This window comes from Mesoplodon densirostris, chromosome 14 (assembly GCF_025265405.1).
Source record: "Mesoplodon densirostris isolate mMesDen1 chromosome 14, mMesDen1 primary haplotype, whole genome shotgun sequence".
NCBI classification, from domain to species: Eukaryota; Metazoa; Chordata; class Mammalia; order Artiodactyla; family Ziphiidae; genus Mesoplodon; species Mesoplodon densirostris.
This window is the reverse complement of record NC_082674.1, coordinates 24582830-24847585: the sequence shown is the minus strand read 5'-3', so window position 1 is coordinate 24847585 and position 264756 is coordinate 24582830. Positions and strand designations below refer to the sequence as shown.

Genomic DNA, 264756 nt, shown 5'->3' with positions numbered 1-264756 from the left:
CCTAGGTGACCAGTAATCTACTTCTGAATCTATAGATTTACCTATTCTGGACATTTTATATCATTGGATTCATGCAATATGTGGTCTTTTGTGACTGACTTCTTTCACTTAACATAATATTTTCAAGGTTCATCCAGGTGGTAGCATGTATTAGTACTTCATTCCTTTTTAGTGCCAAATAATATTTCACCTTGCAGGTATACCATATTTTATTCATCCATTCATCAGTTGATGGGCACTTAGGTAGATTCTACTTTTTTTTTTTTTTTTTTTTTTTTTTTTTTTTTTTTTTTTTGCGGTATGCGGGCCTCTCACTGTGTGGCCTCTCCCGTTGCGGAGCACAGGCTCCGGACACGCAGGCTCAGCAGCCATGGCTCACGGGCCCAGCCGCTCCGCGGCATGTGGGATTTTCCCGGACCGGGGCACGAACCCATATCCCCTGCATCGGCAGGCGGACTCTCAACCACTGCGCCACCAGGGAAGCCCGATTCTACTTTTTGACTCTTGTAGATAATCCTGCTATGAATGTTTGTGTACAAGTTTTTGCATGGATGTATGTTTTCATTTCATTTGTATACTTAGAAATGGAATTGCTGGATCATATGGTAACTTGATGTATGACATTTTGAGCAACTGCCAAACTGTTTTCCAAAGCAGCTACACCACTTTACATTCCTACCAGCATTAAATGAGAGTTCCAATGTCTCCACATTATCGGCAACACTTTTTTTATTAAAGTATACTTGATTTACAATACTGTGTTAGTTTCAGGTGTACAGCATAGTGATTCAGTATTTTTGCAGATTATATTCCATTATAGGTTATTACAAGATAATGGGTATAATTCCTTGTACTATACAGTGTATCCTTGTTGCTTATCTATTTTGTATATAGTAGTTTTTACCTGTTAATTCCATACCCCTAATTTGTCCCTCCCCACTTCCCGCTTCCCTTTGGTAACCACAAGTTTGTAACCACAGACTCTATGTCTGTGAGTCTGTTTCTGTTTTGCATATACATACATTTATATTATTTTTTAGATTTCACATATAAGCAATATCATATAGTGTTTGTCTTTCTCTGTCTGACTTATTTCACTAAGCATAATGTTCTTTAGGTCCATCCACATGGCTGAAAATGGCAGAATTTCCTTCTTTTTTATGGCTGAGTAATATTCCATTGTATCTATACCCCACCTTCTTAAGCCAGTCGTCTGTTGATGGGCACTTAGATTGCTTCCATGTCTCAGCTATTGTAAATAGTGCTGCTATGAACTTTGTAGTGCATGAATCTTTTTGAGTTAGAGTTTTCATTTTTTCCAAATATATACCCAGGAGTGGAATTTCTAGAGCATATGATAGTTCTATCTTCAGTTTTTTGAGGAACCTCCATACTGTTCTCCATAGTGGCTGTACCAATTTACATTCCCACCAACAGTGTATAAAGGTTCCCTTTTCTCCACATCCTCTCCAACATTTGTTATTTGTAGACTTTTTGATGATAGCCATTATGACAGGTGTGAGGTGATACCTCATTGTGGTTTTGATTCGCATTTCTCTAATAATTAGCAATGATGAGTGTCTTTTCATGTGCCTATTTGTCATCTATATGTCTTGTTTAGAAAAATGTCTATTGAAGTCTTCTGCCTATTTTTTATATTGAGTTGTATGAGCTGTTTGTATATTTTGGATATTAACCGCTTGTCATTCGCATCATTTGCAAATATTTTTTCCATTCCATAGGTTATCTTTTCATTTCCTTTGCTGTGCAAAAGCATTTATTTGCTTTTATTTCTTTTACCTTAGGAGACTGATCCAAGAAAATATTCCTATGATTTATGTCAAAGAGTATTCTGGCTATGTTCTCTTCTCAGAGTTTTATGTGAGCGAATGTTCTAATCTCATTGTTTTACATGTGGCTGTCCAGTTTTCCCAGTGCTAGTTGTTGAAGAGCCTGTCTTTTCTCCATTGTATATTCTTGCCTCCTTTGTCATAGGTTAATTGGCCATAGGTATGTGGGTTTATTTCTGTGCTCTCTCTTCTGTTCCATTGATCTGTGTATCTGTTTTTGTGCCAATAACATGCTGTTTTGATTATCGTAGCTTTGTAGTACTGTCTAAAGTCTGGAAGGGTTATACCTCCAGTTTTATTCTTTTTTCTCAGGATTGCTTTAGCAATTTGGGGTCTTTTGTGGTTCCATATCAATTTTAGGATTATTTGTTCTACTTCTGTAAAAAATGTTCTGGGTAGTTTGATAGGGATTGCATTAAATCTGTAGATTGCTTTGGGTAGTGTGGTCATTTAAATAATATTAATTCTTCTAATACAAGAGCATGGGATATCTTTCCATTTCTTTAAATCATCTTCAATTTCCTTCATCTCGCCAACACTTTTCATTGTCTTTTTTATTATAGCCATCCTAGAGGGTATGACGTTATATCCCATTGTGATTTTGATTTGCAGTTCCCTGATAGCTCATGATGTTGAGTACCTTTTTGTTGTTTATTGGCCATTTGTATATCTTCTTTGGAGAAATGTCTGTTCAAATCCTTTGTCTGTTTTTAAAACTGGGTTATTTATCATTTTGTTGCTGAGTTGTAAGAGGTCTTTATATATCTATTCTAGTTACCAGTCCCTTATCATCTATGTGATTTGCAAACATTTTCTCCCATTCTGCAGGTTGTCTTTTAAGTTTCTTGATGATATCATTTTCAGAGTTTTTAATTTTGATGAAGTCCAACTTATCTATTTTTTCTTTTGTCACTTACACTTTTGGTATTGTATCTAGAAATCATTGTCTAACCCAAGATCATGAATATTTACTCCTATGTTTTTCTCCTAAGAGTTTTATAGTTTAGCTCTTACATTTAGGTCTTTGATCCATTCTGAGGTAATTCTTGTATATGGTGTGATGTAGGGGATCCAACTTCATTCTTTTCCTGTATATCCCGTTGTCCCAGCACCATTTATTAAAGAGACTATTATTTGCCCCATTTTATTGTTTTGGCACCCTTTCCAAAAAACAGTTTATCATAATGTAAGGATTTATTCCTGAACTTTAAATTCTATCCCATTATCTTAATATCTATCCTTATGACAGTACCACACTCTGTTGATCACTATAGTTTTGTAGTATGTTTTGAAATCAAGAAGTGTGAGTCTTCCAACTTGGTTTTCTTTCTCAAGATTGTTTTGGTGACTGAGTTCCTTGCATTTACATATGAATTTTAGGGTCAGCTTGACAAACTCTGCAGAAAATAAAGGCAGCTGGGATTTTTATGGCAATCACATAAATCTGTAGATCAATTTGGGGAGTATTGCCATCTTCACAACATAACATTTTCTGATCCATGAACATGAGATGTCTCTCCATTATTTTTAGATCTTATTTAGTTTCTTTCAACAACATTTTGTGGTTTTCAGTGTAGAAGTCCTGCACTTCCTTTGTTAAATTTACTCCTAAGCATTTTATTCAATTTGATGCTATTATACATAATTTCCCTCTTAGCTTATTCATTGCTAATGTATAGAAGTAAAATTGATTTTTGTATATTCTGCCACCTTTCTGAACTTATTTATTAGTACTAATAGTTTTTTAGGGGATTCCTTAGGTTTTATATATATATAAAATCATGTCATCTGCAAATGGAGATAGTTTTATTTTCTCCATTCCAATCTGGATGACTTTTATTTACTTTTCTTGTCTAACTATCCTGGCTAGAACTTCTAATACAATGCTGAGTAGATGTGGAGAAAGCAGACATTCTTGTGTTCCTGATCTTGGGAGAGAACTCCCAAGTCTTTCACCAATAAGTATGATGTTAGCTGTGGGTTTTGTTTTTTGTTTGTTTGTTTTGGCTGCACCACACAGCATGTGGGATCTTAGTTCCCTGACCACGGATGGAACCTGCACCTCCTGCAGTCAAAGTGCAGAGTCTTAACCACTGGACCACCAGCGAAGTCCCGCTCTAGGGTTTTTGTAGATACCATTTGTCAAGTTGAGGAAGTTCCCCTGTATTTGTAGTTTGCTAAATCAGCACACTTTTAATTACTGTCTTGATGTCTGTATTCCCTGCTACACTGTAAGCCTAGGTATGTCTTATTTGTTGCTATCTCCTTAGCATGTGGAGAAAGCACTCAGTAACGATTTCCAAAATGACTGAAAGAAATTGTCCTTTCAGGTTTGTGTCTTCCTCTGTTTTGTTCTCATCCCAACTTTTGTAAATGGGATGGAAACGTTGTTAAAATTGTAAATATTGTCTTAAACCCACATTTTCCTGCTATTTCAGCTATTTCTATTTTCTTGCCCATTGGGATTACTGGAGAGCAGATAGTTACGATTATCTTGTTATAAACTCCAATACATCATGACCTATATTCTTTTATAAAGGCTATTGTCTAACCCATTGATCCTCTCACCCTTTTGAAATCTGCTTCCCTAAGTCTCAGGAACATTTCAACTCTGGCCAACATTCCCTTACTCTGCTATTACAAAGTCAAAGTTACTTTCTTCGAGGATTCCCATCACTCCCAGGTTCACTGCCAGGAAGCAGTCGCAGGAACTAGTGAAGGCCTTGTCAGATGAGCTATGTGAGCTTCTCCCCAGAGACTTGGGATTGCTGAAGCCCCTCTCCAGTCTACCCGTTCTGGGCTGCTTCCTACAAACTGTGTACAAGAAGCTTCTACCTGCCCTTGGACTCACCAGGAAAGCTGGGGTGTATTCCCATTGTGAGAACATTTTTGTTCATCTCATCTTCATCCCATCTGCTCTCCTCTGACTTAGTAAACTACGATATTAAAACCGACCAGACAACTCCTCTTCCTCCCCTCTCATCATATCTGTTTCTTTTGAACAAAGCACACACTTCAGTTGTCACACTGGGGGCAATGTTTATGTTAAAATTGTTTAAAAGTATTGAATTCTTACTTTAAAGAATGCTAATACTCTGTGCTTTTGTGTGCGGTCCTTGGACATTTGAGGCTGTGTTTATCTTAACTGATTTCAGAGTCTAGAGGTTTCCTACACTGCAAGTCACACCCTGCTGAGAGTTTGTCTAGCTGATGTCATCTACATTCACGTTGATCTACTGTCAATATGGCAGTAAAGTGCCTTATTCTAACAAAGTTAGCATTTAGGACAGTTTCCCACTACACATAAATAAAGTGTCTGAAGGAAGGGGCCACCTCCTCCTACTCTGCATGAGGGTGAAATATGGGCAGTGGTGGCCCTGATCCTGCTGATTTACCAACAGCAGTTTTCACAAGAGTGAGTCTGCTTCTATCCTAATAAATCCGTCTCTCCAGCCTTCAGACCAAAGAAATTCTTTCTGAGAGCTGAGAGTCTGGATTTACCTCTGGTGTTAGGAAAACTCCCCACCTCCTTTGGCAAACATACACCTGGTGATTACCAGGCACCTTTCACCCCTAGGGTGTGCAGCTTTCCAGAGCTAGCTTTTAAAGAGAAATGTATCCAACTAGGACAATAACATGAAAACTCCAAGGACATAAACGAAGATGGAGAAAGAGTTGGAATCCAGGAAACAGGAGGTCCAGCACTGTATCCTTCACTCACTATGGAAGTCCAAAGGCCAGAGCTGCAGAGCTGAATGAGAGAGCCAGAAGCCCAGCAGGGAGCAGGAAAAGCGACCTATGGGAAAAACGGAACCAGTAGTTTTATCTAATCATTTAATCATGGGAAAAATAGTGTTCCGAAGGATTTTGAATTTCTGCTGGAGGGTTGGAAGAATTATTAGGATAATGACATAGACCAAGCAGATTTTTTTAATTTAATTTATTTATTTTTGGCTGTGTTGGGTCTTCATTTCTGTGCGAGGGCTTTTCTCTAGTTGCGGCAAGCGGGGGCCACTCTTCATCGTGCCGTGCAGGCCTCTCACTATCGCAGCCTCTCTTGTTGCAGAGCAGAGGCTCCAGACTCACAGGCTCAGTAGTTGTGGCTCATGGGCCCAGTTGCTCCGCGGCATGTGGGATCTTCCCAGACCAGAGCTCAAACCCGTGTCCCCTGCATTGGCAGGCAGATTCTCAACCACTGCGCCACCAGGGAAGCCCCAAGCAGATTTTTTAAATGAGGTAATTGCTAACTCCTGGAAGAACAAAGACTTCTTCAAAGAAAGGAAATATGAACCTAGAGTTTTCCTTCACTCAGCAGAATAAAATAAAAATTGAGTATTGATTTAACAAAAAATGTGACATAATATATTAGAGAATGGAGGGAGAGAAGATACAGGCATGAAAGTGAGGTTAAGAGCACCCCAGCCCCATCTTCCATCATGAGGAGTCAGTAGCCATTTAAAACTGGTAAGTCAAGGGGTAACCATATAAAATATTATTTAGAAGTAAAGAGTTCAGAAGAAAGAGTTTGGAGAGAGGAATTTTGGATAGGAATGGGGCAGGGAACTGCTGTTTTTTCTTCATGCTTTGTATGAATGTCTTGAATTTTTAAATTATGTACCTTGGGCTGAAACTTTATGAAAAATAAATAAGCAATCTAGCAAATAATCTCAGAGACAAGAGTTTAAGACTCAAGAGAAGAGGAGGGAGACAGAGAAGAACAGTTGAGGTGACTTCCTTACCAGGTAGGCAGGAAAGATGTTTGATATAGTTGTAGAAAAAAATGTCTATGCAGGGATATCACTTGAATCCAAGAGACAAGCCCTCGAGAACAGCCACTGTTCCCCAGGGGTCCACAGCCAGCACACCAGAGCTCAGCTAGACCAGAGGACAGAGTTGTAGTTATTCTAGCTGCCCCTCTTCTCAGCCCTTCCATCCTGTCCAGGGGGTCAGAGGAAGTGACTTCCCCTCCACTTTGCTGCAGGCACTCAGGTGCTAAATGGACTATGGTTTGTGCTCAGACAGGGCAGAGTAGGTGGGTAGGGTGCCTCTGGGGAATTTTGAAGAATAAAGTAGGGACATTGCCATCCATTGGAGCCATGGGTGTGATAGAGCTGGTCCAGCCTTGCCAGTAGGTGGTACACGTGCTCCCTCTGTTGTCTGGTGGACCTGAACAGCATCTGTGGGAATGGGGCCTGGCCTCTGTAGTCACTCGAAGGAAAAGCTTCTTTACTCACCCTGGACCTTTTGCATTTGAGCATCTGTGTCTTTCTCTAAGACAAATTTCCAGTGATCACTCAAGAACCTGGCTCTTGTTCCATTGGGCTGTGCTGCCCCCATAGGTGTGATACATCAAAGCCTGCCCTGCTGGGCACATAGTCAAAGCTGCCTTTGAGGATCCTGGGCCAGGTCCTCAGCTGGGTGAAGCTCTGTTGAGCCCAAGATCATAGAACAGGTCATCTGAATACTTCGGAACCCCAGCCTGGAATCCCAGGAGAAGGAAGCAGAAGATGATCTCGTGGGAAAGCAGGGGAGGAGCTGCACCTCGGTTCCCCTCCCATCGACCCAGTCATTTCTCAGTCTGCCCGCCCACAGGGTGCTGTGCGTGACATCGGGACGGTCCGTTGGGTGTTTGCAGAATTAGTCATGCTCTCCGATATCTGAACTTTGTTTCACAGCCAGGTGGCAAGATAAAGGTCTTCAACTCCGTGACAAATAGGATCTTAGTTCTGGATGAAAAATACCTTTGGGGAAGGGGAAATCCAGCCAGCAAGGTGGACGCCTCCCTTGCTCCTAATCCATAAAATGGTCATCAGATAGCTCTAAAAGATCCTGCCCCACCAGAGTATAGAAGAGCTTCCAGAGAGTGACCAGGCCAGACCCCACTTAGGAGAACTGACATTTGAGAACTCATTCCTAGAAGCATCTCTCCAGTGAGGGAATCCTAGCAAATGAGTGTGTCAAGAGAATAGGAGGGCAAGAAACTGCCAGAGTGTGACCTTTCTGAGAAGAAACCATCAGAAGGTTGATGGCATGGGCAGGGGTGTGCCATCATGCAAACGCCCATACTCAGGTACTAAGTTAGAGTTTGGAGGTGGATGCATCCTGGTATAAGGAACAAACACACAGCCAGCTAACCTGCCTCTCACAGGAACTGCTGCAAAGTGTTGGCAATCATTTCAGTAACATAGCAGGGTTAGACACACAGCATAGCTTGGGCCACGTCATTGGGCCTCCTGGCCCTGTGCTTGGCTAACCAGGATAGATGGCCATGGTTATCAGCATGGACTTCAGAGGTAGACAGAGCTAATGCCTGAAGACCCCAAGTCCTGGGCTATCAGACTGCCCTCTCACGTAAGATTTTCCGCATGCAAAACACTGGTCCCGACTGGTCAACACAGACTCTGCTTTAAAAAATAGACAGCTCAAAAAAATGAATGGGCTGCTTTGGCAGGACTCAGAGATGACCTTCACCTGTACCTCCAGGTAGAAAGTCCAACACACCTGCACACTTTGCTGCTCCAGCCACATGCATTGAAACCCAAGTCCCCTGACTCAGTGACTGTGCCCTCTGCAGCAGCTGGGCCTAAGCAGCCCCCAAGTGGAGGAACACAAAGGACAGGCCTGCTTCCCCAGACGGGAGGTTGCCCTGCTGAGAGTGGACATCTGAAAGGGCACATGTGTACACAAACACACACACCGGGGAAACCCAGGCCCAGAGGGCAGCTCTACGTGCAAACCCAGTGGATTGGGGTGACATCAGTCTTGCTTCTCCCTAGAACAGAAATCGGTTCCTTGGTTCTTACCACCTCCAGGCCCAACGGGGACAGAGGCAGGATTACAGTGGAGCAGTGCAGCACATGTCACGCCTGTGCTTTCCCTCTTCCCTCCCCCATCCCCTGTGCTCCATCAAGGGCCCTGACCCACTAGGACAGAATCCAGGAGGACCTCAGATATAGCCAACTCAGTTCAATGAGGGGTTTTCCAACCTCAAAAAATGTTCAACTCACCTACGTTTTAAATTAAGAATGGGAAAAAAAAAGAATGGAGATAATATAACTTATCCAAATCTAAACATTTAAAACTTTCAGTTTCACGTAGTAGCCAGTCAGGAGGAGGGGCTGGGAATAGGGAAAGGGCAGAGAGTGTGGAATAGAAGAAAAGGTTAAATGGAAGGGAGGAACGGAGAGTATATCAGGCAGCATCAGGCAGGAAACTAGGAACCAGTCAAGGTATATCAAAAAGGACGTATTTAACACAGGGAGTGAGTTGCTCACAAAGTTGTTGGATTTACTGGAGCAGCACAGGCCAGACACAATCACCACCAACTCCCAGGTTCACCACTAGCTTTCAGAGAACCAAGAAGCTGCTGCCGCCGCCGCCACCCTCACCAGATATGACAGGGGGCGGCCAGAAACGGTCACAGCTGCCTGCAGGCCTAAGCAGGAGACTTGCAGGACAAAACCTCACATCTGCTGAAGCCCACGTGTCTGTCCCCCCTGCCAGAGGCAGAATAATAAGGCTCTGCCTCTCTGCTGCCTTTCAAACCATACGTGCATCTCACTGGTGGGACTTAAAATATACCCGGGACTCTTCCAAAGGTAGTTCTCAGGCTTCCAGCCCCTGCCAAATGGGAGAGGGTATAGAAAGGGGGTATAAAGAGTGTCAGGGGCCAACAGACAATAGCACAGGGGAAAGAGAAAAATGGGGGGAGAGGGAACGACAAGCAGATGGAGATGGAGAGCTGGCGGGGAGGATGATTCAGACAGACAGGGGCAAACAAAGGAAGCGTGGCAGGGAGCAATACAGACAAATAAGATAAGGGAGTGAGGACGAGACAGAAATCAGGACATTATGTAACAACCTAAATGGGAAAAGAATTTGAGAAAGAATAGGTACGTATATGGGCTTCCCTGGTGGTGCAGTGGTTAAGAATCCACCTGTCAACACAGGGAACACGGGTTTGATCCCTGGTCCGGGATGATCCCACATGCCGCGGAGCAACTAAGCCCACAAGCCACAACTACTGAGCCTGCGCTCTAGAGCCCATGAGCCACAACTACTGAGCCCGCGTGCCACAACTACTGAAGCCCGTGTGCCTGGAGCCCATGCTTGGCAACAAGAGAAGCCACCGCAATGAGAAGCCCGCACACCGCAACAAAGAGTAGCCCCCGCTCGCCACAATTAGAGAAAGCCCGTGCGCAGCAACAAAGACCCATTGCAGCCAAAAATAAACAAATAAATAAATAAATAAATTTTTAAAAAATGAATTGGTACATGCATATGTATAACTGAATCACTTTGCTGTACACCTGAAAGTAACACAACATTGTTAATCAACTATACTCCAACATAAAATAAAAAGTTAAAAAAAAAAAAAAAACAGAAGGAGGAAGACTGGGGTCTATGGACGTTGATGGGGGTGGTGGCCATAGACCCAAACATCTGAAATCTGTTGCCAGTGGAAATGCTGGCTTGCTGGACACCAATCAGAGTGGTAGCTCTCAAACTTCATTGTGCATAAAAATTAGGAATAGCTTTTCTAAAAAACTTCAGAAATTCTGATCCGGAAAGTCTGGTGCTAGACCTAGAAATCTGCTTTTTTCTTTTAAAGCTCTCAAGCGATGCCTGTGGTCCTCGGTGACTTTTCAGGACTCACTGCTTTTGCAGCTCCGCTGAATGGTAGAAATGCTCTGGGCTGCAGCAACCAGGATGGCTATGAAATGCCCGATGAATTCAAGCTTAAGGTCTGCTCTGGTCAGAGGCCTCCCGCCACCCCTCCCCCACCCCCACCCCCAGCCTCACGCTTGCTGCCCTGGATGGCTGAGATCCCTCCCCAGCTCACTGCTCCCCTCCTTCCAGCTCCCGGAGAACTGATGTCCTAGTTGATTTTTACCTCTAAACAAGCTAATTAGCTGTAATCCTGGAAGAATCCATCACTCTTGACAACGTTGTTGATTAACCATCCCCCAGCCAAGCCAAAAGCGCTTAGTATCCCAGCGGAGTGGTCAGTAATGAGTAGAGCAGCGGCACTGGGCTGCAGCAGAGCAGGTGATGCCTGAATATCAGCAGTTAGATGCAGAAAGGGCAGGCAGGCCAACTTTGCAGCCAGGTGGAGGACAGTGGAGAGGAAGATGGATGGGCTTGAGGCTGCACAGGCTGCGGCATCCCTAGCCAGATTCTAGACCATTCTTTCTGAGTCCACCGAATGCCCCCAGAGGGTTTCTAAGGTTATGAACAACTCTGGACCATGGGAGAAGGGCCATGTGAAAGCGGCTCCACACGGAGACATAATTCTCCAACTTCATAGCTGTGGCAACTGTTTAACTGCCGAGTAAGAGAAGACACAGGCAAAACAATAGAATGACTGCATTCAGGGATCAATTTCAAGTCCAGACTGATACATCTTTCTTTTTTTCCACACTTAGACTCTTGTTTTAAACACCCCTCTGTTCCCTTAAAAGATTTACTGTCTTCAGTGCTCAGAAAACAGTCTCTTGGACCGAGCAGGACGTGGTAAAACACTGCCCCCTGATGGTCACAGTTAATGCAGCTTCAAAGCATCCGCCTTCCAAAGGTTCCTTCCCACACAAGTACCCAGTGTGGGCTCAGCAAGGAGCCTCCAGCCAGCCTGGCTGGACCTTGCCATCTGAGCTGCCATCTCTGCAGAATTGCCCCATCCTCTGTCTGACTTTGAATTCTCATCTCATTTCTGCCCTTTTTTGTCATAAAGAATGGATGACATTGGTAAATACTCTTGTTTTGTTTTGTTATATTAGAAGATAACAATTTATTGTTTGAACAAGGGAGTGATATGATGAAAGTAGAGTTTATGGTAGATTAATCTAGTAAAATGTGTGGGATAGATAAGAAGCAAGAGAGTTGATTCAAGGAAGAACGTGGCAGTTAATATATAAGGGCTTGATTTAGGAGAGAAGACATAAAAATTAAGCATGTAGTCATGAATCTAATAGACCCATATCCACGGTGCACTGTTTCCGTCGCTAAATCAGGTTTCACTTATTTTACTCTATTAGCTATGTCAGTACTTACTAGACTCTGTTATCATTTAGAAACTGCATCTCTCTCTCTCTCCCCTCCCCCCCACCCCCCGACTTCCAGGTAGAATTTGATCTTACTCATGTAAAGCTCACTCAAATAGGAGTACTCCTTGTATGGAGGAGAATTCTGAGTTGGTAAATACTCTTGACCAAGGGAAGGAAACTGACCCCCAGCTGTGCCATTCTGATGGGATCACTGACATGCCATGTCATCTTATGTCTTGAAGAGTTTCCAAATCTGTTCAGTCACAAAGAAAAGGAAAAGAGTCGAGAGTCAGTGTTCCATAGTGTTAAGAGAATGAATGGCTGAGCGTGTGTAGTGTAGAGGCAGGGAGCGTGGTGGAGTGGACGGAGCACTGGGCAAGGCCTCTGGGGTCTCGGGTTCAAGTCCTGGTTCTGCCTCCATCCAGCTATGTGTGCTTTGGGAATGGCCTTCTCTTTCTGGGCTTCCCTTCAAATGAAGGGCCTGAAGCTGGAGATCTCTAAGGTCCCTTCCATGGCACACGCTTGGGGAGCCAGAGCCTGAGGATTCTAAGCCACGATCATCATGAAGAGACAGCAATTAGGCAGGAAAAAGAGCCCCTAACAATGCAGCAGCAAGAGCTCTTACGGGGACCCCCTCTCTAGGGAAATAAACAGTGCTCTTTTCCCTCAGCCTGGGAGGTGCTACTCCTTTTATGATTTTTCAGCGATGGAAATTTCAGAAGCCCCTTCACTGTATATTACAGCATAAGGAATATGGTCAATGATATTGTAATAACTTTCTGCAGGGACGGATGGTTGCTAGACTTACTGTGGTGATCACTGCATAATGTATGAAAATGTCAAATCATTTTGTAGTTTACCTAAAGATTAACATAATATGGGACATCAACCATATTTCAATTAAAACTTTTTTTTTTTTTTTTTTTTTTTTGCGGTACGCGGGCCTCTCACTGTTGTGGCCTCTCCCGTTGCGGAGCACAGCCTCCAGATGTGCAGGCTCAGCGGCCATGGCGCACAGGCTTAGTCGCTCAGTGGCATGTGGGATCTTCCCAGACCGGGACACCAACCCGTGTCCCCTGCATCGGCAGGCGGACTCTCAACCACTGCACCACCCAGGAAGCCCTAAAACATTTTTTTTAAAAAAACCATATGCATGGAATGAAAAAACAGTGCCCCTTCACTCACCCAGACTTGGTCATTAGCTTTGACACTGCCCTGGAAAGGTGGAATCCAGACCACAGTGCAGCCACGGATGGTGGTGAGACAGTGACACCTAGTGGCTATCTCCGCTAATCACAGCCCAGCCCTGCTTCTCGGCACTCGCGAAAGCCCCGTCCTTCCTGGGGCAGCATTAACCCTCGGTGAGCGGGAGTGATGCAGGGCCCTGGGTTGTCATGTCAGTCTTGCCGCTGCCTCTCTGTCTGACTGTCCTCAGTTTCTTCAAACGGGAGTTTGGTCCTTAAGCCTTTCCCTTCCAACTGCCTTGTTCTCTGGACTTCCATGACTTACGGTGTGTAGTCAGGGATCCTAGGTCCATGCAGTGTGCAGGATGTCCCTACTGGGAAGGCGTGGCCCCGAGTTCACCACTAGGACCCTGGGGTCCCACCCACCCCCTGATCATGCACGGTCCTGCCACACACCCACCTCCTTGAGACAGCCAGACCATTGACCGCAGATGTTCCATCCAAGGCCTGCCTCCATCCCAGCTGCCAGTTGCTAAGGTGGGAAAAAGTAACAGAACCAGCCAGAAGGAAACCTCATTGAGCCAGCTTTCTGTTGGGTGCGGGGAGGACTTCACTTGCTCTAGCCCACTTTGGGTACCAGAATCTTGCCCTATTGGTGGGACCCATAGGGTTCATGTATCCCCAGAGAACAATGTAGATGGGTTCTTTTTCATACACTTTCCTCCCTATACTGATAGCCACACAAGCTGCAAAGAGGAGAAAGAGGGCTGTGTGTGAAGATTCTGAACCTCCCCCCAGGCACTCGTGATATTTGGGCATGGCTGAAGACACAGAGGCTGAGCTTTTTGGGTCTTTCCTGAGTATCACATTATTCTTACCCTAGAAGAACGTCCCTTATCACTAGTTTCCGGTCTGTATTTACTAGTCCTTCTCCAAGTGTAATCTCTGAGTGCTGCATGATGTCCGCAGAAGACCGTGATGCTTTCCAATATGGCTGTGTTCATGTCAACATCCCTCCCTATGGCTTCCCTAGACTGTCCCCAAGAAGTGTACAGTGGTAACACCCAGGAACCCCTTGAAGAGGGAAGTCATTCATTCAGGTTGGGGATGCAATTTCTAGAGTTGCCACAGCTTCTGGTGGTATGTGGCAATTTTTCCCGGCTATTAAACAGCGTATGTAAAAATACTTTTTTGGAGATGGAGAGCACATGAACTATCATTTTAAAACACCTACTCTATATTAATCAGGGTCCAGTCAGGAGACAAAAATCATACCAGCTGTTCGAATAGGGAAAATTTAATACAAAGAATGATTAACTAGTGAAGGGTAGTGAACGACTAAAAGGGGCAATAGAGGACTCTAAGGAGCACAGGAATAGGAAATGCAGGAAGGAGCTGCTACCTCCAGAGATAAGGGAGATTCCCCAGTGATGGAAGGAAGAACTTGGATGAGATTCAGACCACTTTGGAGACAGTGTGGCTGCAGCCCACTGGATGGTGGAGAAGTTCACTGCGGCTCCAGCCAACTGGAGCTGAAGCACAGGAGGTACCCCTGCTGGGAGCCAGAAAAACTCCCTGAGAGAGCACCCCTGGGTGAGAGAGCCTAGATGCTGCTGGCAGTCACATTGCAGGAAGAAACAAGGCACAGTGGAGCCAGGAAGGGGGGCTCTTCCTCTGTGTGCCTTGCAGTGTCCCCCGAGCACCCTCTACTGTCTCTCTGGTAAAGGACAAGTGTTGACAAGGTCCAACTGCAGTATGACAAAGCAGGGCAAGGAAGGGTGAATTTGGAGTTGAAAGCAACAAATTGATAACAGGAACACCTACTCCATGGCAGGCCCTGTGCTTGCATTTCCATCAAGAATCTAGGAGAGGGCTTCCCTGGTGGCGCAGTGTTTGAGAGTCCGCCTGCCGGTGCAGGGGACACGGGCTCGTGCCCCGGTCCGGGAAGATCCCACATGCCGTGGAGCGGCTGGGCCCGTGAGCCATGGCCGCTGAGCCTGCGCATCCGGAGCCTGTGCTCCGCAACGGGAGAGGCCACAACAGTGAGAGGCCCGCGTACCGCAAAAAAAAAAAAAAAAAAAAAAAAAAAAAAGAATCTAGTATAATCTCAAGCATAATTCTTTGAAATAGATAATAGAATTCCCATTTTAATGTTAAGAGGGTACTGAAAACTAGAAGTAACCTGAGAAGGACATGCAGCTAATATACGTGGCTGGGCTGGTGTTTTGACTGCTATGTGATTCTAGAGTCCAGTCTCCTGCTGCAAGCTAACAGCGCCTCTCTCTGTAAAGGGTGAAGGACAGTGAGATCCTGCTCTCCTCCCTTCAACCCTCCTCCTCCATGAGCTCACAGAAACCTTCCCAGCATTGCTTCTTGGGCTCTCCTCCTGAGAGAGAGTGTGGCAGACGCCCTGGGGGTGCTCTAAGGCAGTGATTCCTAAACCAGAATCACTGCAAGAGCTTGGTGAAAATAGAGGCTCCTGGGCCTTCTCTGTAGGTACCAATTTAATAGATTGGTAGGGGGAGCTGAAACCTGCATTTAACAAACTCCCCAGAAATCCCGATGCTTCAAGAAAGGAGCATCAACCTCTCCACTGGGCTTGAAGTGGCACGTGAGAAGCTGCCTGGCCTTCGCTGGGGGGAAGGGAACTTCATGCTAACAAGCTCCTCTCAGCCCCAGCGCCCCGCGGAAAGGTCAATATTGATACCTGACTTCTGAAATGAAAAGCAAGTAGGACACATGGATCTGCTTCATGGGTGATGAAGTTGTAATGGCTCTTACAGAGGCTGAATTGATTCCTATCTGTCAGCTGGAAAATTGGAAGATGGGCTCCAGGACTCCTGGCCCCCTGGCCTGGCAGTCCTTTAGGCATATTTTCTGGACAGGAGGTATTTCCGAGCTAGAGCTTGCCAGGCAATCCCATATGGCGCAGGAATAAGAGCCACCAGCTTTTGAGCACCTACCATGTGCCAGGAACTATGCTCCAATCCTTAAACCCGCCTGCAAGGGTTAATACCACAATAGGAGACAGGAAACTGGGGGTCTGCCCAGGGTCACACAGATACAGGGGCGGAGCTGAAATTCAGGCACGTGTGGGTCTTACTCCAAAGCTGTGTCCATGGCCTTGGGAGGGGGACCAGCTCCTGGTTCAGAGCCCCTGCTGGGGGAGAGCCAGGCTCCAGGAGGCCTGGGGCCCACGTGCTCATGGTCAAGTAGTTAACATCTTCCCCTTGGTGGGGGTTTTAACATCTATAAACCAACTCAGGAAGCGTATATCAGATGCTATTATCTAGATCCTTCAGAGAGGAGCTGAAGCAGAGAATACAGGTGAGGGGTCTGTCCTGGTGAGGGGTCTGTCCCAGAAAGGCCTCACAGGGTCCTGCTCAGTGACATAAACCCATAGAACTCTAACACCAAGAATGAACCCTAACATAAACTGTGGGCTTTGGGTGATAAGGGCATGTCAGTGTAGGTTCTTTGATCGTAGCATATGTACCACTCTGGTAGGGGGGATGCCTGCCACCAGGGGGCAGGGGGTAGGGGTGGGTGGGCACGGGGTATATGGGAACTCCCTATACTTTCCCCTCAGTCTTTCTGTGGACCTAGAATTGCTCTACAAACTAGTCTATTTAAAAGAGAAAAAAACTACTGCCTATTTATTTATTTATTTATTTATTTATTTGGCTGCGCCGGGTCTTCGTTGCGGCATGCGGGATCTTTAGTTGTGGCATGCAGGATCTTTAGTTGCGGCATGTGGGATCTATTTCCCTGACCAGGGATTGAACCGGGGCCCCTGCATTGGAAGCACAGAGTCTTAGCCACTGGACCACAGGGAAGTCCTCCAAATTACTGCCTCTTAATGTGGTTGTGAGATTGTAAAATAAGTTATAAAAGGGCCTAGCCCAGGTTTTGGTAGACATCAGGGTCCCTGGCATGCTGAATGAGGGGAGGTATCACCCCGTAAGCTCAGTGTAGACCCAGGAGGACCCTGACAGTGGAAGAAGAGCAGTGCTCATCTCTGCCACCTCGTCCCCCTCAGGGAGCCCTCTGGGGGCGTGGGGACAGGTGTAAGAATTAAGGACCAGACTGAGCCAAGTGTTAATAAATCAGAAGACAGGACAGCAAATATGGCCCAGGGCTGGATATGATAACAGGCCCAGGTCTAGGATTTGTAAGATCAGTCCCTCCCTCTCTCCCTCTCTCCAGATAAACGTCATAGCCAACAGAAGGAACCAGAAGGGACTGGCTATTTGGAAAAAGCCTAAACCTGGCAGGCCATTCCCCTGCTCTGAAGCCCATACTTGCTCCCCAGTACCCTCACCTGGCACACAGGCCTTCCCTCCACTTCCTCTGCTCTGCGGCCACTCTGGGTACCATTCAGTGGAATAGAAAAGAGAACAGGTGGGTGTCCAGAGACCCAAAGTTTAGACCCAACTGTGTGGTAGCTGTGTGACCTTGGGAACACCTCTCCGCCTCTCCGTGCCTCAGTTTCCCCAGACTGGATTCTTTCCTTCCTTCTTTCACTGAATGCACTACTGAGTGCCCACTATGAGCATGACAATCTCTAAGGTCCTTCCTGTTGTGATATTATGTCTTATTCAGTGTAGTTCAAATGCACCGGGAGACATATAAAACACACACAAAGTGTAAAGATGAAAATGAAGAAGTCTCCTTAATCATGGTTCCCAGAGATGTGCATTTCCCTCCAGGCTCTGCCTTTTGAATCCCCATTTCTGTGCCCACCTTTATGGGAATGGAACACTTGTTTGCAAAGTGCTTAGATAACTTCAGAGATTGCAGGGCTGTGACTTTGCCCTCAGTATCTGATCCAGGATAAAAGTGGTTGCCTCCTGACCAAAGAGCTTGATTCTCTTTGAGTCCCCCTCCATGGTCACACCTGTCCTCCCTGTCAATCCCCCTCCCCTATGAGAGGATCTAGAGCTTCTCTGGGGCGAAGCACGTGATGCTCAAACAAGCATGAGATCGGCTCTAAACAGGGTTCCAATTCTAGCTCCAACGTTTACTTGCTGTGTGACCTTGGGGAGTTACTTAACATCTCTGAACCTTGTTGTCCTCTATTTATTTGGTGGAGGAAGTAAATTTCTACCTGAACGGGTGTTGTAAGATTAAGCAAAATGACACAGGTAATGTTTCTGGTCGCATAAATAGCAGTACCACTTTATTTAACATGAGCTATTAGGTATCTTGTCCTCTCATGAGAGAAGCCACGTAAGGCATTAGGACAGCGCCTTGGTAAGAACTCCACACGCTATTTCCCTCACCCTCTTCAGTCAGTTTCATTTTCCTCCCTGTGACTGCCAGGTGGCAGCATGGGGCCATGGAACAGAGTCCTCTCATAATGTGAGTGCTGTCAGGGACCCTTGAGTGACAATAACCACAGACTGTTTATTGAGCTCTTACCATGCTGGGTGCATGAGGGCGCCTCATAAACACCTTCCTTTAACCCTTGTAAGTTCATACGGGGGGAGGTTCAGTCACCTGCCTCGTGCAGGGGAGCAATGACGGGCTCAGGCAGGAGGATCCATAAGGGAACAGAGCCTATAATCACAGGCTCCCCTGCACGCAGCCCGGGTGCCTGCCCGCTGCACTTGGCAGCCTGGTGGGTTGCAGGAGCCTCACCAGGGGGATGAGGACAGTGGGGCCCAAGGAGGGGAGAAGGGACCAGAAGCCAGGGCCCTGACCCCAGGCAGGTACGCTTTCCTGCAGGGCCCGGTCTCCAGGGAGGATCCCATCGGCCAAGGCCCCCTCTGCCGTGAGGCTCAGCCTGGGGCTCTCTGGGGGTGCTGGGAAAGCAGCACCTGGGTGCCAGGAAAGCAAGCACACAGTGTCTTCCTGTCTGATCCCGTTCATCCAACAGGACCTCTTCCGATCCCCAAGTAATCTTCACCTCCGGGACCCACAGTGATTTGTGGAAAACTTCCTCCAAATCCCCGGCTAATCCTCCTTTGGCTGAACCCTGCAGTGATTGATTGCATTTGCGGCCGGTGGCCTCTAATCCCTCCGGCCCCAAGTATTCCTGGGAAAGCACATGTGCAGACCTGTGGCATGCTGGGGCCTGGTGCCCAGTGGGTCTGAGCTGGGCACACTGGGGACCTCCAGCTTGTCCCTCAGAGTCAACCTCCTTTTCTCCCTCCTGCGAGCCTCACTGGCAGCAGGTCGGGGAGAAGCCTGGGTCTGTGCCTGGCGGTGCCTGGACAGGGCAGCTGGCCGACAGCTGAGAAGCTGAGGCTGCCACCCTCTACACCGCATGATTCCCAGAGGGATGCTCTTGTTTGAAGTTAGGGCCTCAGTTTCTTCGTCTCAAAAATGGGGATAAAAATAGTCTTTAGGGATGCTTATGAGGATTTACGAAGGTAACATATTTAACGAGCCTAAGGCAGAGGCTGGAACCTAACCAGCCATCAGAGCTGGGCAGCTGTGGTTAACCTAGAGTGTCTCCCTGCCATCTCCCTGCCACCTCATCCTGAGGTGACGACCTCAGCCCTCCCACCTCTGGAGGCGCAGACCCCTGCACAGTAGCTCTTCACACAGGCTGCGTGGTGCAATGGCAGGAGAGCCACTGTGGGCTGTGCAGGGTCTGGGGGCTGCCAGTAGGGGCGCGGTTCTGGTGCTGGGGAGAGGCCGAGGACCTGCAGCTCCGAGAAGGTGTACCCAATGCAGGAGAGATGCCCAGTGTGGCCACGGTCAGGTGTGGGGCTCAAGCTCTTGAGAGATGAAGGAGCGCAGGGCCAGGGAGGCAGGCAGGCTGGGGTGGGGCAGCCCCACATCCCTGGCAGGGATGGACCAGCCCAGCTGGACAGACAGGGTGGTCCCAGGCGCTGCCCAGGCAGGCAGAGTTTACAGAGAGATGCTACAGGGGGCAGCTCCATGAGCCGGGATAAACGACTGGATCTTTGAGGCACAGTATTTTTATAACCCACAAGTCAGCAGGGGGCCCTGCCCCTAAGAAGGGTTGGCTCAAACTCCCTTGTGGAGGTTCAGCTCCCTCCTGGAGATGTGAGCCCCCGTCCTGACCCCCCGCCTCTGCACTTTCCACCTCCACTCTGGGCTCACAGCTGTGCCCTTATCTCCTCCCAGGTGTGGGCCTCTTTATGGATTCCTGTTGCCTTTCCCTCTGTCTGTGCAATACTGAAAAAAAAAGTAAAAACTAAACTCCCTCACACTCTTCAGGATAGAGGGCTCCAGACTTTTCCTGGGGTCCTGCCTGTTTAACCCAAAGCACAAAAGCTCGCCCTTGGCCAGAAGGGAGCTGCCTCCTGCCGGGGAGACCCCTGCCCACCCTAGTCCAGCTACTTTTGCGGTGTTAGCTTCCACTGTGGCCCAGAGGCTGGAGCCGGAGCCGCCATGTGCTGACAGCCTGTGTGTTAGCACGGAGGCCGTGGCTTGTGTTCTGAGGAGTGTGTCTTACTGAAGGTGTCCAAAATCTAACTCCTCTCTCGGCCTAGAAGTCCTCACCCCTCTGTTCACTGGAGTTCCTCCAAGGAGCCTGGCATATAAGGAGGCAAGGAATAGAATACGGGGTCTTTATTCCTACAATTAATATACATGGCATTCAATCAATACTTTTCTAACTTTTTTTAACATAACAGAAACACTTTGCTCATAATCAAACCTCATGCAGGACCCCAGTACATGTAAAATAGTGAAGACAGAAGGCTTGGCTGAATCTGGAGGAGACATGAGGGCTCAATCCCACCCCTTCCCCCACCGTCACAGGAAGGCAGAAAGGGAAATTAAAATGTCTCTGTCACCAGTGTAAGGTCATCCAGCTTAACTCTTACTAAGACAGATGCAAGTTAAAGCTGCACTGAGGGTATAACCTATCCTATCAGACAGCTGCTCCAGACCTTCTCTGAGCCCCAACTTCTCTTCAGGAGCCACACCTAAGCTCTGAGACTGCTAGTCAGCCAATACCATGCAGAAAGAAGTGATACAGTAAGCACGTCCAAAAGCTCTGATATGGTCTCATCCCAGGTACTTTGCACATAGGCAACACCGGTACATCACAAAGTACTCATTCCACTGGAAGGCAGATGACGTCACTGATTTTGTCTCCAGAAAGAGGGCAGACAGGAGAAGCAAGAAGAACTACAATTCTGCAGACTGTGGAAGGAAAACCACATTCACAGAAAGATCAAACAAAATGAAAAGGCAGAGGACTTTGTACCAGATGAAGGAACAAGACAAAACCCCAGAAAAACAACTAAATGAAGTGGAGTTAGGCAACATTCCATAAAAAGAATTCAGAATAATGATAGTGAAGATGATCCAGGACCTTGGAAAAAGAATGGAGGCAAAGATGGAGAAGATGCAAGAAATGTTTAACAAAGACCTAGAAGAATTAAAGAACAAACAAACAGAGATGAACAATACAATAACTGAAATGAAAACTACACTAGAAGGAATCAATAGCAGGATAACTGAGGCAGAAGAATGGATAAGTGACCTGGAAGACAGAATGGTGGAATTCACAGCCACAGAACAGAATAAAGAAAAAAGAATGAAAAGAAATGAAGACAGCCTAAGAGACCTCTAGGACAACATTAAACGCAACCACATTCACATTAGAGGGGTCCCAGAAGGAGAAGAAAGAGAGAAAGGGCCTGAGAAAATATTTGAAGAGATTATATGATTATAAGAAACACATGCACCCCGATGTTCATTGCAGCACTATTTACGGTAGCCAGGTCATGGAAGCAACCTAAATGCCCATCGACAGACAAATGGACAAAGAAGATGTGGTACGTATATACAATGGAATATTACTCAGCCATAAAAAGGAATGAAATTGGGACATTTGCAGAGACGTGGGTGGATCTAGAGACTGTCATACAGAGTGAAGTAAGTCAGAAAGAGAAAAACAAGTATCGTATATTAACGAATATATGTGGAACCTAGAAAAATGGTACAGATGAACCGGTGTGCAGGGCAGAAATAGAGACACAGGTGTAAAGAACAAACATATGGACACCAAGTGGGGAAGTGGTGGTGGTGGTGGTGGTGGTGGTGGGATGAACTGGGAGACTGGGATTGACATGGATACACTAATACGTATAAAACAGATAACTAATAAGAACCTGCTGAATAAAAAAATAAGTAAAAATTTAAAAATTAATTAAAAAATAAAAATAAAACTGCACTAAGATACTACTTTTGCTCGATCATATTGGCAAAGATCCAAAAAGATGGGAAGGCTCTGTGTTTTGGCAAAGGTGTAAGAAACAGCCACTCTTATGCATTGCAGATAAGAAGCTTAATGTGATGTAGATTTGGCAATATCTATAATATAAATACACATATCCTGAGACCCAGAAATTCCATGAGCAGGAATTTATGCTACAGCTCATCTCTGCAAAGAAGGTAAAAGACCTTACAACAGTGTTTGTAAACAATGTAAAAGGCAGTAAATAACTAAGTGTCCATCAATGGAGAATGGCTAAAGAAATGGTAGCCCATACAGTGGGGTCCTCCGTAGCCACTAAAATGAGAAAAGAGCAGAAAAAGATCTCCAAAACATACATTGCTAGGTGAAATAACAAGGCAATAGAACAGTGTGTAGAGTATGCTACCATCTGTATAAAAATCAATGGGGAAAGAATACAGGTATTTTCTTATAGTTGCATAAAATAGTTCTGAAAGGGTAACAAGAAACCTGTAACGCCAGCTTCCTGTAGAGAGAACTAGGTGGTGGGGGAATAGGAATAGGAGGGAGATTTTTATGTATAGCCTTTTCAGTTTTGAACCATGTGATAGTATATCCTATCCAACACTTAAATTTAAAAATATATATAAGTATGAACAAAAAGAAAACCAGTCACATGAGACAAAAATGAAGACCTTTATTAGTCTCCTGCTTTAACTATGCATAGAGTGATTTGTACTCTCTAAGAATCCAAAGTCAAGATACAAATTCTATTTTTAAAGATTTTCTAACATTGCTCAATAAAGTAAGCCTCTAGACTTTTTAATTTTTATTTATTTATTTTTTATTTTTGGCTGCATTGGGTCTTTGTTGCTGTGCACGGGCTTTCTCTAGCTGCCGCGAGCGGGGGCTACTCTTTGTTGCGTTGCGCGGGCTTCTCGTTGCAGTGGCTTCTCTTGTTGCGGAGCACAGGCTGTAGGCGCGCGGGCTTCAATAGTTGCGGCACATGGGCTCAGTAGTTGTGGCTCACGGGCTCTAGAGCTCAGGCTCAGTAGTTGTGGCGTGTGGGCTTAGTTGCTCCCGTGGCATGTGGGATCTTCCCGGACCGGGGCTCGAACCTGTGTCCCCTGCATCAGCAAGCGGATTCTTAACCACTGCACCACCAGGGAAGTCCCAGCTTTTAGACTTCTAAATGCAAAAGGCTGTTGGAGTTTTGGTTCCCACTTAGGGTGTAGAACTCTGCAAAAAGCATTGCTCTCACCCTTACCCAAAAAAATGCCAAATCATTTACAAAACGACCCCTTTTCTTGAACTCATCAGAGAACTGAGATGGAAGGCAAAAAACTAAGCTAAGGCATAAACAGATACCTCCAAGGAGAGATGGGACACAGGTCCTTGCTTACCTGTTGTAGATGTTGGATGCCATACAAGAAGGAAAGAAGAATCCAACCAAACTTTTTAATGAACTACCAAAGGCCACATGTGGGGCCTGTGTGAATGTATAGCCCCCTTGGGAGCTGCAGACTTCAGGGAAATCCACACCCGCTTGCAGGTTCTTCTCCATGGAACACACTGGATGCTCACAAGAAAGAGGGGGAAAGGGTAAGAGACCTGGGAAGACCTCTCTCTTGGTTCAGGTCTGGGGAGGGGGAACAGTGCTTCACAAAAGCATGAAGTTCCACCCAGATCCTTCTCCCCGTATCCCTTATGGAAAAAATATATAACCACTGGGGAAAGGGCAGCCAACCATGTTGTCCTTAGGGCACAGGATCCATGGCAGCTGGAGAAGAGTAAAAACCCTTTACCCTGGGGGTGAGGGGCAAAACTACCTGCAGACCAGTAAGTCCCCTCCTGATGGGGGAGGGACAGAATCACTGAACTATCCCCTGTCCAAGACACAGCACCTGCCTAAGACTGAAACTGACGCAGAACAGCAGAGGCTGCCTCCCAACCCCCACTCCATCCAAACCACAGGCTAACAAGTGTTGAGTAACAGCTAACAGCAGTCCATCGGTGGGGGATGATCGAGAGCAGGAAGAGAAATGTTCCCTAGGAGGGAACAAAGGTGCAAAGAGAAGCCCTAAAGTGAGGGCTTGTTATTGTGTAAGTTCACCCCAAGATGATCTGTGTGCTGCAGTCCAATAAAACTCCCTGCAAAAATTGTTAATTGACAGGCTACTGCCAACATTTATATGGGAAGGCAAAGGAACTTGAATAGACAAACCAATTTCAAAAAAGAGGAGGAGGGGCTTCCCTGGTGGCGCTAGTGGTTGGGAGTCCGCCTGCCAATGCAGGGGACACGGGTTCGTGCCCTGGTCCAGGAAGATCCCACATGCCGCAGAGCGGCTGGGACCGTGAGCCATGGCCGCTGAGCCTGTGCAGTCCGGAGCCTGTGCTCCACGATGGGAGAGGCCGCAACGGTGAGAGTCCCGCGTACGGAAAAAAAAAAAAAAAAAAAAGAGGAGGAAAGTTGGAGGAACTGACTTATCTGATTTCAAGACTTACTAGACTTTCTCTGAAGCTATGGTAATGAGGTTGGTGTGGTTTTGGAGGAAAATATAAATAAATATTAATAATACTACTGTATAATAATAATGTATTTATATTAATGTTCGTAAGTATAAATATATAAAATATATACAAATAAATATATGATATATATTTTATATGTATGTATACTTCTGGAAAAAATGTATCTTATGTAATATATATTTATATAATATAAAATATATTTTATATGTGTAATATATATATATATATCAATCAGTGGTACAGAAGAAAGAATCCAGAAATAGATCCACATTTTTATTTTTATTTTTTTGGGCCATGCCGTGCAGCATGTGGGATATTAGTTCCCCGACCAGGGATTGAACCCATGCCACCTGCAGTGGAAGTGCGGAGTCTTAACCACTGGACCACCAGGGAAGTCCCAAGATCCACATATTTAGTCAACTGATTTTTCACAGAAGTACAAAGGCAATTCAATGGAGAAAGGATGCTCTTTTTAATAAATGATGCTAAAACAATTGAATATCCATATGCAAAAAAAGTAAAAAGCAAACCTTAAGCCATAGGTCCCACCCTATACAAAAATTACCTCAGGATGACTCTAAATGAACCTGAATGTAATACCTAAAATTGTAAAGCTTCTAGAAGGAACATAGAAGGAAATCTCCGTGACTTTGGCTGCCTGGCACTCACACCCGGAATCTGTGCATGACACAGCTACAGAGGCCTGAGTCCTGTTTCCCCATCTCCTACTTCCCTGATTTACTTCCTGGAGACATTTGCAGGTTGCTGGTTATTTTCATGTGAATGCAGAGCTGAAGGTGTTCATCCTTGTAATAGTTCATCTTATTGCTTCTCAAGCTTGCCCTGCCATCCTGAACTTGGCTTCGGGTTTCTCACGCCCGCACTCAGCTTTGGGTCAGCTGTGAGCCTGGTCTGTCTTCTTGGCAACTCCATCGAAGTCAGAGAGCAAACTGCTCATTCCAGCCCCTCGCCCTGGCTGGTGCCCCTTGGGGCCTTCTCTCTTGCCCTCAGTCAGTTTTCCTCCTATTAAGCATGTGTTCAGTGAAGTTGGAAGAGAAAAACAATAAGCACCCAAACCCACAATTTCTTCGCTGTGGGTTTGGTCATTTATTCAATTCCTCTCAATTCTCTCAGTCTATCCGCCTTTCTGTCTGTTTATCCATCACGTTACCTAGGCCTGAGTCAGCTACAGAGTCTCAGAATAGCAGTTGTTGAACCAAAGGTCTGCCTTGCTGCGTGCGTGTGTGTGTGCATGGGTGTGTTTATACAGAAGTGTGGAAGAGGCAGGAAGACATGAATAGGAATGAGAAACTTTTTTTTTTTCCCTTGGAGGGAAAGAGCCAGAAATTACATCCGTTCAAAAATATCCTGCCTCTCTCACAGATAAATATAGCGACATGGGTAGATGTGTCACCAAATGAAACTTTCAAAACAAATCCGGGAAGAATCACTTGAAGAGGCTCTGTCCTGCTGGCTCTCTGTCCCCCCTCCCCACCCCCATCCCCCGGTGCACCCCACAACGATCAGGACGGAGAGCGAGGAGGGAGGTCTGTGCCCAGCCTCCCCCAGCATTCTGGACAAGGGGAGGGGTGGCAGGAGCAACGGTGCCCTTCAAGGGCTGCTGGCCAGAGGCGCTAGGTCGCCAGATGTCCCCCACAGGGAAGAGCTTGAGAGATCACTTCTCTCTGTTACAGGGGAGTGAGAGCTCAGAACGGGAGGGCAGCCCCACGGGCTCATATCCACCAGCTGTGGTGGCTGAAGCGGGTAATTGGAGCTAAGGACCCATGACTTGGACACAAGGGTGCCATTAAAATCATCTGGCCACCAGTACAGCAGAGGCACCTACCAGCCCTTGACAAAGGGGTGGTGCGGTCACCACCACAGCTCTGCATGCCAGCTGAGACTCAGTTCCCCTTAGACCCATGTGCAATCAATCCTTCCAGCAGCCCTATGAGGTAGGTCTCGTCATCCTATTTTTCAGATGGGGAGACTGAGGACGGGAGTGATTCAGTGATTAATCCAGGGTCCCATGGTTGGTCATGGCAGAGCTGGGCATGGCCTCTTCTGAGAGTGTCATGGGAGACCACCTGCCTCCACATATAGGAGGGTAGAAGCCCTGCCGCCCCGTCCCCAGCCCAGCCCAGCCCACCCCTGTCTGTTGGCAGAAGCCTCGGCCAGCTGCGGTCACTGAGGGGCGGAGCCTGCGTCCTAAGCCCTGCGGGAACAGAGGGCTATCAGATCATCGTGGGTCTTCGAGCAGGAAGGATGGAGCCATTTTGCACTTGTGAGCTTCTCGGTAGCTAATTCTCCCCTCACCTCCTGACTCAGCCTGGACCCCTCCGTCCAGTGCATCTGTCCCTCCAACTCTGCCACAGGCCTGGACACCTCTCTTACCTGGCCAAGCAATAGCACCTTCAGCTTATCAGCTCTGAGCTCCGTTGAAAAGTCTCTTAACATCTTTTGGACCCATGGAGTCAAATCAACCTAGGTTCAATTCCCACCTCTGCCACTCCTCAGCTCTGTGGCCTTGGGAAAAGTAATGCCTTGTGTATTAGTTTCTTATTGCTGCCGAAACAAATGACCACAGACTTAGCTCCTTAAACAACACAAACTTTTCACCTTACAGTTCTGAGGAAAGGTGCCCAAATCAGTCTCACTGGGTTAAAATCAAGGTGTCTGCAGGGCTGTGCTCCTTCTGGCTCCGAGGGAGAATCCAGTTCCTTGCCTTTTCCAGCATCTAGAGGCTTCCTGCATTCCTTGGCTTGAGCCCTGCATCACTTGGACCACTGCTTCCATCACTGCATCTTTCTGACTCTGGCCCTCCTGCCTCCCTCTTATAAGGATACTTGTGATGACATGGTGTCCCTCTGGATAATCCAGGACCGTCTCCCCATCCCCAAATCCTTAATCACATATGCAAAGCCCCTTTGCCATATATGGGAACCTAGTCCCAGGTTTTGTGATTTAGAGCATGGACATCCCAGGCAGAGGCAGGGAATGTTAGACTACCACACCTCAATTTCCTCATTTTACAGATGATAATCTGTACCTCCCAAGTCTGCCGGGAGGACCAATTACATTACGAAGTACCCAGCCTGGTACCTGGCACAAGGTTTAAAATGAGGTCCTAAAAAAAGGGTCTCTGCCCTCTTCCCATTCCGGTCGTCTTTCTCTAGAATCGCAGGTACCCGTCCCCAAGCCTGGCTCTCCATGGGGACTTCAAGAATCCCTGTGGAAATAAAACACGGGGGTGATGGATGGCTCTGACCTCCCAAATGCCGAAGCAGGGCTGTTTGCAAATTTAAAGGCTTCTAGGCAGCAGGGGAAGAATGTGAGCAGAAACGTGGAACAGTATGTGCAGGGACATAAATTCCAAGTGGTTTTTGTTGGGAAAGCGGAACAGAAAGTCATTCCATCCACATTCCCCACGTCCGAACTGCTCTCCCAGGTCGGCTGGGGCTGAGACCCATTCCAGCAATGGAGCACCTCTCCCGGGATGCAGGGCTGAGACCCTCGGTGAGGGGGGTAGGGCAGGCCGAGAGCCCCGTCCCTGCTCACTGCCCAGGCCTGGGGGGTGATGGCTCCGGGCGACAGGGGCTGGAGCAGCAGATGGCTAGTCCAGAGCTCAGATGGCAGGCCTCATCTTCTGGGAAGAAGTGAGAGTACTGAGCGGGGTCAGGGGAAGGGGTGCAGACCCCCAGGGAGCCCTCCTGATTCTCCCTTCACCAGAAGGCTCTCACCCAGCACAGTTTAAACCCATTTAAATCCAATACTCTTATCAGTCAAACATCTTTCAGCACGCCCTCCAATAAATGTGTATTTATTTCTAAATTATATGGCATGAATTAATTTATTTGTATAATAATGCACAAATACATTATGCACATTAAACTTTCAAAAAATATAAACACAGCAAAGGAAAAAGCTAAAAATAAATATAAATAGAAGACCAACACTGTGACTGTGCATTCGAATGAATGAATCAGTGGGCAGGCTTCACTTTGCAGGTCATTTTGTTGCTCTTCTGTTTCCTCAAATCTTGCTTATTCGTATGTCCAATTCACTGAGCTCCTCTCCTGCCAGGCGGGGTTGGTATCTTGTCTCTCCTCCTGGCTTATAAAGTTGCCAAAGGCTAAGAGCATTTATGCTTTGGACGGTGCAGAGTGCAGGGTACACAGCTGGTGCCTAATAACGTCGGTCAGTAAATATTTTCTGAACACGTACTTTGACCCTCAGGTTTGTGGCCGGCACTGGGGGTTCAAAGAACAAGATGTGATCCCACCCTCATCCCCAAGCCCAGTTCAGGCAAAGCCACCCTTGGGAGTGGCACCAGCTCTGGGTGGCGCTGGGGCAGGGATGGAGCGCACCTCCAGCACCAAGGCCGGAAGATGCATCGCTCCAGCTCGGCAGGGGCAGATGAGACAGGGAAAGTCTGCAGGCAGGAGATCTATGTACTCTTGTGTAGAGACTTGGTGGCAGGAGCTACTGCACAGTCCAGGGGGTTCACCGAGCCCTCAAGGGCGAGATCCGCCTGAGGCTCAGGCCAGGTGAGGCCTGAGGGCTGCCAATGTTGGCTCTGCCCCTGACCCCTGGGACCTGGCTTTAGGTTCCTTATCTGGGCAATGAGGAGGGTGGGCTGCATGCTCTGTGGGGTCCCTTCCAGCTCTGACATTCTTGGCGCAGTCCAGGCTCGTCCAGGCCCCGCCCTGCCCTTTTCCATCTTCCAGCCTGAGCCCCCCAAAACACGGGGCCACCTGAGAGGTGAGTGGACACCGCTCTGGGGTTTCTGAGACGTTGCAAACAACTAGGATGGAACTCCTTCCCGAGAAGTAGGGGAGGCATGCCGAACCCTGTGCCCTACACCCACCCCGCTCCACCATAGGTACCGGGGAGAAAGCGCCACCCTCTCCTCGGCTCCCGTGACCTCCGTGGCATTCTGCGAATGAGCCTGAAAACAAAGCATCAGAGGGAGAGAAAAGAAACCACTCGTCCCAAAATAGCTCTCTGAAGGCTGCCTAATCCCATGTCTTTGCAGCCGGGATGGTCTGTTATTTTGACACAGCAGAGCGAGCTACCCGATGGATCCTTCTGGAGTCTCCCTCTTGGAAGTGAGCTTGCAGTGTGTGCGCATGAGGACAGGCTGGGTCAGGAGTGAGTGTTCTGGTCATGGGGCAATGGATAAAGCCCTTGGACCCAGGATGGAACGCTGCGGGCCTCCTTTTGCAGCTTTCCTTGGCGGAGGGACAGTTAAAGGACAGTCTCAGGGCCAGAGGAACCTGATCACAATCCAGTGAGCAGAGATGTGGAGAAATGCCGCCCCTCCCCTCCTCCACCCCCCACCCTGATGGTCACCAGGATTTAGATCAGAGAACGAGCACCAAAGAGCTCCACCGAGCCAGGCCATTATGCCAGCTGCTCCATAAAAGCACACCAACACTGATAATTAGGGCTACAAACTTAGGTGTCTGACATGCGCTGTGCTGATGGATTTCCATGAGGGGCTGGGGGGCCCACAGACAGAATTCAAAGGGTCTGGACACTTGGATGGGAAAAAATTTTACACCTTTGTTTTCGCTAACCTTCGGCCAGAATTTAGCATTTCCTGCTGTTATGAGTGTAGGCAGAGGACCTCAGATGTTGCAGCTGCATCTGTGATTTGCCCCCAGTAGAAATCCCATCTTCCTACCACAGCGTACTGGTTGCAGATATCTTCGATTATTGTTTACGCTCATCACGGCTTGGGAATTCTGGTGGTTGATAGGCCCCTCACTAGATCTTGCTGAATGTGTTAAAGAAGCCCATGCGGTACTAGATCACAAATTTGATGCTTTAAAAAATATTTTGATAGGGCTTCCCTGGTGGTGCAGTGGTTGAGAGTCTGCCTGCCAATGCCGGGGACGCGGGTTCATGCCCCGGTCCGGGAAGATCCCACATGCCGCGGAGCGGCTGGGCCCGTGAGCCATGGCCACTGAGCCTGTGCGTCCGGAGCCTGTGCTCCGCAACGGGAGAGGCCACAACAGTGAGAGGCCCGTGTACCGCAAAAAAAAATATTTTGATAACTGTATTTCAGTGTAGTTGGTTTCCTTTGTAATCTTATGTTTTCTCTCTAATGCATTTGAAAATGTCGCTCAGGGGAGGGTTCATAGCCTCACTAGATTGCCCGAACAGAGCCGATCAGGATCTGCTTTCCCTGTAGAACCTGGTGTGATCCTCCCACCCAAACAACCAGTGTGGTGGGTGCAGGGCTGGGAGGACTCATGTGGTCCTGTAACATTTGCGGGGTGAAGATACCTTCGCTCAAACACAAAGTTTATCAGGAAGCCCAGCCCAGCCCATGAGGTGAAGGTGGCGCTGCTCTGGCTGGATTTGGAAGTGGGTATCTCTTGCAGCTGCCTGACCGCTCCACCCACCACTCCCCATCAGATGCCCTCCTTCCCTCCCCTCCCACCCCCTGCTCCCTGGCAACCTCCGTGGAGTGCCTACGTTTCCACAGAGCGCATCTGCAAGTCATCAACCCAATGTAGGTGCTCACTGGGGACCTGACGGGCAGTGCTACGGCCTCACTTTGCTGGCCACAGAACTGCTTATACCGTCCTGCCCGTGGGAAGTCCTGACTGTGGGCAGGCCTTGTGTCATTTATAAACACAAGCCTCCCGTGTATCTGGGGAAAAAAAAACAAAAACGGAGAGAGAGGGGATCGTAGCCCAGGCTGCTCTTCCCCTTGAGTTCTGGGTTCAAATACTGGTTCCTCCACCTCCTAGCTGTGTGGTGTGGCCTCAGTTCTTCTTTTAATTAGCAGTTAGTGATAACAATAGCTCCCACCTTAAAAGGCTGGTTGTGGGATGAAAAGAAATAATGCATGTAAAGAGCTTCGCAGGCTCAGGAAATTCTGCTGCTACCCTCTCCCCAGGGAAGAGATTTTCATCTGCCACAGCTTCTTCCAGCCACCCCCTCCCCATCCTCTGCCTCGGAGGTGTCTCCCTGCCAGAGGCGACCTGGGAGCTTGTTTTCACCATCCAGGCCTGAAACACTTAGTCCTTCCCATCTTTGCAAACATGTCACTTGGCATCCACAGGGTATTTTGGTAGCAGCAGCAGCAGCTGACCCAGACGGCACACACTGTAGCTATTATCTCATCATCCAATAATTAGCTTGACATTTATAAAGGGGCCTCTGGGGCTTTGGGATGACACTGCCTTTTTCAAATGCAAGGATACTGTGATTTTGCACTTGCGCAAGGCAAGATGAGAGCAGAAGGGGAAAGTGACCCAAGGTTTTGCCTGCCATCAGCAGCCCTGAGCAGAGGCAGGTGACTGGGGGGCTAAGGGAGCATAATCTTCAGGGCCCCTCAATTGCACAGTCCCGCGTTTTCTGTGAATTATGCATAAGTAGTATATGTTTCTTTTTTTTTTTTTTCCCTAAAGACACTCTCCAAAATTATATAGACTTCAGGCTCCATAAAACATAATCCACCCCTGGGTTTAAAGCCAGGTTGTCTCTTGGGTCTGCCCTGTCTGGAAACTGACCCCGCATATCATTGCCATTAAGGACCAGCAAGCGGATTTGGGGGTGCAAGTCATAGAGGGTGTTGCACTGTGAACTAAAGAATTTGCTGATGTGTTGGAGCACAAAGGCCCCGGGATGTGGGTCTTCAGAGAGTCAGAGTGCTCCGTTCACACCGGGAGCCTTGGGTGCAGCCCAGGAGCCTCTGAGCCTGAATATAAAGAACAAATGGGTCATCAGTCAGTGTGCTGAGATGGTGGTGTCAGTGGTGATTGCAAAAACACACAAAACATTGATTTAGGAATGAAAAAGGCCAGAGAGAAACTCCCTGCCTCAGCCCTGGCAAGTCATGGAACAAGGTACATAGCTTGTGTGTGCCTTACTCGACCAAGAAATAAAATGGGAGATGCAAGCTACTCCCCTCACCCATCATCAGTAGGAGAGAAGGGGCTGGGGAGGAGAAAGCCGCTCCAACACCTAGAGCATCGCTGTCTTCCAGTTTATCTTAGGAGCCCGTGGAACAGATGACCAGGGAAAAGCATGTGGTTTCAGCCAGGACACGGAGGAGAGAGGTGAGAAGTAAAGGAACAGCTCCCGCAGCAATAAGACCAGGCTCTGTCTTTACTCTGTCCAGGTCCTCACTTCCCTCTGGGCTCAGAACTCACAGCCTTCTGATGCCTTCCCTTCTATCTTCCCCCCATTTAATTGGTTGGGCTTTAAATTTTTATTTTATTTTATTTATTTATTTTTGGCTGAGTTGGGTCTTCATTGCTGTGTGCGGGCTTCCTCTAGTTGCAGCGAGCAAGGGCTACTCTTCCTTGCAGTGCGCAGGCTTCTCATTGCGGTGGCTTCTCTTGTTGCAGAGCACAGGCTCTAGGAACGTGGGCTTCAGTAGTTGTGGCACGAGGGCTCAGTAGTCGTGGCTTGCGGGCTCTAGAGCGCAAGCTCAGTAGTTGTGGAGCATGGGCTTAGTTGCTCTGCGATACGTGGGATCTTCCACAGGGGTCGAGCCTGTGTCCCCTGCATTGGCAGGTGGATTCTTAACCACTGTGCCACCAGAGAAGTCCCTAATTGGTTGTTAAGTCTAAAATTCCCACCCTTAACATCTGCTGCTTCATCCCCGCCTCTCTATTCCTACCGGCCATCATCCATTTCTTATCTGGATGAGAGCAACAGACATCTATGCAGGGCTCCAGACAAATAGGCAACAGGTGTGCTGAGAGTTCCATCTCCTCAGCCCTCGGGGCGGCCAGACCAGGCTTGTGGAGGCTGCAGCCTCTAGACCAGCATCTTGCAGGCTCAGGAAGTCTCGTCTGTTAATCTCAGTGTGCAGTTCAAATGTCATCATTTTTTTATGTTGCTTCCATGTGGGAAATGTGGGGAAGCACCCACCTTTCTTCTGCTCACTCAGCCCCATCCTAGGCACTGTGGCCAGATTCATCTCCATGGAGTCCAACTAAGATAGTGCAGCTTGCCTTCAGAATGGCCATCAGGATTCTGCACAATATGAAAGTTACTGAAAGCCACAAGGGCAGGCAAGAAAACCCAACACAGGGGTCCTTCTTACAGCATGGGTCCCATGGATTGAGGAGATGTGTAGTGAAAAGCATCCTCCAAGGACATCTAGGAAGCTCACTCCTTCAGCTGGAACAGTTGTTCTCACACTCCACAGTGTACAAGTATCACCTGCTGCAATTGTGGGAAAATGCAGATTCCAGGGCCTCCTCCTGCCCCACCCACATTTTTAGTCAATGTGTTTGCAACCAGACCCAGCAGTCTGCATTTTTAGGGAGAACACTGACGGTGGACACAGATCTTACTTTGAGAAACGGTGCCCTGATGATCTCAGCTAACGGCAGATTTCACCTAGTCGCCTCAAAGGATGAAACAATAGCATATGGGCAGGAATTTGTGGTAAAAAGCAGTGTCTCAGCCTAAAATCTCAAACACACCACTTTGAAAAAGAAATGTAAGAATAAGGGATCCTTAAAATATGGAAAGTGGTTGAAAGGAAGTCCATCTGGGCAAACCTCAAGAACATTCCCCCAGAAAGGCAAATTGCATGGAAAATATAAAATGTAATCCTAAGGGAGAAAGGAAGCTTTGAAACTCTGGAAAGAAACTGCTTATAACCTATAACCAAGGCAGCCCACTGGGCAGACAAACACAGCAAAATGCTCTCAAAAATGGGACAAGATGGAAGTTACAGTGAAGGCAGGGAATATGCCTGTGGCCACAGGCGTAATGTACAAATTCCTGTAGGAGGTTCTCAGGGTGGAGAGAATGTCATTGATGGCATTACAGTTCCAGCTAGCTCAGGGACCTGTGTCCCTACTCAGCCAGGAAGGTGACTCTGCTGGCTGTTGCGACTTTTTCTGGTCCCCAGATGAAAAAGGGGTCTGGCTCACAGGGATGCTGTGAACTCATCAGGCAAGTGACCCGACGTTTGAAATCCAGGCTGACTTGAAAATATGGGCCACCTGTTCACTGTGATTCTGTGGTGATGCTGAGCCCTTCCAGCTGCAGGTGTTTGCCATCAGCGTGGGGTGTTGTTGCTGCCCACTCCTCTGCCTCCTTTCAGACACGATATGGACCGTTCCACGACCATTCAGACTCCACCCAGAGCGTGCAGTGGGGTGCGGGGCTCCGGATCTGCTCCGGGTATTAACAGGCGTGGCTAAATAGCGACCGGAGAGCGACTCCAGGCTTCCTGCAACCAGGACAAAAGCTGGGGTCCTTCCTCTTCGCTGGAAGAAGACTGGGAGGGGGAAGAGGCAGCACCATCTGGTTTAAAAGCACCCGACTTGGGCTGGTTCGACACCAGTGGGACAGGCACCGGCTGACACTGTTTCCCCAGAGGAAATGTGGGATTTCTTGCCTTGCATCTCCAGGACATCTCAGTGAACTAGCTCCACAACCGTGATTCAGGAGGAGACTGAGAACCAGAGTGAGTGAGGAAGGGAAAAGAGGAGAAACCTGTTTTCAGCTCTGGCGTGAGTTACTATTTTTAACTGGGATAAAATATCTGGAGGAAAGAAATATAAAAGCTTCAATGGAATCCTCTTAGAGCTGTGGTGAATACTCATCTTGGCCAGAGGTAGAATGGCCAAGTGTTAAACATTGAGCTGAAGCCCAATGTTGCCCTTATAGATATCCTTCAGGATGCAAAAAGAAATACAAAATTTTAAGTGTGTAATTAGCACCACACTTTAATTATGAAAATGTTTAATGCTCAGATTTCTAGTTTGACTTCTTGGTGGAGGAACAAAAATGTCGTAGCACGGTGTCCACTATGAAATGGGCCTAGCTGTCTCACTGTCACTCACACGGATCACCAGGCTGTCTTGAACTGACTAAAGACAATTCCTCTTGGACTCCTGGATGTAAAGAAGTCTCAACCAGGACTTCTTGAAAGACTTGTGGCACATGTTAAATTAAAGAACTAAAAATTAACTGGAGCTCCTATGGCTTAATTTGTTTATTACTATGAGTTCTTACTATACCAGACAATTCTATCAGGATTAGAAGTGTAATCTAATCTCTTGTTCTGCCTTGTGTTATCAATTTAATTGTTATAAACGGCACTACAGGTGGCCACAATCAGACTCATCATTCAAGGTGCTTTCCCCACGTGGAGCCTCAGGGAGGGGCATTGTGTGAAGCCTCAGGCTCAGAGGCTGGTGAGTTTTTGCAGCACAGAGCCTGACCTCCAGCACACTGCCCGCCACGGAACAGGCTTTCAGCACATATTTGCTGGATGAGTGAGTGGCTACGTGGATGAATAAATGAATAAAGATGTAAGCCATGGACTTCCCTGGTGGCGCAGTGGTTGAGAGTCCGCCTGCCGATGCAGGGCACATGGGTTCGTGCCCTGGTCCGGGAAGATCTCACATGCCGCGGAGTGGCTGGGCCCGTGAGCTATGGCCGTGGAGCCTGCGCGTCCGGAGCCTGTGCTCCGCAATGGGAGAGGCCACAACCCTGAGAGGCCCGCGTACCGCCAAAAAAAAAAAAAAAAGATGTAAGCCAGAGCCAAGCAAGGAAGAGTCTGCACCTGAAGGCTATACCGGCACCGGGTAAGGTGAGGTTTGGGGGGGCAGACCTAGAGCAGGCAGGAGGGTGGTCAGTCCTGTTGGGAAGCCACAGTGTCTACAGAGGAGATGGGACAGGCAGGTGGCTATGACAGGGCAGCTGGCTAGAGGTGTGGCGTGGGCGTCCTGACAGGCAGGTCAGTAGGTCTTCTGACAGCAGGAGACACGTGAAGGTCACACAGGGGGCACAGGGCCTCAGGAGCAGGACCCCAGACTCCATCCAGGGTGAGTCGTAGAGGAAACAGAATGTGGGCCAGGCAGGGGTCGAGGCCCCGGGTGTCCAGAGGCAACTAGAACAGGAGCCGGAGGCAGGATGTGGCATCAGAATAAAGCCTGTTAGTAGACCTGAGATCAAGGCCAGAGAAGGACTAGCCAGGCTGCCTCCAGGACAAATCCCCCGAGCCACTGAACTTTAACTTCTCCCCATCTTAGGAAAGTGTCCACCCAGAGACTGCAGCAAGGATGAGTCTACGTGGAGATATTCAAGTAGACCCAGGGAAGGAGTCCAGGAGGCTATAAAAGCAAGAAGTCAAATAAGCCATGGCTCTCAGCAGAGGAGGTAAACCTACGCGTTACACATTATTTCAGGCTTTTTTTTTTTTTTACATCTTTATTGGAGTATAATTGCTTTACAATGGTGTGTTAGTTTCTGCTGTATAACAAAGTGAATCAGTTATACATATACATATGTTCCCATATCTCTTGCGTCTCCCTCCCTCCCACCCTCCCTATCCCACCCCTCTAGGTGGTCACAAAGCACCGAGCTGATCTCCCTGTGCTATTATTTCAGGCTTTGATTTGAATTTGTAACCAGGTGTTTTGGGCCTTGAATACTTTAATTGATAATCAACTGACTGACAAGGATTTGGCGAGGTCTGCAATGTGCCTAGCGTTGTGCTTCACCTGTTTGGGATTAGAGGTGTGAAACAGTCATCGAACAGATGCGTTTATACTCAATATGCAGAATGTGTCACTATTCACAGAGAAGAAAACAAGGATGCGAAAGGGCTGCAGCCAGAAAGTGCTGCAGATGAGCATGGATGGCAGAGGTCAGGGAGGGCTTCCTGGAGGAGGTGGGATGCACCCTGGACCTGCAGGGCATGGGACATCCGCAGAGAGAGGAAAGAACGTTTACCACCAATTCCTTTGCGATTCTTGACTGCTCAGAACACACCCCTCAGAGCTAAGCAAGGCAATTTACTAAACTGCAAGAGAGGTGAGGGGAAAGAAAGCGAAGTCATCCTGACTTAGTGTACTTTCTGAGACCCATCTCACAGGGGAAAACCCTGAGGCACAACCAGGTTGGGACTAGTCCATGGTAAAGTCCGATAAGCAAGGGCGTCCAGTAGGGCCTGAGGCCTCACCATCTTTTCTAACGCAGAGGAGCTGCTCTCCTCGCTCCTGCCAAGTGGAGAGCTGGCTTTGGCTTTATGGTGAAGGTTTTGGCTAGTTTGGTTTGTTTGGGCTTTTTCTTTGTTTTGCCTTGGTTTGAAAGGGCTACTGAAGAAGGGAAACGGGAGAAAAAGATTTTCTTTTTTCTCCTAGGATAGTACCAGTTCTGCCCTTAGAGGCAGGCGAGAAGGCCCCTCTCCCGGCCATACCAGTTAGCAGGACCCCCATGGCCCTCCTCTGTCTGTGCCCCTCCCCACGGCCATCATGGCACGACTATTATATTAGTTTCCTAGTGCTGCTATAGCAAGTTACCACAACCTTAGTGGTTTAAATCCACACAGATCTATTATCTTAGAGTTCGTGCGTCGGTCAGAAGTCTCACTGAGTGTCAATAGGACTGCATTCTTTTCTGGAAGCTCTAAGGGAGAATCTGTTTCCTTGCCTTTTCCAGCTTCTAGAGGCCACCAGCATTTCTTGGCCTGTGGCCTCTTCCGTCTCCAAAGCCAATAACGGCTGGTAGAGTATTCTCACACCTCATCACTCTGACCTTCTCTTCCGCCCCCTCTTTCATTTTTAAGGACCCTGGGGATTACATTAGACCCACAGATAAGCCAGGATATAATGTATAATCATAAAGTCAGGTGATTGGCAACCTTAATTCTGTCTACAAACTTAACGCCACATTACATATTTACAGGTTTGGGGGACAAGGATATGGACATCTTTGGGGTGGCCATTATTCTGCTAGTACAGTTGCCAACATCAGAGGATAGAATATATTTTATTTAACAATCTGTTGACTTGGTTTATAATTTTAAGTATTTAGAAGCATGGTGTGTGGCCTCTATTTGTGCTCTTGCCCCAGGCAAATAGCAGGGCTGCTCTGGTGGGAGCAGTGGCTGTCCAAGGTGAAAGGTCTATAGCACCTTACAGTGGAGTGGAAAAGTTGAGTATTCCTTAGCCAGCAACATCCCCTTCTGGACAGTTTCCAAGGTTCCCCCAGCCTGTTTCTCCATGGAAGCCTGTCACCTTCATCATCTTACCTCTGATTCACACCCAGTTCTGACTCCCAACACTTTGCTCTCCTTACAAAAGCATTCCTCCCAAAGAAGGTACATTTCCCATTCTTTTTGCTTTTTACTTTTACATAAAAAGGGTAGAAACAAGGGAAGAAACCCCAGCCCCATTAGTACAGACACATCAAAGGATACCAAGCCCCTCGGGAAACCAGAGCGTGGCTTACATCATCCTGCAGCACATCCGCTAAGCAACTGTGGGATCAACATCTGTTTCCATGGAGATGTCACTTCATCATCATTCTTCAGGCAGAGCAGAGAAGTGCCTCTGGGAGGAATGAATATGCTGGGCCAGAGAATAACAAAATCTGGTGCCATGAGCAAAAAAAAAAAAACCCCAAAAAACCCCCGAATGGGCACTGGATGGGGTCGAGGGGGAGTGACTGGCTAGAATCAGATGGAGGTGCACATCACCTGCCTCTCTCAATACACAGAGTGGCCAAGAGAGGCCTCAGGCTCCTGCCAAAAATTGTACAACAGTTCACGGAACCCAAGCCTTGTGCCTCCCCGCCCGGGATTCATCCCAGTGGACGGAAGGCACTAAGGCACCCTAATGCTTTTCTCCTGTGGCTTCCAGTCAAGCAAAGATGGATCTTGGTCCTTTGCTGCATATGTTGCTTTGGCCTGCCTGGCACAGTGCCTTCCAGGGACAGCAGCTCCCACTCATCCAAACAAACCCTATTGCTCTGAGGCCTGGCTTGCTAAACTGACAATAGCAGAAGCCGAGGCAGGTAGAAGGGAACTAGCGTTTACTGGGCTCGGGCGCTGGCTCTCAGCTAATCCTCGAATCCCAGCGTGGCGTGTTAGAGCCTCATTCTACAGGCCAGGAGCTAAGGCTCAGAGAGGGGAGGTGGCTTATTCAATGTGACGAGATTACCAGCAAACTTTTAGAATTCACTCACTTTGGGCCGGGCAGCGTTTTAAACTCTTCACAAGTATTAATTCATTTCATCCTCAAATCGGATCTCTGAGGGGGTATTATTATCCGTCAGTTAATACGTGGCAGAGCCAGGCTTGGGGGCCTGGGGTGCCCTGTCCTCTGCATATGCTGACCACACACCCCCATCACCCATGGGGAGAACAGCTCAAGAAGCCGGGTCAGGCACACTGGAGTGAGCACGCGCCAGCGGATGGAAACAAGAGGCCAAGTACGATTTTTCCTCAGTTGCAGCCAAGGCACCAAAGCTGGGGCTACGGGGTTCTGAGGATCCCATATTCTGGGTTCAGAAATCCACCTGCCGGGGGGCCAGTCCCTCCCTGTGGACTCAAGAAGAGACTGCCTTCCACCAGACACCTGGAGTTCTGCCCATCCTACCCACCGGCGGTGCCAGAAGGTGCCAGAGGCCTCGGGGAGGGAAGGCAGGACAGGGTGCACGGAGGTCGGAGCTCATGCCGAAAGGCTCCTCCCCTGCATCCTGAGGAGGGGAGCGTCCGGGACTCCGGGCTACTGGAGTGTCTGCTACTGGACCAGGCTGGTGGCCTGGTCCCAGGCTGGACAGATATTCACTGAGCCGCAGACCCGAAGCCAGCTCGGGGGCAGCCTGGGAACAAATGTCTGATGCAGGTCCTCCCCGACCATGGGAAGAAGAGGGTGCCTGCCAGGTTCCTCTGACCCCCGAGAACAGTGCCTACCTCTGCTCTAGAAGTTTCCAAAGGCAGAGGCCTTGCCAGGAGGGCTCCAAGCGACAGAGGCTGAGGGTGTCTGAGAGGAAGGTGGGGTGGCCTACCCCACACCGATTCTCTTGCCCCCAGAGTCCAGAAGGGCAAGCTGGAGGTCCCCGGGATCTATTCAGACCCCAGAGCACTGGGGTTAGCAGAGAGCAGGAGCAGTGGAGGCAACTGGGAGTGATGGATGCCCGGCCAGAGCCGGGTTTGTGGGTGTGCATTGTTGGCAGGGCTGGAGGTAGACACCACTGCCCTCAGGAGGGTTTTGGGACCTAGCTATAGAAGGCACGGTGGGTGCCGACCGGGAGCCCCAGAAAGCCTTGAGCATCATCTCTGCAGAGACCATCACCTCTTCATCACCACCAGCATTGGCCAGAAGCACCCAGAACCCAAATGAAGACATGGGACAACCCCTCCCAACCTAGGAGGATGGGCCAGTTATGTATCCAGAATCTCCTTGCCCTCCCAGGGAGCTCTATCCAGGAGAGCCAGAGAGTATGTCTTGGGGAGTTTAGAGCCCGAAGGGGATGCGGAGAGGGAGTTCAAAGAGAGAACAAAAGGCAGAGTGTGTGACGAGCAGACCCTTCCCTATTTTTCCAGCCAGCTAGGCTGCAGACACCGTCCCCCTGCACAGCGGTGGGGAGTTGAGTTCTGAGTTAAGCCTGATGTGGAGTTTTAAAATAAATCCATTTGAGTCTAAAATACTGAAATGAGACTGCTCGGTCATCAAAGATGCCAGAAAGAAATGACATCTGGCCAAGTTATCACTGAGAGACACCAGCTACCCAACGGGAAAGGGGGGTTGATGTAGCCCAGGGGTCGGCAAACTACAGCCCTCAGGTTAAGATGGTTCTGATTTTTCTTTTGATTTGCTTTTTTAAAAAAAATTTTATTGGGGTATAGTTGATTTACAATGTTGTGTTAGTTTCAGGTGTACAGCAAAGTGAATCAGTTATACATATACATATATCCACTCTTTTTTAGATTCTTTTCCCATATAGGTCATTACAGTGTATTGAATAGAGTTTCCTGCGTTGTACAGCAGGTCCTTATTAGTTATCTATTTTGTATATAGTAGTGTATATATGCCAATCCCAATCTCCCAATTTATTCCTCCCCCCACCTTTCCACAAAGGGTTGGGGGGAGAAGGGGAGAGGGGAAGAAGAGAGACTGTATGTGGTCTGCACCACTTAAAATATTTCTATCTGGGCTTCCCTGGTGGCACAGTGGTTGAGAGTCCACCTGCCGATGCAGGGGACACGGGTTCGTGCCCCGGTCCGGGAGGATCCCATGTACCGCGGAGCGGCTGGGCCCGTGAGCCATGGCTGCGGAGCCTGCACGTCCGGGGCCTGTGCTCCGCAACGGGAGAGGCCACAACAGTGAGAGGCCCGCGTACTGCAAAAAAAAAAAAAAAAAAAAAAAATTTCTATCTGCCTTTTGCAGAAAAAGTTTGCTGACCCTATTTGTAACCTAATTGGGGAGGGGTACAGCTATTAAAAAACTACAACTTTCCTATTTTAAATTCTATATTAATCCTCTGTCATTTGCTTCTTTCACTCAACATTGTGGTTTTAAGCCTCATCCATGTTAGAGAGTGGCATAGTGGTTCATTTTCACTGCTGTAAACTAACCATCACGGTTAGTTTATCCATTCTCCTCGTAATGAGCATTTAGGTTGCTTCTAGGTTTTTGCTATACTGCTGCTGGGAATGTTCTTGCTCATGTCTCCTGTGTCCACATGCAAAGTTTCTTTGGGATCTACTCTCAGAAACAGAGTTGCTGGGTCAGGAAATATTTGCTGCTTCAATTTTATAAAATAGTGCCAAATTGCTCTCTAAAAAGTTTGTATCGTTTTACATGTCCACCATTGGCGTTTTTGAGTTGTCTTTCCTTCACAGCCTCTCCCATGCTTGGTATTGGCAGAATTTTAAAATTTTGCTAATCTGATGATACAAAAGAATGTCTCCTGGTTCTAATTTGCCTTTGTCTAAACACATAGAGGCTGTGTTCTTTTTATATGCTTATGGCAGTTTGGGGTTCCTCTTTTGCTGACTGCGGGGGGTGTTATGTTTTTCTTATTGCTTTGTGGACGTTCTTTATATATTCTGGATATTAATTCTTTCTTAGTTTTATGGGTGGTAGTTATCCTCTTCGGATATGTGACATATTTGCTTTGGTTTTGGTGTTTTTTGAGCAACAGAAATGTTTGATTTTAATGTAGTCAAGATTCTCAACTTTTCTCTAAAGTTTGTGCTGTGTCTTGTTTAATTTGATATAAATTTACAACCCTCTTTTTAATTTCTGCTTTTCACATTCAGATCTTTAATCCATCTGGAAATTATCTTTTGGTGTGGCAGAAATATTTGGTGTAGCAAAAAATATTATTTTTTTCCATCCAGATAACCAAATGTTTTCATCCTTTTGCCATGTATTTGTAATGACACTTCTGAAGTATCTTAAGTTCCCACCTGACTGTGGATCTACCCATGTGCTAATACCACGCTGCTGTAATTACTATAACTTTATGTCTTGATATCTGGCCAGAAGAATTCACTCCTTCCTCTTTCAAGTACCTTTGCGATGTTGGGTCTTTTGTTCATTCAGTTAGAGTCTACAATTCGTTATCAGGTTCCACAAAAAAAATTGGGGGTGGATTTTTATTATGATTATATTGAAAACATAGATTAATTCGGAGATAATTAACACTGTTAGGCTATTGGCTTCTTGCACCTGTGAGCATGGTGTTCCTCTCCACTTGTATCCTCTTTGGTGCCTTTCAATATCATTTTTTAAAAATAAAAGTCTTGCACAACTTTGGTTAGGTTTATTTCTAGGTACCTTATTTTTTAATCTGTGACAGACAATGGATAGTTGTCCTGCACAAGTCTGTAACCCCCTTCCTTCATGTGGAGTTTTTGCTGGAGGCAGCTGCACAGCCAGAGGCTCAAAATCTCAGCCCTCCTGGTATCCAAGTGTGGCCATGAGACTGGTGTTCCTGGTGGGATGTGATGAGAAAAGTGAATGTGTCCTCCCACTGTCCCCTCCCCTGGCTGCCAGCTGGATGCAGGGGACTTCGAGATGCTATGGGAGGGTGGACCCACAAGGCAGAAGGAGAGGAGCCTAAGTCCCTGAATCACCAACCACCGCTTTGAACTAATACATGAACAAGACAGAAACTTCTATTGTGTTTTGTCACTGACAATTAGAAGTTCATTAGAGGAGTTGGCTTTACCCTCAGTAATACTCTATTTGGGTAAGGTTTAGCTCATTTTTAATATAATCTTTTCTCCTCACTGTTGCTGATGAATGTAAACATAGATAATATTGTGCTCCATTTATATGTTGGTTTCATATTAAGAAACCATGCTGAGGTTTCTAATAATTTCTGTTCTCCAATTCTATATACAGTACAGAGTCATGTTATCTGTAAAAATGACATCTTTGTTTCTCCCTGTCCACTCTTTATACTTTTATTTCTTTTTCTCATCTCACTTCCCTGGGCAGGACCTGGCACTTTTATCTCACCTGTGATTCTAACAAGAATCATTCTTAGGTTTCTCCATTAAGTGTGAAGTTGGCTTAAGGTTAGGGATAGATACTGTTTGTTGAGTTAAGGAAATTTCCTTTGCTCCAAGGTAGCCAATAATTTTTACTATGAAGGGGTGTTGAATCACAGCAAGTACATTTTCTGCATCTATTTAGATAATAAAATACTTTCCCTCTTTCATATGTTACTGTAGTGAATTACATTGTTATCTAATATTGACTCATGTTTTAACTTCTAGGCTAAACTTGGTCATGAAGTATAATTTCTTTTATACGTTCATAAATTTCTTTAATTTTTTTCAAGATTTTTGCACTCATTCATAAGTGATGTTGAACTATAATCTTCCATTCTCTTTTCCTCTTTCCTTGTCTTGATGGCAAGTTTTAGCAGCTTCATTAAAGAGTGAAGGAACTCATCTCAACTCTAGTGTAGTTTGTATTTTAAAGAGGTGTATATTGGAACTTCCCTGGTGGCGTAGTGGTTAAGAATCCGCCTGCCAATGCAGGGGACACAGGCTCGAGCCTTGGTCCGGGAAGATCCCACATGCTGCGGAGCAACTAAGCCCGTGCGCCACAACTACTGAGCCCGCATGGCACAACTACTGTAGCCCACGAACTAGGGCCTGTACTCCACAACAAAGAGAAGCCACTGCAGTGAGAAGCCTGCGCACCGCAACGAAGAGTAGCCGCAGCTCGCTGCAACTAGAGAAAACCCGCGCACAGCAAGGAAGACACAACACAGCCAATAAATAAATAAATAAAGAGTGGTATTCTAGTCATGGGATTTTGTCTGTGTGTGAGGTCGGGAAGGACTTGCCTATTAAGTCGTCTGATGAGGGTTTCTTCTTTTCTATAGATCATTATTGAGTCACCAATTTAATTTATTTGAATGTACACTCAGGTTTTATATTTCTCATTAAACAATAGTTAATTTATATTTTCACTAGGAGATTATTTTGTTGTTGTTGTTGTTAATGTTTACTTGGCTGTGCCGGGTCTTAGTTGCGGCATGCGGGATCTTTATTGAGGCATGCGAGATCTTTTAGTTGCAGCATGCAGGCTCTTAGTTGCAGCATGCGTGTGGGATCTAGTTCCCTGACCAGGGATCGAACCCAGGCCCCCTGCATTCGGAGCGCAGAGTCTTAACCGCTGGACCACCAGGGAAGTCCCCTCTATTTTGTACAAAAATTTAAATTCACATAAAATTATTCATAATACTGATTGTTTTTTACTTGTATTTTTGTGTTCTTAAATTTTGTTTATTTGTGCCTGCCTCTTTTTCTTCCCTTGATAAATCTTGCTTAGAGATTTTTTATTCATCTCTTCAAGGAATCAGACGTGGGCTTGATTACTTCTCTCTACTGCACTTTTGTGCTCTTTTGTATTAATTTCTGCTCTTAATTCTATTGTTTCTTTCCCTCTCCTCTCTATTGGAGGACCTATTCTATTGTTCTTTTTCTTAAGCTGGATATTAGCTTATTAATTTTCAGTCTTCCTAATTTTCTAATATGTATATATATATTAGGTTCCCCTCTAATTTCTACCTTAGCTGCATTCCACAAATTTTGGATGTATTTTTACTATAGTTCAGTCATAGAGTTTTCTAATTTTCATTATGATTCATTTACCCATGACTTATTGTGAAGTGTGTGTGTGTGTGTGTGTGTATTTTAATTTCCAGGAACATGAGAATTTTTACATTATCTTTTCATCCCTGATTTCTAAATTATGTTGTGGTCAGGTAGTATGGTGAGTATGATACTGATCCTTTGAAAGTAGTTGAGACTTGATTGGCTCACACATAATCAATTTTTAGAAATGTTCTATGTAGATAGATGGATGAATGAGTGGATAGATGGAAGGAAGGAAGGAATAAATTGAGGACAGTAACTTGTTCTGAGTGTATCTGAGAAGAATATGTATTCTTGTTTAGTGCAGAATTCTACATATATCCATTTAAATCAGTTTTATTACTGGTGCTATTCAAATCCTCTATATCCTTATTGGTTGTTTATCTTTATGATCTAACAGTTATGAGAGAAATGTGCTAAAATAACTCACTATGACTACAGATTTGTCAACTCCCCTTTTACATGCTCTTCAGCTAAGTCTAGTTTTTCTGGTAGTACTATAGCAATGTAAGATTTCTCTTTACTAGTGTTTCACTGATATATATTTTTCCATCCTTTCACGTTTATCCTTTGGAGTACTTATTTTTTCTTAATATGTTTCTTTGGAGCCCTCATGTTTTTACCTACTTCTTGTCAACAGGATGTAACAGAATATTGTTTGTTTCTTTCAGTCAATCCAACAATTTCTATTTAAACCAGCAAGTTTAATCCATTTCAATTTAGTGACATGATTGATAAATTCAGATTAATTTCCATCAGAAATACATATATATATTGCTTTTTAATTTCAATTAATTTTGTTTTTTAAAGTTTTATTGATATATAATTGACATACAATTAACTGCACAGATTTAAGGCATAAGAGTGCAGTGGATAAGTTTTACATATGTATACACCCATGAGGCCACCACCACAATCAAGAGAGTGAATATATCCATCACTGCCCCTCATAGTTTCCTCATTTCACTTGGCAATTACTCCTTCTTACCCTCCCTAATCCTCACTTCTCTGTTTTCTATACAATAGATTTGTTTGCATTTTCTATAATTTTATGTAAATATAATCACAAATTATATACTCTACCTTGTTTGGTTTCCTTCATTCAACATAATTATTTTGGGATTCATCCATGTTTATTTTTTGTTGCTGAGTAGTATTCCATTGCATGGATATACTTTCATTTGTTTATCCATTTACCTGTTGATGGATATTTGTTACAAATAAAGCTGCTATGCACATTTGTGTGCAAGTCTTCATTGTGGATGTATATTTTCACTTCTCTTGGTAAACACCTAGGAGTGAAACGGTTGAATCACATAGTGGATGTATGTTTAACATTTTAAGGAGTTGTCAAACTGTTTTCCAAAGTGGTTGTGCTATTTTATATTCCCATTAGTAATGTATGTTTTCCATATTTTCACCAAAACTTGACACTGTCAGTCTTTTTAATTTTAGCCATTCTATTAGATGTATTGTGGTATCTCAGTGTAGTTGTTTCAATTTGCATTTACCTAATGATTTATGATGCTGAACGCCTTTTCATGTGCTTATTTGCCATCCATGTATCTTCTTTGGTGAAGTGGCTGTTCAAGACTTTGGCCTATTTTTAAATTAGGTCTTTTGATTTCTTATTATTGGCTTTCAGAGCTCTTTGTATAATCTGTATACAAGTCCTTTATCAGATCTATGTTTTGCAAATATTTTCTTCCAGTCTGTGGTTTGTCTCTAGTCTCTTAACAGAATCTTTTGAAGAGCAGAGGTTTTTAATTTTGATAAAGTCGAGTTTATCAATTCTTTTTTCATGGGTTGTGCTTTTAGTTTTGTATTTTTAGCAATCTTTGCCTAACCCAAATTTACGAAGATTTTCTCCTAAGTTTTCTTCTGGAAATTTTATAGTTTTAGGTTTTACATTTAGGTCTATGATGTGTTTTGAGTTAATTTGTGGATATGGTGCAAGGTATGGATTGAATTTTGTTTGTTTGTCTGTTTGTTTTCTGCATATGGATATTTAGTCGTTCCAGCACTGTTGAAAAGTAGCATCTTTATTCTCACCTATTTAATTTTGGATAGTTTCTGTTGCTAAGTCTTGAAGTACTCACATGCTCTTTACCATGACCCTCCACCAAGTGCTTTCAAGAAAGATTGGGAGAAGGCAGAAGACCTTACCCTGGTGTCAATAGGCATGAAACCTCCCCTGTCACTCAGCCCTGACTGCATCCTCCTTCTGTCTGGGGTCCTCAGTAAGGCATAACACTGGCTTCTGCTACTTCCCCCATGCTTCCACTACTTCCCCCATGCTTCCACTACTTCCCCCATGCTTCCACTACTTCCCCCATGCTTCTTCCACTACTTCCCCCATGCTTCCACATCCAAGGGCTAGATCCCAGCCAGCCACATGCAGGCCTTTGTCTCCTCAAGAACCTGACACAACACCCAAGAGGCAAGGGGTCACACCAGCATCCCCAAACCCAAGTATGGAGTCCACCCAACAGAGAGCAGGCTCCAAGAGGGCCAGGATGTGGAATGGCAGCCCCACAGGGGTGCAAAGTCCGTGCAGACACACACGAAAGATGTCCTCCACCTGTCACACAGTGGAAGAGAGAGGTGTGGAGCAATGTGATTAGTATGAGCCCCTTTGTAAACTTTTTTTGGGGGGCTCACTATGGCTCAGAATGGAGAGAGAGAGAGAGAGGAAATAAAAATATAAAGGAAAATAAAATTTCCTATCACCTCAGACTCCTATGCCCAGCCTCTGTGTCCAGGAAGCAAGCTCTATTATTACTGTCTTGTGAGTTCGTATTCTTCCAAAGATATTCTATATGAAAAATAGCATATATATATATATATAAAACAGTCTATGCAGACACACTTGAATATTATACTAAATTTTGGTGTTTTTTTTGTTTGTTTTTTTTGCGGTATGCGGGCCTCTCACTGTTGTGGCCTCTCCCGTTGCGGAGCACAGGCTCCGGACGCGCAGGCTCAGCGGCCATGGCTCACGGGCCCAGCTGCTCCACGGCACGTGGGATCCTCCCGGACCGTGGCACGAACCCATGTCCCCCACATCGGCAGGCGGACTCTCAACCACTGCGCCACCAGGGAAGCCCTATACTAAATTTTAACAGCAGTCAGAGCCACTCATTCATTTGTTCATTCAGTAGTTCATTTTAAATGGGCTCGAGGCTAAGGACCCAGTCCCTGCTCTCAGAGTCCAGTGGTGGGTGCAGACAGTCACCAAAAAAACCACACAAATGAAGTATGTTTAGAAACAGATTCAGGGAGGAAATAGGTGTGAATGAACTGAGAAGCCCCGCAGGTGACAGCCCCTCTGTCAAGGTTTGAGGGACAGTCACCAGCAAGCTGGCACCCCATCCCTAGCCATGGGCACATTCTCTTTGAGTCACTACTATGCTTCCGATGAAGACCCAGAGCTGTGACTCACTGCCCTCCACCATCTGCTGCCCGGGGCTCACATGACTCATGGCTCCCGCCCTTGCCTGTCCCCCAGGAGTGCTTCAGAGGGACGAGAGACAAAATTATTCCATGTGACTCAGGCAGAGAGAGACACAGTCTGGCCTGTTCACGCCCACTGCTCCCTTCCTGCCTGAAAAATGGAGGTGGGCAAGGCTCTGGCCTCTGAGTGACACATCTTTTCAGGCATGTGCTGACGGAGGGACGGTCCCCTCCTGGCAGGGGTCCTCAGAGCACAACTCATGATTAATTTCCCAGCACAGAAGCTGAGCTTGCCAGGGAGAAGTGAGGAAGCATGGCCCAATTCCACCTCCTACCTCTGTGGGCCACTGCCTGAGCACGCCTTTCTGCAGGGAGTCCCAAATTGGGGTCTCTCATCCTGTGGTGTACCAAGCCCAGGCTGGCGTATCCACGCATTTGCACAGGGCTGCCCTGCCCCAAGCACCCAGGCAGAGCTCCCCGTCGCCTCCTGAAGCCCACCTCTGCCTCGCACATCTGCCTCCTTGAATGACTCCACCTTCGCCCTGAATCCTGGTCTTGAAATCCTGGAGTTCACTTCAGCTCCTCCTTTCCCATCACTCCCAGCACCTAACCCAGCCCAGTCTTCCCCCTTCCTCCCATCCTCCTGCTTCTTCCTCCTTTTGTGCCCTTTCCTCCACAAGAACCCTTTCGGGACACCCCTCACCGGCCTCGCTGTCTCTGGGCTGCAGACTTCTCATCAACACCCTCAACATATATTCCTAAACACGTCTGGGTAGCAGTTCCCCACCCTCCAATGGCATGTCCTCAGGGTCTACAGCAAAGGCCACTCATAGGCCCGTGGAGGGCAAGCAGGTGACAGAAAAGAGGGAAGCAGGCCACAAAATGGAGGGCTGAGGTCGAAGGCAGATTGGAGAATGCTTGTCCTGCTCAGGGGTGGCCACAACCCAGCCACAGCTAAGTGTAGCCTAAGACGCCAAAATGCAAGACCTTCCAGGCTTTCATGAGAACCCTGATTTGCTTATGAAACCTCTTTAATTTATAAAAGTTGGGGCTCCCCTGGTGGCGCAGTGGTTAAGAATCCGCCTGCCAATGCAGGGGACACGGGTTCTAGACCTGGTCCGGGAGGATTGCACATGCCGTGGAGCAACTAAGCCCGTGCGCCACAACTACTGAGCCTGCGCTCTAGAGCCTGTGAGCCACAACTACTGAGCCCGTGTGCCTAGAGCCCATGCTCCGCAACAAGAGAAGCCACCGCAATGAGAAACCCGCGCACCTCAACTAGAGAAAGCCCACACACAGCAATGAAGACCCAACACAGCCAAAAATAAACTAATGAATGAAAAATTTGGTAACTAACCCACATTTGAAACACTGAACAATTTCCTCATTCCTGCATTGCAGATCTTCCTTGGCCTGGATCCTACCTATGCATCCAGCACCTTCTCCCACAGCAGCTGTTCACCCTGCTTGGGGCCAAAGCTGTACCACGCTCTGAGACTCGGCTATTTGCCATTACCAGGACACGCCTCACCTGTCACACACAGACACTGGTCCCACATGGCCCTGTGCTTTCCTTTCGACACCCCTCCAAATCCCACCCACCTACGACGTGGTCCCTCTGTCCTGGTACAAGACACATTCTGACCTGTGTCACCGCTTGTGTGAACCTCCATCATCCTTGCATGATCGGAGACCCTTAGGTGCAGAGACTGTCTGATTCACAGAACCTGCACATAGTAGGCACCCCAGAGATATTTCAGGAACTGTGTGCTAATTAGAATTGAAGGAAGTGGACCCACCCCATGTGCATTGTGGAACTGGGGGTGATTCCGTGTGTCAAACCAGGTCTGCATCCTCAGATAGCTTCCTGGGCTGGCCACCCGCTTCCCTGGGCTCCAGCCCTCAGCCCCAGCCCAGCGGGTTGTGCATGGAAAGCAGCACCTGAGGAAGCTCTGAGTCACCCTCTGAGCTGTGGCCTAATGCGCTCTGCAGGCCTCGTCCTTAGTAACCTGGCCTGCTTCTTGCTTTGCATTCCCCCCCTAGTTTATGGCTAAAAACATCTGTGTGAAAATGGGCCCTGGCAGAGCCCACACCTCCCCTGGCACCTGAAGTCCTGGTCCCCTTCCGCCTGTTTACGACTGTTTGCTGTGGAAACGGCTGGCTTCGTGGCTTGGGAGGGAGCAGGTGGGAGAGCACAGGAGTTCACGAAGCCCCCAGGCCCGTTTCTCACTGGGACCCCAAGGAGCAGAGAGTGTGGGCCAGAGCAGCCCGGGGAGGATGGGGGGCGCAGTCAAACGCGGGCTGCTTGGACGGCACAGGTGAGCTGGATGTGACATGGCCTCCAGATGTGGGTCTGCGAGTCCTCGAAAGTTCGAAGCTGAGCATTTAGGAGCTCCCCGTGGGGAAGCGGAGAGCCCTGGAGAAGAGGCGGCTTTGTCTGCCTCTTTGCTTACAGGCCTGGCCGTGTGGTCTCTCCCACCCATGTGCAGCCCCTGGGCCCCGCACGTTCTCCCATCACGTCAGCTCTCCGGCAGGGGCCCCTTGCACCCCTGCGTTTGGTTCACATTTAGATGAGAAGGGTTGTTGTGAGGACCAGTTGAAAGGTTTGATGGACACGGGGGGATGCTATTTATGCTCGGTGGTCGTATCCATAGGCCAAGGGAGAGTCACCACCTGCTAAGGGACAAGCCCCACTAGCAAGTGCTCTTATTCCGAGTCTGTTTTCAGATCTCTCATTCAACAAGCTCCTCCTGTAGGCAGAGCATGGTACTCAGCTCTGCAGGGGACAAGGTGCAGGCCAAGAGTCCTTTTCAGAAAGGCATTGCAGTTCATCAGGGGAGAAGAAACGTACAAATTGCTTTGAGTGCTACAAGCCATAAGAAAGGAGCTGGGGTGGGGGGGGTGCTCCTAGGAGGACAGCAGGTGAGTTTGAGCCTCATGTGCAGATATGGGAAGGGGCATCGGCAAGCAGGGCGCAGAGTGGGGCAGGGGGTGGCAGTGGGGAAGGTAGTGGGGGCAGAGTTGGAGCACATGAGAAGGTGTCTCCTCAAGCACACCCAGCTGACGGCTTTGTGTCTTTGGGAGGCGGTGGGAGTCCTGCTTTGTGGGCTTCCCTGAATAGTCACAGACAGGAGCTGGTGGTCAGTAGAGGAGTTGGCTGATGAAAACGGGGTCTCCTTCTTTGGGCCAAGAGGCTGTTTCATTACTGACGTGGAATCACAACCCAGACATGGGCTACTGAAGGACTCAGATCCCATCCGCAGCATCTGCTTTGAGAACTTCAACGCTGCCAGTCCCTTGGGACCAGAGTGCTGACCCTAAGGTCAAGTCAAGGCCCTGCAGTTTCCTCCTTCAGGAGATGGTCAGCTGCCAGGCTCCTCCTTTCTGACTTTGGCCTTGACATTGCCAGCTCCTTCTGCTCCAATGGGAATGTTTTCTCTCCAGCAAACAATCATCTGGTCTCCACAGAGCCTCCACAACCCCACAAAAAGTCACACCATTTCGGTATGGAGCCAAGCCAACCATCTGCCTGGATGGTTTCAATATTCTTCTACTCAAGATCAAGTCTCTTGCTACACGAGAATTTACCCAGTTCTTCCTTGATAGTTGGGAATTACTACCTTGAACAGGGTGAGGCATAAGTCTTCCCCTCCCCCCTCAGACCCTCGTGATGAGATCCTGTCTTCTCTGGAGTACTCCTTCACAAGTTAAAGGGCTGACTTTGTTGGGGGTGGGAGTGGTCCTTCATCCTGGCATTGGAGGGTTTAATTTTTACTTCAAAGACTCCTTCCCAAGAGTTCCCAGCCTAGGAGGTTTATGCAAATTCATAAATTTTGAATTCCCTACCCCTCATCTTGTGCCAGAGTTCTTGGGCAGGTTGGCAGATCAGGCTGGACTCTGACCCAGGGCCACACATCTAATGAGGAAGAGCTTCGTGATTCAAACAGCATCCGTGTTCTTCTACTTAATAAGCCTCCCAGCTGTGCTAATACAAGTTCTACTCAAAGAGAAGCTGCATGTGTCCTGAGCTCACTCACCCAGCACAACAGCTGTCAGGCCAGAGGAAGCCTGTTTTCTACACAGATTTCTTATTTCAAGCTAAGAATGATCTAGAGCTTGATTAGCTGCTTTGGTGATCAACCACATACTTTTGCACAAAACCTCAGTTGGAATGGTTAACCCTGTGGAACATTCACATCAGAGGGAGACCATGTGCTTTTCAGAACAAACCCCCCACACCCTCAGAGAAGCGAGTGATGCTGGGGTCTGTTCCTCACGTGGAGTTCTGTGTGACTGAGATTCGGGGAGAGTTAGCACGCTGCCGTGATCATTGCATGAGCCAGAGGAGCCATGGACGTCATCGACCAGCCCTCCCCACCCTCCTGCCATTCACATATTCTTTGCCAGGTACCCTTTTTCAGGTCTGGGGCTGCACTACAATTCCATGGGACCCAGGCTACAGATTAAAACTGCAAGCCTGGCCTGGACCTTTTTCTGGAATGATACCAAGGGATGATTGTCAAAACAACTTGAGGACCTCAAGTGAAAGGTGCCATTCCTCCTTTCTTTTCACAGACAGCCAATACTCACTTTCTGTGAGCATTCAGTGTTTGAGCCTGGTTGACCATACAGCATAATAGGCTCCACAATTTTATTCTCCATCATGAAAAAGAGCCTTTTATTTTCTCTCCTTTCCTTTTCAGGTTCTGCTGGTGGACAAATTCATGCCCACCCAATCCAGCCATACGTCTCATGACTTTTTTTCACATCAACCATCTTCCCCCTTGTCCTTCATCTTCTTATTGCTAAGGCCTTAACGTCTCTAGTTTAGAAGGTAGCAATTGGAAATTCTCTAGGAGTATATGCTCCCCGCATCCCTGGTGGCCTTCAGAAATCTCCCTTCATCCCGCATCCACACAATTCTGTCTACAGGATGTTTGGGGTGGAAACAGGCAATGTCCCAGCAAGAGGTGGTGTGACATTTCCAAGGAGCAGGATGCCTGGCACACAATAGGAACTCAATAAAAGTTGCTGCTGTGTGTCCTTGGACAAGTCTCCTGCCCTCTCTGGATGCCAGTTTCACCATCAGCTCTGGCTTTTGCTAATAATGATGAGGAAGGATGAAGAGGAAGACAAAGAGGAGGAGGAGGAGAACACTAAGGGGTGTGTAAGAAAGAAGATATAGTGCTAGAAGCCTGGGGGAAAGGAGGAAGTAGAGGGGGAGCCAACCTTGAAGTGTAAGAACGTGATGAAGAGAGAGATAAAGAAATGGCTCCCATCGTAGTGCAGGGGTGGAGGAGTCCCACAGGTGCAGCATACCAAGGGGCTCCCTGACTTCTGTGTATTTGCTGATCGGGAGGGAAAATCCCCCCCACCCCGCTTTGTCCTTCTTTTAGCCCAATGACGGATCCCCACCTCCCACCCCCAGACATGTGAGAGGTCATGTCTCAGAGCTCTCCACTCCTGCTAGAAGAGGGATTTGTGAGCTTTACGGTGTGGGAATCCAGCCTGGGAGAGCAGCAAGAGCTCAGAGATCCTCCAGTGCCGACCCCCACCCCGCTCCATGGTCAGGGCCTCAAGGTCACACCTCAAGGCAAGAGGCAGGGCCCAGACTGGACACCAAGGGTCCTGATTCCCAGGCTGGTTCCTGAGCATCTGTCCACATCGCTTCTGTCCACGAAGGACTTGTGATCAGCCCTTCCATTTGTAGAGGGCTTCCAAGCCATGCCCACGCTTACCATTTTCACGGATCCACCCTGAAGAGTGGGAAAATGAGATTCACCCCATTTTGCAGGTGAGGACATGGAGCTCAGTGCGATCGACTGGCTTGCTCGAGTCTTAAATTCTGCCTAGACTGGACTTCCTGTCCTGCCGCCTCAGCACATAGCTGACCACTTCCCCGTGGCAACCTTGGCAGTGACCAGGGCCTGCTGAGCTCCTAAATTAGGTCTTGCCTCTATGGCATGGTGAAATTGATGCCTTCCTGTCATCAAGACCTAACTGATTCTTCCTAGGATCTTGGAAGTCCTCCAGCTCCTAGGAGACATTGGCCGCTGTCTTCTGGCTCTGAGCCTTGTCCCTGCCTGGAGGGTTATGGAGGAACCCAGAGCTCCATGTTCATGCCAGTCTGACCTTGGGGAAGCAGGATGTGTCCTAGACTATGACTTTTGGGAATCCATTTGAGCCCAATTAGCACTTAGTGTGCCTGACTCCTGTCTTCCAGCCTCTGTCCTGCCCCAGCTTAGGGGAATCCATTTCCCTGCTGGTCTGGGGACTTTTGCAACGGGTGCCCAGAGGTCTGGGCTTCAGCAGAGGGGCTTTCTCGTCTGGTATGGAGACCCCAGGGGCTGTGTGGGCTGAAGGCCCTGGGGCTTTGACTCCTAAGGTGCCAGGATCTCCTTATAGTTAGATCTTTATGAAACCCAAGTTTCTTGCAAAGATGATCCCATATCACAATCTAATGATCATAACTTGCCCCCTTGCATCTCTCCTGTGGCTGTGCTTCATAAGGCACTTCAACTCCTGCACTGTCTCTGAGCCTCGTGGCAGCCCTTTGAAATAATGTGCAAGTCTCCACAGACTTGCTCTTCCCTCTACCTGAATCCTGTCTCCACCCCGTCCACTCCACCTCCTCTACACCACGTCTCCACCTGGAAAATACCTCCTCGCCTCTCAGGACACAGCTAGAACCCGTTGCCCTACCTCCTTTTGCCTCTAGAACCCCTGCAGGCATGAGCTATGTCTACCCCTCTGTGATCCCACCAGGCTCGCGCCTACCCTCTCCAAGAGCCCTTACCATGGATTGATGGACACGTGTGGTAGTGGAGCTTCAAAGACAACCCCAAACAATTCTGCCTCTTCCTGTACATGCCTTCTTCCCCCCATCAAGAATCAGAGCCTACATCTTCTCTCCTTGAAGTTTGGCTGGGCCTGTGGCTGCTTTGAGGAAACAGCCTGTGCCAGGACCGGCACCTTCTGCTTCTTTCCTCTTGGGACACTTCTCTCCAGGCACTCCTTGGAATCCAGCCACCACTCCTTGAGAAGCCCAAGCTGCAGAGCTAGGCCGCATGCAGCCCCTCCAGTTGACAGCCCTGCTCCACTCTCTGCTTCTGCCATGTGAGTGAGTCACCTTGGATGTCCGGGCCCCCAGAGGACTGCAGCCCCAGCCAACATCACGTGCAGCAGAAGAACTGCTGTGCTGAGCCCAGGCAACCAACACAATCATGAGAGATAATAAAGTAATTATTTGCGACCACTAAGTGTTGGGTGGTTTGTTATGAATAATCGATAACTGAAACAACTTGTCTGTATGCCCTGCTAGACCGTAAACTCCTTGAGGGCAGGAGCCAGGGCAGGAGTCTCGGTCATACTTGTGTGCCCTGCACCTGGGGCAGTGGTCTAGCTCAGTGGTTAAGAGCTCAAGGGACCTGGGGTTGATCTCTGCTCTATCCCTTACAGGTTATGTGGCTGTATCAGTCGGGGTTCAGGTAGGGCAACAGAGCCACTAAGAGTATTGTGGGCCTAAGAGGTTTATTCCAAGAATTTGACCTTAAACACATATGGGAAGATCTGAGGAGATGGAGGTCTAGAAGGGGAGTCAGAGGTTCAGAGTCACTACTCAGCCTGCCTGAAGTAGACAAGTCAGAGCTTGCCCAGAAATCCACGATGCCAAACGTGCCCAGCCCCTAGAGTGGTGGATGGACAGGGGATGCATAGCGAGCTCCAGTGAAAACTTCTGCCTCTGTGTAGCTGCCGCCTCTGCGGGCTCACCGTCAACCTTCTGGCTGAGAGCGTGGGGCCTGTCTTGATCGGGAGGATCAGAAGTCAGAGTGACAAGCTAGACATGAAGCAGAGGAGAATTGGGACAAGCTGTGACCTGCTAGATACCTTTGCCTCTGTCCAACACCATATGCAACCATGAGAGCCTTCAGAGAATAATGGCCACTGCTCCGCTTCCACCTTCCAAGTCTCCTATAACCTGGAGCCAGGTAGGGAAGGGAATGCTGGGAAGTGTAGCTCCCAGCTTAACCAATTCGACACAGCACAATCCAGCACTATGGCCTGTAGCAAATTACTTTCCTCTGAGCCTTGGTTCCTTGTCAGTAAAATAGGGAAGATAATACTTATCAAACTCAGATTATTGGGAAGATTCAATGAGAAATACATGCATAGATGTCATGTTCTAAATTCTCAGTGCATGCTAGCTGTGTTCCTCATTATAGAAGACGCCCATTCATGCTTGTTGGATGAATGAACTGAAACTCTTGGGAGAGGCATAACGGGGGCAGGAAATAGGTTACACCCCAGAAATTTGGGGTCAAGCTGGAACTGTGTGGACCTCTTGTGGGAAGCTTGAGGCCAGAATAAATCTAGAAAATGTCTGTTAGACATCATCTGGGCCATCTGACATTAAGCACAAGAGACCAGGGTTGGGAGTTCAGTCCCCCTTCACATGAACCCATCAATTCAGCTCTTCCAAGCCCAGATAAAGGCTGCCCGGAGACCAGGGTGTCCAAGAATCAGAAATGCTGAGTTGTAGTCCAGCTCTGCCCCTATTTATAAACGTAGGTAAGTCCTTTATCTGCTGTGGGGCTCTGTCTTCCCATCTGTGCCTGAAGCGGCTGGACCAGAGGGTCAGAGGGTCTTCCTATGCTGTCCTCCCACAGGGGCCACTGACTGCAGGTGACATGCAGTTTGGAAAACTGCAGGCCTCTCTAGAAGGGCCAATTATTCCACCTCACAGTCAAAATGAGACCACTGCATATGTGTGATTCAAACTAACGTCTACAATGCATCCATTCCAAATTTTAATTGTAGGGATACATCTGAAATGCATGATGGCAGATCCAGAGCCCATGTTAATTACCAAGGTGGGGGCAGGAAGTGATATATTTTCATCACCTATCATGTATCATGTGTTTGACATCCATCATTTTATCATCCTCATGATGGCCCCGAGCTGGGCATCATCATCCCTAACTTCCAGTTGAGGAAACGAGGCTCAGGAAGGTTGAGCAGCCCTGAGCTCTGCCCAGGCTCAAGCAGTGGGCCCATGATGACAGTGAGGTTGAACCCAGATTGGCTTCTTCCCAGAGCCTGTGCTCCCCCCACAGTACCAGGCTGCCCTCGGAAAAGTCCAGAATTCCACCCTCAGACTGAAATGACCTTGAGTCTCTGCTGAAGATGGGCAACTCAAGCTTGAGCTTTACTGACCAGGTGGGAAAGAGAGCTGTTGGTCAAGTTGGGGTGAATGTCAAGGGTGAAAATGAGGGCAGGGTTGCAGAGCCAGGCTTAGCTCATCATATGGTGTCAGTTAATCCGTGAACACCAGTATTAGGGCTCCAAGGGAGGCACAAGGCTCTTCACCTTCTATCGTTACTGGCTGGAGGAAGGAGAGGGGAAAGAAGCCAGCACTGGAACTGGATCTGCAGTACCCCATGAAGTTTTTGCTCCATCGTGGGAAATTTTGCAAATGTGTATATTATTTTCCCCTTTAATTCTCCAAGGCTGCCCAGAATTTCAAAGATACCAACCATAGCATGTGTCCCCAGAATATCTACCAACAGGGGTGGAGACCAGCTGTGGTGTGAGGGCAGGGTCTGGGGCCTCAGAGCACACATCTTTGCAGTATTTGATGCATAGCAGAAAGTTGGTTGGGTACCTAGGAGGGTGGGTGAAATCACCAGGCCACAGAACAACCTAGGAGAGATTCCAGAGCAGGTTTGGCAGAAGATGGGGGAATGTGAGATGCTGGTGCTCCCTTTTACATGGCAAACAGATGCCTTCGTCCAGTGGCCTGCCCTGACTCGATAAGCTCATCACTCCAGTTCCACTCTTAACCCCAAAGCCCCTCCTTCAAGCAGCACAAGCATGATCTCTTTATTCACCACGTAGCTCAGACCATGTGACAACTCTCCAGTAGACATGCAATATGCAATGTACATCTTACGCTGTGAGTGCAAGGCCCAGCCTCCACCCCCCCGCTACCACTCTGCACCTTAGTTTCTTTGCTGTAGAAACTGAACAAGTCCTCCCCATGCACACCCCAGCCCACAGTAGACTCAACAAATGCTGGATGACCGAGTGAGTGGGCAAGCAGACCTAAGCCGCTGATCAGATCGTGTCTGCCCCTCTATCTTTTCTTTTTTCCAGCTTTATTGAGATATTATTGATATACAACTTATGTTAGTTTTAGGTGTACAACATGAGATTAGATACATGTATACACTGCAAAATTATTACTACAATAAAGGTTAGTTAATGCATCCACTGACATAATTATGATTGTGTGTGTGTGTGTGGTGATAGCATTTAAAATATACTCTCTTAACAACTTTCAAATATAGGATACAGTTGTTAATTACAGTCACCATGCTGTGCATTAGACCCCCAGATCTTTTTAAAAATTAATTAATTAGGGCCTCCCTGGTGGCGCAAGTGGTTGAGAGTCCGCCTGCCGATGCAGGGGATACGGGTTCGTGCCCCGGTCTGGGAGGATCCCATATGCCGCGGAGCGGCTGGGCCCGTGAGCCATGGCCGCTGAGCCTGTGCGTCCGGAGCCTGCGCGTCCGGAGCCTGTGCTCCGCAACGGGGGAGGCCACAACAGTGAGAGGCCCGCATACCGCAAAAAAAAAAAAAAAAAAAAAAAAAAAAAAATTAATTAATTAACTTTATTTTTGGCTGCGTTGGGTCTTCGTTGCTGTGCACGGGCTTTTCTCTAGTTGAGGCGAGTGGGGGCTACTCTTTGCAGTGCGCGGGCTTCTCATGGCTGTGGTTTCTCTTGTTGAGGAGCACGGGCTCTAGGGACATTGGCTTCAGTAGTTGTGGCATGCAGGCTCAGTAGTTGTGGCTCGCAGGCTCTAGAGCACAGGCTCAGTAGTTGTGGCACACAGGCTTAATTGCTCCGTCGCATGTGGGATCTTCCCGGACCAGGGCTCGAACCCATGTCTCCTGCATTGGCAGACGGATTCTTAACCACTGCGCCACCAGGGAAGTCCCGATCCCCAGATCTTACTTGTATACAGCTGGGAGTTTGTACCCTTTGAACCAACATCTCCCTATTTCCACCCAGCCCCTGGCAACCACCATTCTAGTCTATTTCTACGAGTTCAGCTCTTTTAGATTCTGCATGTAAGTGAGAAAATACCGTATTTGTGTTGTAGCATAATGCCCTTGAGGTCAGTCCGTGTTGTTGCAAATGACAGGATTCCCTTCTTTTTTATGGCTGAATAATATTCTATTGTGTGTATACATTGCATTTTCTTTATCCATTCAGTCACTGATGAACATGTAGGTTGTTTCCGTGTCTTAGCTATTGTAAATCATGCTGCAATGAACATGGAAATGCAGATATTTTAGATAGTGTTTTCGTTTCCTTCAGATAAACACCCAGGAGTAGGATTGCTGGATCATATGGTAGTCGTATTTTTAATTTTTTGACGAACCTCCACACTGTTTTCCATAGTGGCTGCACCAACTTACATTCCCACCAACAGTGCAAGAGGGTTCACTTTTCTCCACATCATTGCCCACACTTACGTTCTTTTTAAAATATTTATTTGTTTATTTGTTTGGCTGTGCCAGGTCTTAGTTGTGGCATTTGGGATCTTAGTTGAGGCATGCAGGATCTAGTTCCCTGACCAGGGATTGAACCCGGGCCCCCTGCATTGGGAGCATGGTGTCTTAACCCCTGGAACACCAGGGAAGTCCCTTATTTCTTGATGATAGACATTCTAACAGGTGTGAGGTGATATCTCATCATGGTTTGGATTTGTATTTCCCCTTACGATCAGTGATGTTGAGAATCTTTTCATGTGCCCGTTGGCCATTTGCATGTCTCCTCTGGAAAAATGACTATTCAAGTCCTTTGCCCATTTTTTAATCAGGTGGTTTTTCTTCTGTTATATGAGTTCCTTATGTATTTTAGATATTAACCCATCAGATAGATGGTTTCCAACTATTTTCTCCCATTCTGTAGGTTACCTTTATAATATTTTGCTGATTGTTGCTTTTGCTGTGCAGACGCCCCTCTATCTTTTCCAATCCCCTCTTCTGAGCAAAGGGACCTCACTTTGGAGAAACCCAATTTTCTACTTTTCTCCGACTAGCTTTGACCAAATTCCCACTCCCTCCTCCTAGCGTCTAGAAGAAGTTCTTAAAGGGACTTGTTCAGCCCAGACTCCATCCTGCTGCAGTGATTGTGGGAGCCCTGGTGAGGGACAGTGAATTGGCCAGTGTGAGGCAGAGGAGGGCCTGGCACCAGCTGCCTCCCGGGCGGCAGGGCCTGGGCTCTGGGCTCCGGCGGGCCGGAGGGGATGCCGTGAAGCCTCTGTGTGCCCTGGTCACTCCACACCCGGCTCTTGGCTGAACCTGAACCCCTGCTGCCTCCTGGGGGGGCGCTCTGAGAACCTCTTGAGTCAGCCCCAGGGAGGATGGCCTCACTGATCTAGGAGTGAGGGGAGCAGGGCGGAAGCTGAGGAGGAAGATACAGAGGGGAGGGCCTCTAAGTCCACTGTGAGGTGGGAGAGGAAGGTGCTTCCAGAGGGAACATTTCACAGTTAAGAGAAGAGAGGGTGCCAGGGTGAGGAAAGGGGGTGCAGTGACCTAACGGAAGCCTGCAGGTAGCGTCACCCTTCACAGTCCACACAGGAGGGAGGGAGGCAGGGGCAAGTCCTCCGATCTCAGCTCTGACTCTGCCAACTAGTAACCCTGAGATCTTGGCCAAATCACTTAACCCCTCTAAACCTGTTTCCTCACCTGTACAATAGGGAGAGCGGCAGTACCTCTCTGCAGTAGACTCCTACTGGGAGGCCCCCAATGCAGCATGCTACGACCCTGGTGAAGTCCCCTTCCATCCTGTCTCTGGGGGTGGCTCTGTGACAAGCTGTGGCCAAAGGGACATTAGCAAGGGTGAGTCAAGTGGGCGTCTGGTGAGCACTTGCCTGTCGGAGCTTTGCATCACAGAACCCAACCACCACGTGGAGGAAGGCCAGGCAGGCGCGTGGGGAGGCACGTGCAGGAGAACAAAGCCATGGCCAAGAGCCCCACTGAGCTCCCAGCCAGAGGCCGGCGCCTCCTGTGAGCCACGTGACTGAGGCCCTTGCGGACCTTCCAGTGGGCCAGAGCCCCGGTCAGTACCACGTGAAGCAGAAGAGATGCCTGGGCAACCCACAGAATCATGAGAGATAATATATGGTTGTTACTGTAAGTCTCTAGGGCTTCGGAGGTTTGTTATACGGCAGTAGAAAACCCAAGCACGGTCCCACGGAGCTTGAGGGAGGATTCGAAAGGACACTTCATGTAAGATGCACAGCACAGTGCCTGGTGTGAAGCAAGCCCTCCGTAATTGGAGCGAATGTTTGTACTGTGGCCATTTATAATCAACAAGCCATAGAATACTGGCCCTATCACTATCCACACACAGATACTAATGAGTAACAGGCAGTTTGCAAAGCACTTTCTCGTACTTTATGACAACATAAACCCCACAAGGATCAAGGGCCATGCCCAAGGTGACTCAACGCCTACATGGCTGGGCTGGATCCAGACTCACACGGCCATATTCCAAGTATCATGCCACATAACCCCAAACACTTGCTCACGTACGGCAATGACTGGTCTTGGGAAGAAAGGCAATGGCGCAGAGACTTAGTGGTTCCCTAGAAAAAGCTGACTTGGGATCCTGTCCTCACTGTGTGTTCGTAAGCAAAATACTTGGAGCAAGTCTTAGGTTCCACATCTGAGAAGCGGAGGCCGTGCCCGGGGCCCGGCTTCCTTCTAGCATGGAGGGCCGTGAGAGTCAAGTCAAAGTATGTGTAAAAAGGGGAATGGGTTTTCAGCAGTTCTCTGCAGAATTCTTTGACAGGGTCTGGCCTCTTCCCACCCCTACGGTGGGCATGTGCCCCGCACGGAATAATGAGGGGCGCGCGGTAGGCCTGCATGCCCTGCCCTCGGAGCACATCACACGGTGTCCAGGTACCTCTGACCCCGACTGATGACTGGGGAAAGGGTGACATCGGCCCCGTCACGGACCAGCCTGCTTCTGGCCCCGGGCTTGTGTGGGAGGAGTGATGAGCAGAAGCTGCCTTTTGTTCTGCCCTGACATCACCCCCATTTGGACCTTCTCAGCCCCCCTCACGGCTCCTACCCCCTGACCTTCTTTTCATCCAGCCAAGAAGGATGACGCACTGGCCCAGCTGCTCCCGCCCTTGATATTTGCCTTCCCGTCTCAACAGGAAGATTGTGGCGACGTTTCCTGAAAAGTGAATGGGGAGCATGTGGCTTGGTTGAATGACAGTCTCCTGCAGTGGAAAAGCTGATGACATCTCAGGCCTCAGGGTGTCTGAATAAAGACAGGAAGGGACCAAATGAACAAACCATGTGTTATCTGGGAAAGAGCATCTCAGCAGCAGGAACCACAGGGCAAAGAATCTTGATAAGCATACTTCATCCAGCTCCCCCGAGGTCTAACCATCTTACACAGCCAGAGGACAGTCATCCAACCCAAGAAATGAACATTGATACAAGAATATTAACTGATGTATAGAGCACATTCAAATTTGCCAGGATCCAATCTGGGATCCCCTTTGTAATTTAGTTGCCATGTCTCCTGAGTAGAATCACGGGCCGGCCTCAGGGCAGCCAGCCTCCCCATCCTGTGGATCCTCGGGAAACGGGGAGGCGTCTCCCCGGCAGGGGCAGGTGGGGAAGTGCGGGCTCTCTGCAGGCCTCTCTCGTCCTCAGAATGACCTCCTGCCTCTTTGGAGCCCCGTGTGGCTGGCATCTGGCTGCAGGCCCAACCTCCCCCTGGCACGTGTGCTCACCCTCCGGGCGGCCCCTTCCTCGCCCACTCCCTGCCCACACAGGGACCAACCGGGAAACTGAGTCTGCTGCTTGGTCCCCTGCAAGTGCTGGTCACCAATGGTGACTTCCAGTTGGAGTTAAGATCTTGTAGAATAAAGAGGTGAAGAGAACATGTGTCCTTCCTCCAGCCTGCCGTGGGATGGAAAATTCCCCTTGTGGGCTGCTGTCCTTTGTCATTTTATAGCAGTTTCTGAAGCTGCAGTGCCAGCTACCATCTGCAACACCAACGTAGCCCCGTGCAGTGGACAGAGTGGCCACAGGGCTGGTGCCCCTGTTCACCCACCATGTGTGGGGTGCCTCCAGCCCTGCCTGCGCCCAGACTTGGGCACCAGTTACAGGCCTGTGTCTTGGACAGGATGCCCTCTCTTATTGACTCTCTTCGTTTCTGTCTGGTTGGCTTCACACCTGGAAAGTGGCACCTCATAAACAGGAGTTTGTTTTTGTTTTGCAAAGAAGGAAAGCTCGTGTGTGGGCAGAAGGGGCAAAGAAGATAGCTTCCTCATCTTTGCTCCGTCCTTAGTCCAGGGCCCACAGGCAGTCAGTAGGCAGTAAATAGTTACTAAACTAAATCACCTCATAACTCATATAGAACATCTAAGACCAAGGGCTCATTTTACTAATGAGGCCACGGGAGCCTAGGGAGGGGACGCCCTCTGTGTGAGGCCTGAGAAGGGTGGACGCACTGGCCCCTCGTTAGAACCACCTGGGAGGCTTGATGGTACCTACCGCTCAGCCTGCACACCTACCAATTAAATCAGAAATCCTGGGTGGGACCGGGCGCAGGTGTGAAAGCTCCGCAGGTGATCCCAGGTGACGGGGTTGGAGAGCCCTGGCCTCAGGGGGAGGTGGAGGCAGAGGCTACGCCCCAGCAACCAGGCCAGAGAGGGCGCTGTCCGTGCCCCTGCTGGCTCTCCGGGAACAGAGGTGCTGGGCAGTCACAGCAAAGGGCTCCGAGGCAGAGTTTGCAGAGGGGCATCTTCGTGGGGGGGAGTGGAGTCGGGGGGAGAGCGCTGGGCATCTCAACGCATCTCGTGTCTACCTGGCCCTGCCGAGGAACAGGCACTTTGGCCGGAAGGCCCAGGACAGGGGGAGGGACAGCAGTGCGGCCCGAGGCGGCCCTGAGCCCAGACCTAGAGAGAAAGGGCTGAGCTCAGAGCCCCACTGCCACGAGGGAGCTGGGACCGGATGGGACCCCTGCTCTCCACGCCCAGCTTTCTCCAGATGCCTGTGCCTTCTTGTCATCAGCAAGGGAGCTGAAACAAGTGTGGATTCTAAAATCTCTTGAGGAAGCAATGTCTTCTAACGTTTTATTACTCCAGGTGCACACTTGAGAGAGACTAGGACGAGGCAGGCTCGCGTATCCATCAGGAGACACAGGACCACCGGCTCCGGGCTCTGCTCAGCCGTTCTCCACCCACTCCCCAGCCCCAGGCGGCACACCAGTTCATCGGGTTCTCCAAAGGATAAGACCTCTTTAAAATCATAATCACAGTACCATTTCACACCTAAAAAATAATTCCTTAATATCATTAAATATCCATTTAGTGTAACTGACTGTCTCAAAGTTTATTTTTATGGTTTATTTACTCAAAGGAGAACCCAACAAGATTTACCCATTGCAGTTGATCAATGTGACTCTGAAGTCATTTTTAGTCTATTGTTTCATTTATAAGCTGGAATACTTCTATAGAGAGAAACTTTCCTTCATCAACTATTTAGCTTGAGGTACCGTTCATATAGGAAAGGAAGGTTAAATGCTAAATTCTTTTCATCTAGATACCACTTTTCAGAGTAATGAATTGGTTATCTAGCATCTTCCAAATGTATTAATGTGTGTTTTTACTTATTTATTTTGAGTATCATTAACTCTGGGCTTTTACCACACTTGACGTCTTTCCCTGTTTCAGTTATCAGTCCTACTAATGCTCAAGTTGCCTGTCTTCGGTCAGTGGGAGATTGTTTAAGTTGGCTCCGGAGTCTGTCTGTCCTGACCTCAAAAGTCTTTGGTTTTTGTTGTTGCTATTGTTTTTAATTTTATTGACATATAGTTGATTTACAATGTTGTGTTAATTTCTGCTGTACAGCAAAAGTGACTCAGTTATACATATATATATTCTTTTTCATATTCTTTTCCATTACAGTTTATCATAGGATATTGAATATAGTTCCCTGTGCTGTACAGTAGGACCTTGTTTATCCATCCCGCATATAATAGTTTGCCTCTGCTAATCCCAAACTCCCAATCCATTCCTCCCCCACCCCTTGGCAACCACAGGTCTGGTCTCTATATCTGTGAGTCTGTTTCTGTTTCATAGATATGTTCATTTGTGTCATATTTTAGATTCCACATGTAAGTGGTATCATATGGTATTTGTCTTTCTCTTCCTGACTTCACTTAGTATGATAATCCCTAGGTCTATCCATGTTGCTGCAAATGGCGTTATTTCATTCTTTTTTATGGCTGACTAATATTCCATTGTATATATATATCACATCTTCTTTATCCATTCCTCTGTCGATGGACATTTAGGTTGTTTCCATGTCTTGGCTATTGTGAATAGTGCTGCCATGAACATTGGGGTGCATGTGTCTTTTCAAATTATGGTTTTCGCCAGATATATGCCCAGGAGTGGAATTGCTGGATCATGTGGTAGCTCTATTTTTAGTTTTTTGAGAAACCTCCATACTGTTTTCTATAGTGGCTGCACCAATATACATTCCCACCAACAGTGTAGGAGGGTTCCCTTTTCTCCACATTCCCTCCAGCATTTGTTACTTATAGGCTTTTTGATGATGGCCATTCTGACTGGTGTGGGTGGTACCTCACTGTGGTTGTGATTTGCATTTCTCTAATAATTAGCAATGCTGAGCAGCTTTTCATGTGCCTACTGGCCATCTGTCTGTCTTCTTTGGAGAAATGTCTATTTAGGTCTTCTGCCCAGTTTTCGATTGGGTTGTTTGTTTTTTTGTTATTGAGTTGTATGAGCTGTTTGTATATTTGGAAATTAAGCCCTAGTTGCTGACCTCAAAGGTCTTTGAAAGCTTCCTTGTTTTCTGATATTTCAAGATGTCCAGGCTTACCTTCTACCTGTCCTGGGCCATTTGTCCAAGAACCTCTGGTTCCTTTTTAATGAAAAATGGTTTTCCATTATCTGGGCACTAGGCTGCTCATTGTTATTGGTTGGCCATTATTTCTAGCATTTTTAATGGACAGGACTACCAAGTAGCTCTTGGGTTTTTTTTGTTTTTTGTTTTTTTTTCTTTGTTTTTTTAAGACAAAATACATCATAAATTCATACTGATTATTTTCAGTTCAGATTTAGGATTATGGGGATTTATTTTTTCTTTTCTTTTCTTTTCTTTTTTTTTTTTTTTTTTGCCGTACACGGGCCTCTCACTGTTGTGGCCTCTCCCGTTGCAGAGCACAGGCTCCGGACGTGCAGGCTCAGCGGCCATGGCTCACGGGCCTAGCCGCTTCGCAGCATGTCGGATCCTCCCGGACCGGGGCACAAACCCGTGTCCCCTGCATCGGCAGTCAGACTCTCAACCACTGCGCCACCAGGGGAGCCCTATGGGGATTTTTTTTAACTTTAAAAATTCTATACTTACATATTTTTTACACTGAGGATCTTGGTCCTAGCAACATTATCATAATTACTTACATGCCTAATCTTACAAAAAATGCAATAATTTCAGAAAATAAACTGGTATCGTTACTAACAATACGATGACAAAAACAATTTAAGATTTTTTTTGAAGTTCTTTCTGCCTTGAGAATATATACTGTTAAGGATATACATTATAATTACCTGAAAAAATTTCTCTGTAATTATTCCACATATTTGATATCTTAGGGTCATCTGCTTCATTTTCCTTTTGATTTTTATCTTTTCTTCTTTTGATTTTTAGAAATTGCTTTTACTTTTTCATTAAATTTTTTTTTACTTTTTAAATTTTTTTTGGCTGTGCCATGTGGCTTACAGGATCTTAGTTCCCCAACCAGGGATTGAACCTGGGCCACTGCAGTGAAAGTGCTGAGTCCTAATCACTGGACTGCCAGGGAATTCCCTCATTTAATTTTATAATTATGTAAAACATTAACTTGGCTCCAAAGTCAAGCATATATCATAAAATAAGATATATAGGGCTTCCCTGGTGGCACAGTGGTTGAGAGTCCGCCTGCTGATTCAGGGGACGCGGGTTCGTGCCCTGGCCCGGGAGGATCCCGCATGCCGCGGAGCGGCTGGGCCTGTGAGCCATGGCCGCTGGGCCTGCGCGTCCAGAGCCTGTGCTCTGCGGCAGGAAAGGCCACAACAGTGAGAGGCCCGCATACCGAAAAAAAAAAAAAAAAGGAATTGGTGAGATGCTGGCCTAAATACTGTTCGGGATAAGAGAAATATGAGGCATTCTTATCTTGGCTTTCCAGGAGCTTATACTCCAGGTGAGGTGATAAGACTGAAAAATAACTATAACGTAAGATAGTATGTAATACGGTCAAGCGAGAGTTGCAGAGAAATATCACCACGACAGGAGGACATTTCAAGCTAGACTGATGAGGAAACAGTTCAGAGAAAAAGTGGGATTTGACAGAATTTGGGCTGTGAAGGAAGCACCTTTATGAGCAAAGGTGGGAAAGAGCAGGGGGCACGTGAGTTTTAGGCAGCCAGTTGCATTGGGATGAAAAGGTCCACCCCTGGGGACAATCCTGGGCCCGAGGATAGGGTGGATTGGGAAGAACTGGGATAGGTTGAGTCTGGGCTGCCTGACATCAGCAGGAAGCCACTGGGGGTGGTGAGACGCAGGGTTCCATGATTAAACTGGGGTTGTGGGGAGATCAACTGGGTCCCGTGGATAGAGATTGGCGTCAATCTCCTGGAGCAGGGAGAATTCGTAGGTAGTGCTGACTTGCCAGGTCTAATGCCGTAGGAAGGAGCTGCCCCTGAGGAGGAAGGCACAAGTTGGGGTGACGGCTTGACTGTCAGGGCAGGTGAGGGAGGGGTGAGCGACACGGTGAGATTCTGTGCCTGCAGTGCTGGAAGAAAGAGGACTGCATCAGCCAACAAGGAGAGACATGAGAGCTACAGGATTTGTATTTCAACAGATTTCCCACGGGAAGAAAAATGCTGTCCATACTGTCTTGCTTAAGTCGGGTGGTCTGGGTAGAGGTAATGATTAAAGTATTCAGATGGACCAGTTGTTGATGAGGTTGTCTGTGTACAGCTCTGGAGAACCTTGGATTCCCAAATATCCCCTGGTGTTGATGGGAGGAGGCAGCCAAGCTCCTTTGTTTCTCACTGTGCAGGGTCAGGGACTCTCTGCAAGCTGTGCTGATTTGCTCCCAGCTCCACTGGGAGGTTTGGGAAGTTTCATAGTCGAGGTGGACATCTGGCCACCCAGCGTCATTTTATCCTGTTCTCAACAGCAGCCCTCTGAAAGTTCATCCATCCCTCCCCAGCGCTGGGTCCCTGTGGTCCAGGGGAACAAACTCCAGCCCTGGCTCCAGGGGGTGGTGAGTAACCCAGGGACGCAAGCCACCTAGTTATTTCCAGGCAAGTAAGTGGTTCAGGAATGAGCATTGCAACCCACTTTAGGATTTGTGTTAAGCCACTGGGGAAGCTGTCTCTCTGGCTCTTCCCCACCAGATTTGAACCTTAGAGGATGTAGGGCTGAAGTGACTGCAGGCCTCAAGTCACCATGTGGATCCTGGGAATCAAGTCAACACAGCCAGGAGAGCTCAAGTTGTCTTTTAGGTATTTACTTTAAAAACATTTTGGCATGAAGAGTGCATTGTATGAGTGTAGGTTAGACTCTGTGACATCCTAGGGCTTACTAGCTGGCATTTGAAGTACCTCACTGAAAACCCACCCTTCGCAGGGAGCAGGTGAAGCCCTTTACATAACTTATCAGTGAAATGAGTGGTGTGGAAGCACATGGGTGACTAGAAAGACTATGCTTTCCTCTCCCCTTTGCCTGAACAGAATATAGAAATCCCACCAGCCCCATGGCCCAGTCCTGGAAACCCATTCTTCTGGTCCCTCATGCCCCCTTCCCAGAGAATGACATTGGGGGCTCCCCTCAGAGTGGATCTTTCAAGCAAATGCTTATTGGAGAACCCAAAGACAGAATGGGGCACTGCAGAGCTTAGGTTCTGTAGGGGAAGAAAATAATTTTCCCTCTACCCTTCTGAGTTCTTGGCTGAGACTCCTGTAATATCAGCCAGATTAACAAGAGGAGAACAATCAAAAATTTATTAGCATGTATCCCTCATGTATTCATGGAGATACTTAGGGAAAAAGGAGTAACTCTTCGAGGTGGCTTAGAATCCAGGCCTGAAATACCATCTTAATGGAAAAAGGGGAGGAAGAAAGTAGCCCTCTTAGGGAATAGTGAATGTTTTTTAGGAAAGATGAATGGACCCTTGGAATAGATTGGGGGCGGGTATGGCCTTTTGTGACAAAGTGTGTGGGTGTGAAGTCTCCTTTCCTGTGACAAGAGTCAATCCCCTCCGGCTGATAAAACTCCCTGGGAGGGGATTTATGGCAGTTGAGTTCCTTTTGGAGGATCTGTCTTCAGGCAGAAAAGGAGAGTTCAGAGACAGCCCTTCCCTGCATTTGCTGTTTCTAAGTGCCTACAGCTGAAAATAATCAATATTCCAAAGTGGTATATTTTCGGCGGCATGTCCTGAACTCCTATACTCATATTTGGGGGCAGCATATTCTGCTACCCTTCAGTCCCATGATGTTTGTGCCTGTCTGTTGGCTAAGTGTGTTTTCAGGCATTTGTCAAGCTTTGGTCCAAGAATTGCTTTCCTAGTTCTGTATTCCCTGACGGTGGGGGAGGGGCGTGCATAGAGCCCCGTTTACCTCTTACAGCTAGTGGTGCAGATATTTCCCATGAGACCCCCTCCCTTGTGGAACGACCACACTGCCCTCAGGCTGAACTGAGATGGAGGAAAACCAAGTTCTGATGACATTCACTGAACCCTGAATTCAGCTGCGGCCCCTGGACTTTTTCAGTGATGAAGGCAGTATATTCCCTTTTTGCTTTGGCATTATGTTTTAAACATCTGTGAAAGAGAGTCCTAACTGGTCAGCTCTTCCTCAATACCACATGTTATAATACAGTAACAATATAGCCTCCAGTCATTCCTGCAAAAAACAGAAACCCAACACACGAGTAAACTATTGAATTCACTCCACTTTATTCTGGGATGTATACTACAGAGAACACAACTCACAAACATACCAGCATACATAAAAAACTAAGGCCATTCTGTGAGTTATTTTTAAAACGTAGTGTTTTTGCACATGATCTTTTAAAAAATGAATTACCAAAACCAAGATTCTCTTCTGAAATAAGAATTTAAGGTCAGCACAAGACAACTTTAGGGCCATGTCTAATCTGAAGCTCATCATGTGACAAGAGCGTTTCTGCAACATAAACTATAGCCCTGAGGCAACCGCTAACCTCCACATAAAGCTCTCTTTCCCAGATGTCATCACAAAGTAGTATTGACCACAGTGACCAGTGTTTTAGAAACCATTTTTCTCCCAGTGAACAGCAAAAAGAGACTTTTACCTAAGAGACACATTGCAGAATTCTTGGAACAAGAGAAAGAAAGGGACCCGTAACTAAGGCACTGAAAGCACATTATTTATATAAAGAAATGTAAACAATTTAATACCAACAGGCTCCCTCCATTAGTCTCTGTTATAAAAGTGCACAAGGGCAGCGTGGTCAGGCCAGAGCTTCAAGTCCGAGTGAGGTGGGAACGTCTCCCCTTCCTGGCGAGTTCAGTATCGGCTGCTGATGGACGACGTCTGACGTGGGGCTATGGATGTAACTAATTTCAAAGTGACTCAAGTGGAAGCTGGGATTTCTCCCCATCTGTGTTTTAGCAGCCTAACAAACAAGGATTTTATTAAGAACTTTAAATTATGGGCTCTGACATTTATTTTTCTTTTAGTCTTTTACCATGTTCTTCTACTGAATTTTACAATTACTTCGGCTTGTTTCATCAAAGAGGCCTGGTGGGAAAACTTGTGACCTAATCAGTGCCCTTCCTTGTAGATTCCTGTTTTAAGTGTAATGGTTCATGTCCCATGTAAACCACACTTGCTTTATTTAAATCTTGTCTGAATGGTAAAGATGTAACAAATGGACATACAGCACTGTAAACATTTCAAACTCCACTGAGTTTCCTTTGGATGGACTGGTGAGAGTCCAGATGCTGCCAGAGAGGCGGCTGCTGAGTCCAGAGCAAGAGACTGGGAGGTGGGAAGGGGTCACAGCTGAGGCCAAGCACAGTACTGTAACTGCATTAACCTCTACATGACACTATCAATTTTAGAGTCCAAATCATGGACAGTGTATTTTTTTAAATAAGAAAAAGTTGTGTAGGAAAACACAAATGATTACAATTTTAAAAGAAGCCTTATTGCAAACAAAACAAAACAAACAAACAAAAAACCACACCAGAGACCAAAAAAGGCAACATTTTTCTTTTTGAAGTTATTTCTAATTCTTAGAAGTACAATGTCTCAGTTTCAGTGCTTATGAATTCAGGGTACTAAAAAAGAGTTTGCATTTTATCTTAAACATGTTTTTTATGATCAAAAGAAAACATGTTTTAAAAAGGAAGAGTTCCCCTTTTACAGGTTTCAAAGGGTTCAAGAGGACTCGCCGTTAAAGCCAGACCCTGAACCAAGGAGCCTTGAGCAGTTGGAGGAAGAGCAGCCAGGCTACATTACAAACACCTGTGGAGCAGAAAACTCAGCGTTTCTCTCTGACCCAGGACAAATGCAATCCTGACTGTTAAACTACTTCTTATTTCCAAATATAACCAGAAGTCTGAGAGAGGCCTAAATTAGAAACCTCTTTTATTAAGGGGGGGAAAAAAGGTTAAAAAAATAACCACCTTAGAAACCAAGGAAGCTGGGTCTGCAGATGTGCCTAATAACTAATTAGTAGCCCCCGCCCCGGCAGGATTAGAAACAGCCTTGGGAGAGGAGTTAAATACAGGTTGGGCTCTTCAGCAGAGGCACTAGTTAGTTCTCTTCCAGTGAAGATGGTGTGCCAGCAGAGTGCTGCGGTGGCTTTCTGAAAGAAGTCGTCTGCTGGGTAAGTCTAGCTCACAGCGGGCTTGCCTGTCACAGCGAGGCCGGTTTCCACTGCCGGCGGAAATCACCGCCCAGCACAAAGGAGATGTAATTAAGGAGAAGGCACTCACGCCAAGAGTACACAAAACTGGAAACAGTGTTTGAAGCTGGTTCAAGGCAGGAATAAGCGGACAGGTTTTTTAAGACTTTTTTTTTCCCTTTTTCTTTTGATGCCTGCAGTTTCCATTCATCATTACACAATTAAGTGCCTCCCTATGTTTTGTTTTTGTTTTTTTGCGGTACGCGGGCCTCTCACTATTGTGGCCTCTCCCGTTGCGGAGCACAGGCTCTGGACGCACAGGCTCAGCGGCCATGGCTCACGGGCCCAGCCGCTCCGCGGCATGTGGGATCCTCCCGGACGGGGGCACGAACCCGTGTCCCCTGCATCGGCAGGCGGACTCTTAACCACTGCACCACCAGGGAAGCCCCAACAGTAAAGACTTTTAATTGCCCCATATTTTCTGCTGCACTGACCAGCATTCCCATTAGGACCAGAAAAAAAAAAAAAAAAGAAAAAAAAGAAAAGTAGCTGCACGGCTCCAGCAGAGTGGAAACAATAACCACACATTTGTTTTTTTGCCTCAGAAGGAGACTGGTGCTGTTGACTGCTGAATTTTCCATTGACTCCAAATAACAGGAATATTTAGGTGAACAACACAATTGGTAAAAAGTGGGTTTTACTAATGAAAGAGGAAACCTGGGACTAAAAAAGAGAGATCCCTCACTATCATTAAAAAAGGATTCATTTTTGTGTGACCATTTTGGTTTTAAGAATAAAACTTGTCAAGGATTGAATAATTTAAGTTAAACCATTACAGCCCTGTCTGCAAGTGCTGCTGTTGATTTAGTGGCAGAAGTTAGATACCCATGCACACATAGAAAATACAATAACCTTCCTTTTTGTGGCAGGTTTTAAAGAAATATTTCAACCAAGACACAACTTCAAAAGAGCATTTCTGATGGCAATAAGAGAACGTTCTTCTACGCTTTCCTTTAAAAAGGTAAGTGACTTGATTTTTATAATGCAGAAAAGCTACACCTGCTAACAAGCTGTAAAGAAACCAGCACGAAACATGCAAGGTTACACAGAAGTGAAGAGCTAAACTGTATGAATTCCTGGCTTTAAAAATTCAAACTAAGGTTTCTGAGTGGAGAGCCTGCGGTTGCTCCCTGAGACTTGTCCAGCTCTTATTTTCCACGTGAGAAAAGGGCACCGGTGGTCTTCTGACGTCTAGGTCAGTGCAGAGCAAGATGCCAAGATTTCACGAGTAACGAAGGGCTTCCTATTACAATGTTTGTTCAGCTTAAGGACGAGGGGCTTCTGTTTTCTGGTCTTGAGGAAGGATGCAAGGGTTTGATTGGCATAGAAAGGAGTGCGGGGACAGGGCTGAGAGGGAGCCAGGAGGAAGGGCCCTCACCTCCATGGTCAAGTGCCAGCACTTGATCTGAGCCAGTGCTCAGGAGCCCCAGATCTGCCTCCTGTCTGGGGGGTTTGTTAGGAAGCAGGGTTGGGCCTTTAAGAAGATCTTGTGTGTACCTTGTCTGCTAACAGCCTGATGATTGTTTACTAATACTCTGGCCCAAGTTATTTCACAGCGATTGCTCCCTGCTACACAGTGTTGAAATTACATTCAGAGATTAAAAAAAATCATGTGTGTAGCAATATTTTCCCACAAAACTAAGTGCAAAATATCTTTAACAATAATGACGATAGTAAGAAATATTTGACATAGTCATGCAAAAAAGCATCTCGGTTTACAAAAGCTTAGAACATTTCCAAAATACCCCCTAGGTTTTTACACTGTGAACCTTACAATCTTACTCCTTTTTCTTTGCATTTAAATGTGGCTGTTTGTGTAAAAAACGGTAACATGCAAGTTCAATGATCTCCAGTCCACCAAATACTCTCTCCTGCAGCACGAAGATGACAATGATGATTATAAAATACCACCGAACAAGGCTGTATAGATAGATGAGCAGGCACATTGCAGGGCCAAACAGGGTCCAGTACAGTATGGAGAGCAATTTGATCACAAGGACCCTGAGCTCAGACTTGCAAGGTGGAATGACAGTCTGCCCCGTAAAGTAAAAATTCTTCTCCCCTTGATAGAAGGAGCGCAGCCTCTCCTCTTTCTCTTCCCACCGCTTGCGGCACCAGAGCTGGAGGTCCTCCTTGGATGTGGGGAGGGTGTCCACTGGGTATCGGTGGACGTGGAAGTGGATCTCCTTAGGAAAGTCACCGAGGAGGAGGTGCCTCTCTGTCTGGGGAATGTTGTGAGGGTATGCCACCGTGATGTCATGGACAGCATCCAGGTTCTTACCTAGGTTTTGGAAAAGATAAAAATACAGATGGAGTAAAGATCAATTCAGACAGCAATGCTGATTCACAAAATCAGGACCAAGTGAACCAAGATGAACAAACAAGGGCTGTAAATACTCATGTTCCTATGCTCTTGGGTCAATATTTACCAGTCATTTTTAGTCTTTTATCTGCTTGCTAATTACCACAAAGGCCTTTAGAAAGAAATTACCTTCATTTGTAGAAACGGTAATCTGCCATTCTAGAACTAAACGAATAAGCACATTAAGTTAGATTTGAGATAGGAATTAGAGCACAGACAGCTCTTTTACACCAACAGGACTCACCGTTTTGAGACCTCCTACCAACAATAAATACACCCTCTCTCTAAATAAAAAACTTGCTCACCATTAACCCAATATTATCACGAAAGCTATTGGAAAGAAAAACTCAGAATCAGACTTGATGAAGTGGTCAGACATGCATGAAAACTTCCATATGATTTTTTATTTCTAGAAACATCAATGTGAAGTCTGAATAAGACCCTGACCCAGTACAGCACCATCCTTAGAAGTCTCATGATTTAGTTACTTTGAGGTTAAGTGTTGTCGGCAAAGTCATATGCCAGATGCTGGAGATAGGGAAGTGAATAAAATATGGTCCCTAACCTCACTGCAGAGCTCACAGCAGAATCAGGGGGTCGGCAAGTGCAGTGCCCTAACAGGGGCCTGTGGAAGGGGGGAGGGAGCCGGTGAGGCAGGAGAGCAATGGCAGGGTGAACCTCCCAGCAGAGAACACTGTGGGGCTGAGGGCACTAAACATAGGCTGGAGGCATGCAGTTAAGGCCCTCATTGTCAAACTTGAGAACTGGAACTCAAGTCTGTAGGTGACAGAGAAGCACCTTAAATGGTGGAGAACCACTTAAGGATTTTAAATAGAAAAGCGACCAGAATTTGTTTCATTTTAGCAGGGATTAGCTTGGGGGCAGTAATAAGAATATTTTGGAGAGGACCAGGGGCAAGAGAGGTCGGAAAAGTAATTTGATTGGTCATTACAAGGCAAGAGATGAAGAGGAGGTAGGGACTAAAGTAAGTGACATGTCCAAAAACATCACAAGGAAGAACTGACCTGACAGAGTGCTCAACTGGAGAGGGTGGAGAGGTTCGTTTCTGCTCCGGGTTCTTGAATGGACTGCGGTGGGGGAGGGGGCGTAATTTTGAGATTAAAAATGTGCGTGGAGTTCGATCTTTAAGGAATCAAGAGGATCACCTATGGAACTCTGTAACGAGGCCCAGGGAGGTTACAACACAAAGCCACATACAACTCTTGACTGCTGACAAAAGAGCTTACTGTTCAAACTATCTTATCAAGACCTCTTGGCCCTGGGGCCTCTAGCCAAGGGGAACCCTTACTACCAGACAAGTTAGCTTCCTCCCAGAAGGTAGCAGGCCAGGGGTTGGCAGGCTTGCAGAACTTGGTTCATACGTAAGTGACAATAATAAAATGGATACTCAGAAGTTGAGATGTGCCTCTATTTCATTTACCAATTTATAATAGCTAAAATAATGCATAATGGATTAAGAAAAGATAAGTTCCTGCAATTACAAAGGAGTTAAACTATCTTTAAATTTTCTGGTATGAAAACAACAGACCTTTCAGTATGCAAATCAACTTGGGTACATGATTATTAGTAGAGCTCTACTCACCAGGAATGGGGGAGGGCCAAGTCTTTACACATTTGTATGTTTAAAGTGAAAGAATGGAGTGAAGAAATCCCCGTTTGCCCAGATTCAATTATATAGTTCAGTGGCAGAAAAATAGAAATGTAAGTTTTGTTTCTTTTTAATCCAAAGTGATCTTTAATGGAGCCGATAACAACTGAAATGTCTTTTCTTTCCCCATTCCATAATCAAATGTATGCAGAATATACAAAAATATAATTTATTTTGGATATCATTTTAATGCCTGCTTTAAAAAAATTACAAATAAGTTTATTTTCTATTAGAGCTAGATCCATAAATCTAACTACATGTATTAGATAGTTTTTGATAAAGCAGCTTGTCACCTAAGATGTATTTGTGTTAAAAGAAAATGCTGAGGCCGCTGGTTTTGTGCACCATTTTTCAGATTAATTAAAAAAACCCAATAGAATAAAAGTTGGAATTAGTAACTAAACAGTCATCCACTGTGCCACTTTGACACTGACATGTAATAGTACGTGGCTAATAATAGGCATGACAAATTAGCACTAGTTAGTACACTTAGAAGAACAGCTTTGAGTGGACAGATTGGGATAAATTTAGATGAAAAATACCGATAAAGAAGACACTTTCAGCTTCAAAATAATAGGGCGTGCATGAATCACCTAAAATCAACTGGTATTAAGGCTCAAACAGTACCATTTTCTTTGTTGGAGAAAACACGACCGTTTCCTACTAGGGACATTATTCATTTTTCCTTCTGTACAAGTTGGATGCATATGGAACAAAAGGTGGAGTCAGGTGGCTTCCAGCCCTGCCTCTTATCAGCTCTATGGCTTGCCAAGTTCACTAGAAGCCTCATCTGTAAATGTGGATGATAACAGTAGCGACTCTCATAGGGTTTTGTGAAGATCAGTTGGAAACAGGACTGTGGGATGCTTAGAGAAGTGCCTGGCAGGTGGTATGTGCTCCGACTCTCTTGTGATTGTTATTCCTCCAGGTGGGAGGATCAACTACAGCACTTGAAGAGAGGTTCAGTTTAGGCTGCTACCCTTTACCTTCCTTTCTCTAGATTTCCTCTTCCTTTGGGAGAGAGACAGGTCTGTTGTAGTGACTCTGAGTTTTACTGTCTAAAATGCAGTCCACTCCTCTCCCACGGTATAGAAGCAAAGCTGTTTAGGGGATTGACCTTGGCTCTAGGGGTAGGTCCCAATTTATCTCCTGATACATATTCTTCTCCATCCCTACTAACTCATTCCTTAGACATTTTGAGCTCAGCATAGATATTAAATCCTCTGAGGGCATTCAGAATTAGAAACTGATGATTTGTGCTCTAGGATCATTGGTCTCTTGTCCCATATTGTTGTTGCTGTTGTTTTTTTAATAAGTCAAAGTTGGTGCCTACTCTTCTTCTAAGAAAGAACCATCCTGTGCTTAAAAAGCAAATTTCAGCTGAAAGGTGAAACTAAAAATGGTATCCTTGTGAACAATCTTGCTTATCCAACCTGAGTTCAGGTCTTACATATTAATTTTAGGGACATATATTTTCACTTTCCTATCCTAAATCTATTGTACTTTTGTGTTTTCATGTGTAAACGCATGAATCTTTTCAGTTATGAATCTCTCTTCCGATGGGCATTGGTTCTCTGGATCTTCAAAACAAGTTTTATTTTCTAGGTAGAGTGGAAACCTGTTGACATTTTCCATAATTCGACAGTACTGGTGCATTAGTAGAACATCAAAGGCAGGATGTGAATAACAATACAGCACTTGCTGAGGCCAGATACACATATATACACACATATACACACGTGTATATAAAACATGTTCCTTGAAAAAAGATATATAAACTTTCAAAAATGAGATCATACCATATACACTGTTTTATAACTTTGTTCATGCACTTCCCATCCATGCCATTAAAGATTTTCTAATATGTCACTTTATAGATGTATAATATTTGATTTTATATATATATTAAAAAATTACTTTGTTTTTAGGTATTTAAGTTGTTTTCACATAAACAATATTTAAATATCTCTCAATATTTAAATAGATATCTTTGTAATTAATGATAAGGATTTTCTAGGATAAATTCCAATATGTTAAATTGCTGGATGAAAGAACATGAATACTTTAATAGGCTTCTGCTACCTATGGGAAACTGACCCCTGCAAAGGTCAATTTAATAAACACGCAAGAAATGTATGGTGGTACTTTCCTTTTCACACTTTTACTAATGCTTGGGATTGCTATTTTTGGAAAGTTGCCAAAGTATGTCATTTTTGTTTTAATTTGCATGTCTTTGATTAGATAAAACAAGTTCACTGGATATACACTGGGACTATTCCTACCTGTTTTGGAAATTCAGTTAGTTGTCATCTTAGGGATTTGTAAGACCTCTTTATATTGTACATGCCTTAAATCTTTTACACTAATTTTGGTCATCAGGCTACTAGTGTTTCCCTGGCCACTAATGAGTTTATTTTGTTGGATTTGCTGCTCTGTGAATGCAGCTCCACATCCTTTATCTAGTGCCTATGGGCTGTTTGTCTCTTTCTAGTCAACTTGCAAAGCTCCTTCTTTATCATGGATTATTAATACTCTGTATTCTTTTGTTGCAAGTTTTTTTTGTTTTTTTTTTTGCGGTACGCGGGCCTCTCACTGCTGTGGCCTCTCCCGTTGTGGAGCACAGGCTCCGGACGCACAGGCTCAGCAGCCATGGCTCACGGGCCCAGCTGCTCCGCGGCGGCATGTGGGATCTTCCCAGACAGGGGCATGAACCCGGGTCCCCTGCATTGGCAGGCGGACTCTCAACCACTGCGCCACCAGGGAAGCCCTGTTGCAAATTTTTATAAATCCACTATCGCCTTTATTTATGGCATCTATCCAATACTCGTGTGCGTGCATGTGCATGTCTTTGTGTCTATACAAGTTCATTTCTTTTTCGGTTACAGCTTTTGGATTCCTGTTTTTGTCTTCCCTGCCCCTAGACTGTATGTATATTTTATATTTTTCTACAAGATGAAAAACATTTTTCATTTAATTTTATAATCTAGCTTTACTTTCTTTCAAGACATTCATTTTTCTAGCATCCTTTATTAAATAACTCCTTTTTTCCCCACTGTTTTGAAATACCAACTTGGTCATATATTACATTCTCAAATATATAGATATCCAGTCTCCCTTCTCTCTTCTGCTCCATTGATCTGTGTTTATTCCTGCTTTCCTTAGTGACTTAATATCTAATAAGGCAAGTCTGGCTGTTTTCTTTTTCACACTGTTTTGGGCTCCTGCTGGCACCGATTTTGCAATATACATTTAAGAGTATTTAACTTAATTCTAACACACACAAAAAAAACCCTTCTCAACTTATCCCGAAATTGCATTTGTGTGATATTTACATTATACTTTTGAAAGAACTGACACTTTTATATTGTCTTTTCAAGGAAAAAGTATAAGTTTCCATGTGCTCAAATCTTATTTTCTCTTCCAATAAGACTTCAGTTTTCTTCACATAACTTCTGTGGCTTTCTTTTAAAATTTATTCCTAAATAATTTCATAATTTTTTCATTATGGTAAATGGAATATGTGTTCCTACTTCTGCTTTTAGGCAATCACTGCTTAGAATAGAGAAAATCAACTGTTGTGTATTTATCTCATATGTAGCCATATTAACAAATTTTAAGTCTACTTGATTTTTTTACTAGACTCTTTTTGACTTTCTAGATTTTCTATCAGCAGCAAAAACACAGCTTTATGTTGAATATTCTCATCTTTATGGTCTTTTCTTAGTGCTTTCACTAGCATTTGCTTAATAATAAAAAGCATAGTTCTGACTTTAACCAAAATGTGGGTTTTAATGCTTCAGCATATGAGATACTGTTGAGTTTTGGTAACACAGTATTATATTTAAATAGTTAACTTCTATTTTGTTCTAATTTTTATTAGGAATGCCTTAAGTTTATCAAATCTCTTTTCAGCATCTATGGATAGGATCAAATATATATATATATTTTTAAAAAGAAAATACTGGTCGAACATCTGTATGACTCAAAGTAGTAGCTAAATATTAAAAGGAAAAATATTAGAAATGCAAAGAGAAATTGAAAAATAATAAAATTACAGTGTAGGCTTCAGTATCTTTCATAGTAGGACAACTCCAGTAGATAAAAATTAATTAAATAAAGGAATTGAAACTACTGATAAATTTAATAGACTTATACAAACCCATATGTCCCCCAAAAATATTTTAAAGGGGGTAGGATCCCTGGAACACTTTGATGTTTGATCATTTACTTGGTGGCAAGAGGATTAAAACACATTTTATAAAAACTTATATTTTATAAGTTACATTCTCACATCAAGATTCCATAAAAATAAAAATAAACAACAAAATATAATAACTAAAAGTGTTCTGCGATGTTAACTCTGGGATGGAAGATGAAATCAAAAGAAACATCATGAACTACTTAAAAAAGAATGAAAAAGAGAATCAACGGGATACAGTATAGGCTGTACTAAATAATAAATGCCTCATTATTAAAGAGGAAAAATAGGGCTTCCCTGGTGGCGCAGTGGTTGAGAGTCCACCTGTCAATGCAGGGGACACGGGTTCGTGCCCCGGTCCAGGAAGATCCCACATGCCGCAGAGCGGCTGGGCCCGTGAGCCATGGCTGCTGAGCCTGCGCATCCGGAGCCTGTGCTCTGCAACGGGAGAGGCCACAACAGTGAGAGGCCTGTGTACCGAAAAAAAAAAAAAAAAAAGAGGAAAAATAAAGAGAAATTACTTATCTTGGAAATTGGAAAAAAAAAAAAAGAAAAAGAATCCAAAGGGAAACAGGAAGAGAAAATTACTAAAGATAAAAAGCAATAATTAATGAAACAAAAGTAAGAAATAGTGAAAGAATAAACAAATGCAAAAGCTGGTTATTTGACGAGATGAATAAAATATTAAACTCTATGAAGATGATTAAGGGAAAAAGAGCATACATATTTAAGATCACAGTGAACGAAACAGAATCACAGATATGGAAGAGATTAAAAGAATTACGACAACGTGAATCTACACGTGATGATATACACAAACCACAGTAGAAGATCCATGTGTATATATACTATATATTATACTTCAGATTTGCTTGGTGAAAATTTGTGTTCACTTCAAAAATCATAAAATATCATTATTCACTCTATTTTCAACAGAAATGCAAGCTATTGTTGCTGTGTAATAAGGACAAGGAGCATGGGTGCTAATTTTATAGGCAGGCCAACACAGCTCATGCACCTTGTCTCCTCAGCTCCCGGGAGTTTAGTGCAGAATTTACAAAGCAAACATAGACATCAATGAATAAAATAACACAATGTGCTATGAAGGGAAAGGGACAAAGAGTTCTAGTTCCAAATTGTTTTCACTCCTAGGACCTACTAAGCATAACTGCCACTTACAGTGGTGCATCTGTAGATTGTGTCATTGATGACACAGACTTATTTTGCCTATTCTTTCAAAAATTCATACTCTTTGTTTTCATTACTCTTTTTTTTTTTTTTTTTTTTTTTTTTTTTTTTTTTTTTTTTTTGCGGTATGCGGGCCTCTCACTGTTGTGGCCTCCCCCGTCGCGGAGCACAGGCTCCGGACGCGCAGGCTCCGGACGCGCAGGCTCAGCGGCCATGGCTCACGGGCCCAGCCGCTCCGCGGCATATGGGATCCTCCCAGACCGGGGCACGAACCCGTATCCCCTGCATCGGCAGGCGGACTCTCAACCACTTGCGCCACCAGGGAGGCCCTGTTTTCATTACTCTTTAAAAGAAGATGTGCTAACATGATGTTTAGAGAAGACATTCAAAATTCAATGTAAAAAGCAAGAGCAATAACAATATAATTTATGTTACTGTTGGATTCAACAAAAATTTGTTTAGATGTTCCAAAACCCATGGACATGAATCAATACTGGATTAAAAGATTAGAAGTGTCAGCATATGCATACTCTGCTAATTTGCTAGTGTTTGAATTAAATGAGATCGGAGACAGCACATTATTATAGTCTCTGTGCTTTGAGGTTAGGATTGAAGATGACTAATGATGCACTTGGACAATGCCATGTATTGAATGCCTACTAAGTGCCAGGCATTATTAATTCAACAAGTTCTCTATGGAGCAGGTACTGGCTGTAGTACCAAAAGCTGCAGGCAGTTGGGGTACACTGGTGGACAAAAGGAAGATCCCTCCCTTGTGGAGTTTATCAGGACAGTCACTTTTAGATATGTAACCACCCTTGTGGTGCTATCCCTCTTTTGCAGTTGTGGAAACTGAGGCACAAAGAAGTTGTCACTTGCTGAAGATCACAGTTAGTTAGCCACTTGTGTCTAACGACTACAAAGCCTTTCCACTATGCTGCTCTGCCTTCTAAGAGCTGCACATTAAGAACAGGAGCTGCAGAGTCAGACTGACCTGGTTTGTACCCACAGTCTTATTAGCCACGTGACCTTGAACAAGTTACTTAACCTCCCTGGGCCTTAGGCTCTTCATCTGCAATCTGGGAATAATGCTTCCCTTGGAGGGCTAGAAGAAACAAAAGGTATCTGTCAGCCAGTCTGTAAAGGCAGTCTACTGTACTTAGTAAGGGTGTCAATTCTATGCAAATGAAAGATCTTGGTGTTTTTCAAGTTTCTTTCAATCTGGCACTGTGTTATTTTCATCTTTTAAGTATATCATGCACATATTCTGATTAACAGAGTTTTGCTATAGTTTTATACAAAGTATAAATGATTAAATCTTGTATAAATTTCTGTTATATACTCCTGGGATAAAGCTTGATTGATTGATCCACCAAACCACAAGCTAGGCCCTACCGTCCATTACGTGGCAGCTATCTAAATCACAGTGGAATGTCTGTTACAATCTTGTAAATCTAAAAAATTTATGGTAAATGGGCTTCCTAGTGGCGCAGTGGTTGAGAGTCTGCCTGCCGATGCAGGAGACACGGGTTCGTGCCCCGGTCCGGGAAGATCCCACATGCCGTGGAGCGGCTAGGCCTGTGAGCCATGGCCGCTGAGCCTGCGCGTCCGGAGCCTGTACTCCGCAACGGGAGAGGCCACGACAGTGAGAGGCCCACGTACTGCAAAAAAAAAAAAAAAACAAAAACACCAAACCAAAACAAAAAAATTTATGGTAACAAAAATACAGCTTAAACTAGTAAAAAGTATGCCCCCAAATCAAAGCCTAACATTACTACTTTATAGCTTTATTTAGTATGCATATATACTCTGCATATAACACAGTACTCTGCATATAACACAGAGAGAGTTCTCTGCAACTTCATCCTTGTCTCCTTTGAGAGGGAAAGGTAATTTGGTTGAGGATGGGGTATTATTAATGGGTGGAGGGGAAGTTGCTGTCTTCAAGAGTAAGTAGAAGATAGAGTAGAAGTGAGGGTCTCTGACTGCAGATGAGTTTTGTCCTTCCCGTGGCCCTGGGCTCTGCATTAGGAGCCACATGAGTCGGTCTCAAGATGGCTGTCAAACTGCCTTAGGCTTGTGCCGCACCTCCTGGCTAGCCTTCTCCTTAGATGACCCAAGAATTACCTTGCTTTCAGTCACTCAGAAATCAGAATTCCCACTCAGTAAACTGACCTCAGCCTGATGGGATTGAGGATCTTACTACAACAGGGTTTTCTTCATCAACCAGGACTGAGCCAACCATGGCTGCTCACCTTGTACAGTAGGGCCTTATTAATCCAAAAGACCCTCTGGTCGATGGAAGGCATGTGGGGAGATATTTCTGAGCAGGATTATGTGTGTTCTGAAGGCTGTGTTTCTATTTTTTCCCTCCACCACCATCTGCTCATACTCTCTTCCCCCAAATAACCAAATTAAATATTCTACCAGGGAACATACTTTATGGCTTCTGTACTCTTTAGTAGAAATAGTCGTAATTCATTCTTCCTTATCTTCTTACGTTGTTTTAATGAGTCCTGTAAGGTAAAGTACAAAGTGCAGCAGCGGTGGTGCTGGTAAAGAGAATGGGTCAGCACAGGAAATATTCAAAACTTCCAACAGTGAATTCTCAGTGCAGGTCTTCACTTCGCTTCTGCAAAAGGTCCACTACTTTAATAGGACCATAATTTAATGGAACTGTGACTTCTTTTCTACTGAAAGGATAAAGAATCAGACTGTGTGGAGCTCAACTGAAGGACAGAAGTCTCAGGTTCTTCCAAGATGGAAAAGGAACAGTAGGCTCTATTCTTACAGCATTTAGAGTATCTTTTGAAGGTTAAAATAAAATAAGAAAAAGAACATGGACTTTATGTAGTTCAGAAAGATGTGTTTCAAAGAACAGAGCAGGGGCCTCCCTGGTGGCGCAGTGGTTGAGAGTCCGCCTGCCGATGCAGGGGATATGGGTTCGTGCCCCGGTCTGGGAGGATCCCATATGCCGCGGAGCGGCTGGGCCCGTGAGCCATGGCCGCTGGGCCTGCGCATCCGGAGCCTGTGCTCCGCAACGGGGGAGGCCACAACAGTGAGAGGCCCGCATACCGCAAAAAGAAAAGAAAAAAAAAAAAAAAAAAAAAAGAAGCAAAGAACAGAGCAGGCATACAGATAACATCATATACCATTTTGATACTTCTGACCAAAAGAGGTTACATTTTCCTGCTTTTTCTTTTAGTACTTTCTTTTTTCTTTTTCCTTCCTTCCTTCCTCCCTCTTTTCTTTCTCTTTTCCTTCCTTCCCTCCCTCCCTTCTTTCCTTTTTTTTTTTTTTTTTTTTTTTTTTACTATTTGTGGATAAAGCTCAAAGACAGACACTAACATTACACCAAACTGGAAACTAATCCAAGTACTCTCAACAGTTGTAAATGATCAGAATACCATACAGGTGGCCATCTACATTTATAGACTTACTTTTTATAGTCATTTATAGACTTTTTAAATTCCTGGATTTAAAAAGTTCTGGCCTGCTGTATGTTCCAGGCAAAAAACTCATTTTCTTGCATCCTGAGGAGTCTGAAATCAACTGCTGATGCAAGGGATGGAGTGTTTTATGTAATACTGTTCTGTGTATTTTATTCCTTAGATTAAACAGGATCAAAGATTCTTCTAAATATTTCCCAAACATCAACCAGAAATTCTTCAGTGCTGACAAACTTCTCAAAACAACACTCCTCAAAGCATCAATAGAGACTGGGGGGGTGGGGGTGGAGGAAGATATTAAGGTGAGTTCATTTTCTAGTAAACTTTGTCAAGTTTCATCAGAAAGCAGAGGTCAGTGCTGATGATCTAGCCCAACTGTTTAGTAAACAACTGCTACATCTGAGCCACAGAGAGGAGAAATCGGGATGGGACCACTGCAGTAAATAAAGTATTAAAGAGCAGATGATTTCTTTGCAGATAGTCATTAGGAGATAGGGAGTAGAGAGAGAAAAGTGCTTCCATCCAGGGATCAATTCCTATGACTCGGCATAAAAACAGAGTCATTTGAGTAATAACTGGACTTTGTTTAAATTCAGAAACATAAGCAGAGTTAACATCTGGATGAATAGCTACCTAACCTGGAATTTAAGCTGGCAGAATAACAATTAGGGAAGTAAATAAGTATATGTAGTGGGTTGAATAGTGTCTTCCCCAAAATTTACATCCACCAAAACTTCAGAATATGACCTTATTCGGAAAGGGTCCTTTTTTTTTTTTTTTTAACATCTTTATTGGAGTATAATTTCTTTAAAATGGTATGTTAGTTTCTGCTTCGTAACAAAGTGAATCAGTTATACATATATCCCCATATCTCTTCCTTCTTGCGTCTCCCTCCCTCCCACCCTCACTATCCCACCCCGCTAGGTGGTCACAAAGCACCAAGCTGATCTCCTTGAGCCATGCGGCTGCTATCCACTAGCTATTGGTTTTACGTTTGGTAGTGTATATATGTCCATGCCACTCTCTCACTGTCCCAGCTTACCCTTCCGCTTCCCCACGTCCTCAAGTCCATTCTCTAGTAGGTCTGCGTCTTTATTCCTGTCCTGCCCCTATGTTTCGAATGTTGGTGCGTTTTATGTTGTCCCAGAGGTCTCTGAGACTGTCCTTAGTTCTTTTCATTCTTTTTTCTTTATTCTGCTCTGCAGTAGTTATTTCCACTATTTTATCTTCCAGGTCACTTATCCATTCTTCTGCCTCAGTTATTCTGCTATTGGTCCCTTCTAGAGTATTTTTAATTTCATTTATTGTGTTGTTCATTGTTGCTTGTTTCATCTTTAGTTCTTCTAGGTCCTTGTTAAATGTTTCTTGCATTTTCTGTATTCTGTTTCCAAGATTTTGGATCATCTTTACTATCATTACTCTGAATTCTTTTTCAGGTAGACTGCCTACTTCCTCTTCATTTGTTTGGTGTGTTGGGTTTTTACCTTGCTCCTTCATCTGCTGTGTATTTCTCTGTCTTCTCATTTTGCTTAACTTATTGTGTTTGGGGTGTCCTTTTCACAGGCTGCAGGTTTGTAGTTCCCATTGTTTTTGGTGTCTGCCCGCAGTAGCTAAGGTTGGTTCAGTGGGTTGTGTAGGCTTCCTGGTGAAGAGGACTGGTCCCAGTGTTCCCGTGGATGAGGCTGGATCTTGTCTTTCTGGTGGGCAGCATTGTGTCCAGTGGTGTGTTTTGGGGTGTCTGAACTTATTATGATTTTAGGCAGCCTCTCTGCTAATGGGTGGGATTGTGTTCCTGTCTTGCTAGTTGTTTGGCATAGGGTGTCCAGCACTGTAGCTTGCCGGTCGTTGAGTGGAGCTGGTTCTTAGCGTTAGGATGGAGATGTCTGGGAGAGCTTTGGCCATTTGATATTACGTGGGGCTGGGAGGTCTCTGGTGGACCAATGTCCTGAGCGCAGCTCTCCCACCTCAGAGGCTCAGGCCTGGCACCCGGCCAGAGCACCAAGACCCTGTCAGCCACACGGCTAAATCATTCGGCTTCCTTTCTAACTCCACGTTCCAACAAAAACGGACAAAGTCCAGCTTATTACAGTTCTTTCCCCTATTCCCTGCTATATAGTTCCGAGAATCTGTCTTCCCTAGGACTTCTCTAGACTGAGATTTTCCATTGTACTTTCATCATTCCGTTTTACCATCAGCCCCAACTCTTGTTTTTGACTAGCCTCTCTCCTGTATCCGGGCAGGACTTGGAGAGCGCTCCGCACTCGCGGCAGCGCAATACAAGACCCCTGGCTCTGGCTCCCGCCTGTGCCTCCCTACATTCAACTGGTGGGAAATGTGTGTCTGTGGTGATTTTTTTTTTTTTTTTTTTTTTTTTTTTTTGTGGTACGCGGGCCTCTCCCTGTTGTGGCCTCTCTCGTTGCAGAGCACAGGCTCCGGACGCACAGGCTCAGCGGCCATGGCTCACGGGCCCAGCCGCTCCGCGGCATGTGGGATCTTCCCGGACCGGGGCACGAATCCGTGTCCCCTGCATCGGCAGGCGGACTCTCAACCACTGCGCCACCAGGGAAGCCCTGTGGTGATTTTTAATGGCAGCCTAGGAAACTAACACAATATACATTAAGAAATATTGAATGTCAAGGACTGCTTCTTTTTTGAGGCATTATTTTGGGGAAGGACATTTCTTCTAGAGATTTGTTGTACTCTTGAGTTATCAAGTGGCATTTTGAGAATAAAGAGCAAGGTCACCTAACTGTTAGAGACAGCTGTATGGAAGACGAAGAGTTTGTTTTCTATATTTATCTGAAGAGGTTGACTACAGGTTCTTATGGAGAATGCAGAGCTACCATTTTATGGCAGTTCCTACAAACTGCTGAGATCTGTTCCTCAGTTGAGAAGGAGAGGCTGTGACAGTGGCTCTCAACCTTCAGTGGCCTAAGCATCACCTGGGGAACTAAATGAAAATGAAGAGTCCTGGAGACTCTTCCCAGAGATTCTCATTTAGCATGTATGGGTGAGATCCCCTATTCCCTGCTATACAGTTCCGAGAATCTGTCTTCCCTAGGACCTCTCCAGACTGAGATTTTCCATTGTACTTTCATCATTCCGTTTTACCATCAGTCCCAACTCTTGTTTTTGACTAGCCTCTCTCCTGTATCCGGGCGATTCTCATTCCCAGAGATTCTCATTTAGCATGTATGGGTGAGATCAAGGAATCTACATTTTAACAGGCACTCCAGGAGATTCTGCTCTGATACAGAGGGTTGGGGGGCCACATTTTGGAAAACATTAGGTTATAAGGATGGTTCTAAGCAGAGGAGACTGTGTGGAGTTGTGTTTAAGAGCTGGGTTCTTAGAATCAGGTAAGACTGTGGGTTCGTCGTCTAGTTCCACTCCTTGCTAATGTGTGGCTTGGGAAACATACACCTCTGGGAGGATTATATGAGATCATCCTAGTAAGTGGTTGATGAATGTTGTCTATTAAAATTATTTTACAATTTACTTAAGGTAAAAACAATTTGCTCTAATTCTCATTACATAGTGACTTAATTAGAGCAGTAACTGCCATAGTTGTGCTCACATAGTGCGAGATTTTGATTAGGGTATTGCTAAGAGTTTATTCCCTGCTTTGGGGTACTGGAGAGAGATCTTGCTGGATATGATTTCAGATAACTGAAACAGCAAGAGGGAACAAAATAGCTAGCATTAAAAAGAGAAATTTTAAAAGGAAGAAGGCAAACCCCAAGTCTTCCAACACTGCAGTTTTGGCCTGAAAACCCTGGTGGCTTCTACGTTTACCACTAAAATCATTTCTTGTGTATTTGGCATGCCCAGTGTCATAGTTGTGTATCTGGGCTGGATTGGAAAGAGTGGCATTCTTGACCTCCAAATTCAACCTGGTTTCTCAGTCAGTCTCAAGCAGAGGAAAGGAAAAAGAGAAAAACAAAATAGGTGCATGAGTAAAGTTCCCTTTTTATTAGTACTAGAATACTTAAGTACAGTTTCATATTTGTAGAAAACTTCCTCAGTGGGACTGGCGGGCAGGGAGGAGCGAGGACTGAAAGTGAGCAAGACTGCAGACACCTAACAGAGGTTTACTGACTAATGCCAGGGGAGCAGAAAGTCTGCTGGTCTGAACCCTGAAGGCTAGAGCGAGCTCTGTCCTGAATCTTAGAGCCATGTGGGATAGTAAGTTTCATATTACTACTTTTTAACACCAGTATTCATGCAGCTGAGGCTACACTTAATAGCAGTTTTTTTTTTAAAACATTTTAAAGTAGTACATAAAGTGTTTAAAGTAGTGTATAAAGACATAAGGTTAACGTATGATAAAAAACCAGTTGTTCTCATCTTTTTTCCTGTTCTTAGCAGCTCACTAGAACAGAGATGCTTAACAAGAGGTTAGGTAAGGTATGTTTGAAAAATTAACCCAAATTATTAGGTAGAATACTGGTCTTTCAGTTCCACATACCTAAAATAACACTAAGTAGCCATATATCGGTACTACATTAATATGTTAGCATTTATTACCAGACACATGGTATTAGAGGTTCCAGTCATTATAACAGGCAAGAGAAAGAAATAAAAGGCCTACAGATTGAAAAGGAAAAAGTAAAACTGTTTTTTATTTATAGACAATTAGATAGACTATCAAAAAGCTACTGGAATAATAAGTGGATTTAGCAAGGTTGCAGAATACAAGTTCAATATAAAAAATAAATTTTTATATTTACTTTTATATTATAAAAGTAAATTTAACAAAAAAAAGTGCACGACTGCAAACTACAAACATTACTGAGAGAGATTTGAAAGACCTAAATAATTGGAGAGATTACAAGCATACCTTGGAGATATTGCAGGTGTGGTTCCAGACTACTACAATGAAGGGAGTATCACAATAAAGTAAGTCACAAATTTTGGGGTTTCTACGTGCATATGAAAGTTATGTTTACACTATACTGTAGTCTATTAGGTGTGCAATAGCATTATGTCTAAAAAAATGTACATGCCTAATTAAAAAATACTTTATTGCTAAAAAAATGCCAACCATTATCTGACAACACAGGGTTACCACAAACCTTCAATTTGTAAAAAGAAAAAAAAAAAAACAACGCAGTACCTGTGAAGTGCAATAAAGCAAAGCACAATAAAACAAGTTATGGTTGTACCATGTTCATAGATTGGAAGATTCACTATTGTTAAGAGGACATTTGTCCTCCAAACTGATCTACAGATTCAAAGCAATCTTAATCAAAGCTCCTAGTATGCTATGTATAAGTTAACTGATTCTAAATTTTATATAGATATGCAAAGTAACTAGAAAAACAAAACAATTTTGAAAAAGAAGAACAAAGCCGGGGGCCTTACACTAGCTAACTTAAGGACTCTTTCTAAAGGTTCAAGTAATCAAAACAGTGTGGTGCTGGAGGAGGGCTAGACGTATCGCTCAGTGGAACAGAACAGAGTCCAGGAACGATTCACACTTACACTGCCAATTAATTTTCAACAAAGTTGCCTGATTCAATGGAGAAAAGATGGTCTTTGCAATAAATGGTACTGGAACAATTGGATATCTACATGTAAAGGCAAAGAAACAAATTTGATGCTTACTTCATACCATATACAAAAATTAACTCAAAATGGATCATGGGCCTAAATGTAAATACTAAAACTATATAATTTCTGTAGGAAAACATAAAGGAAAATCTTTGTGACCTGGGCTAGGCGACAATTTCTTAGATAGGTCACAGAGAACAAAAACAAGAAAGGAAACAATGGAGAAATTGTACTTCATCAAAATTAAACACCTTGACTCTGCATAAGACAATATGAAGGAACTGAAAAGGCAAGGCACAGATTGGGAGAAAATAACTGCAAACCAATTTATATGATAAACGACTTGCACCCAAAATATTAAGAAGTCTTACAACTCAGTAATAAGAAGACAACCCAATTTTTAAGAATAGGTAAAAGACTGGAATTGACATCACCAAAGAAGTTATATGAAAAGCAGTTAAACCCAGGAAAAGATGCTTAACATCTTTAGTTATTAGGGAAATACAAACTGAAACCACAGTTAAGATACCACTATGTACTTAACAGAATGGCTAGAATTAAAAAAAACTGACTATCCAGTTTTGATGAGGATGCCAAACAACTGGACCTCTGCCACACTGCTGATGGGAATGTAAGCTAGTACAGCCACTTTGGAAGAGTTTGGCAATGGCCCACTAATCACACTCCTAGGTATTTACCCAAGAAAACATAAGCAAATTCTTTTATGCAAATGTTTGTGGCAATTTTATACATAATATTCTAAAACTGTAAGCAACCCAAATATCTATCAATCCATGAATGGGTAAACAAATTGTGGTATATTCCATACAGTGGAATACCACTCAGCCATAAAAAGGAATAAACTGATACATAAAACAATATGGACGAAACTTAAAAGCATTATGCTAAGTGAAAGAAGCCAGATACAGTTAACTCCATACCAGTTAATTTCATTTATATAAAAATCTAGAAGAGGCAAAACTATAGGGACAGCAGATGAGCAGTTTCTAGGGACTGGGGGTTTCAGGGGAGAGGTCTGACTGCAAATGGGGTCATATGAGAACTTTCAGGGTTGATGGGATGTTCTGTAGTTTGATTATGGTGGTAGTTATGTGACTATGCATTTATCAAAACGTATCTAATTGTACACTTAAAATGTACTTGCACTTTAAGGCAAGTAGATTGTACCTCTACAAGTTGTTGTTTTTTAAAGCTTTTCAAATATGAACTTTAAAATACTTAAGTGATATAACAAATTGGTAATATCTGCTATAGTCCAAATAGAACTTTATTTATGCTGGTTGGATTCTCATCAAACCAAAATGTTAGAAAACATAGTATTTAAAGTTTGAAACAAGTCCAAAATTTATTCACATGCACTAATTTTTAATGATTTTTTTGGCATTAGCATTTTATTGGAAACAGAACATTTTCCTATTCATTCAGGTAAACACTGACATATCAATAAGCTTTGCATTATTGTTTTGCACCTTTTTTCCTTTCTTGGCTAATATAATTCCCTAATTAAGAAATTACGCTTAGTGCAACCTGACATTTTAAAATTTCTACCACCCTAATTTCTTTCAGGGTCACAAATAATATCTGAAATGTTTTCTTGCTACTATCTAGAAAGGAAAGGGTTGAATCAACATAATTCTGAAGCAGTTACAAATAATTCAATTAGGATTGACACAGAAAAGAATAAAGATGACAAGACAAGTGGGAGACAATGTGTCTTGAGACCAATATTTTAGAAGCAGAGCTCTCTAATTTATTAGATCACCACAATGGGAGCAGGGCTTCAGGTTTATCAAACAACGCACACACATACACACCCTTGTACCCTTCAATATTAAAACAGTATAGCATCTAATCTGTTTAATAGTTCAGATTCTGGAGGATTTATTTCTGCTTTTAACCAACACCATGACACAGAAACTTATAAAACATTTGGGAACTGGTTTAACATACCCACTGTAACCATCCCCCCAGCCAAGTACTCCCTCTACCACCACCCAGAACAGAGCACCGATCCCCTCACGTGCCACAGCAATGCAACAGCAGCACCTTCTCAGCGGCACAGAAGGTGGGACATTTGCATCGAGATTACCTCGCACCGCTCTGAGTTACTCACACACAGTGGCTGTAGACCCGTCCGGGCCTGGGCACAACTGCGCAGAAGGCTAACGGGGAGGTGGTCACGACTCTCCCTCTGCATGTCCAGAGGCTCCTGCTCTGTAATCTAGCACTCTCTCCCCCTTTACTGAACAGGGAAGGGTCTCATTTCAGTACTTTAAACAAGCTGATCCATACTTGCATATGAGTAGATTTCAAGAAGTCTTAACCATGCAACCAGTCTTAAGACATAACCAGAAAGAAATCTGATTTAGCCCTCCTGATGTATAATTTACCCTTCCCTGGTAAAAATTTCCCACCATAGCTCCACAGAGCCAATAAATGAAACTGGATTTGAATGCTCGGTTCCTAAGGTTTTGTACTCCCTTTCACTTCACACATCTACATAACCCCTCTGGCTACTGGAGGTTTTTCCTTTTGCTACCTCCTCCTCACCCAGAAACTCACTTGAGCCTACTGGATGGGTACATGTTTTGGGAGGAGTATTTGATTTTTTGGCTGGGAATGGAGGCTAGTGGGAGTCCTTGGTAAATTTGTGATTATTAGCCAAAACTTGGCCCTCTACTTCTTGGCAATCATACCTATTTCTTTAGTCCATTCTGTGTCCCAACTGCCCAGATTTGAGTATTTCATGCCTTTGTTTTTCTTTTCAACCTCCACTACAGTTCCTCATCATCCCTCATTCTCATCCTATTTCTCTGAAAAAATAAATCATAAGAAACTTCTACAAACTCTTACCACCCCATCTACCCACCTACTTGCATGTAAGTCCATATACTTTGCCTACTCTTCTTTATATGGGCGACCTGTCCATACTCCTATTTAGTGCCAATTCCCTCCACCTGTGTGCTCTGTCATCCTGTCTACTCGAGTGATATTTGATGATGATATTTCTCCAGCAATAACCAATCACTCCTGTCTTGCCTATCAACATGGGTATAATTCCTCCCGTCATTCCCTCTTGCCACGTGTCCTAGCTACTGCTCACTTCTCTGCTCACCTACACAGCTAAACATCTTGCGTTGTCTATACTCACCATCTTCAATCCTCTCTCATCTCTCTCGGACCTATGCCCATTAAGCTTTGCCCTCACCACTCCACCAAAACTGTTCTCATCAAAGTCATCAGTGACCTTCAAAAAAAAACCAAATCCAATGACTCTCTCCCTCCTTGAAAAACTATTTTACCTTGTTTCCTTCCCATATTACTCTCTTGGTGCTTTTCCTGACTCACTGATCACTCTCAAGTCTCGGATTTTATTAGTTTACCTGCACTCATTCCCGAGGTGATCTCTTCCAGTCTTAAAGCTTTAAGTACCAAATATGTGCTGATGCCTCCCAAATCTGTACCTCCAGCCTGCCTCTTTCCCTTGCAGACTCATATATCTGACTACTAACTTGGCATCTCCCCTTGGATGTCTAATTAGTATCTCAAGTTTAACATGGCCCCAGTGGAACTTCTTCTTGGTCTCTCCCCCAAAACCTGTGCTTCCCACCATCTCTGTCTCAATTAAAGGCAAAGTTGTCCTTCCTCCAGTTCAGACCGAGAACCCTGAAGTCATCCTTGCTTCCTCTCTCTCTCATATACTCCACATGCATTCCATCACAAGGTTCTATTGGCTCTACTTTAAAATAGATGCAGAGTCTAGCCAGTTCTCACCACCTCCCCAATTTTACCTCAAGCTACCACCTCCCACCAGGATTACTGCAAATATCTTTCTAACTGGTTTCTCTGTTTGACCACCCTCCCTCCTACAGATTCGTTTCAGCACAGCAGCCAGAGTAATCCCTTCAGAATGTTAGTCACTACATTATAACCCACCTTGGTCTCCTCACCCCATCTCATGCAGGGAAAACGCCAAAATCCTGCACTCACCTGGCAACCTGTTACCCTTCAGCCCTCGTTTTCTTCTACCGCCCACCAGACTAGCTGCTCCCGCCACACTGAGTTCTGTGTTCTCCTTTGAACACACCACGCGCACTCCCAGGACCCAAGCTGTTTCTCTACCTGAGATGTTCTTCCCCCAAATTCGCCTTTTCAGGGAGGCCCCAAGGACCCTATTTAAGATAGCAGGCTTTCCTCTTCCCTGATTTATTTTTCCTCTATAGGCCTCATCATCGGACATACTATATGTTTTACTTACTTGTTTATTGCCCGTTTTCCTCCTGCTAAAATGAAAGCACCACAGGGTAGTAATTTTGTCACTTTTACTCACTGGCATATCCCCAGTGCTTCTTCAATGTGCTCGGTAAATAGCTGTTTACTGAATACATTGAATGAGCAGAAAAAGGGAAACTGAGCTGAGCCTCCCTCTGTGGTATATCTCTGCCAGGAAGAGTACCTGAGAATAGAGCCTTTGCTAACAGCCTGCAGGAGAAAGAGGTACTGGGAGGCTGTCACTTGACAGTAATTGTGATTAATGATCCTCCAGACCTGAGAAGAGAAGACGGGTTTATGCTTTTGTCCTTCTGTGAGCATCAGACATTCTTTGTTAATTTAAGCCTCAGATACTCTGCACTTCTGCCATTCTCTAACTCTATTTGTGCAAACACTGCTATATTATTGTTAAAGCACCAGTATTCTTCACGGGTTTTGGGCAACCTGAGATGATAAAAGGTTTTAGGTGATATACTGGGAATCAAGGTCACATGTGTGGGGCAGTAAGAGTAGGTCAAGGGAGCTAACTGACCAACATTAGGACATCTACAGGCTGCCACAAGGGTAGGAAGCTAGGGGTGTATTCAATGTGCATAGAGCTGAGTGAGTTTGATATTCCCCCTCTCCCACTACCTTCAAACCCCCAGATGAATGTTTTCTAGTTTATGGCATATTTGACAATGCTAAGTATATAATGCTATATTTAAACTGAAATTCTTTCCTGAAATTATGTAATGCAATACTGAGTGCTTTCTGTATCATTTCTCTCTATCAACAAAAGATACTTCATTAAGCCTGCTGGAATGTTGCCTCTTCCTTAATTGAAGAATTTACAGTAGAAGCATTCGTTTCCTCCTCAACTCTAAAAATATGTCTTTAAAGCGAACCACCAATCTCCTCAAAGAAAGCCTTGTAATTTCTCTACTGTGCTATTTTTCTTTCTGTCCATGAGACACATAGAGTTCTCACTTGCTTGAAAAAAATCTCGCAGAGCTGGCATTTCCATCAGTGCAGACATTACTCTGAATACAGTAATTGCTGCCTTACTTACATGACACACTATTTCTACTGTGATCTCTTCCCGGGCGGGGGGGGGGGTCTCTTCTGCAAATGACCACAGTATTTCATCCTATTATTTCACGTGGCCTGCTAACGAGTTCATCAACCACCTCCCCCGCTGACCAGACAAGTTGCTCAGAGCCCCTCACGCCACGCCCAGACCTGTTAAGAATCTTAGCCTGACTCGGTCTGAGATCCCTCCACTTCCAGTCCTGACTCCAAAGCACCTTCTATCAGCTTCTGCCCCACTGACTCAGGCTCCTACCAAACCACTGTTTCCAAACAGAATAGTTCACATGGGGCAGAGGAGGGTGATGGGGAGAGAAAAGGAAGAGTCAGCAACTCTCAGGGAGCTGGTAAGCAAAGGGCTCGGCAGGAAATGGGAGCTCGGAAGTCACCGGATGCTGGACTGCCTTTCCTTCTCCCCTCATGGTCCGCCCACCCTCTCCTACTCAACTGAGAACATGTGTGCACACAAACACACACACTCATTCACCCCTCCCCTCCCTGGGATTTCCAGAAACTGGAGCTAAATTATGATCAGAACACATCATTTAGTTTGCTTCATAATGGACTTTCTTGATATCACAAAAAAGGGACAGTATTTTCAGGGGTTTTTCCGGCTGCAGCAAATTAGAATATATGCTTTGGCTTCATATAGTTAATTCACATAGCTTTAGTCACATTCACATGGAGACAGCAATGTAAACTTTCTCTTGCACACATAGTGGGGAAGAGGAAGGGCTAAAAGAACAAAAAATAAAAATGAAAAGCTGGACAAAAGGGTTAGACAAGGTTATAAGAGCAAGTGGTGAGGCCAGACTTGAATAAAGGGAGGAATGTTGGGGGAAAGTTGATTAAGAAAGAAGAAAAAAGACCCCAAGCAAAATTAAGTTCAATATCTATTAAATGTCCATCAATGAAAAATAGAGGAAAAGCAGAAAGAAGGTAAAGGGTGAGGACGCAATAATGGTCAAGTCCAAGGAGTTTAAAAAAAAAAAAAGGGACAAGTTACACTCATGTCCATGGAGGCCCTCATTTCAGAATATTTATCTACAATGCTTGTTTCTATTAAAACTGAACTTCTGGTAAAACAGAAAAGGCATATTTAATGTGGTGAACCAACTAGTTGGGATGAAAACTGATTCCCAAACCAAAGGAACATAAGAATATATAAGGTCAGTATTTTAATTTAAAACAGACTAAGTCTCCTGTTTTCAGTGACAGGCTGTTACAGCACTTGTGACATTCTTGAATTTAGCAGAGTGACATCAGACCTAGGTTTACAGAACTATTCAAACAGCGAGGTCTTAAATACCTGAAAGATCTGTGAATATAAAGATCTTAATATTCTTAATGCTCTGGTGTTAAAAACACTTTCCACCAGACCTTGATATACAAGTGGATAAATCACATTAAATTAAATCAGTCTGTACTTGGGGAGCTATCTTAATCAGAAAGAGATTTAATAAAAAGCCTTAGCATAGATGAGTCCTCTAATTATTACAGGCTAATATTTGTCCACAAAGAAGAATTTGTTTCAGAATTAGAGACCAGGGGAAGCCAGAGACACCAATTCAGTAATGGAATGCCTAATTAAATGATAACGGAATCCTAATTATAATATATTGCTTTCCCCTGCACATGATTTATTTACCACAACTGCTTTTCCCTTGGTTCATTAAGGAAAACGGTAAAATGCAATTACTGAAAATACAAAGGGAAAGAAAAAATAGGTAAATTAAAACTTTTTTTTTTAAACATGGAGAGATTCAGATGTAACACAAAGTTTAATGATTGGGGGGAAAAAAAGTCCTACTGCAGAAGATATGACTGTGTTCAATTAGTACATCTAGAAACTGGATGTCTGTCCTACATCCTTTAAGCCAGTCATTGTCCTTATGTGCTTACAATTCAGTTAAGACATACATCCATCAAATCAAAGGTACTGATGAAAAGTCTAGTAAGTGCTCAGTAAATCATGGCTATGATGATGACTGCAGATCCTGTGATAGCTACAGCTACTATGGAAGACTCAAAGACATGGAAATACAAGATATAATCATGTGAAAAGTTAAGTAATAACAAGGGAAATTAATAAAAGTTAATACAAAATTTTAAAGGGAAGTGAAGTGAGTGTACTGGAAAATGAGTACTGTGAGTTCAGAGAAGGACAAGATCACTGTGGGCTGAAATGCCTAAACAGTTCTGAAAGCAAGAAGAATATTCTGGTTTAACATATGCATGAACCAGTTCCTTGAAATTTAGAAGAAACAGCATTTTACATTCTAAAAGAATCAAGTAGTTACAGAACAACAAACATCAGATGCCTCAAAAAAAAAAGACTAATGCGGTAGAGAATGGAGTTCAAAGCCATTCTCATGGATATATGGGAACTTAATGTACAACAAAGATGACATCACAAATCAATGAGGGAATGACAGGTTGCTTAATAAAGTGCTGGAGAAAAATAAAACTGCGTCCTCAACAACAACACATTTAAAGGACTTGAGAGCTTTCCTGGTGCTGCAGTGGTTAAGAATCCACCTGCCAATGGAGGGGACACAGGTTCGAGCCCTGGTCCGGGAAGATCCCACATGCCGCGGAGCAACTAAGCCCGTGCGCCGTAACTACTGAACCTGCGCTCTAGAGCCCATGAGCCACAACTACTGAAGCCCGTGTGCCTAGAGCCCATGCTCCCCAACAAGAGGAGCCACTGCAATGAGAAGCCCGCGCACCGTGACAAAGAATAGCCCCCACTCACCGCAACTAGAGAAAGCCCACACGCAACAACGAAGACCCAACACAGCCAAAAACAAATAAAGAAAGAAAGAAAGAAAGAAAGAAAGAAAGAAAGAAAGAAAGGAGGGCTTGAGATGACAAAAATTTAAATGTAAGAGGTAGTTATATATTTAACATAAGAAAATGGAGACTATTTTTCTGATCAAGTGGCTAGAAAGGTTTTATTAAAAATAAACTTCAAGAGCATAAATTATAAGGCAAAAATTTTTTAATGAGTTTGATTACATTAAGTGTTTCTGTTCAGTGAATACGTAATTGAATAAGAACATATTTGTAATATTTAAAACTGAACAAGGGATTAATATCTATAACACAAAAAGAACTAGTACAAATCAATAAGTCACTATAGTAATCTCAATAGAAAAACAGAAGATATAAACATAGAAAAGGAAATGCAGAAACCTAACTGGCACATGAAAATCCTCTGAAATCAGACAAATGCAAACAAAACACCAATAAGGTACTACTTTACACATATCTGACTGGCAGAAAGTAGAAAGCTGGATAATACCAAATGCTGGTAGGAGTGAGAGGGTACAGGTATCCTCATGCACTGCCAGAGTGAGTTTAGTGGGGAGTAACCATTTTGGAGAGCAATGTGGATCTAGTCAAATTAAGGCTACCTAATCCTCTGCTTCAGCAATTCATACTCTCGGACATGTATCACATGGCTACAAAAGACAGCATAACAGCAGTGCTTTTGTGATGGTGAGAGTTAGAGGCTACCTTGGATGTCTGTCTTTGGGAGCCTCAATAACTGAGATGTGGAAGGGACACACCATGGAGAAGACAGTAGTCAGAAGCCAAGGATTAGATACACGTTTAACAGCATGATGACAAACTGAAATTACAATGGAGTCATCACAATTCAGGCATACAAGAATGGAATCAGGCAGCCACTGAGGATCTGGTCTCAGACATGCCTCTGCACCACTGAGAACTTGAACTTTCTTTGAACTGTACAAGACCCAGGGATACCACCAAATCACATTCAGAACAACACCTGCCAGCTGCACCACTATGGTCTCAAGGTCTCTCCCTGTAACTATGCAACCATTTTGGATCCCAACCAATCCTTACTTAACAAGCATCCTTACTTCTTGCCAGCTCCAATTATAATTCTTGATAAACAATTCATGTAACTGTAACCTTGCGGTTTTCGTCTTTATAAACCTCCCCCATTTTGTAGTCTGGCAGAACACAATTCAAGTGCTTCTTGAATCTGTAGCTCCTGGGCTGCAGTCCTAATAAACCTCACATAAACACCTTATTTCAATCAAGTCCCCTTTTCTAAAATTTTGGTTAACAAACATGACTATATTTTAAAAGCAAAATGCTAAGTGAAAAAGCAAGAAACAATGAGATATTAAACAGTCTAATTTGTATAAACTTAAAAATGCAGGAATACAAAACACCAAAAATTTTATAGGAACAATAGAAGCAAAAGGATACACATTACATGTATCAGAATACCTATGGAAGAAGGAAGGAATGGGAGTAGGGTACAGGGAAAAGTGGAATAAATAAAAAACAATAAAAACAAAAGAGAAGCTTTGCTCAAGATCAACAACAATGTCCTATAAACTAAGGAGTATGATTAACTCAATCCTCTGAACCCCAGGTCTGCATTAAGTAATAAGTGCTTTTAAGTAATTAATGGACAGTAAAAAACACAAATTAGGCCCTTTAAAATAATACACACACCTCCCAATTAAAGAATCTAAATTAGTCACCCTATCTACTCAAATAATCGCACATTTAGAAGGGAAGAACTAATAGCATTTTTGAAGCAGGATTTAAAGCTCAATCCCCACTGCCATGGAACACTATAATTTTAATACACATCACGGGGTGGCGGAGGGGAGGGGATGGTTTGTCTTGGCCAGTAAACCCTATTCTAAACTGGAGTACTAAAAATTCTGAGGATGCGATATTTAGATCTCTGGTTTTTATGTGCAACGTTTTCGTTTTGGGTTGTGAGTCAACTGAAACCTGTCAAAATATTTTAAAATTTAGCAGCTTTGCTGTGACTGCTCAGCTCAGCTCCCCTTTAATTCTCACATCTGAATCTAAAACAGATCTTTACTTGAGCTATCTTCATCTGCAAAGGATTTATATGAGGATCTATTCTCTTTTTTTAAATTTTACTTTGAATAATTTTAGGTTTATAAAAAATGTTGCAAAGTACTAAAATGACTTCCAGTAAACTTCACCCACCCTCCTCAAATGTTAGTATCTTATACAACTATAGTACAATTAAATAAAACCAAATTAACATTGATACTTTACTATTAGCTAATCTATTGATCAAATTTTACCCAAACTTTGCCAATTTTTCCACTATTGTCCTTTTTCTGGTTCAGGATCCAATCCAGGAACCAATGTTGACAATTATTTTCTGGAAGGTCTCTCAATTTGGTTTGTCTCATGTTTCCTCATGATTTAATCCAAGTTATGCATTTTGGTATGAATTCTTCAGAAGTGATGATGCTCCCTTCTCAGTGAAGCTTATCAACATCCATTATCTTTTTAATACAAATTGATGCAACGTGGATGGGCAACATTCACTTCCAATGTACACATTACCGTGTTTTGTTATCATCACTAGATGATAACATCTCATAACATTCAAAGGTTATGTTTTATTTTCTCCCAGCCATCTGAACTCTGGGATCTGATGATAATGTATATATTGTCTCCCTTCTCTAAATTCCACAGCTCTTTCTGTGAACTTCTCTTATAGCACTTACCATTTTTCTAGTTTAAACTGTTTTTGTCAAAATCATATTTCTTGGGTTAGATTATATACTCAAGGGCAGGCTGCATGTCTTTCTCTCTTTGTATTCTCCACATTGCTTTGGGTCTACTGTTCATAGAGGTACCTGTTAGAAAAATGATTCCTCTGTATTATGAAACCTAAGAAAAAAAAGGAAAGAAACTAAATGCAAACAGTAGGCTATGTACTTCCTCATACTACTTTATTTGATACTCACAATAACCCCATGAAGTGGGTATTGAGACCCAGGTTAAGTAATTTGTACACGGTTACAAAGCCAGTAAGGGACAAGGTGATGGTTTTAAACCTAGGTCAATCGGATTCTAAAGCCCTGGGGTTAGGGTCAAGAATTTAATATAGGGAGGCAGTTCAGGATTTCTCATTTTCAGTTTGGTAAACTGAAGATCAGAGAGATTAAATAATTTTTCAAAGAGGCTTAGAGTTTGGCTGAATAAAAGGACTAAATTTAGAAGCTAGGTTTCCTGCCTCCTAGCTTTAGTTAGCTCTTTCCATTTCATAAAAGGACTGGAGCGCAGGCCCCCAAATTGTACTTTGGTATTCTCAATAAGCACTTTTTTTTTTTTTTTTCTTTTTGTGGTATGCGGGCCTCTCACTGTTGTGGCCTCTCCCGTTGCGGAGCACAGGCTCCGGATGCGCAGGCTCCGGATGCGCAGGCCCAGCGGCCATGGCTCACGGGCCCAGCCGCTCCGCGGCATATGGGATCCTCCCAGACCGGGGCACGAACCCGTATCCCCTGCATCGGCAGGCGGACTCTCAACCACTGCGCCACCAGGGAGGCCCAATAAGCACATTTTTAAAAGTTAAGATCTAGAAGAATATAATTGGTCTTTACAGTATATTTTTAAAAGTCTCTCAAAAAGTTGTTTGGCAGCAAAAGCCTTTTAGACAACTTAAATATCTTAATTTTATTACACTGCAAATATAACTGAAATTCTTTCCATTTCTGAAACACATTACAAACAAAACATCAATTAATCAACATTTACCCAGAGCGGAAGAAACACACTGTTCTAATTGAGAACATGGCCAATGGAAAAGGACTGAGCTATGGTATATTGTCTTGCCTGTGTTTCTGAAATGGAAAAGTTTTCCATTACTCTTCTCGGTATGATTATGCATACCTAATTCTAATCGAAAGAATTAGGGGCTCATATGTGAACTTTAAAATGGTTCCTTCATTGACCTGTAATAAAGTGAGAAATGGTATGGTCTATCACATTCCTAGGGTAAACTAGGTTATCTTTTTAATGTTTTTATTTATTTACTTAATTTTTGGCTGCATTGGGTCTTTGTTGCTGTGCGCAGGCTTTCTCTAGTTGTGGTGAGCGGGGATTACTCTTCGTTACGGTGAGCAGGCTTCTCATTGCAGTGGCTTCTCTTGTTGCAGAGCATGGGCTCTAGGCACGCGGGCTTCAGTAGTTGTAGCTCACGAGCTCAGTAGTTGTGGCTCACGGCTCTAGAGTGCAGGCCCAGTAGTTGTGGCACATGGGCTTAGCCGCTCCGCGGCGTGTGGGATCTTCCAGGACCAGGGCTCAAACTCGTGTGTCCTGTATTGGCAGGCAGATTTTTAACCACTGCGCCACTAGGGAAGCCCCTAGGCTATCTTTTATTCCAGTCAATGTACATTGCTTGGAGTAAATTTGCTACTTAATATGAATAAACCTCGTTTTAGTAAAGTATCTCTTACATCCAGCCTGGCAGAGAAAACTGAAGGTTTATAAGTGAGTAGGATGACCATATAAATGAATATTCTCTTGTGGTTCATTCATCTCTGTCTGTAGTTTTATCTCTATGGTGCTGCTACTATCCATCATTCTCATGAAAATCCATCAGTGACTCTTGGGGCAATACGTCCTTTTCTCTCTAAAGAAACAGAAATACTCTATACCTGGCTCAGCTGGAGTTACAGTATGACTTTGGGTCTCTCTGACTTGACTGTCTTCAAATCTCTCTGTAGATTTGGCCTCCACCTTTCTTAACCATAGTATATATACAAAAATATTGCCCACACCAAGGAAGTTTGGAAAGGCAACTTGATAGCAAAATACATTCAATAAGACTCACTAGCTTGCACATTTAAAATGAAGGCTAAACTTATATTCTGGTATCTTTCAGTCTAGAAAAAAAGCTCAGTCATTCTAAGGCTGACTTAGTATATTTTTCTCATGTACTGCTGTGGATGCAGCTTATTAGAGATCACTTAACTCTGTGTGTATACGTGGTATCCTGCCCCAAGTTCCAAGGTCAAAGTCGGTTTCAATGTCAAACTAAGCTGTTCCTGCTCTGTGGCGTGTGTGTGTGTGAGTGTGAGGGGGTGGTCCCTGAAAACTCATTCTTGATCTTACTAGTGTCTAGAATGGCTTAAAAGTAGTTATAGAATCAGCTCTAGACCCCTATGAATACCTACATAAGCATTAATACTTGAGACTTCCAAAAACTGACCTTAGGAATTCATCACTGAATTATATGGAAGCAGAAAGCTTTTAATCTTGTAGTTCTTAAATTTTTTTTTTAACTCACCAACTCGGTCAGAAGTTTTACTAGATCGTACAGGTCCCTCCAGAGTACTGTCTGAGGATTAACCATGTCTCTGTGTGTCACAGAGCACTTAGTTAGATGCTGTCTCCTTACAGACACTCAATAAATATCTGCTGAGTGAGTGATAACTGTCATAACTGGCTTAATAAAGATGTCTTAGCCTTGTTAACAATCATTTTCATTCAAGTATCAACAAGAGATTTTAAATATCTTAAAACGGTGACTTTAAACTTACGTGGCTTTAAACTTAGGACTTATATATCCCAGTCACCTGGGACAATTAGTGATGATGGTATCAAGACTGTATAGAAAATTGGGTGCTTGCTTTTCTCACTGGATCTGAATTATAAGCCCAGTTGTATCTGATCCTCAGTCATGTAGCTGAGAAAAGAGTTGCACGAGCTACTTATCCAAGAAACACAAAGCAGAATGCCACTTGCTAAACTATTTTAAAAAGTCACTAAGGCAGGTCTATTTATAGCCCATAAGCAGCCAATAGCTCTGGGGTGATGACTTGAGCTAGCTTTTTTTTCTTTTTTTTTTGAATTTTATTTTATTTAGAGCTACCTTTTATCTTATGAAGCTTGAGGACAGAGTAATTTCAGGACTGTCTGGGAATTATGTTCATTTCAATAAAAACTTCAAATGATTTGGAAACTCTTGATCAAATTAACCCCCCATCCTCCATGCCTAAACATGAGTAACATAAATCTCTGCATGGTGGCCATAGTGGAAGTTGAAGGTACATGACTGAGAGAGAACTATAATTTCACTGGGCCATTGTTAATAGGAAGAGACTCTTACGGGTATGCTTGGGCTAAGAAGTACTTAACTCTATTCAATGGGCCTAGTACAAGATAAATTTTGGACATTCATCCAAAGGAAGAGATGAACTATTCTTTTATTGTCTACATTAAATCCTTGTGGGCCATCTCCCAGAATACTTCTGGCTTGATGAATATATAAAAATGGTGACAGGGCCTCCCTGGTGGCGTGGTGGTTGGGAGTCCGCCTGCCGATGCAGGGGATACGGGTTCGTGCCCCGGTCTGGGAGGATCCCATATGCCGCGGAGCGGCTGGGCCCGTGAGCCATGGCCGCTGGGCCTGCGCGTCCGGAGCCTGTGCTCCGCAACGGGAGAGGCCACAACAGTGAGAGGCCCACATACCGCAAAAAGAAAAAAAAAAAAAAAAAAAATGGTGACAGTGATGAACAGAAATGGAGAAGCTGAGAAGAAAGTAGGTAGTTTGGTATTAGAAATATTATATTTGGGGTGATAGAGACATATCTAGATAAAGTGTCTCTACTTACTGGAGATCCAGGTAGGTCAGACCTCAGGAGACAGATTAGTCAGAAGCATAAATTTGAGAGTCATTAGCAAACAGATGATCGTGGTAGTCACAGCATGGAGGTATATTCTAAGGGAGAGACTATAATGAGAAAAGAACTGGCAGCAGAGGACAGAACTCTGGGGAATGGTCTTTCCACTGGAGATCAGAAAAGGAAAGGAAGTCTGCAAGGGAGAACTAAAGGAGAAAATAGTTATGAGGAAAATCAGCAAGACGTAAAGGTACTGGCACATGTGTGTAAGGAAGAGCCCAAGATACCCACAAAGGTCTAGGCCCTACAGCACTGTCATCAGCACTTGTGTAGTGCAATCATTCTGATGACTGGTTTGGGGCACTGACTGTGAGGGGGGCCTCGGTTTTTGTCAGTGGCAGCAGCAGCCTCTTGGTTATCTCTTGATTAATGTTCCCTTGTGGGAAATCAGTCAGAACTCAAGACTTTGAGAAGTAAAAATGTGAACTTGGTATTTAAATTGGCACTTTCAAAACATATAAGCTAACTGAGAAGACTTCATATGACAAAAGATTTTGCTCATCCATTTTTCTACCTGGCACTATCTAGATTCATTCTGACCATTCACCAAAACTGCTATTGAATCTTTCTTTAAAGGTGGAGATTCAGAGCCATAAGGGGGAAAAAGGGATGTATATTTCACTCCAAGAAGTGGGATTTATGTACTGATGAGGAAAGTAGCTTTCAGAATTATTTAAAAATTAATTTTGCTAGGCTGAAATTGCCTTAAATATCTAAATATCTTAGATGTTTAAACACTTTTTAAACATGAAAGCAATTCCTAAAAATAGCAATACACAGAGAAATCTGGAGAAATAAATATACTAAAATGCGACATGCAAGTTGATCTGCTTTAGAATAAATCTGCATATAGTGTCCTGCAGTGGTACATTTTACAAAGAGAATTAAAGCTATGAAATTAGCATTTTAATGAAGCAGACAGACTATTGACTTCAAGACTACTCAATGATTGCAGCTTCCAGGTAGCCTAATGAGATGAAAATGAAGTTTATACCTTCAGCTAGTCTAGGCTAGGGCTGTTTGGAGATGGATTGAATTTAAATTAGAAAATACTGCTGTGTGCAAACATGTTTAAGCTAGCAAGTCGTCTTTGCAAACCTTGGCACCACAAATGCTTGATTTAAAATACTTATGGCCTCCCCCACCCTCACCCCTCACACACACGCTCTAGTCTAATTTTTTCTAAGCACTGTCCTAAAACCAGTGGGAAGTGACTGTACTTTGGAAAACATTAAAACAGCTTTATCAGAATGATTCCTCTTAATCGTCTTACAGGGCCATGAAATGTAAGAATGAAAGGGGTGCATGGACACCAAGTGGGCCTTCCCACCTCTGGGTGAAACTTTCAAGCACAGGGACACCTTGGGGCGGCCTTTTTCATTGTAGGCAGCTCTAACTTGTAGAAATGCTCTCATTATGTGAGGGAATTTGAGACTGAAATTGATTCCCTGGGGACTCCTACTCCTCAGTTTTAGTTCTGTCTCCTAAAAACAAACAGTATGATACTATTGAGTCAGGAGATAGATAGGCCCCCCAGGGTGAACAGCTGGAGTTCATTCCCTGTGGACCAATACTCCAAGATGAAAATAGCTGGACAATTGAGAGAGCAGGCTGGGCCCTGCCCAGATAAAAGACCATATATTTCTCATTCTCAAAGTCAAGGAGACCTTGCCAACTAGAAAGCTCCATGGAGGTCAAAAGGGGAGTGATGTCAGGGCTACCCATAGGCCTCTTCGCTGGAATCCATCTTGGCTGAGAGATGTATGGACACACATGGGAGAATCCTGAGATATACCAAATACAGACTCAGAACCAGGTAAATCAAAATGACTGGCCAAAGGAAACCCGGAAGAAATGCCCCATATAAGTGATTGAAACTACCACGAGGGCACTACTCTCTCTCAGAGTCTGCCCGTGTGTCTATCCACACATACTGTACTCTTTTTCCTCCTAATAAACACTTTACATGTTTCACTACTTTCCATCTTTGTGGGAATTCTTTTCTGCAAAGCCGAAGGGCCAGGGCCTTGTCACTGGCCACTGGTCCCTGGTGGTCTAGCGGCTAGGATTCAGTGCTGGCACTGCCCGGGCCTGACTTCAGTCTCTGGCCGGGAACTGAAACCCTGCTTCAAGCCGCTGCAGGCCAAGGCCACCTGAGATCACTATTAGCTTTTGTGAGTAACAATACTTGGAATATTTAGAGCAGGGGTTAGCCGACTACGGGCCAATTCCACCTCTGTTTGTGCAGCCTGTGAGCTAAGACTGTTTTTTTCCATTTTTAAATGGTTGGGGAAAAAACTGAAAGAACATATTTTATGACACACGAAAGTCATCAAATTCAAATTTCAGTATCCATAAATAAAGTTTTAGTGGAACACAGACCCTTATTCACTTGCACCACAACAGCAGAGATAAGCAGTTGCAAAAGAAACTGTATGGTCTGCACAGCCTACAATGTTTACTATCTGGCCCTCTCCAGAAAAGTTTGCCAAATCTTCTCTTCGTCTTCTGTAAGAAGTCACAGTTCTAAAGGACAGAGGAAAGATTTCCAGACTACTGAATGCATTCCTGTCTGTCCCTGTCCCTTGCGGGTTGCTGAGGCCTGGGAAGGAGGATCTGAATGGTCACAGGGTTGTAGCCCAGAAATGACACACACCTCTTCAGCTCTATCTGGGCCAGAGCTGGTCCTATGGTCCTGACTAGCTGGAAGGGTGCTTGGACACATATGGAGTGAGAGAAGAACCATACTGATGAGCATTAGTAATGACCGTGGCTTCTGGTCAATATAAAAAGCAATCACCTGCCCAGTTCCTCCCTAACCTGTGATGCCCCTCCCCAAAGATAATCATTTCTAACATTTTAAGCTGTTTATGGTCATGTTTACCTCCATATAGCTATGTAAAATGCCTATGCTGACATTTCCTAAGTTTTTTTTAGACTTTTCCTGTGATCTATCAACTTCCTACTATGAAAAATGAGGATTTTTGTAGCATTTCTTGTAGCATTTCTCCCCATTCCTCCCTTCCTCCATGGCCCTAATACAGTTATATCATAATATTGATACGGTCAATATTTAGTGTCTACTTTAAAAAACAAGGCAGATATTCACAATGTAGTTGTATAGGAACTATTACATTTTTCCCCTGTGCTACTAATCATTTTCCCTGGAGTTAATAACGGCCTTATTTTTCCCTTTGCTTAATTTTCTAGAGACCTGCCACTAGTTCATCCCCAAACTTAGCCAGAAGTACAAATCTCCTTCCAGTACATTCACACACACCAGACAATCTATCAGTTTCATCCTCTTGGAGACGTTCTTCGTGGAACCCTCCATGCTTCTGCTTTGATCAGGACTGTAGTCTTCAAGGTCTGTTGTGCAGCTACCATCCTGGATCTTCCTTCACCATCATCCTGGAGATTCCCTTCCTAGGCTGTTTTCCTTGCTTCCTGAATCTTCTATCTGTATCTTTTTTGCTTTACTTCTTTGTTAGAATTCACCCTCCCTTAACACCCTAAGAAAGGTGCATGAGGTCAACTTTGAGACATGAAATTTTTGACAACACCTATTCTGTCCTCACACTTGGAGAATTCAGCTATATTCAGAATTCTTAGTTGGGAACCATTTTCCTCCAAAAAATTAAAGGACTTTCTCTATTTTTTCTACCAGTGTTACTTTGGGCAATTGTGATACCATTCTAATTTTTGATCTTTTGAATGTTATTTCCCCTCTTTCGAAGCTTTTAGGGTCTTTGTTTTGTTGCTGGTATTCTGAAATTTAATAATGATGATGATTTGTGGTAGGTGTTTTCCTTTCATTATCTTGCGCACTCACTGGGCTCTCTCAATCTAGACATTCATCTTTCTAGAAAAATCTGGGATCATTTCTTGAATAATTTCTTTGATGATTTACTCCCTGTACCAAAGACTACAACTTTCAGGAAATAGTTTTCTGAGTGTTTACTCTGTGTCAGATACTATTTCTTACGTATTTTGTTTCTTATATAATTTGCATTATATGTTAGTGCTAAGCTTCTTATATATATTTTATTTCACTGAAGCAGCACAGTGTGTTAGGTAAAGCTTTATTACCCTCATTTACTAATAAAATGTTAAATAAATCACCAAGGTCACACAGCTAGGAAGACATGGAATTATGATTGTAGCTCAATTCCTTCCTCATTGAAATGTTCTAAGTTATTATGTTTTACTCTCTCAGAAGGAAAGTTGTACAGTCTCCATTTCTAGAGATCTCATCTTTCTCTAAATTTAAATGTGATCAATCTAAAGACAAGGGATGGGAAACAAGGGCTGAGTTAATGTGATTGCAAGAGCACCATTCAAGGATCAATGTGCCCACAAAGCCTCCCAAGTAGATGGCCATGGTGCTTAAACTTTCTGCCATTAGAATCACTCCTGTATTTCAGATCATTAAAACAAAAGCTCTGTTACTGAATGTGCATAATACATAGAAAGGAAGAAAAAGAAAGGCATTCGGGAGAAACAACTGATTAGATTAACAGGTTGTGAAAAGCTCTTAAATGAGACACAGAATTAATGATTTTGGACAAGTCCAGAGTTTAGAACAATCCCCTAATGCTTGTGTGTCCAGGTAGAAGCCTAAGATGGTCGAAGATGAGCAGGATCTCAGTCCAAGATGAGGAGCACAGAAAGGGTAGAGGTGACCTCTAACACAAACCTCACCTCTTTAACCATTTTACTAAAGGCTGGCTTCATGAATTAAAGAGAGCCTTGAGAAGTTATTTCTTGGGGTTCAAACACTGGACCTGGTTGTCTAGTGCAGAAGGAATGAACTATACACTCTTCTGAGGGGCATTTTCCAAGCTGCTGGTAAGATCCAGTAAGATCCACGGTAGCAGAAAGTGTTTGGCGTTTTAAAAACTCAGTAATCTACTCTGCTGTACTGTTACCATAGCTGCAAGGATAATCTCTCTCGTACACACTTATCAGCCCATTATTTCCTGGTAAAAACCCTATGGGTTTTCTATTTGTCTACTTGATTAAATCTAACTACTGCAGCCTAGCACTGGAAAGCCTTTTGAGAAGGAAGCTGGATGGATACCAACCAACCGGCCCCCCAACCTAACGAGCTGCCCTATCCACCCCATCACTGTATTTGCCCTAACAGCCCACTGTTGGAGTTGGCCCCAAGTCTGTCTTGTTCCCAAGTTTATGCTATTCCTTTCTTCTGCATTTTTGAATTTTTTATTTATATGATACACCAACTGAATTATACTATTTATAAAGAACTTACATGCAACATTTATTTCACTTTGTTGGTATGTCTCTGGCACTGCACTGGAAAAAAAAAAGCAAACAGAAACCTTGCCAAATAACTTAAATGCTTCCATTAAAATGTATTATTTTCTGCATGTGCTAACCTTGGAATATGAAGCTTGCAGCACTGACCATGATAAATGGGTTTGTGCTAAACTAGTCATATTCATGTGAATACTGAAAAGTATTTGTTTGTGGGAAGTTAACTGGCCCACATGGGATTAAACCCACAATCTTGGTCTTATTGGTCTTTAACCAAAAGAAATAATATACTGAAGTAAAGTTAGTGTTCTGCTTTGGTTGTTTTACCACTTCAATAATTATCTTCACTCACAGGGGAACTTTAGTGTTGAAAAATCGCCCAGAAATACTACAATAGTTCTTGGCATGTAGTAAAAATATTTGAAAAGTGATAGCATACCATATTCAAACTTAGAATCCCAAAATTCAGGCTCTCTTCTGGAAAACTATGCAGACCTATTATTTGAAAACACTGGTATAAATATCACCTTGATATAAATAAACCTTTCTAACGTATTATTTTTAAATGTACCTTATTAAGGTCGGCAAAAGCTGAGAGTAGCTGAGTCTTGATGGACGGGTAAGAACGGCATTCCAAACAAGGGCAAGTGTTCCAGTTGAGCATGAGCACAATGTGTTCAGGAGGCACTGAGAACTCAAGTTTAGCAGAATGAAGATAAGGTGAAGGTATCAGTGTAGCTCAAGTTAGAGCTGGCACGTAACTGTACTCAATACAATAGTGATTGGAATGAATGATGAAAACTTAAGAAAAGAAAACTTCTGGGCCTACTATAAGGATCAGGGAGAGAGTGGGCCTAAGAAAAAGACAAGGAATGGGAAGCCAGACAAGAAGGAAGAAGGTCAGGAGAGCTTGCTGTACACCAGTAATAATATATTACAGGAAAGTACCTAAAAGAAAATAGATAAAAGATCGGAGGAATTCAGTACTAAGAAATGGGTGTATACAGACAACAAAATGAAAACTGATCCTCTTTAAGTTTCAGGGAATAAAAGATACATAATAAACCTCTTACTCACAAAAATGCTATGTTTAAAACTGATCTTTAAAGAACTTAGAAGGAAAAAAGGTCAAAGACAAACCAATAAACTCTATAGGCAATCATTTCTGAAAACTAGCATTAATCAAGGGGATAGCCTTTAGGTTCATGATTTATGGGGGGAGTACATATGTATATAATGCTCATTTTATGCTTCACTAAAATATTTGAGGATTATATAACAAGATTCCAGTATAGCATAAACTTTGTAGACACCTTTAAAAATGCCCAATACTTTGTTTTATTGTTTTTTCCTAGAGAAGTATTATGTACTGTTTCATTTCAATTAAAATAGAATTCCTGAGACAAGAGTAGAAAGATGGGAGATCACAATTTTATACACTGCAAAGAACTAAGAGACCTTCCCACATGATGGTTAATCCAACAGAAAAAACTGGCCACTTTGGTGTAAACACCTGAGAACTCTGGTTTTGAAAATATGTGTATAGGCCCCCCCACATATTATTAAAGGAATCTTAGTAAATGAGGCTAAATGAAACAGCAGTACAACTTGATGCAAACTCATTACTTGAAAACGAGTAAGTCAAAAAAAGGAATTCATAAAAGAACTCTAGTCAGGGATTATCTAACAGTCAATTATCTAACAGATTATCTGACAGATACATGATCAAATGGAGTAAAAATTTTTAGGGTAGAATCTAGATGGTGGCTATATGAGTGTTCACTGTTAACTTCTTTGAACTGTGCTCTATGTTTTTAAATTTTTCATAAAGAAATGTTGGATAAAAACCAACTAGGTGAATCTGCAGGACTATGTGAATTCAGAGGAAAACGTATTCTGACATGAACAAGTTTCTGAAACTTTTGATTATTTTCCCTTAATTTAATTTTTATTAGAATAACATATACGCCGCACAGGTTAAAAAATCAAATAGCACAATAAGGCTTGTAATGAAAAATAGCAGGCCCCTACCATATCCCTAAGTTTCCAGGTCCTAAAAACATAAGTGTGAAACTACAAAAACTTTATTAAAATATAAAACCTATATTACATTTCTTGTGTAAGTTTTTTTAAAAAATGAATGTTTGGGGAATAAAACGAATTGCAGAGTCATGGAATGACAATTTTAGAATTTTCCACGTTCTGATGAAACTCATAGGAAGCTGTCTTCTACAATGTCACAAAATCTCTTCTGCGTTAACAGGAGAGGAAGTGAAGACATCACAGTGAAACACAGGGAGCCCAACACAGCAGCAGTTTCTTAGTGGTGCTGCTTATACCTTAGGCAAGAGAAAGAGGAGAAAGCTCAGCGAAGAAACCAAAACAAGTTAATCGCTGAGACCTGAAAATGTATATCATTGTACAACCCATTGATTAAAAGCCCAACCTGACTGAAATATCACATGAAAGGATTGGATTATATTTCCTTGTAATTTGTTTCAGGGAAAACTTTCTGTTATTCTCCAACTAGACAGATGCTAGGATCAATCCCAGGTGAAATATACGGACAATATGCCATTTTGCCAGACTTTTAAAATTTTTCATGTGGAGTTTGCAGACATACCAAGATTTAAGTAGTACGTTCAAATTCTTGATTAGCTGGCTAGGGATACTCTTTTTTAAAGGTGATGGTGAATTCTAATTAAATCATCCTGACAATAATTAAAATGAACAATTTGCCAAGTACAGGAACAGTATTTTCTTGAATATGACTTTCTTTGGAAAGACAAAATATAATCAATCTGCTATTTTACTGAAGTTTCAGTATAATATTCTCTTAATAGTTTTTAACTTTAAGACTTACTCATTTCATTTCGCCTTAAGTAATTTAGACAACTGGAAATAGCACTGGATTTCTTGGCTGTTAACTTACATGAACTGAAAGAGTTAAAGAAGATAGAAAGGTGAATGAAGAGATGAGGGGCAGGCAGGCAGACTGATATGCAATTAAATAACACTAACGAAAGTCCAGGAGATACAAAGTCCAACTTTGTCATATAAAACAAACTTCATTTTAGTATAAATGTAAAACATGCCTTAGTTTTCAAGTAACAAATATGGTTGATCAGGAAAAACTTCTTATAGACTTAAACCATTATCCTAAAATATTTAATTCTGCTCTATAGAATCACAGAAAGGTCATGGTCAAAATCAGCATAAGTAGTAAATGTAATTATTTTTCCTAATGGAGTCTTAGACTTGGCTCATTTAGTTTCATCTCACAGAAAGCGGATTTTCAACTGTCGAGAACAATTTTTGAATAATAGTTTTGAGATGCATCTACTAAAATCCTTGATAAAATTAACCACCTGTGGATGCTTTGTCATAAATAATGAACATTAGTTTTGAAGGGATATATGGAATTTATGATCATATGCCAGAATATACTATCTATTGGATTTGATTTTAAAGTCCTTCAACTAAGCCTTATTCTATAGCCATTCAACATTGAAGGTAGGGAATTCAAGAGCTCTTTAATTTGGGTTAACTGGGAAGATCTATTTTCCAGTTCAGATTGCTTCAAGAATGGCATTTTTGTTGCCTCAAGTATATTTTGTGAAAGGAAACTGCTAGTAACAGGTTGGCAAATAATAGTTCCTATTGGACATACCTTAATAAACAGGTGACTCTTGTTATCATTTGTAATCAATCCAGTAACTGAATGGATATAAACGGATGCTATTAAAATATATGAAATGGATTAAACAATCCCCCAGCAGTTTCATTCACACAGTTCTCTGCTTGGCAACCCCCTTCCTTATACATGAAATAATGATATATTTCAATCCTGCTCTATAAACAATATAATTCATTCTGAATTGAGAAAGTCACATTAATAGGGCTTCACTATACGTGAATATAACTACTAAGCTAGGAAAAAATGTTTTCTTGTCAATCAAATTGATTATTTAATATTCCTTTCTTTTAATGCATGTTGGAAAATGAGAAAGGGATCGGAGAGGGAAGAGTACAAAGTACCCATTCATCCACTGTTATGGAGTGTTTGGTAGGTGCTAAGCCCTGTGCTGAGAGCTGGGATCACAAAGATGAACCATAACTCTCATGACATTAACAGTCTGGTAGGAGAGATAGGCATGTAAATAAACAAATTACTATGCTACCAATTTGAGAATGTACAAGATACAGGGACATTCAAAGGAAGGAATGAATATGGTGGAATGGGTGCGGTGGGGAAATTTCTAAGAAGAGCAACAGCCAAGCCCCATTTTCGAGGTGTATAGGTATCCACCCCTAAACTACATGGGGGTATTTAAAACAAAGAGAGAGACAAAAAAAGATGGAATGGTGTAGTGTGTTGTTAATTTTTCACATGTTTGTTCCCTTAATGGCCTGTGGGCTTTAGATTATTAGGGAAGACAGGTCTATGTTTTTTTTATTAAGTATTGTAGTTTCAGGGTCTGGTTATAGGAGGTGCTCAATACAACTTTTGTAGGATTATTTCCTCTGTTAACATAACATTCCAAATATAATACATGAAAATAAAACACTTGTTTTTTAACATCTGTATACATTGATAACCTAAATTTACAAGTTAAATAAATATATTATTTTACTTAATGCAATAAAAATAGTTCCAAAAGGACTTTCATGTTTTGACCTTAAAGGATGCAACATAAATAGTCTACTTCTTAATTCAATGCTAAACTCAAAGCTCAGGTGCTGCAGTCTGTACCTGAACGTCTAATGAGTAATAATTATGATGTGTTTATATGGAACACATAAGTGTGGCCCAGGTACTGAACTAAATTCTTTACAGAGATTATGTCATTTGTTGCTGACAATAATCCTAAAAGGCGGGTATCCTCATTTTACAAATGTGATGAGGATAGTTTAGCAGGTTGATCATCACACTCTAGTTTGGAAAGTAACATTTTTTTCTTCTATAGTTGTAATACACACAATTTTAGTTACACAAACTGTTTTTACAATGCCCTAATCTGTGAAAGTAGCACCCTTTTATCTGCTGATTGACAAATGCAAAGCAAACTGCAGATCAGCTACCCAAATTTACCTCTAAGTTAAAGGACTGAAAAGAAGAGAACATTTTAGAACATTAAACTTGTATCATCACAGCATGCTTTGATGTTACAAATCATACAGTGTATTTCATTAGTGATATCTGGAAAAGTAATGGCTGGCACATTAATTAGCCTTAGGCACATCCTTGCTGGTTTATAGGTACTTACCGTTTTTTCTTGTTTTAATATGATATTTGGCAACCTTGAACTTGTTTTATTTGTGTAAAAATACATCGACCTGGCCCTTTTGCATGCTCAAGTATCTGAGTTTTCTATGTATATTTAACATTCCCATGTTACCACCTGCTGCTAGATAATTAGTTCCCAAAACTCTGAGTTTCAAGCAGTGAAACAGAAGATGATCTGTTTTAATGTCAAGTTTCTATTCCAAATTTGTAATTTGCCTATTATTTTCCCTCTGCTGTGTAGGAGCCATGCCTCATCACTCCCAGAATATATATTAGACCCACCATCACACTGAGTGGCTAATAAATAGATTTACTGCTTCTTGGTAGGGCAAATAAAATCTTATTCTTTCTAATGCATTCTTCACTTCTTTTTAGAAATCAAGTGATTTCCTTGCCACCTATAAAACTGTTTCAGCTAACAGACAGCTAAGCAACTACCTTTTTTCCTATCTAAAAAGCAATCTCTCAAAACCCCTAGTTAGAGTATTGTAAGATCAGTGGTAGAAGCTTAAAGTGAATAGCCGACAAAAACTACTTTAAGTGATGTTTTAAGCCACATCTTCTTCACCCACAAATATTCTAGAATTACTAGGAGTTTGGCTGAAGGCCCTTCCTAAGCAGAAGGATCCAGAATTCTTATAGACAAATCAGGTTCCAAGAATCTTTTCTGGATACTCTAGGAACAGAATGACTATATGAGTGAAATCAAGTACACCAGAAGGGCAGAGCTGAAGGCGGATGTCCTTGAACTCTCACCATGAGGAAACATAATTATCATCCCTGTTTCAAAACAAACAATTCAATAAAATAAAATTGAAAATGCCATATAGAAGACAGAAAAACTTAGACTGAATCACCTCTTGGATGCTGGGATTTATTACAAGGGATCCTTTTCAAATGCTGGACAAACAGCCAGAAAGCATCCTTGCCTGTTGCTAAATATTCGTCAAAGACAGAAAGCTTGTACAATCAACAGCAGACCCAAAGGGAACTACAAAACCAGTGGGTGGAAGTTCATCCCTTTATAGTAGGATACACTGATATGCTTTGAATAACAAAGGTAAAATAGCTTTTACTTATAGTTTATCTATCTACGGGTATACAAATCTGTGGTTTGTTTTGTTGCTTTCATTTCTACAGTGTAATACATAAACTTAATTCACTCTGATAATACTAGTGCTTAAAGAACAGACATCCAATTTCAATAGTTTTATAATTTTGGAATTAGGTGAACAGGAGAAAAATATAATTTATTCAGCTGTATGTCTTAATTTAAATCTTTAGTAGCTGGCAATACACGATCCCCTTTCTCTACTTTTTTCTCCTCAACATGGCACCCCTCACAGTGATTCTCCAGGCTTAGGATAAACACACATTCCAGTACCACCCCTTCCTCCATTCATCCAATTAAAAATAAATAAAAGCAAGGTCAGCATCCAGCTCTGTTGCAAAGAACTCTAACGTGATATCCCAGAAGACTTCTTGTTACTGTGTTGCATACACTGACTATAAACCCCAGAGAGATGACAACATTTTGTTCTCAATAAAACTAAATGTGGAATTTGAAGACATAATATTTTTTAAGTGTTCTGAAGCTCACTGTCATGAAAGGGCTATGGCAGTAGGAAGTTCCAAGTGAACCTAACTGAGATTTAATATCTGATGAACTGGAAAGCAGGCCAATTTGCCAAACAACCAATTTGCAGAATTTACAAAATGTACTGTTTACAAAAATCTTGTTTAACTATCAAGTTTGTAGCAATTCAGATTGGAAAGGAAAAAGCATTTTAACAACTTGTGAAGACTTCTGCAGTTTTGATTGGCTTTCATTGGGTGTTTTATTAATTTGCTACAGCTGGACATAATTGAGGGGGAAGGGGCAGAGACTGAAAGGGAAGGGGAAAGTCTGAAGCCTCAGAATCCCGGAGCTCTGGCTCCCAACAGCTGTACCAGCAACTCCGTATGGCTTTGCATCCGCTTTCCTGTCCCCTCCCCGCCTCTATATGCATGAATGTAGGGCCGAGTAAAGAGACCCTCTGAGGAGAATGTCTGGGGCCCAGACACAGGAGCAGAAACTGGTAAAAAGGAGGGTAGGAGAGGAGGGCAAGGTGCTTTTCCCCAAGGACTGAGTCCCAGGGAAAGAGAAGATTCTGATTTTCTGACAGAGGGATTTCTGTCAGGATGAGAGAATACAGGGCTGCCTGGCCCTTGGGGAGCTGGCAACTTGGGGAGACATGCAGCCATGCCCGAGGCAGCGACACAGTGTCTCATGCCCGTGGACTGCAGGGAGAACTTCTACCAGAAGGTCAGAGCCCATGAGACAGCAAGACTTGGAAATGCTTGGTGGACACTTGGACAGAGATGATGAGGTTCCGCAGCCATGCTGGAGGGGCTCCAAGATGGGACTTTTTGATATTAACCCAGACTCATCTGCATCTTTAGGCCAGGAAGACTTGGGGACATTTGGAATTATCTTTTAAACATTGTTCTTGAATTAAAATCAAGTGGAGCAACTTGATTTAATTCAAATCAAGAGTCAAACTATTTGTCTAAAGGGAGAACTGTTCAAAAGAAAACTTTGCCGTAAACAGCTTGAGTTCTTCATACTATAGATATTGTTAGGAAAGGGAGGAGATTATAAACTTCAAGTTTTAACTCATACCATTTAGTTTCCATTTTCTCTTATATTATTTGTCATCCTACTCTCTGAAAAATTAAATTAGATAAGCCTATTTTTATACATGTAAAAACCTTATATTCTTACAAGAGGACATTTCAGGCTTCAGAACTTCAAAAGATAACTTAATGCATCAGAGTCTGTATCTTTGAATCTTAGAATTTTAAATTCAGTACAGCCAGTTTCTATTTAAAGTTTCCCTAATGGGTTTTCTATTTCTGAGAAATTTTATAATAACAAATACAGTTACTAAAAATAATCTCTTTGAAATTACAGTAACCGAGAAACATGAGAAAGATGTTGCATTCTGTAGTCTCAACGTTATTTTTTTTAAAGCACTACCATGTTTAAATAACCACAAATTGCCAAGAAGTTTTATAAACAAAAAGAACTGAAGATTCTTGAAATCTCAGAAAATCATCAGCTTCTTAGAATTGAGGGAGATCTCAGAAGTCTTCTAGTTCTATCTAGTTTATCCTGGCCCCCAATTCTCCCTAAACTACCCTCAAGGCAGGGGATGTTTCTAGAAGAAGGAAATGTCCATGAGGGTCAAGTGTTGGTGATGGGGCAAAAAGGGACAAGTTGGGTTTTACGACACGGGAGACTGTTCCGGTTCAGTGGGACACGGGGGTGGGAGACTGACTGCAGAGCTCGTGAAGTCATTAGGGGGGAGGTTGTAGTGACAGCGTCCACAGCTCTTCTAAGAAGCTCGAATCTGAAGGGAAGAAAGAGGCAGAGGGAAAGCTGGGCTAGGGGCAGGGATTGAAAAGTGTTGTGCAATTGTGCAGTTTTTTCCTTTTCCTTTTTAAAGACTAAAGACATCTGAATGACATTAAATGCTGAAGACAGGAACCATTAGTAAGTTCAAGTTTACAGCTATGGTAAAGAAAGGGGACAGAGGTTGAACTGAAGTTTCCTGAGGGAGCAGAAGGGTATGGGATACATTGTGGAGATGGAAAAAAATGAAATGAGATTTTAGGAGGATGAGCTCTTTCATTAAAACAGGAAGCAATGAGTATAGACTCTGCTAATCTGTAGGTCTGAGGGAAGAAAGAGAAGGGAGTTCTGGTTTGATGGTGTCTGATTTCTTTGCGAAAGAAATGGGGGCAGGAGGATGGGCGCTGGAGTGTTGAGGATGGGCAGGGGAGGCTTAAAATTGCTACTGCAGAGAACAGGAAAACTGGCCAGGGAAATACAGAAAAACAGCCAGCACTGAGGGTTCTTTGGAGATACGCAACTATACTGGGTTGGAGAGTGTCCATCCCCACCGCCCCCGACCACCCCACAAATCCAGGTCCACTGGAACCTCAGAATGTAATCTTATTTGGAAATAGGGTCTTTGCAAATGTAATCAGTTAAACTGTGATAAGGCTGTACTGAATTAGGCCAGGAGCTAAATCCAAAATGAGTGGCTCCTTATAAGAAGAAGAGAGACCCAGGGAAGAAGGCCACGTGAAGACAGAGGCAGAGATTGGAGTTATGTTGCCACAAGCCAAGGAATGCCAAGGATTGTTGGCAACCACTAGAAGCCAGAAGAGTCAAGAAAGGATTCTTCCCTAGAGACTTCAGAGGGAGCGTGGCTGCTGACACACTGATTTCAGGCTTCTAACTTCCAAGAGAATAAGTTTCTATTGTTTTAAGCCAACCCAGTTTGTGGTAATTTGTTACAGCAGCCCTAGAAAACTAATACAGCAACAAAGAATTTATTTTGGCAGTAATCTGAATGGTTTGGGGGATTTTCTCCAGCGGAGCTCAAAGCCAGTGCAGGTAGAGCAAAGGCAGTCAGCTGGCGAGACCCAGGATTGCACCTCTACCAGGAGTGTGCACTAGGGCTAAGGTGCTGAGGATACTGGCAAGAATATGGTTTAAAGGATGGGCCACAGAGTATAACTGGGACTGGAGAAAAGAGTGCAGGCAGGTGAATGATTATGAATAGGGAAAAAGAATACAGGCATTTAGGGAAGAGAGATCTTCACGAGAGTAAAGAATAGCTACCGGGGGAATAACTTACCAACAGTTGTCATGTGAGACTGTCATCAGAGAATGAGATGTTTAAATTTAATGTTTAACAGGTAGAGCAAATCCAGAAGACAAAATTCAAAGTATGAAGCAGATAATGGATAATGGGGAGATCAAGAAACTGAGCTAAATGTGTCATCATATACATGAAATTACCTACGAGGATGGCTTGACCAGGGATGGACTGGAAGGCTAAGCCAGGTGCTAAGTCTCCTCTCTCCACTGAAATGAAGGCTGAGGCAGAGAATGGAGAGATGGTTTGATTGATATCTAAGAGGAGTAAAAGTTGCTGTATTTAGACACGAAAGGCTCAAAAAAGAATCAAAAAAAATGTTTTGAACTCCAAGGTACACTAAGTCAGAGGTGAATTAAGAACATCATAAGGTAGTAAGATGTGACAATGAATTGCTTTCACTTGAGAGGGCAAGAGGAAAGTACCCACCCCACAGATGACTGAGATAATTTTTCTTATTTAGCTCATATTTCTCTTACAGAGATTGTAACTTGGCTGTTACAAAGTCACTCTGATATCTAACACTTTACCTTTATTTATGTCATTTAAGGAAGCCTAGAGTTTTTAAAATACAGTGATGTTGGTTCCTTATCAGGACAGCGATTGGTTCTTCCTTTCCCATGGGCATCAAAAAACATTGTTCAAAAGAAAGATCACTGATACATCATGATGTGCTTGAGAAGCAAAGGACATCAATGAAGACACAAGACCTTAATATCAGGCTCTAGAATAGCTTAGCCAGTTTTACGGATTCTAATCATTACAGAGGTCTAGTAACCTTAAAGTAGAAAAAAGTCAGACTAATTGTCATCACTGAAAGATTTTTTTTTCCTTAGGCTGCATCCTCAACTATGACCAATTTTAGACAATAATTAACTAGACAATTACAAGGAGAAATCCAGAGAACCTTCTAGAATACTGTCAGAGTGTGGCCATCAATCTCTACACTATGCAAAGCAGTGATCTTTTTTAAACTTCTTTAAGACTGTGGCATCTGCACCTACAAAACATGATATCTTGAATGGATTCATTAAAGTCACCAAGAAGCCTTCTTAAAAAAAGCCATTCTAGATATGAATCAGCTAACCAGTATAATTAACAACAAAAACAACTACTGAAACAACAAAGCTGTTTTTGGTTATATGTATTGAGGGCTGGAAAAAGGGGGGAGCAAGAGCAGAGTAGGCAACAGGCTAACAGTATAGAAAAGTGAGGTTCATGTACGCAACTGCAACACAAACTGGGGCATCTTTTTTTTAATTGAAGTATAGTTGATTTACAGTGTTACATTAGTTTCAGGTGTACAGTATAGTGATTTGATATCTTTATAGACTTACTCCATTTAAAATTATAAAATTTTGGCTATATTCCCTGTGTTGTACAATATATTCTTATATCTTATTTATTTTACACCTAAGTTACACCTCTAAATCACCTTCCCCTATCTTCCCCTACCCCTACCACTAGTTACCCACAGATAACCACTAGTTTGTTCCCTGCATCTCTGAGTCTGTTTGTATTTTGCTATATTCATTTGTTTTATTTTTTAGATTCCACATATAAGTGAAAACATACAGTATTTGTCTTTCTTTGTCTGACTTATTTCACTGAGCATAATATCCTCCAGACCCACCCATGTTGTTTTAAATGGCAAAATTTCTTTCTTTTTAAATCGAAGTATAGTTGATTTACAATGTTGTGTTAATTACTGCTATACAGCAAAGTGATTCAGTTATACATATATATGCAGTCTTTATATATTCTTTTCCATTATGGTTTATCATAGGATATTGAATATAGTTTCCTGTGCTGTACAGTAGGACCTTGTTGTTTATCCATTCCATATATTGTATAATAGCTTACATCTGCTAACCCCAGCCTCCCCCTCCATCCTTCCCCCAACCCCCTCCCCCTTGGCAACCACAAGTCTGTTCTCTATGTCCATGATTCTGTTTCTGTTTCATAGATAGGTTCATTTGTGTCATGTTTTAGATTCCACATGTAAGTCATATCATATGGTATTCATCTTTCTCTTTCTGACTTCACTTAGTATGATAATCTCTAGTTGCATCCACGTTGCTGCAAATGGCATTATTTCATTCTTTCTATGGCTGAGTAGTAGTCCATTTTGTGTGTGTGTGTGTGTGTGTGTGTAAGAGAGAGAGAGAGAGAGTGTGCCACATCTTCTTTATCCATTCATCTGCTGATGGATACTTAGGTTACTTCCATATCTGGCTAAAACTGAGTTGTCTTAATACAAGTACAGTTAAATGGCTATAGAAATTCGGGGAAGGGAGAGACTATTTCTAGCTGATAGAATCAGGAAGCTTCATGGACGAGATGGCCACAACTAGTAGTGATCCTTTTTCTCTCACCTTCTTGCCCATTTCAAATATCTCTATGTAATATTTCAGCAGGGAAAAAAACAAAACAAAAACAAAGTTAAAATCCTGAGTGATTATCCAAAGAAAACACCAGATATGATACGTACACCAATACCTAGGAGCCTGAAAAATCCAATGAGTGGAAATTTAACATTATAGGCAGAAACTGGCACAGAAATGATGGCAGTTTTTGGCAAGATTTCCTTTCCTCTTTCCTCTGCATTATATTCACTTCACTTGATAATACACTGGCCTACTCTGGGGACAATGTCCCCAGACAGACCTAGAATTTGAGGGTTTTATCTGTTCTGAACACTCTTCCCAAGGTGAGAGTGTGACATTTTAGCAGTATCTTGTGAGATACTGTGCTGTGGTTGAGGTGGGAAAACCTGGATATAAATGGATGGATCAGTATCACTGAAATAAGGAAAAAATTCAAGTATGTACTCGCTGGGCCTTGGGTAGGGCCAGTGGCAATCAGGTAGGGAATGCTGCTCTGGCTGTGGTGATGCAGAAGACTACTTTTTACTGCACTTCAGTGAAACAATGAAGCCTATGATCTTGGAGTTTATAAAAATGGAATTTCAATTGTGATTGCTATTTGTACTTCTATATCCATATGGCAAAAGAGGCAATTAGAAGCATCTGAGAAACTTCTGGTTTAGTTCCTCAAATGAATACTACCAAATAAAATTCTGTAATACAAATTAATTAGGATCTAAATACTGAGTTTTATTTTAACAATAAGCCACAACAATATCCTCCTAATTAATACACAGTAAATGACTAGTTATATCTGTTAGCTAACTTAGCTATGTCTTAAACTTGTGTGGGCCAACACTTTAGCTCCCACAAAGGAGCTAATTAAAGTATAAAATAGAATGAACTGGTTCATAGAGAGGTCCATCCACCACTCTTATATAATTTGGTGGATTTACTTCATTCATTAATTTATTCATTCACTTTTACTGAACAACACAGGAGCACTGCCCTAGGCAGAGAGAAAGAGAAACAGAGACACTGACAAACTCATGATTCTTGCCCCAAAGGAACCTACAAGCTAGGAAAGAAGATAAAATATATTTTCAAATTACACAATTCTTAAGAGTGGTTCAGCTGTTGTAGAAGACCGGAGGGGGATAGATAGCACTGCCAGCTGAAGAGGTCAAGAAATGATCTACCTGAGCTGGGCATAAGAGAACAGGTAGGTTTGAAGAAAGGCAGAAGACGTAAGACAGTTGCAGAAGGTGAAGAGGAGTGAGGTCAGTGCAGGGCAAAGTGAGTCTCCACTTTGGATGGAGCTTAAAGCTACAGTGGGAAGTTAGATTGGGCCTGTAGCACGAGGTCGGAGAGCTCAGCAATGCTTTTTATTGTTTTTATCAGCTTCCTTTTCTCATTTTCCACAGCAACTATTCCAAACTCTCATTATTCACCTCTCTCCCCTCCCCTCCCTACCATAATCATCACATTACCACCTAACCTCTGACCTGAGAGGAGAGCCTTTCATCAGAGCACCCCTCTCTTTCTCACCCTTTACTCCCCAAACCAAAATATATATTCAAGCTCAGCCTTGCTTCCTGCCTTAGAAAATAAGGAATCCCCTTAAGTCTGTTTCTGTTCCTAACCCCTCCTGATTTCTCAGAAAATTTGCTCATCATTAATCCATTTCTCTTCCAGCTTTTCCTCTATTAAGTTTTCTCAGCCTTTAAAAACACTCAACTCCCCTAGTATCCTTGATGTGGCTTCCCCTTCTGTTGACTGCTCCAGCTCTCTCTTCTCCTTTATCAGCAAACTCCCTGTAGGAAGCATCCAAACTTGCTGTCTCCACTCACTCACATCAATCTGCACTCCACTCACATCTGGTTTCTGGCACCCCCATTCCTGTGAAACTACTCTCTCTAAGGTCAACAAATACATCCTGGTGCTGTACCCAGAGGATTCTTCTCAGGCTTTATATCCAAAGATTCTATTGGCACCTAGAATTTCAGATAAGTTGCTAATGTTTTAGAAAATGAATCCATCAAAGTCCACGAGTATTGAACCTTGCAAACTGGCCAACTACTGCTGAAAAAGATTGATTTAGATGAAATCAATATTTGCCAATACATATCAAGGGACTCCCTATCTGGGTTTTGAACTTTAAAAACACGGTTTAAGGCATAGCTATTAAAGTTTGGGGTAGGTATTAGGGGATGGGGCTCAGATTTTATGGCTAATTCTGTAGATCACTAGGGGTGACAGGCAGTAAGTAAATGGTCCCACACACACAAAAACTGCAATATAAAATTATGGCCATTTACAGCCATACACAGAAAAGGCAAGATTTTTTTAAGTCAAAACCATTTATAAAAACATAAATAAGATTTTTCTCCAATGATTCTTTCTTAGGAAACAGCTTTGTAATTAGGATGAATCATACTTTTTTCCTACTATATGCCATCATACAGTTCTGCAAATACCTCACTCATGGATCAAAAGAGATGTAAAAAAAAACATGAGATGCAATTACTTTTACTGAGTCTTCCTTTAAATTGAACATAATTAATACAGAAATCTCAAAATAAAAGACTTTTGGGATGACTATGGTGATGGAAAGCCAACAGATCTTATTTTATCTGAGAACAAGTAGTAAACTGCTTAGGAAGATAATCAACTCTCTTAGAATACTAAGAAGGGAACAATTTACTCACCAGTCCCAGAATATTTATAGTCCTAAATACTACCTTCACAACTCCCACCATTTCTGACTCCTTTTATTTTTCACTTTGTTAGAAGTGAGACTTCACAACAACCAAGACTACCTCTCTAACTTTAGCTCTTACCACTTAAAAGGATGAACTTTGCGTTCCAGTCAGGCCAGTCTCCAACACTGGATCTCCAACCCCGACTGTACTCTCCCAGTATCTTTACCAAATCAAATCCTGTTGTTCCTCAGGATCTAATTCAAGCCCTGGTTCCCTAAATTCTCCCCTTGCTCTGCCAGTTCACTGCCACCCTTCTCTTCTGCCTGGTATACGGTCGCCATGGTACTTGATCATACACTAACTTTCCAAATGTGAACACAGGAAGATATTCATCACAAGTTTTTATTCTCATGCTGTCACCAGCATGCCTTGATTATATAGTATTAACTATAAAAATAGGCTTTACCTAAGATTCAGATTATTTGCATTTACCAAAAAAAGGTATTTTCTTTAGAATATCTAAATACGAATACCTTTCATCATAATTTTAATGACAATGCATACAGGACAAACTTTATAACATGCTTCCCATTGCCCAAATTCTGTTCATCTGTCAAGTCTAAACAAAAGTCAGTACTTCCCATCAAATCCTTCCTAATTTCAGTTCTTATCAATATCCATCCCTAAAGTATTAAACTATAAGCCTTCATTATGACTGATTTAGTAACATAAGAGGCAGCTACAGTCTACTTGAATTATTAAGGAAACTAATATTGGAACCAACATATTAATGACATTTTTACTGATCAGAAAGGTTATTAATAATTTCTTTAACAAAGATTAATTTGTAAACTATTTGGAAACTTTGTTTGGATTACTATTATGAACGTATTGTGGTTGTTAAAATTCTGTTCTCGATGAAAGCAAGTAAGTCCCCTGACCCAGAAAACAATGTTCAAAGTAATTTCCATGTACTCACACCAACAGTGCGAAGTTCCTCTCCTGACTGGAAGCATATCAGGGCCAAGTGGCAGATCTTTTATAATAACAACTAACAGCAGTCTGCAAAAATAGGAATAGTTTGTTGTCCAGCTTTGAGGAGTGCTAGTTAACCGAACTCAGCCAGATCCCCTACCCAAGAGCAGTGATAACCGTGCCCAGAAAAGACATTGACTAATACTTCCTTTTCTGCTATAAACTAGCTCATCACCATTGTAAATCACCAAGAGCTTAATACAATGAGTAAAATCTAGGAAGACTCCTTATGCCTTGACTTCTAAGAAGGTCACTGCTAAGGTTTACGTTTGACTGAAGCAGTTTTTCTTCGCGTGGATAATAATACGCCTTCCCCTCAATCCCTATGCACACACATACTTTAATACCTGGCTTTGACACCGGGAGCCATGTTTTTCTTATTTTATCTTCTGCTAAAGGCCATTTCAAATCTATGAGGAAATGGGAAAGATGTAAATCATAAATAAACTATGAATACAGGATTTTAAAACTTTTGTACAGCAGTCTCAAAAGTTTTGTCAAAATTTCCATGTGGAACCCCAAACTATTTTCAGACAACATTTATACAATGCAAGATTAAGCCAAAGAATGCAGAGTTTGGGGAGGTAATATCTATCAAAGCAAACAGTTGTTAACCTACAGATAAGACAACTCTCAACACAAATTTCTCATATTTAACATCAAAAAATTGTGTAGCACCCTCAAAGGCTTGTTGTTTAAGTCTACAAATAACCACACACTGTAGATTCTTTTAAAGTGCGTTCTATATAATAAATAACAAGGAATTACAGATGGCTGTTTACCTAACAGTACTCAAGTATTTGTGAGGAGTATCTTAGTCACCACAAACAGGCATGTAACATGAGCAACAGAGAACAACAAAGACAAGAAGAGCTCAAACAGGACACTTGCTGTTCAAAGATTTATGATGGCAACTTTTATTCATGTAAAATATTAGAATGAAGACAATCCAACACATTGTAGATTCCTGTTTTTTACATTCAAATGAGACTATGCCTGGAAAAGGCACTTGATAAGACAAAGATTAAGAAATAAATGTACGTTAGTGGTTATATTTAATTACTCTTTCAATTACTATTCCTTATGAAAAAGATGACTAAGTCACAATGAAAATTATTTGTATTAAGTTACTAATTATCACAAAATAAACACACTAAATAGGCATGTTGTATGTACATGCATGCTCTGACAAGTCAGTATTCTCATAAGAAGGAGAATACCAGGAATTTGCTCCGTGTGGTCAAATGCAGTACTTAGGTGCAGAGAGAATGAAAGCTATTGAGAACACATGTGCTTTCCTCTCCTACATAACTTTATCATGAGAAAGCAGGTGAATTTGAAAGTTACTAACACACTTTCAACATCTTACATTTCATGTAGCATAGAAAGGCCAACTTAGGATAACTGCACCAGGACTTGCTCTGTTCAGTCCAGATTCTATGACAAAGTACATTCGGGCGCTCTTAGCAATCAAATGATAAATACAGGGATGCCTATATTATAAAATACATAATAGTAAATGTAAATCTAATTATTTTATATAAAATATAATTATGCAAAATAAAATGCAAAAATATTCTTTCATTTAGAAAGCTATTCAGATAATTTTCAACATTAATAAGCAAATAACTTCTATATTTAGTTTCATGTTCCTGTGGCACTGATTTCTGATCAGAATCTATTTTTAAAAAGTGAGGGCACATGAACTTGGTTTGCATGTGCACACGCATAAGCACACACGCACACCAGCAAGGTCAGTATTGTTTTAACAATACCTTTGCAATTCTCAAAACAAACGTCAATTTATTTAAAAACAAAAATACAAAATGAGAAAAGGTCCTAGCAACTGGAAAAAATATTAAAAAAATTTTTGAATAAGAAAAAAAATCTATAAAGCTAAAAGAGAAAGGGCATAACCTTTAAAAATATGGAAATAGGATACATGCTCAGAAAAAAGGAGAAACAAGCCAAAGCTTTAAAGCTTTTTGGACAAGCCCAGAAAAGAAAAATGATACATCCACAATGAAGTTATATACTACATAAAACAAAAAGGCAGGCATAATTTCCTGTTCAGATGAATTTCTGGATTAAAGTGTCCACAGCAGTTAGATTCAGGCCAACATTCTCAGCTTCGGTGAGAATAAACTTTGATTTTCATATGAACAGGAAGCTGAAGTATAATATTGTTACATACGTTTTGCATATGCACTGAAACTCTTATTTTGCTTCAAAACAACATTATAAGGTCATAAAGATTCAGTGCTTAGCTGCCACTCGGTGAGGTAACACCATGATGGCAGAGCTGCCAGTATTCTCTGCTGTTCGTTCAGCTGTCTCACTAATGCTTTCAGAGGGAAAAACTGAAAGAAGAGTTTAATGTATGTAACAATATTCTTTACAGTCAGTATACAGCCTACAGAAAGTTATCACTCAAAGACAATTCCACAAATTTTACTTACAAAGCTTCTTCCACAATTCTAAATTTTAAAATAAACATATTTTGTAAGTGTCACAGTTATCAGCATTTTTCAGTGTACTACTCTTAAGAAAATAATATAAACATTATAACAGAGTATCAGTACTTAGGCATTTTGAATGAGTAAAATACAACTTGTATATAATTTTCACTCATTTGTGAAAATGGTAATCTAACCAATTGGAGAATATATATTTTGAGAATTTTTATTAATGGTGCCATAAGACATGAACTCATCACTGAGGCCTACCTTTCACACTAGCTGGCATTTATTATAGCTGGCCGGTGTTAGAGAAATAGTACATACCCCCAGAACAAGATTTTTCTCCTACTGAAGTCAAGTGGTACAGAGAAGCACAAGGCTGCAATGACTGTCTTCTCAGGACTATCTCAGAAGCTGAAACTCGTTGAGTAGAAATACTAATAAACCGGGAAACATTTAAGAACCACAATTCCATACTGATTTTTACAAGATCGAATGCCAAGAGCTTGTTCATGTAAGTTGCAAATAATATGCTTCCATATGTCCCTTCTAATAGTATAGAAAATCTGGGGGGAAAAAAATCAGCCTTACACGTATCCTACAGTGGATACTGAAGGTGGTAGGGGGCATTACTAATCACAAGTGCATGTGTGTGAGATGATGAAAACAGCAGCTACAAAAATTTGTACAAATCTATACTGAGTACCTGTAATACTCATGACACTAGGGCCTCAGCTATAAAAATCAACAGAACACAGTATCTACCCTAAAGGAGCTCAGAGTCCAAGTGAGAGATGGACAAAAAAAAAAAATCATTGATTATAGAAAATATGAAAAAAGTGATTGACAAACACATGGAGTATGACAAGAGTAAGAAGAAAGAACCCTAATAACCTGGTCAGGAGATTATCTGAAATGTAAAAGGCGTTTGAACTGTCTTGAAGGACCAACAGGAGCTACCCAGATGACTGGGAACAGTTCAGGAAAAGGAATAGCATGAGAAAAGCATGTTTGACCTGGCTAGAACAAAGAGAGGACATGGAGTTAGAGCCAGTAACAAATGAGAAAGGCCACACAGACAGGGACTGAGCTTTGACTGGGAACAGTTCAGGAAAAGGAATAGCATGAGAAAAGCATGTTTGACCTGACTAGAACAAAGAGAGGACATGGAGTTAGAGCCAGTAACAAGATGAGAAAGGCCACAGAGACAGGGACTGAGCTTTGGGCAGTGGTCTGTTGACCGTGCACAAGGCACCATTCTGTTAAGTATTGCAGACAAAAACACATGAATCTCAATTGTTTTCTGCAGGCCACACTGGCCACCCTCAGTTCAGAGGTAAAGTCACCTTCAGTTCCTGAGTAAAATCTCAGCAGGCTCAACTTCCCTAAGAAAAGCCTATACCCATTTCCACCTACGAGTAAAGCCCTTGGACCTGTACGTAACTTGTGATACAAAATATGTGCACAACAGATGCTTTATGAAGAGTAACCAAAATCTGTACAAACCAATTCTCATCCAAAGCTCAGTGAGTAAAATACCATTTGTGGAGAATGATTTGAAGGACATGCAGTCTCTCCATACCTTTAGAGTTAAGACAATGTTTTGAGCTCTTATGAGGCTGTTTTCACTGAACTACTCTTTCTCCTTCTGCCATTAGCCCATGTGGGCAAGCGCTCTGAGGCTACGTGGAACAGTTAACATTAAAGATGCTGTGAGGCCGCTGGGCACGACAGTGCACCATGTCCTCTGTGAGGAACCAAAGATCTTTCTCTCAAGTCCTTCAGAAATGGTTATGCTTTTTCCGAGCATGTGGTTTGCTTTAATCTTATGGCCCTTGTCAATGATACCATTCAGTTCCCTTATATAGAAGGTGCCAGAAAGCTCAGGGCCAATTTATAGACCTATATAGGAATATAGAGTTTATAACATGTCTTATGTATACAATAACCTTGTAACATATAACTTGTCTATTAAATTCATCCCTTTATTGTCCCTTTACCTTAATTTTTTTTTCTTATGTCGTGGTGCTGCTGTTATCGTAACATACAAATTTATGTTTGCCACTTTAAATCTTTATTGGAACATAGCAGGGTATAAAATTACAGCAACCAAGCAGCTGATTTGTTCAAAAAATTAAAAGAGCATCTTTTATATGCCAGGTCTCTGCTGAAGGCTAGGATAAAAACTATCAGTGGACCTGACTTGATGCTTATGGTCAGGAAACTGAGAGTTATGGACAAAATGGATAATTAAACAAGTGATAATACCATAGGAAAAAATTTATATAGGGCAAATATAGTAGGAAAAGCATTCACATAGGGAACGCAGAAGTCTAAGATAGCTGGGAAGGCTTCCCAAATGAACTATTATCTAAGCTGTGACCTCCAGGCTGAGTAGGAGAAGTTCTGCTATAGTGGGGAAGGCTCAGAGTACAGTACACTCTGGGGAAGGAAAGCAGTTCAGTATGTCTGGGACAAATGGTGTAACTAAGGAGATGGCAGATAGGCCAGAGAGGTAAGCAAGGACCAGGTCACAGAGGGCCTGGCAAATCATGTTAAAGAAGTAGATTTAACCTTGGAGCATTGTGAAACCCAGAGGGGTTTGCTGGGTGCTGACACAATCAGATTTGCACTGTAACATTTATTGAGTGCTTGCTATTTTCCAGGCCCTGTGCTAAGTGCTTTCTGTGCCTGACTATACTGAATCCTCAGAAGAGTCCTATAAAATCATAGAAAAGTAAGCACTATTATTACTCCTATTTTATAGAAGATGAAAATGAGGTTTAATGAGGAAAGGAATCTAACCAGCCACACTCCTAGTCCTAGTGAAGCCAGGGTTCTAACCCAGGTCTTTTGACTCCAGGGCCCGAGTGCCTAATTTAGTGTGCTGTCACATTCATTTAGAAGAAGGCTTGATTGCTAATGATGGTAATGACTCTGTGGTGTGAGGAATATACGAGGAAAAGCAATTTAGGGGGAATGACAAATTCAATTCTGAACATATTGAAGTGCCTGCAGAACCTCCAAGTGGCAAAAATCACATATATGGCTCTGAAGTAAGAAAGGGCTTTTGGACCAAGGGTTTAGAATTAGGAGTCATGAGCACATGGATGATCATTTGAGCCACCAACCTGAATGACATGTCCCAGGGAGAATGTGTGGAGTGAGAGAACAAAGGAGCCTGGGAGAGTCTTATGAGAAACAGAGAGAGGACTGAAGAACCTGCAAAAAAGTCTTGAGAAGTGGCCAGAGAAGTAGGAGAAAAAATGACAAGCCAAAGGGAGAGCATATTTCAAGAAGAATCAACAGTGCCAAATGTTGCTAAGAGGAAAATAAGTAAGAATGGAAAGGTATTCATTAGATTTAGAAATAAAATCTTTGTTCTTAATGGTTTAGGTGACATGGCTGTTGCTGTCCTTTTAGGAAGGTAAGAGGTAAAATATATTAAAATGGCTATTAATATAAGATCTGTGCTAAGTCCTATTAGAGAAGAAAAAGATATTTAGTCCAGATGTCTGCCAGCTGGGGGAAATGAGAATGGACTCTTAGAAGAAGATCATTAAAGGAAAAACAGCATTTGGAGATTAAAGAAAAGAGCAAAGCCTTGCAGGTTTTAGCCTGGACAGATATAACCAGAGGCAAAATTCAGAAAGCATAAGGCACAGTCAGGAATAGTCCATTAATTCAAATAGGTTGGCTCATACTGCATTAGTGGTAAAATTTAAAAAGTAGATTGGAACCATATTATAAAGTCTTCACCAAGGAATATGGAAGTAATGCACATATTTAAATGTCTTTTCTCCCTGGAAAATGCCTAATTATTCTTTAATTCTCAGCTCATGTGCCACCTCTTCAGTGTCACTTTAAGTAAAAAAAAGACTAGCCTTTCTTTATGTGCTTAAGTTATTTTCTATTCATTATCTCTTATGATAATGCATTTTAATATTTCCTAAACTTGATGATACTCAAGAGAATTGGGTGTGTCTTGGTACCGACAATATCTCAGCAAGTCAAATAACATATGTGCCCAAGAAGCATTTTCTGAACAAATAAACATACACACAATTACATTAGAGTGGTACTTTATGAAGACTGACTGTTAGCTGTGTGCAATATGGATTAGCAAAGAAGAAACGAGAGGCACTCCAGTGAGAAAGCAAGGAAGCGTGAAAAGGAGAAGTAATGAGGTCCCATCGAATGGGGCCATTGTGGAAATACAGGAAGTTTCTCTAAGAGATGCTTCCAAGGCAATATCATAGAATTTGGTGACCAAATGAAATGGGGCAGGGCATAAGACTAACATTTTTTTAAAACTTTAAAAAACATACCCTGGACTCAGTAATTAGATGTGGAAATATATCCTATGGAAATAATTATAGATTTACACATACTTTGGCATTATTTATAAGAGCGGAAAACTGGAAACCATTTTAATTTTTAATAATAGAGGCCTAATTAAATAAATAGTGGCACCTCTATCTGATGAAGCACCATGCATACATTAACGCATCATAAAAAATTATGTAAGGATGGTGAAAAATGCACATTATAGTAAGTTGGGGAAAAAATTTTACAAAACAAAATAGAATTTGACCCAATTTTTAAAATAAAACATGGAAAAACACAAGACTCAAAAGGCACTGGATATTTGAGAAGTGCCTGACAAGACTATGGGTGCCATTTTCTTCTTTGTAATTAATTTTCCAACTTTTTGTTTTAAATAAAGAAACACATTTTTTGTTTTTATAGGAAGAGAGCTAATATTGAGAAAATCAAGTCATCAGGCTAGTTTGAGAGTTGTTGGCAAAAATAAAGAAAAGATAGAACCACAATTTGAAAGGACAGATAGTTTGAGTTTTGTTTTAAGGATTAGAGAAATAAAGGAAGAACTGGTAAATATAGGAACCAGGGGAAAAAAAGATGCTTACAAAAAGGAAATCTTGATTTATTTTTCCATTTAAACAAAACACACAGTACAGCCAAGGATACCAGGGAGAGATCTAGGTAAGAGAGAAAAAACCCCTACAAAGATGGCATTTTTGTAGCATCTGGAATAGAAAAACTGCTAACTTCTTACACAGCAGGAAGAACATGGGCTTTGGCATCAAAGAGACCTGAGTTTAGATCATGGTACCTCCACTCAACAGCTGTGTGACCCTGGACAAGCTGTTAACTGAGCCAGTCTCCTCGGGTGTAGCACAGGGCAAACCACCACCTAGCACAGTTATGAGAACTAAGTGATCTGTAAGAAAGTAGCTAGTGGGGTAGCTATGAGCCCAGGAGCCACCACCAGACTTTGATTCAGCAGGTCTGAGCCTGGACCCGAGTATCTACGTTTTTAAAAGCTCCCTGGGTAATTCTACTGCATGGGCAGCAACATGTGAACAGTGCAGTGCCTGGCACAAGGCAGGTACTTGATAAATGTTAGATGGTTGTTTTTATGGACAGAATATAGGGCTTCTATCATTTTTCATTAAGGCTGTCATGACTTTCTTCACTAAACACAATGGCAAGATCTGTCCCAAGTGAGCTGTTTGCTTGAGTGACTTGATCTAGAAATGGAAAAAATAAAAACATGACTCTTGGGGGGTAGGAATTAAGTTCTTCAACAATAATGGTGTCACAAAACCTTCTTAAATATTGTCTGTTACTTTACAGCCAGGTCTTCAGCTCAGTCAGACTGGTTTTGCCTGGCTGACCAAACACTGTGCCCTTTCTTGTACTCTTCTTTTCCTGTTCTCAGCTGTCCTTATTTTTCCTGCCTATCCAAATTACATATAGTCTCTAAGGTCCAAGGGAAATTCAGCTTCTTGAAGAAGCCTTATCTGAGTATTTCAACACTACGTGATCTCTCTTTACTGAACACATCTGTGATTGTGTAATGTAATTAAGCATAATATTTTACACTGTGTACCACAAAACTTGGCACGTAATTATACTGTCATATTATTTTTTAGATATTTCCATGAGTACTATTCTTATCTATTCAGGGAGATGATAAACTTCTTGAAGGCAAGGTCATATTCCATGGAGTGTTTGACCCCTCACTCCCAAGTACTTTAACCTAATTTCAGGTTATCTCAAATGTGCACACGTGTGCCGTCTAATGGTGAAGGTAATTATTGCATGGTTACAATTCAGTAACTGGCTTACAAAGCATGTAACGGAACCAAATAATGGTTGGACCAAATCATTACTTGTTTAAAATCAAAGAAGAATAAAGCTACTACTGTTAAAAATAATACAGCAGCAGAGATGATAATGACTATAACTAAATTTTGGTGCATTAAGTTAAATTTTTTTAATTGTGTGATATATTTCTTAAAGCTGTATAACTAAAAATCAAAACCAAAACACTTTCTCATGTAAAACCTTCTTTTCTCTAAGTTAGCAACTTCCTTTTGGGTTTGGGTTAATCTTAGTACTGAAAAAGGTTATATAATCACATACTGAAATGTCCCGTGATTAGAGGTACATATGAAGTAAATCTTCCATGACAGATACTGATCAGTGTAGTATACATTGCTCTGGGAAGATGGTAAGGACACTGTGCTTATCTTTTCAGACAAAAGAAAATATTAAACTCAACTAATACTGATTTAGTCTCTATTATAGGCAGGACAATCCATATCCTTAAGAAGGTTATGATCTAGTAAAAGTATAAGAGCAAGTACAAAAATGATGGAAATCAAGGTACTCAGGGAAAACTGTTTACCATTATTATTACAAGAACAACACATCTGTATAATGTTATATAATGGGTGTTATATTTCAGGTTAAGTGTGTGTTTTCTAAATGTTCTTAATCTCGGTGAAATATATTCTAAAGAGACTCTCAGAAACTACTTTCTTTGTTTTGCATTTTCTCTTATTCAGTGCTTCCTGTTAGGACTTCTTATCCTTAACTTCTTGATGTCTTGAATTTCTCATCTGCCTGAACTTGTGCTTTTAGTATCAGAAATAGTGAATTCAGTTACACGCATGAGTGAGCAGTAAAGATGTTACCTAATGATAATTGGGTTTTTTAAATTTAATTTTTATTTTATATTACAGTTTAGTTGATTTACAATGTCGTGTTAGCTTCAAGTGTAGAGCAAAGTGATTCAGTTATACATATATCCATTCTTTGGATATACATATCCAATGGATACATATATCCATTCTTTTTCAGGTTCTTTCCCCATATAGGTTGTTACACACTATTCAGTAGAGTTCCCTGTGCTATATAGTAGGTCCTTGTTAATTATCTATTTTATATATAGTAGTGTGTATGTGTTAATCCCAACCTCCTAATTTATCCCTCCCCCACCCCACCTTTCCCCTTTGGTAACCATAAATTGGCTTTTGAAGTCTGTGAGTCTTCTTCTGTTTTGTAAATAAGTTAATTTGTATCAATTAAGTCCATCTGGTCTAATGTATCATTTAAGGCCCATTTTCTTACTGATTTTCTGTCTGATCTGTCCCTTGATGTAAGTGGGGTGTTAAAGTCCCCCACTATTATTGTGTTACTGTTGATTTCTCCTTTTATGACTGTTAGTATTTGCCTTACATACTGAGGTACTCCTATGTTGGGAGCATATATACTTATAATTGTTATATCTTCTTATCGATTGATCCCTTGTTCATTATGTAGTGTCCTTCCTTGTCTCGTGTAGCAGTCTTTATTTTAAAGTCTATTTTATCTGACATGAGTATTGCTACTCCAGCTTTCATTTGATTTCCATTTGCATGGAATATCTTTTTCCATCCCCTCACTTTCAATCTGTATGTGTCCCTAGATCTAAAGTGGGTCTCTTGTGGACAGCATATATATATGGGTCTTGTTTTTGTATCCATTCAGCCAGACTATGTCTTTTGGTTAGAGGATTTAATCCATTTACATTTAAGGTAATTATTGATATGTATGTTCTTAATGCCATCTTGTTAATTGTTCTGGATTTGTTTTTTTTTGGGGGGGGTGGTTTTTCTTCCCTTCCTCTTTTGTTTTCTTCTTTTGTGATTTGATGACTATCTTTAGTGTTGTCTTTGGGTGCTTTTTCTTTTTTGTGTATCTATTATAGATTTTTGTTTTGCGGCTCCCATGAGGTTTTGATATAGCAGTCTCTCTCTCTCTCTCTCTCTCTCTCTCTCTCTCTCTCTCTCTCTCTATCTCTCTATATATATATATATATATATATATATACACACACATACACACATATGTATATACATACACACACATATGTGTATACATATATATATACACACACACATACACACACACACAATTATTTTAAGCTACTGGCCTCTTAATTTCAAATGCATTTCCAACATCCTGCACTTATACTCTCCTCTTCTCACAGTTTCTGGTTTTGATAGCATATTTGTGTGTGGATGATTTCCTACCTTTACTGTATGTTTGCCTTTACCGGTGAGCTTTCTCATTTATAATTTTGTTTGTAGTTGTGGCCTTTTCTTTTCCAGCTAGAGAGGTAGAGAGGTTCCTTTAGCATTTGATGCAAAGGTGGTCTGGTGGTGCTGAATTCTCTTAGCTTTTGCTTGTCTGTAAAGCTTTTGATTTCCCTGTCAAATCTGAATGACAGCCTTGCTGAGTAGCGTATTCTTGGTTGTAGGTTCTTCCCTTTCATCACTTAAAATATTGTATATCATACCACTCCCTTCTGGCCTGCAGAGTTTCTGCTAAAAAATCAGTTGATAACCTTATGGCAGTTCCCTTGTATGTTATTTATTGCTTTTAATATTTTTTTCTTTGTCTTTAATTTTTGTCAGTTTGATTACTATGAGTCTTAGCATGTTCCTCCTTGGGTTTATCCTGTATGGGCTCTCTGCGCTTCCTGGACTTGGGTGACTGTTTCCTTTCCCATGTTAGGGAAGTTTTCAGCTATTATCTCTTCAAATATTTTCTCAGGCCCTTTCTCTCTCTCTTCTCCTTCTGGGACCCCTATAATGTGAATGTTGATGTGTTTAATATTGTCCCAGAGGTCTCTGAGACTGTCCCATTTCTTTTCATTCTTTTTTCTTTATTCTGTTCCACAGCAGTGGTTTCCACCAATCTGTCCTCCAGCTCACTTATTCATTTTTCTGCCTCATTTATTCTGCTATTGATTCTGTCTAGTGTATTTTTCATTTCAGTTATTATATTGTTCATCTCTGTTTGTTCTTTAAAGCTTCTAGCTCTTTATTAAACATTTTTGTATCCTCTGTGTGCTGTTCCTCCATTCTTTTTTCTGAGATCTCAGATCCTCTTTACTATCATTACACTGAATTCTTTGTCAGGTAGATTGCCTATCTCCACTTCACTTGGTTGTTCTTCTAGGGTTTTATCTTAGTCCTTCGTCTGGAACATATTTCTCTGCTGCCTCATTCTGTCTAACTTTTCTGTGTTTGTGGTCTCCATTCCTCAGGCTGCAGGACTGTAATTCTTCTTGGTTCTGGTTTCTGCCCCTGGTGAGTGAGGTTAGTCCAGGGGCTTGTGCACACTTTCCTGGTGTGTAGAGCTGGGTCTTGCCCCTCTGGAGGGCAGGGCCGTGTCAAGGGGTATGTTTACAGGTGGCTGTTGGCTCAGGACAACTTTAGGCAGCCTGTCTCCTGATGGGTGTGGCTCAACCCGTTGGTTGTTTGGCCTGTGGCATCCAATCACTGGAGCTTGCAGGCTGTTGGGTGGGGCCAGGTCTCAGTGCCAAAATGGCAACCTCCAGGAGAACTCATGCTGATGAGTATTCTCTGGGGCATCCACCATCAGTGTCCTTGCCCACAGTGAGCCACAGCCAACCCCCCGTCTCCCCAGGAGACCCTCGAAGACCCACAGGTAAGTCTGGCCCAGGCTCTTATGGAGTCACCGCTTTGCTCAGGTCCCTGTGCACGTGAAACCTTGTGTGTGCCCTCAAGGAGTGGAGTCTCTGTTTCCTCCAGTCCTGTGGAGCTCCTGCACTCAAGCCCCGCTGGCCTTCAAAGCCAAATGCTCCGGGGGCTCCTCCTCCTGATGCCATACCCCAGGCTGGGGAGCCTGACATAGGGCTCCCAACTCTCACTCCTGTGGGAGAACCTCTGTGATATAATTAGTTTCCAGCTTGTGGGTCACCCACCTGGTGGGTATGGGATTTCATTATATCATGAAAGCACCCCTCCTACCATCTTGTTGTGGCTTATTCTTTGTCTTTGGGTGTAGAATATCTTTTTTGGTAGGTCTGAGTCTTTTTTGTTGATGGTTGTTCAGCAGTTAGTTATGATTTTGGTGTTTTAGTGAGAGGAGGTGAGCTCAAGTCCTACTCTGCCATCTTGTCCTCATACATTTCTTCGGTAATTGGTTTTAATATGTGGTCTCCAGGCTTCCATTGGAATATTTATTTATAATGGCCATTTGTTTTAAGAGCAAGCTTCTTTTTCACTTAATTGATAAACAAAAGCAGATCCCAGAAAAGATCAGGAAGTTGTGCTGGGCCCTTTCTGAGCCTTAGATTTCTTTCCTAAAATGATACTCTGACTAGATGACTGTGCCTGCTCTCCCTGTCATCTCAGGCAGTATCATAACCACTTCCCTTGTGACTCCCATCCCTCCATGATCTGACCATTTAGCCTCTTCTTTCTTTTAAAATATTTTCCTTGAAGAAAACCATCCAGCTCACTATTATTACAAAGGTGCTTTAACTAAAATCACACTATAAATATACGAGGCATCATATTACAGTAGAAAGAACGCAGGCTATTCAGTCAGACAAACCATGTTCCAATAACTTTGAGCTGATTCTTCAATTTCTGCTTCAGTTTTGCTCTACAAGTTAAATACTGGTAACTACCAGGACAGTTGTTGTGAGGGTTAACTGACCTTACACATACAGAACACTTAGCATAATGCCTGGAAATGCTCAGTTAACGTTAGCTGCTGTTACTATTATAATTATTGTCATATTTCTTGTTTCTATTATTATCATAGTGTATAGGACCAATTCTACTTTTCTAACTGAAGTAAATGGAGTCATCTAACTTTTTTTAGCTGAAGCAAATGGAGTCATCTGTGTTTCTTTCTTTACTGATACAGAGAAGGGGGAAGAATCAGTTGCCACTTCTGGCAGGAAAAATGACATACTGTGGTTGTTGACTAGTACTCTGAGTGACAACTAAGTAATACATGTTCCCCAAAGTTATAAATCAGTTTGCTACTAAAATATTTTCCAGATTTCAGAACAGAGAGCTCTGTAGTTATATCCTCATCCACTATAAAATAATCCCTCAACTATCCTGCCTGCAATTAAAAAGATTTTTATTAGCAAAAGATGTGTTCCAACAGCATGTTCCATGATGTCAGAAATACTTTTAAAGTAATCATTAAATACTATAAAATATCAGATTGTTAGAAAATAAAAAACATATTGTTGAATGAGAAGGGAAAGTCTAAATTGAATGCCACAGTAAGTGGTACCATGTTTTGGGGAAGAAAAACAAAACAAAAAAAAGCAGCAGCATCCCTGTTTTAATGTCTTGGTACCCCCCTGTCCTATTCCATAGGCATAAAGAACTGTGTTCTCCATGAGCTTCTATGGGTAGATGGACACTCACTATTCATACACAATATGACCATAAAGCCCATGTTTCCATTTCATATTAGTTATAACCACCGAATTCCAAAAGCAAGCCAAACTAACAGGACAATATTTTTAGTTTACTATGTGAACTAATAGGAATGTGATTTTGGATTGACTATGCATTTCTTTTATATCATGAGTACTTAGTTGTAAAGATGCTTCATTTTGGCAGGGTTCCCTAAATGAGGTTATACTTTACATCTTAAAGTACATTAAACCCTAAGGGAACAATAGTGATGCCAATTAGGGTAAGAAGTAAGAACTTTATACCTTTTCTTATATAATGTTTCAAGGCCTTTCATGTTAGGCACAAGCAGTTTTATGACAATATAACAATTATCAAATGAAGGTGATAATTTGTCACAGATGTCACCTTTATATAATATGGCTTGCTAGAAATCAGAGTGGAGAGCAGAAACACGCAAACAAGATTTTTCTTCTGCTAGGTGACTCTGGGCTTTGACTTGTTCTTGTAAAATTAATAACACTTCAGCATGTTTCTGAATAGTTCCTTTTTCGTATATATCCATATGTCTGTTATCCATTTGTATATACATGTGTGTATGAATATATAAATATTTACATATGCAGCTATAACAAAATGTCCAACTGGTTTTTTTTTCATAAAAATATCAAAATGTAAACATTTAAATGGGTGTGACATGGTCAATGCAATCACCTTGGCTCCAGATGCCCTTCAACAGACACGGCTCTAGAGGACGTGGGGGTGGGGAGGGGGTAGTGTAAGCCACAAAGTAGGAAGCAGAAGAACGAGGTTCCATCCGTGATCTATGAAAATTTACGAACGACCCTGGATGCCACTTCTATTTAACAACAAAACAGAGGTAGCAGTACTTGCCTTCCTACCAACCGGGATCATTCGTTGCAGTGAGTGGAATAATGAATGTAAAAATATTTTCTAGGCTATAAATAACTATATTATAAGTGATAAGATACTTTCAAGACAGTTTTGCTGCTTTGAGAAGCATTTAAAAATGGAATGATAGTCTAACTGTATGTATTATTTTCTGTCTATTCCAAAAAAGGAGAAAAAATGTTTTGTTTTTGACAAAGACTCTTTTATATTTCTAAAGAATACATAATAAAACATTTTAGTGCATGGAGTCAAGTTAGCATAAAAATACAGTATCTCATTTCTTGAGATAAAGTATGAAAAAGTGCTTTGTAAATTCGACAGAGTTATATGTGAAGTTTAGCAATTTCTGCCACTTATATAAAAAAGTACACTTTGAGATGGGTGCTTACCTTCTCTTAGACGGTCTACTACAAAAGTAAAGCCTGTAGTTCTTGGATGTAAGACATATTCATATTTCTGAAGTCCATTCTTTTCAGCAAATTCATTACTTCGAGCCGTGCTATTTTCTAAATAAAACAATAGGCCATTAGAAGTCATAAAATAAAGGAAGATAAGTGAGGTAAGGAAATGGTGAAGAATTTCTTTGATAAAAATGGCAGTTAATGTTTCTGTAATTAATATACTGAATCAAATGATAAGATAGAAATACTTTAGTAAATCCCTAACAAAGATCCCAGAGTTACCTACTTATTGGAATTTCGGAAATTTTATAATAAGGTATTAATAGATGTTTTTTTAACAATTTATAAATTCATATTCAAATCCTTAAAATTCTTTAAGAGATTTCATAAAATAGTCAATATACAATGAAAACTGAAATACAAATAAAATACTAATAACTAAAATTTTCATAAAATAGTCATTACATAATAAAAATTGAAATACTAAAATATAAAGATGAAATAAAGTAAAACTACAATAGTAATAAAACATAAGGATCTAGACATCCAGAAGAAATAACTAACAATTTGCCAAATATATCAGATCAACATTTTTTTAACCCAATAATTTAGGGCTTCAGTGCAAAGTGAAATATCTGCCTTGCTCAGGCACAGAGCACACTAATATTACTGACCAACACCACTCCACGACAGAATGGGCACATGATTAGCACACCATGTACAAACATCTGAACATGGTTTGGCTGAATATAGTTACTGAGTCAAGTATATGTTCCAATTGTTGGCAAAAACTTCTTTTTCCATTCCATGAGGTAACTTTATAAGTTCCAAGAAGAACCAAACCCATTATTCAGCAATTATATTTGGAAAAAGTAAAGTGTTCAGAAATATGGCCTTAGCTGCTGGGGGAGATCGTGAAATACCTTCTGATGACAGCAGACGTTAGAACCTGCAATCCTCGGTGGCATCCTGAAATTTATAGACCATTCCAAGTCACCAGGAAAAAACCTATATGTAAAAATACTACTTTCCAAGGAGTAAATTTAAGCCCACAGAATCCTCAAAATCTCAAAAAACTATAGATGGATTCCATGGCACTAAAATATTCAAAGAACACTCCTATAAATTGAGTCAAAAAATTAAATAGATCTCCTATAAATTGAGTCAAAAAATTAAACAGCAAGTCAAAAGTAAAAGCTCTAAACAAGAAAAGTAATAAGTTCCTCTCACATTCGAGGGGAATATTCTGGGCATGGGACTACAGAACAGTATTTTATAGACAACTGGCAGGACCTTACATGGGATGGGGAATCCCAGAGACACCACAAAGAAGAGTAGTTAACTACTCTTCAGTTTGCTCTTCCAGTTGGTCACAGACTTGGGGGATCTGAAGACAAAACTGAACGCTGTTGTAGAATGTGAATACAGGTGGAAGTAGTTCTAAAGGGCACAGGCACAATGTGGGAAGTAAGAAATAATCACAGATCAGAGATGCAGATTTTCCCCTCCATCCCCACTTTATGTACCCACCCCCAGACTGTGATTATTAGGACTGACAGACTAGCACCCCACTTTCTCACCACAACCTCCTATCTTGTTAGCCTGCTCCCTGTAACACTCCAATGCCAGCACGCCTACCACTCCAGTGAGACTACTGGCTGCTCGGATGTTCTCAAACCAGCCAGGCATATTCCCACCTCAGAGTCTGTGCAATGGTTCTTCCCTCTACCCAGAATGCCTTCTACCCAGACATCTGCATGATTTTCTGCTTTCTTCATTTAGTCTCTCCTTAAATAAGAACTTAAGGGGCCTCCTCAAACCACCTTATATAAAACAGCACCCTATGTCCCCATCTTTTATTACTCTCTCTCCCTCTCTCTCCTTATCTTGCTTTTCTGTACAGCATTTATGAATACCAGACATATATTTTTATTATTAATTTTTAATCTGTTTTTCTTCATTAGAAAGTAAGCTTCATGAAAAGTCTCATGAAGAGACTTTTTTCTATATAAAGCTCTAGGCACTCATATATCTATTAAATGAATAAGTTTTACATACAAGGGTGTTTAATTGCATGTAATATTATATAATTGTTAAAACCTAGAAAAGCTTCCCTTTCTTAAAACAAAACAGAAAATCATAATATACCAACTGTGATGGTTAATTTTATGTGTCAAATTGACTAGGCCAAAGTACCCAGATATTGATCAAACATTATTCTAGATGTTTCTGTGAAGGTGTTTTTTGATGAGATTAATATTTAAATCAATAGACTTTGAGTAAAGCAGACTATCCTGCATAATGTGGGTGGGCCTCATCCAATCAGTTGAAGGTCTTAAGAGAAAAAGACTAATCTCCTCAAGCAAAAAAGAATTCTGCCAGCAGACTGCCTTTGGACTCAAACTGCAACTCTTCCCTGGGGTCACAGCCTGTTGATATACCCTGTATATTTCTGACTTGCCACCCTCCAGAATCATGTAAGCCAATTCCTTAAAATAAATTTGCCACCTCCCCACTCGTTCTCTCTTTTTCTCTCCCTCTCGCTCTCTCTACACACACACGTATGCACACACACACACACACGGTTCTGTTTTTCTGGACAACCTTGACTAATGATGTGAGAGAATACAATATTAAGTACAAAGAAAAGTGTAGTTCTGGTTTTCCAATTTTAAAATTACGTGTATGTGGGCACATATATATGCCTATGGATGTGTGTATGTATACGTGTGTGTGCGTGCACGTGCATGTGTGACCAAATGACCCAAAAACAATGGAGCAAAATTAGAATAGTGCTTCTTTATGGGCAGTGGGATTAGAGTAATATTTGTGCTCCCTTCTATGTTGATAAATTTCCCCAAAATAACATATATTACTTGCATAAGCAAAAAAAAAAGTTATAAACAACAATAATATATGAAAATAGAATATAAAGTTACATTTAAACGTACTAATTTGAAAATGTGCAAACAAGTTGGATTTACAACTTAAAGAGGATTATAAAACATTCTCTTTGGGCTTAAAAACCCAACTTTAAAGTTAATGTGGTAGCTAAGAACACCTTTGAGTTAACAGATATGTTTTCAAACCAAAGGTATTTTGCTAGCCTACTTAAAAAAAAAAAAATCATATCCCAACTCAAAACTATTTGTAAAATACTGTTTAAAAAAATTTTTTTTTAACTTCAAGATCAGTCTATTTATTTCCTCTATCTCGCAAATAGTCTGGCTTTTGCAAGTTGGCCTTAGAATGTAAATACTGTTTTAACTTTAAAAATATTCAACTACATCATGTAATAATGAGTACTCTGGACCCTGAAAATATTCAACTAGATGTCAAGTTCATCACCTAAAAAAGACACTTGAAAATACAGACTGAAAAGTTTTAAATATCTACTTTATAAACTCTGAAGGTCTAATGTATGAACATTTTAATACTGATGTACAAAAGTAACAGCAACCCATGAGCTTTTATCCCATTAGCTTTTAATTACTAAATAACTTCCACAGTTGCCACTCTTTAGTGTACATTTTGGCATTCACAAAATCTATCATTTCAGTAAATGACTTTCTATACTCTAATACAGATGATATTTCAATACTCAAATTTAAGTATTATACGTTCTAAGGATTAAAAAATGTAAATATGGCTGTCTGTCCATTGAAATTTCCTAATGATAGTTCAGTTCTGGGAATCAATCAACTTACAACTTACAATATATTTTCAAGCTTAAACAATATGCAGCCAATATTATGCTCAGTATTACCTTCTGTGACCCAACTACTATTAGAATTTTAACTATAAAAATCAAACATATTATACATAAGTATAATTTAGTACATAATACTAGTATATAAAAAGTGCCATGCTTCATTTAGCTCAGTTCCAATCTGTCATACATTAGTCAAAGATCTCTTCCTTGGTATTAATGGTAAATGTTTCCCCAAATACTTTTATTTCCCTATTAACATATTAGAGTTTAGTCACCCATTCACTTACTTAAGTAGTTGTATAATTTGTATTTTCCATCTTGCACTCTTTTTTGGGGTATTGGGTTCCATAAATTACTATGTCCACAGAGTGAATTAGATTGTTCATTTACTTGTTCTCCTCTCAGGTTCTAAGGGTTGCCCTTCTTGGTAGCTCTTAGTTGCCTCGATCTAGTATTGAGGATTTAGAAGACAAGTTCACAGGGATCTCTCCGTACTATTTGTGAGTTTTAGATTTTAGTTCTAACCTGCTTCAGTCTGTCTTCCCTTGTACAGCAGACCTTTATACACTGGGTCCTTCCCAAATTCTGCTGTATTTTTCTTAAAGTAACCAGGGTACTAAAGCTTTTGAATTTTGCTTTTTTGAGTTGAAGGATTCTATAAAACTACTTTCTGTTGTAGCTTACTCCCTCCCCCACTAATATTCATCAACCAGAGCAGTTCTTCTCTCCGTCTTAAATCCCAGACTGCAATAGAAGGCTTCACCTGTAGAAATGACCTGTGGTTCAAAAAAGATGTGAAGCCCACTGATTTAGTAAGAATGAAAGACTGCATTTTGTTTTTAATCTTTTAAAGAATTCCTTGAGGACTTCCCTCGTGGCGCAGTGGTTGAGTGTCCGCCTGCCGATGCAGGGGACACGGGTTCGTGCCCCGGTCCAGGAATATCCCACATGCCACGGAGCGGCTGGGCCCGTGAGCCATGGCTGCTGGGCCTGCGTGTCCAGAGCCTGTGCTCCGCAACGGGAGAGGCCACAACAGTGAGAGGCTCGCGTACCACAAAAAAAAAAAAAGAATTCCTTGAGATCTACTGGCATTCTTGGCCTGTGTAATTTGATATCTAGGAAGATAGAAAAGTCCTATATATATTCTCCTGTGTCCCCTCTACAACTCAACAATGGCTGAAAAGGAAAAGGCCTTTCCTTTTTAAAAAAAAATTTAATTAATTGATTTGGTTTTGGCTGTGTTGGGTCTTTGTTGCTGCGCACAGTCTTTCTCTAGTTGTGGTGAGCGGGGGCTACTCTTCACTGCGGTGCACGGGCTTCTCATTGCAGTGGCTTCTCATTGTGGAGCACGGGCTCTAGACGTGCAAGCTTCAGTAGTTGTGGCACATGGGCTCAGTAGTTGTGGCTCGTGGGCTCTAGAGCGCAGGCTCAGTAGTTGTGGCGCACGGGCTTAGTTGCTCCGCAGCATGTGGGATCTTTCCGGACTAGGGCTCGAACCCGTGTCCCCTGCATTGACAGGCGGATTCTTAACCACTGTACCACCAGGGAAGCCCAGATCCTTTTCTTATAAGAAAGAAGATGAAAAAAAAAAAAAGGGTCTAATGGATAAATACAGATCTTGGAAGAGGACAGAGAATAGATATTTTAAAACTAGGCTTTGTTCTTCTTTCTCAAGATTGTTTTGGCTACTTGGGGTTTTTTGCGGTTATATACAAACTATATAAAGAAAAAGGCTGATATTTAAAGTATATACCGAGACTTAAAATATAAAGCTCTAAGACGGCAAGTATAAATAATACCTCTTAGAGTTGCCCATCATAAACTCTGTGGGCTGGAAACCAGGAGTTCTGGGTTCTGATGTGCTGCTGACTAACTGAGTGACCCCAGGGGTCACTTAGATTAATGGGCCATTAATCTTGTTGGTATTCAGTTGCTTCATCTGAGGACTGAGAAGTTTAGACTAGATAGCTAATTTTGGAGTTCCTTCGTGTTTTAAAATTCGGTGATCCAAACCAAGGGTACCTTACCTGTGAGATCAGTCCCTTCTGGGAATATGAGGAGTTGAAGTGGTTCATGGATATCACAAAAATAATCAATCATGTCTTCAAAATGGCTCTTATCATCCTTCCATTTCCTATGAATGAAGATATAGGCAGCAGCCTGCATGGCCCAACCTAGAATGAATTTAACAAGTATTTATGTATAATTTTGATACCAATATCTATATATTTTTGAATATAATATTTCAGAGTTTTGGAGTTTTACTATAAATTATTTACTTCTGTAATAAGCATCTCATGATATACCTTAAATTCAGCACTGATCTTGGATTAAATAACAGATATACCAGAGAATATTCTTAAAGGAGTCTGCTAAATTCTGGAATTTGCAAAATTCTCAAAAACCTCTTTTCAAGCAAAACCTAACTATTAAAATACCAAGGAGAAAAACTTCCGTAATAACTATCAGTAACTCATCCAAAGTTAACAATCCTAACTTAAACAGATATTTTAACCAAGTTACCCACAAGAGATATATGACTATGTGTTATCAGGCTTACAAAGCAGTAAGCAAGGGATGGTTCTCAAGCCATGTATACAAGCATTGTCTTTAATATTACCCTTTCTGTACTACTCAATCTCTAAATCCAATTGCTGTTTTCAATGTAATCTCTTCTTTAGAGTTATTTTAAAAAGAAAATATGCAATGACTACTAAACACATTAATTAGAGCATACGCTGTGATCCCATTCCCTTTCTCTAAGGAGAATTCAACCTTGCTACTGAAGAGGCAGCTCTAGACGAGCCAGGTTTTTCCCAGCTGGCATCCCCCCCTGGCCAGAAATGACTAGAACTACTGTGGTGAATATCTGACTTAAGGCGGACAATCAATAGTCTATTCAGTAGTCCATGAAGCATGAAACCCTTGGCCCATACACAGTAACTGTCTTGGCCAAATGTTCTCTCTCAGGAATTTTACCTGGGACCATGGAGAAAACAAGTTGGTATATAAGACAAATGGATGGACAAAAAAAGCAGATAATAGAGACAGTAACACCCGAGGCAAAATAAAGGTAGCACACTATAGTGAAGACCTAAACAACAACTGCTGTTGAGGCACATAAAGCTGACTGTGATCAAGAACAAAAGACAGTCTTCCACAATGGTTGGCCAGTCTTTGGTTCACCTCTTGGATATCCCACAAGAGTCCATCTCCCTTATTGTCATGTGTATCTTTACAATATACTTTTACTAGTTCAGCTAGAGGGGATGAGTGGTAGTTTCTTAAAAACACAACTAAAATAATAGTTATTATCATTTAGTAAATACAGTAGTACCCTAAGAATGTATAAAATTATCATTAAATCATGATTTTAAAATCTGTAGGACTTTATTTGGTTCGAATTAAGTCCAAACTAGAATACTGTATTCTACAAATATAAATAAGCATATTCCCAAATAATCCTTGCTGATAATGTGTCCAGTTGCTGCTCACCCACTGTATTGTCAGTCATATCCACCTGTACTGGAATTGATCCCACACTTGCCCCCTCTTACATGTCTCCTCTTTTACCTGACGACACCTACATCCACAGTGCAGTCTGTAGGCGGTATAACTCTGGAATGAGATTGCCTGGGTTAGAATCATAGTTCCACCACAGACCAGCTATTCAGCTTTAAGCCTTTGTCCCTCATTGACCCCAAATGTAAAAATAAGCATAATGCTGCAACAGTATTTACCTGATAGGAGTTGTTGTAAGAAACAAATTAAGATTATTTAGCACAAAGTATTCAATATGTAATAGTTATTGTCATTATTATGATTAAGAAGTTACAGTAATACCAAGGATATTGCATCAAGGAACATAAAAATGTACCCAAAAATGTTCCCATTCACAACTGCCCAGCCCTACGCTAGTGTTTTGGAAATTATAAACTCTATTTTATTATTTTAAAGGTCATGCTTAAAATTTTTTCACCTTTCTATTTTTACAAACATTTAAACTTAAATAATTCTATCAACTTTGAGTTAATCATCTTCCCCCAAACAAAAAAATTATGCTTTCCTCTTGTCCCTCTTCCAAGATTTGTAGAAATCATCCAATAGTTCCTCCAAATTGCTATTATTATTACTACTACTATTCCCTATGCTCACAGAGCGATTTTAATTATTTAGACTTGACTCGGGTTAAGTTTGTTGGCTTCTCTTCTTACCATTGTTTCTTATATCCTATGTCCTTCTGTTAGTCCTCCTTAAGGAACTTGTTTCAAAAAAATGTTTGAGTTTTTGCATTTATGAAATGTATTTTTTTTGTTCTCAATTTTGGAGGCTAGCTTGGCTTAAAACAGAACTTGAGATTTTTAAATCATTTTCCCCTCAGAATTTCAAAGCTGTTTTTCCCACAGTCTTCTTATAGAAGTCTGATATCAATCTAATTTCTGTAGATAATTTTTTTCCCTCTGGAAGCTTTATTTTCTCTTTATCCTTGGTTTTGTGAGACTTCACCAGTATGCAACTTTTTCATTAATTCTGCTCAGCAGTTGGTACACTCTTCCAATATGAGTCTCTTTAACTTTGGGAATATTTCTTCCATTATTTAAGAAAACACTATTTTTTCTCTTCTTCATTCTCTCAGACTTTCTATTTGGAACTTCTCTTAGATAGATGCTAAAACTTCTGGTTTTGTCCTCTCATACTTTTTATCTCCCTTCATTTGATGCTGTGTTTAAGGAAAATCTTTTAGCTTGGTCATCTAACTCATTAATTTGATCTTTAGCTGTTTCTAGTCTACTAATTGAGTTTATTTCAGCAATCAACTCTTTAATTTTCAAATTTTATGGACAAATAGCTAAAACTGTAATAAGCTATGACAAGTACAAAGAGGAGTAATTTAAAAAAAATGTTTATTGAATGGTTACTATGTGCCTAGTACTGTTGTAAGCATTTTTCATTAATTAATTCAATTAATTATCAAGACAACTTTGTGAATTAGGTAAAATTATTATTCCTATCTTATGGATGAGGAAACTAAGGCACACTGAGACTCAGAGAACTAGTAAGTGGTAAAATCAGGTTTCAAATGCAGGCAGTCTGGCTCCAAAGCTGATGTTTTTAACCACTATACTAAACAGACTCTTTGCAATACATACTTGAATCTCTCTAAGGGTATTAGTAAAACACAGTATAAATTCTCCTCAGAGAAATGTCTATTCCTCAGAGAGTTTATTCTTAGACTTTATTTAAAACTGTGTATTTTTCTCAAATGTTAATTCTGCATTGTCCTCATATTTGTAAAGGATGTTCTAGACTGAACAATACTGACAGGTTGAGTGTATTTCTCCATTCCAAGTGAGAATATCTGTTGCTTCCTTGGGGGGAGGGAGCAGTAGGAAAACCCATGGGGCTGTGCCATAAAACTTTTCAAGTATTATGTATATGTTTCAGAAATCCCAGAAAGGGAAGTAAAATGACTAAATCAGTCAGCCTCTTGGACCTCTCCTCTGAAGATGTGATGATTTTTCCCCTTTGTGCTTTGCCTTCTCATGTTCCATTTATACATTATACATCACTAATGCTTTTGAATCTGTTTTACTCCCTTTAGCTTAAATGTTTTCTCCCTCTCATAAAAAGCACAGGAAGACCTCGTGAGTCTTTTTCTTCTCATTTCATTGCCATCAATACACATGTTATTCACGTTTAAAGCAATATCCAGATTTTTCTTAACATTCTTGAGGTCCTCATACAGTTTTATGACATTTATTTCATAAGTCTATGGGCTGATAAATGACACTGCAACTGATCCTGTCATTTGAAATTAGTCTATAAAACTTGCCTGTTTTATACTTTTTCCATTGGAGGACATTCTGTCTATCACCTGAATTTCTCAGACAAGTACTGAGAGCCTGGCAGGTTTATAAAAATAGATTCTGTGGATGCTGGCATGGCTCTGTTACCACCATCTTCTTTCAAAAAGCCCATTTACGTTACCAGCACTGCATTCTCAAAGCAGACAGGAGTAATCTCTAAGCATACTCTATTGTCCAGAGGTATTCCATAATTTTAGAACCTGGTTTTCCTTGGCTTAAATTTTCTTTTGTCAAGTTTTAGAGTTGGCTAGGAAAAAAAAAAACAACAACCAATTTACTTGAGTGTATTTTTAACATTATGCATTCTTTCTCCATAAAAAGTAAGCCCTTTTCAGCATTTTCTTTTTCCTTTGTTATTTTTTGTTTTATTTATTTTTTATACAGCAGGTTCTTATTAGTTATCCATTTTATACATATTAGTGTATATCTGTCAATCCCATTCTCCCAACTCATCCCACCATCACCCCACCACCACTTTCCTCCCTTTGTGTCCATACGTTTGTTCTCTACATCTGTGTCTCTATTTCTGCCTTGCAAACCGATTCATCTGTACCATTCTTCTAGATTCCACATACATGTGCTAATACACAACATATGCTTTTCTCTTTCTGACCTTACTTCATTCTGTATGACAGTCTCTAGGTTCATCCACGTCTCTACAAATGACCCAATTTTGTTCCTTTTTATGGCTGAGTAATATTCCATTGTATATATGTGCCACATCTTCTTTATCCATTCATCCTTTTTTCATTTTAGTGTAGATGAATATACAGTTAACCCCTGGTCAACATGGGGGTTAGAGGTGCCTACCCCCAAGCACAGCCTAAAATCCACTTATAACTCTACAGTCATCCCGTCCATATCCATGGTTACGCATCCACGATACAACCAACCACAAGTTGTATGGTACTGTAGTACGTATTTATTGAAAAAAAAAACCACAGGTAAATGGACCCATGCATTTCAAACCTGTGTTGTTCAAGGGTCAACTGTAGTTAAGAGAATCATAAAAATATCTATACTACTCACCTATTGTACTAAAAACTGAACTTCAAAAATAGATTAATTCATCATTGTTGTCCATGTACTTATTAATTCATTACAGTATTTACTATGGGACTATGAATGCAATACCAGAAACAAAAAGCAATGTGCAAGAGATAAAACAAACTGTTCTCTTCAACCTATTTTCAATCCTGAATAGAGGGTGTGGATGCAACCAAGGGAATGTTACCCATAGGCCTCTCTATTAAATGAAAATGAGTGATAATATGAACAGATGCAAATTTTATATAAACTCGTATCACAACAGTCATAAGCAAATACTATGTTTGCTGACTGTGTGGTTGTGCATAACAATGGTTATACAAATAAATCCAGAACAAGTAAGTTCTATTTCTCAGAATTTCAACCTATGTCAGCATTTAGCAAAATGCTACGCCAAGTTAGGGAAGCTCTGTCTTCTTTGAACTCACATTTGAAATTAAGTAATGCTCTCTATATCCCTCATCTAAGATGATTAACTTACATGAGGCTCTGGCTTTTAAAAACATTGAGAGGAGGCAGATAATCAATTCTATGACTTTTTCCTGTAATAATCCTTTTAGAGCATGCCTATATCATTAGGTTGCAAATGTGCTTGTGCTGAAAATACAAGACAGAAATCAAAGTATAAAATATGAGCAGACAATTAAATAATATCCTAAAGGAAACTCAATTCTAAATATAATTTCAAATTTGAAAAACCACAAAATGGATAAAACCACCCTTACTGCAAATTTCACTAGACTCCACAAAGAGATGATTATATCTACCTGCAGAGAGTAGAAAGTCTTGCTTGACACTGATGAAATACCTATTTATTGATGGCTTTTGGTTGGCAAGATGTGATTTCTTGGTTATGATTACAGTTTCGGGGTTTACCCTATGGTGGAACCAAAAACCTGTTTTTCATACTATGTGAGATTTGCCATTTAATCAATATTATAGATGAAGTGCCATCTGAGATATCTGTTCCTGTTGCAAAACTGATTCCTAAGCTACGTATATTACTAGCTCTATACACTGAGAGGCAGTAGCCACCAGCATGTGGTTGGCAGAATAATGCCCCCACGAAAGATATCCACATCCTAATTCCCAGAAGTGTGAATACATTACATGGCAAAGAAGAATTACGGTTGTTAATCTGCTGAATTTAAAATAGGGAGATTATCCTGGATTAGCCTGGGGGGCCCAATGTAATCATAAAAAAGGTCCTTAAAAGTGGAAGATGGAGGCAGGGAAAGACTCAGTGTCAGAGTGAGGCAATGTGAGGAGGACTCAACGGGTTCTTGCTGGCCTTAAAGATGGAGGAAGGGAGCCAGGAGCCAAAGAATGTGGGTGACCAATAGAAACTGGAAATGTCAAGGAAACAGACTCTACACAGAGCCTACAGAAAGGATTTGGTCCTGCAAATGCCTTGATTTTAGCCCAATGAGCCCCACATCAGACTTCTGACCTCCAGAACTGTGAGATAATAAATATGTGTGGTTTAAGGTGATTCCATTCATGGTACAAGCAGTAATAGAAAACTAATACAGAGCACAATCAGTGCCCAGATCTTAGTTTCTAACACCTTTCTTTAATCAAAGGAACTAGGGTTCCTTAGGAAAATGCTGAGTCTAGGGCTGGGGCAGGGAAAAATACAAGAATCTTGTACCACCAGAAAATAAGAAAATGATTAAAAGAAAAAAAGAAATATGGGGACCCAAAAGGACGTAAGAGCCAACCTGCAAAAACTCCCAATGGCCAAAGCTGGAACAATTTCAGCAACAAAATAAATAACAATAGTACTGGATTATAACCCAAGGAATAAAATAAATATTGATAAGTTCATATCAGCATAATTAAATGACTGAGAAGGGACAAATCTCCTTCACAGAATTGCAAATAAAATATGTAGATGCTCCCCACTCCAAGAAGGTGAATCTTAATTCCCCCTGCCCACAACCAGCCCTACCGAATAAAATACAGAGAGGAGAAAACATTAACTTTGTGGTGCAGAACCCTGGCAGACACCACCTTAACCAAATGATTACAATTAACATCACCCATGATAAGCCAGGTTGATATCATGAACCCTCCTGATGAGATGAGAAAGTCACTTCATATCCATGGGGCTTTTTCCCAAAACCCCCAACTAATCATGAGAAAATGTCATGAAAAACAAATGCAAAACAAACTAAAAATGAGGGACATTCTACAAAATATCCGACCAGTTCTCTTCAAAAGCACTAAAATAAAGACAGACTGCCACAGAATGGAGGAAGACTACGGAGACATGGTGACTTAAAAAAATAAAGGGGGGGGGATCCTCAATTGGATCCCAGAACAGAAAAAGGACATTAGTGGAAACACTGGTGAAATCTAAATAAAGTCTGTAGTTTAGTTAATAGTATTGTACCCATGTTAATCTTTTGTTTTGACAAATGTTCCATAGCTGTGTAAGAGGTTAACATCAGGGGAAGATGGGTGAAAATAGGAAAATTTTCTGTACTGTCTTTGCAAACATTCAATAAATCTAAAATTATTCCATATAAAAAGGTATTTTAGAACATCTAATGTTAATGCAAACTACTGTTTAATTAAAAAATACATGAATAACAGCTATTTTGCATTCTAAAATCAAAGACCTAAGTGTTCTTACTTGGGATTCACTTACTATGCCGTTTATTTGATTGTAATAGTTGAAGATTATCAGTAACCACATTTCTAAGATATAGTTGAGACATTATTTTTATTGTGGAAGGACATGTTAAATCTTGGCTACATGATATGTCCCTGCCTGGTATTCATTACACAATTGTATGACTCTCAGAAATATCTGACTTCAAGCATAAGGAAAATAACTCCCATAAAATTTAAGGACAAGAATAAACAAGGGAAAAAAGGCCACACTGGGTTTCGTAAACTCCCTTAACAATGACATATATAATAAATACAACAGCTAATTCAATTTTTACCCAGTATTACAATGCTGCCTTTCTCTTTAAAAATATCATTACGGGGGCTTCCCTGGTGGCGCAGTGGTTGAGAGTCTGCCTGCCGCTGCAGAGGACATGGGTTCGTGCCCCGGTCCAGGAAGATCCCACATGCCGCGGAGCGGCTGGGCCCGTGAGCCATGGCCGCTGAGCCTGCGCGTCCGGAGCCTGCGCTCTGCAACGGGAGAGGCCACAACAGTGAGAGGCCCACATACCGCAAAAAAAAAAAAAAAAAAAAAAAAAACAACATTACGATTTATAGGTACTTATTTAGCCACAAGTGAAAGAAAAACTGAAGGCGCTAGAATCAAGTATCTATTGAAATTAAGGTTGAAAAACAAACTATAAAGTACATTGGGTCCATCTCTCCTATTTTTTTTTTTTTACTATTATTGTAAAACACCCTTTTACAAAGTTGGCTCAAATTGATCATTGTAAGGTTGACTTTATTTGTGCTTCTCTACTAAATGCAAAGTGGACAGAAAACCCTAAAGCTCCCCCCAAATTCTTTTACTTCTTTCTCCGAAAATTGCCATTATAAAAACATGCATTTTAGGTAGTTTTTAGAATCTACTTATTAATTTAGGCAAAGAAATTCTTCAATTTTCAGTACAACTGAGGGTACTGAAAGGCCTAGAGTCAAAATATGCTTCACAGCTCACATCTGGAATGCCTCACAGCCTGAAGCAGTGCAGCTGACTGAGGTATTAGAGATGGTACACATCTCTAATTTAGGTAAACAACCGTAGTATAACTCCAGTAAGTAACTGACTGAATAACCTTAAAGCCCAGAACCATGTCTCCCAACCAAAGAATCTGTCAACTTCCACACAGCTCAGAACTTGAGCTTTGTTAAGAACTCAGCTAACACAGTCAAAACAAAAGCTTCATTTAAGTTACTTAGATCTCAGTACAATCATAAAAAATTACTTAGTTCTCAATGTAATTCTAGAAAGAAGTATAATCCTGGTATACTGCCTGGCATATGACTTAACTAAAATAAACCTTTGTTCCCAATGGGTTTCCCTCCCTCCCTGGCAAAAAGAAAAAAAAAAAGCATCAAACTCATCTCAGCCAAGCAACCCTGGCAACTGAAACTACAAAGTCAACAACTACAAAAACTTATTTTTCAACTAGCAGTAGAAGAGCTAAGATGAAAATGATCTGTTACGTATCTGAAAATACAGAGTTGTATGTGATATCTAGCCATAGAACTAAAATATTTTAATATACTGTCTACTATATTTCTTCTGACAGTTTTCATAAAAATCTTAATTCACGATAACCATTATAATAACATTTACTGAATGACTAAATCAATCGTTGGATACTTTTCTTTATAGATTGGTGAAATGTGGGAAAGAAGCTGTATGTATCAGGATGCTTTGGGCTATAAATAACAGAATACCAATCTGAAAGTCATATAAACACTCTGGGTGTATGCGTCTCACGTAAAATGAAGTCTGGCCCCAAGGCTGGTTCAGAAGCCAGGCTCTCACATTCTATTTGGCCATCCTCTTGGATGCAAGATGATTGCAGGAGCTCCAAGTATGATGTACTCTCACAATAATGTCCCAAAGTAGGAAAGAAGAGGCATTGTCCCTTCATGAACCTCTTTTCTCTTATTAAGGAGGAAAATCTTTCCCAGAGCCTTCTAACAAAGTCTCCCTATTAGGTCCCTTTGGTGGGACTGGCTGATAGGAGGCTGAGGAAGGCAATATGAGGTATTTTCATTCTCTGTCATGGGATGTGTGTATCATAGAAATACATTGTTTAAAATAGTAAAACATCCTCTCTGGCCTTTAGGTATTTAGTAACAAATGCAACAACACAGGAAAGAAGGGTGCTGTGAAACCTTCCATGATTTAGATAACAGTAGGAAGCAATAAAGTATCAGTCTCTTGTGGCCAGGTGACAAGAAAATTTGCTGTAAGAGTAAGAACTACAGTTTAGTAATTAAGTAGCTAGGAATCCTTGACTAAAAGCCACCTTTGAAGATAGGTCACAGAGGGAGTGTCAAATATACGTGCTGTAGAGTAGCGGTCCCCAACCTTTTTGGCACCAGGGACCAGTTTCGTGCAAGACAATTTTTCCACGGACGGAGGCGGGGGGGAGGGGGTGATGGTTTAGGCGGCAATGAGACCGATGGGGAGCGGCGGATGAAGCTTGGCTCGCTCACCCGCTGCTCACCTCCTGCTGTGCGGTCCGGGTACTAACAGACTACACACTGGTACTGGTCCTCGGCCTGGGGGTTGGGGACCCCTGCTGTAAAGATTCCTTCCAGGAAATCTCAAGCAGCTTGTTACTCAGGGTGACTAGTAACTAGTAATTCCTCACTTAGCTGATGCAGGTAATAAAACTGATGCCTCAGGTATACCGAAGAAACTGGTAGGAATGGGGTGTTACTGATACCGACTCTTGAGGAGAGTCTTACTTCAATAGAGAAATGTATTCATCTTATTCTCTGAGTTGTAAAATAGGAGAGCAGCATGAAGTGTTGTCAAATTTTAAAAGGGTCCACCAAATTGAATGGTGTCAAAGACATTCATGGCTTAAAGATGGTTCTAGTTTTAGTGAATGTCCATTTCAACTAGGAGGAAGCTGGGTAGGAGAGGGAGAGTTTTCCCTCTCACCGAAGATAAAGTTGGGTATGATAAACTGTAAATATCTCAAATAGAAAATTATCCATTCTTTGTACTTACTATATAATAGTTAATAAAATTAAGGTGACTTCAGTAAATTTAGTGATTCTTAAAACGGTGTGAGAAATATCTTTAGATGAATTTACATCTAACACTTATACATTAAATACAGTTAAAACTGAAATTTTGACCACATAAAATGGATTATCTTTCCAACTAATGTATGATGCCTGTTTTGCAGCATGTTCATGTGTAATAGCAGCATGCGCTATAACCACTGTTTCTCCAGTGTATTGGGCAAGGTGTACAATAGATTTTAACCGAGTAGTTTTTACTCATGGTCTTTAAAAAGAGAAGAATACTTATAAAATGCCAAAGGCATATTTTTTAAACTCCAGATTTAAAATTAAATTATTTCTATAAATCAGATTTGACCAAAAAATTTTTAATATTTTGGGAGACAGGTTATACTCAGAGAGGCTGGACTTAGGAAAAGCCTCTGACCCAGTTTCAATTATCCAGCTAAAACAGGACCACCACAGGAGCCTGTAAGGATACACTCAGACTTTGCATGCCTTGAACAAACAGAGTGGATAAAAGCATTCATCAGAGGCCATGCTGTTACTTCTTTCTTCTCCCTGATCTCATTCTGGAACAATCTAGATATATTTCACAATTTGTGGTTGTTCCTAGTTTTCACCACTACCTTATGTTGCAGTTTGAGAACAGTAGGATTATATGACAATCTAATTTGAAATCATGAGGTATATGTCAGGGAGAGCTTTAGTTTAATCCATGACTTGGCAACTTTTTAAATCACTACCCGTTTAACGTTTACTCCTCTTGTTGTGCTTTCTAAAAGCCTCAAACCCTTTTGCCAGTGAAGTGTGATTAACTATTGATCCAGAAAAACCAAGGAGCCATGAGCTGGGTGGGCCAGATGGCACACGAATTTCCTGGTACAAAAACACCAGGCAAATGGACTTTTCATGACACCTCTGGGTTTCATATTTCCTGCGTTGTTACTAAGTGGTTATGAAGTTGACTAAAAATAAAAACCTATGTCTAAACCACCATTATAAATAGTTGAAATCTAACTATCAGACATTTTTTCCTTAACATCTAATTTCACATACCTTAGCAGACTCTAAACAGTTTAGTTAGCTTAGCTTACCAAAACTCTTTACAACGTGAATTGGAATCTAAACACTCTTAATGGTTTCTTCCCTAGCCTGTTAGGTAAGTCTGTTACTTCCACACTTTAAGAAAAAACTTTCAAATTCTAAATTCTCATCCATTCTCCAAACTGGCACTACAGATATATAATGTTATTTCCCTTTGGTCATTCGTAAATGAACTAAAGGAACCAGGTAATTATATTCCAAACTCTGGTAAGCAAACATTTATTTAGAAATAATTATACATAGCAACATTAAATACACCCTGAAGTCATGGCAAGTGTCAACAAGCTAAGTCTAGCATAGTCTGAATCAGGATAGAGCTGACCAATAGGACACATTCATTCTCTTCCCTTTCTTTCATTTTCCTTGCAAACTCCAACATTAATACTCCATTTGCAAACACATTCTGTTTTATTTTTCCTGCCTATACTTTTGCCTTGCTTAATTTACTTTGCACTTATTCACTTTAAAGGTTCTAAAATCGGTTTTTTCTTCAATCCAAAATCTGTTCTCATTAATGGTTTGCATTTTTATGAAATCCTATCAAGTTTACAAATACTTTAAGAGCCTACAATGGTGAGAGACTGTAAGGAGCTTATATCTTTTGGGGAAAGAAAATGGGAAAGCTAAGAATGAAATACTTACACAGAAACTCAAACAAGAGAGAAGACAGTTTAACAATGTTAAAAATGAGTATAGGGGCTTCCCTGGTGGTGCAGTGGTTAAGAATCCACCTGCCAATGCAGGGGACACGGGTTCGAGCCCTGGTCCGGGAAGATCCCACATGCCGTGGAGCAACTAAGCCCGTGCACCTCAACTACTGAGCCTGCGCTCTAGAGCCCGCGAGCCACAACTACTGAAGCCAGCGCACCTAGCACCCGTGCTCTGCAACAAGAGAAGCCACCGCAGTGAGAAGCCCACACACTGCATCGAAGAGTAGTAGCCCCTGCTTACTGCAACTAGAGAAAGACTGCGTGCAGCAACAAAGACCCAACACAGCCAAAAATACGTGAATAAAAATACATAAATTTATTTTTTTTTAAAATGAGTATACCATTGCAGAATAGGAGGAAGTAAAGATTAGGTGGTCAGGGAAAGAGAACATGGGTCTGTGAGACACTAGAAAAACCAGAGGTCTAATATGGATCTCTGTAAGGCAAAAGGTGGGAGGGTGGATGTCCCAAAAGGAACTACAGAAATAACAGGCAGCAGCAAATAACACTCTACTGGCATTTAATTTAATCCTCACACCACCCAATAAAGCTGTACTACTTCTTTTTTAAGTTGAGATGTAACTGATGCATAATATTACATTAGTTTTAGGTGTACAACAAAATGATTCCATATATGTACATGTCACGAAATGACCACAGTGTGTCTAAGTTAATATCTATCACCACATAGTTACAAATATTTTCCTTATCAGAACTTTTAACATCTACTCTCAGCAACTTTCAAATATACAGGAGTATTATTAACTATAGTCACCATGCTGTACATTACATCTGCATAACTTATTTTATGACTGGAATTTTGTGCCTTCTGAGCAACTTCACCCATTTTGCCTACCCCCAAATCCTGGCCTCTCTGTATCTATTCAGTTGGGTTTTTGGGGAATTTTATTTGATCTTATTTTATTGGTTTTTTATTTTGGGAAACTCTACAAATAAGTGAAAGCATGTTGTATTTGTTTTCCTCTACCTGACTTTTCACTTAACATGATGCCCTCAAAGTCCATCCAGGTGATATAAATTATGGGATATCCTTTTTTATAGCTGAGTAATATTCTACTGTCTATATTTACCATTTTCTTTATCTACCAATGGACACAAGTTGTTTCCATGTCTTGGTTATTGTAAATAATGCTGCAGTGAACATGGGGGTGCAGATATCTTTTCAAGTTAGTGCTTTTGTTTTCCTCCAATAAATACCCAGAAGCAGAATTACCAGATCATATGGTAGTTCTATTTTTAATTTTGGGGGAACCTCCATATTGTTTTCCATAGCTGCTACACCAATGTACATTCCTACCAACAATGTACAAGGGTTCCCTTTTCTCTATAGCCTCACCAACAGTTGTTATTGCTCAGCTTTTTGACAGTAGCCATTCTAACAGGTGTGAATGTGGTATCTCATAGTTTTGATTTGCATTTTCCTGATGATTAGTGCTGTTGAGCACCTTTTCATGCACCTGTTGGCCATTTGTATGTCACCTTTGGAAAAATGTCCATTGATCTCCTCTGCCCATTTTTTAATTGGATTGTTATTTTGCTGTTGAGTTGTATGAGTTATTCATATATTTGGATATTAACCCTTTGTCAGATATATGATTTGCAAATATTTTCTCCCATTCCATAGGTTGCCTTTTCATCTTGTTGATAGTTTCCTCTGTTGTGCAGAAGATTTTCAGTTTGATATAGTACCACTTATCTTTGCTTTTGTTTCCTTTGCTTTTGGTACCAAATCCAAAAAGTCATCACCAGCACCAATGTCAAGAAGCTTGCCACCTATTTTTTCTTCTAGGATTTTTAAGCTTTCAGGTCTTATGTTCAGGTCATTAATCCATTTTGAGTTAATTTTTGTGTACAGTGCAATATAGTAGTCCAGTTTTCATAACAAACACCATTTATTGAAAAGACTATCCCTTCTTTATTGTATACTCTTGGCTCTTTTGTCATAAATTAATTGACCATATATGTGTGGGTTTATTTCTGGGCTCTGTATTCTTTTGTACTGATCTGTGTGTCTGTTTTTATGCCAATGCCATACTGTTCTGATTACTACAGTTTTGTAACTAGTCTGAAATCAGGGAGCATTATATCTCTAGCTTTGTTCTTCTTTCTCCAGACTGCTTTGGCTATTCTGAGTCTTTGTGGTCTCATACAAATTTTAGGGCTGTTTGTTCTATTTCTATCAAAAAATGCCATTGGAATTTTGATAGGGATAGCACTGGATCTGTAGATTGCTTTGGACAGTATGGACTTTTAAACAATACTAATTCTTCCAATCCATGAGCACAGAATATCTTTCCTTTCAGATATGAGCACAAATATCTTAGTTGTCTACTTCAGCTTCTTTCATTGACACTGTATAATTTTCAGGGTACAAGTATTTCACCTCCTTTATTCCTATTTTATTCTCTGGTGCCATTGTAAATGGGATTGTTTTCTTAATTCCTCTTTCTGTTTAGTTTGTTATTAGTATATAGCAACACAACAGATTTTTGTATATTAATTTTGTATTGTGCAACCTCACTGAATTCATTTATTAGTTCTAACAGTTTTTTGCTGGAGTCTTCACAGTTTTCTATATGTAATACCACGTCATTTGCAAATAGTGATGGTTTTACTTCTTTTTTTCCAATTTGGATGCTATGTATGTAATCTATCTAACTCTGCCTAATTGCTCTGGCTAGAACTTCCAATATAATGTTGAATAAGAGTGGAGCGCATGGGCATCCTTGTCTTACTCCTGGACTTAGAAAAGAAGCTTTCAGCTTTCCATCACCATTAAGTCTGATGTTAGCTGTGGGCCTCTCATATATGGCCTTTAATATATTGAAATACATTCCCTCTATACCCACCTTGCTGGAAGTTTTAATATCAATGGATGTTAAGTTTTGTCAAATGCTTTGTTGTTGTTGCATCTATGGAGATGATCAGACCATTTTTATCCTTCCTTTTGTCAATGTGGTATATCTCATTGATTGACTTGCAGATGTTGAACAATTTTTGCATCCCTAGGATCCCACTTGATCATGGTGTATTATCTTTTTAGCATACTGCTGAATTTGGTTTGCTAACATTTTGTTGAGGATTTTTACATCTATGTTCATCAGGGATATTGGCCTCTAATTTTCTTTTCTTGTGGCCTCTTTGCTTGGTTTTGGTATCGGGGTAATGCTGGCCTCATAAAATGACTTTCGAAGTGTTCCCTTCTCTTCTATTTTTTGTTTCCTTCTTCTTTTGTTGGCTGCACTGCGTAGCATGTGGGATCTTAGTTCCCTGACCAGGGATCAAACCTGTGCCCCCTGCATTGGAAACACAGAGTCTTAACCACTGGATTACCAGGGAAGTCCCATCTTCTATTTTTTGGAAGAGACTGAGAAGGATTAGTATTAGTTCTTTAAATGCTGGGTACAATTCACCACTGAAGCCATCTGGTTTTGAACTTGTTGTTTGTTGGGGGTTTTATGATTACTGATTCAATCTCCTTACTAGTAATGGGTCTGTTCAGACTTTCTATTTCTTCATGATTCCTATGTCATATGTTTCTAGGAATTTATCCATTTCTTTCAGGTTGTCCAATTTACTGGCATATAATCGTTCATAGCAATCTCCCATGATTCTTCATATTTCTGTGGTATCAGTTGTACATCTACCCTTTCATTTCTGCTTTATTTATTTGTGTCCTCTTTTTTTTTCTTGGTGAATCTAGCTAAAGCTTTGTCAGTTTCCTTTATCTCGTCAAAAAACCAACTTAGCTTCGCTGATCTTTCCTATTGTCTTTTCAGTTTCTCTTTCATTTATTTCCTTCCTTCTAACTTTGGGCCTTATTTAGTCTTCTTTTTCTAGTTCCTTGATGTATAAAGATAGGCTGTTTATTGAAGTCCCCTTTAAGAATTACTTTCGCTGCATCTCATAAGTTTTGGTGTGTTGTATTTCCATTTCCCTCTGTTTCAAGGTATTTTTTTATTTCTCTTTTGATTTCTTCTTTGACCCACTGGTTGTTCAGTAGTATGTTATTTAATCTCCACATACTTGAATTTTCCAGGTTTTTTTTTCTTGTAACTGATTTCTAGTTTCATAACATTGTGATCAGAAAAGATTCCTTGACATGATTTCAACCTTCTTAAATGTAATAAAACTTGTTTTGAGGCCTAACATATGATCTATCCTGGAGAATATTCCATGTGAGCCTGAGAAAAATGTGCATTTGTTGCTTTGAGATACAATATTCTATATATGTCTATTAAACCATATGTCAGACCAACTGGACTTAAGGCCAATGTTTCCTTATTGATTTTCTGTCTGGATGATCATCCATTGATGAAAATGGGATATTAAAGTCCTCTACTATTACTGAATTGCTATTCTCCCTTTAGGTTTGTTAACATTTATGTATTTAGGTGCTCATTTGTTAGGTGCATAAATATTTACATATGTTATATACTCTTGTTGGACTGATCCCTTCATCATTATATAATGACCTTCTTTGTCTTTTATCACAGACTTTGTCTTAAAGTCTATTTTGTCTGATATGAAATACAGCTAACTCAGCTTTCTTTTGGTTTCCATTTGCATGGGATATCTTTTTCCATCCCTTCACTTTCAGTCTGTGTGTTCTTAGACCTGAGGTAGGTCTCTTATAGACACCATAAAGATAGGTCTTGTTTTTTTTAATCCATCAGCCACTTTTGCCTTCCAATTGAAGAATTTAATCCATTTACATTTAAAGTAATTATTGATAGCTATGTACTTACTGCCATTTGGCTAATTGTTTTGTGGCTGTTTTGTAATTCCTTTATTCCTTTCTTCCTCTCTTGCTCTCTTCCTTTGTGATTTTCTGTAGTGGTGGGCTTAGAGTCCTTTTTCTCTATCACTTGTGCATCCGCTACAGTTTTTTCCTTTGTGGTTACCATGACACATAAAATAATGTATAACAGTTGTTTTAAGTTGATAACAACTTAAGTTGAGACACATTCTAAGGCTGTACTTTTTTTTTTTTTTTTTTTTTTTTGTGGTATGCAGGCCTCTCACTGCTGTGGCCTCCCCCGCTGCGGAGCACAGGCTCCGGACGCGCAGGCTCAGCGGCCATGGCTCACGGGCCCCGCTGCTCCGCGGCACGTGGGATCTTCCCGGACCGGGGCACGAACCCATGTCCCCTGCATCGGCAGGCGGACTCTCAACCACTGCGCCACCAGGGAAGCCCTAAGGCTGTACATTTTTACTACTCCCCCACCATGTTATGTTTTTGAGGTCACAGTTTATATCTTTTTATCTTCCGTATCCCTTAAAAATTATTGTAGCTATAGTTATTTTTAATACTTTTGTCTTTTAAACTTTATTCTAGCTTTAGAAGTGATTAACCCACAACCTTTACAACATTATTCTAAATTTTACTATATATTTATATTTACCAAGGATATTTATACATTCACATTTCCCAGTTCTAATTAGCACCTTTTCTTTTCAGCTTAAAGAAGTCCCTTTAACATTTTTTTGTTAAGGCCATTCTAGAGGAGATGGACTCCTTGAGCTTTTGCTTGTCCACAAACCTCTCTCTCTCACTCCTTCAATTCTGAAGGACAACTTTGCCAGATACAGTTTTCTTGACTGGCAGTTTTTTTCTTTCAGCACTTTGAATATAGCATGCTACTCCTGTCTGGTCTGCAAAGGTTCTTCTGAAAAATATGCTGATAATCTTATGGGGGTTCCCTTGTAGGTAACAAGTTGTTTTCCTCTTGCTGCTTTGAAAATTCTCTTCATATCTTTAAATTTTGACACTTTAACACATTATTGACTGGAGACATTAATACATCTTTTGTTACCTGAATGTTATTGAAAGGAGATGTATCAGTATGTTTTTAGAGAGTGATACGATTAACATCACTGTGCAAAGTTGTTAGAGCTTAAAATTGATCAAGGGTTCATTATACAACTTGTGATTGTCAATATCATTCACATTTTGCTCCGTTAGGTTTTTGTTCCAACTTTGTGTATATTATAAACGTAAAATTTTCAAAAATGACGTATCGCAAAATTCTGAGTGAAGAAGAATTTTCCAGTGAATTCTATGCAGATACTTTCTCTGATTGTCTGAGTGACATATATACTAGTGTCTCAGAAGACAGTTCTTCAGAATATCGTTCTGATTCAGACGATGTGAATATTAGACCAACAAAAAGACAAAAAACCTTAGTGATTGATTCTGATACAGAAAGTGAAAATAAAACTCAGTGCTGGTGAATTCTCCTTTGCTTCTGTAGGAGAGTGGATTGAAGACAACATTTCATGAAAATTAGAAGACTTTACAGGTGTGTCAGGTGTAACTATTGAACGTAATAACCCACAAAGTGTTAGTGAAATAACAATTAATTTTTGGCTGACCAAAATAGAAATCACTGGCCACAGGCATTAATTTTTGCAAAAATCCCCCATCAAAAATGAGTTAATTATGTGTCTTGGTGTGAGGCTCTTTAAGTTCATCTTATTTGGAATTCTCTGGGCTTCCTGGATCTGGATATCTGTTTCCTTCCCCCGGCTGAGGTACTTTTTGGCCATTGTGTCTTCAAATAAGTTTTCTGCCCCTTTCTTTTTCTCTTCTTCTGGGACCTCTATAATGTAAATGCAGGACCACTTGATGTTGTCCCATAATTCCCTTAAGTTATTGTCAATGTTTTCCATTTTTTATGTTTGCTGCTTTGATTGGTTATGTTTTACTGCCCTGTCTTCAAGTTCACTGACCCTTTTCTACTGCTTAAACTGTTAAACCCCCTGTTTTCAGTTCAGTTATTATATTCTTCAGCTCTGTGACTTCTTTCTTATATTTTCTATCTCTTTGTTAAACTTCTCATGCATTGTTCTCCTGAGCCCAATGAGCATCTTTAGGACTGTAATTTTGACCTCTTTACCACCAGGTTAATTACTCGTCTCCAGTTCATTAACATCTTTCCCTAAAGTTTTGTTCTGTAATCGGAATATATTCCTCTGTTTCTTAATTTCACTTGACTCTCTGTGTTGGTTTCTATGCATTAGATATAACACTCACCTCTCCCAGGCTTGTAGGAGTGTCTTCCTATAGGAGATGAACCTTATCATTCAACCCTGCTCTAGTTCTTGGTTGTCTCTTAAAACTTTGTGATTGTCCGAGCAGCCTACTTTATTTTTAGTGGCTCCCAGTAGTTGAGGATGGATATGCCACTGTTGGGGGAGGATCTGAGCACCTTGATTCAAGCCAATTGGAAGTCAAACCCTCAGGCAGCAGCTTTTAAAGTATGTAAATATAGTTCTTTCAGGAGAAGACTTGGAGATGGGCTTTTATGTCTGCTCCCTCCATGCTAAATAAGCTCTAGAGTAATGGTTGGCTCTAAGAATTCTTTCTTTACTTGCTACTGTCCCATTGACCTCCCCCCTCCCCCCAAACACAAGCTCACTGGCTACAAGAGCCAGGTTATCAAGGGATGTGTTTTCTGGGTGACAGCCACAAAAGTCAGAGTTCCAGACAAGTATACAAACTCCTTTCTCAGAGACACTGGTGACCAGAGGTGGGCCAGAGGGAGAGTGATATCCCCACCCCGAAGGTTTCTAGATTACAGTCTGCCCTTAGATGTGTGTTTAATTAGAAGCCTGCCCCTCCGGCCACAGCAAGGAATATAAGCAAATAGCCATCTTTCACAGAAAGACTGGGGGCTTTTCATTCAGCTGCCTCTGCACTGGGTCCTGGAGTATAGCCACATAAGTGTGCGGGGCCCTTTAAAAACTATTTCTCAGTTTGCTATATCCTATGGGTCTCCACTGGCTTTCAAAGCTAGATGTTTTGAAGGTTCATCTCTCAGGTGCAGGTGTTAAAAGCTGGGGTGCTAGATGTGGGATTTGAAACCTCCACTCCTGAGGGAGATGCTCAGAGTTGTCAGATTCCTCCTGATTGTGGGTCGCCCTGTGTTCCTGGCTGCACTAGTCTGGAGCAGAGTTTCTGTCTGGCTGAACAGGGAGGTGGGAGGAAACAAGTGTGTCTTGTTTCAAATACCACAGATTCTCATTGTTCTCGATGAGTCTTGGTATAAATTTTCTTGAATAAATGTTTCTTCATTTGCTGTATGTCTTTCGGACCATTTCTGGAGACTTTAAATGACTTACTTCAGAATTTTCACCAGTTTTACTGGGAAGTGGGTCTACAGAGCGCCTCATACTATTGTGTTGGAACTGCCTTTCCACTCATCTTTTTTTTTTTATGAACTATTTTTTTAAAAATAAATTTATTCATTTATTTTTGGCTGTGTTGGGTCTTTGTTGATGCGCGCAGGCTTTCTCTAGTTGCCGCAAGTGGGGGCTACTCTGTTGCAGTGCATAGGCTTCTCATTGCAGTGGCTTCTCTTGTTGTGGAGCATGGGCTCTAGGCATGTGGGCTTCAGTAGTTGTGGCATGCAGTTTCAGGAGTTGTGGCTCATAGGCTTAGTTGCTCCATGGCATGTGGGATCTTCCCAGACCAGGGATTGAACATGCATCCCCTGCAGTGGCAGGCAGATTCTTAACCACTGTACTACCAGGGAAGTCCTCCAGTTGTCTTTTATTTTTTTATTTTTAAAATAAATTTATTTATTTACTTTTGGCTGTGTTGGGTCTTCGTTGCTGCGCACAGGCTTCCTCTAGTTGCGGTGAGTGGGGACTACTCTTCGTTGCGGTGTGTGGGCTTCTCATTGCAGTGGGTTGTTGCGAAGCATGGGCTCTAGGTGGGTGGGCTTCAGTAGTTGTGGTTCACAGGCTCAGTAGTTGTGGCTCATGGGCTCTAGAGTGCAGGCTCAGTAGTTGTGGTGCAAGGGCTTGGTTGCTCCGCAGCATGTGGGATCTTCCCGGACCAGGGCTCAAGCCCATGTCCCCTGCATTGGCAGGCGGATTCTTAACCACTGCGCCACCCAGGGAATTCTCAGTCGTCTTTTACGCCCAAGATTCTTCTTGGGTCGTACTTTAAAATATCACCCTTGTAATATTTAAGTTACATTGTTTTGACTGTCTTTTTTAGAGGCTCCAATTATACAGATGTTAGAACTCTAACTAGGTTCCATTTCAACTACTTTCTCTCTGACAATTTTTTTTTCCTCCTTTTCATTCTCTATTTTCTTTTGGTTTTTTAAAAATTGTGTTGGAGTATAGTTGATTTGCAATGTTGTGCTAGGTTCAAGTGTGCAGCAAAGTGATTCAGTTATACATACACATATGTTCATTGTTTTTCAGATTCTTTTCCCTTATAGGTTATTATAAAATATTGAGTATAGTTCTCTGTGCTATACAGTAGGTCCTTGTTGGTTACCTATCTTATATATAGTAGTTTGTGTGTGTTAATCACAAGCTCCTGATTTATCCCTCCCCATCCCCGTTTCCACTTTGCTAACCTTAAGTTTGTTTTCAACATCTGTAAGTCTGTTTCTGGCTTGTAAATAACTTCATTTGTATAATTTTTTAAGATTCCACATATAAATGATATGATATTTGTCTTACTTCACTTAGTATGATACTCTCTAGGTCCATCCATGTTGCTGCAAATGGCATTATTTCATTCTTTTTATGGCTGAGTAATATTCCATTGTATATATGTACCACATCTTCTTTATCCATTCCTCTGTCAATGGACATTTAGGTTGCTTCCATGTCTTGGCTACTATGAACACTGAGGTGCCTGTATCTTTTCAGATTATGGTTTTCTCTGGATATATGCCCAGGAGTGGGATTGCTGGATGATATGGTAGTTCTATTTTTACTGTTTTAAGGACCCTCCATACTGTTCTGCATAGTGGATGTACCAATTTACATTCCCACCAACAGTGTAGGAGGATTCCCTTTTCTCCACAGCCTCTCCATCATTTATTGTTTGTAGACTTTTTGATGATGGCCATTCTGATCGGTGTGATGTGATATCTCATTGCAGTTTTGATTTGCATTTCTCTAATAATTAGTGATGTTGGGCATCTTTTCATGTGCCTCTTGGCCATGTGTATGTCTTCTCTGGAGAAATATTTATTTAGGTCTTCTGACCATTTTTTTTTTTTTTTTTTCTTTTTGCGGTATGTGGGCCTCTCACTGTTGTGGCCTCTCCCGTTGCGGAGCACAGGCTCCGGATGCGCAGGCCCAGCGGCCATGGCTCACGGGTCCAGCCACTCCGCGGCATATGGGATCCTCCCAGACCAGGGCACGAACCCGTATCCCCTGCATCGGCAGGCGGACTCTTAACCACTGCGCCACCAGGGAGGCCCATGACCATTTTTTGATTGGGTTGTTCATTTTATCGATATCGAGCTGCATGAGCTGCTTGTAAATTTTGGAGATTAATCCCTTGTTAGTCGCATTGTTTGCAAATATTTTCTCCCATTCTGTGGGGTTTCTTTTTGTTTCATTTATGGTTTTCTCTGCTGTGAAAAAGCTTTTGAGTTTAATTAGGTCTCATTAACTTATTTTTGTTTTTATTTCCATTACCCTAGCAGATGGATTGAAAAAGACCTTGCTGTGTTTTATGTCAAAGAGTCTTCTTCCTATGTTTTCCTCTAAGAGTTTTATAGTATCGCATCTTATATTTAGGTCTTTGATTCATTTTGAGTTTATTTTTGTGTCTGGCATTAGAGAATGTTCTAGTTTCATTATTTTACCTGTAGTTGTCCAGTTTTACTAGCACCACTTATTGAAGAAACTGACTTTTCTTCATTGTATAGTCTTGCCTCCTTTGTCATAGATTAATTGACCACAGATGTATGTGTGGGTTTATTTCTGGGCTTTCCATCCTGTTCCATTGATGTATATATCTGTTTTTTTGCCAGTACCATACTGTTTTGATGACTGTAGCTTTGTAGTATAGTCCAGGGTCAGGGCACATGGTTCCTCCATCTGTTTTTCTTTCTCAGGATTGTTTTGGCTATTCAAGGTCTTTTGTATTTCCATACAAATTAAAAAATTTTTTTGTTCTAGTTCTGTGGAAAATGCCATTGATAATTTAATAGGGATTGCACTGAATCTGTAGATTGCCCTGGGGAGAATAGTCATTTTGACACTATTGATTCTGGTAGCATCTTTAGGATTCTCTATGTATAGTACCATGTCATCTGCAAACAGTGACTACTTCTGCAAACAGTTTTACTACTTCTTTTCCCATCTGGATTTCTTTTATTTCTTTTTCTTCTCTGATTGCTGTGGCTATGACTTCCAAGACTATGTTGAATAAAACTGGCAAGAGCGTGGGAATTCCATGGTGGTCCAGGGGTTAGGACTCAGCGCTTTCACTGCTGTGGCCAAGGTTCAATCCCTGGCCAGGGAACTAAGATCCCATGAGCTGCATGGCATGGCCAACAAAAAAAAGTGGCTGAACGGGGAGATCAGCTCAGTGCTTTGTGACCACCTGGAGGGGTGGGATAGGGAGGGTGGGAGGGAGACGCAAAAGGGAGGGGATATGGGAACATATGTATATGTATAACTGATTAAATTTGTTATAAAGAAAAAAAATTAAATTAATGACATACTTAAAAAAAAAAAAAAAAAAAGCAGAGACAGAGTCACCAATGTGGAAAACAAACTTATGGTTACCAAGGTGGGGAAAAGGGTGTGGGGTGAATTGGGAGACTGCGATTGACATATACACACTACTATGTATAAAATAGATAACTAATGAGAACCTTCTGTATAGCACAGGGAACTCTACTCAAATGCTCTGTCGTGACCTAACTGGGAAAAAAAAAAAAAAAGTGGCTGAGAGTAGACATCCTTGTCCTGTTCTTCATCTTAGAGGAAATGCTTTCAGCTTTTCACTGTTGAGTCATTTTCTGTTTTCTTGTATTGCTCTTTATTTTCATTTTACTCTATTTTCCTCTTGGATATTTCATAATTCGCTCTTCATTTCTGACATGATTTTGCCTTTTTGTTCTTTTATTTCCTTGAATTCAATTGACTTATATTTCTCCTTGTTTTCTTGTCTATTACTGTTCATTGTATTTCTCACTCAAAAGTATCTTTTTTTTAATATCCCCAAATGTTTAGTTAATGATAATCCATTCAGTTTGGAGTGTTGTGTTATGGTGTACATTTTTTGGCTTTTTGTTTTTTCAGTTCTGTCCTCCACTTAAGTTTCTTTTATGAATTTAAAAACCTTTTATGGTTATTGGGTTTTGCTGTATAATTTTGGGGGTGGGGTAAGCAAAGACTGTTATTTCTTGCTTCTCTTTTTATTCCTGCAGGATTTTTAATTTCCTTGTTTTCCTTCACTACCACACTTCTAAGGAAAGCTAGGCCTTCTCTATATATCTGATTCTCCCTCAGAAGCAATACTTCTCTGAGGCATCTTCAGGTCCCACTGTCTTTCTAATCACTTCCTTATATCTTGTGCTGTGAACTACTATGTCCAGACCTGTGTTCAGTATTTTGGCATTTAGTGTTAGACTTTAATTTTTCTGGAGATACTTTTGTTTGTGCTTCCTCTAAGTTTTCCATGCCTCTCTACTCTTAAGTCTCTTCCCACTCTCAGAACCCACAGGTTTGCAATGATGGGAGGGTAGAAAGAACTCTTTTAGACTTTCTCTACTTAATACCAGAACTTTCTAAATGCCTTGTCTCCTGGTCATGCTGAAGAGATGAGTGATATGTGGTTTTACTTCCTCTGCTTGTTGATTGGATGTTTTTTGTTTTTCTAAAGATGAGGAAGATCAGGCAGCTGCCATTGTCCTCCAAAAACCGCTATAAGAAGGCTCTTAATTATGGATTCAATCTCTTTATTAGACACGAAGCTGTTTTAATTTTCTTTTTCATTTGTTTTCATTATTATCAGATTTTGTCAGTTGTATTTTTCTGAATGTAATTTGTTGATTTCATATATATTTTCAAGCTCATTCACATAATGTTCTTAATATTCTGTTACTTTATTTTATGTAGAATCAGGAATGATAAGACATTTATCATTTTTGATCAGTCTTTTTAGGAATGTGGCAGTTTTAAAAATACTATAATATTGTTGACATTTCTGCCATCAAGAGGTGAAGTCTATGCTCCCTCCCCTAGACTCTTTGAGGACAGTGATGGCTTCCACCAATAATGTACTGTAGATGTGATGCTATATGAATTCTGGGGCTAGGTCATAAAATGCCTTGCAGCTTCCTGCTGGTTTTATGGGGATGTTTGCTCTAGGGACAGTCAGTTGCCATTTAAGGAATCTGACTATCCTGAGAGCACAATACTGTGCAAGTGACAAAGAGAAAGATAAAACTATTAGCATGAAGGCAACTAAAACACAAACATGCAGTACTTCTTACTAGTCTATCCTGAGGACAATGCCTGCCCTTTGCCCTTACAAATCCTACACAATTTCAGTACACTGATAGGCACATGGTTTAGAGAGCCAAGAATTCAAATAAGAAATATTACATAGGAAACCAAAGAAGTACAGATTTAATGGATGAGGCTGTCAGGGAGTATAGTGGGTGCTTCATCCACTCATATGTGAATAACTGGTTTGAATATATTTTTAGTCTGTTCCTCACCCCTACTTCACATTACAGAGTGGAGATCAATTAAGATTTAACATGCAATGTTGAAATATCCCTACTTATCCACCACTCAGTGAACATGCTGCTTTCCTAACTATGGAAAATAAACATTTCTAGGAATTTTAATATTATAGTATACAACAAGGACAGTGAAAAGCCTTTAAAAAAAAAGTGATGGATTAGGTAAGTTCAGAAAACACCAGCACCTGGTATAACGCTTGGAACCAATGGTTATTAAATTACTATTTATTAGATAAATGTGAATGAATCAGTACCTTTCAAGTACCTTATCAGCACAGACCACTTTCTGGTCTAAATTACCACAAGTATGACATGTAATAAAAAGTTACTGAACTATTAATTCAAATCTTCAAATTTTTGGTCCTTCTGGGACCATATCTACTTCCTTGTGAATAGTTTATTCTATTTCAACGTAAGATGTTTCTGAAAAAGGATTAAAATAATCTATTATCCCATTATCCCCTAAGGAAAAAAACAAAACTGGTGATTATTTTTGGCTAGGGAGGGAAAAAAGTGGAAATGGCTTTAATACTTAAGTGGAGTTTAGTAAGTTATTCTGTAGTTTTAGAGTGAGTACATCACATATAAAATAAATGAACAACTTATAATAATTTGTGAATAGCCTACCAAATCCCGGAACACATTTGAGAGTGGCTTTGAGGCAAATTTTCTCTAATCTGAGGTAGCTATATCTCATCAGACAATTCCACAGGAACATCCAGTCCATTCTTGTCCGATGATTCATGATAATGACACTTCTTTCTCCAGGAACAAATGCATCACCTGTTATAATCACTTTTACACCAAACATGGTCTCCAGCAATGCCTACAGAAAAAGCAATACAGATATTTAACAATTTAAAGTTATGATTTTCCATAGGTAAATTTTATCATGTCCCATAAATAAATCTGATTTCTAATGAGTCAAAAGCATGTTATTCTTGCTTCTATAATAAATTAAGAAAAAGAAGTTAATCTGGAAGAACACGAAGGCACTGTTTCTATTTTCAGTTCTACTAATTTAAGTTTCTGGCAGTTCCCTTATTTAAAAATGCTAACTTTCATTGAAATCTTCAAGATGGATTATTAAGACAAAAAGAAAAAGTACAAAAGGCATACAAAAAGTTTCCACTGTGTAATTTTTTCAGGTTATAGATATATAAGATTTTTAAATTTTTTTAATAAAAAGAAGAGTCAAGAAATTTAATACTGAACATAGGACTGAGGGAACAGAGAGTCAAATTTTTCATTTTATACCTTTCGGTACTAAGATTTTTTTTAAACAAATACACATATCTGTTTATTTTTTAAATATATAAAGAATGTATATTTACTAAAGTGCTGCAGCCCCAGTACCTACAACAGTGCTTGACACATAGAAGATCAAATTTGCTTAATTAACTTTTCTGATGGCCAGGCATAAAGTATATATGAAATATTTAGCAGAAAATAAATTACAGACTGAAGTTCTTGAAAGAACAATAACATATTAAGCAGCCCTGATTACTGATTTCAATGCCCATTTAAATTTTTGAATAATTTACAGGTAACAAATTTACTAGTTAATAAATATTTGACTAATGGAGAGAAAACTGGTCCACAGCAGATAAAAGACAAGAAAATCGAAAGTTCTCTGGCAATATTATGAAAACTTTGATCAAAGTATAGCAAAGAAACTGTGGTACAGTTAATGCAATGGAATATGATACAACAATGAAAACAAATGAACTATGGATATCTACAGCAACATGGACAACATACAAGCATAATGTTGAGAGAAAATAAACAAGAATATATACATTAAGTGTCCATATATAAATCTTTCTGAAACAGTAACTAAGATATTCTAGGGATAAATATACAGATGGTAAAAATACAAGTGGTAAAATTAAAAAGAAAAGCAAGGAAATAATTATCTTACAAGTCAGGACAGTAGCTACTTCTACTAAATAGGAAGGTGTTGCAACTGGGAAGCTAGGTGGCTTGCTGACAATTTCCTACTTCTTGATTTGGCTGATAGTTACACTTTAAAATTATTTATTAAAGTGACTTTATGTTTTATCAATTTTTCAGTATTTTTCCAAAAAGACCTTTTTTAAAAAAAGTATGATACAAAAGAACAATAGGACCTCAAATAGGACAAAGAAAAAAACAGGTTAAAAGGAATATTAGCTTTAAAAAAAAGTTAGATATGTTTGTTATTATGTCCACAGTATTAGAGTCAGAGGGTTAAGATGTAAAACATGATCATTTGGGCTAAAGTAGCTACAAAATGCCTGCAGTTTTCATCAAATTTTCAAAAGCATCCATAACCACTCAAATAGTTATTAATCCCCCCACCACTCCAAAGTCTGGGAAGTTAAGTTCCCATGTAGAAGAGAGTTCAGGATGGAGAGGATCAGGGAGGAGCCCTCTAGACTTGGACCCACAGCAAGAAATAACCATTTTTCCACTTACAAGTGTAAAGGGCTGTCAACTACCAAAGTGAATCACTGAATTATATGTCTTGGCCCAGATGACATGTCTGAAGTCACCATCCAAGGTTAGTTTAGATCAGCCCCACTCTGCATTCCAAATGATATACTTTTCAGATTTTGCAAAGAACTGAAATGCAAGAAACCCTTCCTTTAACTGGTAGAAAGAGGCAGCTGACTACTAATTGTATGTTGTACTATAGAAAACAGTTAAACATCTTAAGCCTATAATTCCCAAACAAACACTAACTCTAACCTTACATGTATAATTTCTAATACATGTTTCCTATGAATCCCAAAACAATCGTTAGCCTTTCGTTATAGTAAATGTCAAAATACAAAATCCTAGACTGTAGAGGAGCATATTATGAAGCATTCTCCTCCCTGCCATCCAGCACTCTATCAGAATGTGCCTGAAAGTTATATATAATCTTCTGGGCAGCCTAGATCTCTAGTTCACACTAATCATTTTTAATACCAGATAAGACATACCTAGTCAACGTTATTTACAGCTCCTGCAAAAGCAGAATAACAAATACACTACAGAAATAAAGTTGTAATGCCTATAAAGAACTCCAGAATTCAAATATTCCAGATTAAAAACTGTTTAAAAAAAAAAGACACTATTCTCATATTTCTCATATTCTGTTTCTAGTACAGAAGATAACAGTTTTAGCAGTAAGAAACTAATCTTATAAAATTTTATGTTTTATGTCTTAAACTGAACCAAGAGTGATAATTCTCATGACTTTTACTTAACTGGTCAAAAATCTCTCCTAGAATTAGAAATACAGAAGTAATTTCTGAAGATCTTTTATATACCACTATTTACTACCTCCAAGCGTGTATGAAAACAAAGATGAACAGGTCCCCTCATGATCACAGAGAATCAGTTTTGCCTTCATGCCCCATGTTCCTATTTATTACTCCAGTGGATCTTTACTTAGTCTGATGTAAGAAAGATCTATGACGTTCCTCATCTCCAAGTCTGCCTTGGCTTTTCAGACTAAGCTTAGGCCGGGCTCCTCAAATCCTTAGCTATTTAGGGACGTGCAATCCCAAGTCATTCATCAATCCCAAATCATTCATCAAAGACTGAGACCCCCTTTCTTAAGAGCAGCAGTCTAGACAGAAATTATATTCAGTAATCTATGTTTGTTGAACACCTGCTGTGTTCTAGGATGGGAATGGAATCAGCAAGCTGTGGAAGAGACATGTGTCCTAGATGGGGAGTTCTAAAATGACTGCTGAATTCCTACGACATGATTTATGGTGAAAGGACAGAACTCCAAGTAGTTCTAATAATCTCAGTAATTAGCTAACAAACACTGTTGGAAAGACTCAGAATTTTCAGAAGCAAAAACTGCTCTGGGCACAAGCAAAGTTTGACCTGACAGTATTGATTATGCTGAACAGAACCATCCAAAAATTAAATGAACAAGGACATGTACTCCTCATTACAAAAATGTTCCAAGGGAGACTGAATTGCAGACTAGAAGTACTTTGCAGACTTCAGGAAAGGATTCTCAGACACACAGGTAAGTTAGACTAGGTGACCTCTAAGTCTCATCTAACTCTAATAAGATTCTAAACGATTTATTGTGGTACCTCATTTAACAGAAAATGTGCCAGTTTAAAATAGTAAGATAAGAAAAATCTTGCCAATGAAATCATTTTAAGGAACAGGAGAAGCTTACAAAAGAAAAGATCATTTGTGACCATTTCTGTGAAGCAATAATTAGTCTAAATGCATTTACCCTAATTTATTTTTACTGAAAAATGATTTTTAACTGGTTGGGATTGCTTAAAATAAAGTACACCTATGGGGAGAGAAAGCTAAATTCCTGAATAAAAAATGATCTGTTGTACTATTTGCTTCAAAATAAAAACTCCATTAGCACCTTATGAAGGTATGAAATAAAAGATATAAAAGACACCCTGACAGTTTTTCCTCCATTTCTTTTAACAGAGGTGTTCACTTTCTCAAAACTAGAACATCAACTTTCTATAACCTCGCTACAAGGGATTCAACTTCTATAAATTTCCAACTGAAAGACTCTCTGATCGATATGCCACTACTGGTGAGTTAAAAAGTTGAGTAACATAAGTTTTTGCAAATATATACCAATTTAACACTACAATGGTGGTTGAATCTTGCCTATATGATCAGCTCTGAAGACAGGTAATAAGGCAAAAGTCAGGAATAGCTGAAATTACCCTTGAATATCTCATAGGAAAGTACCTAGAAGAGACCAGCACACATCAGTAAGACCAGCTCAGCCTGTTTTTTCTGAATGTTGGGCCAGATTTCTCCAACTGGCCATCAGATGAAATTATTGGTTTGCATATTGTTTTAAACACAAGAATCATATTCAGCACCGGACCACTCACATTTCAAACATTCAGTCTCATCTCCCCACTCTCCCCATATCCACCCTAGTACACGTAATTGAAGCTGTACAAGGTAAATAGATATATGACATAATTCTGCTGTAACAGTATTGGTACTAGTAGTAACAGCAGTAGGAGCAGCTATGGCAGAATTTGTCCAGTTAATTTGTCCATTTCTTCCAGAGTAATAGATTTTAATTGTGTACATGGCTGTCAGAAAAAAGACCACACTTCCCAGATTCTGTTACAGCTTTTAGCTGTTCTCACCAATGGGGTGAGCAAGAGAGATTATGTACAACTTGTAATTCACTGGTCTAAAGGGAAAGCACTTGCTCTGGACTTCCTTCCCTCCCCACTTCCTGCTGAGTGGGGCAAAGAAGGGGTAGTGAACAATCTTGACCATACAGAAGACGATATTATGCCAGGCTGGGTGGAAGGAATCAGAGTCCCTGAGTGACATCAGGAACAAAGCTAACCTGTCAACCTGGACTTGAGGGTGAATAAAGTTCTGCCGTTTTCCAGCTGCTATGTTTTGAACTTTCTTTGATAATGTAGTTTAGCTTACCCCCTAAAACTTTCATAGTAGCAAACAGTTACTGCTTACTTTGGAAAGGCTATATTCATTATCTCGTCTAGTCATCACAATAACTCTGTGGCAGGTGGTATTAGAACTCCTTTATTTATTTCCTTATTTTTAAACAGATGAAGGAAGAGAAGTTTAGAGAAGCTAAGTAGTTTAGCCAAGTTCAAATGACTAGAAAGTGGGAAGGCCAACAGTGAAACCAAAAGTCTGTTTCTAATACCTGTACGAATAAGCAGTCTGCTTATATTGGCTTTCCAAAGAAATTAGATTGATTAGACCCTGGAAAGCCATAACAATTGCAATGATTTCTACTAATGTAGTAACTCAAGAAAATCCTCAAAACTCGTAAGGTTTTGGTGGAGAGATTTAGCCAAAAACATGTAATTTATAATCAAAAAATCACACACTGTGGAAAATTTATCATATTAAAGAAGACGAAGTGTAGCAGCAACATATAACTGTTATTAAAAAAAATAATTTACCTCTAAATGTCTGCTTTAGAATCAGATACACGTTGCTGACTCTGGAATGGATCTCAAAAGACCATCTGCTCCAATTTCCTTATTGTACAGATGATGAAAGAAAAACCTTAAAGTTATGTAAAGGACTTGAAAATTTATAACTTTCAAAACAAAATGTCTCTGACTTTATAATGACTATTTAACAGTTTGACTTATTAGAAATAGCTACTTGTGATGGTTAATTTTATGTAACTGAACAATATGCTTATTTCACTTAATATAAATAGTTCATGGAGAAATGCTTTATAAACAAATGAGTAATGGTGATTGAAACAATACCACAAAATGAATATTTTACATTAAATCATATGTTTGATGGCTGCAACAAAACACTGGGCTTCATATCTTTAAAGGTGATTTTAAAATCTAACTCTAAAAAGTCATGGCCTGGAAAGTCAACTTCTGTCCTCTAACAAAGGAAGTTAGTCTTTCAGTCAAATGAAAGCCAGAAAAGAAACTAGTCAAGTTGTGTAAACCTACAACTAGGAAAGACAGTTTAGGTAGAGAACTATTATCTATCTCCACAAGGACAGAGGTCATATGCTAAGATGGTAGACACTTAAGAGTTAATAAATTAATAATAAATAAATGAGTGTTCAGGGATACTGCTGCTACTTTTTCAATAAACACAAGTTACAACACAAAACATCCTTCTATTAGAGAAAGAAATTTTGCCTGAAAGATAAGGAGGATACATACTAATAATGTAGGAATTATGCAAATATTCAATGCAAAGTATTTCCTACAGGAAAAATAAAAAAAGAGGATGAGGGCCCTAACAGAGTAAATGGCACCACACTTAACTACCCAGCTGACTTACAGGAAAATATAGTCATTATAATTACAACTTGAGGAATCTCAAGAAAGTAGTGAAACCAATAAAAGAACCCCATGTAAGTTCTAGAACTTTACAGTATTTTAAATCAAAATCCACTGTGTAAACAAAACACAGATTAGAGATGGCAAAAGACAGGGTCACAGTGAACTTGGTGACCTGTGTAACAATCTAAGCAATCTAACATACATATAATTGAGGACACAAAAGGATAAAAGAGTAAACGGGGCAGAAAAAAATATGTAAAGAAATAATGGCCCCAAATTTCCCAATTTGGACAAAAACAAAGCTACAGATCTAAGACGTCCAATGGAACATGGCAAAATAAAGAAAACTATACCTAGGCATATCATAATCAAACTGCTAAAAAACAAAGAGAAATCTTTAAAGCAGCCAGAGGAAAATGACACATTACATAAAGGGAAGCAACAACATGTATGATAGCTAACTTTTTATCAAAAACAATGGAGAACTTCAAGAGGAACACAAGACAGGGGAACTTCAAAGTGGGGGTGGGGGGGCCCCGCAGGGGAGTCATCCCAGAAATGCCAGCAACATTAGCCTTCAAAAATAGAGGCAAACTTAACTTTTAATTAAATAAAAACAGAATCCCGGGCTTCCCTGGTGGTGCAGTGGTTGGGAGTCCGCCTGCCGATGCAGGGGACGCGGGTTCGTGCCCCGGTCTGGGAGGATCCCACATGCCGCGGAGCGGCTGGGCCTGTGAGCCATGGCCACTGGGCCTGCATGTCCGGAGCCTGTGCTCCGCACCGGGAGAGGCCGCAGCAGTGAGAGGCCCGCGTACTGCAAAAAAAAAAAAAAAAAAACAGAATCCATCTACAGGAGCCCTCACCACAAGAAAAGCTTAAGGAAGTTCTTCAGGCTGACGGGAAATGTCACTAGATAGAAACTGTACCATACAGGAAGAATAAAAAACACTGTGGGACTTCCCTGGTGGCACAGTGGTTAAGAATCCGCCTGCCAATGCAGGGGACACGGGGTTGATCCCTGCCAGGAAGATCCCACATGCTACAGAGCAGCTAAGCCCGTGCACCACAACTACTGAGCCTGCGCTCCATAACTGGGCCCACACGTCACAACTACTGAAACCTGTGCGCCTAGAGCCTGTGCTCCGCAACAAGAGAAGCCACCACAGTGAGAAGCCCACGCACCACAACGAAAGGCAGCCCCAGCTCGCCACCACTAGAGAAAGCCCGCGCGTAGCATTGAAGACCCATCGCAGCCAAAAAACAAAAAACACTGTAAATGGATATTTAGATAAAACACTGTTCTATGGAGTTTACTGTGTAAGTAGATGCAATATGAGAATAACAGCACAAAGAATGTGAGAATAAATGCACCACACTGTTACAAGGCTCTTACATTTTATACGTAGTAAAATTACTCTAGGTGGACTATGACACACTAAGGATACACTACGTAATCCCTAAAGGCATGATTTTATAACATTTATAAAAATATAAACATATATAAATTTTTCTTTCAACAAATAGAGGAGAGGATACTGCACAATTCTTGATACTAAAGTTTGAGATAGTTTGACCCTGAAACTTCTTTATGTTTGTCCACTCATCCAACGAGTAGTTACTAATATGCTCCTCGTTCCAGGTATTTCAGCAACCTATGTCTTTGGTTTCTCTAGAAAAAGAAAAGGCTTTCTATGACTATTTCTTGCCAACTTTCCTCTTCCACTGCAAGGGAATCATCTCACTAATGAAACTGATTTTATTACAAGTTGTTGGTTTCTCAGATTCCCACCCCCACCCCCCCTTGCCAAAGTGAGGTATTCCCTGGCTTGAAAAGAACTCCAAACCTTCTTCTTTAGAAACAATCATGAGGTGCCAATGAGTTTCTTACCACCTGGAATGGTTAAGGTGCCAGGTGACTCTGACCAACCCTTGAAGGTTTTCTTATCACCTAAAGCTCTAATGGCAGCAGACAAACTGAGTTTAATCTCAACTCTTTTTAAATAATTTGCTTATGCATGTGAACTTGGGCAAATTATTAAATTTCTCAAAACTTCCATTTCCTCTTCTATAAAATAGGGATAATGGTGGCACCTAAAGTGTAGCTGTCTTATTAAAGCACTTAGCATAACATCTGCCACATAAGTGGTCAATAGCTATGATCATCATTACCCTTGGGTTTTTTGTTTGATTTTTCCTTTTAACAAAACCTCCTAATTCTTCTCCTTATATCTGAATTAAAAATGCCATACCTTTCCACAGGTATTTATCTACCAGTAGGTTACAATCCCTTTAGTTTGTGCCTGTAGAAAAGTCAGCTTTAAGTACAAATAGAGAAAAGAAAATGAGAAGAAGGAGACTACTTTTAGTTTAACAATATCACATTTCATAAAACAGATACGCCTGAATAAAATATTTTTAATTAACCTTGTAACAAGGGAGGAATATAATCTATAAAATTATTCATCAAAGGATTTCTTTTTAAAATATGAGAAGAAGGAGAGTGCACTGTAAACAATTTATTAAAATTCAATTTACAGGGAACTTTTGAGAAACGTCTTCTCTATCAAGGTAGGTACTCCCCCACCAACCACTGTTTCTGGAAATCTTTCCCTATCAACCTCCACCTGAGGGGTCTATAGCATCAGCATTGATAACCTTCCTCTCTACAAACACAACAATGGCAGTCTGCCTGAGGGGAAAAAGACAACTCATTCAAAAGAAACAGGTAGAGAAGACCCTTCAACAAGTGAAGGAAGAGTATTCCCTCCTTCTTCTCCTTTTCAGGTTATTATACTCACCACCTCCACCAAGACAGGTCAATAAACCCAGTAAAATTAAGTTCCAGGTGTTGCTCAGGGAAAAGAAGGAACAGAACGCTCTCAGGAAATATGATCCATTCAAGGTAAAGGAGGCTGCTTGCACAACACTTCATTTTTGGAGAAGGCACTGCTCTTAAGCAACAACAAAGGGCTGAAACCAGTTCAGTGCCAGAGAAGGGAGAAGTATAGACTGGAAACCTATAAGGAGTAACCAGCTCTCAGGGTCAGAGGGACATGTGCTCAGAGCAGTATGCACAGACCTCGTAGCAAATATCTAGCTGTTCCAAGAATTTACTATACATTTTGTATGCACTTTTACTTCACACGTTTTCAACCTAGCCCACAGACAGAAAATGACTTCATTCCTAAATTCTGTGGTTACTGGGGAGACTTGATCACATCAATGTCACAAGTTTTAAGAAGTCTGTTATCTGAATCTTAATTTTTGTCATTTTATAAAATAAATGGAGGAGGTGGAGACAAGATGGCGAAGTACAAGGATGTGAGCGCACTTCTTCTTACAAAAAGACCAAAACCACAACTAACTGCTAAACAATCATCAACCAAAAAAAAACACTTGAACCTACCAAAAAAGATATCCTACATCTAAAGACAAAGAAGCGACCATGAGACAGTAGAACGGGCGGAAACACGATAAAATCAAATCCCATACTTGCCGGGTGGGCAACCCACAAACTGGAAAATAATTACACCACAGAAGTTCTCTCACAGCAGTGAAAATTCTGAGCCCTACATCAGGCTCCCCAGCCTGTGGATCTGGCAAAAGGAGAAGGAGCCCCCAGAGAATCCAGCTTTGAAGGCCAGCAGGGTTTGAAAGGAGGGATTCCACAGGGCTGGGGGAAACAAAAATTCCACTCTTGGAGGGCTCACACAAGGTCTCGTGTGCACCAGGACCCAGGGAAAAAAGCAGTGACCTCATAAGAGCCTGGGCCAGACCTACCTGCTGGTATTGGAGGGTCTCCTGCAAAGGAGAGGAGACACTGTGGCTCACCGGGGGTGCAAAAACACTGGTGGTGATAGTTCTGGGGAGTACTCACTGACGTGAGCCCTCCTGGAGGCTGCCATTTTCTGACCAAGACCTGGCCCTACCCAACAGCCTGTAGGCTCCAGTGATGGGATGCCTTAAGCCAAACAAACAACGGGGTGGGGGGGCTGGGGGGCAGAGACGCAGCCCCACCCATCAGGAGACAGGCTACTTAAAAGTCTTCCTGAGCACACAGCTGCCAGATAAACACACCCCCTGACACAGACCTGCCCACCAGAAGGACAAGACACAGCTCCACCCACAAGTGCGCAGGAACCGGTCAATCCCACCTGGAAACCTGCATAAGCCTCTCAGCATCATCCACCAGAGGGCAGACAGTAGAAGCAAGAAAACTACATCCCTGCAGTCTGCAGAATGGAAACTGCAATCACAGAAAGTTAGACAAAATGGGATGAGAGAGGAATATGTCCCAGATGAAGGAACAAGATAAAATCCCAGAAGAAAAACAAAGTGAAGTGGAGATAGGCAATCTACCTGAAAAGAATTCAGAGTAATGATAGTAAAGATGATCCAAGATCTCAGAAAAAGAGTGGAGGCACAGATCTAGACAATGCAAGAAATATTTAACAAAGACTTAGGAGAAATAAAGAATAAACAGATGAACAATAACTGAAATAAAAAATACACTACAAAGGGGCTTCCCTGGTGGCGCAGTGGTTGAAAGTCCACCTGTCAATGCAGGGGACATGGGTTCAAGCCCTGGTCTGGCAAGATCCCAAAGGCTGCAGAGCAACTAAGCCCGTGTGCCACAACTACTGAGCCTGCATTCTAGAGCCTGTGAACCACAACTACTGAGCCTGCGTGCCACAACTACTGAAACCCATGTGCCTAGAGCTCGTGCTGCGCAACAAGAGAAGCCACCGCGATGAGAAGCCCGCACACCACGACGAAGAGTAGCCCCCGCTTGCCGCAACCAGAGAAAACCCACACGCAGCAACAAAGACCCAATGCAGCCAAAAATAAAATAAATATAAATATAAATAAATAAATAAAATAAACGGAAATGCAATATAAAATTAACAATGTAAAAACTCTTCAGTCTGCATCTTTAGATTTTTGCATTTTACTAAAGTATACCCCAATGAAGGAAAATAAAATTCATTAGGAATATGGAAGAAACTCAATTTTGGAATATAGCCCTTAAATACATATTTTATTTCAAGGACATGAATTACTTCATTTCTCTCTTTCATTTAAAGGGGGAAATACAAAAACTAATGTGCTTCTTATGTAACACAAATATGTTTCTTCTAATATTTGACTAAATCTGACTCTAACAAAATACAAAGCAATAGGCTAGGCCACTTTGGTATGGTCACTTTGGTACGGTCTCTTTGGTATGGTCTCTTTCTCTGCTGTTTAACTTACCACGGGTAGCGTGAGCCAGGTTGCCACAAGGCGGTTGTTGATCCAGCGATACCAAGATGGGTTTATAAACATCAAAGGTAAAAAGGGACCCAGCATGAAAATGCTTCCAAAAAAGCTTCCCCAAAACAGAGTGAGTATAAAGTATATCCCTCTCCATGACACCATGATTCTGAAAGACACAAAAAAAAATCGATATATTTTGTTACTGTAACTGTCCAAATTGAATTTCAGAATGATACATGTAATAATCTTTAATTATAGGGCTACAGAATAGGCCCTGATAAAGAATATGAGCTTGAATGCCCTCTTACATGACCTACAGGTCTAACAAGTCAGAACATTAGAAATGGATACTCTCCCCAAAAACAGATATATTTATCAATGGAACAGAATACAGAGCCCAGAAATAAACCCACACACCTATGGTCAATTAATCTTCGACAGGAAATCCCTGATGGTCCAGTGGTTAGGACTCTGCGCCTCCACTACAGGGGGCACAGATTGGATCCCTGGCTGGGGAACTAAGGTTCTGCATGCCAGGTGGCGCAGCCAAAAAAAAAAAAAAATCTTTGACAATGCAAGCAAGAATATACAATGGAGAAAAGACAATCTCTTCAGCAAGTGGTGCTGGGAAAGCTGGACAGCCACATGTTAATCAATGAAGTTAGAACATACCCTCACACCATACACAAATATAAACTCAAAATGGATTAAATATAGGACATGACACCATAAAGCTCCTAGAAGAGAACACAGGCAAAACATTCCCTGACTTAGCAATGTTTCCTTAGATCAGTCTCCCAAGGCAACAGAAATAAAAGCAAAAATAAACAAATGGGAACTAATCAAACCTATAAGCTATTACACTGCAAAGGAAACCACAAACAAAATGAAAAGACAACCTACGAATGGGAGAAAATATCTGCCAACAATTTGACTGACAAGGCCTTAATTACCAAAATATACAAACAGCTCATACAATTCAATAACAAAAAAACAACCCAATCAAAAAATGGACAGAAAACCTAAATAAATATTTCTCCAAAGAAGACAGATTCTCAATAGGCCCATGAAAAGATGCTCAACATCACTAATTATTAGAAAAATACAAATCAAAACTACAATGAAGTACCTCACACTGGTCAGAATGGCCACTGAAAAGTCTACAAATAACAAATGCTGGAGAGGGTGTGGAGAAAAGAGAACCTTCCTACACTGTTGGTGGGAATGTAAATTGGTGCAGCCACCATGGAAAACAGTATGGAGGTTCCTTCAAAAACTAAAAATAGAGCTACCACATGATCCAGCAATCCCACTCCTGGGCATTTATCCAGAGAAAACCAAAATCCGAAAAGATATGTGCACCTCCAGTGTTCACAGTAGTACTATTTACAACAGTCAAGACACGGAAGCAACCTAAATGTCCACTGACAGATGAATAGACAAACAAGATGAGTTATATATACAAAATGGAGTACTACTCAGCCATAAAAAGTAATGAAATAATGCCATGTACAGCAACATGGATGGACCTAGAGATTATCATACTAAGTGAAGTAAATCAGAAAGAGAAAGACAAATACCATATGCTATCACTTATACATGGAATCTAAAATATGACACAAGTGAACTTATTTATGAAACAGAAACAGACTCAGTCATAGAAAACAAACTTATGGTTACCAAAGGGGAAAGGGGGTGGGGGAGGGAAGCGGTAGGAGTCTTGGATTAGCAGTACAACAACAAGGTAAACAACGTCTTGCTGTATAGCACAGGGAATTAAATTCAATATTCTGTAATAAACCATAATGGAAAAGAATATGAAAAAGAATACATATATATATGTATAACTGAATCACTCTACTGTATAGCAGAAACTAACACAACATTATAAATCAACTTTTCTCTTTTTTTAATTGAAATAAAGAAAAAAAAGAGATACTCTCAACTGACCTCCCCCAAAAAAGAAAAAAGCTGTTTAAAAAACCTTGCTTTTTGTTCTGCTTATTAGTATTAACATAAAACTGTATATTTTCTTTTCCAAGACGTTATCCAACACAAAATTTTAAAATATTCCAGGGCCTCCCTGGTGGCGCAAGTGGTTAAGAGTCCGCCTGCCGATGCAGGGGATACGGGTTCGTGCCCCGGTCTGGGAGGATCCCATATGCCGCGGAGCGGCTGGGCCCGTGAGCCATGGCCGCTGGGCCTGCGCATCCGGAGCCTGTGCTCCGCAACGGGAGAGGCCACAACAGTGAGAGGCCCACATACCGCAAAAAGAAAAAAAAAAAAAAAAAAAAAAAAATTCCAGAGTTCATTTTTTTTATCTCTTACTATAAAAAGTAGATTTAATGGACTAAGAACTGCAGAACAGTTTCCTAAGGGTGACTGTGCCTAAAAGTGATGGTAATTTTACAGAGTGCACTAAAAAAGAATTTTTTAAATCTAGAAATATTAATTTTTTACATTAGAACCTAAAAGTAATATCTTTGGGCAATTGGTCTTTATGAGCTGAAAGGTTAAGTAGAAGTCAGACTCCTCACTCACTTTCGTAATTATTTGCCAATGGATTACTTTTGAGGGTCCTCATAACCAGATGAACAAAATATTGATGTTTTAAAAGTAAAATGTTGGAAGCACAGTCTAAAATGAATAATCAAACATTTGATTTTACAATCTAAACTCTATTAGAGCAAAAACATGGTTTGCTTCAGGATAATAAAACCGTTGGAAACACTAAAACCATGAAAACAATAATGGCCTTAAAATTTATATATTAAAAAAGGTATTTCAGGGCTTCCCTGGTGGCGCAGTGGTTAGAAGTCCTCCTGCCAATGCGGGGGACACAGGTTCGAGCCCTGGTCCAGGAAGATCCCACATGCCACAGAACAACTAAGCCTATGCACCACTACTACTGAGCCTGCATGCCACAACTACTGAAACCAGTGCACCTAGAGCCCATGCTCCGCAACAAGAGAAGCCACCACAATGAGAAGCCCGCGCACCGCAACAAAGAGGAGCCCCCGCTCGCCGCAACTAGAGAAAGCCCGCACGCAGCAATGAAGACCCAGTGCAGCCAAAAATAAAATAGGTAAAATAATTTTTTTTTAAAAGGTATTTCAGCAATTAAGACCTCTGAATATCTGAACAGAATCACAACAGGAAAAAGAAATAAAATTTCAAATGTCATGGTGCTTTAAAAAATGTCAGTCAGACAAACAAAACAGGTCAAGTCTCTTACACCAAATCAAGTTTTTCCGCATATTTGGTATACTTTTAAATCTCTACCAATACTTGACAGTGTTATATACAAAATCCTTCAAAGTACAAACAGAACAAATATCTGCTAAGAACTGGCTTTCTGCTAAACTCTAGATCTGAATTTCTAAGAAGTGCTTTGAGGGAGTGAGGGTGGAGAAAAAGAACACTGAAAAACAGTAGCCAAACAATTTGCTCACACAGGGCCCAGGATGGTCTGTAGTTCTACACACCCTTGGCTTTGCTTTCTCTGAGGCTCAGCTCCTCCTCTTTGCATTAAAAGACACTATAGGCCACTTCTCTCCAGTCTAAAATAATAATTAAAAAAGAGTGGCTAAATTTAGTATTCTCAACCCCTATTTCCTTTCATAACCCCTGCCTCCAAAATATCCCTGCAATCCTACTACTCGATTTGAAAATCCCCCTGTAACTACCTTTTTTTAAATCTACTGTTTGTTTCTGCCATTAGCTAGCTCTCTGTTTAGATACTCACCCCTCAACTCCCTGAAGGGCTATATTTTACATCCATATACAACTACCTCCCCATCAAAGGCTCTGACATGCTTCTTCCTCACTTACTAAACTACTTCTCATTTGATGTCATTAAAAGGAAAAAAATTATAGTTAAAGGAGCTTAGGTATCATCTAACAGAATCTTTTCAATTTACAGTGATAAAGCTAAGGACCAGAAGAGTTAAGAGATGTGTCACGTGATATACTGGGATTACTCAAACCAAATCTAATCTAAAATTACTTTTCCATCCTACTCCTGTTTCTTCCCTAACCTCTCAATCATGTGTACAGTGATTCAATAAACATGCAGAGAGATTCCTACTGTGTGTCAGGCCCTGTGCCAGTTACTTGGGGATACAACAGTGAACATGACAGACATACCAAGCTCTTACATATCTAACAGTCTCTCCAGCCCCTCCTTATGAACTCTGCATTTAATCTAGCCCTGTTCTCTCTCTTCTTCCAAGTCTCAAGGATTTGATAGAAAACTTGGTTAAGAATTATGCTAGCTACACGCTTATTTAGAATAAATAAAATTTAAAAAAACAAAAACAAAAACTGGCTAAACCAAGTGCTGGTAAGGATGCAGAGCAACCAGAACTCACACACGTTGCTGGTGGGAATGCAAAATGGTATGGCCACTTTGGAAAACAGCTTTACAGTTTCTTAAAATATTAAATGTACATTTACGATATAACCCAGCCATCCCACTACTGAATATCCAGGACAAATTGAAAACTTACGTTGACACACAAACCTGCACACAATTGTTTTCAGCAGGATTATTCATAATTGCAAAAAACTAGAAACAACCCAAATGTCAGTCACGGGTGAGGGGATAAACACACTCTAATACATAGAAAAGAATACTACTCAGCAGTGAAAAAACATATGACTGATACATGCAACATCTTGGGTTAACATCAAATGCATTATGCTGAGTGAAGGAAGCCAGGCTCAAAAGGCATGATTTCTTTTTACCTGTATGTTTTCATTTATATGACATTCTGGAAAAGGCAAAACTATACGAGGGAACAGATCAGTGGTTGTCAAAAGGTTAGGGGTAGGGGGAGTGTTTGACTGTGAAGGGGCAGCACAAGGGAAGTTTTAGGGGTTGAGGAAACTGTTCTATTTCCCAATTGCAGTGATGGTTACAAGACTATGCATTTGTTGAAGCTCACAAAACGTATATTTACTGATCTTTACTAAATTAAAAAGAACTAAATTAAAAAGATTATGCTATGTGAGATAAAATCTGATAGAATATTCATTAAGCTCTTATGATCTGGGGAATTCTACACGTCTGGATTATTTCAATTATAAGGACATCTAAACTATGCCAAGCTTTTAGAATACGCCAGGCACTGTTTCATATATTTTAAATGTGTGAACCTGTTTAATACAATAATCCCATGGTGTAGATATTTTCATTACCCCACACTTTATATATAAGGATACTGAGGCACGAAGTGGTTAAGTAATATGCTCAAGATTATACAGCTAGTAAATGGCAGAGATGGGATTTGAATCCAGGTAATTCGGTGTCAGAGTCCATGCTCAGTCTAAAATTCAACAGTATGTTCTTTTTCAAGCATATACTTCTTTTGTAATTAAACACACACACTTTAAACACTATACAAAATCAAGATGTCATAAATCTAAACCAAGTTTTTAATATCTCATGCAAAAATTATTCTGTATGTTAGTGAAGTTTATAGGAACTTAGTGAGGAAATCTAACGTCTTTTCTTACCTTAACACTCCCTAGTACTTAACATATAGCATACAAAAACTTGGGGAGAGCTGAGGATGGGGGTTGCCAGCTTCTGCTGGAAAAAAATCTGGTTAAATAACTGGTAAATGAACCACCTAATCTTTTTAAATCCTTTAAAATAAGGGCCACATCACTGCAAAGGTAATCACAAACACCGTAATTTAATATTTCTGTGCATTCTTTGTATAATACTGATAGCATTCTCAAAAAATAAAAGCCATTTGGAAAATAACCGTAGTTTTAAAATGGCATATCCATTTTATTGCCGAGTACAGATACATAGAACTCAACTGTAGATCTTCTTGAAAAGCTATGCCTACTTCAGTGTAACCCAGGAACTTTTCCCCTTAAGACCACTGTCCCTTCTCAATGAATTAAGATCTCTTACCCACTAACTTCCTAGCTCATAATCTGATTCTGATGCTTGCCCTTGTCTAACCATCTGTGGTTCCAATGACTACAATGCCAAGCAAAGGCAGGAACCAAAACATAGCCCACCTGGACTTCTTATTCAGTTGCATATATTATTCCTAGAGTATGACAATGTGGGAGGATACTCCCTGACAAGGATTAAGGGAATCTATTAGGGATACTGACAGTTCCTTGCTCAGGAAGGAAAGACGTTTTACTTCACAAAATTTCCTTAGTTTTTTAATTCACATAACAATTCAAATATTAACAAGCATTGCTCTCATAGTCTAGGAGGGAAGCTAAGTGTGCTAAGGAACGATTGCAATTTGGTGTGATACATACTATAATAGAGGTATGTAACAGGTGTTAAGGATAGGTCAAAGCAAGGCAAGATGAGCTCTGCTAAAAGGGATTAAAGAAGGTGTTAGACACTTAGAGGATGAGAAATTGGGGGAGGGGAGAGATTACTCCAGACAATTAAAACAAAACATGTAGGGCTTCCCTGGTGGCGCAGTGGTTAAGAATCCGCCTGCCAATGCAGGAGACACGGGTTCAAACCCTGGTCCAGGAAGATCCCACATGCCGCAGAGCAACTAAGCCGGTGCGCCACAACTACTGAGCCTGCGCTCTAGAGCCCATGAGCCACAACTACTGAAGCCCGCGTGCCTAGAGCCCGTGCTCTGCAATAAGAGAAGGCACGACAATGAGAAGCCCTTGCAGTGCAACGAAGAGGAGCCCCCGCTCGCTCCAACTAGAGAAGGCCGGCGCACAGCAACGAAGACCCAACACAGCCAAAAATAAAAACAAATTAATTAATTAATTTTAAAAAAAACCATGTAGAGTCACATAAATTTGAAACAGCATGGCTTAAACAAGGAACTGTAACTTATTACCTATTAATAAGGTATAGGGTATACATCGGGGAGCTGCAAGAAATCAAGAAGACCCTGGTCCGAAAGACAAAGTGCACATAACCAGGGCAGGATAGACAAGAATACCATCTTCAGCATGTCACCATGGGTGGGAAAAAACCTAAGGCGTATGACTCATGTTTTAGAATAAATGTCAGAAGTGACATGGTGTAGATAAGCCTGGACTCAATAAAACCAACCTGTATACTGATTAAGAGCAAAGAGCTTCTCTGCCCTCTAAAACAGTGCATGGGACTGTCAGCAAAAATCCAGCATTGACAGATGCTGGTATTAAAGAGGTCTGTGAACCAGGAGCACCTGATCCAGTTCCAACTCTCAACAGCCTGATGATCGTGACCACACCGCTTAACCAGGATGCTCACAGGTGAGGAAGTTAGGAAAAATTCCCTCATATTTTGAGCACCTAATATTTGCCAGGCACTTTACAAAAGGCTCTCAGTATTTACATACTTAACACCTACAGATTCATATTCATGAACAACCCAAAGGTTCATGACATGTAAGTAATCTGTAATTTTGCTGAAACTCAATGTTGAAATTTGAATATTGCAAAACTAGTGTCAAAACGCAAATCAGGGCTTCCCTGGTGGCGCAGTGGTTGGGAGTCCGCCTGCCGATGCAGGGGACGCGGGTTCGTGCCCCGGTCCGGGAGGACCCTGCATGCCGCGGAGCGGCTGGGCCGTGGGCCATGGCCCCTGGGCCTGCGCATCCGGAGCCTGTGCTCCGCGGCGGGAGGGGCCGCAGCAGTGAGGGGCCCGCGTGCCGGAAAAAAAAAAAAAATCATTTAGGTAGTAATAATCTGGCCAACTATATAGTATCCTAATCTCAATGGGCCTTTACTCTGTTCTACCTATCGCACATGCACCATAGTGGATTTATAAATTGGAGGTTTTATTATCAAAACACCTTGCTATAGGGCTTCCTTGGTGGCGCAGTGGTTGAGAGTCCGCCTGCCGATGCAGGGGACACAGGTTCGTGCCCCGGTCCGGGAAGATCCCACATACCGCGGAGCAACTAAGCCCGTGAGCCATGGCCGCTGAGCCTGCGCGTCCGGAGCCTGTGCTCCACAACGGGAGAGGCCACAACAGTGAGAGGCTCGCATACCGCAAAAAAAAAAAAAAAAAAGAACCTATTACCAGGGGCATTCCTGGAAAATGCAGTGGAGAATCCAGAACTGGGACCAGTAAGACTTAAAAGCCAAAAAGTAAATACTGAGTAATAAAAGTAATATGAAGAGTTAAGCATATTGTTTCAGCCTTTGTCTTCTCTGGAGAAAGTAAAACAGTTTCTGGGCTGGGGGACACACAGCTGAGGGCAGTAACTGCTCTGTGGGATTAAGTAACCATATACCTACTGAATCGTGAACGCTGAGACCCCACAGAGTCTTCCCTCACTGAGCTCTCAAATGACTGCAACAAGATTTTAGTCCTAGTCCAGTGCACTCCAATAAAGCTTTCTGCAATGATGGAAATGTTCAATAGCTGTGCTGTCCAACATGGCAGCCATTAACTAAATGTGGCCACTGAGCCCTTGAAATTTGGCTAGTTCAACTGGGGAACTGAATTATTAATTTAATGGTATTTAAATTTAAATAGCCACATGTGGCTACTGCATTGAATATGAATAGCACAGCTCTACGCTGACTTACTGGAGCACACTTCTCTGAGGTGTCTGACCAGACCATGAGGAAGGATGAAAATATAGAAACACTGGTGATTCCCTTTTTATTCGCTGTAATAAAAATTCCAGCTAATCACCCTGCAGTGAAGCCCAAAGTTCATATAACCCTCACCTGTATGCAAGCTTCTTTGTAAGTCCCCTATTTTTTACTGTGAGTAGATTATGACACATCTGAGGAAAGACTTTAACATGACATTAGATACCAAAACAAACAGAAAAAAATATACTTGAAAGAAACAAACTATTCAGGGAGAAAAAAACTATCTTTAACATTTTCAGAAAGACAAGAAATACTGCATCTGGTAGACAAGAATATGCACTTGTGGGGGGAAAATTTTTAATAAAATGAAGAATGGAAACATTCAGAGAATGAGAGCTACTGGAAGTTTAAAACACAGCAAATGTTTAGCAAAAATGAAACACTCAACAGAAGAGTTAGAAAATAAAGCTGAAGAAATCCCCCCAAAAGTCAAGCAGAAGATGAAGAGACAGAAAGTATATTAGAGGACCAAGACAGGGGTCTCATAGGCAAATCATATAAACTTCAAAAAGAAAGTAGTGAGAAACTGGAGGAGAGGAAATCAGCAACAAAATAATTCATAGAAACTCCCCAGAACAGGAGGACATGACACTCCATATTAACAGAGCCTACTGAAAGCTAGGATAATGGATGAAAACAAATGCTCACCAGGGCACGTCACTGTAACTTTCAGAACAGAGGAAATGATGGACATTCTACAAAACCTCTGGAGGGATGAAAAAGGGTCACATGTAAAGGATCAAAAATTAGACTGGATTTGGACTCGGCAGCAATACCAGAAGCAAGATGAAAACAAAACAATGCCTACAAAATTCTCAAGAAAATTATTCCATCCAGTCACTCTTTCACTCAAGTGTAAGGATAGTAAAAACACTATCACAAGGTCTCAAAGTTACCTCCCATACAATCTTTTTTCAAGAAGCTATTGGAAAACGGGCTCTGCTAAAACAAGAGTAAACAAGACTGAGGGAGACTTGAAATACAGGAAACAAGAGATCCAACACATGTGAGAACCTCCAAAATGATCATGAAGGGAGATCCCAGGGTGACAGTCATGCATAGAACAGAGAAGGCATCCAATCTAAACAAACTGGGGGAGGGTGACGTATCACCAAAATCCTTGCTGCTAAACAAACCATCTTTTTCTGAGCCAAGAACAGAATGCCCAGGTAAAGCTGGCACAGATTCTAATCTGTACTTGGCTTCTTGAACATGTACTAGTAAAATTCCTGTTCCCTCTTCCATACACAGCTGCCAGATCAGCTGATGACACTCATTTTATCTATCCTAAGTACTCTACTCTGACCTACTCCTGAGAGGTGGAGGGAGGGCATGGTGAATTTAGAAGCATTATTCCTACCCGAGAGTCAACAGCTGCAGAGTCCTGACTGTGGTGAGCCCTCCACAGTAGTTTTCCAGGACTTATTTATGCATGAACCTGCCCACTGCCTTCCCCTAAAAGAGGATCTATCTGGTGAATCCTCTGGGAAGCTGAGGTCTGACTATCACCCAGAGACTCTGTACCTGTAGAAGCCTTCATCTATCTGACGGCAGCAGTGTTTGATGGCAGTGTTTGATAGATTACACTGACTTCTCAAGTTCTCAATAAATAAATAAATAAATTGTGTAGGGATACATAGATAGGTAAAATTTTAAAGTAAAAGAACAATCAACATAAAAGGATACTAGCTGTCATGGTGGGGCACACAGGAGGCTTCTAAAGGTACCGGTAATATTCTATTTCTTAAGTATGGTGGCTATTTATATGTTCACCAACAATGACTTTTGGACTATTCTATCAGCGGCAATTTTTGCCAATCTGCACACACACCATATATCATACACTCTTCTAATTATATGCTACATTAGCAACAGCAACAAAAACGGTTTTATTGATTACCATCCTTGGTGGAAACGGAAAAAACACAGCTTTCACTTGTTAATTCATGTATTTCTATATTACCTAATTTTATAAAGAATAAACATATAGGGCCTCCCTGGTGGCGCAGTGGTTGGGAGTCCGCCTGCCGATGCAGGGGATACGGGTTCGTGCCCCGGTCTGGGAGGATCCCATATGCCGCGGAGCGGCTGGGCCCGTGAGCCATGGCCGCTGGGCCTGCGCATCCGGAGCCTGTGCTCCGCAACGGGAGAGGCCACAACAGTGAGAGGCCCGCATACCGCAAAAAGAAAAAAAAAAATAAAAAAATAAAAAAAATAAAGAATAAACATATAATTTACAATTAAAGATATTTTAATTATAAAAAATTTAAGAACACATTAATTCAGGTTAGGATGATCTCTCTTTGTTATAATCCCTAATCAAATACTCTGCCAGAAAAAGCAGTCCTTGGGAATCAGTGGAGACAAATAAATGGGACAAGTTTATAAGTTTTCTAAGACTGCTCCAAAATAAATAAGCAACATGTTGATCCTGATTCAAGTGACAAAATCAAATACATAAGATGAGAGCGTGAACACTAATGTCAATCACTGCATATATACGATATATAATAATAGTTATTGCAAAATATCGCTTCACAGTGAAAATGAAAACGTTTTAACAGTCAGCTAAAACAACCATAGCCTGATTACTGAGATTATTCCACAAACTGAAAGAAATTAACTGTTAACTATTTAAGTAGTTTAAGCAAATGCTCTTTACGCTCTAATTTTGTAAACTAGGTGAATACTTCACTTATACAATCGCACTGATTTAGTTTTTTCACAAACATAAGTGAAATGTTTATGAACTGATTAATTTCTTTTAAATCCACCAATACACTTTTAAATCCCTGGATGCATGTTAATTATGACCTGATTTTGATGAACATGTCTTCATTTTTTGGAATTTAATAACATAAACACATCGGTCGACTGATGAAATGGTGTGCTTCTTTATTCCCCAGTGACAACTGTATTTGTTTTCCTTTCAAGTCCCGAAAGCAGAGGCTCAAAGCTAAATTTAACATCCAATTTTACAAGCAAAGATTATGGTTATTATTATCTTTTTCTCCTCTTACAATCTTATATTTTTATTCTTATTGGCATTATTGCCATATGTCTTTCATTGTAAATCACTTTAAATTCTTGTAGGAAGCAGACTATTAATTAAAAATAAATTTAGGACTTCCCTGGGGCCCAGTGGTTAAGAATCCACCTGCAAATGCAGGGGACACGGGTTCGATCCCTGATCCAGGAAGATCCCACATGCCGCGGAGCAACTAAGTCCGTGTGCCACAACTACTGAGCCTGCACTCTAGAGCCCGTGAGCCACAACTATGAGCCCGCAAGCCGCAACTACTGAAGCCCGTGCGCCTAGAGCCCGTGCTCCGCAACAAGAGAAGCCACCACAATGAGAAGCCCGGGTACCGCAACGAAGAGTAGTCCCCGCTCACCACAACTAGAGAAAGACTGCGCAGCAACAAAGACCCAAAGCAGCCAAAAATAAACAAATAAATTTAAACATTGTTACCTACAGTGACCTTATTTATGTTTACACATTTTACTAATTAAAAAAAAACAAAAGAAACTAGGTCTCTACTAAAGCATAGTGTCAGGAAACCACTAGAAGTTTGTATTTAACAGTTTATGTTCTAGGTATTCTGAAGACAAAAAAGTATACTCCTGTATAAGCAAATCGCTAAAAGAAACAAGTAACAAAAAATAAACCAAAAAGACAAAACTTAAAACACCTCTGCTTATCAATTAAGCACTTATAATGCAACCAGGGGAAGCTAAAAGGATACTGTTTAAAGGTGCTCTGGCACCTTTACCTGTTTGGGAAACCAACAGACAATAACAGGAAAGGGACAAACTATACGATTTCATTCTTCCTGAAGCAGCACGAGAGAATAATACGTTCCCAGATACAAAAAGAAAGTAAAAGGTTAAGCAGCATTCTAGTCACAGAGCACTCAGAAGAAATAAAAGCAGTTTACAAATTCTGACAAAACAGAACAGGACAGCTACAGAGCAGAATACGGTCAAACCTCAGCTCTACCCAAAAATGAAGCAAGAACTTCCAACTATCAACTGGAATTCAGTAAACAAGTCTGTTAACTCCCTGGTGGGGGAGTCTACCCTGAGTTCTTAGAACTGTATACAGACATTTGGGGTTATATAAAATGACACTACTTATCTATTGAAGTTTAGTGAGAGAAGAAATTATCTGGATAAATATTCACAGATCTCTACACTGATACAATTCTTTTACTTAAAATGTATTCAAAAGTTAATACTGAGAAAGAAGCAGAGAGTATATACTGTATAATTCTATTTATCTAACATTCAAAAGCATAGAAACTAATTTATAATATTAGAAGTAAGGATAATAGTTATCCTGGGAGGTGCAGAGCAGGAATAGTAACTGCAAGGGGCACCAGGGGGCTTCGAGGGCTTTGGCAACACTGTTTCTTATTTGGGTGCTCGTTACACATGGCGTATTCACTTTATGAAAATTCACTGAGCTGTATACTTGTGGTTTATGCACTTTTCTATATGTATATTTCAACAATATTTACCCCCAAAGTTATTATTTAAACTGGATACTTTATAAGAAATCCAATTCAATATATGCAGTTTATAGGAAGAAAATACAAATGGTCAAGCCAATAAACAAGGTTCAACCTCACTATTTTCTGGAAAATGCAAAAGTGAAACAACAAAACACCATTTCTTCTCAAAGACTGACAAAAACGTCTAAGTCTTGCCTTTGATATTCTAAATATCATTTGGTAGTATCTTTGTCTTCATAGCTGGAAGGGAGTATAAACTTTAGGGGGCAGACAGATAAGTAGCTGTTATAATTTTGAATGCCTACCATCAGGAATGCTTTCTCAGTATCTACCCCTGAGAAATACTCAACTGTAAGTACAAAGATGTTTCATTGTAGCCTTGTCTGTAATGACAACAACAAAAATCGGAAACGTGGATGTCCACTGATGAGGGAAGGGCTAAATAAACTGTGGTACTTTCAGCATTATGAAATACTACCCAGCTGGAAAGAATGAGCTATATTTTTTTTAAATGAACAGCTCGCCAAGAGGTATTGCTAAGTGAAAAAGAATATGATACCATTTTTGGAAGGGGGGACCACATTTCCCCCCCAAAAAAACCCTATGCTACATGGCTTATATAAATAAATGTAGGGCCTCCCTGGTGGCGCAAGTGGTTGAGAGTCCGCCTGCCGATGCAGGGGATACGGGTTCGTGCCCCGGTCTGGGAGGATCCCATATGCCGCGGAGCGGCTGGGCCCGTGAGCCATGGCCGCTGAGCCTGCGCGTCCGGAGCCTGCGCGTCCGGAGCCTGTGCCCCGCAACGGGGGAGGCCACAACAGTGAGAGGCCCGCATACCGGAAAAAAAAAAACAAAAACAAAAAACTATAGACCAATACATGAATGTAGGCACAGAAATCCTTAGTTGAATATTCAAGAATCAATGTAGGGCCTCCCTGGTGGCGCAAGTGGTTGAGAGTCCGCCTGCCGATGCAGGGGATACGGGTTCGTGCCCCGGTCTGGGAGGATCCCATATGCCGCGGAGCGGCTGGGCCCGTGAGCCATGGCCGCTGAGCCTGCGCGTCCGGAGCCTGCGCTCCGCAACGGGGGAGGCCACAACAGTGAGAGGCCCGCATACCGCAAATAAATAAATAAATAAATAAATAAATAAAAATAAATAAATGTAAATACACATAAATCTGTCTAGAATGATACATGCCAATGTTATTATGGTTGCTTAAGTGAAGACAGAAGAGGCTGCAACTAAGGATGGTGGTCAAAAAGGTATAGACCTTTCTATTGATATAATGTTTTAAAAAGAGAACATTTCCACTTACATAGTAAAAGGAAAACAGGAAGGAACAGAGGGAGGGAGGGAAAGAGAAAGGAAAAAAGCAGCAGCTCAGGCACAGCCAAGAGTCAGCTTACGAATAATGCCAGTTGTTCCATGATCCCATAATCAGAGTAAAAATGATTAAATGGGGACTTCTCTGGTGGTCCAGCGGTTAAGACTCCGCACTCCCAATACTCGGAGCTGGGTTCGATCCCTGGTCAGGGAACTAAATCCCACATGCCGCAATGAAGATCTCACACGTGGCAACAAAGATCCTGCGTGCCACCAACTAAGACCCAACGCAGCCGAATAAATAAATATATATATATTTTTTAAATGATTAAACTTTGAGGTAGAAATAACCCATACCTATTAGCCAAATTACTCTTTGCCATACTTTAAACTAAAAGTAAATTTTTACAGACAAATTAAAAACCACTCAAAACATACACTGAGATAGGAATGATAAAGCACCCTAGATAAACTAAAACTACACTGGCACCCTTAAGAATCATTGGCCTAACAAAGGTCACTCAAACCACCATTCAATTTACTTTACAGCACTCATCTCCATTAAATTGAAGTTTAAGCTCATGTTTTGCTTTTTCCTTCATGAGACACACAGCTAGACAGTAAAATGTATAAGTAAAGTACTAAGTGATGGAGGTACATAGACTATCAGAAGGCAAGCAAGTTTACTGACACTCTTCTTATATACAAAATATGAGGCCATGAATATATATACATATATAAGTCTCATAAGGATAAAGTTCTAGCAGAAAAGTTATTAAAGTTACCAAAAACAGAATTTTCATTTCTGACTATACCCATGTCTACTTTAGTCAAAGCATACTCTTTAAAAGAGAGAAAAAAGTTAAAATATCTATCTAAATTTACCAAGTTTTTTCAATCATTTCATTTAAACAGAGAATATGACCAATCAGAGTCATTCTGCAGTCACTGAAAACTCACAATATTTGCACTAGCAAACACTAACCATCTTTGGGCAAGGTATTACAAAGGCTATTCTTTGTTACTGTTAACAGAGTCTTTGCCCTCCTAGGACAGATGATCTAATGGAGAGGGAAGAATGAATTTTAAAAGTAAGGAGGGAGGGAGGCAATACAAGGAAGTATATATTAAAATGCCAAATTCATGAAAAATCAGTAAGTGTGACAATGAGTTTGTAAAACCTTAAAAGTCCAGAGCTAGAATTAAGATCACCGAGCTTGGGCTTCCCTGGTGGTGCAGTGGTTGAGAGTCCGCCTGCCGATGCAGGGGACACGGGTTCGTGCCCCAGTCCGGGAGGATCCCACATGCCGTGGAGCGGCTGGGCCCGTGAGCCATGGCCGCTGGGCCTGTGTGTCCGGAGCCTGCGTGTCCGCGACAGGAGAGGCCACAACAGTGAGAGGCCTGCGTACCACGCAAAAACAAACAAACAAAAGATCACCGAGCTTTGGGAATTCCCTGGCAGTCCAGTGGTTAGGACTCAGTGCTTTCACTGCCATGGCCCAGGTTCAACCCCTGATCAGGGAACTAAGATCCTTCAAGCTGCATGACGTGGCCAAAAATTGTAATAAAATAAATAAAATGGTAAATTAAAAAAAAATCACCAAGCTTTAAACAACTTTTGGTTTCACAGATGGCTGTCTCATTAAACCAATGAAGAAAGTGAGAAGCAGAAAAGCCGAGGGACCTGACTGTGCTCACAGTGGCACACCCAGTGATGATGGAACTAGGTGAAGACCTCCCATCTCCAGTTACCAGCTCAGCGTTCTTCCCATTAGAAAGGGGTCCTAGAGGTCTAAGGCAATCAATTAAAACATGCAGGAGGAATCAAGATGCAAACAAGGCCTGGGCCTGGAGGAAGAACAGTACTCTGTCAAGCTAGGACAAAAAAGACAGGCAAAGAGGCCGACTTCTTGACATTATTCTTTATGATGCACACTGCACAGGGACTGGTTAGGCATAAGGAAGTTTTTCCAAAGTCTCAGGATTTCTGTTGGGTTTTGTTTCTTTGAAATTGTTTCAAACAATATGAATTATTAACAGCATTTTTTAAAAAATGAAAACATCACCAATATTTTTCTGCATAAATGGCAAGCACACTCACTATATTTCAACTATTTCCTGTTATTACACAAGGCTTCCTTGTAAGATGTAGAAGTTAAAACCACACACACCCACACTGAGTGGAACATAACTATATGAAATCATTTCAGAAAGACGGGTTAGTATAACTCTATTATACCTCTTACCTGTTATTCAAGAGACTACCCTCCCTGTTCAAATTACTTACTATAGTCTTCAAAATGTTAACTATATGGTACCATATAACCCAGCAATTCCACTCCTAGATATATATACCTAAGTGAAATAAAAATATATGTCCACACAAAAACATACAGGAATGTTCACAGAAGCACAATTCATAACAGTCAAAAAGTGGAAACAACCCAAATCTCCTTCATTTGATAAATGGACAAACAAAAGTGGTATAAACATCAGTGGATATCATTCAACAAACAAAGCAATGAAGTACTTGATACATGCTACAACACAGATGGACTTTGAAAACTCATGCTAGGTGAAAGAAGCCAGTCACAAAAGTCCACATAGTCTATGATTTCATTTATGTGTCCAGAATAGGCAAATCTATAGAGACAGAAAGTAGGTTAATGGTTCTTTGGGGCTCAAGGCAGGTGGATGGGGTGACTGCTAATGAGTATGAAGTGTGTTTTGGGGTTAAAAAAAAAAGTTCTAAAATTAGACAGTGGTGATGGCTACACAACTCTGAACAGTCTAAAAGCCACTGTGCCTTGTACACTTTAACTGGCTGAATTGTATGGTATGTGAATTATATCTCAAAATAAAACAGTTAATTAGCTGGGACATTACCAAGACATGAATAACTCTAACCAACTCTACCCTGGAGCTCATGAATGCTGAAGGAAAAGAGAAATTGTGAGGATAACTGCCACCCCAGAAATTAGAAACAAGAGTATATACAAGTGGGGCTTCCCTGGTGGTGCAGTGGTTGAGAGTCCGCCTGCCGATGCAGGGGACAAGGGTTCGTGCCCCGGTCCGGGAGGATCCCACATGCTGCGGAGCGGCTGAGCCCATGAGCCATGGCCGCTGAGCCTGCGTGTCCGGAGCCTGTGCTTCACAACGGGAGAGGCCACAGCAGTGAGAGGCCCCCGTATCAGGGAAAAAAAAAAAAAGAGTATATACAAGTGAAGCCAGAGAACAAAGGGGACCAAAACACAGACAGAATGAAATCACAGAATAGAAAAAAGACCAGACAGAAATACATCAAAATGTTACCAATGACTGTCCCTGCATAGTGAGACTATGGTTGATTTTTTTCCAAATTGTGGACAAAGAGTATTACTTTTACATAATTTTTTTAAAATCTCAACAACATTTATTTCAAAGGGAAAAATCAAGAGCCAGAATTTCTTATATTAAGGGACTGGATAGGGTGCCTCACAAACAAAACATTGAAGGTAGAGTTAACCACTAATGAGAAGTATAAAATGTGAATTATACAATATTAAAGACACTGGCCCCATGTTTTTCATATATGAAAGAGCTGATATTCTGAATCAATAGTTTTGGGGTTTTTTTCTAATATAAGTTACTGGTATTCACTGGAAGCCATAAAATACCACTGTTACAGGGCAACATCTATCAAGTGATTTGACTGGACAAGGAATATAATGTTTTTCTCCCTATTTCATACCACAAAACAAAACAACTTGATCACATTATTTCTAAAATCTATAGTTATGTTATTACCTTTAATAAAAGACTTCTAAGCTACAGATTAATACAATCTGAGTGAAAATGCCACCATTTTGTCAAATAAAATAAAGTCAACTATCATTCATAGTATTTTTTCTTATAATAGATAAAAGCAAATGAAGAAAATATTTACCATCTATTCTTCACACAGCAAAGGGTAGTTTACCCACAGAAGGTTCACAGAATGTATTCAAGGGTTCATAACCCCCTTAAAATTGTAGGCTGTTATTTATAAATATACGTATATATATAATATACATATAATATATATACATATTTTTCCCCTGTGGAGAGAATCCCTAACTTTTATCAGAGGGGTTTGTAACTAAAAGAAAGTTAGACACTACTGATTTAGAGAAATAGTTGAACCACAGCCTAAAATGGTCTTCCGTTACAAGGAATCCTAGAGACGTTAACTCTTAAGAAACTACACTACGTAATTTTCTTTCATGAAACACAAGTATCTAGACAAGGAGATAGAACCACGGATAAATCATATATAGCCACTATTCTAGAAAAAAACTTCAAGAAGTCAGAAAAACCAACCAAGTGTTGTAGGCAAAGGCAGAAATATTACAGACCATAATTATTTTATTTGTATTTATTTGTAGTAGGCCTTGTCTTAAAAATATCTGAAAAGTCATTTTTATTTAATACCTCACAATATGAATGAAATCATATAATTTTTTTTTTTTTTTTTTTTTTTTTTTTTTTTTTTTTTTGGTATGCAGGCCTCTCACTGTTGTGGCCTCTCCCGTTGCGGAGCACAGGCTCCGGACGCGCAGGCTCAGCGGCCATGGCTCACGGGCCCAGCCGCTCCGCGGCATGTGGGATCTTCCCAGACCGGGGCACAAACCCGTGTCCCCTGCATCGGCAGGCGGACTCTCAACCACTGCGCCACCAGGGAAGCCCCAAATAATTTTTGATTCAAAGTATTTCAGACTGAAATCCATTAACTGCTTTTATTCATAAACATCATGGAATTCTGGGTGAATGCTACAAACATACAAAATATTTTTTTTCTGACTTATTCTGAAAGACAATGACTGAGTTTTGGTTAATGTGTATTTTATGCAAATAATAACAGCGTTAATATCTGGAATATCTGTTTACTATTAAAACTTTACTTCTGTGACCTTTATTCCTCCTAAACTTGAAAAAATCAAAATAAATAACGGATGGAAAATAATCCTAGAACTCTTTCCATGTATTTTAAAGTGTTTCATGTAGCATGTTCTTACCATTAGTAAATAAAAACATAGGTGGAGAAATTAGTAAGAATGCCAATAAAAAGATTTCATTTGGTAACAAAAGCTCATGAAGACTTAAGAATGGCAACTGATATTTATAGGACTTTAAAAGTTATTTACAGGGCTTCCCTGGTGGCGCAGTGGTTGAGAGTCCACCTGCCGATGCAGGGGACACGGGTTCGTGCCCCGGTCCGGGAGGACCCCACATGTCGCGGAGCGGCTGGGCCCGTGAGCCATGGCCGCTGAGCCTGCACGTCCGGAGCCTGTGCTCCGCAACGGGAGAGGCCACAGCAGTGAGAGCCCCGTGTACCGCAAAAAAAAAAAAAAAAAAAGTTATTTACAGAGCTTACAAATGTAACTCCTCTATTTGATAGACAAGAGGAGGTAGTTTTCAGAATAGTATTGAAACCAAGCCCCCCTAAAACTAAGTTTCCCTAACAAGTTTATGATTAATCTCTCTATCCAAAATTGTATTCACTTGCTTGTCTCCCCTGACCTCAATCCCTTTCTTGCTCCCCCTGACCTCAATCTTCTGTGCTAACTGAAAACTAATCACCCAGAGTTAGATGACTAAGACTACTGTCGTTGATAATACCATTAATGTACTAAAATGGCTGTTGCAGGTATCATCATTAGCATACACTCAGGTTGTTTCTACAGATGAGAACACCTGGCCAGAAAATCGTACATCAGAGACATCCTGACCCCCAAAACCACACTTAAGAAATGTCACAAGATGATGATTAATCCCAGTTTCTTTGTTCGTCCCCGTTAAAACATCCCTAACTCAAAGACCACGAGGGAGTGGATCTGAGACTTGTCTCCCATTCCCTTTGCTTGGCACCCTGCAATGAACGCTTACTTTGCTGCAAACAACCGCTATCAAGAGTTTGGCTTTCTACACTAAGGGCACAGTTACAGTATAATGCATAAAATATTATGAAAGACATCTCCGAAAGTTCAATTTAAAAACCACACTGTCTGGGCTTCCCTGGTGGTGCAGTGGTTGAGAGTCCGCCTGCTGATGCAGGGGACACGGGTTTGTGCCCGGGTCCGGGAAGATCCCACATGCCGCAGAGCGGCTGGTCCCGTGAGCCATGGCCGCTGAGCCTGCGCGTCTGGAGCCTGTGCTCCGCAACGGGAGAGGCCACAACAGTGAGAAGCCCGAGTATCGCTAAAAAAAAAAAAAAAACCCACACTGTCTATAAAATCACCTATCATGGAAAGTCAGAATTGAAAGGGGCTTTAGAGATAATTTAGTCCACCAGTTTGCAAACTTTTTGAATCAATCCTTCATTCAAAAATCTCACCAAGAAGTCTCATATGTAAAACAGAACCAGAGAAGAGCTCTACTTGAGGACTGGCCCCAGCCCCAGCTCCTCACCTTTGCCTAGACCTCTCTGTCCTAAGGGATGTAAAAGACATCATTTGAAACCAGTGGCCCAGGCAAACCCTTCATATTCCAGAAGAGGCAATAAAGACCCAGATTCAGTGAGACCACCTGGTGGTTTGCTTACTCCTTGGGTGATCTTCACATAAAGTCCATCACAAACACATAATTTTTGAGATAGAAGGGCAGGGCTGGCCAGGACTTCTCACTCTCAGTCTGTCTCCCTCTAGTTTACTCTGCCTCTCTTTTCAGAGACTGTTAAGAGACATGGGAGAGAAAGAAAGACTGTATAAAGTACTTTACATACAATATTCCTAATCTCACAACTCTGAAAAATGGGTAAAAGTATACCCATCTTACAGTTGAAGAAAGTGACCTCAGAAGCATTCAAATATTCCCAGACTATATAGTTGACAGGTCACAGAGCTAGGATTTAAACTTGCATCCATTTAACTCCTAAGCCTGTGCTCTTTCCAATTAAACCACGTTATATTTGTATAGCACGAATGCCAGACTACAAAAGAAAGAGGAATCCATGGACCGGGCCAAGAAAAACACCCACAGAGTCTCCAAAATAGTATCAAAGTGATAGGTATTTACTAACATGAGCACCCTAAGTTAGCAGCACTGAAATGGGGTTGTGAGAAGTATGGTTGACAACACATTAAGAAGAAACGAAGCAACCATGAGACCAACAAAGCAAAGCCAGGTTTAAATTAATGAGGCATGGCTGCTGAATGTAAAGAAAGTTTCACCACACATATTCAGGAAGTCAACAATGAGAAATGGAATTGTTGTACTTAAGCAAAAACACGAAGTCCAAAAATACAAGAGGAAAAAAGTACAAAGTCAGACAGCTACCGCAAAAGAGTAAATTACACTCTACCTAAAACAAAACTATTTACAAAAGAGTAAAATGTCTTTCAGATGTTTAACAAAACACCACAGAAGTATTAGTTCTTCATTAATTGATCTTTGATCTTCATTACCTGGAATCTTTATTAAAAAAAGAATTCAATGTATAAGGCTAAAGTCAAAAGTATCAAAAGTTAAGCTAAGACAGAATTCTTCATAACTGGTAAAATTCAGAAGCAACAGTCTAAAAGTTACAGGGGACAATGTTTCCTCCAAGAAATTAAGTGAGTTAATGGGATGAAAGTAAAAAGGAACTTGGACTAGTGCTGGGGGTGCTTCATATTGGGTTCTATTCCAAGCACCTCTGGAAACACCAGAATATCAGAGAGGGTTGAGACTGGAAGATAAACACAGCATATCTTCACTGAGTGTCAGTATTACTATATTTTGGAAATAATACTTTCACCTTCAACACAAGCACACAGGGTAGATTACAAAATTCTCATGGAACCTACAATCAAGCAAGGAAATCAAAAATTCAAATAAGAGTGATACTGTAATAAAAGCTTTGGAAGCATCTAACGAGGGCTCTATGCTCTCCTAGAAGACTTCCTTGACTACTAATAGTAGTGGGGCTAAACTAGAAAAGTTTTGTTTTGATTTTTTGTTTGTGTGCTTACTGAGGGATAGAAGAGGAGGAGATGGGGACTGGGCAGGTGGAGACAGTAGCTGGGGAGAGGGCAAAATGTGTGACATCCCACAGGTAGGTGTTCAGAAAAATCAAGAAGCAAAGTTTTGTACCTACTGATTACTTAAAGTAGCATCCCTGGACTCATTGCCAAATGGATTCCTTCAGAATCCAGGGTAGCTTCAGAAGCACTAAATAACAAGAGCAGCAGGGGGGATCACAAAACATGGAATTCCTGTCCAAGCTCTACTACTAACAACGCTTGTGTAATTCTGAGAAAGTAATACCAAGTCTCACCCAACACTCCCTCTTCTGCCCTTTTACACCCACCCCTTACTTTCTTTACCTATGAAATGAGAAAACTCATGGCTCTCCATGGGGCAGCCCACCCCCTAGGAGCATTTTAGAAATCTGTTGGGTTGTTCTTTGTTTTGGGCAGTTTTGTCTTCTAGCATAATCATATCTCATATTTTCAATGATTTTCCTTTTATTTTTCCTTTATATTACAGTTAGGTAATTAAAATGGTTTATTTTAATTAAGTAGGTAAAAATTTTCATTAACTATGAATTTCACTTCTGGATGCTAAAGAGTGTTGCAAAATATTTATTATGAAAAGGGGCTTTGGGTTAGATAGAATTAAGAACTAACTGACTAGAAGATTTTAAAGGTTCTTTCTAGTCTGATAATTTATTGATTCTATTAATATGTTGAACACTAATAATGAGACAAAACACACTGATAGCGTGTAGGTGATGATTTGCGGACAAGAACAAAAAATTCTAAATCTGCTTCTGTACTTGATTAAATAATTAAATTTGTAGGAAAGCAATTATATCTCGCTGCCTAGGATGTTATATATATCGAATACTGTGTACTTTACTCTTAAGAAAAAGATTAAAATGGCCAGAAAAAAACACTACTATAGTGGAAGCTTAGGAATACATGTTCAAAAGGAAGCCCTGGGGTTAGCAAAGATTCAGCCCATAAGCCCCAATCATCAATTTCAAAACTCACATTTTATGAAATGGCTATAATATGATATGAACCCTGAAATATTAAGATAAAGTTAAACAGACTTAGTATTCTCCCCTCCAATGCAAAACAGAGAAATTGGTGATAAATTTCTGAAAAAAACGTATAAAAAATTATTAAGACAAAAAGGTGATATTTTGAGGATCAACCTTCCCATTCCAGAAGCTTTTGGGAGGATGGAGGGGTGGGTGAGAATCCTGATAACAAGAGGACATGATATTCCTTTGCCAAGCTATTCCAAAGTTCTGTAAACTATATTATTTATAAAATATATTTTTAATTGGTAGAACGCCTACTGTGGGTCAGGTCACATACACAGATATGTACATACACACACACGTGTGCATGTGGTGTAAAACTGTGTATTTATTGATGTATGTTTATATATGTCATCACATTTAATCACTGTAACAACCCTTCAAGGTCGATACCATTTTCCACCGTTTCTTATGAGGAACATGAGGTTAAAAGATAACGCAGAGGGTCTTCCCTGGTAGTGCAGTGGTTGAGAGTCCGCCTGCCAATGCAGGGGACACGGGTTCATGCCCCGGTCCGGGAGGATCCCACATGCCGCGGAGCGGCTGGGCCCGTGAGCCATGGCCGCTGAGCCTGCGCGTCCGGAGCCTGCGCTCCGCAACGGGAGAGGCCACAACAGTGAGAGGCCCACGTATCGCAAAAAAGAAAAAAAAAAAAAAAGATAACACAGAGACTTCCAGCAATCAAGACCATGTGAAACAAAAAGCCTTTCAAAAATAAGCCTAAAAGCCTCTGAGTAAGGAGAAAAAAAGCTATCAAATATTATGCAAAGTTAACTCAAAAGAAGAATCCAGTTAAGCTTTACCTACTGACCTAGTATTACATATGAAACTGATTTTTATTAAGTCCTGGTGCCTCTATATGCCAAGCACTTTTGTATATATTCTTACATATTTCTCATATTTTATCATATTTGATAAGATATTTATCATTTGACAGTGTTCACTAATACATCTGTAAGGGAAGAAATGGAAAACAGACCAGTGGCTACCACGGGTTAGGGAGAGAATGTGACCCTAAAGAAACAGACAGCACAAGGGAGTTCTGAGGGGTGATGGAACTATTCTGCTTCCTGATTGTGGTGGGAGTTACACAAATCTACATACATTAACACTCAGAGATGAACAACGAAAGAAAAAAAAAGTCAAGCTAGAAAAAACTTTAACTGCACTTCCTTAACAACATGATGCAGAAAACAGCTGATTCAGAATATTTCTCCTGGACTTCATTTCCTTTCAATGCCGCAGTCTGAGTATGCTTTCAGCTCATGAAATAAACTGGGAGAAACACTCTAGTCCTTTAATAGTTCTGACTTTTTATGGAGATTCTAATTAAACAACTGCAAATTTATCTTTTTTAAATTGTCAGTAAGTTCTCTTGGCATATCAACATTTTTAAAAATTCAAGTTATTATACAACGAAGTCAGACTTTACAAAAGTAACTGCCTTCCAAACTTCTTTATAAGTTTTGTTACATGAGTCTATATTTAAATTAAGAAACAATAAGCCTCTATTCACAACCATTCCAAAGTCAGAAAGGAGGGAGAGAAAATGTACTCAATATATAGTTCCATAGTGTGCCAAACATTACGGCATTCTCTTTAAACTGTCTTATCTCACTGAACAACCTCCCCACCCCTGGGAGAGAGACAGTTTTCCAATTTTATAAAGAAAGAGCATGGAGTTCAGCAGGTTAAACAATGCAGCCCACAGCTGCTGGGCTAATGTGATAGTGGGGCCAAGATAAGCCAGAGCATTAAAACAAGAGCAAGTTTTAGTGTGCCTGTAAATAAGGGCATAAATTTACAGTAGGTGGAAATTTATAAACAAAATTAACCATCAGTGCAAAATCCTGATTCGCCATCTCTAAAAATAGACAACTGTCAAGTATTTGCTATGTGATATAAAATTTTTCCAACCAGGAAGTCTGAGATGATGCTAACAAGCTAATTTTAAGCACTGGATTTGACTAACAACCAAGAAAGCAAGCTCTTCGGTATTTCTTGTTCCCAACAACTAAAAATATCTAGCATTTTAAGTCAAGAATATAACTTATTAAGTGATGTCCATCACATAAGCAGTAACTCAAGAATTAAGTATCATATACCCAAAGCATTTTTTCTCCCCTCAACTCCAAACTTCTTAAGAAATCCAAATTCCTACTCCTGGAATTCAAGGTCTTCTACAGTCTGGCCCAAATTAATTTTCGAAAATTTCTCTAAATCTTCATCTTCCTAACACTCTACTCTAGCCATGGCTGAATTCTTCCTGTTCCCTAAGCTCAATGTGTCCCTCCTCATGTCTAAGCTTTTGTTCACATACCCTCTTCACTCCACTTAAGGAAATTCAACCTATCCTATAAGACCAGCTCAGTTCTCTCCTCTCCCAATAACCCTTCCCAAACTACTAGTTGAAAAGCTTCCTCCTTTTCTCAGAATTCCTATAAGACTTATTTGTCCATTCATGATGTACACAGTGTTATTGTACTGAACTGGTATTTATTTCATTTTTTCATGTGTGTCTTATTTCTATAGGACAGAGATCTGTGACATCTATTCTTGTATCATCTACCGCAGGGGTCCCCAACCCCCAGGCCACGGACCAGTACCGTGGCCTGTTAGAAACGAGGCCGCACAGCAGGAGGTGAGCAGTGGGCAAGCAAGTGAAGCTTCATCTGTATTTATCCATCACTTGCACTACCACCTGAGCTCCACCTCCTGTCAGACCAGCAGCAGCATTAGATTCTCATAGGAGCACGAACCCTACTGTGAAGTGCACATGCAAGGGATCTAGACTGTGCACTTCTTATGCGAATCTAATGCCTGATGATCTGAGGTGGAGCTGAGGTGGTGATGGTAGCGCTGGGCAGCGGCTGCAAATACAGAGTATCATTAGCAGAGAGGTTTGACTGCACAGAGACCATAATAAATCAATTGCTTGCAGACTCATATCAAAACCCTATCAGTGGGACTTCCCTGGTGGCACAGTGGTTAAGAATCTGCCTGCCAATGCAGGGGACACAGGTTCGAGCCCTGGTCTGGGAAGATCCCACATGCCGCAGAGCAATTGAGCCCATGCACCACAACTACTGAACCTGCACGCTAGAGCCCATGAGCCACAACTACTGAGCCCGCGTGCCACAACTACTGAAGCCTGTGTGCCTAGAGCCCATGCTCTGCAACAAGAGAAGCCACCGCAATGAGAGGCCTGCGCACTGCAATGAAGACCCAAGGCAGCCAATAAATAAATAAAGACATTAAAAAAAAAACAATGAGAAGCCTGCACACCACAATGAAGAGTAACCCCTGCTCACCGCAACTAAAGAAAGCCCACACACAGCCAAAAATAAACAAATAAATAGATAAATAACAACAACAAAAAAAAACCCTATCAGTGAGTGGCAAGTGAAAACAAGCTCAGGGCTCCCACTGATTCTGCATTATGGTGAGTTGTATAATTTATATATTACAATGTAATAATAATAGAAATAAAGTGCACAAATAAATGTAACACGCTTGAATCAACCCGAAACCATCCCCCCCACACCCCACCCCCATCCATGGAAAGACTGTCTTCCAAGAAACCGGTCCCTGATGCCAAAAAGGTTGGGGGCCGCTGATCTACAGCATCTCACACCTATTTGGTAGCCAGAAAAAAAAAATTTTTTTTTTAATTTTAGAATTGTACTTAAATATATTTATGTGATACATGTGATATAAATATCTGATGTATGCTCAACCTAGACACAGTATTAGTTTCCCATTGAGAATAAAAACATTTAAAACATGTGTTATCTTTCCTAAGGCTAAATGCCTAAATGATAGCTTCTAAGCAGAGAAAACCCAATGGCAAATTCCTATATTTCCTCTTGATATCACTCATTTAAATTATAAAGTTTATTGGTTATCATTCGGTCATATACATTTCTCGCTGAAAGTCCAGGCAGAACTTTTATAATATACAAAATTTATGGAATAATACCACAAATGCAGTTAACAACCAGCCTTTCAAGTGGAAGCTAAACAAAAATTATTCACTCTTAGGAAGTTAAAAATAAATCTACAAATAAAATATAAATACAAGCCAACACTAAGGACACCTGGCGAGCTTTAAAAGAAAAAAATCCCATGGGTTATATCCATGCACATACTACCATACTAAATCATAAGATTCAAAAATATAACAAATTGTAAGGCCATGTAGTTTTTTGTTTGTTTGTTTGTTTTGCGGTACGCGGGCCTCTCCCGCCCTGTTGTGGCCTCTCCCGCTGCAGAGCACAGGCTCCGGATGCGCAGGCTCAGCGGCCATGGCTCACGGGCCCAGCCGCTCCGTGGCATGTGGGATCTTCCTGGACCAGGGCACAAACCCGTGTACCCTGCATTGGCAGCCAGACTCTCAACCACTGCACCACCAGGGAAGCCCAGGCCATGTAGTTTTAAGAGACAATACAAAAGAATAGTTAAGAGTGTAGGCTCTGAAACCAAATTGTATACACTTGAACTCTATTACTCACTCTACTATGTGGCCTTAGCTTAACCTTACTGCACCCCCTTCAGTACCTGCCTAATAGTGTTATTATTAGTATTAAGAGAGTTAACAATGTATGTAAAGGGCTTAGATGAGTGCCTGGTATATGATAAGTGCTCTATAAATATACTACTGACTTATACATGGTGCAAATATATCTATTCTTTTAATTAATTTATTTTATCATATTCAAGTTATTATAACAAATACATATTATTCATCCAAGGCCAAGTAGGGGACAACATTGATGCACTTAGATTTACCAGATACATATAGTTTTCCTGCCTACTTCACTAAATTAGTTTCCTACCCATAGGAAAAATACCATCTTTTTCTCACTTAGGACTCTCTACAACAGTACTGCCCAATAGAAATATAATATGAGCCACATATGTAATTTGAAACCTTCTAGCAGCCACATTAAAAAAAAAGAAAAATAGATAAAATTAATTTTAATAGATTTAACCTTATATAAAATACTATTTCAATATGTAATCAAATTTAAACAGATTACTAATAAGATACTTTACATGCATTTTTTCATAATAAATTTGTGATATCTGCTGTGTATTTTAACACTACAGCACATCTCAATTCACACTAGACACATGGCAAATGCCCAATGCCATGTGTTTAGTATATACTACATATTGATGACTACAAGGTAAGATTAAATCTATAATAAAATCTTCATGCTGTACTAAATTTACTGAAAAGAAGTATTTAGGTATTATAATTTGTGTTCAAAATCTTAAGACTTCTCCAATAGGAAGCACTTCAAAGGCCTAATTTCTTAAAACTCTTTATTTTACAGATAAAGAAACTCAGAGAAGTAATTCACTGGTATCTGTAGGGGCTCCCAGGAAAAGTCTCCTTTTTGAGTCCTAGACCTCTGCAATGATACTTACTCCTTTTAACATCAGGCTTGTCCCTAATCAAACGGAAGCCTGTGCTCAGACAGGCTATGGGTTTGAATCCCAGCTCTGCCACTTAATAATTGTGAACTTCCAACCTGTAACTTCCTTGATTTTAAAAATAGGGGTAATAGCAGTACCAAGTCAGGTTAATAGCAGGTAAAGGAGCTGTTGTGAAAATTTGATGAGTTAATACATGGAAAGTGGTTGGAGCAGCAATTGGTGCATAGTACATACTTAGTAAATATTTATTATTTACTAAGCAGGCTGATGTAGCTAGATTAAGACGCACCTGTTTGAATTAAGATACAAATGCTTCATCTGAAAGGTAAGAGTGTGACCAACTTTTTCTATTGTTCTAAGAGTTACGGCGGGTTTCTTGCACACAAGCAGCCCTCAGAGCCCTGACTGGCTCTCTTCAGGCCAGGCCGAGGCCACAGTGCACTCCTTGACCGTCTTACAAAAGACCCGCAGGCAGAATCACCCTTTCTTCCTTGACCACATGACACAGAGCTGGGTTCCTTCCCCACTGCACCTTGCCTGTGTGGTAAGAAGCTGTAAAGCTCCACTTCTTCGTGGAGTGGAAACCCCTTCCTTTCCTTCCCACGAGGTCTAGGAAAGTAAAAAAGGTAACATTACATTGGCTTTTCTTTTACTCACACCTTTTGAGTTGTAATCTCTGCATAAAATCTATTCTCTTGGAGGGGGAATATCCTGCTTATAAAATCTACCTCTGAAATACAAAATCTGTCTTTAATCAGATTAAGCTATTTGCCAAAGTCACAGAGTGAGTCAGTGGCAGAGCCAGGCCTAGAATCACAGTGGAAGTAAACTGTTCAACTCCAAACTACAATGAAGTCATTTGATAACTTTGAAAACTTTCAATACAAGAGAAAACAGGTCCTGTGACAAAGAGTAACTACATATTGAGACAAAATGATTTGATGCTTTATTTAATAAAATACAGATTTAGAGTCAATACCTTTAAACACTGTAATAGAGTCTAAAGAATCTCCTTAGAGTCAATGGGAAGCTGCCTTTATGAGCATTATTTATTCCTTATATATAGTAATGGTACTGGAAAAAGACACATGATGGAATTCAGGATTATTGAGAGTCTAACACAAGCTTTGCAGAGATTACTTATATAACTCTGAACTCTAGATTCTACCTAGCTCTAAAATTTTAAGTATCTAGGAAGACAGATCTAAATCCATGCTGCCTAGGTAGGTGGGATCTAGGTGGACTTGTGGTATACAAAGGAAACACTTATTGAGTGCTAAAAATTACTTCCAAAGAAAAATATGGAAGGCAGTATCTCAGAGCCAGAATCTGAAAAAGCAAGATCCAGGGAGGCAGCCTAAGACAGCCAAGACGTTTTGAATATCAACCATTAAAAGGAAACAAGAAGCAAGCATGATCTAAGGGCAACGCTCTCAGGCAACCGCCATGTTGGTGAGGGATGTGACTGCAAAGCCAGCGCAGTCTCCATCCCAAATCAGTCATTACTGAGCATGAAGCCAGCATCACCTTTTCTCTCCCAAGTTATAAATGCGTAATCATCTACTGTTACTTTAGCAGCAAGCTGAGAAGACTGCATATACATGACAGGATTTTAGTGTTGGCATTTTTTTAAATTTACAGCCCAAGTAACCTGATACGAATTCACTAATATTCGTAATGATTACTGTGTTTCCCAGTATCTGGTCTAACTGGAACATAATTCACGTGATTCACGGCAGTGACAACTACTACAAACCTGAACATTCCTAAAGAGAGAAATAAGGGAAAAAAGGGGATTTCCCTGGGGTGAAGCTGAAAATCTCTAAAGCTTGATGGTTTTCAACAGCTTTACTGTGATATAATTCACATACCATAAAATTCACGCATTTGAAGTGTACTTTTCAGTGGTTTTTAGTATATTCACAGAGTAGTGTGACAAGCACCACAACTGATTTTAGAATATTTTCATTACTCTCACCTCAGGCTGAAGAGCACTTGTGGTCTTCTCTATTTAATAGCTCTTTTTCCAGTTAGCCACATGGTTTCTACTCAACTGGTTCAGGTCATAGCCCAAAGGTAACTTTCGCAGAGAGGCCTTCCCTAACCACCCAATTTACACCTGTTACACCACCCCATGCAGCACACACTTCACGCATCATATCACCTGTCACCCCCACCCTCACCCCCCTACAAACACACTTTTTTTCCCCCAGATATTGATCACATTTAGCATTCTAAATATTTTACATGTTGATTGTCTGTAAACTCCAAGAGGGCACAATTTTTATCTATTTACTGTTGTACCCCCAGAGCCTAGAACAGGACACTGTTGTAAATGTTTCATGTTTATAGAAGGGAAAGGGGGAGGGAGAAGAGAGAAAAGGAAGTGACTTCACTACTACAAATTTCACTAGCTTGTGAGATCTTTGTTCTAATTTATTAAATTACAGGATTTTTATAATATTTTTCTCCTTTAGAATGAAAGTCTAACCAGAGAAAACTAAAATAAAAGAAGTTAACTAAATTTAGCACTATTGCAGATGCAATATCTATGCTTTATTTTAAAGATTAGCAAATACCTAATAAGTACCAAAGAATTGGGGGAGAAAAAAAATGGTAATCTAAGTGAACTGGAATAGTCAGAAACTGCCTCCTAGAGGAAGTAGTGTTATTATAGATGAAACTGAGGTAACAAACAGAACCAAACATGTAATGGCTTAACATATAGTTTATTTTGTGCATGTGTAATAGTAGCGGGGTAACAGGGGAAACTTTAGGTTGGTGGATAACTCTCCTCCATACAGTTACTCAGGGATCCAAGTTGCTTCCATTGCGGCTCGGCATCCCCCTAGTTCCACCTTATGGTATGTGTCTGGCCAGCAGAAGAGAAAAAAACATGGAGAGCTGTAGCATATCATTTCTACTCACATTCAGTGGCTAGAATGTAGTCACATGAAAAACAAGAGCTAGCTCCAGGCTCAGGTAGGAGAAGAACAAATTTTGGTACACAGCTAGTAGTCTCTGCCGCATGTAGGATTTGAAATGAACCCTGAAGGATAAGTGGAATGTAACCAAGAATGAAGGAACCACATGAACAAAAACAAGCAAGTCATAACTAAGCAGTATGCCAAGAGAGAGGACAAGTCTGGCTGTATTCTGAAAAGCAGTGAGAGAAGATGAGGTTGGCTAGGTCAATGGTTCCCAACTGTAAACTAAAGACCAATCCCAATATATATCAAAATTTCTACCAGTCTACAATGAAGTGAGAAAAATAAGTACAAGTTGATAACTTGGTAATAATGCTAAATTAATTTTATTATTATATACTTGTAATTCAATTTCCTATGACTTACATACAATGTGATATCATAAAATTAAAATTTCATTGTTTAATTTTCAACATAGCAATTAAAGCTATCAACAGTTCTTTCTAAGATAATGCCCTTTCCTGACTATAACAGATTCAGTCTATGTGCTGTAGGCAATGGGGATTTACTGTCACTTTCCAATTTATTATATAATTTTAATTATTTAATATTTTCTAACAAACCTGTATTGCTCTGGAAATTAAAACAATTTATTAGTTCTAGTCATTAGGATTTAAATATTAAAAACAAGAATTATCTAAGAGTGAGCAAAATGTGTTACATTTATAAACTATACTCAAAATACAATGCCCTAAAGATTGAAAAAAAAATAGTTGACTCTTCTGGACTGAATTTCAAACTCTTATATAAACATATAACATATAAGACAAATATTAAACTCAAAAAGGGAGTTTAAGAAAGCAGTAAATAAGTAAACTAAAAAACAATCTGCTATAGCATTAACCCAAAACTTTCTCTCCTAAAATAACTACCTTTAATCTAAAAATGGCATAATATACTAATTTTCTAATTATTTACTATGGGTTGAGTTAGAGTGGGAAATGTTAATTACCATTAAAAATAGCAATAAAAAGTAAAATGCTCTTTTCACTAGAGAAATTCAAACGTCCATCATTCAACTCTGAGATAAAAGTAAGAACTTTATTTGGAATAAAGCAGTGTTAAAGTTAAACACTAAAGAAAATGAACACTTAGGAACTCCTTATAACCAATGGAAGTATGTGCTTATCAAAGACAGAAAGCTAATTCCAAGGCTCTAAAAGAAACAAAGCTCTATAAAAATCACTTTTTCTACCTTTTCTCCTATATACCACTAATGGCAAGGCTTGAAATGATGACACAGCACAGCATGCCTTCTTAAAAACAGAGAGAAAAAGGCCGTCAGAGAAGCAAAAATGGTGCAAATTCCGCTTACTGGAAACCTGATGTATGTTTCAATAAGTTCCAGACACCATGTAAATTTTAGCCACGCATCTTTCCAGGCAGTTTAGAATTATTCAGCTCAGGGGTGACCAAGTCAACCATGCAAGGAAAACATCTGCTGATAATTTCTAAAGTTAATAGTTGCCAATAGTAGTACGTATCTCTTATCATAATGCTTTCCATGGAAAATGTTCAAGTATTCATTGGTGAAAGATCTGCCTAAAGCAGAATTATCAAAAACTATTTTTACCATATAGCAGTCTGGTAATGTTTGGATAATTTAATTAGTCAGGTTCTAAAAAATTTTCTGCTTAACTGAGAGTTACTGCTTTTTAAAAATTTAACACAGACACACCATTACAATGATAAAAGATCTGAAGTTATTTATACAAATAAAAAGAGTTTCAGCTCGCTGAGACTCAATTTACCACATATTTGGAAAAATGAAACAGTATGTGATAAACTGTTCAATTTAACTATTTTAAAATGAAATCACTTTTTAAAAAATGTCTGGTAGATATGTTACTACATGTTACACACTTAGACAAACATTCATATACTTATACACATTGATCATACCAGTGTGAATCATATTAAAATTTGATGGCTATGATTTGTTGCATGTATGGACAAGCTGTAGCTTTCCCCTAAGCTATGGACAAAGAAACAGACACTAGATCTGCACTAGGGATTTTATTCTGCACAACACAGCTCTTGCCTACAATACTCCTCTAGCGCTACTATCTTAAAATGACAATAATATTGGTTAATGGGAAAGTTAAGAGTTATAGAAATTTAAAGTGGGAAGTACCATAAAGTAACTCAAGTTAAAAAGAAATACTAGAATCATTATTTCCAAATGAGATGTGTACACTTCAAAAAGACTGGCTTGGGAAGCGACACTACTTACTCCAACATGCTGTCAGTGCTTATATTTTTAGAATTCCTTTTTGGGAAATCTCTGCAGAACCTTTAGCACATTCTATTGATTAGCCTTAATGAATCTGCAAACTTGGAAACCGTATTTGAGATTTTAAACCAATTAAGAGTCACACGGGCCTGCTATAGAGAATATGATGGATCATCGAGCAGAAGCAGAGTAATATACGTTAGGTCAAAAATGAGATGTACGGGACTTCCCTGGCGGTCCAGTGGTTAAGAATCTGCCTTCCAATGCAGGGGATGCGGGTTCAATCCCTGGTCCGGGAACTAAGATCCCACATACTGCAGGGCAACTAAGCCCACGCACCACAACTACTGAGCCCACATGCTCTGGAACCCACATGCCACAATTACTGAGCCCACGTGCTGCAACAAAGATCCCGCGTGCCGCAACTAAGACCCAACACAGCCAAAAATAAATAAATAAATATTTAAAAAGATTACAGTAAAAGTCCCTTCTAAGTCATAAATGTTATTTTTAAAAAAACATAAAATAAAAAAAATTCATTAAGGGTTTTAGTTTTAAATTCAAGTTAAGACAACTGAGAATCCCCAAATTCTCTAAGAATATGCAATTTCATTTTAAAACACACACTTTTAGAGGTGTCAATTCCAACTGCTATAGGCAGGGACTGCAGAAAACTGTAGAAAAATCAACTTAGGATGGATGATATAGTAATTCAGGTTCAAAGAGGTTAGGCCCTAAATTAGGTCCAGTTTGGCGAGGCCACACTTCTTACGACTCAATCAAAATGTACAAATATGCTTTTTTTTCTTATGCAGACATTTAAAAAAATTTTTAATGAGTTGTCATCATACTGTTTAATAGCATTTATTGAACACTTACAATGTCAGACAGTATGCTAGGCACTTGCATTACCTCATTTACTTCTCAGAACAGCTCTATGGAGGGAGGCACTATTATATCCCTATTTTAAAGATAAGGAAACTCAGATCCACAAAGCTTACATAACCAGAGTCATAAAATGTGGCAGACTGTATTTTCCAATGATGGCTACAAAAATATCTCCTATCCCACATGTTCTTTTTTTTCCATAATAAACTTTTATTTCAGAAGTTTTAAATTTACAGAAAAATTGTGTTGACAGTATAGAATTCCCACATACCCCACACCCAGTTTCCCCTAGTATTAACATCTTACATTGGTATAGTACATTTGTCACAATTAATAAACCAATATTGACACATTTTTAGTAACTACAATCTATATTTAAATTTCCTTAGTGTTTATCTAATGTCCTTCTATTCCAGGAACCATATTACATTTAAGTCATCATGTCTCCTAAGTCCTCTTAGTGGTATCATTTTTCCAGACTTGTTTGTGATAACCTAGGAAATTAAAAAACTGAGACCCAGATGTGCTTCTTAACAACTCTCCAAACAACTTCCTATAAACCAAACTGCTTGTCGTTAGAATTTTTAAGAGGTCCATGTGTTGGTCAGTGCAGTGGGCCTGAACTGGCAGACCAATCACACTTGGCAAATACATCCTACAATAACACTTTTTTTGCCAGTAACTGCATTTATACATAGTATACTCAGAAGAATATATGAATGAGCTATCATGGTATATAAGACCATGTGACGCCAAAATATAATTTGACTCCAAAATGTAAGTAACATCATTCCCAGTGATAGACCAAGCAGGTAATGTATCAACTTCTTTTTAAGTAGCCATATTTGCTTTCCACACTGTAACAGAAAAACATAAACCAGAGAATTTTCTAAATATTCAAATAATTCCTATTATTATGCACATTTTAGGGTTAAGTTGTAGCCAGTGCTAATTATAACATGTCTGGAAAAAATTTAAGCTACACTGATTAAAATTCTATTTATAAAGGAAAAATCTAAACCACAGAAACAGTGCTTAGTTTAGAACAAGAACATGTACATAAGTGCCAAATGCAATCCCTGTTTAGATGTTGCTTACTGAAACACTGTAATTACAGAAAACCAAAATGAATTTCTAAGTGTTTCAAGATGAAATAGTCCTGGCATAATTTTCAAGGCTTACAATTACTTTCCTGAAAAGGTAAATACTCTAAGTTTTAACTTAATATAATATTAACTCTAGAAGTTAACACAGATTGAACATCCAATTTTACTCTAAAATGGAAGCCACCTATGAAATTCAGAACCTTTTAAATTAACAATCAAATGCTAACCAAAGAAAAATTACTGGGAGGCAAAGGCCAATGCTAACTTCCTACAGCCATTTATGGATAATGCAAACCTCCAAGCTTACTGAATGGGTTTTGAACATTAAGTGAACATCTGCCCAGTAGAGAAATGCATCATAATGACACACTGTCCCTCACTTCCCACTCCCTCTTCAGTCAACTACAGTCTGGCTTGTTGCCTCTAACACTCCACTGAAACCACGTCAGCAAAAAAGTCTATTTTCACACTGCCAAATCCAACGGCCACTCCTCTGTCCTCACTTTACTCCACCTCTTGGCAGCATTCCACATGAATGGGCACTTCCTCCTTGAAATGTTTGCCTCTCTTGGCTTTTGTGACACCACTTTTCCGGGTTTTCTTCTGACCTCACTGCTCCCTGTCTCACGGTCTCCTTGTGGCTCCTCCTCCTCTACTAGACCTCTAAATGCTGGGGCTTCCTATCACTCAGATATTGGTTGTCTTCTCTCTATCCTTTTCCTCCTCCCCACTTCCTCTACATTATCCTCATGCTGACCTTTCCAAAATATATCTCCAACACAATCCTCTCCTCTGAGCTCAACTCACAGATTCAGCTGACTACCTGACACTTGGGTGTCTAACAGTTCTATCAAACTGAACACATTCAGAATAAATGTCATGATTATTCTTCCCCATTCTTCTACTCGCCACTCAGCCCTTGTTTTTCTCCATCTCTGTAAACGGTATCAGCAACCACCAAGATTCTCTACCAAGAAGCCTAGGAGTCATCGTTCATTCTTTCCTTTCCCTAACCCCCCAAATCCAATAAAATAGCAACAGACCTGGCAACTGTTGTTTCCAAAATATATCCTAAATCCACTATTTTCCATCACTTTGCATTGCCAAATATTATTGTAGTTTCTAATTACCAAAATTACTTCATTATAAACTTTTAAAATGAATGTAATTTCCCTTAACTTATGGCGTTCAACAAGATTAAGATGTTTGGGGTAAAAGTAATCTATTTTCATACATATCTCTATGCCACAGAGGTTTATCCAATTTACAGTCAAATAAAATTTTGGTTCACAGATTAGAAATGTCCCAAGGTGGGAATTCTATCAAAATATGGACAGAGACAAGAGTCCCAAATTATGAGCAGGTAGCATGCCAAAACCTTGCAGCAAGTCAGCTGTTTGGAATTCACAATGCATTTTCTCACGGAAATTATATGATACATAAGTGATCAGGTTTTCAGGTCAGCCTACAAAAAGCCAGCTTCACTCATACATGCCTGAAAAATAGCACTAATAACAACACAGTCTTTAACCACTATGAATAAACACCTAACTTGGAACAATGATTTGTAAAACTGTATTTTAATACCCCAATCTCTTGTATTAACTCTTATAAACTGTAGGAGACCCTCTCCTACCTCCCTGTCTTCCAAATGTGACCAGCTTATACTTATTTTTTTAATCTCTCACCAAAACGCTTCACTTTATGTTCCCAGATTCTGGGCCACACAGAATGCAAGACCATAACTTATCCCATAATTCCCATCCCTGATATAACCCTTTGAGATTTTCACTGCTAGAAAAAACTCTGGGAGGAGAAAGACAAAGAGAAACAAGAAAAACAAATTGGCGGGGTGGGGGAGGATCACAAAATCTCAAGAAACCCTAAAAAGTAATTATTCTATTTTTACGATGTGCCAAAAGGCACATGGAGTCCCATGGGATTTTTCTAAGCTCCTACTTTCATTGAAACAGTCTTTTCTAGAGCCCTGCTCAATCCTTCTAGACTTTTAAAAATCCTAGGCTGGGCACTTTATCTCCCCTTACATTAGGAAAGCTCCTATTTTGTTCCTTCTCACATTCTCTCTTATTTCTCAATTAGAACCCTAAATGGAAAAATAAAGAAAGAGGCACATTGATAACAAGTCTTTAGGTAAACACAGAACTGAGGTAAGGGAGAGACGGAGCCTAAGGAGTAGTCAGGCCATTAAGGTCACCATTAATCTGTAACTTATTAAATACAAATTAGGAACAAATGATTTGGAGCAAAGAAAGAGTTTCATAAATGGACATCAGACAAGTTTCCAGAAACATGAAAAATCTACCTTATATATCTCAACATAATATATTCTATGACTCACCTTCTCTTTCCAACAATCACATCGAAGACGAATCCTGTACTGTCTCTGTATGACTAACACTGACCTGAGTACACCACAAATAGGTAAAATCCAGGGTATCAAAAAGCCAACACTCCCAATCTGATGAAATTAATTTACCAACAAATGGAGAAATCAATTTTTACTTGGTCTAGATAATGAAAACCAAATGGACAGAGCTACACTAGCATTAAGATCCAATGAAGAAGACGGTAAATGACTCTGAAAGCCAAAAGAAAGTCAAAAGTCATAAATAAATTCTTAAGCATAGGAGTGAGCAGTGGATTCTCTAAACTTTAAAGAATAGATGTTTTACAGAAAGTAAACTAGGAAGGTAAGACTGCATCATTCTGTCTGTCAAATAAGTCTCTGAAATAAGTATCTTACGGGGACTTCCCTGGTGGTCCAGTGGTAAAGAATCCGCCTGCCAATGCAGGGGATGCAGGTTCGATCCCTGGTCAGGGAACTAAGATTTCACATGCCGTGGGGCAACTAAGTCCACGTGCCACAGCTGAACTCGTGCGTCAGCTAGAGCCCGCGTGCTGCAAACTACAGAGCCCACGTACTCTGGAACCCACGCGCCACAACTACAGAGCCCATGCGTCCTGGAGCCTGTGAGCCACAACTTGAGAGGAGAAAACTCGCACACCACAACTAGAGAGAAGCCCACACACCGCAACAAGATCCCTTGTGCCACAACTAAGACCTGACACAGCCTAAAATAAATAAATAAATAAATAAATAATTTTTAAAGAAACAAAGCAAAAGTATCTTATGGACCAAAAATTGTTAATGGACTAAAATATTTTGGTCCAAATTAGTAAACTACCACTTTCTGAATGAAATGAATATGAAACCACACACTTAAGTGTAGAAATGAAAACATAATGTATCCAAAAGTAATCTGAGCTAGCTTGAAATAGACAACCAATAGACAACCTGTCGACCTATAAACAATTAAAAATTACCGGACTTCCCTGGTGGCGCAATGGTTGAGAGTCCGCCTGCCAATGCAGGGGACACGGGTTCGAGCCCTGGTCCCGGAAGATCCCACATGCCGCGGAGCAACTGGGCCCATGAGCCACAATTACTGAGCCTGCGCTCTAGAGCCCGCAAGCCACAAATACTGAGCCCATGCACTACAACTACTGAAGCCCACGCACCTAGAGCCCGTGCTTCGCAATGAGAGGCCTGTGCATCGAAACGAAGAGTGGCCCCCGCTCGCCGCACTGGAGAAGGCCCGTGCGCAGCAACGAAAACCCAACACTGCTAAAAATAAATAAATAATATAATAAATTTTAAAAAAATTACCTTCACCTATTCACTATTATTTTATACAAGCTGGTCCTGGTTCCACCACTTACTGTATGAGTTTGAACAAATTATTTAACCTCTCTGGGTCTCAGTTTCTACACTCGTAAAACAGAACTAAAGATGGTACCTACCTCATGATTATTGTGAGGATTAAAAGACATAAGGTAAATTGTTCTGAGCAGCTTCAGAAACAGAGTAAGTGTTCAACAAAGGTTAGTTACTATTGTTTTCTCCAAACTGATGCAGACAGAAGTTACTTAAGTCACATCCATGCCTTAACACTACCTTTGAAACCGTCACAACCCTCAGGACAGTGCTAAACACTGTGGATGCTCAGTATTCAGTAACTGAAAACCAGTAACTCATGAAATCTAGAACCTTGAAGCTGAAGGAGATTTTAGAATTCATCTGGAACAATTTCACTTAATTCAACAATAAGACTCGTGGGAGATTATCAAATCTTTGCTTAAACACTTCCTAGAACAGAAACTTGCCTTCTCAACAAGACATAAAAAAACAGTTCTAATTACTAGAAATGTTCCCTCTGAAGATTTCATTGTATTGATTACCGCCTCTCATAACTTCTTATCTGAAAGGCTGAATTCACTAGAGGGCATCACAATATTAGGAAAAGTCATCTGTCATGAAAAGGAAAGAATCGCTCAACATTTATTCTGGCTAAGAGAGAAATATGACACCCAATTGTATAAAACATGTATGTTAATTTAAAAATTATTCTGTTTAAACATACTTTAAAATGTTCAGAAGGAATTAAAAGGAAGTTAGATTATAAAATCATAGTTTACACATCCTTGTATATGTATAAGGTAAGTAATTCAGATTATTACAAATCTTAGGCTCTTTCCAACCCCACAATAAGGGCTCTCAAAATTTTTAAGCAATTTCAATATTTATATGTTTATAAGAGAAAAACATACAAAACCAGCATGATTTATTATTGCTCCTTGCAGCCATACTCCAAGTTACCTCCAGCTTTCCATAAAAAGACCCAGTGCCTGAGAGAAAATTAGCAACTTCTATAAAAAAGTTCAAACCTGGATCTGTATATAACCAATTATTTAAATGATTCAAAACCAAATTTTTTTTTTAACATCTTTATTGGAGTATAATTGCTTTACAATGGTGTGTTAGTTTCTGCTGTATAACAAAGTGAATCAGCTATACATATACATATATCCCCATATCTCCTCCCTCTTGTGTCTCCCTCCCACCCTCCCTATCCCACCCCTCTAGGTGGTCACAAAGCACCGAGCTGATCTCCCTGTGTTATGCGGCTGCTTCCCACTACAAAACCAAATTATTTTAATATGTCCACATTAATTAACAGAGTGATGGTACCACTGTAAAGGTTTACCAGGCTCCAAGAGGATCCAGAAGAACAGTCCTGGAATATCCTCTAACTCCCACTCACATAGAGGAAAAAAACATGGAGAACTAGGCACTGTTTATAGCACACCCTTCCACCTCATCATACTCCACCGCTATGTGAAATTTTACAAATCTATAAACTGTAGGTAACTGAGAGACATGCAGAGTCATCGTGTCAGGAAGAGGTTCATCCGACTTCGCTCACTGCTCATCGGCTCCCCCTCCCCCACAGACCCCTTTTGTCTCCGTTTGCAATCCATTTCAACATTGCTTTACTCCATACAAATTTGTGGGACTTTCTTTCACTTTCCTTTGAACCAGTTATATATCATTTGCCTGGTTCTCTCATTGATTATAAATTAAATAAAATCCTTAACACATTTATTTTTATATTTCTGTAAGTCATTATATTATCGTTTAATGCACTAGTCAACTCTCTTACCATTGATAAGACACCATTCAGTACTTAGATGTTGTTCAGCACTTAGATTATCAACACAAAATGACACTCCAGCAGTGAGTATGAATCAGACTGGAAAGGTCCATCTCCCCATGTATATTAATAAACAGAACTTTGGCTTCTGAAAAATCAATCCTGGTGAATTGTGTTGGCATGAATGAAGTCATGAGCACCAGATGAAGCAAGAAAATCAGGTTTCAGAACCACAAAGCCCATATTCAGACTGTGGATAACGGTGAAGCCAAGGAATAGCAGCCACAACAAGCTGTTGCCACTCATCTCCACTATCCATTCAGTGACCCCTTTAAGAAGTTCAAACATTAAGGATAATGGCCAATTCAATGGCAGAATTCATGGCAGAAGATGAAAAAATAAGTTTGGTAGTCTGTTCTATAAAAGGTTCTCAAATTTTGCCATCCCTTTGCATGTATCCATGTTCACCTCCCATCCATAAAAGTAGGTATTTTTTATCTCATTTTAGAAGAAATCAATACAAAAGTCTGTGTTCAGCTTCATAAATTATCAAGAGTATAATCATGGAGAATTATAAAGAGAAGTAAAGGATGAGAAATATACTGTTAACAGAGTCAAAGAAGATGTTCCAGATGCAAGTGACCCACATCAGGAGAACTAGGTGGCTTCTAAGCTTCTCCATCTACCCACTCTCTTTATCCCAAAGACACTAACTAAAATAAAAAGGATCATAATAGACTTCAATTCCTTTTACTAGTAAGAGGCACACCGTGATGGCTAATTTTATAGGTCAAATTGACTGGCCATGGAGTACCCAGATTAAACATTATTTCTGATGTGTCTGTGAGGGTGTTTCAGGATAAGATTAGCATTTGAATGGAATATTATGTAATGTATACTAAGTATGTTATATATTAAACATATAGATACATACATACATATATATGAATGTATTAAAAAGAAACATAAATTTTAAATAAACTTAAATTTTTAATATTTAAAGTAGAGATATGTATAAATATCTCTATCTCCTACTGGTTCTCTTTCTCTGGAGAAAGCTGACTCATACACACATACACACACACATCCTGCCCTTGTTCAGGACTGTCTCAGAAATAAATAAACATATGTATACATATATATAACAAATTAGCAATCAGAAATATCTATTCCAGGAAAACTATTTTCCAAGAGAAAACATCTGCTCTCCATTGACTGGTGAGGCCACAGATATACTGTACACAAATATCAACTATATTCAGAGACAACAAATCATTACACTAGTTTTTAAACTCCAGAGAGGATGGAGAGAAAGGCATAATTATGGTTTGTTTAATGCAAAAAGTTTTAGGCAACACACTGATCCACAGCTAATTTTTCCTTACCTCTGTGACTTAAAAGTCTCAATGCATTAGCTAAACATGGCACAAAAGATTCCGTTACAATATGGGGGGCAAGGTGGGGGGAGGGAGGAATGCTGGCAAGACTCAAAGAAGCAAAGAAGCAAAATTATTCTAACAGGGCTCTTGGATATTTTTCCCAAAAATGTTTAGGAAAACTGAAAATAACTTAAATGAGTAGGAAAGGTAATCATCTCCTGTCTCTCTGCAATATATTTCTAAGACCTGGTCCATCAAAAATATTTTGCATATCTTCCACTAAAATAACTATAAGGAAGACAAGTAATAAGACAGCTTACCAAATGAAGATTAGTGTGCATTCTGACTCTGGGGGCATTCCCATTTTTGTAAGAAAATGAGTTTCCATTTTTCTGAGCAACTTCTGATGCAGCCATTGGCCCATGGTTCTTTCCTCCTTAGAAAAGGCCTCAGAAAAAGCAAGTTACTGATGTTTATAAACATTTATTACAAACCAAGAAAGAAATTAACACATTAAAAAGCATTTTTAATTTTAAAAGGCTCAATCTGGGGCAAGTCTGTTTTCCTGCAAGCCAATATTAAAAAGTGAAGCCTTAGAAGTAGATGCAATTGTCAACTGCAACAGTTCAAGGAGTAAAACCCTGTATTCAATAAGCTCTGAAGGTCCTGTGTCCTTTTCTCCCCTTTTCCATAAATGCTTTCTGTATATTCCTGACCACGTAAGGACCAAATTATTACCGTACAAAAATTTCTTCTGTTCTCAATTTTGAGACAACTTCCCACAAACTGGCAAAAAAATTTTAAATTAGCCTATTTAAAGTTGAGCAATTTTAACTCCATTTAGAAAAATTTTAAAGATTTAAAAGAAAAATAAGGGCATTTAAAAAAACCCTACAGCTAACATCATACTCAATGGTGAAAGAATGAAAGTTGTCCCCCTAAAATAAACTACAGATTTAATGCAATCTCTTTTGAAATTCCAACAGCCTGTTTTGCAGAAATGGAAAAGCTGATCCTCAAATTCATATGGAATTGCAAGGAGTCCCAAGCAGCCAAACAGTAATAAAAAAGAACAAAGTTGGAAGACTCACACTTCCCAACTTCAAAACTTACCACAAAGCTTATAGTAATCAAAACAGTATGGTACTGGCATAAGAAAAGACATGCAGATCAATGGAATAAAAGTGAGAGTCCAGAAATATACCCATACAGAAATATACCCATACATCTATGGCCAACTGATTTTTGACAAGGGCGCCAAGACCCTTCAATGGGGAAAGAATAGTCTGAAACAAATGGTACTAGAACAGCTGGATAGCCATATGCCAAAGAATGAACTGACCTCTGTATTATACCACAGACAAAAATTAACTCAAAAAGGATCATTGACCTAAATGTAAGAGCTGAAACGATAAAACTCTTAGAAGAAAACATATAGGTAAATCTTCACAACCTTAGATTTGGCAATGGATTCTTAGTTATGACACTAAAACCACAACAAAAGACAAAAAACAAAATGAGTTGAACTTGATCAAAATTTAAAACTTCTGTACATCAAAGAACACTATCAAGAAAGTGAAAAAACAACCCACATAATGGGAGAAAACTTCTGCAAATCAAGGGTCTAGTATCCAGAATATTAAAGAACTCTTACAACTCAACAACAAAAAGACAAACAATTTCTTTAAGTGAGCAAAGGACTTAAACAGACATTTCTCCAAAGAAGATATACAAACAGTCAATAAGCACGTGAAAAAATGCTCAATGTCATTATCATTAGGGAAACACAAATCAACACCACAATGAGATACCACTACATACCCAACAAGAATGGCTATAATTTAAAAAATGGAAAATAACAAGTATTGGTGAAGATGCGGAAAATCTGGACGCCTCATACACTGCTGATGAGAATGTAATATGGTGCAGCTGCTGTGGGAAAACAGGTTGGCAATTCCTCAGAAAGTTAAACATAGATTTACTTTATTATCCAGCATTTTCACTCCTAGGTATATACCCAGAAGAACTGGAGCTAGGTACTCAAATACTTGTTCACTAATGTTTATAACAGCACTATTTACCATAGCCAAAAGGTAGAAACTACCTAAATGCCCTTCAATAGATGAATGGGTAAACAAACTGTAGTACTATATATACATACAAGGCAATACTACTCTGCCTTAAAAAGGAATGAAGAAAAAAAAAAGGGGGGGGGGGCGGCTTCCTTGGTGGTGCAGTGGTTAAGAATCTGCCTGCCAATGCAGCGGACACGGGTTCGAGCTCTGGTCCGGGAAGATCCCACATGCAGCGGAGCAACTAAACCCGTGAGCCACAACTACTGAGCCTGCGCGTCTAGAGCCCGTGCTCCGCAGCAAGAGAAGCCACGACAATGAGAAGCCCACACACTGCGATGAAGAGTAGCCCCCACTTGCCGCAACTAGAGAAAGCCCTCGCCCAGAAACGAAGACCCAACACAGCCATAAATAAATAAATAAATAAATATTTTTTCAAAAGGAATGAAGTACTGATACTTGCTACAACATGGATAAACCTTGGTAACAGTATGCTAAGTAAAAGAAGCAAGACACAAAAGGTCACATATTTATATATATATTTATATACATATTTATATAAAATACCCAGAAAAGGTAACTCACAAGAGACAGAAAGCTGATTGGTGGTTGCCAGGGACTGGAGAGAAAAAGGTCGTAACAGGGCTTCCTTTTGGGGTGATGAAGTGTTTTGGAACTCGACAGAGGCAGTAGTGGCACAACAATGTGAAGCTACTAAATGCCACTGATTTGTTCACTTTAAAATGGTTAATTTTATGATTTGTGAATTTCATCTCAATTTTTTTTTAATTAATAGAAACCAAATGTCATAGCCTAACTTTTTTTCAAGTATCCATACTGGAGATTATTTACAAAAATCAGTTGTCTGTTAAGCCACAATGGCAATCTCAATTAATTTACAGGGCCTATTTTCTGATTATAACACAATAAAACCAATAATTAAGATTGAATTCAAAACAAAGAATCCTAATACTGTAAATTTCTAAACTCTTAAATAATGTTGCATTAATTTTTTAAAAATTAAAGGATAAACAAGACTTGTACTTCTCAAATTTGGTGTGCACTCAGATTACCTGGGGAGCTTGTTTAAAATACAGAAGCTTAAGCCCTACACCCAGAGATTCTCATTTAATAGATCAAGAGTGGAGTTAGAGCATCTATACTTTTAATAAGCCCCCCACCAAAGTTTAAAAACAGTAATAGAACATTAAGGAAAAAAATTAAAGATGTTGCATATCAAAAGCTATGGAGGGCTTCCCTGGTGGCGCAGTGGTTGAGAGTCCGCCTGCCGATGCAGGGGACTCGGGTTCGTGCCCCGGTCCGGGAAGATCCCATATGCCACGGAGCGGCTGGGCCCGTGAGCCATGGCCACTGAGCCTGCGCGTCCGGAGCCTCTGCTCCGCAACGGGAGACGCCACAACAGTGAGAGGCTCGCGTACCGCAAAAAAAAAAAAAAAGCTATGGAATTCATACAAAGCTGTACTCATATACATTGTCTAAAATAATAATACTTAAGAGAACATAAACTAAGCAGTCAATTTAAGATTTTAAAATAAAGGTGTTATTAAAGAAAACAGGAAAACAGAAATATGAATGAAAATAAAACTACATGATTAGGAAACTAAAAAAGCAGAACTTTAAAATGAGTGTGGTTAGAGTCCTGAAAAATTCTAACAAAACCAAAAATTCTCAAAGAGACAAACATAGAATTGGGAAAAGAGATTAATCATCTTCTTTAAAAAAAACATAAAAACATAAAACAAGGAAAATCAATTTTTCAGAAAACTCTGGAAAAATAAATTTTCTAATAACTCTATATCTACACATGGTTAGTTCATCAAAAATATAAGAAATTACTTGTCAATGAAAAAAGTCATAAGTTCAATTATGGCATTAGTTATAATCTGCTATTTGGTTGAAAAAAAATTAGAACTTGTAAAGTGAGGAAAATTTTAACAAAATGCTATGAACTTGAAATTCTTTCCATTGCAGGAAAAAAAAAATGTATCAAACATTCAAACTGGTTAATAAGTACCCAGTAACTATCACACAGCTTCACTAGTAAGAGAAACAGACTTTATTCTCTGCAATCCAAAAGCAAATCTGAAAAGAACTTCATGATATAACTGATTATAAATTATTCTGCTTTTCAGGTTTAAAAAAAAAACAGTCAAAATACATCACCATCAACTTTACAAATACCATTGAAGTTACATTTTCTTTTCTATTTTAAAGTCACTTTGTAGCCTATTTAACTTTAACCTCTGTTACTCAATCATGGGAACAAATAAATGATAGTCATTAACAAAGAGAAGCCAAGAGCCAAGTGTTATTACCAATAATTAATATAGGGTAAATAAAATGAAATGTTCTTAGTTTAATAAAGGGGAAAGAGCTAATGCTCTCCTCTCCTTAGGTGACATATTTCCCCCCCATGGCTGCTATATCAAATTACTTGGTGGCTTAGAACACCGTAATAAATTTATTCTTCCACAGTTCTAGAGGCAAAAAGTCTGAAATCAGTATTAGTACGCCAATACTGAAATCAAGGTGTCAAGCCACACACCCTTCAGAGGCTTTAGGGGAGAATCCATTCTTTGCCTCCTCCAGCTTCTAGATGGTGCCAGAACTCCTTGACTTGTGGCCACATCACTCTAATCTCTGCTTCCATGGTGGGTCACCTTGCCTCCTCCTCTTCTCTGTGTGTACCACCTCCTTCTGCCTCCCTCTTAAAAGGGTATATTTAATTGCATTTAGAATACAACCAGATAATCCAGGGTTAACTGCCCCAGCTCAAGACCTCCAATTTAATCACATCTGCAGAGACCCTTTTGCCCATATAAGGTTACCAGAGATCAGGACTTGGATCTCTTTTGGAAAGCTATTTTCAGCCTACCACAGTGTGTCTCCTTAAAAACAAACACCAAACCCTTTGGTCAGGAATTAGGTAATCTTAGTCTCCAGATTTCACAATGCAAAGTCACAGGCCTTCTGACTCTCATTACAATAAACACATACCTCTGAAATTAACTCAGGAATCTATCACCAGGTGTACAGGAGACTATCACAGGGGACATCCATTTGTTTCTCAAAAATATAAAAGAAACATTAAATCTCTATTTTACTGTAAAGATGAATGAAATTCTACTCAAAGTTTGTAGTCTCTCCTGAACTATCTACATGCATGTTATCTCACATGCATACCCAATATATTGAGTTTTTTCTCCCTTCTACATTGGTAAAGAGGGGTCTTTTTGTTGGCAGGATTTTCTTATTTCCCCAACAAACATTACCGAATTGGGTAATAATAAACTAAGTTTTTAAATGAATTTGAAATGGACTACTTTCCAAAAGCAGCAAAATTTATTTTTATTGTCTAAATTTTTCCAATACATAATTTCAAGGTCCACCAGCCCTTGAACTCCTTCAGAATCAAGCAGTTTTCATTCCATAAAATCAAAATTCAAGATGAATTAAAGAGTTATATGTAAAATATGAAAACATTAAGAATTAGAATAAAATATAGCAATAGAAAAAAATGAGCAAAGAAAAGTCACATATGGGGCTTCCCTGGTGGCACAGTGGTTGAGAGTCCGCCTGCCGATGCAGGGGACACAGGTTCGTGCCCTGGTCCGGGAAGGTACCACATGCCGCGGAGCGGCTAGGCCCGTGAGCCATGGCCGCTGAGCCTGCACGTCCGGAGCCTGTGCTCTGCAACGGGAGAGGCCACGACAGTGAGAGGCCCGCGTACCGCAAAAAAAAAAAAAAAAAAAAAAAAAAAAAAAAAAAAAAAAAAAGAAACAAAGAAAAGTCACATATGAAACACTAAAAAAACAAAGAAATCAAATTAAAGCAATGTGATGTCATGTTTCCAACTACTACCCTTCCATATTTGACAAGGATAATACTGGGTTGGCCAAAAAGTTCGTTCGGGTTTGTCTGTAACATCTTATGGAAAAATCCAAACGAAGTTTTTGGCCACCCCAATACCTAGCAAAAGTGAGGGTATGGGGACACAGGGACTCTTAAACATACTATTACTGAGACTATAAACTGATAGAGACCTTTTAAAAAGCAATTCAGCATAGCTGACAAGATTTAAAAGGCAAATAGATTTTTACCCAATAATTCTTCTTCTAATCATCTATCCTACAAAAATACTCATCAAAGTGAGGAAAAAAATTTATGTATAAAAATGCCCACTGGCCAAAGCAATATTGAGAAGGAAAAACGGAACTGGAGGAATCAGGTGTCCTGACTTCAGACTACACTACAAAGCTACAGTAATCAAAACAGTATGGTACTGGCACAAAAACAGAAATATAGATCAATGGAACAGAATAGAAAGCCCAGAAATAAACCCAAAAAATTACAGTCAATTAATCTACAACAAAGGAAGCAAGACTATACAATGGGGAAGAGACAGTCTCTTCAATAAGTAATGCTCAGAAAACTGGACAGCTACATGTAAAAGAATGAAATTACAACATTTCCTCACACCATATACAAAAATAAACTCAAAACGGATTTAAAAACTAAACTGGAAACCATAAAACGCCTAGAAGAAAACACAGGCAGAACACTCTCTGACGTAAATCATAGCAACATTTTTTTGGATCTGTCTCCTCAGGCAAAGGAAACAAAAACAAAAATAAACAAAAGGGACCTAATTAAACCTAAAAGCTTTTGCACAAAAAAAAACAGCAACAAAACAAAAAGACAACCTACTGAATGGGAGAAAATATTTGCAAGTGATATGACTGATAAGGGGTTAATATCCAAATATATAAACAGCTCATAAAACTCAATATCAAAAAACAACCCGATTAAAAAATGGGCAGAAGGCCTAAACAGACATTTTTCCAAAGAAGACATACAGATGGCCAACAAGCACCTGAAAAGGTACTCAACGTGGTTAATCATCAGAGAAATGCAAGTCAAAACCACAATGAGATATCACGTCACACCTGTCAGAATGACTATCATCAAAAAGAACACAAATAACAAATGCTGGCAAGGATGCAGAGAAAAGGGAAACATAGTACACTGCTAGTGGGAATGCAAACTGGTGCAGCCACTACAGAAAACAGTATGGAGGTTCCTCAAAAAACGAAAAGTAGAAATACAATACAATCCAGCAATTCACTCCTGGGTATTTACCCAAGAAAAAAAAACCAAAACCACTAATTTGAATAGATATATGCACCCCTATGTTTACTGCAGTATTATACACAATAGCTAAGATATAGAAGCAATCTAAGTGTCCATCAACAGACGAATGGAAAAGGAAGATGTAGTGTGTATTTTATATATATATATATATATATATATATATAAATATATATAAAATAAATAATGGAGTATTGCTCAGCCCTAAAAAAGAATGAAATTTTGCCATTTGCAACAACATGGATGGACCTGGAGGGTATTAGGCTTAGTGAAATAAGTCAGAGAAAGATAAATACTGTGTGTTATCACTTACATGTGGAATCTAAAAAGTGAAACGAATGAATATAACAAAACAGAAACAAACTTACAGGTGTAGAGAACACACTACTGATTACCAGTGGGGAGAGGGAAGGGAGGTGGGGCAAGACAGGGGTAGGGGATTAAGAGATATAAACTATTGTGTATAAAATAAGTAAGCTACAAGGATATATTGTACAGCACAGGGAATAGAGCCAATATTTTATAATAACTTCCTAACTTCCTTCCTTCCTTCCTTCCTTCCTCCCTCCCTCCCACCTCCCTCCTTCCCTCCCTTCCTTTCTTTCTTCATTTTTTTTTTTCGGTGGTACACGGGCCTCTCACTGTTGTGGCCTCCCCCGTTGCGGAGCACAGGCTCCAGACGCACAGGCTCAGCGGCCATGGCTCACGGGCCCAGCCGCTCCGCGGCATGTGGGATCCTCCCGGACGGGAGCACGAACCCGTGTCCCCTGCATCGGCAGGCGGACTCCCAACCACTGCGCCACCAGGGAAGCCCTCTTCATTTATTTTTGGCCATGCTGCACAGCATGTAGGATCTTAGTCCCCTGACCAGGGATCGAACCCATGCTCCCTGCAGTGGAAGCGCAGAGTCTTAACTACTGGACCACCAGGGAAGTCCCTATAGCAACTTTAAATGGCATATAATCTATAAAAGTATTGAATCACTATGTTGTACATCTGAAACTAATACTGTAAACCATTGATATTTCAATTAAATAAATAATAATTTACATGCTCACTGAAATTCTACTTGTATATGAAAATTAGAAATAGTATAAACGCCCATCAATAGAGAAATAGCTAAATGATGGTATATGTCTACAGTGGAATTCAATGTAGCCGGTGAAAAATGAAATACAACAATATAAGCTGTCATTTAGAAAGCTAGCCATGATGCATTAAGTGAAAAAAGCACTTAAAATATAGTAAGTAAATTATTCTGTTTTTACTTAAAGGAAAAAAACAAAATAACAATATTACATATATTACATATACATTATAACATATATTATAATATGTTTACATATTAATAGAAGCTATATTTTCCAAAAAATCTTATGACATGGGAAAATCCTTATAAAGTTAACTGAAAAGAGTAGAACTACAAAATTGTATATGCAACTATATAAACAAAAGCAGTGCAATATTAATAAACAAGGGTGACTAATTACCTGAGTAACATGATTTTGATCTGTTCTTTATACATTTTTTATTTTCCAAAATGCATGTTATTTACAAAATCACAATAAAAATTAAAGTTTTGTTTCTTTTTTTTTTAATTCATTGATGTAATGTTCCTTTTTTTAAAAAATATTTATTTATTTATTTGGCTGCGCCAGGTCTTACTTGTGGCACTCAGGATCTTCGTTGCGGCATGCAGGCTCTTCGTTGAGGCACGCAGGATCTAGTTCCCTGACCAGGGATCGAACCCAGGCCCCTGCATTGGGAGCACGGAGTCTTTAACCACTGGACCACCAGGAAAGTCCCTTGTTTTGTTTTTAAATGGGAGCCCAGATGACCAAAAAATTGTTATGCTTTAGCGAGTCAGGAATGATTCAAACCCTACAGAATACAGGAGACTGAGTATAAAATGACACAGTGAGTTCAGGTACAAAAGAAGACCTTTAAAAATACATATTTACCAAAACTTGCCCAATATAAAGAATGCTATCTCCTTCAGACTGGTTACTTGAAATACTATATTTATTCTGATGTTGCATTACTAAAAGTAATGTTAACCAACATGATCACCCAACCTTATCACCTAGGTAGGTCCTAAAATAGTTTGGGGTCATTTCAAACAACTCTAGTTTCAAAGAACAGAGACCTAGCACAAATTCAGTTAGTTAAAACATTATGCTGCAGCTTCTGAAGACATGTTTTGAGGCAGGGACTAGACCCTGGCCTTCAGGAAAGGTTTCCTCCACATAAACTATTCACTGCCATCAACACCACCTTTCCATACATGTCCAACAACCTCCTCCATTCCTTTCACTCATGAGCTTCCTCACTACAAGGGTCCTCTCCCCAGATGAGACAATTATCAAAATCCTACCATCTTGGTAAGATCAAGCTCCAAATACATCTGCTCCATGAACCTGCTGCTTTTTTGAACTCCAAAAGCATTTCAATATCTATACTGCTCATTGATCAGCATGTGCTATTTTTATACTGACAGTCTTTTAATATATTCTGACTTCCCAGTTATAGTTTATAAGGAACTGGAGTGCAGTTCACTGGAGATACACATTGAGTGGTGGCCCATCCAAGAAACACAATAGGTGTTTGTTTGCTTTGCTTCTATATAAAGTTTGGGACAGTATTATTATTAGTTTGGGCTTGACGGACTGTGGTGAGCCTTGAATGGCTGCCTAAGAAGTGTGGGTTTTATCCTACAATAATCTAGAGTTGACAGTTCTTTAGTCAAAAATGATGTGATAGGGCCTCCCTGGTGGCGCAAGTGGTTGAGAGTCCGCCTGCCGATGCAGGGGATGCGGGTTCGTGCCCCGGTCTGGGAGGATCCCATATGCCGCGGAGCGGCTGGGCCCGTGAGCCATGGCCGCTGAGCCTGCGCGTCCGGAGCCTGCGCGTCCGGAGCCTGTGCTCCGCAACGGGGGAGGCCACAACAGTGAGAGGCCCGCATACCGCAAAAAAAAAAAAAAAAAAAAAAAAAAAAATGATGTGATAAAAGTGTATTCTAGCAAAACTACTCCTTAGTCCACAGTTGCCAGATTTGGGGGAGACAGTAACATCTAAAGCAAGGAAGGAAGTCGGCTGAGCATAAAGGGTTAAAAGTCAGAAAGCACTGGGTTCTCTAACACCTCCAGCTCTTGGCAAGTTATATGACTTCTTAAAAGCTTCCTTTTCTTTATCTATAAAACAAGGATGAGAAAACCAGAACCTACCTAGCTGTAGGGAGTATTACAGAAAATCACAATGACAGTAAGCGCTACAGTGGGATTCAAGCACATCACAGTTCAAGCTGTTAAAAGGATAATTCAAACAAACAAAAAGATAACACTGTGTCTCCCATACAAATATAAAATGAACGCCTGTCTATGATTTATGTAATTCATTAATTAATTATGGAATAAATAAGATATTTCATCTGGTTCAAAAGTGAATCCAAAGAACACAAACATACAGGCAATCAGGAATGGTGAAATGGATTTGCTTGACAGATCCCCCACAAAAGAGGAAAAGAAATCAACAGTACCTCCAACCAACAAAATTCATTTGCATGTCTAAGGACAAGAGTAATTTGCACTGCTGTGAGTTGTTCACAACTTACAACATTATAAAATAAATCAAAAAATAATAAAAGATGTAGATCCCATAGATTAGATCTCCAGGAAACGTGCTTTAGACCACCTAGTTTCCAATGAAGACACCCCATAATCCCTTTTGTACATTTCAAGACTTTTACGAATTTTCCTTACATAGTTCTTAACCACCATGCACATTGCCTTTTTCTTCTTTTAGAAAAAAATCCACAGCTTCAAGATCTCTGACAACCATTAGAAAAACTGAGTTAGTCCCCTCCATAAAACTAATCTTTCACTACAATAAACTGTTTTCTTCACATACTAAACCAGAAATTTAGAATATGCATTTATACATAAATGCAGAAATAAATTAATTCATTGGATTGTCAAGCTTCTTAAGAGATCTAAAACTAACAAGGGTTTGGTTCTACTGAACAATGACAAGGAGAATTACTCTCTGAAGGAAAAAAGACGTAGTTAAATTGTCACTTCCAAGTAACTGACCCAAAATTAACTTAAGTGTCTAACTGGCCGATATATGCATCTTAATTTCCACCCTATGTTTTCTTCCATAAGAAAAACCAATCCCAGTCCAACTACCACTCCAGTAAAATCAAGTAGATGTGCTGCTCCTACTGCTCCAGCTAAGTGCAACTAAAAACCCTGGACATCATATATGAAACAAACAAAAGACTCTGAAGGTGGGACTTCCCCGGTGGTCCAGCTCCGCACTCCCAGTGTACGGGGCCCGGGTTCGATTCCTGCTCAGGGAACTAGATCCCACATGCATGCCGCAACAAAAAGTTCACATGCCGCAACTAAAGATCCCACATGCCGCAACTGAAGAACCCACCTGCTGCAACAAAGATCAAAGATCCCGCGTGCCACAACTAAGACCTGAGCAGCCAAATAAATAATGAAAAAAAAAAAAAAAAAAAGACCCTGAGCACGGAGAGAAGGCACACTAGCTAGGGAGACACCTTGGGACCCGTCGAACAACATGGTAGTGAGTTCTCTGGGTTTTCCTTTTGCCTCATATACATCACGTGGACACAGAGCTGAAGCAGCCAGTAATCCAGAAATACCAATGGGGGCTGACAAAAAAGTTCCTGCTCTTTCAGAAAACCAAGAAAAGAGCAGCAGAGCAAAACAGAAGACTTGCAGACAGTAACCACTGACACTCCAGCCAAAAACCACAGGAAAAACTGTGGCTCATCCCCACCCACAACAAGATAAGCCAAGTAGGCAGCATGAACTTTCCCTCTCACCAGGCTGTACTATTGTGCCTCAACATTACAGGTTACCCCCCTTACTCCCTCCCCTCACCCCCCACCCTCACTCCTGCAGGGATGATATCAAAGGCAGAACTTTCTTCCCTTGCCAAGTAGGTGTAAGACTCCCCCTTGCCCTGCCTCAGTGTCTATGAAGACCACCTGGAGAGCCTGGACGTCTACTGCCATGACAGTAACGAGGCTCCTCTTCTCATCTCCACCAGGATGGTATGAGACAAGGCCTAGTAGAGAGTCAGGACTTTCTCTGCCCTCCAGGGGTAAGAAGGCCATCCCCTCCCAGTGGTGTCAGTACAGGCCATGTGGAGAACAGCAAGAAGGCATAGTAGTATCAGTGAAGGCCTAGAGAGGAGCTGAAACTTCCACCTCTGCCCAGCAGCAGTGAGGAGCCCTGCTTCATGTGTCAGTGGACCAATTCTTCGAAAGCGCACAACTCACCCAAAATGAAACAGATAATTTGAATAGCCCTGTGACTATTAAGGAAATTAAACTCTTAATTTAAAACCTCATGAAGGGCATCCCTGGTGGCGCAGTGGTTGGGAGTCCGCCTGCCGATGCAGGGGACACGGGTTCGTGCCCCAGTCCGGGAATATCCCACATGTCACGGAGCGGCTGGGCCCGTGAGCCATAGCCGCTGAGCCTGCGCATCCGGAGCCTGTGCTCCGCAACGAGAGAGGCCACAACAGTGAGAGGCCCGTGTACCGCAAAACAAACAAACAAAAAAACCTCATGAAAAAGAAATCTCCTGGCTAAGATTGTTTGATGAGAGAATTCTACCAAATGTTTAAAGAAAAATAGGGCTTCCCTGGTGGCGCAGTGGTTGAGAGTCCGCCTGCCGATGCAGGGGACACGGGTTCGTGCCCCGGTCTGGGAAGATCCCACATGCTGCAGAGTGGCTGGGCCCGTGAGCCATGGCTGCTGAGCCTGCGCGTCCGGAGCCTGTGCTTCGCAACGGGAGAGGCCACAACAATGAGAGGCCCACATTCCGCAAAAAAAAAAAAAAAAAAGAAAGAAAAAAAAAAAGAAAAATTAACACAATCTCTTCTGGAAAACACAAGAATAAGGAGCACGTCCCAATTCACTTTATGAAGCTAGTACTTCCCTGATGCAAAAACCAGGAAAAGACAGTACAAAAAAAAAAAACTATAGACCAATACATGAATGTAGGCACAGAAATCCTTAGTTGAATATTCAAGAATCAATGTAGGGCCTCCCTAGTGGCGCAAGTGGTTGAGAGTCCGCCTGCCGATGCAGGGGATACGGGTTCGTGCCCCGGTCTGGGAGGATCCCATATGCCGCGGAGCGGCTGGGCCCGTGAGCCGCGTCCGGAGCCTGCGCGTCCGGAGCCTGTGCCCCGCAACGGGGGAGGCCACAACAGTGAGAGGCCCGCATACCGCAAAAAAAAAAAAAAAAAAAAAAAGAATCAATGTAACCCACAATATTAACAAACTGATAAAATACATATTCACACGATCATACCAATCTATACAGAAAAAATTATCTGATAAAAAGCAATCCTGTTCATGAGTAAAACTCTCAGAAAAAAAAAAAGGGGAATACAGGGGAACTTCCTCAATTTTATAACAAGCAACTATAAAAAAAACATACAGCAAACATCATTACACCTAATGCTAAAAGAAAAAATAAACAATGCATTGCCCCTATTTTTTTTTTTTTGCGGTTCGCGGGCCTCTCACTGTTGTGGCCTCTCCCGTTGCGGAGCACAGGCTCCAGACGTGCAGGCTCAGCGGCCATGGCTCACGGGCCCAGCCGCTCCGCGGCATGTGGGATCTTCCCGGCCCGGGGCACAAACCTGTGTCTCCTGCATCGGCAGGCGGACTCTCAACCACTGCGCCACCAGGGAAGCCCCATTGCCCCTATTATTGAGAACAACAATGTCCACTCTCACCAGTCTTATACAACACAGTACTGAAAATTCTAGTCAATGCAAGAAGGCAAGAAAAGGAAATAAAAGCCATACAGAAAGAAGAAATAAACCTGTCCCTATTTGCAAATGACATGATGGTTTCCATAGACAATCCCAAGAAATCTATCCAAAAACCTCCTAGACCCTCCTAATATGTGAGTTCAGTAAGGGTGCAGATACAACATAAATACACCAAAGAAAAAAAGCAACTGCAAACTGCATTTCAATGGAAAAGACAACCTACGGAATAGAAGAAAACTTCTGCAAATCATATATATGATAAGGGGCTTATAACAAGAATATATACAGAACTTCTGTAACTCAGTAGTAAAAAGACAAATAACCCAATTAAAAAAATGGACAATGGATCCGAATAGACATTTCTCCAAAGAAAATATACTAATGCCTGATAACCACATGAAAAGATGCTTGACATCATCTGCCATCAGGGAAATGCAAATCAAAACCATAATATCAACTCACACTCAGGAGAATGTTTTATTATAACTTCTCTAGAATGGCTATAATCAAAAAGATAATAACAAGTGTTGGGGGAAGATGGAGAAATATGGGAACCCCCATATGCTGTGATGAGATTGTAAAATGGTACAGCCTGGAAAAGTCTGATGGTTCCTCAAAAAATTACACCATATTACCCAGAAATTCAACTCCTAGATATATACCAAAAAAAAAAAAAAAAATTACAACATACATCTGCACAAAAAACTTGTACATGAATGTCCATCAACTGATGAGTAGATAAATAAAATGTGGCATATCCACACAATGGAGTATTATTCGGCCATAAAAGGGAATTAAGTACTGTTACATGCTACAACAGGGATGAACACTTAAAACATTATGCTAAGTGAAAGAAGCCAGTCACAAAAGACCACATATTATATGATTCTACTTAAAGGAGATGTCCAGAACAGGCAGAAAGTAGATTAGTACTTGCCTAAGTCAAAGGTGGGAAGATGAGGGGACATGAGGTGTCACTGTTAATGGATACAGGGTTTCTTTTTGAGGTGATAAAAATGTTCTAAAATTAATTGTGGTAATGGTTGTACAACTCAATGAATATAGTATTAAAAATCACTGACTACCAGATCCACAGCTGACTTCTTTCTTGAAACGGAGAAGCTGATTCTAAAATTCATAAAGACTTACAAGAGACCCAGAATAGACAACCCAATTTTGAAAAAGAAGAACAAAGTAGGAGGACTCATACTTCCTGTTTTCAAAACTTACCACAGGGCTTCCCTGGTGGCACAGTGGTTAAGAATCCGCCTGCCATGCCAATGCAGGGGACATGGGTTCGATCCCTGGCCTGGGAAGATCCCACATGCCGCGGAGCAACTAAGCCCGTGCACCACATCTACTGAGTCTGCACTCTAGAGTCTGTGACTCTCCATTGACTAATAACATTGAACACCTTTCTATACGCATACTGGCCATACAGAGATCCTCTTTTAGAAAGTGCCTATTCAAAACTTTTGTGCATTTTTAAATTAAATTGTCTTTTTCTTATTAATTTTACACAATACACATACATTCTGGACGTGAGTCCTTGGTCAGAGAGATGAATTGAGAATTTCTTCTTCCAGTCTGTATTTTGCCCTTCATTCTCTTCATGGTGTCTTTAGGTGGAGAGAAATTCTCAATTTTAACGAAGTCAAATTTATCAATCATCGTTACAGTCATTGCTTTAAGTCTTTTTTAAGAAATCTGTGCCTACTCTACTCAGTAGTTCTTTGATTTGTGCTTATGGTTTGAATGGTTCTGACCTTGCTCTGAATTCATGAATTCCTGCATCTTTGTAAGGTTTACAATTTCACCTTGCAGTCGATCTGAAATACATTCATGTTATGTTGTTGGTGACAGACAACTTTAGTGGTATGAATGTTTGAGCAGAAATCAGTTTTACAACTAGAGGATTCATCTGTGACTACTTCCATATTATAATGACTTCTGTACAAATACATTAAAAACATAATGTTAAAAAAGTGAGAAAAACCCTCTAACACCTGTTATTCTAACATTTTACCCCAAACATACCTTAGATGATTCTTCCCCCTCCCTTTGAGGGGCTTTCCTCCAACGGGCCACTTTATACTAGACCCTACTGACTTTGATGATATAATTAAGTGTTCTGTAGTCTCAGAAATCAAAAGCCTAGAGGCTTCTGTTAAGCCAGGTTCTATTACACCTTATTTGACCCAACAACCTCAGAGGGTTTACAATTCTCCAGAAAACCAGTAACAAAGAACTCTTTGCTCCATCCTTTTTCCTAAATTAATTAACAGAATTTCCTTTCTCCAACCACAGTTACCAAAAAACCAAAACGAACAAATATAACAGCTTAGTCTTCTCTTTACTAGCTCAGCAGGTGCTCCCCTCCCCCACCCAGTTATTCTTCACACCCAGCCAATCTTCCATTCTGCCTTCCAAATGTGTGGTGGCCTCTGAACTTCGCTGTCACAGTTAATGCCCTGCTTCACTCCCTCACCATCTCTGGTCTGGAGTATGGGAACTGCCCTTGACTGGTCTCTTCCTTACATTTTGTCTTTGACCCTGTCACCACCAAAGTCCCCTCTCCAGAACATAAAGTTGATTATGTTACTCATCTGATTAAGATCCTTCTATAGGTCCCACTGCCCACAGGATAAAGTCACTCTCTTAGTTGAGAATTCACAATCTGGCCCTAACCTTTCCTGGCTTCTTTCTTAGCAACTCCTGCAAAATTCTGGCCTGACACCTGGGCACCCATGCCCTCTTTCTCATCCTAATTTTGCACTGCTTCCTCCTTCGGCTAGAAGTCCCTTCTCCCTTTATCCTGCAATCAGCTCCTTCCTTTCTTGCAAAGGACAACCCCAGCAGAAGCAACTGTTCCCTAGTATGTGTTCCTGCAGCTCTCTGTACCCACCACAACTATACTTGAGTCCTTATCACCTGTATTAATGAATCACTTATTTGTTTTTCTCACTCAGGATTAGGAATTAATCTTTACATCCCAAGGACTTGGCAGGGCAATTCCATGAAGGTTCAATGAAAGAATGAATGTCCCAGCCATTTTTATTCATATCACCTTCTTTCTATAAATAGAAAAAAAAAAGTATATGTAAAAGGGCTTAAAAAAGCTAAAAGCACTGTGTTAACAGTTGACATTTATTAGTATGCATTTACTCCTCAGGCACTGTTCCAAGGGCCTTATAAGGGCTCATTCACCCAGCAACATTGTGTATCATCTTTGTTTTACACTTGAGGAAGGTGAGGCACATTGAAGTTTTAAGTTATTTTCCCCAAATTGCAAGACTAGCATTATGATACCAGACTATGTTCTTAACCACCATGCATACCATCTTCCTGTATCATGCAGATGTGTTATGTGTAAAGGTGATATATATGAACAGACTTTCAATGAAGTAATTTTGTTTGTGGTCTTTTAGTTGTATAAATAATAACTGTGATTCATTCCCTTGGCATCCAGTAGTGATTTATATGGTGATGACTCCAGTTACTTTGGTTAAGTGGTATATTCATGCCACCTTTGATGCCCATTATTTTTTTAAGTTTTTTTTAAATTTATTTATTTATTTATTTTTGGCTGCGTTGGGTCTGTTGCTGCACGCGGGCTTTCTCTAGTTGCGGTGAGCGGGGGCTACTCTTGGTTGCGGTGTGCAGGCTTCTCATTGTGGTGGCTTCTCTTGTTGCAGGGCACGGGCTCTAGGCGCACGGGCTTCAGTAGTTGTAGCATGCGGGCTCTAGAGTGCAGGCTCAGTAGTTGTGGCTCATGGGCTTAGTTGCTCCGCGGCATGTGGGATCTTCCCGGATCAGGGATCGAACCCATGTCCCCTGCATCGGCAGGCGGACTCTCAACCACTGCGCCACCAGGGAAGCCCTTCCCTAAGATATTTTAAATGGCAGAGTAAGAACCAGAAACTACGCCTAACCCCAGCCCCAGACTAAACTGACTAAATCTCCACAGATGCAGTGTGGAAGAAAGATTCTTTTGGGTTTTCCCCATTGTTTATCCTTGATTGTCAGCAACAGCCAGACTAAGCACCTGGTGGGAAGAAATGGATCACCATTTGCTCAAATTAAAAGGTAAGAGAAGCCTCATTTTCACAGTGCCTGATTCGTAGCAGGCAGTCCAAAGGCAACTACTGATAACAAACAAAAAGTGCCACTGTGCTTTCTCAATAACAGAACAAGGCACTCCACAAAATTAAGACTGCTACCAAAAACAAGTCACTTAATTTACCTATCTGTCACATCAAAGTACAATGTAGCAATAGGAATTTAAAAAAAAAATTTTAATGAATCTTTTACTCTCAAAAACATAACAGTTTTGCAAAAAGGCATTTCATCAAGACAGTTTTTTGAAAACTAATCCAACTAGTTATACTTCATGACAGGTCTCTGCTCAAATAAGGGACCTACATGAATGGACAAAATTTCATTACTGTTAACACCTTCACCTATACTTATCTTCATTACATTCCTGGGCTTCAGCTTAAAGTCAATCCTCAGTCTTAACATGCAGCCAAGTGCACATGGAATAGAGTTAATGAACTTCGAAGGCAGAGGCAATGCTCCCGGGGAACCCACCGGAACCAAGGAAATACAAGGAAGCAAAACGTCTCTCCCAACAGCTAAGCGCCCGAACTTTTTATTTCTTCTCTTCAAATGGACAACTAAGAGCTCAGATTCACCCTGACGATCAGACTTGACATCAGCCCCTGGCTAGGGCCTACCTTTCCTTTCGTGGCACTGCCACTCTGGCACCTACAGGCAGGCGCCTGGAGGATACACAAATAAGCCAGATCCAGCCCTTTCCCTGCACAGCTCATGTCCAAGCCTCGCACGTGGCGGCCACTTGGAACCTTTGGCACATCTGATTTAACAGTGGCAGAGCCTGGACTGTGTTCGCAGCGATGCAGCTCCCGGACCCGCCCCGATCTGGAGCCGGAAGGTCTTGGTGTTCTTCTGTAAACACCTATCAGATACCTGGCCCTCCTCCTCCCGCGGCCACGTCGACCCGGCCTGAGCAGCCCCGCGGCCCCCGACGCCTCCGCTAGCCTCCGGGAGTCGCTTCCCCGCGCCTCCTCTAGCCTCCGGGAGTCGCTTCCCCGCGCCTCCTCTAGCCTCCGGGAGTCGCTTCCCCGCGCCTCCTCTCACCTGAGCTGGCGGCGCCGCCACCCGCGTGGTGACCCCAATTACCCGTCAAGTAACCGTTACAGGGGGCCGCAGCCTAGGGAGGCCCGCGTCTCGGGTGGAAGAGCCCATGGGGCTGCTCCCCCTCCGCCGACCCAGGATCCCCCGGCCGCCGCCGCCATTTTCCCCGTGCCGTAAACCCCACCTGACGGTTCCAGCTTCTCACCTGTGACCAGCAGAGGACCACGCGCGACGCCGTGGGGAGCACGTGGGCGAACTGGAGAATCCCTGGGGGTCACAACCTCCGTGCACAACCCGCCGCTAATTCATCCCGAAGCGGGAGGCCTCGGGCCAGTCGCCCTTGTAATGCGTCCCGGCAAGCTCCATCCTGATTGGCTGCGAGCGCCTTGAGGCAGCGGCGTCCCCAGCTGCGTGAGAAGCCCGGGTCCCCGGAGCCCCGCCCCTGCTCCCCCGCCTGGGGCTCCCCCGGCGCGGGACTCTCAGGGCTCCCTTAAAGTGACCACGCTCATTTCCGGCCCGCCTCCAGGAAAGGAGGGACCCACAGAGCGAGGGACTGTAGGGGCGAGTAGCAATAAGAAATAGGGAATGCCGGAGGGCATTGTCCCTGGGAACCTAATGGTCCCTCTAACCCCTGGAGTTTCAAAGTGACAACAGAAATCTGGGGAGTTTAATTTACAAACTGTGGACTGACAAGAAACGCACAACCTAAAAATTGAGAATTATGTTTTACTGGACGAACTTACTGAGGACTTAAGCCTAAAAGGCAGCCTCTCAGATCGCTCTGAGGGACTATGCTGAAGAGGTAAGGAAGGAGCCAGGATATTTAGGAGCTTTTGCAACAAAAACCAGGTAGTCGGAACTTTAAAAGGTTACTGATCATTAAAAACCAGACATCTCAAGTTAATGAAGTTAGCACTTTTCTACCTATGTAAAGACGCCAGAGTCTGGGCTCGTCAAAATCATTCCTTTGAAATGCACCTTAACCGTCTAGGGCCAGTATCCTGGGTTTTTTTCCATCCTGAACTCCCTCAGGGTGCACAGTGCGGGGGAGGGGCGGCAACTGTGTTGGCTGATGGCTTGATGGCCACAACATCCTTTGTTTATTGAAATGGCTGGTGATATTCTTTGTCCACAAAGCCTAACCTACAGGGGCAAGTCAGTAGTAGAACCAGTTCTAGAGCTCAGGTTCCTGACGCGCAGCACCAAGCTCTCCGGAGCATGCAGCTTCCCCAGTCCTAGGGAAGCTTTCCCTCCTCTGAGCATCCACAGTACTTTCATGATAACCCTCATAAAAGGCGTTCAGCACTTTCTACTGTGGGACATCTGTCCCCTAACCTACTAAACTCTAAGGCTCCATAATGGTGGGGACTGTGATTAAACCTTTTTTCATTTCCTACACCATGCCTTCCTCCTGCGAGTCTTCAACAAAGATTCACTGAATTAAAATCCTAAAAAGAATAAACATAGCCACCCATCACACACTTAGCCACTTTACGTATGTTTATGTGTTTTATTCATTTATTCAACAAGGCACAGAAGGGGATGAATTTTGTTTCAGAGTACAAGATTCCTGTCCTCATATATTTGTAGTGTAACAATAATGAACATCTAGGTTTGGGATGCATAGCTTCAGTATAGCTAAATTATATTCCATGGGCATTTCCTGGCAATCCAGTGTTTAGGACTTGGCACTCTCACTGCCTGGGCCTGGGTTCAATCCCCGGTCAGGGAACAAAGGTCCCAAAAGCCATGTGTCACAGAAAAAAAATAAATAAATAAAAAATAAATAAATAAATAAATATATATATATATATATATATATATATATATATATACTCCAGAGCTCTCTGTGAATCAAAAATTCCCTTGTTCTTTTTCTAAATCAGCTTCACAGACTCTCCAATTTTGTTCAGAAATATTGAAATATTTTAAGATATGCTGAAATTGTGTTAGAAAATGAAGATAAACAACAGAGGGAAACACCAATACAAGAGCCAACTCTGTCAATTACCCCTGTGACCTTAGGCCTCGTTTTTTATCTGTAAAATAAGATCACTAATATAAGAGTTCTCTAAATTCTTTTCTTCCCCCCAACCCTACAAGTTTTTAACTTTCTTGATGTCAGAGGCCAGCGGGGAAAACCCTGGGGTTTTGAAAGAAGGGATTATATAATAGTTTATCTTTGCATCTCCTAAAACAAACAGTGCCAACTGAGAAAGAGAACACCACACATTTGAATACAGCAGATGCTGAATAAAGTTTAACTGACTTGATGAATCATCCTGGTTTCTTCTCTATTTCACTTTCCTAGCCTTAGGCTTTTTTGGAGGGTGGAGGGGTAGAACCTGAAGGAAAGGGTCAAAACTATGGAGTCTGAAGGTATTAGCTCTTCTTTACCCAAACTGCTTCTGACACCCACCACATGTGTGGCTTCTCCACACCAAGCAGCGCTCCAGTTCTCTGTGGACACCAACTAGGTGTCCTGCAATGTAATTCAGTTTTGACACTAACTGCGTGGAATTAATGCAGACCCCACAGGTTAAGGGCTTAGTTCCACAAAACTGCTCCCCACTTCAGACACCAATAGAAAGTCTGGGTCTCAGGACTTCCCTGGTGGTCCAGTGGTTAAGACTCCACACTTCCACTGGAGGGTGCATGGGTTCGATCCCTGGTCAGGGAAGCAAGATCCCACATGCTGCGTGATGTGGCCAAAAAAAGAAAAAAAAGAGTCTGGGCCTTGGGTACTTCTGACAAACTGGCTGTAAATCGGGGCATCCCACAATGCCCTGCTCAGTGTCCAATTTGCTAGAACAGATCACAGAACTCAGGAGAATGCTTTACTTACATTTACTGGTTTATTATAAAGGATACAACTTAGGAACAGTCAAATGGAAGAGATACGTAGGGCAAGGTATGGGTTGCGGAGAGGGTACTCAGAGCTTTCATTCTCCCTCTGGGTGTGTCACCCTCCCAGCACCTTGCTGGTTACACCAACCAGGAAACTCTCAGAACCCTGTTGTGTTTTTTATGGAGATTTCATTACCTAGGCATGATTGATTAAATCACTGACCGCTAATGATTAACTCAACCCCCTCCCAGGAGGTTGAAGGGTGGAGTTGAAAGTTCCAACCGTCTAATCTCAGGGTTGGTTTCTCTGACATCCAGCCTCCATGCTCCCAGAATCAACTCACTAGCATAAACACAGGTTGAGAGAGGCTCGTTATAAATACCAGAAGATCCTCCTATCCCCCTCTGAAACAGAGCAGGACCCTATGGTCCCTCCCCGCCCAAGTCCTCCACCTGCCTTTTTTCTGTAGAAAAATTTTAGCCAAAGAATAAGTTTAATCAGAAAAGTGGGAAAATGCAGAAACAAAGGAAAACAGTCAAAGGAGACCGAATAATAATAGTTTAGTCATTAAGCAAAGTCAAGGACCCTTAGTTCCTTCTCAAGGGCTAGAGATAATATTCTGAGCCATAACCTGTGAGCTGTCTGATACTGAAAGCCCCACCAGATGGAAGAAGTTAAGTACATGATGACCAGACTGTAGTCATGACATATGCTGCCACAATTCTGAGAATTGGCCTCAAGGAAGTGGGAACAAACCGACCCTGGAACTAAAGATTAATTGTACTTAAAACAATCAAGATGACTCTGGTCAGACCACCGATGACCAATTTCAGGATGACTGTCAGAGCTGACTGTGCTGTTTCTGCATGTGGCCCCCTGCCTCTGTCTATAAAAGCTCTTACCCCCTGATTGTTGGGAGGGGGAGGTGGGGGGAGTTGGCCTTTGGACAGATGTCTGCCCCACCCCCTGCTGTTGCTGGTGTCCAATATAAATCAAACTTTCCTTTCCACCAACCTTGCCTCTTTATTGGCTTTTGAGCGGTAAGCAGCTGGACCCCACTTTCGGTTACACCTTCACTCAACAAAATACTACAAGGGGTGGCACAGTGGTTGAGAATATGCCTGCCAGTGCAGGGGACACGGGTTCAAGCCCTGGTCTGGGAAGATCCCACATGCCGCGGAACAACTGGGCCCGTGAGTCACAATTACTGAGCCTGCGCGTCTGGAGCCTGTGCTCCGCAACAAGAGAGGCCGCGACAGTGAGAGGCCCGCGCACCGCAATGAGGAGCGGCCCCCACTTGCCACAACTAGAGAAAGCCCTCGCACAGAAACAAAGACTCAACACAGCCATAAATAAATAAATAAATAAATAAAATTTAAAAAAAAAAAAACTACAAGGATTTTAGTATTTTGTTGCCCTTAATCCTAACTCTTCTGCCAAGCTGTGTTGAATGTTCTTTGGGGATCATTAGCATATGATACAAAGATTCTCACAATTTATGTTCACTCCCTTAGGTCTCTACCCCAGGTTTTCCTGTCTCCAGTCTTCCAAGCTTGCTCCTTCCAGACCCACTGACGAGCCAGCTAAGCCATTTGCCACTGCCAGTGCCCATGTATGTCCTTCTCTTGAGCCAATTCTCTCCCACACAAAATAGATGACCAGTAACACAGGCCTAAACCCTGCCCATTGGGATAATCACTCTCACCTTTAGGAGGTCTGCAGTGAAGCAGCAATCCATTTTCCTCGTGTATCCACAGACCAAACCTATCAATCTTCTACAAAGCTCAGGCTTTTCTGCCTCCATCCTCTGGTCAAGAGAACTCCCCATGGATTAAGGAAGAGGTGTGGGTACAACAGTGGTAGGAGAAATGGGATCTGGGCCATCCGTTCATGCAGCTTATGTGTGTCCTCTGAACCTGCTCAAACTCATTCCCAATGCACCACTTCCATTTGAAAAGATTGTTGCTAGGCCTGCCCACACTTATGAGGTGGTGGGCCTGCTATTATCCAATTCATGATGGGCAGTTTGGGTTGCATGGTCACTTGATGCCCCATGAAATGTTCAGCTTCTATTAGGGCTCAGTAGCATGCCAGGAGATGCTTTTCTTTTTGGGGGGGGGGGGCCACACTGCATGGTTTGCAGGATCTTAGTGCATGGATCATGGATTGAACCTGGACCATGGCAGTGAAAGCACTGCGTCCTAACCACTGGACTGCCAGGGAATTCCCCGGGGATGCTTTTCAAATGTGTATGTTTCTCTCCCACAGTTGGCATGGCCATTCTCCAGAACCACAGTGGGCCGCACTGTGACTATTCTTTTGGGTCTTGCCAGAGACTCCACTTGGCCTTTTCTCTACCACAGATACTTCTAGTATCATGAGATGTATCAGGTGATAGAGCCCAAGTGGCAGGACTGCTTGTTCTGAGGTTGGACCTGCTACTGAGTCCTTTATGGATCTGAGCCCTACTTAAAACTAGCCACCTTCCACCTCAACCTGAAGAGATCTACCAAGCATTCTTTCTTAGTGGCAGAAGGTACAAGGTACTGTAAGTTGTCCTTTACTTGGGAGGAAATGTCCTTGCATGCCTTAGACCATTGGTCTACTTCACCATCCACATAAGTTCTGTGCTTTATATAATAGTATTGTATCAAGGTTATTTTCTTAGTTTTGATATATGTTCTGTGCTTATATAAGATGTTAACATAAGGGCAAGCTGGGTAAAGTACCTGCAGAAAATCTCAGTTTTCTTCTTGCATCTCTCCTATCAATCTAAAATTATCTCAAAATGTTAAAAGTAATAATTGGCATTTAAAATTTTCATCAACGTAGCAGGCTTCTGAATTTTTATGGGATTTATTCACCCTCTGGAAAGCATGTGTCTCATCAAGACATCCAGATTACTTGCATTTATTGCTCATCGGGGCCAAGTAACATGATATTTCACCGTCATAGACTAATGAGATGTTCTGTGGAATGGCCAGATGGTCCGGGTCGCTTTGGAATATATTATGACAGAAAACAGGAAAGTAAACATAGCCTTGGAGCAAGACTGTAAAAGTAGAATGTTTTCTGTCCTATGTGAATGTTATCTTCCTCTGGATATGATACTGTTTTGGTTTACTATCTTCATTGGGGCAGGGGAGATGCAGTTCCAGGGGCTTTACTTGGCTTTTCCTACTACAATAGCTCTTCCTCTACAGACCAAGGAGCAATGTGAGGATTCTGTCAACTGCTAAGTACATCCATTCCAATCATACATTTGGGAATCAAGGAAACAACCACCAGGTTGGTAAGAAGAGCCAGCGGACCCACTCAGAGACAGACCTGAAGACTCCATTTATTATCTGACTCCAATATGCCCCACCTCTAACAGGAGGGCCTGATGGTGCTTTGGACCCCTGGGTATCCCCATCAACTTAGACCCTGTATCCAACATCCCTCAAATATCAGATTATCCCTCTTTTCCCTGTCTGTGGTTATCCAAGGAAACAACCATAAATCACTTTGGAGAAGGACTGAAAAAAATCTGTATACACTTGCCCTGGCATTCCAGGTTCTTCCTCATAGACACCCAGTCTCTCCTTTGGTCCATGCATTCTAGGTTTGAGAACAGGCTCTGGTCTTTAAATCAGGCAAGTTATTATGACTTTCTATTGGAGTGATGTTGACCCCAGTCTTCTACTATTAATCTCTTCTTATTATGTATTAAGCAGTACCCCTTCTGGCTGCCCATCTATCTTGTCCCTAGAAATACATGTTCTACTAGACATTGCCATAGGTCAGGTCAGTCCCCCTGGCTGCCACTTCAACCTTACTATCCATTATGGTAATAAGTTCACCATTGCTTCTCATAGTTGTCTCTGCTATTCTAGAATCCTGTCATCTCCACTGCTGCTAGAAGCTCCTGTTCTGTGACAGCATGAGTCCTGGTCTGCAGAGGACAAACTCCACTGAGCTGCTCAGTGATGCTGGTGCCGGGCTTCCCGGGTGGCCCAGTGGTTGAGAGTCCGCCTGCTGATGCAGGGGCCGCAGGTTCGTGCCCCAGTCCGGGAAGATCCCATATGCCGCGGAGCGGCTGGGCCCGTGAGCCATGGCTGCTGGGCCTGCACGTCTTGAGCCTGTGCTCCACAACGGGAGAGGCCACAACAGTGAGAGGCCCGCGTACCGCCAAAAAAAAAAAAAAAAAAAATGATGCTGGTGCGCCTTCCAGACATTTGCTATCATCTTGATAGTCATCCCGGCCCTCCTGAAGAACAGTCAGCTGATAGGTTTCTAGTCTTGTTTGGTCGATGCATTTTAGCATGCTTGCTTCTTGGAGCTTTTTGATTCCTACATCCACATTCTGCCATGACAGTTCTGACATCTCTGCTGGTTTTTTTTTTTTTTTTTTTTGGCCGCACTGTGCAGTACGCGGGATCTTACTTCCCCTACCAGAGTTCAAACCTGAGCTCCCTGCAGTGGAAGCACGGAGTCTTAACCATTGGACCACCAAGGAAGTCCCAAGGCATCTCTGCTTTATTTAATGTGGTCATTGCTTTTTCCCAACTTCCAAGAACCATGCCAGCAGCATATTAGAGCTGGGTCCCAGAGCTCTTGCCATGTTATTGAACACTATGTGATGGGAATGTGCCTCTTATTGGCAAATTCCCCTAAACAAGCTTTATATTCTCTGTCTCCTTAATCCAGTACCTCAGGTTCCACACGTAGGCAGAATCTCCCTGCTGTGAGCCAGCCCCTGCAGCCCCTGTGGCATATAATCCTTTCTCTCTTTTATAGCCCCTGAACTTCCCCGGTCAGGTCAAGGTGAGACTTGACCCATTTTAAGTAAGGGTTACCTCTTTCTTCCAACAAGGCAGAGAGACCCACTTCTGCAGGCCCAGATCGTTCTGGGAATTGAGGGTTCAAGATTCTCAAGTGCATCTACTCAGCTATCCCAACCCCAAGTCTCAAGGGTTTGTTTTTTTTTCCAGCTTTATTGAGATATAATTGACATATAACATTGTGTAAGTTTAAGGTGTACAATGTGATGATTTGATATACATATATATTGTAAAATGATGACCACAAGAAATTTAGTTGGCCCATCTATCACCTCACATAGTTATCTTTGTGTGTGTGTGGTAAGAATTTTTTAAAATCTACCCTCTTAGCAACTTTCAAGTATACAGTACAGTACTGTTAACTATAGTCACCAGGCTGTATATTAGATCCCCAGAGCTTATTTATCTTGTAACTGGAAGTTTGTACCCTCTCACCACCTTCACCTGTTTTCCCCACTCCACCCCTCCCCCAGCCTCTGGCAACCACCAATCTACTCTCTGTTTTTATGAGTTGGATTATTTTAGATTTCACGTATAAGTGAGATCATACAATATTTGTCTTTCTCTGTCTTGCTTATTTTACATAGCATTATGCCCTCATCTATGTTGTTGCAAGTGGCAGGATTCCTTCTTTTTATGGCTGGATAATATTCCATTTTATATATATATATATATATATATATATATATATATATATATATATGTATGTATGTATATGACAGTTTCTTTATCCATTCATCTGTTAGTGGACACTTAGGTTGTTTCCATATCTTGGTTATTGTAAATAGTGCTGCAATGAACATGGGGGTACAGATATATCTTTGAGATAACGGTTTCATTTCCTTTGGGTATATACCCAGAAGTGGGATTGTTGGATCATATGGTAGCTCTATTTTTAATCTTTTGAGGAACCGCCACACTGTTTTCCATAGTGGCTGCACCAGCTTACATTCCCACCAACAGTGCACCAGGGCTCCCTTTCCTTCACAACCTGGCCAGCACTTGTTATCTCTTGTCTTCTCAGGGTTCTGCTTCTTTCCTGTCAAGGCCCTGACCTTGACAGTGGAGATTTACCTAGGCAGAGAAGGCAGCCTTCTCTGAAGGTCTGCCACTCTTACAGCTAAGCCCTAAGTCTGATCTTCAGCTCTGGCTGTCCTCTGGCTGCAGATGATGAGAATTTCCTTAGATGCTTCTATAAGAACCCTTCAGACTCTCACACATTGCTTGCTTAGCAATAGTCACCCAATTCCACAATCCTTATAGATACTAATTTGCTCCATACCTCTCAAACCCCAGAGACGCTGCATCAGCTAGAGCATCTTCTTTCACCTGCATCCTTTCCTGGTTCACCAGAAGTAGTCTGCCACACCACAGCATATCAGGAACAATCAATATTCCACCTGTAACTAGTGATGGGTGGATCCTCATGACATCCTCCCATCAAATGATTTATTTTCAGAATCCCATGTTTGGAGTCTTTTTCCTAGAACCAATTCCCTTAAGGAGGCTTCCTAGAAGCAGCACCTAAAGCAAGGACCCTTGTATAGATCATTCTTTGAAGAAGTGCTCTCAAGAGAAGAGGAGTAATAAAAGCAGGGTACAGGGCACAAGAGAAAAATTAAGTAAGAATATGGTCTCAGCGGGAGAATAGCTTCAGCCTGATCTCACAGAAGCTCTGGAGCATGAATTATACCTCAGCGTTATTCAACCTTGAGACAGGGGTCCGGGCTCTTATTTTCCTATATCAGTCAGTTATTGACTGCAGGCTGCCTAAGGGTGGAGGTGCATAACCAGCTGAGTAAGGCAGCTCGTATTTGGCTGAGGGGAATCCCTGGAGCCAGGGGGAAGCTGTGAGCCATTAGCTGCCAGTGTTTATAGCAGCAGGGAGACAAGTGCCCCATCTGAGCGGGGCGCACCAGTGGCATCCACTGTAGACACAACATAAATACTAAGTAAATGTTAGTTTCTTCGGGACTTCCCTGACGGTCCAGTGGTTAAGATTCAGCACTTCCACTGCAGGTGGCACGGGTTCGATCCCTGGTTGGGGAACTAAGAGCTCACATACCATGCGGTGCGGCAAAAAAAAAAAAAAAATACATATATGATTGTACGTGTCTAGAATATCTGGGAAGGCTCTGTAAGAAACCACTGCTGTAGTTGCCTCTGGGAAGAGAAACTGGACACCAGTAAACTGACACATCAACGTATTCCCTTTAGTACTGACTGCATTTTAGCCAGATGTACGTGTTACCATTTTAATTTGGGGGAAAAAAATGAAAAGTCCCTTTGATGTGCCTATGAGCCTAAGAGATGGGATTAACCTACTCTGCTGCCCAGAAAGGTAATTTCCCCACAAGTTTCTGAACCTTGACCTCTGCAACAGAGTATCACAGCTGATGGATTTCTTAACCTCATGAGCCATCAATTTAACAATCACATTTAACAGGGCACTCTCTGCAGTGCTCAGGAAGGCACTGTGACAATCAGGGAGCCCCAAGTCCTTGTTCTTATCGCACTTTTATTATTCTTGGGGTACTCTCTATGCCTGTGTAATGGCTTCCTCCTCTTCAAAATGCGACAGTAATAAGGTGAAACATGGACTCAATAACAGACCCCAGAAAAGAGCCAAGTGAGCTGCTGCCAGTAACACTGGGATGATGTTCTTCTGTGGTAATGAGTGGAAAGAACAGGCAGCCCAGAGCTGGCAGAGGCCACAGATGCTTAACCAGGGGCCTAGAGCTACTTGTTTCTTCTAGCCCACAGTTTCCCTATGGCCGAGACTTAGCATACTCTTTGTTACCCGGTGATATTCTGGACTTCAGAGGTATTCGAAATCAAAGGTTTTGATTTCCTGAGAAGGCAGCCAAGTCCTTGGTAGTTCAGGAGTCTTGGTGCTAGAATGAGCAGCTTAGAAGTGACAGTTTTACATTAACACAAACCAGTGGTGGAACTGAATTCTGATTACTCTCTTTTTGCTCTTCTAACTGTCCCTCCCCCACTCCCACATACACACACACATTTTATGCTGATTTGTCCAACTTGCATCTCCTGGCTCCCTGACCCTTTGTCTCTGGCAGAGTTCAGCCAAGGGGAGGCACTGGAAGGAGTCTGCAGGGTGGACTGAGAAAGAGACCAAGATGTTGTTCCCTTGAGTCCCTCCCTGTGGGATTAGAGGGTGGCAGTGGCTTCATACTCCACCTAAGGCCATAGCTCCTCTCATACAGCTCAGCTCTCACTAAGCCCTGGGATACTCCTTTTCCCTTGGGCAGGGCCTAATTTATTTTCTCTAGCCCCAGGGTGCTTCATCATCCACTGATTCCACTCCTTTAACTCTCTCTAATCATTCCTTCTGCTTCTTGCCAAAACCCTAACTGATACATTGATGGACCAAAATTTCACTTAGTGAAATTACCAGGAAGCAAAATGCCACTCATCAGTAAAAGGCCAGGAAGCAAATCTAGCCACTCATCCAACATAGACATAAATCTTTCTCCTACTACTATTTAAAACAAGCCCTCTATATCAGTAAAGAATGTTTTCAGCTCTAAGTATCATCAAACTCAATTTATTGATACAATGGCTTAAGCCACAAGGACATTTATTATTACTTAACTTGAAGGATAGAGGTAGGCAATCTCAAAATTGGTTCTGTAACTCAAGGATGACAACAAGGACCCAAGTTCTCTCCATCTTTCTGCTCTGCCTTCCTTACTATGTTGACTTTACATTTTCATGCTTGCTGCCTCATAGCCACAAGATGGTTGCCACAACTCCGGGCATCACAGTCATATCCAAAGGCAAGAAACAGTAAACAGAGGAAAATGTGTTCTCCTTGTGAGGCTTTATTTTTTTTATCAAGGAAGAAAAATCCTTCCCCCAAACTCTGTAACAAATGTCCTCAATTGTCCCATTGGCCAGGACTTAGTCACATGGCCACCCTGTATAAAGCGTGTGGGAAAGCAAGCATCTGACTTTCTGGGCTTTGTAGGGGGGCGTTGGATTAGAAATTGAGTACCCAAACAAGGGTCTGTCACATCCTGTGCTGCATGTGAACCTTCAGCCCAGTGTCACTCTCTGAGAAATTACTTATGCTATCTTCCAAAAAGAAATGTCTGTTACCTCTTCTCTGTTGTTTTTCTAAATAGTAATAAACTTTAAGGCCCAATTCAAATTCTTTCAACATCTATTTATGACCTCCTTTGAATCACCCCTGATGTCCACATAATCTGTTTGGGATGGCCACCCAGAAAACTGTACTAACTATATTTTCTTATTTTCTGTATTGTTGATGTTCTGGCATCTGGCGTCTCATTCCTAGAGAGAGCAAACTCCATGCCTGGGAGCATGCTTTTTATACGCAAAGTAACCATCTAGAGTTCACCTCCACCCACCTTCAACACACACACACACCTCTTCCATCCAGCTCTTACACTCTAGGCAATTTTCCCTGCCTTAATTCCCCAAGGCCAGGTACCAGACGAGTTGAGACAGGCCCTATAGCCCAGAGCCTGCTGAAAGTATTCAAACTAACCAGCCCTAAACCACTTATTCTACCTTTCCTGTTCCTTCCCATGGAAACCACAGTAAAGGCTTTTGCCCACATTTTCTTCCCACCACTACCGCCTCCTAACTGAATCTGGTACTTCCCCACGTAGCCACCCTGTGGTGTGCAGTGCCCCCTCCTCTTGGGAACTGTAACAGACGATCTTTTCAACAGCAGTCCCCTGATCTGTTGGCCTCACCTTACCTGAATAATAATAAAACCTACCTTTTAAAACAAAACCCTTCCCCATAATCTACTTCCCTTGGTGGTTTTCTGCCTATTTGCCTTCTCTACCCAGGGACAAGCTCTGTGAACTTATTGGCCCTGGGCTACGGTTGGTCAGGTCTTACTGTCCTTCTCCACAATAGGCTCATATGTCCCACAGTCTTCCCACCAGGGCTCCTACGACACAAACAAACCTTCCCTTGCTGATAGTGGCCACCTCGGTTACTGTAACTTACGTCAAAGACCACATGCTTTCAGGGTTGAGGGAAAAGGAATAAGGGGCATAATAGGAAAAGAACTCTATCTTTATGGAGTTAAATTATTTAATTTTACTATAGCCCCAGAAATGATATATTGTCCTCATTTTACAGATATAAAAACTAAGGCTCAGTGTATTCACTTCCTATTGCTGCTATAACAAATTTCCACAAACTTAGTGGCTTGAAACAACACAAATTCATCCTCTTACTAGAGGTCAGAAGTCCAAAATCAATTTTACTGGAGGTGCTGGTCCCTTCTGGAGGCTCTGAGAGGAGAATTCATTTCCTTACCTTTTTCAGCTTCTAGTGACTGTCTTGGTTTGTGGCCCCTTCCTCTACCTTCATACACATCAGGCCAATCTCTGCTTCCAGTATCACCTTCTTTTCCACAGTAAAATCTCTGCCTTTCTCCTTTATGGATACTTGTGATTACATTTAAGACCCACCCAAATAATCCAGGATGACCTTCTCATCTCAGAATTCTTAATTTAGTTATAATTTCTGAGTCCCTTTTGCCATATAAGGTAACATTCATAGGTTATAAGAATTAGCACTGGGTATTTTTGAGGTTCATCATTCAGCCTATCACAGTGGGTTCCACCGAGCTAAAATCATGGTGTCAGCATTCCTGCATGCTGCATTCTTCTAGAAGGTCTAAGGGAGGATGCATTTCCTTGCTTCTTCCAGCTTTTAAGGGCCACCTGAATTCCTTGGCTTGTGGCTCCTTCTTCCACTTTTTTTTTTTTAATGTTGAGCCTTCTTTCAATTTATTTATTTATTTATGGCTGGGTTGGGTCTTCATTTCTGTGCGAGGGCTTTGTCTAGTTGTGGCAAGCGGGGGCCACTCTTCATCACAGTGCGCAGGCCTCTCACTGTTGTGGCCTCTCTTGTTGCGGAGCACAGGCTCCAAATGCGCAGGCTCAGTAGTTGTGGCTCACGGGCCTAGTTGCTCCACGGCATGTGGGATCTTCCCAGACTAGGACTAAAACCCTGCATTAACCTGGCATCGAACCCTGCGTCCCCTGCATTAGCAGGCAGATTCTCAACCACTGCGCCACCAGGGAAGCCCCTTCTTCCACTTTTTAATGATGACACTTTTTAAATTTTTTTTGGCCATGATGCACGGCCTGTGGGATCTTAGTTCCCTGACCAGGGATCAAACCCGCATCCCCTGCAGTGGAAGCGCTGAGTCTTAACCACTGAACCGCCAGGGAAGTCCCTCCTTCTTCCACTTTCACAGCCAGCAATCTATCGTCTTCAAATCTCTCACTGACTCCAATCCCTGCTTCCATCGTCACATCTCCTTCTTTGACTCTGACCCTCCTGCCTCCCTCCCTCTTTCCCTTGTGATTACATTGGGCCCAGGAGAATCTCATCTGCAAAGTTCCTTTGCCTTTAATGTAATATACTCACACATTTGGGGGATTAGGACATGGACATCTTTTGGGGGGGGCTGTTATTTTTGTCTACCCCACTCAGGCAGAAAGCAGCTCAGTGGTCGCTGGGGACCAGGGTGGAGAAGAGTGGAAAGGGGGGCCTACAGAGGAGCAGGAGAAAACTTTTGGGGGTGATGGTTGTGATTATCTTGATCGGGTGATGTTTTCGTGGGTATACGATACCTCTATCAAAACTTAACAAATTGTACACTTTAAATAAATACATGCAGTAAGCTGTAGGTCAGTTATACCTCAATAAAGCTGTAAAAAAAAAAAGTAAATGAGAAAAAACCCCTGAGGCTCAGGGACTTTGGCCAAGTTTACCGCACTAGGCGGTGGTGTAACCAAGATGCACACCCAGGTCAGTTCATCTGATGCCAAAAATCTGTGCCTGTGATAGAGTGTCCTTTCCTTTATCCTCTTTTCTCTATATTTGGGATGATAATACTTGCCCCTTAAGGCTGTGAATCCATGGTTAGATGCTTAATAAATGTCCAGTTCCTTCCCTTTCTCCTTTTAGCCAAAGTTTTTGAGTATCCTGGAGCAGATTCTATTGATAGTTTACAGAACTTGAAAATTATCATGTTCTCCACGAGAGAGAGAGAAAGGTATCTAAGAAAAATAACAGATGGAGCCAACAGGGTAGTAGGTAGGTCTTGCCTTCAGGTATTCTCAGCCAGAAACGTCTCAGACTCTAGAATGCAAATCAACACACAGGATCAGACATAAGTGTGTTATTCAGGTCTCTCAGAAATCTAGGTTGGTGTGTTTGCCTGGTGATGAGAGCCAATGCTCACGAACAAGCAAGAGGAGGCAAGCGTGTGGAAGCCGCCCCATCGTTATAAACAGTGGTACAAATGATGATTGTTGTGCCCAAGGTCACAAAGCCATTTTGACTGATGTACCACACTTGGTCCAAAGTGGTGAAATAAAACAGAACGGTACTTCCAGCTGGCCAAGAAACCCAAACCTCTTTCCAGGGTTTCCTCAAAAGAAGAAAATGTACCCATGTTTCCCTCATTTATTTATTTGTGTGTGTGTGTGTGTGCTTAGAAGCCAGCATCTTTTTTGTTTGTTTGTTTTGTTTATTTTATTTTTGAAGCCAGCATCTTTTATTCCTAGATAAATTGGAAATGTCTTTAAAAAAAGGGTCCACATTTCCAATTTCCACTGGAATTCTTCATTGGTTACTGTATCCTTGGTGGGGCTATCCTAGGCTTCTGATTCAGATTGTAAGTTTCACCTTGGATTCATTTCCTATTTCTTTACCTTTCTATCTACTTCTCCCACCCAAGGCCACGTGTGTTAGATGATCATATTCAGCTTATGTTGGTCACATCAATCAAATTAGGGAAAAAGGAACAAATAAATCAAAAGTACGATGAGAAAGAAAAGAAGGGAGAGAATAGCAGATGCTGCAATCCTCAGTTTGTCACCATAAAGCACTGTCCAGTTCATAGACCTGCAGGTAAGCTAC

General features: G+C 41.3%; 1 protein-coding gene and 1 non-coding gene across 6 annotated transcripts; both read right to left on the bottom strand.

The window, feature by feature from the left end:
• Window positions 1-45134: 45134 nt before the first annotated feature.
• On the bottom strand, window positions 45135-45207 carry TRNAR-CCG (transfer RNA arginine (anticodon CCG)). The gene has a single exon. It is a non-coding gene; the product is annotated as a tRNA-Arg (tRNA).
• Window positions 45208-71169: 25962 nt separating this feature from the next.
• Window positions 71170-249555, bottom strand: LCLAT1 (lysocardiolipin acyltransferase 1). 5 transcript variants are annotated; one of them, XM_060117570.1, is made up of 8 exons: window positions 249350-249555; window positions 230246-230373; window positions 186890-187058; window positions 175473-175671; window positions 148907-149053; window positions 143156-143272; window positions 128197-128259; window positions 71170-75468 (listed from the first exon to the last, which is right to left on the bottom strand). In XM_060117570.1, exons 3-8 carry the CDS (start codon window positions 187052-187054, stop codon window positions 74966-74968), a joined length of 1194 nt encoding a protein of 397 aa, XP_059973553.1. In that variant the 5' UTR covers window positions 187055-187058; window positions 230246-230373; window positions 249350-249555; the 3' UTR covers window positions 71170-74965. The 5 variants fall into 5 exon arrangements, 4 of the variants coding, with proteins under 4 accessions (XP_059973553.1, XP_059973552.1, XP_059973555.1 ...); XR_009534329.1 differs by lacking the exon at window positions 230246-230373 and adding an exon at window positions 127794-127876 and having other exon boundaries at window positions 75384-75468; window positions 249350-249553; XM_060117569.1 differs by lacking the exon at window positions 230246-230373 and having other exon boundaries at window positions 249350-249553.
• Between the last annotated feature and the right edge of the window lie 15201 nt (window positions 249556-264756).

Coding starts and splice junctions, on each gene's coding strand:
- LCLAT1 (XM_060117570.1), bottom strand. CDS start 187,054: ATGGTGTCATGGAGAGGGATATACTTTATACTCACTCTGTTTTGGGGA. Junction 175,672..186,889: donor CCTGGCTCACGCTACCCGTG/GTAAGTTAAACA, acceptor CTTTTTCTGTAG/GCATTGCTGGAGACCATGTT. Junction 75,469..128,196: donor GCTCCCGGTGTCAAAGCCAG/GTATTAAAGTAT, acceptor TCCAAAACCTAG/GTAAGAACCTGGATGCTGTC.